The sequence below is a fragment of the Phoenix dactylifera genome, chromosome 11 (genome assembly GCF_051530095.1).
Source record: "Phoenix dactylifera cultivar Ajwa chromosome 11, Ajwa_hap1_PhDact_Kaust_v1.1, whole genome shotgun sequence".
Classification (NCBI taxonomy): domain Eukaryota; kingdom Viridiplantae; phylum Streptophyta; class Magnoliopsida; order Arecales; family Arecaceae; genus Phoenix; species Phoenix dactylifera.
The window spans coordinates 4,300,055-4,548,994 of record NC_143200.1 but is presented as its reverse complement, the minus strand read 5'-3'; the positions used below and the strand labels follow the sequence as shown (position 1 = coordinate 4,548,994).

Here is a 248,940-nt window from a genome sequence, read left to right as displayed (position 1 = left end):
TTGGTATTATTAATACTATTATTAATGGCAAAAATTTTTGTAAGAAAACTTTTGTACTTCATTATTGGATATATGTGTTAAATCTCATTACTTAATATGTAACAAATTTTTGGCTATTAATTTTTTTGTTTATTATAATTTATTATATTATTATATTATATTTTAAAAAGAACTAAAAAAAAGAAAAGAAATTATATCTCACAAATTGTGCAAGCCAGTATTCGTGATATCAATATTAATAATGTGAGTTTTTCTACATAAGTTTGACTTGTGCAAAGTTTGCAGTACACCATTAGATACTAGTATTAATAAAAAAAAAAAATTGCTCAGTCATTGTTAAAATTTATTGCTTAATGTATCATTGAAATTTAGCAATTGTAACATCTATTTATTATAATTTATTACATTACTATACTGTATTTCAAAGAAAACTGGAAAAGAAAAAGAAAAGAACAGTACCTTACAAGATCTAAGGTTTTGTTAAATTGATAGTAACTTTGCTACTGAAATATTTTAAAAAATAATTATGAGACTACAGGTACAAAAATATGATAAAATCTAATATCCACCATTTTATTTAAAAAGAGACATATTTTTTATAAATTTGATAATTAAATAATTTTTTATCTTGTGCAATATCACCTACCTCTATAATGTTAGCAGAAATTAATAAATTATTTGTTTAGGCAATTTCTTTTGCATATTCCAATAAGGTCATTTTCTTGTCTATGAGTTTTTAAATAAGTAATCATAAATTTATTTTTCTGTAAAATATTTTTTAAGGAACACATGGATAATTGTTTTTCCGTAAACTCATTTTCTAAAACAACTCTTTGTTATATCAGGTGGGCTCCAGCCTCCCAGTCCCATACACTCAGAAAACAATTTTTTTTAGAATTTTACAACTTTCCTGTTTTTATAGAATATGTTTTCTAAAATCTAAGAAGCAACCTACCAAATGTTTACATAAAATACATTTTGTGTTTAATATAAGCTCATTTTTAATAATATCTAACAACCAAACACTTAAAATATTTTTGATTAAGAATATAATATTGTAAAAGAATTGTCTTTATCTAAATTTTTTTTGGTCAAAAGTGGTTCAATTTGAAATTCACAAGAGCATTCATGCCTTTTCACTCAAATAGGGGCATATGCAATATACATTGATGTGCATTATGTTCTTTTGTTAATCATGACTACATGTTTAAAATAATTTCATAAAAAATAAAAAGGAATATATCTAAAAAAGGTTGACCATTTTCTCTTCTTAATTTCTTATAAACATGATTCTCTATCTATAATTGTTGCCTATCTTCTACGAAAATCTAGTTTTAGCAATGCAGATCAATCAAACCCATATTCCTTCTTCTTAACCTTTTTAACTTGTTGCCATACTTTTCCTAACAAATTTTTCTTCATATATTACTTTTTAACTTACTCTACTTCAAAATAGTTCATGACTTCATGTCTTTTTTCTATTATTTTTTGGAAGTCTTTTAATTAACCAACTTCTTCTGCTTCATAATAGAAGGAACTCTCACAAAGTTTGAAGCTTAAATAGATTTATATGCATTTTTTTTTAAAAAAAATGTAAAAGCAGAAATATTGGACCATTGGTTTTAAGGATACAAAGCTGTCCTAAATTTAGTTGTAAGTTAAAAAGGCTGTCACTTCCATAGATTTTTTTTCTCCTTTTGTCTGAAAAAAAGGACAGCCACACAGTTAGGGCACGTGGGGAAATATAAAAGAAGATATCGCCGGCTGGAGCGCCGTCGGCGTCCGATGAAGATAAGAACAGACGCTCAAACCTTTTAGCTTAACGTAATCCTCACATAAAAGACAAAATGTACGAGATGTTCACGTGTATTCCAGGGTCCAACTTCCGTCGGACTTGGGAGATTTTTCTCTCACACCTCAAAAGTATCCATCATTTTACGTGCAGCCAAGGCACCTTTCCAACTATTTTCAAAAACTCCACCGTCAACAGCTCTTCTAAATAAGACCTAATTCATCGGACAAGGTTGCATCTTTTTCGAAAAACAAGAATTCACCTTCCTTCACTTCAATCACGCTACAACAATCACTTTAACATCTGTGCAGCCGATGAAAAAGGATTTGGAGCGCTTTGAGAGCTGGACAGAATACGATCCAACGCTCGATGTCATCGAAAAAGATCAATCATTCGACACACCAACAGATCCAAATTGTCTCTTTCATGCAAAAACGTGATTCATCTTCTTTCACGATGTCAGCCATTAGACTGTAGGAGTTATCCTTTTCATGTGTGGGTGGTATTCCACATAATTGTTAATTGCTTTGGGCCATCTCTAGGTTCGAACATGAAGCACATGTAAGATTAAAATAGATCCAAGCTTGTAAATATAATATTCCTCCTTAAGCAATCATATCTTCTACTATAAACAAGTTTGGCTAATAAATTACTTATGTGCTATACCTTACTCTCATTTTATGGGAGGTTATTTATGTTCACAATTAATTTTTTTATGCACAGAAATATTTTCATTCGGTAATTGTTTTAAAAATTACAATAAAACATTAGAATAATTTAAATTATAATTATTTTTATGGACATAAATTCTATTATTCTCAATTTCCTTATTTTCAAACTAATTAAAGACAGCCTTATTATTTTACTAGACCAATGTGTGCAGTGCACATGATGCATGAGTTGTCATGACCCAGCCTAATTATTTATAAGGTGGTAAGCTGAACTAGGTAACTCTCCTAAATTTGCACCAATGGTTGGCATTGTGTTTCATTTGGCTGGTTTAATTGTCAATAGATCTCATTGTCGGCGATGTTGAACGGGAGCGATCGAAAGCATCACATAGTGCATGTTTGATCTTTCAAACTTGAGCAATGTTTGATGTCAAGAGTAGTTCAGATGTCTCATTTTAAAGGGCCACAGCTATGTCATTGTCCTCATCAAGTCTAGCATGCATGGGAGGTCACAGGGGTCATATTACTTGCATGAAGATAGTTGAGCAATTTCTATGGATTGGTACGTGTGAAATTAATGATTTTAATTGTTGATTGGGACATCAAGTTTTGTGAGCATTATTGCAACTACCACATGTAAGAAAAAAAATATTGTGAATCTTAAATTATATGAAGATATTAACATGCTTGTACATATACAACGTTGTGTTTGTCCCACAAATTGAAATGACAAAAAGAAAGACCATGGTTCTATAAGCTAGAGCAATGAGATATTTGATTAATTTCTGTATTAATGAGCTCAAATTAATAGTTAAGTGGCTTAAAGAAAATAGTTTTCTTCATGATGAATCTTGAAAAGTATGGGGCATCACAGATGGGGTTCGAACTTTGAATCCCATGCTCTCATCAGTAATGTTTAGTAATTGTGATTTTATGAATCTCATACAATTACATGGATAGCTACTACTATAAGATCTAAACTCTTGTAAATATAATGGTGTAATTTAATACATATGCACTTTTCATTGTTTTATTAATACTAATTTACGTAATCAAAAGTAATTTTATAAGATCCCATACCACTCCATTAAGAAGATTAGCCATTGAGATATTTTTCTTTCTTAGATAATTAACAAAAAATAAAAAAATATTAAGGAAGTAGTGGTCTATGAAATTTTGGGAAAGCATGAATCCTGCAAAAATTCTTAGCTCTCATGGTCAATGAGAAGAACAATGTTGTCTAGTGCATTAAAATGCCTTGAGTTTTATTGCATGGAATCAAGAAAGCACAAGATCATGAATGACATGTTCTATATCCGACATGTTATATATCTTGCATATATAACTTTCAAATAACAAGGCAGACGGCTTAATTCCAGTTTGTTGGAAATCCTTTCTGACTTACCATTAAACCGAAAACTTGGAAAAATTTCATGTTAACATCTAATGAACAATGTACTATAGAAATATGTTAAGATTTCTCAAGGGAAAACATATTATTAGTTCAGATGGAGTAGTAATTTTCTGAAAAGTGCATACCTGTGATGCAAAATGGTGGATTTTCATTTTCTCTTCTTCTAATTGTTATACATGAAGAATCCACTGATATACATATCACATGGAGAACATTATATATGGATTGCACATTTTCCATTGATAAGAGAAACATATAAGTAATCACTGAATTAATATTTTACAATAGTTGTATATATCCTAGAAATACTTATAAAATCTAATCTGAATGTAAATCTATGAAGTGAGATCTTTTATTGAGTGTCATTGATCTGAATGTTGATTGGAATTTGCTTTTGAGTCTATAATACTTGCTTGTTGAATTTTACTTAGTTTATTTTCTGAGAAAGGAGCATATTTTTGTTCTACCATATGTTATGCATGTTGTCCGGATTAGTGTCTAAGAATTTCTAGACAGAATTTTTTAGACATACATTCAGTCTAACAATGTTGCAATCTAGTTTTTGTTCTAGAATAAAATTTTGGACTGGTTGTGCATTCAGTTATACATCAATCTTTTTTTGGGTAAATTATTGGATAAACTTAAACCATTCTAGTGTAAATACATCTATGTGAATTAGAAAACAAAATAGTCAAAACTTAAATTAGAAGATCAGTTGTGGAATCCTATAATATAGTTTCGGTGTAGTTGGCCACATACACCACCATCCAATCAACTGCACTATTAGCTTTTCTATAGATATGTGAAGCTTCAAAAGAGAGCAATATACATATCATTCGTCAGCAATCTTGTAGAGGGAGATGAGATTTGGCTTCAACAGATGATGAATCTGAAAGCTATCTATAAATTGTTAAGAAGTATCCCTCTAAATAAATATATGAAGCCCTTAATATTTGTGTTGCATAAATTAGCCCCTCTTATGTAGCACACAATTTCGCTATCGGAATTATTGTACCAAAGATTTTGACTCCACCTGCAGCTAATAAAGCATCACTAAAACTCTTGATTACAATGCTTGTTCCACCAAAAGCACTGCTCTTTGTATACTACCATTAAAAATTAACCTTGAAAAAGTAGAGTGTGATGGCTCCCTAAAAAGATTAAAAATTAACCTTGCGGTAAATGGCAGCAAATTAGTCTATACATGCTGAAAACAAGGATTAAAAGTTTTTGAGTTGATTATTATATTTCTGTGATTCCTTAAAAGTTGCGAGGGGTTGGGTTTTATGAACTTGATTGAGGCACTGTTACTCAATGCCCCACGGCCCCCACCAACTGCCATGCAGGGCTGGCCTAACCCTTAGGCGACTGAGGTGGTCGCCTAGGGCCCCGGCCCAAAGAAGACCGACCATAGAGAAAGTCTCAAAGATAAAATAGAAAGAAAAAATGCCCATCTTAGTGAGTTCATCTTGGGCCGGCCCACTGCAAGAAGGTCCTCAAAGATAAAACAGAAAGAAAAAAAAAAGGCTCCTCTTAGCGAGTTCGCCTTAGGTCCCTGAATGCATTGGGCCGCCTCTGCTGCCATGAGTTGATCCAGAATTGCTTAAAACCTTCACAAACACACACACACACACACACACACACACACAAACCCATTGGCTTGCGCTAGCATGTACATTGTTTCTATCAATGGCTCGAGTCCTGTTGATGTTGGAAATCATGCATGAGGACTGCAGCTTCTTGGGATCTTTATATCCAACCAAAGGAACACTTAATTTCACTTGCAAGTTAATATACTGTATGCTAAAACTTGGTACTTTCAGCTTCAGGCTGTGAATTTATATTATACACCTAGAATTATTTTTGTGATGCCTTGTATGGGTTGTGCATGAGGGGAAGGATACCTGTTTGCCTACCCTACTTGACGTGTGCTTCATGATTTTTGAACAGATTGGAATGTTGATTATTAACATAACATAACTGCTGATGAAGCATATTACATCATGGAGGCTGTATTTTTGCTCCCTTGCCTATCCGACTAACAAATGAAGATTAAATTTTTATTTCTCGAGGGGACCATTTGGCTGTGACTGATTGACTACATCATGGAGGCAATAGTTGCAAGGACAGAAGGTTAGCAGATATTACTATGCTTTGGGTGGAGAGAAAAAGTCTTGCCAATAACAGTGGCGTTTTTGTTTTGATTGTAGGCTTTTCAAATAGTTGCTGTTGTATCTAAATTCTTATGGCATTGTAGCTATCTGGAAGTTATCTTCCAGCACTTCTCATCCGGACTCGAACCGAACTTGAATTTTTTGGATTAAATCTGGATTATACATGGACTCGAACTAGACCCGAATTTTTTTGATTGTGGCCTACCTTATTTTATCTCTAGCTTTCATCCCTTCAAGTATATATGTTCTTTGTTTAGATATGCAGCAAGATGAAAAAGCAAAGCAAGTTACATTTTGATTGGGAATACCTTGACCATCTTTGTACAGCAAATCAGGGCATTGATAGATATCTAAAATTCATCACTAGCCAAACTTGTTTCTAGCAAAACAAGGAGTCAACAATGAGCCATGTTAACTGAGAATAAATTTGTTACACTTTTTTGTGCCTAAAGTTGCATCAAGCTGTTCTGGTATGAAGTATAGCATTCAAAGATATTGAACCAATGCCAAAAGATTGGAGCCAGGCTCTGATCAAAATCTCCTAACATCACCTGCAACAACTTGCATGCAAATTAGTGGGGCAAGAAATGCGTGCAGCTTGGATGAGTATAACTGGACCAGAGAAAAGGATAAGGAAGAACTTATTTCTTGCAAGTATGCCATGAGAACAAACAGAGGAGACGAAGGATGGTGGAGAAATTATATTCTACACCATATGCACCACAAGGTAGTGCACCATACTAATCACAGCTGCTTATTTCTATGGACCCCATTCATCAAGCGCTCATCTCGGTGCATCGCCATAGAAATGAGTAGCTATGGTTGGCATAGTGCATGCTACGTGGTGCAGGTGGTGTAGGATATAATATCTCCTTATAGTCGGTCTAAGTGGCTGATTTTCGCTTGGGAAATTGTTTTCCTTGACTGCTCCTCACCCTTTCTTCTTCCAACTTGGCAGCTCAAGGTATTAAGATACATATAGTTTTATACTTGGAAAATGAAAGGTGAGACCTTTTTTAGCTTCGTTTGGTGTTATCCTTGTTCTTTTTTTTTGTGGACCACAATAGCCAAGCTGGTACCAAACTACTCTATATTTGAATGTTTATCTTTTCACCCTCAATGCTTATCTATGTTTGCTTGCTCAACTTATCAGACCATGACAACCTATCTAAGTTATACTATTTGTAAGCCAGAAGCCAAACAAAAACAGGCTAGTACACTTATCTTGCGATTAAATAAGAGAACTGATTTGACCTGAAAAGGAAGATGTCCAGGTTTCAGTATTAGAATATATCATAGTGCTAATATAATTTAGTATCTCAATTTTGATATTTGGTTGGTCTTTCAATCCAATTTAATTGAACTGAAAAGAGGCCGACTCCAATCTTAATCATGCATGATTGTTTTTTTTTCTATATTATCATTTTTCTAGTGGGGGGATATTTAATTGCTATATTAATTATTTTTTAATCAACTTGTATATGAAAAAGTACAAATGCATGTTTGAGAGAGAGAGAGATTTGTAAACGGATAATTTTTTTCTCCTGTGGTGCTCAAAGATAAGTATGTAGAGTTTATTAATTTCATATGATTTTCACAATGGCATTTGACTTCTTTCTTGGGAAGAGTTTCACATTGAAAAAAAATCAATAGCCATTCAAGTACAAAAGATGAACTTGCTCCTGTTAGTACAATATTTATAGGGTAATATATAATTGATTAGTTTGTCAGATTACATGGCTCTTTAATTCTTCACTCAATATGGTTTGATTACTGCTACAAAATTTACCACACGCATATCAACTTCCAATATCAACTTTCAACTTTCACTTCAAGTTATTATGTGATGAATTGAATCTATGTTCTCTCAATGTGATTTCATGGGAATATCTAAACAAATTAATGCTGCAGGAGATGTGAGGGCCATGAAATGCAGTGTAAACAAGGCATGGTTTGGAAGCATAGCCAAGCCTAGATGCAGCAAGGTAGCTGTGGTACCGCCATGCTGAGCTCTTCAAGTTCGAAGATCGAAATAATGGTTCTTTCTACTGTAGTTACAAATGTGACTATAACTTCCGTGAAGAGCCACTCACATTTCCATGAATTTTTATGGTCTCCTGCTATGAACTCTAGTTTGGCTTTAGCTTTCCCGAGGGGTCACGAGGAGAGTAGCCTCATCAAGGCTAAAAATCCTCGGGTGCGAACACTTGAAAGGGATTGGTAGGGCCATGAACAATTGTCTTCATGGTTGTCTTGGTAAGGAGTTGGTGCATGGAATGCATGCAGCTATAGATGATGAGACTAAATGGATAGAAACATTGCATCTACCTATTCAATGAAAGAGAGCTAGTAATATTTGTTTTTTGGGCATCCAATGTTAAAACTTTAATTGCAAATTCGAATCACACCGATGTGATCCCCTACCTGACCCACATTAGATCTAGCGCACGTTGGAAGTGTTGGCATGTGGTGGATCTAGTTGATTTGAATCTCAATTGTTCGAACCTCAAATCTCGAATTTCACATAGTAAAGATTAGTGCGATTCGGGATGGAGTATTATACCTAAGGAACAATTCGACAGCCATCAAAGTTGCAACATTATATAGCTATCAGTTAAAGTACCAAGATCTATGCGTATCCTAAATCCGATATGCGTGACATGTCTGTGTCATCTTAGGGTTGCAACCTTACCAACCTATCAAGTAAAAGTTCAGTCGGACATTGATCTCAGCCAACTCACCTGCAAAAATTTGCATTTTTTCTTTTCTTTGCTAGATATTGTCTTAAATTTTTGACTTGGTTGCCATAATAAAATTACTCAAACAGGGCTTGGTCTGGACCAAGGTCTGCAAAGCCTTGACAGGGCCTGAAACCAGCTTGTACTCAGTCCAAAACTAGACTACGCAATCTCAAAACTAGACCAAGATTGGGCTTTTCACTGGGCCAAGCACACTCAAGGTTGGGCTTGTGGGCCAGAGTTGAGCATTGTGGGCCTGGTTACTCTGGGCCGGCCCACAAGTCAATGGGCCATCGCATTGGATCTCCTGCGGATCTGATAAAATCTGTTTTATTAGGGTCGGGTCAGGTCGGGTCTGGTACCCGATAGGGTGGAGTAAATGGTCACCCCTAGTAATATGTATTGTGTCCCTATTTGCCTTAGGCAATGGAGGATGCACCAAAGACAAGGGTTATGATCAAGCTTTTCGGAACGTTTATGTTCTTGGTTCAAATAAGGCATCCAATAATATGTCCCAAACATTTTCAGGCCTAGAAACATGAGCTTGTTTCAGGCCAGAGCTTGAAATTTTTAGGCCCAAATCCTGATCAGGACCTGCCTGTGTGCATTTGCAACCCTGTAGTGGAACAACTAGAACATATCTGTTAAATATTTTGGCAAGAATACAATAAGAAAGAAATGATACAATAAATAAAAATAACTCCATAAGAATAAGAGGAAAAGGAACAGGGAGAAGATAACCCTATCAAGTATATCCGGCTACACCTTTAAAAATATCTTAAAACACCCCAATCTTCAAATAAATAAAATAATTTAGGGAAATATTAGAATCTTCCATGGCCACACGATATGTAGCTTTGTTAAATTGAATTGTTTCCAAATCATTACTTGCAAATCATATGACCAAGTAATTTATCAGCACGTAAGATTCTATCATGTGTTATATTCATATACATTTTAGTATCATGACAATTATTAGGAACTCAATCTACTCCAAAGTTTATTATTTTTATTTTTGAAATTAATTTTTGGGGTATCATCGTCAAATCCCACTGCTTCACTAGTGATGCCAAGAAGGCCCTCGTCGTCCTCAAGGAGATAGAGGAGAAAAAAAAATCAAGATCGCCATATTCACCTATACCACCCCTCTCAATTCTTTTATAAAGAGGATAGGCCCGAGGAGGCCGAGAGATTGTAGACAGAGATGGAGAAAAAGGGCTACAAGCTCGATTTGCTGTCTCATAATATCTGAGCGGTATACCGAGCCCTCTACTAGAAGCTACAAAGCATGCTTGATTTGACCAGAAAGATCGAGGCAGCAAGATTGAAACACAATGCTATTACTTACAATTTTAGGTGTTCGACGCCGAAGATCAGTATGGATCGTGGTTGGGGAGGAGTAGGGACTTAGGCCACTAAACAGTCTTAGGCCCATCCTAAAGCTTGAAGCCCAAGTAAGTACTAGGCCCAGTCCTAAAAAGTTGGCCCAAAGTCTAGGCTGGCCAAGCTCGAGCATAACTAATGTTAGTTATGTCTTAAGCTGAGCCTGATCTGAATCTGGCCCAGCCTGCCCATGGAATAGATCAACTACTGATATCTTAAACCTAATGTACTCTTATTCGAAGTAGGCACATACATAACTTTTTGACGCTCTTCCAAATAGTCTCATGACTTGGTCTTTAGTGACATGGTTGTTTTTTCAGAATATTGCATCATATTTATGATATCCCAAGAAATATTAGAGAGAAACATGGGCTAATTACTAAAGCCCTTAATTGTAAAAAGTGGCAAGGAGTGGTCTCAACAGGTGGAGCTCTCGCAATTCTCAGGAGGTTGAGGCATGTTACAAGAAGAATGTCCCCAAAACTAAAAAGGGTCTCATCCTCCAAATCATCAAGGTCTGGAAGGGGCACTATGGTACTGTTTCCTAGGTATTTCTCTCTCTTTCGGCAGATAAGTAGCTGCTTTTTTTTTAGCTCAGAAATTGTAAAGACTGGTTGCACTCTATTTCACCTAGAAAATTCATATTTTTTGGATCTAATGAAGGCAATGTTGTATAAACACGGATATAAGAATTGGACTCGGATGCAAACCCAAGTGTCCGACTTAGTAAAAGAAGGGAAAAAAAGGAGATATAGAGATATTAGGATAAAATATAATTTTAACTAAATTATGCATTTATATCTTCAAATATTGTTTGTTTCAAAATTAAAAGAAATTAATAAAAGGATATTGCTTATTAAGTTATCTCAACATGCATAATTCTCACGTAGACACCTCAACTGATTAAAGGACATAACAAAAATAATAGGTTTCATTTGTGAAAAAATATTTTGGAGAGTTCTCTGTGTAATAAAATATAAAATATATAAATAAATCTACCTCATTCTATTAGTTTAAGCTTTTAGGATAAGTGATGATTTCAATATGGTATCAGAGTAGAGGTTCTATCTCATTCTATCAACTTAAGCTTTTGGAACAATAGATGATTTGAACACTCCTGAACTCATGAAAGGGGACTGCTTAAAGTGCTTGATGATTTGTTACTTTTTGGTTGTTTTGGATGCATTCGCGAACGGAGGGACTGAGATCTTGGAAGCCATGGCTCCGCTGCCATCCTTTTTCATCACTGTAGCCCTTCACGCCATCCAAAGTTCCTGAAACCACCACTCCCAAAGCACTGTGATGTCTGGACTCCTATCGCTCACCGTTTGCCGAACTTCTGTAACCTACTGTCCTGACTATTTCAAAAGCCTGTCCAACCCACTGCTTGACAGAGAAGTGGGGATAACGCTGAGCACCTGAAACGAAGACCACCAAGTATGGCCGGAAAAGATGGAACAACGCACTTTCAACAACAGCATCCTATGCGGACGTTCTAAATCATGGCAAGTGCAAGCTTTCAGTCTCGGCAAATGCCGACCTAGGGAGTGGTCTTCATCCTTCTTCTACGTCCAGGTTTTCCAAATATGGCCATCATGCTCGATGCTTATAGAAACTGCATGGCCTGGTCAGTTTCCTTTTCCACGCCATCGCCTTTTAAACCAGGCTCATGCTTTCGATGTGGAGATATCAATCACCTTCGATCCCAGTGCCGAAATCCTATCAGGTCTTTTTGGTGTCTCTTCTTCTCAACGCACCTACCGAACACTAATGATCTCTTATCCAAGACAAAAAAGGTTGAGCCTCTGTTTTAACAACTGGCCATGCAGTCCTCTGAAACCAATGCTATCCCTCAGATCCCTGGCTGGTCTCCTACTGCCAAAGCTTTCCTGCCATTCATCAATGAGATGGCAGGTATCTTGGTGTACCTGGATCGTGCCACCAATGTTGAGTCCTTTTCGGGCGATTGATATGTTGCTACAACTTTGGCCCACAAGGTAAAGAAATACAGATCATGCAAGAAAATTTTTCATCGCATGCAGCATGCCTAGATAGTTAGTTATTCTCTTTCTTCTGACGATGCTTATAAGCATCTGTTGCTAGGTTTACTACTTCCGACATTGTTAAGCGTCGTAATATATTAACGCTATTAAGAAGCGTCGGCGCATTTTGGCATGGTGACTAAACTTATTTGTAGCGTCGGCAGATCACAGTCAGGAAAACCTCTTTTTCGTGTAGTGCACTGGTGCATCGATGGCAGAAGGCCATATCAGAGGTGATGTTTCTCCAGCATCGTGAACTACTGGGATCAATCCAAAGACACGAAGGTTCGAAGTTTATGTGACTATCCAAAACCTCCCTCTTCTTTGCTCAACTGTGGAGGCCGTTGCTGACTATCCAAAGACAAGTCGATCCAGCCTGAGATGCGAAGATCCATCAGGCTTTGTTAATCGTTGGATCTCATTCCAGAAGTGGTGCAAGTAATCGTTGGAGCTAACACTTACGCTGCTAACATCATTGTGAACTTTGTTTCTAAACAGGAGCCAAGGTTTGAAAACTCTTCCTCGAGGACGGGGACTGGGAATTTTGGAATGGTTTAATTAGCTGGCAGGTCCACACCAAATAGATCATGAAGACATCATTTGCAGAACAACTCCGATGAAAACTGTGTCTCCGACCATCGGATTTGGACATGGTATACGATCCTCCTATGGACGAGCCAACTTTTGGCTCGGACTACAGCCATGTCAAACCCAAACTCCTAGTTTTGGACCCATTTCATCTTTTTCAGCTTTTGAGATTGTTAGAATTATTGTAGGACTCTTGATTGTGCCAAACTTAGTCGGCCTTACCCATTTCATCTTCGCAACCCCACCCTAGAGCTTATACCGATCCATTGGGTCTTTTCCATAATTCTCTACTCACTTTTGCCTTTGGTGTCTGATTTTTGTGGAGATGATCCTGAATCCACACCCCAAAATGCTCCATCGAAACTTTTGGTTGCCTCCAGTACGGCTCGACCATCTGATTCCATCAAGAGAAGTGCTAGACTCGGATCAAAAAGAGCTATGCTTTTTAGGTCTCCTTGAAAGAGGAGATTGGCCCAGAAGACATCCTCTTTCTCAACACTTTGACCCTGAGTGCAGTGAAGAATCTAAGTAGCTAGAAAGTGTGGCATACTCATTCCAGGTGATGGAGAAAGCACGACCAAGAAACTTAAAAGCTTGGAGAACATTCGTTACCTTTTAGTCTACAGTAGCAGGCCCGTCCTTCTGTTCTTCTCAACGTTTAAAATCATGTCTATCTCAAGAACTTGCTCTGCATGGCAGTTTATTTTCACACTTTTGGTTCGCAGAGCCTGGGGTTTTGGTGGATTGAATTTAAATATCATGGTGCTTACTTCTCAAACTGCTGTTTCATTTTTTGGATCTTAGAATTGTCAATAGTTTTTTTGGAACATGAGGGGCGTAATTAGGTAGAGGTCAAAGAGACGTATTGTAAAAGACATCATCCTTTAGTCAAAATGCAGTATCGTGTGCATGCAGGAGACAAAGTTAAAGAAGCTTTGATGCATGGGAATACATTCAATCCATAAGATCCGCTGATGGAATCCTTGGCCGTTGGGACAACTCAAAAATCCATGGCAATATCTATCAGAAAGGAGTTTTCTATCATAGTACCACATTTTTTTTTTTTGTTAACTCTGCCAACCAAGTCTGCTAGCTCCTCCCAAATGTTTATGGCCCCACAGATCACTCTCTGTGATCAGCTTTTTTGGAGGAAGTCTCGTCGATCAAAAACCTATGGTCAGGACCTTGGATTATGGTAGGAGCGAGATATCAACCTTACCAGGTTCTTTACTAAAAGAAAAGGGTCATCAAGTAGTAATCACGCTTCACAGGGTTTCAACTGTTTTATCTACTCTATGGAATTCGTCGAAGCTTACCTCAGCCAGAGAAGACTTATCTGGTCTAATCATAGGGACACCCCACATTGGCAAAACTAGACTGTGTTGAGGAAATAAACTTAATTCAATGAATATCTTTTGGGAGGTTCATAAAAGTGTGAAGGGTCATCTTGAGAGTGGTAATTTATATATTTGAGTTTTCTATGTGCATTTACGTAGTTCATATATTTGGATTTTCTACGTGCATTTAAGTAGTTCATATATTTGGGTTTTCTACTTGCATTTAAGAATTTATATATTTGGGTTTATACATATACCTGGAAGTCCTATAAATACTATGTAAGTCTTATATATTTTTTTTAACAAAAGGCCAGCAAGAGCCAAAGTGAATAAAAAATTTAGAAGTATTTCGCCTCTTCATCCTTTTCTTTCTAGAGAAATATCTCTTCCTATATTCCAACAAACTAGTATCCGAGCTCCAGTTTCTTGACCTGGAGATGGCCAATTCTACTTTCCCATTTTAATTCCCTTGCCTTACAAAAGAGAATTATAAGAATTGGTGCACTCATATGAAAGCTTTGCTTAGATCTTAAGATGTGTGAGCGATTGTAAATAGAGGCTATGAGGAGCCTCATGAAGAAGCTACGATGAGTCCTGCAAAAAAGGAGGCTCTGCAGAAAATGCGGAGAAGGACCAACAAGCTCTCACTCTCATCCATCAATGTTTGGATGAAGCTATGTTCTAGAGAGTGACTAATGTGACCACCGCCAAGCAAGCATGGGAGATCTCACAAAACTCCTACCAAGGAGTTGATGAAGTGAAGAAATGCATGTTCAAATGCAACGAGGATATTTTGAAAGTATATGAATGCAAGAATTCGAATCCATTACCGATTTCTTTTCGAGAGTGTTGGCCATAGTGAATCAAATGAAGAGCTATGGAGAAAGATTAGATGATGTCCGAGTCATTGAGAAGATTCTTCGCACGTTGCATTCAAAGTTTGATTATATAATCGTTGTTATCCACAACCCCGTCATAGGCTAGAAATGTGAAACTACTAGTTGTCCCTTCACAGGCTGAAAATATGATGCTACTGGTTGCCTCATCACAGGCTGGAAATGTGATGCTACTAGTTGCCCTATCACATGCTAGAAATGTGATGCTATTGGTTGCCCCATTGCAGGTTAAAAATGTAATGCTATTGATTGCCTCGTCACAAGCTAAAAATGTGATACTATTGGTTGCCTCGTCACGGGCTAAAATGTAACCAAAATTTGGTCCAAAGTCAAAAAGATAATTGATCTGAATCAAGTTAAAAATAAATGGAATGAAAAATATAGAAAACACTAATAAAGATTTATGAGATATCGCATGATATATCACTATTGAGTGGCTGGATTTCTATTTATTTTTGATATAAATATTTATATTGATTATTCGAACATTATTGATAGTTGATTTGTAGTTTCATGATATGTGCAATGATTTCTTATAGTTTTCAAACTTATATTATTATTGTGTTGGTGTGGATGTATGAAGATTCTTATTAAGTTGAAAAACTCACAACTCCTTTCTCTTGTTCTTTTTTAGAGTTGCAGGTTGTATAGTACATGACTATGGTTAATATCACAGGTGGAGGAGATGATTAGATAGAGCATCACTAATATTGGTTGGATGATCAAATTTTGTAATTGGACCAACTTTGTTGTTTAGTATGAATTGAGATCATTATTGTTCAATAATATTGAGGATGTAATGTATTTTTAGGCCTTGCATTTTTTCTAGGACTCTGCCTTAAGAAATGTGTGGCCCATGCCTGGATTTGGATTTTGGGTTCGGAGAGTGACACCATCTGTTTGTTGCCGGTTCTTTCATAATTTGGACTCCATTTACAACGTTGTTCCTCCTTCGTCCGATTCCAAACACAGTTAGAGACCTGTGGAGCTCTTGGAGAAAACAAGGGCCAAGTAGAATTAAAGGAGCTCTTAAGACTATCTTGCGGGGACTATGTGCTGGGCCATTTGGAAGGAGCAGAATAAAAGAATGTTCCTATTTGAAGCATCTTCGCCAATGGCGATCATCCAACATGTAGTTTTCTATCTAAAAAGCTGGACGATATCTTTTTATTCTGGATAACACCACTAAGGAGTCAACGTTTTACTAAGGGCCCCTATTTTTTTGGTACATTGGCGCCTTACACGTCACGTACGTGAGTACAACCAACAAAGTCAGAAAAGAAAAGCTGGCGAAGAGAGTAAGGAGCCTCCGCTTGGTTCACCCGGAGAAACCGACCAGAATGATGGGCCACAAAGAAGGCCACCTAGTCAGCTGCACTATTCACCTCCCAAGAAATATGGGTGGCCTAGAAGGAGCCACATCCCTCTGTAAGCCTCCAGATATCATAGAGCAGATACTGCCCGTCCATCATAGTATGCCGACCTCAAATCCACTCGATTACCGTAGCCGAATTTCCTTCGAGGTGGATGTAGGCCGCACCCAGAGTATGCCTCATATAGAAGATGTCCTCCCATGTCATTGTCAGCTCAGCTCCAATGATAGAGGTGTCAAAAATCTGCCATCTATCGGCTGCCACAAGTCTGGAGTGGTAGTCTCTGATAACAAAGCCAATTCTCCCACTTTTTCTCCCTTGGCAATACTGCCATCAAAATTCACCTTCAAATAGCCAGGGGTTGGGAGCTCCTAGGAAGCAAATGCAAATCTGGTGGCTGAATTAGCTGAGTGGGAACCATCCTAAGGGAACAGGACGATGCAGTGTTGGTGACCTCGAACGCGTGAAGTAGTGCTTTATTCGCCACAATTCTCGGATGGACCCATCTGTCTTCGAAGATCCGAGTGTTCCTATCCAGCCACGTAGGATAGGTCAGGTAGGTACATCTGATCCGGAGCCCTTTACTGTTAAACTCGCTAGCAATGTACAAATGCTCGGAACCATTATTTTGTCTTTCTCTCCTCCAATTGTAGGTGGTTGGCACGTGCCAAGTCACTCTCCCACCCATTTTACCTCTCACTTCTTTCCTCTGCATGATTGGCAAACTTGATGAAACCTCATAATTATCTTTTGGCTCTGATTTCTTAGGCATACCAAGGCACACCACCTAATTCACCTTTTTCCGGTGATTTTCCAGGACTACTTTTGTACTTCTCCCTTTCATATCAATAAATTCTGGATGGTCACCTCCATTCTCTATAAAAAAAAATGATGATTGAATGATTCTAAACTGGCTTCTTTCTGCTGTGTGAACTGTTCTTCAATTTGAAGCTTGCCTGCACGATTTAAAGGAATAATCTTCCCATCCAAGGGTTCCTGTTCTTCCTCTCAATTAGGTTTCGAATCCCACTCTACAACAACTTTGCAGCCAACGTCTTGACTTCTGGCTTGATCTTTTGTACTATTTTCAATCTAATTAGATTCTAATTGTTGAACCTATAGCATAGTCTTGTACCTATAGCATATTGATGGAATTTGTTTCATTATGTCTTGCAAAATTACTTATATTATACTGATGGCACTGGTAAATACATTTCTATTTTGGATGAATCACTTGCTTCTACCTCTCTATGCTTGGAGAGAGGAGTTATCATCCAATATGTACGTTAGTAAAAGATGATGGCCTTTATAGAGGACCTTACATCCTTTAGGCTCCATGCATAGTTGGTCCAAAATTTTTCCTAGTTATTAGCTTGCAAACTTGGATGCTCTTCCATGGTCTAACTTTTTTTCAAATAAGCTGTCGAGTTTGGTCACGCATATTAGATAGCCAGGGACTCATCTCACTATCTATTTTAACCTTCTCATTTTTGTCATATCTAGCCCTTGCTGCATACTTCAAACCATCTCAAATTAATGTTTCACTTCATTTTCAGAAAATAAGTGTTGGAACTCCAGCCATGCATCTGAAACTTCAAGATATTATACTTGAGATACCGTAACCGATCACCCTTTTCTCAATGCATCTAAAAATCCTTTAAAGTGGCTTTGGATATTTCCTAATAAAAGAATTTTGGATAGTAGCAATTGGCCTACAAGTTTTTAGTCCATATATACTTTATGAAGGCCACAAACACATTGAAAGATATTGACTTGATGGGAATTACATGCACCTGGAAGGAAGGAAACATCAAGTCTTTGTTAAGAACCACCAAATCTCATCAAAGGTCTTCATGGTAGTACGTTTTTTTCTTCGAACAGCTCATTGGATTTTCTGGAGGTATAAATATCTTGAAATGCAGCTGCAATCAACCTTTCGTTTAACCCTAACTATGTTGCATTTTAGTTCGCAAGCAATCTCTCCTCCACAAAATGCTTCCTGTCCTTGCTTTTCTTTTTCCTCTCTCTCTCTCTCTCTCTCTCTCTCTCTCTCTCTCTCTCTCTCTCTCTCAACATATCATGATCAGTTAACTGTATCAAAAAAATTCTAGATGTTAACCCTCTTTCAAGATTGTTGATAGATGTTGGCTTTTCTTGATCTTTTTGTCATTGCTCAATTCGATTGAGAGCTTATGTGCTCAATCATGCAAGAGTTACCTTGTAACTTTTTTTTTTCTTCTTCATCTTATGTGGTCAATCATGCAAGAGTTATTTTGTGACCTCTCCTTTCTCCTTTTTTTCTAAAATTTTGCATGCTAACTCTCATGAATGGATGTACTTACTATATATCCGTTCTACCTAAAGATGCAAACTTTTTAAAGATTAAAAGAAAATTAAAGCTAAAAGGTTAAATATCAAGTATCCTTTCTTATGATACAACTAATTCTTGAACAATTATTTCAGAAAATAATAACATCGTGGTTAACCATTTGGTTATACGTAAGCATCTTGGTTTTATACTTTTCGGTTTTCAGCGTCTCAAGCTGCTACGAAGTGCCACGTGGATGCACCTAAACTCAGAGACCTTATCATAGGTGAATAATTACGACCTGTGACTTGGACATGACCTATCGGGGAAAAAAATAAAATAACAAGCTCAATCATTCATACATAGTAACAATAAAGTGGGTCCCACAGCTATTTACCAATAAAACTCCATTGATTGGATGGCTGGGCTTGGCCAAGCATGCCCGTCTCATCCAGGTAACATCTTGAGCTCGGTGGGGGCCGCGTTGACGAACGCAAGCAAGAGAACCCTTAGCCCTTCCCTTTGTCCTTTGCGCTGCCGTCCTAAACAAGTCACGCCATTCATTTATTTATTTATTTATTTATAATTAATAATCAATAAAAATAAAAATAAAACTTCAAACTATACCAGAACATACCACCAAAGGACGACATAAGATGCCACCCAATCAGCTACTTTATTTGTTTTTCAGAACACATAAGTAACTCAAGCATCCAGACAATTCCGCATATGACCATAGATATTGTATGGTAAGAAGTGTTCGCCACCAACCCTGATATGACTTTGGATCCAATGGCTAACAGCCGCTGAATCCCCTTCTAGCTAAATTTGATCGGTAACTAGAATAAAACGGGCATAAGAGATATCCCCTCAGGCTGCTTTCATCTCTACCTCAAGCACGGAAGTGTCATGAAGTCGACATCCTCTGCCGCAATCGAGTTGGAATCAGAACTTCTGATGACAAACCTGACCCCACCTCTTCTTCCATCTTTTAATATACTGCCATCGAAATCCACCTTGAGAAGACTTGGGAGTGAAGACTCTCAGGCAATTAATATTGCCTGAGGTGCCATTAGAGATGAATAGGAGCCTCAAATATCTCTCACAATCTTGGTTCCATCGACGTCCTTAGCGTGATCACGCTTTGCTGTATGGATGAGCGCCCTATCTACCACACACCTCAGGCTCTATCACCTGCCCTCAAAAACTCTGATGTTTATGCTTAACCAAACATGATAAGCAATATAAACACATCTAACACTAGTGGCCGAGCTTGAAAGTTTCTTCGCAGACTTCTTCAAGTAATCCAGAAAAGTCGCTGTGAGTTTGGAGAATGCAGAAAGCTGTAGGTGGGCCTGTCAGACGCCACACCAGGACAGCCCTTGGGCAACCAAAAAGAACGTGCTCCATTGATTTCTCGATCTTCGAGCAAGTCACGCCATCTTTAGAAAAAATGTTGATGCTCTCTCTCCCTCTCCAATAATGCCATGCATAGAACTGTTACGACCATGATACCAACAATGCTATTTAGTCAAAAGAATTTCACAAAAATATATTTTAATTTATTTATTATTATGTTATGATGGTTGCTATTAGCTGTTATAGTAAATTATCAAAACAAAGTAAGAGCATCATGATAATAAATATTTTTTATTAAGAATTATTGTTTTAGGAAAATAATAACGACATTTTTTAACAAACAAGGACACTATGAATTATATGGATATGACAATTATATTATAAGTACTGTAGCTATTACCATCTGCTCCAATAGTGGGTAATGCATATTATATCATAATGCAATATCTACTACAAGGAAAGGGAGTTTTAGCAATGGCTTCTATATCGGCAAAATAATGTCAATGTCTAAAAGAAGTTTGCATATATAACATAACAATAATTTTTTAAAAAAAATATTTATATGTATGATAGCAAGAAATGTGGCCTTTATGTTTTAATTTATAAAGGTATTTTTTGCCATGATAACTATTTCTTTTGTCAAACCATAAATATCCCTCCTAAACTTTTAGTGAGAGTGGTTATTCCACGATATTCCCATAGCACTGAAAAAGGCTGACTCCTATCAGGCCACGCACGTATATCGGAAGACAAACGGTACTACAAACTGGGTTGCTTCCTTCACGGCTCATCACTCGGAAGGCTTTTTTTGGCTAGACCATGGGGCTGTATTTATGCCTTTGCGCAGCATTTTGTTTTCTGATTTTGTTGGCTGTTTTCATACCCCTCAAGTGTGAGCCACCGATGTACCAAAAAAAAAAAAAGAGATTTTTTTTTTTGGTTACTATATCACCATAATTCTTTAACAGGAATTTATGACTTCTAGCAGTATTTTTTTTTTTTTACCACTAAAGTCTATATTATTATAGTGTTATCTATGTACAAATACAGATGTGGTTCTAAGAACTGTTAAAGTTTTACACCATTTACGGCAGTGCATGCATCAAAATAAGGAAGTTCTTTATTTGTTTTTTTTATGGTAGATTCATTATAAATTCCGAATGGATGGGGAGGGAGGGAAGAATGGAGGGATTTGGAGGGATTCCTACAAGGGGACAGAGGCAGGTTGCACAGTAGTAGTAGTAGTTACGGCTGCTTGTCTGCCAACATCAAGTGGTTTAATTGTTGGTCTTGGTCCATGGAATCTGGGAGAGAAAATACTTAAAAACAAATAAAGTAAGGAAATGAAGCTGATTCCTTTTGTCCAATTCCTTTGATCATTAGACTAATGTCTGCATACTGACAAAAGAAACTAATATATTGTGAGATGAATGAAGTCCATAGTTTAGGGTATAACTTAGAAATTGTTAAGTATGTACTAGCTCAAGGCTATGGTATAAAAAATGGCTTCTAAGTGATAGAATTTTGACATGGAGCTCATTTTCCTTTTTTGAATTAATTGGATATGTAGAAGCTAGAATTTTGTCATAATTCTGCATATAAATTAGAGTTGTAGGTATGAACTAAGTCTAAACTCAAGGCTATGATATAGAAAATGGCTTTAAGTGACAGAGAATTTTTTACTAGGAATTCATCTAGAACCTGGAACTATGTCATATAAAAACCAAAACTAATAAACTCTTAAAAGGAAAGTGAGTTAGATTACTCATGAATGTGACAATCTAAACCTTCCATGTTGACGTCGTGAAGGACGTCATCACTTCGAATAATTTCTAGGGCTCGTCATCACTTCGAATAATTTCTAGGGCTCCAATCAGATTGCATTGAAAAAGGTTGATGGAGCCTGTGTTAGGTATGTCTCAATTTACGTGCATGACATGTTCTTGGAAGTTGATGGGCTCTCTTAGGTGGGCCTCACTAACATAGGTCCTACTCTAGCCCATGGTTAAGCCAATCAAATAAACAAAAAGTTGAGAGGGGGTCAAAGTTGGTGGGCCTTCTTGACCCACCATTGATTTTACCCAAGGTAGTAGTAGTAGGGGCGGCTTCATGCCCCCTAGCATAGTGGTTGAATGCCTTTAACTTAAGGTAAGATGCCTCTGTTTTATAACACATAATTAAAGTCCATCAAACAACAAAGAAAAGCTCTCCCATACCTTTCTATCGTATTACTGTATTCTCCCTGCTCTTGTACTACTAGTTTGATGACTATAGATAGGGGAAAGAGATGGAGGGTGGTACCAATGTGCACAAATAGCCATTATAGATGGCATGCTGCAATTGAATCATTCCTAAAGGCTATTCATTTCAATAGTTCTGGATTAACCCATGTTTTGGATATTCTATTTGAAATTTTGAACTCATGGCACCCCATGACAGGTCTACCTTTCATTAATGGCAACCGGACACGTTCAGCATAGTTTGAGGAAAAGATGGGGGGGGGGGGGAGAGAGAGAGAGAGAGAGTTCAATTTGTTTGAGAATCAAATTAGGGAAAAACAGAGTTCAACATATTTAGGAGTTTTATAAAATAAATTGATTTGATTAGGGGGGGAGAGAGAGAGTCCTTGTGATAGTTAATGCAGGTGGGTAATTGGAGGATATGCTTGGTAAAGAAATTACGAATAGAATCAAGAGAAAATATTTCTGAATTCAAAAACTATGTATAGTATGAAATATTGTTTTCAATAATAATCTTCTGAATACCTATGAAAAAGCTGTGAATGGACGTAAATGGATAGACTGCATAAATGTAAGGCTTATTCTTCTTGGATAGCTAGGAGATATATGTGCTAAGACAAAGCTTATGCTTCAGTAGTGTGATGTGAGGCTTTTAAAAATTGCTACTAAATTATGTTTTATAAAATTTTAGTCTATGTGTTGATATATATATATATATATATATATTTGAGAGGTCTCCCTATTAATTTATCATTTTGGGCTGAAGTTCAACTATATGTGTTGATGCCTAGAAGTACCAAAGAGACTCATAATTCAACCTAACCATGGTGTACCATTAACATTTCCGACAAATTAATTCAATTGTTTGAAAGTCGCGTGTGCCGATTCACTTGGATGCACTGAACTACCACACTTAATGATCAATGTGACATCATTTATGCAATTGTGCATTATGAAAATGAATGTGTAATATGTTGTTTTGTTCATGTACTTACCATTAGAATATGGTATGGAATGGCCACACAACTTGAGTTACCGTATCTCAAGTAAGAAGCCTAATATGACTTGTTGCTGAGACTAACTATAAGGAATGTTGTTTTGCAAAGAAGACTAAATCATAATATCTCATGGATGGAGAGGCTAAACATTTCTTATTAATATAGTCTCCGATTCATGAGATGGGGGGACATAGAAATTACCTCAATTATATGGAGACATGTAGATTTCTAACTGATTTTTTATGTTTCTGTTATAGTTGTTAAGAAGCATGCAATGAACAACTCTTTTGGGTAGTGATTGAAAGTTCATTTTTGGTAAGGTTTTTTCTTTTCATTTTTTTTGGGGGCGCGGTGGAGGAAATAATATTACATAGGTTTTAAACGACCATTAAACTATGGCTTGAGTTCCTTATGACTTCCCATTGATTTTCATAATGTAACTTTTGGTTGTTTCCAATCATTTCCAAACAACTTTCTTCTTGGATTAACATACTTTTTGTTGTCTAGTTTATGGCACTTCAAACATTAGAAGCACCAAATTTAAATTTCGTGACATGCTTTTTTTTCACGCCTACTCCTCATGCACAAGTAACTTACTTCAGCATAGGAAACTATTGTGGTATTTTAGGTTACTTTTGGTTGCTGGGGAAGTAAGACAAGAAAATCTTTTCCAGAAATTGGAAGGAATTTCTTTTAAAAAATGAATAATTAAGAGCTATTAATTAGAAAAAGAAGGACATTTTTCCCCTCCAGCTCAGATATGATTAGGTAGAGAGAAAAAAAGGTAAGTTGTGAGTAAATTAAGACAATTTATTCACATCCTAACAAATTTTTTAACCAAAAAATAAAAAAATTTCCATTTTTCTTTTTTTCTCTTTATTTTATAAAATTTCATTTGCCTTTCTTTCTTTTTCTCAGCAACCAAGTAAATTATGATTTACTTGCAACCCTGGACATATCTATTAAGTGATTGCTTTATCACAATTTTTGATGCAAATGCTTAATTAACTCCTAGAGATGGCAAGGTGCTTTTATAGAGAAGAAAATATGAAAATATCTTGGGGTGGCCAATTAGTGCACATGAAAAGCACCTCATGCACATCTAAGAGTGGCTTGGTGAGTGGCTTGGTCATCACTTAATATTCAATCACCACCTATGTATCTCACCAATCCCTATGAGTCATACCGACTCATCAATCTCTCTGAGTCACAACAACCCCTAATGTCATGTAGCAGGAAACACTTTTTTGTACAAGAAATGGGCTTCATCTAGCATCATTCTTAAAGTGATATAAGAATGAGAAAAAAAAAATTCAAAGTGAACCCTTTTTTCCTTCTAAAATCTAGAGTTTAGCTTGTTAACATTGTGAATTAGAAGGGAAAAAAAAAAAGAAAGATCTAACCTAGTTATGTTCCATGGCTGTGCAAGAGTGTCATTCCAAAGATTTGAATCTCAGTTCAAATAGGGAGGAGATTTCTTGTACTTTGAATCGCATTTAACTAAATCTTTTTATTAATATATCCACTATCATAACATGAGTGCCTGGGTTGTATGGCTCTACCCCCAAGCGACTTCACTTTTTCAAATATTCTCGATCTATATATCCCTTCTCAAATGTAGCACCATCCCTTCTCAAATGTAGCACCATCATTCGCATAATGTGCCCAACAAACTCCATACCCTTTCCTTTTAGCTATATTATTCACTATGTGTCTCTTTCTTATTTGGAGTGCAACTCCATGGTAAGATAGACAACTTTACTGTGGACCCTAAAATGCTGCTGGAGATAAACCATATATAGTATGATCTTTAAATGGTGGCACTATGTTGCTTGGCACTCTAGAGAGTTTTTTTAGACTTGTGCTACTAAGATTTTTTCTCCCTTTTATCATTTTATTACTTCTGACTTAGTAGACTGTACTCATGTAAGAGCTATATGAATGCCGCTTTTACCAATAACAACAAAAAGAGAGAAAAAAAGAAGAGAGGTGGTACTTGGTCTCTCAAGCTTGGCTCCACTTTTATTTAAATTTGCGAATTGCACTTTGATACACATTGGTTTATCTCTTTTTTCTCTACTCCATGGACTCTAAAAGCTATCCCTACAGATCATGATCCCTTTGATTCTTTTGCATTTCAATTATGCTTTCTTCAACTTCAATCTGGAGAAAGCTCTCACATGTGTTATGCATGTCCCAGATATAATCATGTATAGACCAACCAATTTGTGTCTGGCCACAAGTAAAGTTAACTGAAACAAATTCTACTCTAAAGTTAGGGCATTTTATAACATGCTTCAAATCAACTAGTTATATAACCTTTATTTCTTTGACATAGTTGGAATTTTTTAATACATATTTTGGCTATGCAAGCAAGCCAACTTTTCCCATGAGATGTCCATCTCAACCAAGCAATGGAAGAGCCTTTCATTTAATTTCCAATAATATAATGAAAAAATAGACCAATCCTGAAAGTGAGGTCCAGTTAGGGTTTTCTAGAAGGCTTAGTTACCCACTTAATCATCACTCCTCAAAAAGAGCATTAAACAATTGAAAAGGGCCGGTCCTAGCTAGGCATCACTAAAACCTAAGCAATCTCAAGGGGAAATCCCTCAATTTGTCCCACCCCAAAGGCACAAACAAAGCCCTCCCATTGGAACCCTAGGAGGCTGACAAGGTGACCAAAGCCCAATAAAAGCAGAGGGTGATGAAACCATCCCTTCTGTCAAAGATAAGGTCCATCAGGTGAACAGTAGACTGATGGAAGGCAGATTAGTTGCATTTAATGCATCCCAGGTGGCGTCGTTACCGGAGTCAAACTTCTACTCCAATACGGTACTTCGTAGGCACCGGCAACTTTTACTTTTCAAAGCCTAATTCGTTCACCTCAGGTCAAAATAGGGATAGTCTCACCAGCATTAGGATTTGCCATGCACTCAACCGCATGCAGAGGTGGTGGATGCGCCATGAAAGTTACATTTTGGCCTCCAACAAAACCTCATTTCATGCCGATATCCTTTTTTCCCTATCAGAAAATACGCATATAGTAATAAAAAACTAGTGATAGACCGTTATTAGTCACTATTTATAATGAATTAGTGACAGATAGAAATTTAGTCACCGTGGTGTGAACTTACTGACAGACTGATCACAGAATACGCGGGTAGGATGGGCGCCAAAATATAGTGACCATCATAGTGACGGGGTAGCGATCACAAAACTGGTAACCGAAATTGCAACCAGACAGTGACAAATTCAGCTGTCACAAATATCGTAACTCAGGTGTATATAAATTTTTAAAAGATTATTTTTGGCAGCGACGGATTATTGACAGAAATTTCCGTCACCAAATTTAATTTTTAATTCCAAAAATATTTAAAATATTATTTTTGAGTAATTATAAATTAAAAAAAAGATAAAAAGAGAGAAATCCAAAATGAAACTAAGACACTGATCATTTGCTACATGTCTTCGGTATTCGCATTAGGGAAGCATGCTGTTACAAATGAACTAATGTATGTTAATATAGTTTTGAGTCGGTTTGATAGCAAGCTTATTTGAAGTTTGTTGTTCAACAGAATAGCTAAGCCCAGAAGTTAATTTTGATCTTGCTAGTGCACAAGCCAAGATCAAAAATAGTCAGCTAAGCCTGAAATTTGGCTCGTTATTGGGGCATATGAACCAATCTTGAATGATTTTAATGAAATTTGATTTGATACTGAGCACATTGCTTGTAAGACCCAGCTAGCTTGAAACCACTTACTCCTCCCATATCCAAGCTTTTTCGATGGCTTTTAAAGTTGTGAACATAAACAAAGAAAAAACAAACCTTGCACCAGGTATCCCTAGAAGTATTTGTTGCTGTTGACTTAGGTGCCGAGTTGGTGGTAGGCGTTGCAGTTTCCAGCTCATCTACCGTTCAGATCAAAAAGAGTCGGATGGGAAAGCTCACACTTCTGCAGTGATGCTCTCATAGAGTTGGAAGGCAAAGGAACAACTTTGGACGATGCTCCGACATTGGCTCCAACCCAAAATAGCAAAAATAAAAAAGTCCACTCATCAGAGCATATCTGATAGGGGACATTCCGATGGCTAAGTCAAATGCGACTTTCAAGAAACAGGAGGAAGACTGAGAAGAGCGAAGAGGCAGCATGAGAGAGTCGAAGGAGAACTTACCTGAAGGGCCCCTAAGAACGTAATATATATAGGTTAGGGCCAGAACCCATCTCCTAATAGTTAGAGGAGGATCGGCTGGTTGATAAGGCAACAACCTGGGTATCTTGTTCATAAATCTCTTCTAAGTTTCTTGGTAGTAGGGTTTGCTCGGGTGTTGCTTTTGTTAGGAAATAGCTAGTGACACAATCGAGTTGTTGCCAATAATGGAGAGAGTTTGAATGTAGAGGACCCTCCGTATGCCTTTTGGGTGGGCCACAGCAAGATTTGAATGGTCAATCCGACACTAGGTAACAAGTTTCCATTTGATCAATTTTTCTTGTCTTCATAGGTTGATTCTGAGGTTTATCACTTGTATTCTAGAAGCTGAGGTAACATATTCAACTCGGGCAAAGTAACTTTCCTCGAATGAAACTGATCAAACAAGACGAGTTGTGAAGTCAATCAGCCAGGGTTGTCTTGTCAATTCTAAAAGCATTCGGTAGAGTACATTTATGATGGTGTGGTGGCTCTTGCCTTTTCCAAAGTGGCATCATGAGTGGCAGAATTTTTGGAGCGATGATTGGATGTTGAAGACCTTGTTGACCAAGCACTGATAAGTAGCTTCGACATTTGTTAGTCTAAAAGATATGACCTTGGACCAGTATATCCCTTTGTTGGTGATGGAGGTTTTTCTCTTCATCTTTGGATATCTATATTTGATTGTAGCCCGAGAATGCACCCATAAAGCTCAGCATCTGGTACCCTGGCATCGCATCAACAAGCTGGTCGACTCTTGATAGTGAAAAGCTGTCCTTAGAACATGATTTGTTGAGGGTGGTGAAATCTATGCATGCATGCCACTTTTCATTGGTCTTCTTCATAAGGTCAATGTTTGCCAACCTATCAGGGTAAGAGACTTCTCGGATGAAGCTGACTGCCAGAAGCTTGTCTACCTCCTCATCAATGGCTCATTGTCTTTCAAGAGTGTAGCTTTTCTTCTTTTGTCAAACTATTTTGAATGTTGGGTCTATGCTCAACATGTGAACGATCACATGAAAACTTATACCAGACATATCAGAGGCTAAAGGCTAAGACATTGGCATTGGTTCGAAGGAAATCCATAAGTTGAGATTTAGTAGCTTCATTAGAGTTGGTCTCAATTGGAACTTTTTTGCTCGGATCAGCCTTGCTGAGATGAACTTGAAGGAGCTCCTCGGCTAGTTCCCCTTTCTTCTGCTTTTACTCATCTGGAGTATCGAAGCCTTCAATTTGGAGTGCTTTCATAGGCTTCTTTCCTCGGAGAGTTGCCATATAGCACTGACAAGCTAGTACCTAGTCGCCGTGGACTTCTCCTATGCCATGTTTGATTGGAAACCTCATGAGTAAGTGGTAGGTAGACACTACGACGTGAAGGACGTTCAAGTAAAATTGACCTAGGATGGCATTATACACAAAGAGAACCTTTATGACCAAAAAAATTGAGCATGACTGTTGCTTGCTTCGGAGCCCAAGTTAGATGTGATTGGAGGGAGATAACCCCTTCTATGGAGATGGGATCCCTTGGGAATCTAATTAGAGGAGAGTTTACTCTCTTTAATGTCAGTAGATAGATTCATCTTGCAAAAAACCTCATAAAATAATATATCTGCCGAGCTTCCATTATCCACTAAAATACATTTTTCATTATAATTAGCGATAGTTAAGAAAACTACAATGGCATCATCATGTGAAGTTTGTACATCCTCTATATCAGCATTCGAGAAGGGAATCACCTCATTTATCCTTTGTCTCTTCAGATCAAAGCTTCCTGCTTGGGCAAAGTGCATATATTTCTTCCGTGCAGATGGGCTCGTTCCACCTACTGCTGGTCCATTCAAGATGATGTCGATGATGATCGTAGTAGGCCGATTATTGATTTGCTGTTCAGGAACAAGCAGCTCCTACCTAGTGTTGCTCTGATCTTGCAGGTGGTTGATGAAGTGTCCAAGTTATCCTTACTAGATGAGGGCCTCAATCTAGTTCTTGAGCTATTAGCAATCTTCAGTATCATAATCGAAATCTCGGTAGAATTTGTAAAATTTATTGTTATCCTTATTGGTAGCTTCCTTCACCTTCTGCGACCATTTGACATAACCTTGGTTTTTAATCCCCATCAGGATTAGCATTCAAGGGATACTAAGTGGGGTGTACTTCTCGAACTATCAAGGTGGGCACCTCAGTCGACGAGAACCTTGATTACCCATTTTTTGCTTCTAACTGAGCTCTTTTTTTCCTCCTGAGCCTTCTTATTCTTCTTTTTTGTGGATTTGTTCCTATCCAATTCTCACTAAAGTATCATAGCTTCTTCTATATTTATATACTTTTTAGCTCAAGCGAGAAGCTCCGAATGGCTTCTTAGAAACTTTTTATCAAGGGACAAGAAGAACCAAGAGGTCTTCAGCTCGTGCTTCAATGCGGATACCATGACCGAATGATCCAAGTCGTGCACTTCTAAAGTCACCATGTTAAAGCGATTGATGTAGTTATGAAAGAACTCTCTATCCTGCAGCATGATGGTGAACAAGTAATCTGACCCCTTCTTCTACCGACGGCTGCTGATGAAATGCATCATCATTAATTGGCCGAACTGTTCAATAAGAATGAACTGACTTTGGTTGCAATGGGGTATACCACAATCGAGCTGCCTTCCAAATAGTAGCTGGAAAGGCTCAGCAAAGCATTGTATTGGTGGCTTCCTCAAGCATCATAAGGGCTCTAACACTTTTTTAGTGGCCCAAGGGATCAATAGTCCCATTATAGATCTCTAGTTGGGAAATCTTGAACCAAGGAGAATGAGGTTCCTCTATGATACTTGCTGAGAACGGAGAGGTTGGTTATGAAATCAACTTCATCCTCGAGCTGGGCATTGTAGCCTCTTAAGGCTTCGAGATTTCGATTCATCTCCTCGAACCTACGATTGAGGGCAACCTCATTTATGGAGAGCCTCTCCGAATGGTGATCAAATGAATAACTTAGCATCAATCCTTCTCGAGACTATGAACTCGGGGACCAACTCCACCTCCCTCACCCTATACTCCACGGGCGAGATTAGTGACTATGTTAGGCCCATCCTAGATTATGAGTACAAGAATGACGATTCGATTGCATCGGGTCCTCCTGACCTCCTGGAGCACAAGTCTGTTGCAGCAATTGTTGTGTTTGTGGTTGTTGCTATTGGTTGGTGGCTATCTTCTACAGCTTTTGGATGGCGGTAGTAAGCTTTGAACTTGCTGCATGAACAGATGGAACTGCTCGGTGGTGATCGGCAAGTTAGGTTATGGTTCCTGCTGAGGAGGAGTCTTTTGAGGGCTCTATAAAGAGCCATTAGACTCCATGGTCGCATCCTGTTAGGCAGCTACAGTTGCTACTAGAGTTCTTGATATCATGGCTATGTGTCATCCAGTTGATCCACCAGACTTCTAAAGATGGGATCATGACTCTTTCTCTAGTGTCAATCTATTGTCGCTGGAAATCTATCCGACCCAAGCACCAAGTTGGTGGTAATCATTAGAGTTTCCAGCTCGTTTGTCGTCTGAATTGGAGAGATTAGATGGGATTGCTGCACATCTCATGGCGATGCTCTAATGGCTTTGGGTAGCGCTCTAAAGTTGGCTCCAATCTAAAACATCAAAAATGAGGAGACCCATTCAAGTATGTTCGATGGAGGACCTTCCAATGCCTAAGTCTGATGCGACTTTGAGAAAACAGGAGGAAGCCTGAGAGGAGTGGAGAGACATCGCAAGAGAATCGAAGGAGAACTTACCTAGAGAGCCTCCGAGAACACAATATATAGGCGAGAGTTGAAACCTGTTGCCAAGTAGTTAGAGGGGGATATGCTAGTTGATAAGGCAACAAGCCATATATCTCGCCCGTAAATTTCTTTCGCATTTTTTTTTGGTTGTGGAATTTGCTCGAGTACCACGTTTGTTAGGAAACAACTAGCGATACAATCGAGTTGTTACTATCTATGATAAGAATTTGAGATGCAAAGGACTTTCTGTGCGCTCTTTAGGTGGGCCACATGACAAGCTTTGAACGGTCAACTCGTGGCTAGATGGTGAGCTTCTATTAGTTGGTTCGTCTTGTCAACATAGGTTGATTCCAAGGTGTATCGGTATTCAATACGAGTTTATGTAGAGTTCTTGGATAGCATCTCAACCTCTATTTAGATTCACTTACCCTTATCCCTTTCTATGTTTCTTCTATGGGTTAAGGTTAGAAACACCCTCTTGTAAATTACATCCGTTGAGAGCTGAAATCCTCAACTCCCTGCCACGTTGTCCAAAACAAAAGATTTATAAGGATGCAAGTTAAGTACATTACAAGATAATATTTTTTTTTTTGTATTCATTGTATCAAATAAATACATGGCTGACTTTAGAATTAATGATCTAAAATGGCCATTATGATATGAGCTTTCTAGCAGCCTTAGTAGCATTAACTTTTGACCTTGGAGTTTACAATTCAAAATGCAAAAATGATGATACAACAAAAGTTCTAAAGTGAATGAATAATCCCTACCTAGCATCATACAATTATAAATATGCTACAGTGTCAGCCGGCACATAAAGAAAAAAAAAAGAGAGAAAAATTATCAATTTTCACCCAGCATTTTAAAAAAGGGGGGATTAGCACCAAATTTCAGGTTAGCACCAAATATCATCCTTTATGGTCAATTTAGTTGGTGAGCTCCGAAAGGAAGGTAACCTTACCGGGGCCGGCGGTGCGCGCACCCGCCCACTTCCGTGTTTAGTCTGGTTTCAATTCCGCGAGTGTGGGACGGCATTGACGCCCTCCCACCCGACACGCACGAGAGAGCGGCCGATGTCCGACACGTGGCCACCGAAGCCGATAAATTGATCGGAGCCGTCCACGTGTCTCCTCTAACCATCTGGATCTGTCCACGTGGATCCGCGATCGCCATCGGCCCCGTCGCTGTCGGCTTTGGGAAGGTGGGTGGTGATGGGCTAATCATGACGGGGACCAGCTCAGCCTTGCAGCTGGCCTTGTCACTACATTGCCATCCTACCATCGGTTTATTTACTAAATTGCCATCCCATAAGGATTTCTCATCCTCATCCACATTGCCATGATGCCACTATTTTCCTTTTTATTTTTTTTTATTCCCCTTTTGAGAGAGAGAGAGAGAGCAATTGTTATGTTTGGTTACAGGAAAAATAATGATATAAAAAATTATAACCAGAAATTTTCTTTTTATTAATAATCGGACACATATAATATATATTTTGAAAAATAAAAAATTTTAAACTAAATTATATGTCTTTATATATAAAGAGAACTCTTGAAATTGGATAATAAAGCTAGACTTTATGGATGAAATTTTGAGATAATAATTATGAAGAAAAGCCTACAAACCCATGTCATTATAAGAGAGAGAAAGAAAGGGGAGCCCTATGATAACTCTATTTTTTCCCTTTTACTTTCTCCTATTGCTCTTGCCCCACCCCTACCCTACCAAGTATTTGTTTTTAATAAATATACATGCAGAGCATGTGTAGAATAGTAGCAAATTGTGAGTGGAATAATATGATTCCTCTTGTTTTTGCTTTGTAGCATTATCATCTTTATAAAACAATAATTAGAAACTAATTACTTCTTTTCCTTTTTTAAGGGCTAGGATTTTGAGTATTTTTTCTAAAAATAGTCAGATTTATTTAAATATGAGTTAGTTATGTATTGCAAGCGATATAGAAGGGTACTATTGAAAGAAAAAATGATAAACTAATAGAAATGCAATATACTTTTAAATAAAAAAATATTTTTATATTTAGTATAGATATTTGTTTAATTTTCTACTACCCAAATAGCTGGAAAATATGATCTAGAACTATTAGTTTTCTAGAGCTTTTGTGGTCACCAAATATACCCTAAGTTGAACCACTCCATGGGCATGTTTATTATTATGCTAAAAGATACTTTGATGACTTCTACAATATATAAAAATTGGAAAATTACTTTTAAGAGAAGCTAGAAAATCTATATTTAGCTTTTTCTCCTCTTTTTATAAAGCAAAAAATAATGCCAAACATGCCCTATATCTCATTTTGATATGGTGCCTAAATGAACGGCCCAACCATCATGTGATGCTCACCTACTTTTTTTATTCTATATTGCACCAATAATCTAGTTTTCGACTATGTATAGTATCACTTGCATTCTATTATCATTCATTGTCATCCCTTTTTTTTCATCTTTTTCCGTATTATCTTGTGAAAAGAAAGTTAATAGTGATGTTTTTGCCCATCTAGAGTGCCAATTATCTAAACTTGAAAAAGTATGGTAGGTTTAAGGCTGCTTGGTATTTTACTTTGTGAGTGTAGGTGAACTGTAGAACGGGACCAACCTAGTTTGGTAGTCCTTTTTAAATGAGTAGAGAAAAAGGTACGTAAATAGTTGATCTGTAGCTCTTTATTGTCTTTTTAACTAGTGTCTTGGTACGGTCATGCATTAGTTCCTCAACTCTTTGCATGAAGTCTCTTGTTTACTAAAGCATTTGTTTCTTCTTCAATATCGTATTTTTTATAGACCACGGAAGCGTATTGAAGTCATTTAATGGATAAAGATGGGTCCAAGTAAAAGGATTGTTTTTGATATAATGCTTTCAATAGGGGTACTTACCCTCCTCTTTATTTTTTTTATCCATTATTTTACTGTTTCAATTAATTCTAAAGCAATTTTTAGCTGTGTTGTTCTCAAATAGGGAAAAAAAATTGTCATTTACTTAGTCTTGCCTCTGATTGCTTTTACTTTTTTTTTATATATATATTTTATTTAGGAATAGTGAAAAGAACATTGCTGGCTCCTTTTTGCCTAACAAGTGGAAGACTTTGGTTGCTTCCCCATTCTCAAGTGTTTGAACTTGCACAATTATAATACTAAATGAGTCTCACTTTCTTTCTCCAAAAGAGAAAAACTAAAAAAAAATAATAAAAATACATGACAATAATAGTAAATTAAGAATTATTTGGTGTGAGGACCCGTCCAGCCTATAATCTATATGGACACGAATCTGTTGGGGTTAACCACGGGTCGATCATGGTGCTTGTGATTAGATTTATATGGATTTGAACTCTTAACTTGACGAGGACGTCAGAGCTTAAACGAAAAAAAATATGCGATGACCTATGCAAATGTGCGCACCGATCATTATTCTATGAAATGAACAAAAGATAACTAGCAAATAACAATGACAGACCCAGGTACAATACACAGAAATATACACAACATGATGGGATCATCGAGTTACAGAGTCACGTTGGAGGTTATGATGAACAATAGCAGAGGTTGACAGGAGGGCGAGGGCTTTTGATGACACAAATACCCACTAAGCCTATGGTCGTCATATACCCATGCCTTCGCCTTGGCAGCCTTTGCACGCAGATATCACGGATAGACTCAAGGAGAACCGGTTTCCCAAATCCATAGTTTAATTGTTAGGTTCCCACTTCTAATAAGATAATAATAGGGTCTTATATAGTGGATGAAGCATCTCCCACTTCTGATTCTTGTATTGTTTTCTAGCACGCATTCCACGTCATGTGAAATGTGGTATACTTGCAGGCTTGGATTAGACGAAGTTAAAGTATTGTTAAGGGAGGATAAAAGACTCCCACTTTCATTTGTCTCATTAATTGTTTTCAGAAGGCATTCTATATATACCATTTCAAAGTTTATAAGCATAAGACAATGAGTTTTCAATAATATAGTGGATGAATGAGTCTTCTATATGAACATTTTTCTCCGAGCTCGTTTCCCTGATGACAAATGATGGTTGACATCATGGAGGCAATTTAGAAAGGAGAGTGAAGAGGAAGAGGAAGAAACTAGTAAAATAGGCCGATCTCGACGTTTTTTAAAGCAATTGCCGACGAATAAGAAGTGAATTATAATGTGTTAGGTTAGTCATATTCCTTGAAGTTAGGTCCCAGGTTCTAGATGTCAAATTAAAAAAAAGGGATATGTTTGTGGAAGTTTAGAGGGAGATTTGGAATGACATATACAAAGAGTAAAGTGATGGCAAACTACTGCAATTGGATGGGAGGAAATGAAACGTAGCCCAAATGGCAATTGAAAGGATGGGGATTTTCAAGATAGGTTGAGTACTAGTTTAAACAAAAGAAGTAGTAACCACAAACACCTGCTTGCTTATCATATGAAGAAATTACTTCATTCCCAAGACCTTGATCTTGAAATGATACGATATGGCTTTTTGTCTGTTGCATAGATCACAGGCACTGAGTTTTACCAAATGAATATAGCAAGAATGAGGTTTTAATCATGCGTAGCAAAAGTAAGAAATAATGCTCAAATATAAATTAATATCTAGATTAAAAAAAAGTTACATATGCTTTTAAAACTAGATGAAAGGGGCAAGTAGATGCTCTTAATGATGATAGCTAAAAGATGCAAAGAATTAGCCCACCCTAGTAGGTTCAGGGTTTAAGATTGGAACCCAAGTTAGGTCCTGATCATTCCCCAGTAGACTTCCGTCGAAGTAAATTTTAATTTTGTGTACAGTATTTCTTGAGTTGTTCCTAAAATAATTGAAGTCTAACCTAACTTTCTAGTCAAAAACTACTACATGTCCGAATTCCTAACACAAACCAACTCAAATCAGGGTAGACCAGTATTTAGTCCTGCATGATGTGCATGCATTTACCATCTGAGATGAAGATAAACCTAAAATGATGGTAAGCAAGCGTTTATCAGATTCAATTCATTGTTTATCAGATTAAGTTACCTATTTACTAAAACAGTCAGGTTCATATCTAGATTTCTGATCTGTCTAATGATCATGTTAATTTAGATTGATAGATTTTTGAGCTATTTTATATCCGATCTTATTTATCTCTGATCTAATCCAATTCGATTGCCACCTCTAGTAATAGGATAGCTAATTCCTTGCATTTAATTTTTTTTTTTAAAAAAAATCAACAGCTGCCTTGGAAGGTAGGAGCTTTATGATGGCCCCGCACCTCATCACCTCATCATGGCTATCCAAATTCCAAAGAGCAGCTAAAACTACGCCAAGCTCAACGCCACAAGGTAGGTCCACGGAGCTCTCCAAAGGGGCCTCCTTTCACCCTCCACTCCCTCTCCCTCCCCCCTCTCTCTGTGCCCCTAACTCTTCTTACTCTTCCCATCAAATGCCTCATGTCCCTCTCTGAATCCCCACCTACCCTTTTGGCCAAACTCCGTCTCTTCACAACTGGAGGGCTACGTCGCACTGTCCCTGTGAACTGGAACAACCCATCCCCTGTTCCAGAGGGGAATAGAGAGCAATAAAAGGGCCATTTTGGTCCAGAAGGAAAGAGAAAAAAGAAAGCCTCCAGCCCCCACAAGAAGCAGGGCACTTGCGTACAGGGCTTGTCCACTCCTCTGATTGGGATGGGAACACAGAAAGGCAACTGAGCTGTGCTGAGTGGAGAAGTGTGGGATGCTTTTCTGGCCCTTTGTTTATTGTGGATTACTCTGTTTTAAGTCTGTTTTTATTTTTTTTATTCAATTCCTTAGGGGAGGATAGTGGCCTTGGCAATCAGACCCCTCTCCCCACCTTATTCCCCATCATTCTCTCTCAGGAATCTCCTTTCCCAGAGCCCATGAATCAGGGCTCCCTCCCACTCCCATCACCACCGCCATCCTCCCCATCATCCTCCCCCCTGCTTCTCCTGTTCCTAGTCAACCTTTGAAACTTACTAGTCTGGGCTTATCCCTTGTTTGATTCCAGGAGCTTTGGGTGCAGGAGCTGAGCTGTTTTCTGGCTGATTCCTTCATTTTCTGTGGTTAGATTTCCTGGTCTGTGCTTCAGGTCATTGTTCTACAGTTCAAAATTGGATCTTTCTGGGTTTTGATCCATCCCTTGCTGCATTCCTGTAGGTAGTGAGTGGGAGATGGGCTTTTGTTGCACTTTTCCTCCTAGTTTGTGGCTCAGGTCCTTGTTTCATGGCTCAAAATTGGATCTTGCTGGGGTTTCTGAGTGCTTTTTGTGATCTGGGGCTTGCTTAGGAAGCCGAGGATTGTGTGGAGTGAGGAGGAGATTTAGAGAAAAAATATCTCCTTTTTTTTTATGTCTTGGATTTCTTTCCTTTAGGTGCGTTTTATTTGGTTCCTGCCCCATCTGAGATTTGATGGTTAAAAGAAGCATTTTTAGGTGCTTTGTTTATGTGCCCTTGTGGCAACTAGGGATCTCTCCATTTTTTCTCTTTTAGCCTCGGATAGTATGTTATGGTTCTTGTATAAGCTAAATAAGGCTATTTGAAAAGGCTCAATAGGAAAAATTTTCCTTTTCCTTGCATTGAAGGCAACAGTACTTCCCACCTTTCTGTTTCTCCACACCCCAAGCCATAAAATAGCTTTTCCCTCTATTTTGATTCCCAGTATTAGATCAGATAAGTATTAGATGAGTCCTCTGCATGCATTTGGGCTTGGTTTTGGTGTTATGTTGGTGGCTATTCTCTGAGATCCCCATGACTTGGTTCATTTATGCTGATATAATGGAGCGGAAGGCTGGTTTCCTTGGTGATAAGAGCAAGCTCTGGTTGGGAGACAAATTCTCGCCGCGAGGCTGGAAGAGTCACCTTTATAACCACTATTTTGGGTCGAAGAAGGTCCGAGAAACATGGTGGAGGAAGCTTCTGATTTTGTGGGTGGTTAGTTGGTTCTTAGTGTCTCTGTGGATCTTCTGGTTGATGAACTCCCAGGCTGTCGAGAAGAGGAGGGAGATGCTTGCTAGCATGTGCGATGAGCGTGCTCGGATGCTTCAGGATCAGTTCAATGTGAGCATGAATCATCTTCAGGCGCTGGCAATCCTCGTATCGACCTTTCATCATTCCAAGGAGCCATCTGCCATTGATCAGGCACTATACTTCTTCTCAGCTTCTCTTCCTTTCAAATTATTATAGCTTACTGTTTGTTAATCTGTTGTTCGATTGAATTACTTAATGATTCACTAGATTTAATTACTTGGTTGGCTAATTTGATCTAATCTTTTAAAAAGAAGCGATAACGATGGCTGCTGAATTCTAACCCCTCGAAGCGATTAGTTTAGCGTTACTCTTTTGCTGACATTCTGAAAGTTGAGAATGCCTAACGAAATTCTCCGTATGCAGATGACTTTTGCAAGATATGCAGAAAGAACTGCTTTTGAGAGGCCGCTGACGAGCGGTGTGGCTTATGCTGTGAAGGTGCTGCATTCTGAAAGAGAAGAGTTTGAGAGGCAACAAGGATGGACTATCAAGAGAATGGACTCCACAGAGCAATCCCCAGCTCGTAACGATGACTCGTTCCCTGAGACCCAGGATATATCACCAGTGCAAGAAGAATATGCTCCTGTCATCTTTGCCCAAGATGCCTATAAGCATGTGATATCTGTGGATATGTTATCTGGAAAGGTAGAGACTGAGACTTCTATTTCCATATCCATCTTGTCTTGCATGAGCTCTCTTATTGGCTATAAAATTCTGGAGGAAAGTACCTTGATAGTGAAGTTAGGAAATTTGCTTATGCTCTATAAGAGACCCTTCATAAAACAGTATTCATATTCATAAAGGCTTTCTTTCTTTGATTTAGTTCCTTTTTTTTTTTTATCATGTGTATTGGCAAATAAGGAAGCACCTTCTTGAACTAACAAATAACTTGTTAGCTAATATGATCATCTTTTATCAGGCATAGCTAATAAGCATGCTAATAAGCACACTGAGCTCTTAGTTTTATTGTGAAATTAGGTTAATCTGATGAAAGCAAAGAAATGTTTGACTTCTAATCTATTGGGCCTTTTCGGGTGGTTACCCCATTCTTTGGTTCATGGAGTTGTAGCCAAAGGTCACTGATGTGTGTCAGTCATAATTCAACGGATGAATGGAATGCTTGATAGTCATTTATGTATGTTGATGGTTATATGTAATATTTTTCTGACCTTGTTTTCATTGGAATATGCTGTAAAACTTTGTTTCAAATAGATCAAATTATGTTACATATTGCTTTTTCTCACATCACTTTTGACTATCAACTTAAAATTATCTGTTCATATGCAGGAGGATCGTGAAAACGTTCTACGAGCTAGGGAATCTGGGAAGGGGGTCCTAACTGCGCCTTTTCAGCTGCTAAAATCAAAACGCCTTGGGGTTATTCTGACGTATGCAGTGTACAAAAGAGAAATTCCTTCAAATGCAACGCCTGCGGAATATATCGAAGCTGCCATAGGGTGAGTAACAAACATGTTATCCATTAAAAGTTTCTACTCAAGAACAATACATTCATCTATGCCATCGAAAGAAATATTTAGATTCTAATTCAATTTGGCTAAAGCAGGTACCTAGGAGGAATCTTTGATATTGAAGCGCTGGTACATAAATTACTCCACCAACTTGCTTGTAAGCAAACCATTATTGTCAATGTGTATGATACCACCAATCCTGATGAACCAATCAGAATGTATGGTCCAAACATGACCGGTAATGGTATTTACCATAACAGCACCCTTCACTTTGGTGATCCGTTAAGAAAGCATGAGATGCATTGCAGGTAATTGGCATGACTTTGTTTTATAGAATACTTCCTGAAAATAAGATACACATTTCCTTACAGCAACTAGAAATACTGCTGATACTCCTTCAAAACTTTGTTTTAGGTTTAAAAACAAGCCACCATTGCCATGGCTTGCCATAACAACATCAATCGGAGCTCTTGTGATTGCCTTACTAATTGGATATATTTTTCATGCTACTGTCAACCGCATTGCCAAAGTGGAAGATGATTACCGGGAGATGATGGAACTCAAAAAACGTGCAGAAGCAGCTGACGTTGCGAAATCTCAGGTAGGTTATGCCATGTTCTCCCTGGAGACTGCATATCTCTTTTGTTCCTTTCAGAGCATTGATCTTTGCTTGAAATAATTTTATTTTGCTTTGTGCTCCTAATACCGGTGGTTCCATTTCATGTCTCTGTAGTTCTTGGCAACTGTATCTCATGAAATCAGAACTCCGATGAATGGAGTTCTAGGTGAGGAATCAAAACATTTTTGTAGCCATGGTAATGTTAAGAGTACTTTAGCATGATGCATGTTGACAAAGTTTAACTTTTAGGGATGCTGCAAATGCTTATGGATACTGATCTGGATATCACACAACAAGATTATGTGAGAACAGCCCAAGAAAGTGGAAAAGCTCTCGTATCACTTATTAATGAGGTTCTGGATCAAGCAAAGATTGAATCCGGCAAGCTTGAGCTTGAGGCTGTCAGATTTGACTTGCGAGCAGTTCTGGATGATGTCTTGTCACTTTTCTATGGAAAGTCCCAGGAAAAAGGAATAGAGGTAACTGATAATTCTAAGTATTCTTTTATCCATATATTTCAATATTTCATCTCCTGATTCCATGCCACTGTTTTTGTGGGATCCCTGAGAAAAGTTGGCAGTTTATGTTTCTGATCAAGTTCCCGAAATTCTTGTCGGTGATTCTGGAAGAATACGGCAAATCATCACAAATCTCATGGGAAATTCCATAAAAGTAAGTAGTTACCTTTCTTTGTATGTGAAGAAGATTGATTCTTATAAAAATGAATAAGCGGTTGCACATTTTTCCCTCTTGCAGTTCACAGAGAAAGGGCATATTTATGTGACTGTTCATCTTGTCGAAGAGGTGATGAATTCATTGGAAGTGGAAACAGAAGCTCAGCCGGCAAATACCTTGAGTGGGTTTCCTGTAGCAGATAGAAGACGTAGCTGGGAGAGCTTTAAGATATTCAAGCAGGATTTGCCAATGACTGAGCTGTCTTTTGCGTCGACCTCTTCTGATCTTATTAACCTAATCATATCTGTTGAAGATACAGGGGTGGGAATCCCTCGAGAAGCCCAGTCTCGGGTGTTCACCCCTTTTATGCAGGTAGGTCCATCAATTTCACGCATTCATGGGGGCACTGGCATTGGACTTAGCATCAGTAAATGTTTGGTTAGTCTCATGAAGGGAGAGATTGGATTTGTGAGTGAACCTCAGATTGGTTCCACTTTCACCTTTACTGCTACCCTTACGAGAGCATGCAGCAATTCAAATGAGGACAAGTTGTCCGAGTTTCAAGGGATGACTGCATTAATGGTCGACCACAGACCGGCCCGTGCAAAGGTCGCGAGGTACCATCTCCGAAGGCTTGGTATTCATGCTGAACTAGCCAGTGATGTAAACCAAGTTCTCCCCAGAATGACTAATGGAACTTTGATGGTAAACATGGTTCTTGTTGACAAGGAAACATGGTTGCAGGATGCTAATCTCTGGCCTCTTTTTATTAGCAAATTAACGAAGGATGACCGGACAAATATTCCAAAACTTTTTCTATTAGCAAATCCTAGCAGTTCTCCCAAAAACAGTCCCACTAGCTCTGCAGAATATTTTTCAACTACGATCATGAAGCCACTCAGAGCAAGCATGTTACAAGTATCTCTGCACCGAGCTATGGGTGGTGGAGACAGGGACAATTGCCCAAATGGCGGACTTCCTCGATTGTCATTGCGCAATCTTCTTCATGGGAAGAATATTCTGGTTGTGGATGACAATATCGTGAATCTAAGAGTAGCTGCCGGTGCTTTGAAGAAGTATGGAGCTGATGTAACTTGTGCAGAGAGTGGGAAGAAGGCAATAACAATGCTCAAGCCACCACACAAATTTGATGCTTGTTTCATGGATATTCAGATGCCAGAAATGGATGGGTACATCTCATATACTTGCTTGGTCAGATATCTCTTTTTATCATTAGAATAGCAGTTTATGATAACTTCTACTGCAGTTATCATTTTTCTTGAATTTGAATTGGAGAATCATTTTATTGTTGCAGTTATCCTTTCATTGTCCTGAATTTTTTCTTCTAAATGGTTTTGTATTCTTGTTATACTGCTTTTCTTAAATTATTATTTAATTGTTTTCTAAACTCTGAAACTGCACTCTTAAATCCTCAGATTTGAAGCTACTAAAAGGATACGAGAGATGGAAAATGATATTAATGATCGGATAAAACATGGGGAAGTGCCACTAGAAACTTATGGCAATATCTTGCATTGGCGCACTCCCATATTGGCCATGACAGCAGATGTGATCCAGGCAACGCAGGAGGAGTGCCTAAGGTTCGGAATGGATGGCTATGTATCAAAGCCATTTGAAGGAGAACAGCTGTACAGAGAAGTAGCTCGCTTTTTCAAAACCACCATGAAAAAGACTCAATAGGGAGAACTAAAATATGTACAACAGCAGAGGACATTGGCCTGAAGGTTCATTAGTTGCAGCATGTGCATCTGATAAAACGGAGTTATTTTGAAGAGTAAGCACTTCAAATTTTATATGATTACTTCTATGATCAAATTGATTTTTATTTGTTCAAATGCTGTGATGTAGCTTCAGATAATATTAACCTATCTCATGGTTCTAGCACATTGCTGCATTCTGTTAACGTACAAAACTCACACATTCACATAGCAATACATACATTTGAACTTGAAATAATTATTGGAACTTCAAATGCTGTGACTTTTTGTATGTCAGATTATATATATCTGTATGTTCACCCATGAGCATGCTAATGTATGTTAAGTTGTGTATTTGTCCATGATAGCGTGTCCCACTGCATTGAAATAAGATGATCAGAGAGAAACCACTGCAAAATTTTCTAGCAAGAAATGTAAATTGGAAGTGTTAAAGTAACTCAGTGTACCAAATAACAAAATCATCACATTGGTATTATTAACAGCTAAAAGATAAAGAATTTAGAGATGGTAAGGTAAAAGGTTATGCAGAACATTAGGCAAATTTCTTCTTGTGTATGTCATGATCTAATCAAGCTAGGAAGCAATAATTTTGCTACCCTTTCCTCTAAGTACCTTCAGTTTGAAAATGCAACGCACTTCAACTCACCATTTTTCTAAGATCTTCATTAGGAAAAGGAAATAATTCCATGTCCATTTTTGGTTGCATGGTGCTTCATTAGTGGAAGAGGAAGAAGTATGAGATGAAGCTTTACTTGAATTCGTATAAGTTAACGTTCATTTGATCATTATGCTCTTTAATAAAAACCTTAATGGATAACTACTACTAACTTGCGAACTACTGAATTTAATTTCTGATGTCAACACTGATTAAAAAAAAATTTATAGCACACATAACTTGGTTTTATTTTTCCATTAATTCACTCTGAAGGCAGTACCTCTAGATATAGTGGCTATAACCTAAACTGGGAGCAACATTAGCGAGTCTATACTTTTCATCTACTGACAAAATAATGCAAATCTTTCTTTTACTCAAAAATGTAACCTAAAGTCTCAAATAGTTTTTCAACTAATACCTGAAAATATTTGGAGCAAACTCTATTGTCGAACCTAATATGCGCCTTAAGCAAACCTGTCGCCTTAAAACCTAAAAATTTTGGCCACTCCATGTTATGAAACATGGCATCTAGACTGCAGAACTACTAGGTTGAAATGAAGATGCTTTCTTGATTGCAACTTTAATTTGATCGTTCCAAATGCATTTGTAATGCTGTTGAAGCCCAATCATCTACTTAGCCTGAACCAGCAAATCTTTGTGTTTTTGATCAGATTGTGCACTCTTTGTGCTGCTGTTTTATGGGCTTATAGATTTAAAACGTTTTATGCTTCTGTCATGCATGTGTTAAAATTACCTCATTCAAAAAATTGAGTCATTTGCTGTTTCTGCTTGAGAGAAATATTCCAAATGTTTCATTTTTATTTTGACACCATTTGTGTAACTCTGTTTTTATATCCTTCTGCATTTGCCTACCAGAGATGAAATTTGGAGATGGAACAAGTATTTTGTGTTCCTCATCTCATTGAGAATATCCAACATATGGTACAATTTATGCACAAAGAGCTACATAATCACCAATGCAATTTGCAGTCTCAGCACTGTATAAAGGAGAAACACCTTGTACTTGTCCTTGATTGCGGCGCCAATATCCTCTATCCTGTAAAATAAAATGGATCTTGAAAAATTTCTTCGCCGTCCAGAAATATGGAGTGTACAGAGATGAGCAGTTGGTTCAGATTTTTGTTTATTTCTTGAGTATGTGATAATGCATGTATTCTTCAGTAAAGAAGAAATTCATAGATGTAAATTACAGTCAAATAAAGGTTGATGCATTAAGTGGCAAAATCAATCCTTTAGAGTCTTTTGATATATAAATGACTTTAGTCTTCTTGTCTCCAAATGAGTTGGTGTCTAAAGATTTGGCTTTTGTGATTTTATGATGGATGCCTCGTGTTAATAGTTTTTTAATTATTGTATCATATGGAAACCCTATCCGAAGATGCTGAGCCCAGACGTCTTTTTGATTCAAACAACACTAACTATGAGAACAATCATCTTCTATTGTAAAAATCCAAATGCAGGTTGCTGATGGATGATTAACTAAGAAAGCCGAGCTTGACCATTTGGTTGTTCATCGTTTTCTTTATTTTTCTAAGTGTTTGATAGCTTTGGACACTGTTTGATGGCCATAAACAACAAAGTTTGTTCCATATATTTAGGATGGTCAAAATCCATGCAAACTGTTATTGTTTACTCTTTGACCCCTTAATTTCAAGGTCTTCCCTCAGGTTAGTGTAAAGCATCTCAACTGCTTATTACACTGGAGTCCACATTAATTACCCTTCTTTGATCATGTTTCTTTCTAACCCTACTTCCACTTTTACCATTATGTCCATCTCTCCATCATCTCTGCTGTCACCATATTTCTCTTATGTTTATGTAATCTCCTTTTTGTAGCCAACACTTTAATTTTCAAAATCAAGCCAGCCCCTGGCTTTATAAATTGCTTTCTCTATGTTCAATGGCAGCATGTGCATCTCCACTGACACAGCCTTATCTCTCCATCTAGGTTTGTAATAAATCCACCGCAGCTAATGATACTTAGGTTACCTTTCCGGAAAATGTAGAAATCTAGTATAGCTAGAATATGAGGTCTGGGCTGTTCTTCTCTTTATCCTAATTACATTCTTAATGTTGTACTTCGATTTCATTTTCTTTTTTTATCTCTCTATCATGCACCGAGAGTATACACAATCCTAAGAAGCAAATACTATTGGATAAAGCAAACCAAAGTTAGGGGTAGCCACTCAGAAAAATAGCTATTTGATTAGAGTATATAGCAAACCTAAACCTCGTGACCCCCATAGGAGCAACCTAAGAAGATCCAATACCTACCATAATATTTCTAAAGATGAGGCATGAGTGGCCCGCTCAAGCTATGGGGGTCGAGCAACTTTTTGTGTTCAGATCCTCTATAATGTGCCTTTTATACCGTAGAGTGTTGTGCCGATCTGAATAGCCTGCACATCATCCATTTTGAAGATAAATGACTGCCGGCTATTACGAGAATCTGAGGAGCCATGTTCGGTGCTATATATGGCGCGCTTCAGATAAGTGGCAGATGTCCATCTATGAGAGAAATGATGCATTGATGTGATGGCTATTCAGGGCGGTACAATACTCTATAGTGCAAAAGATGCATATTGCAGAGGATCCTGGTTGCTAATTTTTTCCTAGAGGTTACCCTAATGATGTACATAGCAGATTTAAAAGGAACATGCTGAATAAAAAATCAGTACCTTTAAACACATAGAATCTTCATTCAAATGTTAAGACCCTTTATTCCAATCCTTAGCTGTTCACCATCCCCTAATTTGACGACATAAAAAGAGGAAAGGAAAAAGCGCTTCAGAAACATCACCAAGAATGAAAACCTAACACAAGTTGCTTGGCTGTTTGACAAGGATACAACCGGGTACCCAGAAGAGACAAGACAACCATTCATGCTTCAAAATTTTTAATAAAAGCATTTTTACTGTTTGCACGTTGAGATGAAAAAACCCCCCTTTCTCAGGCTATGTTAGGGTAAACCAAAAAGAAACAGGAGTTGTATTAATATGAGCTATCACCCCTCCACAAAAGAAGAGCAATTAAACTTCATTAAGATGCATCATGAAGAGAGATCTGCATGCCATTATGAATGCATCAGCTCCACCAGATGGGAGTCGCAGCTTGAGGTACATTAGGCTCCACCCCATCTAATTAGTGGGCCTTTACATCTTACAGCAGTTCAATCAAATAAAAAGTAACTCAAAACTATACAAAAAGCAGCAGATTTCCATGGTACGTACCAACATGCAGCAAAAGCAAATGGCAGGACTTGGGAGGGGATGGGATGCAGCCACCCATGTCCCCCATCATCTTTTACCATATCTTCTACGCTCGCAGAAGAGATGGTTTGGTGGCACTCCCGAGGCAGGCGACTTTGGGGCTTGCATCCCGGTCCTTCTCCTGCTGGGTGCGTTTCCTGCGGTAGCAGGCATTGGAGATGCCGACGCCCCTGCAGATGACACACCTGCCATGGAGAGAGCCATGGCTGCACTCATCACAGGCTCCCACAGGTGTGCGTAGGGATGGCGCATTTGTTATCACACTTACTCTCTCTCTCTCTCTTCTTCTTTCAACAGCTGTCCATCCTAGTTTAGTATAGGTACAACCAACATAATTAAGGGCAATAATCTGGCAAAACTGTGGAGGAGGGGTATCTTGGTCGGTCCAGAAAACCCCTCCGAAATATTGTGTTGCATAAGCGGCGATCCAATTGACAGCCCTGTTCGTCTTCCTATACACATGCATTGCTTAAAAGGCACTGCAGTTTCTTACCATCTGCGAGATATCACCGAGTAGAGGATTTCCATCCCTTCTCCACCCCTCCTTCCGTAACCAACCGATAACGCTTGCTCTTTTATAGGCGACTAATGGCGATTCCCTATTTCTTCAAGTTGCTCAAACTTGATTGGGATTTTGGTTTAACTATTATCGAGCTAGAATAATCCGAATAGTTTATCGAGTTGAGTTCGAATAGCAAAATATTTAGCTTGAAAGTTCGTGAGTCTAAGTCACTATATATATATAATATTTTTAAATATGATATTATGTTATATTTTGTTTTAACTATATTTTTTTTAATTATGACAAAGGCTGGAATTGGAGCTCAAACTCGAGCTCAAGTATGGCTTGATTGGTATTCGAGTCGAATCGAGTTGCTCTCGAGTAAGGCTTTTTTTTTTCTTTTCTCTAGTCGAGTGTAAGCTTGTATGTTAAAGCTCGATCTATCTTGAGTCAAGTTTCGAGCTAAGTTCAAACCTCTAGCTACTCGACTTGATATGGTTTGGAGTGCTTTGAGAATAGTGCAATAGTTGATCCAACGGTTGATTTGTGCAAATGAAGGTAAAGTAAAATGACTCCTTGCTATCTTCCTTTTTTTTCGTTCTTATGCATCAAATGTGCCTGATGGTGGTAAAGCCGTTGCTCGTGCAATGCACATGACCCATACAAACTAAGAGAGGAAAAAGAAGAAATCATACTCATGGTTGCCAGATAAAAATGCGAAACATTATAAAAAGTTTTTAAAAGGTGGGAATGCCAAGGGATTAATATAGACAAAAACTAAAGTGTATGTTAAGATATCGAGTATTAGTGATTAAGAGTATAATTAATTTGCACTATGCTAAAGAACTGCTTCCATAAAATTTTAAAAAAGATGACAGAAATTGTGCAAAAAATTAATACTGTTTACAAGAATTTTCAAAACATAAAAATATTTTCATTTATTCTTATATCACTAACTTATCACAAGCAAGTGCAGTGATGGTTTTAATATGACAAATAAAATAAATAAATATATATTTGAAATTAAATTTATATAATATTTTATTTTGAAATTTATTTTTTAGTTACAACAATCCAATAAGGTATTGAAAAATATCTTCCAAAAATGGTGGTGGGTATGAAAAATTCAAGAAAACTACTATGGTCCAAAATCTAATTTTCTCTATCTTTATATCCATCCTGCAACAAAAAATTATTGGGTGGATGAGGTTCATCATGAATTTAGGATGAATTCATCCTATAAAAGATGAAATTATTAGATAGATTTATTTCATTCTAAGTTCATAATAAATTTAGTCCATCTAATAATTTTTCGTTTATAATGCTTTAGGTACACTGTACCGCACATCCTCTTCTATACAAAATTGCATCAAATTTCTGATTATAACTACAGAAATTAAGGGGGAAAAGATCCGGACACCTCCCTGCCACCCGTCTCTTCTGATCCTTCTATATAAGGCAGGAGGGAACGCGAGAGAACCAGCAAAGCGAAGCGAACGATCGAGAGAGCGTCGCGGCGGCGGAGTAGAATAAGGGTTTCTGATCGCGGTCGTCGGTGGTAGGCGGCGGAGATGGATCCGGACGCAGTGGCGAAGGCGTTCGTTGAGCACTACTACCGGACGTTTGACTCGAACCGGGCAGGGTTGGCGAACCTCTACCAGGAGGGGTCGATGCTGACCTTCGAGGGGGCCAAGACCCAGGGCGCCCAGGCCATCGCCGCCAAGATCTCCTCCCTCCCCTTCCAGCAGTGCATCCACAACATATCCACCGTCGATTGCCAGCCCTCCGGCCCCGCCGGCGGCATGCTCGTCTTCGTCAGCGGCTCCCTCCAGCTCGCCGGCGAGCAGCACGCCCTCAAGTTCAGCCAGGTCTCCATCCTTTTTCTTTTTCCTCCCTTTCTCGCTTCGATCTGACGCTTGATCCATTTATTGATCTGGGCTTCCGTTTGGTTGATTCCTAGTACTTAATTTGCTCCGGCTTATAGATCTGAGTTTTCTTTCTTCTTCTTCTTCTTCTTCTTTTTGATTGCGATCTGTTTATTTATCTGTGGTGATGGTCTGATCCAGGCTTTTGCTAAGCTAAAGTTGGGATTTTGGTGACATATAGTGAACGTAACTGTCAATAGGAATGGTTGTTGACTTTTTGACCCTCGGTATCTTTGTTTCGGTGATCTATGGTGCTATGAATGTCATTTCTTTTGATTATTTGAGTATGGGTTTTTTTGATCTTTTTTTCTCTTGTTAACAAATATTAACATCTTACTGTGGGTTTTGTTTAGTTGAAAAATTGAGGCATGGTGAGTTCTGTCCAAGTGCCTGACACTGTCCAGATCCTTAGAACACTTTCTATAAGATGGCTATGTAGATCAGTATGGGCACTGATATTCTGACGCCAAGATTATGTGTTTATAAAGATGTGCTTGTATCGCTTGGATGTTGTTAAGCAATGCCAGTAAAGGATGGCACTACTAACAAAGTCCCGAACTATTGGTGTGAATGTTCATGGTCGTTGGAATTTGCCAAATAATACATGCAGCAATTACGTAATGAGGAAGTTACGCATAAAAAAATATCAGAGATACTACTAGAAAGTATAGTTTCAATATTTCCGATACGTAATCCTTTATATACATATTGAGGCAAACGGACACTACGGTGGAATTGACCTACTAATATGCCCAATGTTCCCCCTCCCAGAACAAAAGGATCAAAACCTTCTGCACCCCATGCTGGATTTACAAATTGTACGTTTCTAGTTAGATTGGATGAAACCAAGAAATAACCCCTTACTTGTGAAATTATTAGGAGATTTTATTAAGATCAAACAATTCTATCTTATTGAGTATGACTGTATGGATATGTGCATGCCAGAGTTAATGTATATCTTTTACAACCATGACAAGAACATCAGAGCATCTTGTGAAAGAAGGCTTATATAGTTACCAATGTGCCTATCACTGAGGTGGCTTTTAAGGTCGCAAGGTTTTGGATCAGGATACCTTGATGAGGCTGCATGTGTTTAGCTGCTTCCCCTTGAACATGTTTATTAACTTCGAAAACTGCTGTAAAGGTCAGCCAATTATATATACTGCTTACCCTTTAACAATAATTGTGCTGTCAATTTGATGTGTAAAATTCAACCCTTCTGCAAATTTGTTTTATAGCCCATGGATATTCTTTAGCTTGAGCATATACATATATATATATATATATATATATATATCATGGCTAGGTTTGTTTGTGCTATTACATGATCGATGTGTTTTTGATACGACAACATGAGTTTTCAAACTTCTACAAGATCCAATTATCTATTGGCTAGGTCCATTTTTTGTCATTTCCATTATTGCTGACCATCTTAGACTAAACATCAAGTGATTTGATTGGCTTAGATAGAGTTAAGTTAGCTTGTTTACTGCTCTACTGATAAGGCTTTTTGGTTTTAAGTATATTGTGTAGTGATCATGGTCGGTGGAACCATCTCAAACTGTCTAGTTCGGGGCGTCCTGAGTCGAAGTGGAGGCGGACCAGGACAGTTCCAGCAACGAAAACGAGACCAGCGACAGGGGGAGAGAAAGAGAAGAAAAAAGAGGAAGAGAGAGGGGGGAGGGAGGGAGAGGGAGAGGAAGGTGGAGGCCGGAGAGTCGTGGAAGAGGGGCTCTGCCTTCGGTCTTCAGTTTCGTTCGAAACAGAGGTCCGGAGGGGACCCCTTTTATTTTTGCGACTTTTAAGTGAAAGTCGGCAAAGCCATTGCCAACTTCACTTAACTTTTTACTTAAAGCCAAAATAAATACTAAGTTGGATACAATTTGATAGTTTGCTTTATTTGTTTTCACTGCAGATCTTGTCTTGAGAACATTGTGATGAACTTAGCTCTATGTTCCACCATTGGGCATCCATGTTCTAATGGTGCTGACAGATTCAAATATTTCACATGGACTGGTAGATCTTGGCCCCATGTAATCTAGATCATATTAGATATCTTGATACTGATTATTGGTTTAACCCTTGATCTTGTTATGAATCCTAGCCTTAGTTTAGGCTTATTTGGGCTCCTTTTATTGTCCATTTAGGTGTTAATTTACTTCCTTAAATTTCTGCATTTTAGATTTGAGTTCTATGATGTCATACATCACAACATTAATGCCATTTAATGTCCTTTAGAGTTTAGAATATAATATTTGCAGTCTTTGAGTTTATTCTGAATTTAACCCATAAGAAGGTATCCAATATGGCTGAAAGAGGTGGAAATCAGAAAAGGCCCAAGCACAACCATATGCACGGGGTGCCTGGCAATAGGCTGCGCAAAGTATGCTTAATGAGCATGTCTTAATGCTGGCGATCATCATTGAGCGGTTAAGTCTGTCCTTTAACACATTGGCCTTGGCATCATTAAGGAACACTTACGCCTAGGAACTGGGACCTTGTTGTGCTTGGAGAGGTTGCAGCTCCATATCAAATTATCTTACAGAAACTAGTGGCGTACAGGATGATGACCCACTGGTTTCAAGTTCCAACTTTACTGACGAGCTTGATGTATATGAAGAACAACCTAGGACGCTAGTTTCAAGTTCCACCTAGGACGCATCAACATGAGTCTCCACTGTGAGGGGTTTAACTCATAGAGTCTCACGTAGCCACTATACTGGAGCATCTCAAGTAGGTATTGATGATAGGTTACTCATGACACTATAGTGGTCTTCATATTATGGGATTTACATTGAGATTGATGACTTTAAGAGGTCATCTCAAAAAATGTGAGTTCCATTATTAATAAGATAGCATCAATCATTTATTTGAGTGAAAAAGCGTGAAGGAAAATGAGCAAAGTTTGTCAACACTTAAAATTGTAGCATTATTGTGGTGGAAAGAGCTTCGAACTAGCTGAGCTTGAAGAGGAAAGGAGACAATCTTCACCTGAGAAAAAATGAGTTATTAGTTACAAATATAGTACTTCAATATCTGACTACTCTCTCCGAATCTCTTGGGTGCTTGGATTTATGTAGGGCCACAAGTTAATCTTTAAGAATTTGACTTACGGGCTTCAAAAAGAATGCATGATTACATCTCCCTGTTCAGGATTACACATTCCTGTTCCATTTTCACTGCAAATGGTGTGCATCAGCAATCCCTAGAACTAAGAAGCTAGTCTAGTGAACATTTAGGATGGACACCAATAACAGATGCCTACAATTTGTATTGGACGAAGCCTAGTCCTGAGACAACTCAAGCTGCCAAACCCACCTACTGACTCCTGCAAACACAACTAGTAGACCCAGAGCAGGAGATGCATGGACTGTTGATCATCAAAATTAAGTGTAGTTGGTATAAATATCTATTCCAGGGGCTAACTGTTGACTAGATTCCAAAATTACTTTAATTAAGGTTTGTAAATATTAATGTTTGTATAATTAGTTTGGCTACTAATTGTGTTATGAGGGTTCACTTTTTTTCATGTTAACTATTATACTGGTGCTCAATTACTAAAGCTTGTAAAATATTATCCTAATAGTGACCAATGTTATTGTTTTCAGTTTTATATATTTCTTGAGGGGGATGTTGGTAGAAAGTCATCATGCCAAAACCAAATAGATGGGATGTGACCATTTGGTAAAAATGTGGTGATGGAGGTAGTGGGATATCTTGAGTTTAGCATATTTGCTTGAGATAGATATTTTCTACTCCTATATTGAACCATCCTATTGCCTGCCCGAAACTTCAACATTGGTTGCCCACTTCCCAGCTTATCAAAGTTGTAGGTATATCTCATGTCTTAAGAACTTCAAGAAGAAAATACAATGTCATGTTATGTGAGGACCCATGCAAGTGCATCTTTAACCTCACAGCAATTGTGTTAGGGAGATCTTGAATACTTATACAAGGCCAAGGAACCCAAATAACACCTTTATCTAGATCTTTTAGGTGAGATCTTGAGTTATTATAAATGGCATTAGAGCAGACCCAATCTATGGCTTGAGTGGATTAAGAAATATTGTAGCAGGGGCCCTTTGGGCTGGCCTCGAGCCAATTTTGGCATATGTGATTGGATTTAATTGGATTTCAACTTTTAGTCTAACAAGGATCCCAGGGTTCAAACGAGGGAAGTATGTAAGGACCTGTGCGAGCTTGTGTTTGGTCCTACATAATTTGTACGTTGGGGAGGTCTCACATACTTATGTAGGGCCAAGTAATCCAAATAGTACCACTCTCCAAAAATATGACCAAATTACCACTCTCCAAAATATATTTCTAAACGAAACATTATAAAAAGTAAATCACTGGACATCCTAAAGTAACTTCAAGTCTTTTAGCATTATCATCATAATCATCAGTTGATCTCTCATCACTTCCATCTCTACTAAATTTATAATCATCATTTTCTTTATCTATCTCCTCAGTGCCAGCCTCTTCTATTGGCCATCTATACAGGCTTTCTTGGACCAAAATGCCCCTCAAAGTAAAGTTAACAGAGCCTTCAAAGAATGGACATAAAAGGGATATAAAGGATAGTGTTGAAATTAGAGAGGCACCCTGAATGCTTCATGTTTTGTCAGTTTGGCCTAAGCACTTGCCTAGGCATCCTGTCACAAAACCCATTTTGCCCGGGGACCGTTGAGGCACTTGAATATTGCCTTGCCTTGCCCGCGCACCTAGGTGAGCACGCGTAGCACCTTCGACTATAATGGATAGTCATTCACATACTGATCTTGAGAAATAATATGCTTCAGCAATTATCAACACTAGCCATCAGTTTTTTCCTTTTATAAAATTTTGTCCATTAATTATTTTATTCCTCATGATTCCATTTTGATTTGTGGCAACAGGAGCATGTTTTGATACCCCATATTGGAAACTAGTTAAGGCAAGCACAAAATGAACCACCTGTTTCTTTTTATTTTTCCTTTTTTCCCTCTTTTTCTGCTTAAAACCCAGAATGAACCATGTAGGGTCTGTCTGATTGCAAGGAAATCTATGGAGAAGGAAAAGGAAAAATAATACATTTTCACAGAAAAGGAAAAGTTTTGAGAAACTTAGAAATATGCTTTTTCATATCTGTCAGTTTTCTGTTAGAACAAACAAATGGAAAACTAGATTCTCCAAACAAAATAAGTTTTTCTGGCAGTCTCCATTGCAGCCAAAGGGACCCAATCTTGAGTTCTGGGAAAATGATGCTAATGAAGATAAGATGACTGGTTGGTGCCACATCTGTTCACACTCTTATTAAAAAACAACATATTTGGTGATAGGGGCTTGAAAAAGAGTTGCTCATTCCTTCTTTAAATGAGTCCTTGAAGAGTCAAATGCTGATTTCATAGTATGTGTTTATGAAATTTGTGGGTTACCACATTGTTGGCCAATAGCAATTGGCTATTGTGATTTGGCCATGCAGATGCTTATGTTGTTTCTGTTTTTTTTTTTTTTTTTGATTGCTTATGATTTTTTTTCTTGTGTTGTTGATTGCTTCTTAAGAAATCGATGTATACTGTTGACTTCTGTCTGCATATCTGTTGTAGATGTTTCATTTGATGCCAACACCACAAGGAAGCTTCTACGTGTTGAATGACATCTTCCGATTGAACTATGCCTGACAATTCTTCCATACAGCTCGGAAGGTAGTTGTTGCAATACCAGAAAGGCTTTAATATCTATTCTGAGTTCGTGAGTTTCCTAGCAAAAGAAGGTTGTTCTTTTGTTTTATGGTTTGTTTTCCTTTATTTGAATGGATTGGCAACGAAGCATGTTGAACCAGTTTTAAGGCTTGCAGGATTTGAACCGATAATTTCTTATCACATATTGTTTGTTTGATTTTCACCTTAATTGAAGTGGTTGCATGCTGTTGCTTGCCATTTGGTTGCAACTAGAATGGCTTTGTTATGAATGAACAATCCAAATAATGGTATGCTCGGTCATAGCACAACTTTTTGGGTTATCTGAACTATATTCTTGGCCTCTGCATCCGCTTCGACTCACAATGCATAACGTTCTCTTCACATTGAGAATGTAATGTCTTGCTCTCATAGATGGTCTATAAATAGCTGCATCCATAGTTACCACATCTTTATGAACTTAGAACCTACCAATGTATATGATGACATCGGTTATCACTGTTATTGTTTCAGATCTTATGCAGTATTTTACTCGGTTGGAATTAGATGTTCACATTCTTGATTGGAAGGAGGTGCTGAAATGCCATTTGCCTGGCTTCTGCGGACTTACTATTTTCTGCTCCTTGTTCTAGTACTTAAACTAACTGCTTTCTCTTTTCCTCTGATATATAACCATCTGTATGCTCTGCAAATTTAGTGTCCAAAAGAAACACCAAGAAACTAAATTTAGAGCTTGTCTCTTCTCTTTACTATTTATGATTTCTCCACTATTGCAGAGAATTCATTTGATGAAATTTACAGAGATTGCAACTTAATCTTCAATCATGACTGTAGCAATCATAATTACAAATGAATACGATGACCTACCATATAAGTTACAAATCATTTGTGCCATAAGCTTTATAAAAAATGGACCAGCCTCATGAGGAAAGCTCGACTATCCTGATAAATAAAGCTTGTCGGCACTGCTAGTTTTGATTTTTGAATTCAAATTTCCAGCACTTTTGTGGGCATTTTTGTCCCCTTATGCCCTTGTTTTGTAGCCTACATTTTCTGAATGAATTTGGTGAAGCACGTCTCCCCGGTTTTCTCAAATGAAAAAAAGAAAAAAAAGAGGAATGGCAAATTCATATGATCCTTCAGTGGATAGGACCCTACTCAATCTATTTCTCTAACCATTTAACCAATTCAAACTCCACAAGTTACAGAACAAACTCACATTGTAGTCAGAGTTCAAAAGTCACATTCTACTTTCCACAAAGACAGAAAAGATAAAAAAGAAAAACCCACAACCTATTAAGAAGAAACTCTACAATGGAGCACCATTTTGTAATTCAGGCTCATATCAGGCTACACTGGATTACTTGTTTACATTAATTGGAGCACTAGAACTAAGAACAAAGGGTATACAGAAGTCTTCACTCTTGTGAGAAACAGTGTAATTGAGTAGCACTAATCATGGGATTGTGGTTCTAGCATTCATTGAGGCTCTCATATCTACTATCTCTGATTCATCTGCACCCGAGTATAAAGCTTCTCTGCTTGCTTGAAAGAATCTTGAGACAGCATTTTTCGCATATCCATCAGCTTTCTTAACAGTCATATTGCTTAAGCCGATTGAGTGACCATCACCACAGAGAACAGCAGCCAATTGGACTATCTCTCTCTGAAACTCTGATAGTGGTCTTTCTTCTTTTGCTCGAGTCGTCCTCAGAGGCGGCACATCTGGCAACACTACTGTAAAAGATATGCAACCAGGTTACTGAAAAATTCTACTACTAATATGAGCTGATCTTCCAATGCAATGAAAAGATTAGAAATTTCTCTTCATCTTCCTTTTCTACCATCTCAAAGGAAAAGACCGATGTCGCAATGCGAATATCCTATTTGTTTTTCACCTTGTCACTCTTAAAAGACTGCAAAATGTAAACCTCCAATATAAGCTTATTGTGATACAGGTTTGTTTTCTCTAGTTAAAAATGTTGAAGACCTTTGCAGGAACACCTTCTGTTGAACTTTTTCTTTGGATATATATGAACTGTTCTCTCTCTCCATTTCTGTCATAGAGATGTGCTTAGCAAGAAGTATGGATCAATGAAAACTTGCTCAGTTTCCTAATCAATTGAGAGAGTTAATATAATGAATACAATCCATTCGATGCGTAATGAAAGAAGGTAGATTCATAGATTAAAATTAACCTGAAAGGAAATTTATTTAATTGACAGATGGAAAATGGTGAGTGCCTACAGAGCTGTTGCTTATTATCCTGTCCTTGTTTTGATTATGAAAGGAGGCAGTTTAGATGGAGTAGATGAAAAGAAATAGAAATGTACAAACCAGGGCAGTCTGCTCTTGGCAAGGTTAGCTCACTGAGGATGCTCTCGAAGGTCCCAGCCCAAGCATCTCTGCGAGTCAAGAAATCCGAGGTGAGGTTGTACAATTTCTTTATGGTTGCAGGGATTGAAGAGTGCTCAAACTCTGAGTTTGGAGTTGGTCCATTTGGCCTGGTCACCACTGCAGAGATATCAAATCACTATGAGGTTCGGTACGTAGGAAAATCTCTGCCTTAGAAATAGCCGAACTGCATGAGATACTATTTTGGTTTAACTTCGTTATGCACACGCCAAATGGAGATGAAGCAACTACAGTCACAATTTCCATAAATCAAATGTTTCATTTTATTCGAGAAAAGTCATCTCTTTCTCAACAATGTCTTTATCATTTGATCTAGTAGCATCCCATTAGATAGTAATAGATTTGATAAATACTGATAACTCTCGGATATAGTATTAAAATGGAACCACGATGATTTAATCAAATAAAATCTCAAGCTAAACTCAAAAGTTCTCTGAGCAAGAACCGTTTGATGATCAGCTTGGGGCATATCTTGAACTTGGAAAAAAATAAAGCAAAAAAAAAAAAGGCCAAATGTTTGAGAAAAGCCAATACATTCTTTCTGAAAGACCAGAATTATATTGTAAATGATTATATATCAGTGCCTGCAAAAATGGCAGGCTTCAGAGAAGCAAGAAAAAGAAGCAATAGCAATAATTAATAACAAATTACATCACTAATAATAACTTGTGAGTATTTAGTAGATGACTCGTCTTACTGCTTGAACTATTCATAGCTAAGTGGAAAATTTATCAACAGATCTGCCAACATTGTGGCCGTATTTCTTCGAGTCAATAGCTGGAGAAATGCTGCATATATGCACCAGACTTCAGTTGTATATATGGGCTACTGAGTTACCATCTCTTATCACAAATAATCAATCAAAGCATGCGAAGAGATCTAGCAATATACATGTATATGATTGCAGGTTTACCTGTTCCTTTCTGGATCCATGGGGATACTGCGATCGTGGGAACTCGAACTCCTAGCCGATCAAAGCCAAAGCTGTAAGGTTCAGGCCCTACGATCCCATCAGGACTTGGAATACCAAGATTAGGAGTCGCAACATGGTCGTAGAATCCACCATGCTCATCATACGTGATGATCAGAAGGCTCTCATTCCACTGAGGACTAGCTCTTAGAGCCTCATACACATCCTTCACCAGCTTCTGCCCATTGGCAACATCATGCGAAGGATGGTCATCATTTGCAGGGCTGCGACCGAGATCGAAGTACCTCGGCTCGAGCACACTAAGTCTTGCCAGCCTCCCATCCCTCGCATGGTTCATGAAGGTCCCAAACTTATGGAATTTGGACGCATACTTCAGCTTCCTCAACCTCCTATAGAACAGTGTCGTCGGAGCACTCTCGAAGTAGATGTTGAAGTCCAAGCCATCGTCATGAAGAGAGTCGAAGATGGTCTTCTGCGGGTAACCTCGAAGTAGCTTCCACTTATCGTGTCTCGTCGCCCCGTGAGAGGTGGCGGAGTACAAGAAGAGCCTGTTAGGCTGCGTCGGCCCTGGAAGTGATGAGAACCATCGATCGAAGACTGCGAATTCTTGCACCAGGGAGGCGAAAACGGGCAAATTCTCAGGCTTGAAGCCTTTCATGACGGTGGTGGCCATGTCTTCGGAGATGGCTAGAGCTTGCTCTGCGAAGCCTGACATGGATGGGGTGGCACCAGAGCCGAAGACTTGTTTTTTGACGCCCTGGAATGAGTGGTCCGGATCGGGATCGACGTAGAGGGCATCGTCGGAAACACAAATGCTTGGTGAATTGGGGTCTTGGGTGGATCGATGGTTGCATTCGGTGCCTGTGAGGCCATCGAGGGACGAGTTGAAGGCCTTTTTCATCCATCCGAGCATGTGATCGAAGGACCGGTTCTCTAGCACAAGGACTACAATGGCTTGGATGGGTTGCTGAGCTGCTGCATGGGAGCAACGCAGAGGGTGGAAAAGGGAGAGGGTTAGAAGTAGCACGAAGGAGGGGAGGGGGGAAGAAGAGGGTCTAATTTTGGAGCTTGCCATTGTTTTGGTGATTGTCAGAGTACAGTGTGGGACTAACAAGCCCTTGAATTTATACTCATAAGGTGTACCATAGAGCAAGGTTCGCCTCTCAGATCCCCGATACAATTGTATTGTAGTATTGGTGCTATATAAAAATTATATATCGGTTTGATACCGGTACAGTATGATATCAACCTGCATGGCAAGCCATGCCATAGACTAACAAAAAGCTCATTTTTACTGGTCATTGTTGAGTGGTGTAGGATAGGAGAGGGATCAAAAATTAAAAAACCGATCAACATGCCCTTTTTCTTACGTGCGAGTCCACTGCATGTTAAATTTTTCAGAATCGAATCTGAGTGTATCTAAATAAGATATTTTTTATTTTGAGAAAAGAATATATTTGAGTTAAAATAATACTGCATTTATGGGCGTAGGATTAATGAATTCGAGACTAGAGGAGAAAGTAGAATGCATGTGGATGTGGAGATCTTCCTACCATGAAAACAAAGAAATGCTGGCCTGTTTTTTATTTCAGGCAATGCTTGGTTCCTATTAATTACTTCCTCAAATCAGATGGGGGATCTTTTTGTCTATGATATTTTCGATAAGCTAAGAATATTATTTAGGTTTTTCTTTTCTTTCCCTTCTTTTTGGAAAATAGGCATTTTAGTAACTTCCTACCATGAATAATATCCTTGTTCGCTTGGTATTGAAATGCTCGCATATTATCTGGTTCATGCTTTTAATAATTTCTAAGTTGATTTTTTTTTTGGAGAAAAGAATCCAACTCATTTTCTTTTGTTATAGAAAATTTTCGACTTATTTGGATATTAAATGCATGAACCATATTAAGCTGTTTGTGTACATTGAGTTTCAATATGTGACATCTTGGAGCATACATATTATAAGCCCAAAGCATGTTATTTTTGGTTAATGGTAAAACAAACTATGTCAGTGTGTTAATATGCATGCATGCAGACTTTTTTATTTTTTATAAAAAAAATGCATATTTTTGCATACATATATGCTCTCAAAATTATTTTGCTTTGACAATAATACCCCTTCTATTGGATTTTGGCTGATGGTTTTAATAAATGACTATTTTACGTAAAAGTAACTTTATTACCTCTTTGCATTAATACCATGAAAATCTTATGCGAAATTATAACCCTTTATAATACAAATTGAGTATTAATTTTTTTCAAGAACATTAATGCAAAAGAGTAATAGTGCCATTTTATAGTTAAAATGGTTATTTACTTATGCCATTAATAAAAAATCTAGCATAATAGGCATCAAACAGGATGATTTGATGGTATACATGTAAATAATGATTTTCGAAGAGAATTTTTTGTAAATCCTTTTCTAGAATCTATGAAGATAAATGAAACGCATTTTGCATGGAAGCTTTTCATTGGTTTCTTCCTAGCCCAATTTCACAAGAGGAAGGGATGGCTCCTCACTTCCCTCTTTTGACTAATTAGCAGGAGGCTAACTTTGAGGGTTCTCAAGGCTAAACAAACACACTAAACCTGGTTTTGGGACCACAACCTGGGCCCATCACGCAACAAGCATATCTAAGGATATCAAGTTCTTTAACCCATGGTTGGCCCAAGGAGTGCAGCAAAAGTAGGATAAGGAGTGCAATTGTTGGCCCACTGCACTCCTTATATCATTAGGATGTTAGCAAAAGGAAAGTATATCATTAGGATGCCCATGATCATTTGCAATGAAAGAGTGTGACATGCACACCTTTCAAGGAGGAAAATCACTTTAATATCACTATCATCCAAGCACAAAAGCAGCATTTAAAGATGTTAGACATCTTTTTACATAAGGCAAAAGCTTTACTTGCTTTATTAAATGAAAGCTTAAGCCATACTTATCTATCTTTTTTCCTAATAATTGTAAACAGTGTCCTTGATTGTTTACAGCTTGTTATTGGCAAGTGCTTTATTATTTCTACTATTTCTCTGAGAATTAAGGTAGGAGTGCCATCATATTGAGTCGTATTGGTGACCTAGTAGTCCTACATTTTTGCAGATTCACAGTTCTTTAGATTCAACAAATTTGCGGTTCTTGGTCCTAGTTTCCTAAATATTTGCAGTTCTTTTGCATGCAGTTGTATATTTCTAAATTTCGAAGAGTATGATGATTTTACTATTTATTTTAACACATTATTTGTGATGCTTATTCATTCTTTTAGATTTCCAAACTATTCTTGTAAGCATGACTTGTGGCCAGTGCTCACTGCCCTTCAAGTCTTCGGTAATGAAATTAAAGAAAGCAATAATATAAAGGTGCCTTGCACTTCTAGGGTTATCAATCTTTTCAAGGAGACATCTGTTAGTGTCGATGAATTATTACTACTAAAACGCTTTATTAAAAGCATTCCGTTGGAATAGTTTTTGAAGGTGATTGATACCAACCATCTTTTTTATAGTGCAGTGATGCCGATCTAGTTGCAAACCATATGCTCTGCTTGCTTTTTCCTCCTTTAGCTATAAATATTTTAGTAGTAACGGGCAGAGATTGCCATGTCAAGGTGCTTGATTTAAGATGCAATTACCTGTTGAGTTTTAATTCAACAGGTTTAGCATCCTATGTTGCACCAAGGTGATTGTGCTACATACTGGTGTCAAGCATGTATTTCATATGTATTATTTATTTATTTATTTATTTTTTTTGCTGAAAAAAAGGGGAAGAGGGGAGGAAGGGACAAGCCCACCCCCGCGTAGCATATGTATTTCATATGTATTCGAGAGGAAGAAGCATGTAAAGAATTATTATTTGTTCATTAAAAATTGTATTGCTGTGGGCTTGACTTCTTAGAGATCATTGCTTAGTTTATTTAAACCTTTTTCTTTTTCAGTAATTCATTAGAAAGTGAATACTTGGTTGATGTTTACTAAAGTACCATCTTAGGAGTGTCCATTTTGTGCACATCAAAAGTTCTCCTGCAATATGGTGTAAAGGGATTGGTGTCACTTGTGGGATTTGGTGCAACCCAGAAAGGTTATTAAATGTTTAATTGCCAAATCAGCATTAGTAGGATTGGAGAGTTTTTTGTGTACATGAAACAAGCAACACAAAGCATCTCTTTACTAAAACTAGTGTGGATTCCCAATGCATGTGAAAGGATATATATTTTTTTTTGTTGCAAAAATATTCGAGGGAGTAAGAAGGTTGTAATTTTCTTGTGGGAGATGAGATAAAATGGAAGTGGGTTGATCGCTCTTGGACTTCTTCTTGATTTTCTAATTTCAAGAAATAGATTTATTGTGACTAAATTGTTTGTTCCTTCTCCCTCCCTTAATTTTATCATGCTTCTGTTAGTGACATTATTATTTATGCTCTTTTGATTGGAAAACTCCAGCTACAAAGGTATGTGTTTCAAACATAATTTGTTTGCTTTGGACATTATTGTAGTAGAGATGAGAGTAAATTTATAAAAGAAAAGCAAGATATATGGCATTTGATATTATATATGGTAGGAACCAAACGGATGCTGAAGGTGCACAGATGAATAGAAGGATGATATCTAGATTTTCTTTTTGTTTGCTTAGATGTCCAAGTCCAACCTAATTATTTTTGTGATATCCCTAGTGCCATGGTTCTGGGCATTGGAGATACAATACTTTCTTTATGAATATAATGAAGAGAAATAGTTGTTTTTGTTACTCCAAGCTGTAAGTGATATCCAAACACAGACCCTGGAACTTTCTTTTTTGATACTGTTCACTCCCCCCAAAAAAAATCTCAAGTGCACATTTCAAGTACATCCATTTACTAGAAGAACACTTTTTTTGCCCCCTTTTTATTTTTCCCTATTTTTGCCAACATCTCCATCAATCCAAGCCTCTACTGAAAAATAAAAACAATAATATGCAGCAGATAAAAAGCTTGTGATCATGTATCATAATAAAACTTTCAATACGTTGCTTCCATTTTACGATCAACTAAGGGACCACATGCCAGAAATATACTGCAACCAAGCAATCACCAGTGCATGAAAACCATGCATTAGTAGCATAAGGCCACACTTGTGGCGAGGCTCATCAACAATGAGCAACACATATACAGGAAGCTACTGTTACACAATATCTACACAAATACCGGCAGCTACTGTTACAAACTATCTAACAGGCAAATGTCGCATTTCATGACAGACCAGCATTTACATTAGATATAAGAAACTAAACATTAATTTACACCAAACATATATAGGGCTTGTTGCACAACTTGATATATCTGTACAGGCAGCTGAATGCAACGAACCTAACTATCACTCTTTGAGTTCTGTGACAACCCAATGGTCGGTAGTTTGACTTGAGCTAATGTCTTCTCTTATGTAAACTGATACAGAAGTCATCGTTTTCTATTAACTCGCAATTTTCTGCGAATCTTGACATTGCTTTAGATGCTGCTCATCAGCCTGTAGATAGACCAGTATTAACAAACTCATAATGACTATTTAAAATCAAGTTCTTGTGGGGTTTGAGGGTTATTACTTCTAAAAGCTCATTAGTTCCACACAACCTGATCGAAATAGTCTTCAGTTTGTAGTGACTCGCAATCATCTGCGACTCTGGCTGTTGAGGTTTCTACTTTGCTCAACTCTGCCTGTGAAGAGGAAAAAGGAACTTATGATTAATTCTTAAATAATAAATTGTGGTCAAATCTAAATACTTTTCAGAATCATGCTCCTTTACTTTGTTTATTCACTGCTCATAAAAACTTTAATTTGAAAAGTTTTAGGATGAAATCTTTGTTTTCCTGTAAAGGGAAGGTTAACACGGGAGGAAGGAGAGACCATAAAATCTAAAACCAATACCACATTGACATTTTCCATTCCACGCTATAAGAAACTTTTAACTTTTCACAAGACATTCCAAAACTTCAAATTAAGCCTCAACTTGATTTACCAAAAGCCAGGTTACCAAACAGGCCCTAGGTCGTTTTGCAGGGGAAAAAGTGTTCCAACAATTATTGTTTTCATAGTTAAATGGTCAATCAACAATATTTTTTGAACACCAAATGTTAAGGCCCGGATATGTCAGGCTGTCGCTTGCAAAGTATATGGTTTTTTATTGACGTTACAAGTTGTTACCTTCGCTTTCCTGTATCTTTCAAGCATTCGACGGTATTGCTGCTGTGCTTCAGGGGAGTCCACCATTGATAGAACACTTGAGACAGCTTTGTCAAGAGCAGCATCCACTTTTTGCTTACGGAAGACGTTGAGTATGTCAGCTTCTTCCTCTTCATTGATTGATTCTGCTTCAGCCCGAAATCCTCGTAAGCCAACTCCTCTTCTATACCACCGCAATATTATCTTTTCTAGGATACTAACACTCAAAAGGAGCTTGTACTTCTTTCTTGCCTGATAAGCTCTTACATGAGCCTGTCAAAATATTCAAAAGAAAAGGTGAAAAAAATAAGAAGAAAGTGAAAAATACATATGTTGTTTATTCATTTGGAAAATAACTAACATCTACAAGAGAGTTAAAGGTTTGTCAGAATATGGTGCATCCTTCTATAAGTAAAAAATCCATGTCATCACGAAGTACATGAGTTCGATAATGTTTCAGGTCATGTCTGTAAATAATTGTCATACAACATTTTTACACTAAATATCAGGCTCTACAGCTGCTACACCTCATGGTAAACCTTGCTTCAAGCTCATATACTATTATCAGCTAATTGCATAGCTCTGATTTGAGTCTATTGTCCAACTATGAATGTTCAAGAGCAGTTCAAGTTAGTTTTCAGGAGAGCTGATAACTGAAAGGAAGTACGGCATTGCTCTACTAATATAGTTAGCAAAAATAACATTTGGAATTCCTGGTGGGATTTGCATGTATTTCTCAATGATCTAGCACTTGAGCCAATGGTAGTGTCTTACGGTGGTAGAAAAATCTTGGCATGTACCACTAGAGAATACTTTAATTTTATAGACTGACTATGTTATAATATCAATTAAATTTTCATGCAGATATGCATTGCATTAAGAAAATGATCATGGCAGTTCGGTTACCTGTATCCTTACAACATGTTTACGTAAGGTTAAAAATTCTTTTCGTCCCTTCCAACACCGATAGTTCTTTTGAATAGACAGAGCTGCTTTTTGAAACTTCAGATTACAAAGACCATGACAGGCCCGAGAAATTCCATGTATGTCTTCTGGAGAAAAACCATACTTGTCAGCAGCATTTTGATGTTTTTTCCTGAAAGAATAAGCACGGAAGGCAAATTGTATTCGTGCTGCAGCTTGAGCTGCGTTTCTGACAGCTGCCAAGGAATCTTTAAGTGAAAGCTGATCCTCCGTACCACCTTGTAAGTGGGCACTTCTCTGCGATATGGTCTCCACTCCTTCTGCCTCCACAGGACCAGACTCTTTGGAAATCTCACCTTTTCCCGTTACAAGAGAAAAAAGATGGTTGGTTAGTGCAGCTTCTGAAAGATACCCAGCAAGGCCTTTGTGGCCATTGGCAGCAGCAAGAGAAGCTGGTGTTTTGCCTGCTGGATCTTGTGAAGTGGGATCCGTCACAGCTCCAGCTGAAGCACCTGCAGCAAGAAGTGCAGCAACCATTTTCTCCCTGTGACAATCAATATTTCCAAGACTCATAAGCAAATTTTTTGCAGCACAGACAGAAAAATCAAATTCTACATCAATTTAATACTTCTGTTATAAGCCCATGGGCTCCACCATTGGATATAAAACTTTTATTATTCCACTAGGGATAATCTGTAACAGAATGTGAGCTTTATGAAATTTTAGTTACCTTCCAAAACATGCAGCCCAATGAAGTGCAGTCCATCCATTTGGATCACGGAAATTTATGCCAATGCCAGAATTAAGAACTGGACTTAAGGCCCAGTCATAACCCAAGCCAGAAATCATGTGTATAATGCATTGCTCTTGCTTGGACAACACACAAATTTGGTCTGCATTTCCCAAATGTTTAGACGATAGCCACTGCTGCAACTTATCCTTTAATAGTTCTTGCAAAATCCTATCCATTGTGTTTGCTGGAGTCTCCCTACCAGTTAGAAGAGATTCAACAATTTCCCCTAACCGATCTTCATTTATTTTCAATTTTCTGGAAGGATCAATATGTGGATCAACATCACCTTCTTGAAGAATAGATGCATTGTGATGCCCAGATAAAAGTATCTCTACAAATCTGACTATCAACAACAGTTCCTCGGTGCTCTTGATTGTTTCTGCTTGCTGTAAAGTGCTACTGAAACTCATGGTTTCAGGCTTTGAACGAAATTCAAATTCTCGTACATCACTGCAGGGTTCCCCATTGCCAGATGTAATGCACAATTTGACTTTTCCAGTATCATGCTTGGGAGTCAGGCAACGGAAGACACCTTCCTGAACAACTTCTACAGGAACTTCAGTGTCCCCAAATAATATGGCCCATGAGTGCCCTGAAGGATTGCAAAGAAAGTCTCCAACAATAACAACCTGTACTGTGCACTTCTGTGTTTAGTTTTAGGGCTGCCGGTTCTTCGTAGCATTAGATAGCGTTGCTAATAATGCAAAGGAAAATTAACAATATGGTTGTAAAGAAAGAAACAAGAATGTTCATGGTTCCTTACATTTAAAAATCATTACCATAACCATCAAGCTTTTTCCCAGCTATTTGTGTTAACTTTAAGAATTCCAAATCACCAAGCATTCCTATTTTTGGCAACCATTAATCTTATCTCAAGCTTTTCAACATGATTAAAGTGGCTGCTTGTACATATGTCACCAATATGTCTTCCCCTAAAAGATCAAAGTGAACCTCCTTATTGGAGCTCCTTGGATCTTCATTCCACATATACATCCTATTTCAGTTGACTCTCCATCACTTTGTCCTTAACTTCTCAACTCCTGTAACTCCTCTAAGCATTCCTTACCAAGGTCCGCCGTACCGGTACCGGTCGGCGTACCGGTGGCGGCCCGGACCGGTACGAAACCGGTCCCGTACCGGCCCGTACCGGTGGCGTACCAATCCGTACCGGTGACGTACCGGTCCGAACCGGTCCCGTACCGGTCCGAACTACCGGTACCGGATTTCACGCTGATCCGGTATCGGTCCCAGGCCGGACCAGTACGTACCGGCCGGTACGGACCAGTACGTACCGGCCGGTACGGACCGGTACGGCAGACCATGTTCCTTACTCTAATGCTCCTAATTTTACTACATAATCATCTCAACATTACCATTTCTGCTACATTCAACTTGTTTTTTGGGCCCTCTTTATTGCCTAACATTGTGAACCACAAGGTTCGCCATTTAGGTACTGGACCCCGTACCAGTGCCTTACTAGCACAGTATCCGTACGGTACAATACAGAATTTTTTTGGCATACCGAGTGTCAATACGCTATCCATACTGGTACTAGTACAAAACTAGTATGGTACGGTATGCCCCGTACCGCCCGATTCGGGCCGATACGACAAACCATGTTGAACCACACACAACACCTTTCATAAATATTTTCTTTAAATGATCCAAGTATATGCTAAGCACATGAGACCCTAGCAGTACCTCTCCACTCCACCCAACTCCATCCAATTGGCCCTAATTCTAAAGCTCGGTTTCAACTTTTTCTCCATTATTTTCCGTAGTAGATCTTAAATAACCAAATTTATCAATCTATGGTATCTCCAGTCCATCAACTTAGACCAAGGTCTTATCTTGATTTCCACTTTCACTAAATTGCATTTAATATACTCTAATTTTTTTGGTTGATATTTAAGCCCCAATCTTTTTAAGTCCTTCCATTAAGCCAATTCACTCATGCACTTTTCTCATTAATTAACACCATATCATCTGACAATAAAGCTATTATATTTTGTCCCTGATAAGAAAAAATAAATGTAGTAATGTCACAAAACTTTCCAACAAATTGTTGCTAATGACAAAGGCTAGAATGAGAAGGGTCTCCAAGTCAGATACTTCTAAATAACAAAAAACAATTGAAATTTGATGGAGATTTCTTAGATTTTCAGTTCATTCTGCATTAGTCACAAGTTTATTTTTGGGCTGTAATTCAAAATTCTGTATGTAGTTAGGCCTAAAGTAGGTAGCTTTGAACCTAATCAGCATCATATTATCTGTACTTTATTAGTTGTGGACCCCCTTAATAGCAATATTTTTGTTTTTGTTCCTAAGTTGGAGTCACTCTAAGCATGGTTCGCCATACCGGTGCATACCACCCATACAGCACGTATCTTACCATAACCGATACCAAATCGACACTTGGTACGGATGGCGTACTAAGTCTTGATATGCCAAACCAACCTCTGTACCAGATGTACTGACACTGTACCAGCATCTTAGCAGCATTGAGTTTGGCACAAATATGATGAACCTTGATCCTAAGGCTTTTAAGAAACAAAGAAAGGACACGATGCTTAGTGTTCATGATTATTCTCATACTTTCATTTCTTAGTTTCTTTTCTTTCTGCTTTTTCCTCAATCTTTAATTCAATATTGTCTCTTGAAAGGTCTTTAATAGAACTCTACAGATCTACAAGCTCATGGTAGATCCACCCAACAACATGGGTAAATGATAAATCTATTGCTGTTGTTTGAGAACAACAGTTATGACAAAGTATTAGAAAACCTATGAAATTAATCCAATGCACTGCCTAGTGTCCTCTCTTCGGTTACTATTTCCTTTCGAGACAATGTCTGATGAAACCTGATCTAGAAGAGATTTTGTTACAGCCATTTCCTTTTGCGTTTGTGTGACATGTGAGTTTGTTCCATGCCAGAGAAGATTGTGTCAAAAATCTATATCATTTATGATGCTCAACAAGGGTGTGAAGAGGATAAAGTGTTGATAACTTGATATGGTATGTTTTTACTCACTCTTTACAAAGGGAGTGTCCGAATGCTGCCATATAGAAGTAAGTATTAAAATTACTAAAACAAGGTTTATGCTTATTCCTGATGCTTGTACAAATGAACTAGATACATGTTAAATCCAAGAGAAGTTCCAATAAATTACATTTAAGTGTTTTGAATGTGAAATTATCTTCAATATCCACTAACATAAGGGTACCTCTAGGGTAAAAGGGAGCATACTACCTTTATTATGCCAGGTGGGACGATATTAAAGAAGGCTGAGAGCACAATAAACATGCGCAAATAAAGTAGCTTCAAGTTTGGGGAGGTTGGACATTGTTCTCCAGATTGTGTCTTCATGACCAAGAGAGAATCAGTAATAATTTGGACCATTATGCTGTTCTGGACGAGGGCAATGAATGATACATCACTCATATCCATGAGGTATAACTTAAAATTGTGTTGGATTAATCAAGGAAGAAGAAAATCACTTTACCCATCTATCTTCAAAAGAGGCAATTGAAGATGGATTTAATGTACAGTTGCCATTTTTTGGACAATCAATCAAAATACTACAAGGTATGATGATTAATTGTTCTAGAAGAAGTGAATATTTGAATCTGGCATTAGTAACAAACTGACAGCTATCCAAATTTGCTTAAGGATGTATGATGAGAGGCTCATCTTCTCCTAGAATGGAGCTAAAAAATATATAAGATTGAATCCAAACATTTTACCGTCAAAGTCAGGATCATGTAACACATCTGGTGTGCATTATCAAGTTGTAAGGTTCAAAAAAGTAAATAAAGATGCTGATGAAGTTGAAATTTGAGGGTGAGCTCACCTAGCGTAAAGAATCAATATAGTTTGACCTAACGATCGCTGAACCGGTACCGGTAGACGTACTGGTTGGCCACCGGACTAGTACCAAACCGGCCAAAAAGGTCACAACGCGTGCGCGGCGCGCAGCTGTGACATTAAATGGCACAGCGCGAACGGTGCGTTGTGGCAGATCGAACCAGACTCGGTGCTGGTTCGCACTGAGTCCTGGCCAAACCGGACGGAACCAGTCCAGTTCCATCTAGTTCGCTCTTGTAGAGGCTGGAACTGTTTTCTATGCTCAAACCGACCCGGTCAGAGACTGGACCGGTTCGGTATGGGCTGAACCGGCCGATGCGAGCCGGTTCAGCAATCCTTGGTTTGAGCCATCAAGAAAGATGAAGATTCAAGTCTTGTTCATGTTTTGTCAAAGCTTACATTATAATTAGCACATGCATAGAATCTGCATTGAAATTTTTGTAAATGTTTTGATACACAGTTTCAATCAAATTTCAGGTCTATGCATTTGACTTGCCCTTGTGGTGATTTCATTAAGCTTGAAGATCTAATCATCTGTCAAGCCCCAGCTGGACTAGCATCATTGGAAGGAAGGATGAAGGGTCGGGTTGCAGAGGCTCAGGGGGAATCTTTAGTAGTTTTTTGGAATCCTGTCTTGGTTATGAATATCAAAGACTTGTTATATTTGTAGATTGGATTGAGAAAATCCTGAAGGCGATAGATTATCTCTTAAGAGTGTTTAGGTGCCTTTAGACATGGCACTTACAAGAATCCAGATCTCGTAACCAGTGACCGAGAGTGACTATTTTTTATCATTCTCTAATTGATTTACAACTGGATAAGAGTTTCATTCCTTCTTCATATCTCCTCTTAGATCATGATGTTTTACATCATGTTGCATCATAATTATCTCTCTAGAAAATATGAGGATGTTTCCTTATAAAAAATTTTAGGTAGAAGTATACAGCTATTGATTAACTGAAGCTCTGATGAAAGAATTCAACAACATAACAGTTTGCTGGAGTTCTTACCACATTCTGATGTAGATTAGATTTGAGAATTCAAATTGAAAGGATAGGAACATAAATCTGAGACCAATGATGGTAAAGGGGTACGAAATGAGGGGTCTTGGTAATGGTTGAATAATCCAAAGTTAATGATATAAAGGAACTGAAAAGATAACTCACACAATGAGAAGAGGCAGCCTTGGTGGAACCGCCATCAGATGCATGTTGGACTTGTTCCCTAGGGTTTTGAACAAAACATCATCTTCATGCATGTAATCATCACCATGGAAGAAAAACTTAATTATTAACTATAGATGGAAGTGGCTATCACATGAGTTGTCCACTGGGTCCCTTGCAGTGCTAGAAATACAAAGCTTAATTATTAAATCACCTCCCATCTCCAAGAAGACATAATGGCTGACAAGAAAGGAGTGAACGCCTTTCATGACAAGGTAAATAAGGGATTATGCAAGAATAAAGAAAGAATGAAAGAACTTCACAAAATATGGGTCCCAAATTCCCAATGGAGTCCGTACATACTCCTAAAGTAAATCCCAGGGACCACAGGACTTTGTCATCAACCTTACAACTAAAACTAAAACCAAGACATGATAGTTGAGACAGGCATTCAAAACTGGCTCTAGAATAGCCCAAAAAAAATCAATGCAAAATTTAATTAAAATAAACCTAAAATGTGAAAAGTGACATTAGACTCATAGACTAAAACTGGAATTCCAAAGATAAACAAAGAAAAAAAGCTCTTGCAGTGTTTAATATTGCTTCAAGAACTCATCTTGAATTTAGGTCCTGTCTTCAAGATATAAAATTCCAGTACCTACAACATGATATCCTGCATTATGAACTATGTCAGAGTTTACTGGCACAATTCTGGCATACTTCTGCACCACCTGGGCCAGCTCATGCTGCTACATATCGGTTTATACTATTGCATGTTACTTCGACAAACATAATTCCATATGATATCTAACAGTAGAGGGATTTATCTGACTTTCCCTTTTTTAACTTGTGTTTGACCATTCCAAAAAGCATTAATTCTGCTCATGGTTTGAAGTTCTTGTCTATTGTGGTTTTCAACTTTTCAGTTTTTGCAGATCTAAAGGTTCAATCTACGAATTAGATGATAAAATGATAAAATTTGTTGATAAGGGCCATGTTGGAAGATACGTGATTGATTCAGATATATAGAAACTGATAAAAACAATTCCTTTCATGGGGAGCCAACCTCCGATGATCCTCTTCAAGCAGGATCAGTCCACCTAGTTCCCCAAAAGAAAACCCTTTGATCTGAAATTCACCATATAATTTAGTCATTCACATCAACATAAATAATTTACAGCAATAAATTCCCTTTAGCAACCATCCATACACAATAACACATCAGAAACAACTACCTTGCACCACTAATACAGATATTAATCCCTCAATTTTTGTTAAAAAAAAATTCATATCGACTAATGAATAAGCACATAACATTGGATATCTTGTACTTTTATTAATTGTAGATAGAACATACGAACATCTCTACATAAGAGAATAAACTTGGCCTTCATATTGACGTACACCAACTTATGTAGTTCATATCCCACATTCTTCACTCTCTTACATGTCCTCAATCTCTTTGTTTATGCACCATTACAAAATTCAACCATAAGTAATTTGGTTGATGTAGCAAGGACCACTAAATTCTTTGAGCAGAAAAACTAGGACCTTAATATTCCAAAACAAATTATTGCAATTTTCTAAGTCCCCAAGCTCTAAAAAAGTTTTTTCCACCTAGGCAAGCTGATAATCCCTAAAACCTTTCAGTAACTTCAACCTTCTGCAGCAGACCATATATTGAGTTATTGCCCAGCAATCACACCAATCCATTTGGAAGAAGGTCTGGAAATTTGTTTAATTTTGCAAATTAGCTACAGGGCAGTGGCTCCACCCTATCTCCACTAGGGAGGAGAATCTGGATGACACCTTTTTCTTCTTTTTTTTCTCTTTTGAGGTCCAAGATCCAACTAACTTTTTGTTACGATAATGAAAAGGGTGCATCATAGAGAGAGACCATGGTGGGATTAGGGCTCCCACCATTATTTGCAGAAAAAGAAAAAAAAAAACAAGTCTTCAGTAGCAAACCTTTCAATTGTCTGATAAACTTGTAGATCCTTAACTGTGGGTTATATTGTATTTGAGTTTTTTTTGCTTTCCTTCCTTCTTCTTTTTCTTTGTGCTTGTGTGTGGAAAGAGAGAGAAGAGGGGGGGGGGGGGGGGAAGGAGAGAGCAGAGAAGGGAAAATTGATGATACTGGAGAGTATGAAAAATTCTTGATTTCCTATTCTACGAAATATTATTTAATAACTTCTATCACTAAGGCATTTACATTGGCTCTTCTTTGTCGTTAATCCCTGGCTAGACTCACGGAGTAAATATCAATTTTTTTATGGTTCAACATTCTTTGGTATATTTTCTTCAACTTTCAATCACCTCAACATGATTGTCCAATCAAGATTGTCACGGAAAGTAAGTATGCGAGACCTTGCCCACATGAGCTTGAGTCCTTATATATATATATATTATTTTGAAGGGGAGAAAGCAATACTTTGCAACTAGGATGATCTAACCATTCTCTTATGAAAATGGTGATTCAACTTGTTGATGATCTCTTAACAATATGAAATTCATGGACCCACCATTGATAATCAAGTTAAGCTCCCTATTTCCACATCTAATTTGACTGTGCTAGAAGTGAGACATTTTGACATGTACAAGACCCCACCAAAAAGATTCTTCCTTCCATTCTTCTTCATTAAAGTTAGGTGGTCTCCCACCATGTGCTACTATCTAACGTGGAGAATCTTGAATGTAACTTTTCATTACATCTATATACATATAAAGCACTCTATGAAATACTTTAGAAAAATATCTATTATGTTTGCAGTAACTTTATCAAATCTAACACTCATGCCCTTGTGAAATTCTACATGTTTTTTCATCCTCAATTTTGTGTAATTTTACAAATTTTCTTGCATAAATGAATACTGAAATAGATCAACAAACATGTAGATAGAAAAGAATAGAGCATCAAAAAAATTCTATAGCTTTTTATTGGTTTACCTTTGCACTTTCAAAAGAAAATGCCCATTCTGGAGAGATTTCACATATGCTAAACCACGGTTTTTGTGCTAATGGCAAACCAGAATCTGTTGCAAGAGGAGTTTCAAGTTGACTCTGTTCCAACCATATCCCTGAGAAGGCAGAAGAAGAATATACAGTATTTTCAGCTAAGTGCACTGTCTCTAGCCCATGAATGTTATTATCTTTTCCAAGAGTCGGCAATCCAGAGTCAGCTCCAAGAGAATTTAGCTTAGACATAGAATTTAGCAGGCTATGAGACCATCCTGAACACTCTGCAGCCCAAGGTAAATGCATGCATCATTAATGCTACTAAACTATGAATAACTTTAAGGTAAATAACAATGGAAACTAATAAGGTGCTCAAAAAATTAGCTATATAATAGTCTGGAGTAGAAATTTATTGGTATTAGTAACTGGCATGGTTATCAAAGATGAATTAAGGGGCAATTAGCTAAAGGATCTTAAATTCTTAATTGTATCATGGCTTGCTTTGATAGCAGTGGCCTCTTCTAGGTCGTTTTTCTTATTAAGTTTACAGGAATAAGCAAAATATTGTTGTGTTTACTAAATTATGTGGTGATTTGAAGAAGATTATCTCTTGCTTGGATATGGAAAACTGAATTAGCAAAAAATCATGATCGCATAGTGAATTCATAATGAAAACAGATGAAAACTGTTCTCAATAAGTTATCTTAATCAGGTTTGTTAGGTATCAAAGATAGCCACTGGGCCAAACCTAATCAACCCAAACAATAGTCATTGACTTTGACCATAGTAATTACAATAAAAGAAGGAAGCATGACATACCTGGAGTTTTCAGGATCTGGAAGGTGCTAGAGTCATCTTGCAGTCCAGCCTCTTCAATATGACCATTTGTTTCATGTTTCAATTGATCAAATAGACTGTCAAGTGTTTCCTGTGAGAGGTCCCTTGTCTCATAGTTTAGCAGCCCTAAACATTCTGATTCCTCATTCTGATTGCAGTTAGGCTGCAATTTTTCCTTGGAATATATGTCACCACCACCACCACCATCATCATCATCCAAACTTAACTGCTCTTCAAGCTTTCTTAGTGATTGACTGACATCTGGCAGCAATGGCTGATTATAAGTTTCTGATCTATCCATTTTATCCAAGTGCGGCCTCTCAGTGTTTCCTGTAACAAACTCAGAACTAACTTCTTCCACTGATACTGGACTTCTAGAGTTTTGGCATCGTTCATTTAATTCATTAATTTGAGAAGGGAAGCCTTGTACTTGAGTATCAGTAACACTGTTGCTCTGATTGAAAGTTGGACAAGATTCAGTTGAGACGCTGAAATTTGGTTCAAGAACACATCTTCCCTGGATGGAACCAAGAAAAAGCGAAGCAAAACAATACACAATCAATACACATTCATATGTATCACTCATTAAAAATGAATGCACCACTTGCTTGACAACAGCAAGAAGAAAAGGACAAGCATATGAAGAGCAGAGAATGTAGTTAGTGTAGAATTGCATCTTACAGAGACGATGCCACTGTATCATGATATTACTTGACACTAAAGTTGAGATAGTGACAAGGTTTATTTTGTACTCGGAGGCAGCTCTGTCATTTACTAGCCAGCAAATATGTGACTAGTGTGTTCTTCCACTAGACTTTAGTCCACTGGTTCTCTATCCTTTTTATCTCACCACTTTCTGAGATATTATCATCCTTTCCCTTCCATTGCCATTACTACCTCTGATTTGTTCTAAGTTCCGTTACATCCTTGTTACGTCTTAAGGCCTAATTTTTTTTTTTAATTTATTTTTTTCATATCATAATTTTGTACTCTACATGATCATGTATCTGTTAGTTACCTATGCCTAAGAGAAGATTAGTTAATCATCAATGGTGTGTGTGACACACAGTTACCCAGGCGTATGTATATCATTTATCCTCAACTGAAAAAATAAAGATCAAGATAATGTTCTGTTTCCCAATGGCTGAGCCAGAATTTTGTTTGAGATGGGGCAGCAATTAAATCATCTTTGTTATACTAATGTTGGGTTTATTCTTTTTTATTTGTCCTGCCACAGTCTTTTCCATCCATTCTCCCACTTTTACTGTTTTAAATCAGAAACAGCTATTTGGATAATGGAAACAAGTGAGATGTTAACTCGTGAAATGTAATCTTTCTGTATTCACCTAGTGGGTCTGTTGCCTTTACTAAATAGAGAGATGATGTTCACTTAATCATAACCAATAATCTAGGCATGAGTATTGATTTAGAAGTTATTCTGCTATCCAGTTAAAATCAGTGAACCCATATCCCAATTTTAAGCCACCAAGCAACTCTAACTAAAGATACGGTCACCAAAAGGAACCCACAGTTTTAGGAGTGGTCTCCTATCAGAGTACCCATAATCCATCTAATCTAGTGACTGACCAAGAAATTTGGACACGAGGCGCCAAGATCCTGAACTCCAGCATAGCCTAGAAAATCCAAAACTCTCTCCCCTCCCTGGCTCTACCATTATTGCCTTTGCCTGCAAAAGGCACTGCCACTTTTGACATAAAGTGGTCTCCCCAAGAAAGGAGACTACCCTAACTCTTTTATTGTGGCCCTGAATCTTCAGTTGTCAATCAAGTTTTGTTGGTGAATCTTGAGCCATAGTGCAAACATTTGAGAAGCAGGCATTGCATATTGTGACTTTTCTCCATGTATTTTCCTACGACTCTACGACACCTACAGCTTCCAGTTTTCTGATAGTCAACAACTTTTTCAGATGAGATATCCTGAAGACTCGTATCTTCTTGACAATCTGTCCTTAATGCATTGAATAGACATGAATGGTTCGGACCTTGTAAGGAGAACCAAGATTTCTCTTCCACAAGATCAACATTTAATATCCCATCCTGCTTACCCCATTTAAAACAAAAATATACAGTAGCAATGTGCATTAAGGCAGAAGCCTTGTATAGATTTAATGGCTGATAGTTGATACTTCAAGGTCAGATTGATGCATTATTAAATCTTAACATAAATTCAAGCAATATATATTTAGTTAAAAATATTTAAAGAAATGTCATAAATTAGACCAGGCAAGTATGTGTATGTGCCTGTGAGATATATATTAAGTATGTGTGCATGCAGCGGCATACATGTATATATCCAAATGTATGAATAAATGTATGTGTGTGTGTAGTCAGCACGATTCTGAAAATATAGATGATAATTTGAAGATTATAAAGCATAAAGCAATTTCATTTCAGCATATAGATACAAAGGTGTGTAAACACTGTGCTGCAGGATACTTTTATGTGTCCAGTATAGAATATTTTTTCAGTTTTCTTGTTCATTGCTTTCCCCATAACTTTGGCTGGTCATGTTCAGCAGGAACCCTTAATGAATTCCTCATAGAATATAGTCTTTCCTTTCTCAAGATCTTCTCTTTTTTCTTTCAGCACTCGTTTCATCTTCTTCCACTTTTAGTGAAGATGATGGATTGAATGAATGAAGAGAAAACATATATATAGAATTTGCCCTTTGTTTTTGAAGGCGCGCCGCGGCGGGGGGGGGGGGGGGGGGGGGTGGTGGGCGTTGGAGAAGGGAAATCAGTAACAGACCTCTGTAACTTCTCTGTAATGGACAAAAACAATGTGCTCATGGGCTCTGCACAGAAGAAGAAAAGTGTACTTAGGCACACATAATTTACTGAAATACATAAAGATTGTAATACTAGGCATGTAATAGTGCTACTCATCACAATCTTCTAATGATATGAGTGTTCTATAAAAGAATTGACATATCCAGTATAAATTGTTACGATATTGGATTTGCATCAAGCTGGGCCCAGACCCAACTCAACCCAGTTGCATCCCTAATAGCACACATGCAAATGATTTCCTTATTTTCCTTTTTTGTTTGAGTGTTTATTTTGTTATCTGGGCAGTGTCCCTGATCTCAGATTTTTGGTTTTTAGACCATGCTCTTGAGGAGTCAAGTTTGAATCTTCGTGGCCTGCAAAGAGTATGGACTTATCTTTACCTCCATCTTGTAAAATGTTTTACTCCCTACTGATGAAACTGTAGGTGGTCTACTCCCACCTTTCATTGAAACAAAAGAAACAATGTATGTTGAAGTAAATCTTAACATATGCCCAAATTGGACAAGTATCCTTTCCTGGTTCCACATTGTGTGCATGTCTACCATCTAACAATTAATAAAGTCAAGCTAGTTGATAATATAACTTAGACTCTCCAATATGAAGGTGTAAATTTTTCATGAACTTCATGGGTAGGTCATCAAGATGAAGTTTCAAAACATCCAACAATTAATAAATAAAAAAGAAAAAAAGGCAATAATTCCACTAAGAAAATCGAGATAAGATATCCTCAGAAATGGAGAAGAAAAACTTATTTAATAAGTGGTATTGTTCTACAAGCTCATGTTCTAAGATAGTAATTTTTTTATTAGTCAAACAAACATAATAATAAAATAAAAAGGCAAGAAAAATTATATGATCAATAAGAAGCAAAATAGGATTAAAAGGCGTGACAATTCTTTAAAATTACTAGGAATATATAATCTTACGGGTCCAGCATCCAATAGACGCGCCTCTGAAAACATGGATTTTGCTCCCCACGAGCATAGTAACAAGCCAATACTTCAGTATTCCCAACCTAGCCATGTTAACTGAATGCTCAGAACATCATTTAAAAGAAAGGAATATCCAGTCCAGATGACCTCACAAGAAATACATAAACAATAGCAGTATAAACTGATTTCAGATAAGGTAACTAATTTTACTGATTGACTAAAATATGTGCATGTTGTACCAAGAATTCAATATTCATTGATATTTAGGAGGTGTAATACAGTCAAAGAATGGAGATATTAGCCACCTATTTGTCAATCACCGTCAAAAAGAGAAATTCTAAATCTCTATTAAATAATTGATAGTTAAAATAGAAAATAACATGTGTGACAGCTACAAATTGGCATACATATAGAGCTGTGACTCATTTCTTTCCAATAACTAGCTGGGTTCTTGAGTTATGGGGGCATAATACCAGTCATCAACTGTTATGTACGTAGAATAGTAAACCCCTATATCTGCTCAAGGTTTACCAGCACAAGTGACAGACTTGTATCAATATAGATCAATACAGGTGGATACAGTAGCAATACAGACCAGTAAAGCACATGGAACAGAAAGCAATACAAGGTGATACAGTTGGCAATGTCAAACCTTGGATGTAAGTTACCAGGGTTTGGTATCAGGGCAGAATATGTTGATAGGATTTTTGATGCCCAAGGCATCCCAAAATTGTGTGACCCCTAATCTAGCTGCTGAATACTGGCTTTCAAAATGAAAGTTTTCACAATTGTGGAAGTACATGTCAGCAATTACGAAAAATAGCTTAGACTCAGTACTTGCATTTTCATACTGTGCATCATTGTTTACTTATGTGGGAAGCATATGTAACACATTCCAAGCAAAAGTTACAAATTTCAGTTCACATTTATGTGCAGACCACAAAAACCATTCTGAAGGATCTTGGCTAGTTATACCATGAAATCAGCAGAATAAAATTGTCAGGGTTTTCTTCTCTCAAAAAAAAAAAATGTCAGGGTTTTCAAAAACCCTCTCTCTTGCTTGAGCAGAATATCAATTTTTCACTACTTCTCATCCTTTGATTTTTCAGGTGGCACCCTCGGAGCTCTTTAGGTTTTGTGCTAATTTCAAGAGCAAGTATGATCATCAAGGTCATAAGTTGAATCATTGACGTCATGCCAAGATGTTGCATTTTGTCAAGTTGGTCCTCAATAAGGACAATCAATTAAGCTGAACTGGTATCAAGAGGAGCTATATTAACAATGATCAGTGCGTACAGATACTGCATGTGGTGATTTATATAAGTCCCTGCCTTATAAGAAATAGCACTTCTTTGTATCATTTGACAGAAAACACAAGCAATACTTTACAACTGGAGAGAGAGAAACAAAAAAAAAGAACTTTTGCAAAATGTTGGGAAGAAAAGAGGGGAAAGGAAAGATAGCTTCATTCAGAAAGGCTGCCATTACAAGCATAAATATGTCAACTAACCAAACCTTAAGACGCTCATGTGATTCTGCAAGCGTCCTTCCATTGTTCTTTTTCCGCCACAAAAGTCCATCATTACGGAAATTGCGAAGTACCCTTCGATTGAAAAGGAACAAAGAACCACCTATTCAAAAGTCAGATATGACAAACATAAGCAGCAGAAGACTCAAATTGAACTCAATCAACAACAAAAAAAGTATCTAATATCCTAGAAGATCATGTCTATTACTAGGTGGCTCAACAGGAGGCTTATGAGTGAGTTGGAAACTTTCATGATTCTGTAAGATAAAAAGAACTTCTATAGGCTTCAACCAACGTGTATGAGCTTCTTTGCGGAGTTTATTTATATCAAAACCTGAAACGACACAAAACAAAAAATATACATCATTTCTGCTGCAGTTCAAATTAAGTTGAATTTACAGCAGACTTGTAGATTACATATCAAATATTGGAGTGCTCAGAACGGAGAAAAGGAGAAATGCGCTGGCTAAACTGCCACTATATGCTTCAACCACCATAACATATCTAAAACCCACTTGAATTGAATAAATAGATCTAAGAACAACCAAATAAAGCGCACCTTTCTGCATCACACTTAAGGATCTTATTCAACTAAATCTGAATTCGATTCCAAATTGCAGATTCTTTGAAATAAAAATCATGAAACAGGATTACTGGAACAATTGGCGCCACTTTTCTGGGCCAAAAAGAGACCAGAACTGACCTGAACTCAACAAGAAATCAAATCACATTCACAAACTCGTAACATGGAAGAAGCAAACCCAAGAAATCAACACTATGAGCTTGTAGGTCAGATACATACGTAGATGATTGACAATTTTAAGAATCGACACATTACACAGGCGAACCATATCATCGCTCCACAAATTATAAATTCACATCTTAACATGGAAAACATCTTCCCGAATCAGAAAGCAAACCCAACTATATATGTATCAAATTTTAGGCATTTACAGCAATGAAAGAGAGTACCTCGAGCTTCAATTTTATGAACACTTCCAAGTCCCCTAATAAATAACAAATATGCACAAGTTTTCATTTTAAGATAAATCGGCAAAGAAACGCGTTCATTAAGCATCAAGAAGACATGCAAACCTTTCCCAGATCACGAAAATGATCTCAAAAAATAATCAACAACAAAGTGCACTTTTCCGCAGCACACTTAACAGCTAGTTTAAACCGATTCTAAATTCGATTCCAAGTCAAGACTCTCCGAATACAGGAGCAGAACCATTTAATTCCACAAGAGAGAAAAAAAAAGACTACAGATTGGGGGTAAACAGGACCAAAATGGACACGGATTCAACACAAGAAATCGAGGTTTCTGAATTGAAAACGAAGCAAAACCTTCCACCTTGATTACCTGGCTGCATCGCGATCAGTCCACAGAAACAGCTCCGAAATCGAAGCGGCAGCTCGAGCTCGAATTGGCGGCACAGTATCAAATTGGAGCCCTAAAAGGTATCGAGAAGGGAAGGAACCAAGAAGTAGATGACAACCGACTGGGGACCCTGCTACGTGAGTCAAAACGAGCTGTTAGCGCTCGAGTTGCCGACACTGGAAGAAGCCTCGATGCGCGGCATGGTGGATTCGGCAAACGAAGGGAGGGGAAGAAGGCGCGGTAGACTCCGGGAACTGAAGAAACCGGAGAGCGGGAGAGAGAGAGAGAGAGAGGCGCAGGACCGCAGGAGGCCAAAGGGGGGACGGAAGTCGGTGACCGATAGACTGAAATTACCAAAATACCCTTCGGATATTGCGGCAGTCCCAAGTCCGCTAGTTTGATGAGTGCAACCCCAAAAAAAAAAAAAAAAAAAAAAAAAAAAAAAAAAAGAAAAAAAGAAGAAGACAAGGAAGCCGACTCAACCACGTTTGCCGCATGGATTCGGAAGACCTAGGAGTAAAAACATGGACCACCTCCTAATCCGAAACATAAAAATGATGATGAAAGATAGAGGATCTTTCAGGCCAAGCATGTATTTAGAGAACGCGGCCCACCACTTAGGGTACACCTTCTTATCAGAGAAGGAGGAGTTGCCACTGGCACTCTGTATGCTATTGTATTTTGATTTTAGGTATATTCGTACGCGTACGGTATAAAATATGTATTAAAGAAAAAGAAAAGAAAAGAAAAAGGAGAAGCAGCAGCTCGCTCAAGGGTAGAAAGCATCCCAGTGTTTTTTTTCTTATTTTCTATTTTTGACTCTTAAAAGGATTCCGAGGCGGTTGAAATAGCAACTGAAAGGCCCACATGCATGCATATCACATGTTCCGGACTTTGGAAAAATAGGCCTATGGGAGGATGCCTTTGTTATCAAGTATATGTTTTATATTGGAAAATCTCTAGCCCAAGATCCCTGCCTTGCCAGCTTTGGCATATGTGAAGGTGATTGACAACTGATATGAGTAATGGGATGATTAAAATTTTCAACAGAAAATTATATATTTGGTTCCACATCTCACTGCTTTCTTCCAAATGTGAGGCTAGCTTGATGTTGATGATAAAGCATAGGCAATAGCTCGAGTCAACAATTCAAGACAAAGCTGTCTACACCTTTCACCGGATTGAAAACCCTCAATATGGATGGTTTTCGGGGTCACTTTAGGCCCCTCAGGCCAAACCAATATCAATTTGGATATCGAATTGCATTTGCCAGAGGACCACTCCGCCACCATTGCCTTCTCCGCAAGAGATGCCATCAAAATCAACCTTTGTCAATGTCTAAAAGTACAAAAAACTCTCTCACCCGAGTAGCAAATACTGAAGATATACCTATTCCAGCATCTCCACACACCATTGCTTCCTTTTCATCGGCGGCCGGCCTAGCCCTAACTTTGTATTCCACCATCCTTCCTATGTAAGGGTCCCCGCATGCGGCTCACGCCATTCGAGGTGGCCCAGCCCAGCATTCATTCGCAATTCCAGTAGTAAAATTGAGACCGCTCGACCTCGGAAGCTAATTCGTGCTAAATTAATAGATCATCCATAGAAATATCCATTCCAAACAGCATTTTGTCCCCACAAGATTTTGCATATAGTATGGGGAGTCCCACTGCTTCAGCATTTGATTTTTATTCTTATGCAAGATTACTTAGGCACTGGTCTTGTTTTTGATTATATACAATTTAAACCAATTGATCCGATCAGAAAAAAAAAATTCATCAACCCGTTCAACTTGAATCTCTCAAAAAAAAAAAAAAAGATGAAAAAATTTTGATAATAGAGTTTACATCCTCTTTTCTTTCATTGATGATTCGTACATCACAAACCGAGACACATAATCCTTATTTATAATAATAGTGAGATCCTTTCTTGCACTATTTGGATTGGATTTTTCTTCGAATTCGAATAGAACTAGATTTTCAAAAATAAATATAACTATTAGAAATAATCATAAAAAATTTAAATTTTATAGAAAGTAGATCTCGACTTCTGCATCAACTTTGTCTGTCGCTCCACCTAATTCTTCATGGATTGAAAGATACTCTCGATCATAATATTTTTCAAAAATAAAACTTTTGGTTTTACCGATCTTTTTTTTTAGGTCCAAATGATGAAATTTCGGCCTATTTTAACTCCTTAGGTGGATGGCTCTTTTTTTTTGTGTGCGCTAAGGCGGGTGGATCATACATGATGAGTGCCAGGGATAACTTCCCACCACCAGCCCACAAGGCGCTACCAAAGTGACTGACTGTATAAGCAGCCACCCAATCCGCAGCCCCATTAGCTTTATAGAAAACATGCTCAGCCTGAAAGGCCTCGCCGTCCCTCACCATTGCCCAAATATCTCGGAGCAAAGGATGGACATAACCATTACACCTTGGGCCCCCCAGATCCAACTGATGACAGTGGCTAAGTCCCCCTCCAAGACGATGGATTTGGCCCGTAAAACCCACCGAGCGTGACGATGGCCTGCAGCTCGGCACTCAAAATCGATATGTCGAAGAGCTGACTGCCCCCTGTAGCCACGACCCTAGCAGACGGGTCCTGAATAACAAAATCCACATCGCCCCTCGTACCTCCATCCAAGATAGACTCGTCGAAGTTGACCTTGAGAAAACTAAGGGGTGGGGGATCCCAAGTAAAAATACCGTATGGGATGCTGCCAAAGCAGAATGAAAATTCCAGATGTCCCGAGCTATCAAGGTCCCTTCAACAGGTATGATAAGACTGAACTTCGCCACCTGCACACGGGCGCTCTCGACCACAAGTCTCGGCGACATACCATGTTTGCCAAATGTTCGAGCATTCCTAGCAAGCCAAATCTGGTAGGACGTGCAGGTCACTCGAGCCGCCTCCTGGCAAAGCAATGAGGACTCCGAGCATCGACACAAGGCCTGTAAGAACAGGTCCCTCCGGCCCCAGATCCCTACCAGTCGCCAAGTCGCTCTAGCCCATATGTACTGAAACAAGGCATGGCCCATCGTCTTGTCCACACCACAATCCCCACACACCGAGTAAATCTGCAATCCACGTCTACTCAGTACTGTTCGCGTCGGAAGACGGTCCTAAACCACCTTCCAGAGGAACAAAGCTACCCTCGGGTGGAGTTCCAAGCGCCAGATCTAGGTGCAGTCTGGCCCAGGCTTGTACTGCCGCCGAAGGATGTGGTAAAGATCGCTCATCCTAACATTGGACCTAGTAGAAGTGCTCCAAACCCGCACATCAGGGCCTGCACACCCTGGTAACGGGAGGGATCAGACCCTCTCGCCAGCTACCCCCCGAAAAGCTGATCGAGCTTAGTCTCGTCCCATGCAGCCCCCCCCCCCCCCCCCCCGGGACGAGAAGATCACATACATGCAGTCCCTTCGCAGCCTCGACACTAACTATAGTCAGCTAGTGCCGCAAGGGGAAGGCATCTACCCATGCGTCCTCAGCCACATCAATACTACGCCCATCACCTATCAGTCATCTAGTGTGTACCAGCGCGGTAGGCAGGTACCTCGCAATCTCTAGCCAAAAAAAGGAATATCTCCGCCCTCCTCGGGCCAGTGCCTCAGGGCCCACCCTCCCATAGCGGGCTGCTATGGTCCGGCTCCAGATCCCCTGCGGTTCTAGAAGGAACCGGACTACATGCTGGGCAATGAGCACCTTCTGTCTCTCAAGGAGAGAGAGAACCCCAAGACCACCCTCGCTGAATGGGAGGCAAATGCTCTCCCATGCCACCAAATGCACCCCCCGACACCTCCATACGAGCCCCATAAGAAGCCCCGAAATAGCCGTTTAATCTTCAGTAGCACTGTCCTTGGCACCACTATGTTTGCCATGAGATAGATGGGCATGGAGCCAAGTACAGATCTGATAAGCATTAATCTACCGATTATAGATAGAGACGCTACCCGCCATCCCTCCAATCTACTCTGGACCTGTTGCACCAGCCCGATGCACTCAGATACCCGCAGTCTTCTACCTGTGATCGATACACCCAAGTAGCTCTAGGTCCTGTCCTGCTCTGGCATCTCCAAAATCCTCTAGATCTTCCGTCGAACCCTAGGCGTCGTACTAGGGCTGAAGAAGATGGACTTCTGGGCATTCACTCTCTGCCCCTACGCAGTGCAGTAGTCGGCCAGCACACTCCTAGATGACGTAGATCTCGAAAAGTTACATAATTTAGAAAAAAGGTTATTTCAACCGAATAATGTATGACCAAGTTATGATTTCTCGGAGTTAAACTCATGACTTAGCTTTAGGCCTGAAAACGAGTCGGATTATATTCGGCTGTATCCGTTTTCGTATCTGATTTAGATCGAATTCGGATACTAATTTTTTGCTTCGATCGGATCCAAAAATGAATTTGGATAGTCAGTTCAAAAATCTCCTAGATACGGATACGAAGACGGATATACCTAATTTTTTTGGATTCAGATCTGGATCCGGATATCCATATAAAAAGAATAAGTGAAAAGAAGAAGTTTAAGTTAAATTAAATCAAGAAACCAATTAAGTGATTAACCAAACATAATTTAAAAGAAATCCAGATATCGAATGACTGTTACTTAAGACAGTAACTAGAATACGGAATATTCGATTCGAATAAAATATTTTGAATCACTCCGCACACCTGAAAAGCTCAAACCTCTTGTTTGTCTATTTCGTCCCTCTTTTCTGTTCATCGTCTTTAAGCAACTAGCATTTTAAAGGTCCTGACCGTTTTCTAGTTTCCATCCGGTGATTACAATCGGCGACATCCGTGAGATGCTTTGGAGGTACTATAGATTCCGTCTACTTCGGTAACGAGCAACCTTTAGTGGTATATCCTTTATAAAATTATAATTTTTTATTATTAATAAATACTTATTAAAATTATACATTTTTTTAATTAAATTTTTTTTATGATCATATCAACTCAAATCCTAGCTTTTGGGCTACAAGAGGAAAAAAGTCCCACGAAATTTAAATTGGGTGGAATTTGGTTAACGTAGATCCATATTTAAATGAACGGTCTAATTCACCAATTCTACAAAATTTTCACCTTAATTTTATAGAAATTACTGTGTAAATCCAATATACATATATATATATATATATATATATAATATATATATATATATATATACACACATATATATATATATACATATATATATATAACTTTACTTGAATTATTCCATAGCCTATCAAAATCTGCCATCTATCCAGATTGCATAAGTGTTGATCCATTGCCAACCAAGGACTCTTTGTCCTCATTGGCTCCTAGCCGTTTCCTTGTAAGAAGCCACCAAAGCTTTTGATAAAGCATGACAGCAGAGTGGTTTCGGTGGGACCCATTGGCTCTCCTCACTGTTCCTAAGATTCCCTTCCTCCCTTCCCCTCCTTTTTCCCCCACCCCGCACATTCTTCTCATCCCCCTCCTTTTCTCCTCCACTCCGTTCCTTAAACAAAGAGAGAAACAGAGGAATCGAGAGCAGAGAGAGAAACAGGGGAGGAGGCGTAGAAGAAGAACTAGAAGAAAAACTAGATGGCGGACTGGGGCCCAGTGTTCGTGGCGGTTGTCCTCTTCGTCCTCCTCTCGCCGGGCCTCATCTTCCAGATCCCCGGCAAGATCCGGGTGGTCGAATTCGGCAACCTCCAGACCAGCGGCGCCGCCATCTTGGTCCACTCCATCATCTACTTCGGTCTCATCGCCATCTTCGTCCTCGCCGTTGGCGTTCACATGTACGTTGGCTCTTAGGATATCAAATTCCTTTTGGAAAATGATCCCATTTTGGAAGTGAACTCCTATGGGGTTTCTTGGTTCAGTGCAAAGTTAGATCCTTTTTGTGTTTTTGATGGGGCTGATGGCCTCTGTTTCTATAAGCAAACAGTTATTGTTTGTAGAAATCTAGTTATAATGAGGTGCAATAATGGTGTATCATCATGATTTTTATATTGTTATATTCTGATCTCTATCTCCTCATATCCACCCAAAAAAAAAGGGGAAAAATCTCAATTTGGTAGTAACTTTGAATAGCTCTCTCAGTTCGCTGTAAAATTGATTCCTTTGAGTTCTTGATGACTTGTTTATATCAGTCAAATGGTAAGTTTCTATTTTGTTTGTAAATGTTCTTGGCTTTGAGACCATGGTATGATTTTTCTTGGATTATACGAAGCTCCATTAGAAAATTCATTGGAGTACTTGAATCATTCTCACTGTGGTCGGTATGACATGAACAGCAGTTCATCTCATTTGGGCAGGGATTCTTAAATAGGTTTCAGAATATATAGCGGTTGCAACAACTCAGGACCTCACCCAAAATGGCTAGCGGGAAGATATTATTTAGATTTCTTCATTCTGTATAAGTATCCAAGATTTACCCAACGAATAACCGATGTGGGACTAAACACAAGCCCACACGGGTCCTCACATACTCCTCCGTTCAAGCTCTGACATTCTTGTCAGGCTAAGGATTCAAATATATTCAAATCTAATCATAAACACCACGATCGGCCCATGATCAGCCCTAATGTATCCGTGCTGCAGTGTCTCCTAGTCCACATAGGTTATGGGCCGAATCCGTTCTGATACCATTTGTAATAATCTAGAACCTCATCCAAAAAGGCTAGCTGAAAGGTATTATTTGAGTTCCTTAATCCTGTATAAGTACCCAATATCTATCCAGCGAATAACCAATGTGGAACTAAACACACACTCGCATGGATCCTCACATACTCTCCCCATTCAAGCTCTAATATCTTCATCAAACTAAAGCTTTAAATCCATTCAAATCTAATCATAAACACTATGGTTGCCCCGTGATCAGCCCCAATGGATCTGTGCTGCAGTATCCCCTAGTCCACATAGGTTATGAATCGAGTCCGCTCTGATACCATTTATAATAACTCAGGACCTCATCCAAAATAGCTAGCCGGAAGGTATTATTTGAGTTCCTTAATCCTGTATAAGTACCTAAGATCTACCCAGCGAATAACCGGAGTGAGACTAAACACACGCCCGCATGGATCCTCACAGTGGCTATATCAGCTATAGTCATGAAATTATTATGAAAATTAAAAAGTTAGCTCTTTTTATAATTTTGAGGGGTTTAATGGCCTCTGTTTCAATAAATATACAGTGGCATTTGGTTAATATCTTGTTATTTACCATGACATCATGTCATTTTTGCTCGGTACTCGGTTGATCAAAATCAATTCCAACCCGTTTAACTTGTTTCGACTCATTATAGATAATATTAAATTATCTATTTAATAAAATGATCAATTTAGATTTGGATTTTTAATACATTTGATAGACAAATTAGATTTGGATTGACAAATTTTTGACCTATTGTATATCCAACTTAATCTATATATGGTCCAACCTGCCACCCCTAGTTTTCTTGATGTGGGGGACATTTTAAAATTTCTCCGACTTCAAATTTCTACATCAACAAGCAACGGTCATGGAAATTGAACTTGGGCCTCATTGCAGTTTTTTTTTTTTTGGGTACATCGGCGACTTACACACAACGGGTATGAGTGTAGCCCATAAAGTTAGAAAGAAGCAGAAAGTGCAAAGGAGACATGATAGAGTTTGTGTTATTTGATAAGTTCTTGCTTCAAGTATACTTGAATCCTGCTCGATCTTTAATGCAAAAATCCCATTTTGGTAATGATTTTTCCTATTATTTGAAATTTTGTCTGTGTTTGTTAGGTTAGAAACTTGCCTAATCTTTACTTCAAAAGTTTATGGTGTGTGTCTATTGTATAAGTTCATGCTACAATGTACAAGTGTTACAATTTATCTGAAATCTTTCTACACTCTAATGGCGTAGTAAGATTTTGTTTGAATTGCAAATCCGGATAAACAAGCCAGCAATCCTTGAATTGCTAACGATTCGCGCTTGAATCATGAACTCCGCTGCAGCTAGACATTAACATCAAAGCATTTTAAGTGTAAAGGCTCCAATTTTAAACTGATTAAATGAATTCAAAGCCATCGCATGCCAGTACTGCATTTTGCTACCCATTTCTACTTGGCTGCAACTCTTATTTAGTTTTGCGACTTCTTGTTAACCATGATAGAGCTTGTAGTTGATGTATTCTTGGTAATGATTCTAGCACAATATCATAAAGATAATTTATTCCATTGTTAAAAAGGCTTTGATTGTGGAGTACGATGGACTACTTAATTAAGCTCCTGCTCATCAGATTTCACTGTGCTGCCAAGTCAATTTAAAGTGGTTTATAGCTGAACTCCAACTACACTTGTTTTTTTTCCTTTTCCTTAAAGAAAAATAGCACCGATTTTCAAATTAGTATCAGATTGAACTAGCCCTTACATATGTACGACTATAGGATATTAGATCATAGGTCCTTTTGGGTTTACCCAAAAGCTGATTGCGGTAATTATGTCTGGATCTTTGTAATTGGATCTTTAGCCAGGTGAGAATACAAATATTTAAATGGGTTATGTGAGGACCCTTACAGTGATGTATTAAGTCCTACATTAGCCTTACCATGGAAAGATCTAAGGTAATTATGCAAGGCCTGATGTCAAATAATAGCTTCAAGTTCTTAGGTCATTACAATTTTAAAAGGATAAAAAAATGGTGTTTGTAGATATATTATTTTTTATAAGTTTAATAATGGTGTTTGTAGATATATATATCTTTATCAATTACTAAGGGAATTTCCCTTTCGCTTCCCGAAATTCCGTTTTGGACGAGGTCCCTGTTTGGGCTCTACTTAAATCAATGCAGATTAAGCTCTATCTGTGGGCTTAGTAGTCTCCTACTCATCATCAAGGCTCTTTTATCATACATGTACTCAATTATGAAACGTACTCCAAGTTGAGAAAGCTCTATAACAAGGTGGGTAGTCAAACTTAGGGGTTTGAGTAAACTTTTTTTTTCCCCTCCAAAAAATGGTGGGTATCCACCTCAGGATTCAGTAGATTTTAAGAACACTCATTAGCTTGAAAACAACTACAAATTGATATTGATGTTTGTAATGAAACTTTTATGACGACTTGACTTGTAGACAATGTTTCCTTATTATTTGTAGTTTAAAGCCTATGCAACTAAAGAGCAACTATCCAAAATTTCTTCACCTGAAAGCAATTTAGATGGCTTGGCATATATAAGATAATAACTTTCAACATAAATTATGTTCAGATCAAACATATAATCAAACTAAAGAGCCTAATGGAAATATAATCAAGAAATCTTTATAAATATAAACTCTGAACGATGCAGGATTTATTGTACATAAAATCATAAAAATTCCAGTTTGAAGAGTTGGACTGTAGAATTTTTTGCTATTACGCTAATTGAAAAGTTGGAAAGCTATACCTGCACATAGTCCCCGAGAATAAAGATGAGGATGATGGGGGCAGTCATTAGGGTTCAAACTTCAAACCACCTCTTTGAAATGGAAGGAGATGCTAACTGGTTGAGTTAGCTAGCTAACTTAACTAGAGCTTATGATCACAAGCTGCAGTTATTATTTATATACATCTTATATATATATCCAAATAGTGTCCAAATCCATTTTCTGTTGTACTTAATCTCGTACTAGTTATAATGGATGGCAAACGCACACCCCCATTAAAAACTTCAGATTGGAGTTTCAAACATGATTAAAGCCTAGATTTGATGCTAATGTGCCTTCTTCAACTTAGCTATTCACAATATATGTACTTTTAAAGAATTTAAAGAAGAATATTTCTTGCACAGAAGCTTCTTGATGGACAACCATAGCAAATGAGCGACCGCTATCATCCTGCTGTAACAGGCAGGATGATAAGGAGCTTGAGTTTGTTATTTTAAAGAGCTGTCTCCTGTTCTCTATAATTCATTATCCACCACATCCGGCTGCACCACTTCTCTATTGTTTCTGAGTTTGAATAAATTCTTTATCATAAGAAACCACAGTTGTCAATATTACTGCTTCAATTATTGTGTCAAGTCCCATTGCCCTGCCCTTTGGCTTGAACCATTCACACTGGCCACTAGCAGTGTTTTTAAGGTATTAAACAGACAAAATGTTGCTATCAAAAGAATCAGACACAAACAGTGAGAAATCTACTTTGATATACACATGGAAGCTTCGGTACCAGCATCAAGTCCCCTGGCCATAATTTCCCTTCCTTTTGACTTAAACCGAGATGCATGTCAGTGGCCAGTAGCAAAGGATGCGAGGTACGAGGTACTAACACATTTGGAAAAGAGAAATCTTTTGTATACACAATCAAAGAGCAAATCTTGATAGAGTGGACTATACTTCAGTGCAACTTGTCATGGTTCTTCTACAATCCCTGAAAATGCAAGTTGATCACTTTCACTATAGATTATCTTCAGCACTTGAGGTCACAAAGGATGAAAGCCCCACTGTCAATCGCAACATATTTAACTGCTCAGGTAAACATCTTTCTCTTCTTCAGAGTCTCCGACTTGCTTCCTATTAAGAGAACAGATTAAGAACTTTGATTGGTGCAACAAATAACACATTCTTAGTTCACCTATTCGTAATTCTAGCAAAATCCATATGTTAATACTATCAAAAATATCATAATAGATCATAGATAGTCACATGCCCCTGGAGAAAATCCAAATATTCATGTTCAGCATATTCCTTAGTAGCTTGCGGTCATTACATAAGAACTATCCTATAGATGCCGTATATAAGTCAGGAATCCAATAAGCAATCCAACAATTAAATGCATCAAAGATAGTCAATCCATCCAGATTAGGTTCCATCACAATTTTCAGAGCTTTTACAGGGGGAAGGTCAAAAGCTTATTTTTGCAGCAAATGTATGAGACGTACTGAACAACCCAACCTATACTCAGAAAAATATGCATGTGTTGGTAAAACCTGAAAACTAATCATTCCATTGATGCCTATGCTAGTTAGCGCCGTATTAGATGAATTTTTTTGGAAACTAGGATAACTTTTTTTTACAAGATTTTTGAGTTTTCACAATGTTTTGATATAATAAAATTTGAGGTCTTAATATTTGTGAAAACCTCAGCATTTGCAAATCGCTAATTCTGACCCAACCCCGAAAGCAAGATTCATTCTTCAGATTTGCCTTTTTATTGTTATGGAATTTGTATTTTTTTTATTGGACTTAAATAGGGGCAATTTCTTATTCAATGATATTCATGTAAATAAGGTCAGTTTTAGCAGTTTGTCCACTGAGTGAGTAGTCTGTTTGCTGAAGTTTTAGACCTAATCGGCTAATATAGCAATTGAACCACCCAACTAACATATGTAGCCAACACAGGGGACCAACCTACTCAGGTAAATAACTTGACCAAGTGAACTGCCTTACCATGTTTATGGATAGAGGCTAAGGGTAAGCCAGGGAGGGCAAGAAATCAAAGGTAGGTCTTATCGAGAGGGCAAAAGGGGAGCTTAGACAAAACCTTGTTCAGTTTCTTTTGCATTATATCTTAAGTACCTTTTTCCATGTCTATTAATGTTCATTTTTTCCTTTTTTTTTGAGTTTTGTAGTCAGTTTCAAGCTTATTTATTGTTTTGGAGTTCTAAACCACATGGTAATTCCTAAGTATAGGGATTTCTTTACAAGAATTTCTAGTACACCTACCCATTTCAAATCGTACTTGACCTTCCTAAACGACGTTGCGTCTAATCAAGAAGTGTAGAAATCTGCCCAAAAAAAAAGATTATTCTATTTGTTTTTTGTTTTGGTTCATTTTTCTTCTAAGGATTAGAAAGCTTGAACTGTAAAATTGGACACTACCATTATATTCAAGTAACTTTCCTCATCATAGCCTCCTCATGTTTTCATTATACGCGCCCATAGAATATCAGTTCTCCATCAATTTGTTCTAGATTATGTAACTATTCTTCACTAATATACTCATTTCTCACTTTTTTTCCCTGGTTTTCTGACATATCCATCACAATATCCTGATTAATGTAACAACTATTTTTTTTGGACTTTTTTTTATTTCACAACATTCTGAGGCATAAAATATTGCAGGTCTTATTGTTACCTTACAGAATTTTCCCTTGATGTCGCTCAGACATGCATCAGAAGCACCTCTCAACTTTAGCCATCCATCTCTAATACTAGCATGTCTTATGTCTATCTCTCACGAATATTAGAATGGAATTCATTTCATCAATTATTGGATTCGTTCGCTTTAATACAAAACTAAACCATTTTACATCATACCAATGGTTAAAATCCATAACTATAAAATAAAATAACTAACCTAGTTGGAGTCTATCTGTTAACCAATATGAACCAGGAAGAATAAGATGGTTGTTGTGGTAAAAATAAAACGATACAAAGAAGAGAAACCTAAGGATAAAAAGCAAGTATTAGAAGATATCAGAAACTAGATAATGTATGGAGAAAAGACCTTCATTAGTATGATTACTGAAGTGGTTTTGTTATCATAACTCACAAGGATAAATGCTAAAGTTGGATGCAAGTTAGAGGAAAAAACTACTTTTCTTTTATCTCAACATATATTTACATAGATCAACCCAATTTTATGTCATTTTTATACCTCGAAAGACAGCAGCAAACTACAACACTTAGATAATTTAGATAGTATAAAGGATATTTTGTTTTAGTCATTAAATTAAAATGCATATTTTCCAAAGCATATGCTAGTAATCACCCTTGACTAGTTAAGTGGAATAAATGGCTGCAAAACATCTAACTCAGTAACCCCTGAGCATTCAGGCACCACTTAGGTGGCCATTTTTGATAGAACTAGTTTGTGCGGACAACATTTTGAATACTATTTCACATGACAAAATACCAAAGATCATGCAGTGTGCACATTAAATAACAATTAACACAACTATTTAAATGACTTATGATTCTAAATTTATAAAGATTCATCAAAAGATATTTTTATTTCTTTAACGCATGTCTATGAATTGAAAATGGCAAAAGTAGTGAAGCCAGCCAGAAATCTTTTTTATAGACTCATCTATCTTCCCATGCCTGTATTTTCCAAATGTTAGCATGGTACCTATACCACCCCCACCCATGGCCAGCACAAAAACAAGACAGTATTCAAATGATTAGAGATATTTGCATTAACTTAATCTGTACTTGTATTACAACATACACAGAATTTAAAACTATGCAGTATACATGTTAAATAGTAATCAACATAGATATTTAAGATAATTGGCAAATATAGATTTATTTGATTAGTTGAACATATTTATTTCTAAACACATATCTATAAACTAGTATGAACAGTTAAAATTGGTCTGTTTAAAAAAGAAAAAAGATAAAGTAGTGTATTTTAGAATGACTAGTATATCTTGCTATGGTAGTACGCCAAGCATTGACATTGCATGGCACATCATGCACACAAAATCAGCCCCTAACCAGCAAGGGCAATATATGACATGCCTTCATTATTAGACCTTTTATATTATTTTAGACTCAAGTGATTTGTCAATGTGAAATCTTAAAACTTTTCTTTATGGTCAGTCACTAATATATGTTTTAGTTTATTTTGCAACTCTGAACATAGAAAAGGAACTGAAAATCCCTAAAATAAACAAGACCTATCTGGGCAAGAGTAAAATCTAGTATAACAAAAGCCACTAAGACCATCCTTATATAAAACTTGTATCATCCAATAATATGAATGGGAGGTGTTATCATATAAGAGCTGGAGATTTCTTATCACAAAAAGACTGGGGGGAACTTTGATAGGTATATGTTCATAAAAGAGCTAACTATCACATAAGATGACTAAATGAAAACCCTGTATGATAGATAGATGAGGAACAACTTTCACCAAACAATATATGCACTATTGAACTTTATTCATAAAATATGTTACACAGTTTTCACAGAAGGAATAAAACAACTTTCAATTGGTTGACATGAACAAACCTATCCCAGGGGAATTCAATACATCCACACCTCTAATACCTGTAATTGAACCATCCTGAAAGCAAAAAACCTTTTTATAACACATTTAAAGGTAGTCAACAAAAAATTAATTTATGAACGAGAATTTCAATATGTGGATTAATTAATGGATACAAATATCAATTAAGAATAAGAAATGTTACATCTACAATAAATCCAAGAACCTTTTACTATGTCACCAATCACTCAATATAAACAAGATTCTGACACAAACTTAAGGTGGCAATATTGGCACTCAATTGCCAGGTCAGCAAATCTGGGGAACGATTGTGAAGCTTATTGTGGTAAGCATCATTATCTCAACAAGCATAGACCATAAGAAAGAGTGGCTTTCATATTAATTCACTAACATAGTTATTTTGTACGAATATATTTCTTTAGTCATGATGACTGCTGACATAATAAGAATATTGAGATTTATACAGGTAAATGTTCAAAACACAAAACTCCGATTCCAAATTGAAAATATAAATTGGAAACATGTTGTGCTTTTGTCAGTTAATTGTCAAGACTGATGTACAGATTCCAAACAAATACGATGCAATCAAGATTCAATAGAAAGGATAAAGAAAATCTATAAAAAAAAGGATGCCATATTTTTTCCTCTTGTTTATCTGCCTTTTGTTTTTTGTATAAAAGAAAATATGCGTGATTTTCCTATTTATAGGCTTTCTTTCAATCAGAATAGGAGGATGGGAGAACCTAAATGAACCAACAGCCATCCCTTGACTTTTTTCACCAAATTTTCATTTTTGAATCTATTGTTTTGGTTTATAAAATTTCTAGGTCTTTTTGAATCCTATATTTTCATCTAGCATGAGATGTTTTCTAAATTATATTATGTTCTTTCTGAATTATAGCAACTTCAGCTCCACTACATATGCATTACAAGAGAGAATAAGAAGAATGTTGACGGGCTTGATGTAGAGTTAAAGAAATCACATGATAGAATACCAAAGAAAGATAATTTGGTGTGTAAAGGAAAACAAAGAATGATATACTGAAAAGTAAATTTGGCCATTAAGGACATGCATCAAAAAGCAGTATCCAAATTGTGAAACTACACCAGTGGTTGGCCCTCAGCAGACTAGTCAAAATGTATGTCATTTGAGGATGATACAATAGTAATAAGATTAGGGTTGAATGCAACAATAAAATTATGGAGAAAAACAGTGATATATACAGGTCAAGACTGGTTTTATTAGAGGGTAGTATATGGGTTTAAACGTACAGGCATATTAAAGCAGGGCAAGTGAAGTGCTCCATCACTATATGACTCCTATGGATAACAAATGTCGGGAAACAGGTGAAGTCCGAAGCATGTAAGTCATAAGATGAGGGTAAAGTGACTAAAGTCTAAGCATTTTACGTCATAAGATGAGTGTCTGATAGATTAGAAGTTTGAAGTGCACATGTGGTTAAGTAAATAAGGGAAGAACTGACTACAGGATATGAATCAAAAGAGGTAGACCAATAAAAAGCATCAGACAAAAGACATGTCCACCAATAGGAGAAGCCTTTTGGAAGGGGACTTGAATATGAATGCAAAGGTCAATAAAATGAGGAGTATGAGACCTTAAGAAACCTGGAAGAACATTGCGGAAAAGATATAAAATGCTGCATTGATCCAGGATGAACCCTCTATGGTAATGAATGATGATGATGGATCTAAAACCAATAAATAAGATTTGTGGATATGGTTGGAGGCTTGGAGCTGTGAAAATGACTTTTTACTACATATAGTTGATGCTTTCAAGTAATTTTTTCACTGGCACACATAATCAAGTCTGTGTGTTTAAATGCAAGGTTTGATGAAAATGACAGCACACAGCCATGCACATATATCAACATCAGTAAAATTGTCACAAACCACATCATAAACTATCTGTTGGCACCAGTTAGCCAGTGGAGGAACAATCAATCGACCTGCAAAAATTCCAACGAAGTTAAGCAAAAGAGGCTGGAGTTATTAGCAGAGACAGTCTGCAACTGATGACAATAAATAGCTATTATTTTAGTCAATAAAATATTCACCTGATCTAGATCTTTTTAGGTTAAGATATTCAGGTGAGGCCATAGATAATTTATGAGCCTTTCCCCGAGTATTTGGAGATTGATACACCTACAAAGTGCAAAAATAGTGTCTAAATACTGATATAGTAAAATAATCAAGTAAAAATTCAAGAAAATACATCAGAAACCTGTAATATAGACAATAAGAAACAGAATCCCAATAAGCATTAATTTCCAATATCCATATTAATTCCTAAAGCTTCTTATGCCTGTTTTCTAATGAATAATATGTAGTATAGACAGGGAAATGATCTTATTAGAGAAAGATGTTGCCAGTATAACAGCAGGATGGGCTAAAATTGGCAAGAAAGTGGACTTTAGATATCTCAAAATCCCTTCATATTTAAGTTGATACAATTTGATTTAAAACATAAGAAAAATGTTGTTCATTATAGCTACATCATTTCATGACAATTATGTCATTATGACAATAGCTACAGTAAAAATCCTAGAAATTGCAGCAGGTAACTATTTCGTTTAGAGAAGCTTGGGATCAGGTGGCTATGGCAAAATGTTGGTCCAAGTAGAAAGAAAAAAATAAAAGTCTCTGCGAAAGAAGTCATTGGCAATTATTGTGTTAAGATTGGCTCTAATCATTTTTAGGGATTGGAGGATGTTGTTTCTGAGAAGGGAATGCCTGGTTTTGGGAAAATTTGAGATACAATAGAGAACAAGGATTTTGGTATCGGAGGGTCAGGTCAGTACTACCAATCTGTCCCATTCCGATAGAAAACAGGCAGCCAAAATGGGTGTGGGACAGCAGTCCCTTCGTAAGGCTGGGGCATCCCTCCCATCCCGGTTGAAACCAATGGGACCGGCTAGCACCAAGGTCAGTTTGGCCAATACCAAGGCACTAATAAGGTCTCCTGGTTTTCAGAAAAAAGAGAAAGGGGCAGGGGTGACGCTCCTTTTTCTCATTCCTTTAATCATGGAGGTGTGTGTGCAGGCAAAAACTGAGAAGGAGAGGGGGAGAGAGAGAGAGAGAAAGATAGAAAGAGAGAGGAAGAGAGAGGAGAAAAGAGAGAGGCTTCTATTCGAGTTGGGAAATATATGTGCAACACAAGTGCAAGGCCAACAAGAACCCCTATACCACAAGTGCCAATACTAGTACCAGCACTATGCATCCCATTATTGACTCAAAGACCATGTTTAAAGAATTAAATATATCAATTCACTAAAACTTTATCTAAAATAAAAATTTAAACATAAAAGTATTGCATCTTAGTACGATACCTCAGTGCAAGGCCATCCCAAAAGTCGTGATAGTACCATCTTGATATTGTACAAAAAAAAAACTAGTGTAGGCACAGTACTGGTATTTTAAACGTTTGTACTTTGTAGAGATTGTTGAGTGTGTAATTTAGTTTTGTCTAACTTGGTGTTGAGGGGTCAGTTTGTAAACTGATCTTTATTGTGATGTTTTAAAAAGTTGGGAGGGGAGAGTTTCTCTCCCCCATTTCCTTCAAAAAAAAAAAAAATATCCAAGCAATGCCTTTTTATACCACTTAAATTTTATTTCACGAGGAAAATTCCAACCATGCTTGAACTTTATAGTCCATTAGGATGAGAAAATGCATAGAAAAGATGAACCCTAGCCATTCCAATAACATAAATAATGGACCAATTATCCCACTAAGGAAATTCATACACTTTGATCCTAATAATCCACACAACTCGATAACATGTATATGTTGAATTCATGAAATGGAAGAAAATATACATGATGTAGAAGTTACAATTAGGATGGCCCATAAATAATGTAAAAGGACCACTTTTTTAGCTAATGTCGTGATAGCATAATGATCATGGATCAATTTTTACCAAGTTCATTTTTTTTGTGCTGTTGTCATTGCGGACGGTGCAAATAAATCCTATAGACATAAAAGAAGACTCTACCATGTATCGGATCCCATTTGGCCTTTCACAATATTTTCAGAAACTGTAAAGATCATGTCATGTCTGAGATCATACACGTACAAGACAACCAAGGAAAAAGCTCCCAAGCTAAATGACAGTGCCAAACAACAACAGACATCCAGAAAAGGTCGATCCATGCAGCTATCATTCCATTTAATCCTTCCTAGAGTTGATATCGCTTTCACACTTTCCCCATTCTTTTACCACTTGCTGCAGTTGATCTTTGACCTTTCTTAATCCTTCAGCTTCATGTTGATTCTCCACCAAAATATTGTTGCATTCCTCTCAGCCCAAACATGCCAAGCAAGGGTTAAGATTGCACAACTACCAATCCCATATATGAACTTATCTCTATAAGATTGCTAAATGGATTCATCAAACCAAATATTAGTAATATGATGCCATAACCAATAGCTATAAGAGTAGGGGTGGCAAAATCTATTCACCAAGCCGCACAAACCCATGTAGATAAATGGGTTTTTGTACTGTTTCTTTAAAGTTGGGTCATTTCCAAGTCAGCCTGAAATCAACCCAACTATAAATGGGTGGGTTTGGGTTTAGTCCCCGGACTTGATGGGTCACTCAGGGATCCAAATGGGAGCAAACTGTCTCCCAAGCCCAACATAGATGATAGTTCTCTAATTTTTGTCATGTGGTTCGATTTACTAAATAAAGGGTTATATAAAGTGATGGACAGGGCAGGCTATGGGATTTTAGGATGTGGGGCTGCATTTTAGCAAGTTTCATCCTTAATTAGTTTACAACTGTCATATATCCTAAAATTTCAAGTTTATTATGATTATAATGATATATTTTAAGTTAAATTTTATTTTATTAGTTTGTGATCTTTGCACACCATGTTTTGCTTTATTGTTTGGTTATATGTAAGATTGATGAGTGAAAACTTAAATGGGCAAGCGGGAAAGGTATGGGTTTATGCAAAAATAAATGGGGTGGGCATGGGTTTACATTTTCCAATCCCATTATAAATGGGTCAGAGATAGGTCATGGGTTGAGATTTTTCTCTTTGACCCATCCCAACCATTGGCATTCCTAAACAGCTTCATACAACTCTCCATTGTTCTTGGTGAGGATGGTGGGAGCATCCAAATTTCATCTTTTAGGATTTAGAACCTTTAAAGCACCTGCTCTGATAGTACTTAAAACAATGTTTGCAATTCTAGCCAAAAAGCAGACCATAGCATAGTCCAAACATCACTACGTATATTTATCTTGATTAATCTGCAAAGATGATTCAGAAATCAGAAAATTTCCACGTACTGGACTCATTTTGTATTGCTTTAGCGATCCTTATATCTCCACGGAACTATTATTTTTTTGTCTACGACACCCATAAACTTACCTTTATTTCCCAGGATCCAGAAACAATACAGCATGAAGGTTTCATAAGCTTCCAAGAACCAGTTTAATTCCAAGATCTCCCTCTAGCTTTGAAGTAGAAATCTTTCCCCAGCCCAAAGGCAATAACCAACATAATCCCGGAAGCAATCTAAAGGAAGCTTAAGGTTTAGTACAGCAATCTTCTCCCAGGTTTAGTACAGCAATCTTCCCCCACCCATTGTCTACTTTGTGCATCATTTCATGGCTGGGTGAGATGTTCTCTTTAATTCTTCTTTCCTTCTTGAGTGCCTTGACATCAGTTTTTTTAAGTCAGAGAACACCCTCTGAAGTCTATTTGCAAGAAGTTGATAACAATTTTATAAACAACTTACATAGATATAGGTATTATATCAACATTTCCTCATTGAGAATCAGGACAATAAGGTATGTTTATTTGCTTCATGATTCTTTTGGATTCAAAGAAATTTCAAACCTCTTCTGGTAAAAAATCAACCTTGATAATAGATCAAGTAGCTTTTGTCCATGACCACATCTCCAATGTTTCCTCAGAGAAAGAGTGATCTATAGAGTGCTCTAGTGATCTCCAATTGTGTAGATTCTAAATTTAGAACATTCAGAAAGTGTAGTGGTACATCGAGCGGAATGGAGGAAAAGGATTCATAAAGCCGACCCCAACTAGTTGAGTCAAGTATTCTAAATTTATAAAATGCCATCATGTAATTTCAACTTACTGGATTTGGGCTTATTCCAAGCAAGTAGGACTGTAGCTAAGTTCTTGCTATATATATATGTTGTTACATACCTACAATTTTACCAATATTATTGCAGATCATTCTTTATATAAGTGTGTCAGAAAAAGTGTAAATAAGTATATCAGATATTTACAACATATAACACATCTTAATAACAAATGATAAGGCTGTCCAACAAGAATTCTTTGACACTATAGGATGTCTCTTAAGTTACAAGCTAAAGCAGATGCAACAGTGGAAAATGACAACATCTAAACAAGAAAATAGAGCTCGTGACTTCAAGTCTCTTAATAATTCATGAATGCAATAAATTGCTCATGACTATGAATGACATATTTATAAGAAACTCATGTATTAAATATTAATAAAGTTATCTTTTGTTGTAGGTGGTGGCAGTGTTACCATTATTTCTAGCGGTTAACCCCCCATGTTTGTTTCCATGTGCACTACTAAATATATTCACTCAGAATTCTGTTTTTAGCATTTTTTTTTTTCTAATAGTAAGCATCCTGCTATTTTTATAGATTTCATATCTCTATCCTTAGCCAGATAATTTTGAAATCCTGAAGTTCTGATTAGGGCCACAATAATTATTTGAACATGATACTATGCAAATCTCAAGCTGTCTCTCTCAAATTGGTTCAGTTTCAACAGTTACAGGTGAAACCCAATAGTGTCATTCTAAAATATTAGTGCCAAGACCAAACTACTGAAATAAAATCACCCAGTATTTGAATTCCTGCTTGAGATGTTTTTTTTCTAAATCATTTCATTTTGGATAAAACTGAACCAAACATATTTGATTTGCATCAAAGTTTGGCAAACTTCAAGTCTCAGGCCATCTGACAAATATTTATATTTAGAAAATCATACAAAATCTACTGATTAAGCAATAGTTTTAAAGTGTATGTCACAGAAAGAATTCACATCAAACTCAAATAGATACAAATTATATAGAGATCAAAATGAAGAATGATTACAGATGAAATTGGCCTCCAAGCTGTTCCCTTTCTGGTAGTATGCAATTTCTTCTCTCTGGAAGGTTGCTCCATTACTACAAATTCTTTTGCCTGTATACCATCAACATCCAATAGAAGATCTAAAAGTTCCATTTTGATCACTAGCTTCTGCATTACTCTGATTATTAAGATGCCAATGGTATTGTAATCATAATCAACAGAAACCAAAAAAGGGAAATAAAACTGTAGTGTACAATATAATATCATTAACTTACATCTTGATCATTTGGTATGCTCACAATATTTTCTCCAGTCATAGCCAATTTTGTATTATTGCTAGATTGCTTCTTCACTGAATAGTCTAAATGATTTGGAGTTTTAACAGCACACTTTAAAGACTCACTTTGGTTGTCACCATTCATGCCAATGCAGTCATGAGCGTGTCCACCATCTAGTCTATGCATTACACCAGTAGCAGCTGGAGTGGATACAATGCACGGCTGAAGCCCATGCTCTCGATCTTCAGTATCAAGTTTCATGGGTGATGACTCAAGAGAACCCTTTCCAACTTCAACTGTAGCCAGATCCAGAGCATGCTTGCATGTAGATGTGCGCATAGTATCATTAGGTGCATTTACAATGTCATGGTCCCTTGGAACAGAACGGACCCCATTTTTTTCAACCTCAAGGCTATGTCCAGCTATCAGGTTATCATTACCTTTTTTCTTTGATGGTTTCATCCTGGTATTTAATGTTTCAGCTTTGACCGTAATTGAACTTTCTAAAAGTCTCCCCTCAGATGAAGCAGAACTGTTTCTGCACCTATTACGTGTATGAAGAGCAAGTAAAGACACATCACCATGAACATTTTCTGTTGTTGAGAGTTCTTTGGTTGCACAAAAAGGAAATCTACCGGTTAACTTTTCTTCATCGATAGATCTTCGTGTTTCTGGAATGGAAAAGTGCAAACAAACTTCACTATTAATGCATTCAGCATATTTCCAATCTCCTTTCTGAAAGTTTTTCTTCTTTTGTCCTCCTCCTTTTACTACTTTAGTTAAATGTTCCTTTGTTGGCGACTCCTTCACTTTTGATGTTTTAGTGATTGTCATATCAAAAGCAGTGCCTATCTGGGATGTGGGATCCTTTACAGCAGGAAGCTTACAGCACTCAATTTTCTCTAAAATGCTATAACACATATCATCTATCTCATTTGATGAAGAATCTTTAGAAATTCCTGTAAAGTCAAAATTTGGTGCCTTCGAGTTCTTAAGGTCCCATGGTCTCCCTTCAACATGATGAGAATCTGCATCACCTTGAGATGCTGAAAGGATAGAAGGCACCATTTCTTCATTCTGTGATGAAATCTTGGATCTTGTTCCAACACCTTCCTCCCTTAATGAAACCTTCAGTGGTTCTGTGACATCAGAATCAAGAGAATTTTGTGAGCCCGCGTTCATTGTTACCTTCAATGAATTTGCAGTTTTTGGGTCACAATCCTTTTCCACCAGCAAGTCATCTGAAAAGCCTACATTTGGCATTCTTAAATTTTCAACGCAATGTTGTCTTCTTACTGCATCATCTCCGAGTTCCTCATCATGTCTAAGATCTGAAAGATTTGATTCTTTCAGCAGTGAATCTTCTAACAAGCATTTCATCCTCACACAGGATGAGTCTATTCTGCTCTCAGCATTTACCTTTCCTTCTATACAAGCTGGCACGTGATCAACATCGTCACAGTCCACTGGAACAGAACTCAGCATAGAATTATCCTTCTCCACTTCTTTAATGTTTGCCAACAGTGTTTCCATTTGCATGTCTGTCCCTGTCTCTGTCTCGCTGGTAGTTTCTGCCACTGGCTGGGTGGCAGTCTCTCGGTTCTCATGCATTAAGGAATAATGTGAGATATCATGATTGAGGTTAGAATTTTCTATTGGGACATCACCTGCATGTAATTCCTTAGCATAATACCCTTTTTCACCATGGCTAGTTGCATGTCCTTCAGCATCATGGTTAATGACAGTAGCAAATCCCTTACTATTTTCATGCTTTGAATCACTTTTATCTGTGTCACACTCACTATGGGTTTCCACAGGCAAAAGTGAAGGTTTTTGTGCTGTCGGATTCAATGAAGGATATCCAAAGAGCTTTTTCAGACTTTCAATTAAGTTTCTTGTCAGAGTACCACCAGAAGTGATCAGGATGTCACAAAGCCTGCCAAATGGAAACACATTTACACATACTGCAGATGTATGGCCTGCACCATCAGCTGAATCCTTGGACAGCCCACCAAAACCAGCAGAATTTGAAGAATTACTTGCAGAAATGGAACTTCTTCTGAAATACTTATCAGCATAGTAATCCCAATTATAGGGAAATCCAACCAGGAAACGATTGCAAACCTGCAAATGTGATAAGACAGAAAGATGTAAAATCATATAACAAGAGATAGTCAGCATTGAACATCCAACAGTTGCACATCTCAACATTCAACAAGAAGCAACAATCAGGAAAATATTTTAGTCATTTTAGCATAACCATTTCCTTGCTTTTATGTAAAATAGCTGTAGCTCATATAATTAACTTTGAGTTGCCATGCCCTTTTTACAATGATAAACTATCTGGCACCTGCAGTCAGGTAACGGATGAACAATTGTTTTCTAGTTCTTATTGACTAATATATCAAAATAAAAGGGGAGAAGAAAAGCCCCAAACCTCAGGAGGAAACCCATTATCATGTGTCCGTGCTTTATTTATCAAGCCCAGAATTATCACAGTGATCCCATCTGCAGTCTCAAGATTATAGGCATCATATCGTTTTAAAATAGGTGCAGAACTGAAGATTCTCATTGCTTGTTGCCTGTATTTGAGGGGAAAATAGTTGTTAACAACAATGATATAACACAATAATATAACTGAAAATACCAAGCATATAGCAATATTTGGAAGTTTTGATTTCCTGGTTCTGAATCATATTGACAGGGTTTATCTGCACTATCACATTTCCAGCCACCACAAAAACATCTGTACTGCCTGTCGTATGATATTTTCTAATAATAATTATAATAATTTTAAAAGGATAAAATTTTGTTCGGTAGTTACTTCTAATAGGAAGTCTTAATGATTATTATCTGATTTTTTTAAAATATTTTAAATTCTTATGTAGTTACTAGCCAGGAAACTTCTACAATGTTAAAAAAGAATATGAAGAGTTGCATCATTTCTAAAAAAGTACATATGCAATATTTGAATTCTTATAAATATATTGGAACATGAAAAATAGAGAACAACTTCCTTACTTCTTCCGATTTTGTATTCTGCAACTTTCTTTCTATTTTTTTTGTCTTTTCCAGGGTTCTTGATATAGAAAATTTCTAGAGTGCAGGGCCTGAATTTTTCTTAGGTATTGTATCCTAGGGTTAGTATTTCGAAGTTGCCATCTGCATCTATAGTGGGAAATAATTATCCCTAAGAAAGTTTCCTGGAAATGCCTTGCCTCACAAATTCTTTGCCTATATCTGAATTTCTGTCCATACAACAATAAGTTACGGATAGTTATCCTCTTTATCATGGAGTCTGCAATTCTCAAAGCTCAAATTCAGAATATGAAAAAACTTGAGACATTTAAGGTCTCAATTACAAATGCTAGAGCATCAAGGTTCTTTATCAACTTACATGCGAAGGTTGCCTATGTACTGAACACACCATATCCACAAAAGCAAGCGGCCGATGGAGGACTCACGGAATTTCAGAAGAAATGGCTGACAATGACTGCTTTTATCGCTTCATTATCCTCAAAACCATGACCACCTCTCTATTTAATGTGTTTGATACACAACAGCATTGGAACTGTAGAATGCTCTCCAACGAAGGTATGTCAAGAAGAGACTGGCAATAAATTTTTTCTTATTGACAAATATACTGACTTCAAAATAGAGGAATCTAAGCCTATCATTGATCAAGTCAATGAATTTAATGAGATTGCTGCTCAATGTGCTAATGCAGGTGAAAAAATTTCAGACATTTCAATTTCTACCATTATTGCTAAATTTCCCCCTTGGAAGGATTACCAAAAGATTTTAAAACATAAAGATAAGTCTTGAGTTTGGATCAACTGCTGCAATACATTCAAATTGAAAATGAGGCTAGAATTGGTGATGGACTTGATAATCAGAGTAAAGACAACATATTTCACAATGTTGAAGGACCGGCATATGACAACTTTAAGTCCATGAACAAGTTTCTAAAGAGAAAGAAAGTTTCTTGCAACAACATAAGAAAGAGAGAGAAAGTCCAAGAAAAATGGTAATAAAAAGAAAGGTCCTTGTTTTGTTTGTGGCAAAATGGGCAATTTGGCTAGAGTTTGCTGTCATCGCAAAGGACAGAAGAAGAATGAGGCTATTGCAATGGAGGATAGCAAGATTATTGCCATGATTACTGAAATTCTCATGGTCAACATGGGAGAAGACTGGTGGATTTATTCTGGAGTAACCTGCCATGTGAGTCCATACAAAAAACTATTTAAGACCTATGAAGCAATGAATGAAGAAAAACCTATATTCACAGGAAATTCCTCCACATGTGCGATCATAGGAAAAGGAACTATACAAATTCCACTTACTTCTGGAAAAGTTCTTATGCTCAGGGATGTCTATCATATTCCTGGTATTAGGAAGAGCCTTATTTCTATGAAATTTGATGATCATGGGTTTAAAGTTGTATATGATTCCCAAAAAGTGATTATCTCTGAAAAAGGATCCTTTGTTGGGAAAGGTATGCTAAAGATATTATGTATGTACTGAGTATTAATAAAGGTACTTCAATTTCTGCTTATATCGTTGATGATATGAATCATGTTTGGCCTTATAGATTAGGACATGTTGGTAATAATACTATGCATCATATGATATCAAAGGATGATGTTCCCAAATCAAGTTCTGTTTTAACTAAACACTCTTGCGAATGTTGTGCATGAGCAAAAAGAGTAAAAGCACCTTTTAAACCTATCACAAGAACTATTGCCCTTTTAGAACTTGTTCATACAGATTTATGTGATACTAAAAATCATTTGACTAGAGGTCATAAATGGTATTTTGGAACATACATTGGTGAAGTTTCAAAATATACCTACGTATATTTGTTAAAAACTAAAGATGAGACTTTTGAAAAATCTAAAGTTTTCAAATAAGTTATTGAAAATAGGACTTGCAAAAAAATTAAGAGATTAAGGTATGATAGAGGTGGTGAATACCATTCTATTAAATTGATATATTTTTGTGAACAACATAGCATTATTAGAGAAGTATCTTCATCAACTCTCCACCCCAAAATGGTGTAGCAAAAAGAAAAAATAGAGCCTCACTAGAGGTGCTTATTCATTCTAAACTACCCATGAGTTTTTTGGGTGCAGCTAAATATACCGCATGTTATATTTCAGATAGAATTTTTAGAAAAATGAAGACAAGACTCCTCAAGAATTTTAAATAATCGAAAACCAAAGATTGACTATTTTAAAGTTTGGGGCTGCATTGTATGTTTTAGACTCTATTCAAAAGAGACCAAAACTGGGTAGCAAAGCCATTAAATCCATATTTTTGGGTTATGTCATGCATAGCAAAGCTTGTTAGATTTCTTAATTTGCACACTAGTAGTGTGTTTGAATCTGTTCGTGCTATTTATTTCGAGCAACTGACAATTAAAGATGCTGATAAACTTGAGATGGAAAAAGACTTGTCAAAAGAATTAGAATTTAATTCAAAAATTATTTCCAAAAATTTCTAATTATATTGGACATTGACTCAAATAAGAAAGATTTACATGAAAATGAGAAAGAACTTGAGAGTTCAAGTGAAAAAAAATTTTAATGATAATGAAAAGAAACCTGAACCTTTTAAGATAAGAAGACTTGAACTAGAGTTAAGAAGGAGCAAAAGACAGAGAACTGAAAAAGATTTGGGACTAGATATATTCAGTTACTTAATAGAAAAGATTCCCAAAACTTTTGAAAAGGCTGTCTTTGCCCAATGCAAATCTTCGGAAGAAGGCTATGGAGGATGAGATCAAATGCATAAATGATAATAAAACATGGACTTTGACAGATCATCATCCTAATACAAAACCTATTAGCTAAAAATGGATATCAACGAAGAAGCTAAAACTTGATGGCAGCATTGACAGGTACAAAGCTAGGTTAGTTGTTAAAGGATATAGCTAAAAAGAAAATATTGATTATTTTGAAACTCTCTCTCCTGTTACTAAATTTACTTCCATTAGAACTATGTTTGTTGTTGCTTCTATATATAATCTTGTTATTCATCATATGGATGTCAAAACTACCTTTTCAAATGGTGATTTAGGTGAAGAGTTTTATATTTACCAACTTGAGGGTTATATAGTTAAAGGCCAAGAAGACAAAGTTTGCAGGTTGAACAAATCTTTGCATGGTCTTAAATAAGCCCCAGCCAATGGCATAAAAAGTTTAAAAATAAATAAATAAACAATTTGGTTTTAAGAGTAGTAAGGTTGAAAATTGAGTGTTTGTTAAATGCACTAATGATTATAAAGTTTTGATTACTTTTTATGTTGATAATCTGCTTATTTTTAGTTCCAATATGGAATGTGTTAGTGAAACAAAAAAAAAAAAAATACTCAAGCTTTTGATATTGAAGATTTATGACCCATGTATGTGACTTTAGTTGTTCAAGTTATTAAGAGGAATAAATTTATTTTGACACAAGCTCATTATATTGAGAAAATTCAATTATTTTCATTGTAAACCTAGCAAAACGCCCATATATCCACATTGTAAGCTTTTGCCTAAAATGTTGAACATGATCAAGAACAATATGCTAAGATTATTAGTAGTTTGATATACGCAATGAACTATACTAGACCTGATATTGCATGTGTTGTTGGCATATTAAGTAGATTTACTAGTAATTCTAGTCATGAGTATTGGAAAGAAATTAGTAGAGTTATGAGACATGTGGAGCATACTTTATGGTTTGCATTATAAATGTTCTACTCCCATCTTGCAAATATTATACTAATGTTAATTGGGCTTCCGAAAGAGTAACTTCTAGATCAAGTAGTGATTGAATATTTACTTTAGGTGGTGCTATCACCTAGTCTTCTAAGAAACAATCATGTATCATATTATCTACTATGGAATCTGAGTTTATTGTCATATCCCTTGCTAGTAAAAATATTTTATGAATTAGACATTTTATGAGATGCATACCTTTCATTATTGTAACTAGAGGACCTATAACTTTGTATTGTGATAATCAAGCTACAATTCACCACACTAAAAATAAGAGAATATTAAGTCATAGTAAGAGTATTGCTATGTGTTACAATCATATTAGAAGTGTTATAAAAAGGGTAAGATAATGCTTGAGTGCCTACCTACTGATTAAATGCAAGCAAACCCTCTTACAAAACCATTATCTAGTGAGAAGATCAGAAAAATCAAGGGAGGTATGGGACTATTACTGATTAAAGAGTTAAGTTTGAATTGAATCCTACTTCATCATGACAATGTCAATAAATAGTAAATACTGAAAATCATGTGTATGGGAGTTCAAAGGAAATTCAATAAAAAGATTATCCAAAAAATGACAATATTAAGTGCATTTCCAGTGCATTAAATTTTCTAAGAAATAGTGGGTGTAAAGTTTTGACTAGTGAAATAAGATCTATTCCTTCAAATGCTTATATCTGATTAATGCACTTTTTTCTAGAACAAGATAGGTTGGACATTGTCTTTAACATACCCATAGCTTTTAAATAGAGTGAACAAAGTGGTTGTGGATGTTCTTGATGATTCTGCCTTTGCAAGCAGGAAAGTGAGAGGAGTAGTCCACCTAAGGTTCAAAGCATAGTCCATCTAGTTCTTAATATTCTAAGATCAAGGTTTTGTCCTCCTAAATATTTAACCTCATAAATTTATATTCAATCTAAGGTTCGAAGCATAGTTCATCTTTGGACATTGTACTATTATTTGTTTCTAATAGTAACAGTAAAAGTTTTAAAAGGATAAACTTCATTAGATAGTTACTTTTAGTAGGAGGTCCTAACGATTATTGTCTAAAGATTTTTAAAATCTTTTAAATGCTTAGATAGTTACTAGCTGTTAGGAAAACTACCACATGTCAAAGAAAATGAAAAGTAACATCATTTCTGAAAAGATATGCATACTATGTTTGAACTCATATAAATCTATCAAAACTTGAAAAACCAAGAGAAACTTCCTTACTTCTTCTAACTTTCTATTTCTGCAACTTTCTTTGTACTTTTGTCTTTTCTGGGTACAGTTCTTGATATAGAAAAAATTCTGAAGTGCAGCCTGAATTTTTCTTGGTTAGGTATTGTATCCGAGGGTTAGTATTTCCAAATTATCATCTGCATTTATAGTAGAGAAGTAACTATTCTTAAGAAAATTTGCAGGAAATGCCTTGTCTAATAACTTCTTTGCCTACATTCTCAATTTCTATCCATACCACAGCCCTGTCACCACTTGTTTTAGTATCTCATAGCACACATGAGATCCTTCCTATCAACATCAGCAAGATGACAAAAATATCCTAAGAAACAAAATAATAATTAGGAAAAGAAATCCGTGTGTATCTGAGCAGCATCCAAGGGCTCTTTAATTTTTTCCTTTTAAAATTAGGAAACCTGAAGAGAGTATATCCTAGCTGATCCAACTAGTATCGGTGTCCGATATGTATCGGACATGGACAAGATGTGCAATTTGAAGTATTGTTTTTCTCTTCATAGGCTGCAATCTATAAACAAAAACTAGGTCTCAAATCTTTGTTAAGCTTCATGCTTTCTTGTATATATCTTGTCAGGCAAACACATCATAAAGCAGAAGCAAGTGGAGGAAACATAAAAATTCCCATAAAAATAATTTTGTCAAGAAGTTCCAAATTCTAATAAACCAAAAAACCCATCAGAATGATATAAAGGCAAGAATGATAGAAGAAACAACCACTAAGGAGACCACATAAAAGAAACTTAGAAGTGACTCGACCTGCTACGTTTCTCCTTTAACCATTCGTTTTTCCCAAAAAAAAAAAAAACTCATTACTCAAGTGTTACATTACAGCCGGATCCAAAAGAAACCCATCAGAATGATATAAAGGCAAGAATGACAGAAGAAACAACCACTAAGGAGACCACATAAAAGAAACTTAGAAGTGACTCGACCTGCTACGTTTCTCCTTTAACCATTCGTTTTTCCCAAAAAAAAAAAAAAAAAAAAAAAACTCATTACTCAAGTGTTACATTACAGCCGGATCCAAAGTATCCATCTTGAAATTAATCGCTTACCCGGTGGTAAACCCACTGACCGCCAACCTTTTCCCCTCCGCTCCTCCTTCCACTTTAACCAACCACCAATCGGACAACAAAACCTAGATTTTCGAACCAAAAATTCAGTTTTGATGATTTGGCTAACAAATGCATCAATCACGAAAGGAAAAAAAAAAAAAGAAGAAGTGGGTTGAACGCAAATCAGACCGAGTTCTTGTCCGAGGAGGAGAGGGCGGAGGGGCTGCGGGGAGTGGGTTTCGAACAGCCGGGGCCGGACGTGGTGGACGAAGACGACCTCGCCATAGGAGTACCCTCCGCCGCCACATCTTGGTTCCTTGGCGCGGTCCTCTCTTCGTCCTCCATCGAAGGAGAAGCGAAGCGAAGAGTGGGAGAGGGAGCGTTTCGATCTATGGCTTTGGGTGGAGGAGGAGGAGGAGCCGAGAGACGCCTTGCCCTTTTGGCGGGAACTCAACCCGAGGAGACGGAGAGCACAGGATCCAGTGCGGGTTGCGAGCACGGATCGGGAAGGCAATCCCACGCGAAGACGATAAGCAAGTTTGGATTTGATCAAAACCAACGTGCCCTTCAACCCAAATACAGCTTCACTAATAAATGAGCCGAGCTCGAGTTAGAGTTGACTCATCCATTTCAATTTAGCTTGAATTTTATTTTGTATAAATAGATTATAAACTAAAATTTTATATAGTTATGATATACTTTTAATAAATAAAAGACATGGACAATGTTATATCTTTGGAGATGGGACGGTATCTATGTCTCTCAATCCAAAAAAAATTAACGAAATGTCTCAATTAAAAATCAACAATGTTACTCATAATCAAAGATCGGATATTTTAGTTGTATTGTTTATCCCATATCCTAACTCACGATGGCATCTACGAGATACATGCACATTCAGCCATATGGTAAGGTTGGGTCATAACAATTATGATAGAACTTAGATAAGGTTGAAGCAGCAGACACTATTTAAAGGAGCCGACCGAGCCGGTTGGAAGGTACCTTAGCAAGAAGCACCATTGTATATGTTAGAGTAAAGAGGGACAGCGAAGGAGAAGCAAACTAGCTAATGCTAAAATTACAATTTGCCTGCTTATCCCGCTTTTTTCTTATACAAAGGGCTCGTTTGGTTCGTGGGAAGTATTTTCCCTCCTAGGAATATGATTCCTGGGAATCAGATTCCTAGGACGAGGATACCTAGTAAAGTACTTTTGGTATGTTTGGTTGACCATGGAAAAGTGACAAATTTCCAAAGTGCTTATGTTTGGTTGACCATCCACTTTCCTAGGAAAGTTATGTATAATTCCTATTATGCCCTTAATAAAAATTAGGTTTTTAATGCCTCTTTAATGCTAAAGGGTCTTTTTAAGAAAAAATAAAAAAGGAGTGATTCTCATCTCATGGAAAAGTAACTTTTCCATGTTTCTCATGGGAAAGACTTTCCCATGAAATGTGGAAATCATATTTCCATGGGAATACAACTTTTCATTTCTCTCATTTGAAAACTCCAACCAAACAAAAGGCATCTTATTACTTTCCCGTTGACCACACTTTCCTCCTCCTTTTCCTGCGAACCAAACGAGCCCAAAAGTTTTTCCCACTTCAAAATGGTCGATTACAGGGATTTGTATGAATATAATACAATCCTTCATATATTCTTTGCATAAATGCATTCTGATGACCAAAAGACGCAAATATTAAAAAAATATATGAATTCTAAGACATTAGCTTAGGTTTGTAATAAGTGCTTCTGCTGTCCCTTGTGAGAAGAGAGATCAAATTCTTGGAGGAAGGAATTCTGGAGTTTGCAAAAGGGAGTCATTTATAGTTACATCAAGGACAAATTGTGGATGCTAATTTCTAGAAATTACTAATAATTGCAAGAAACAAATTTTTGAAAAATGTAATTAAATAATAAGAGAAATTTGTAAGACGACTCCAAAATAGACATGTGAAGATACTGTCCTAGGAACAAATTTCACTCCATCATATAGGTATATGATGAGATTTGTCTCCAAAGACCGCTCGACTCAAATCCTTCTATCATGAGTATGATTGTGTGGAGGCTTGACCCAGTGGACTCCTTCAGCTGCCCAAAAAGAATAGCAGGAAAGACTTAAGGCTTAGGAAAATTGTATGGAAAATTAAAAGAAAGAAAGGCTAGTGAAGGCTCAACCTTAGAGTAGTAGCTAAGGCGTAACTTGTTTTAAGTTTTATTTTTTTGTATCTGACACAAAATATGGAGCATTCTTCTAAACTCGACCAAGGTAACCTTCGGAAAGATCCATAAAGACCTCAACGACTCTCTCAATAAAGACCTTAATGGCCTACTTGTGTCGGCGCCTTGTAAAGACTTGATAGTGCATATGTATAAGACATGCAGTATAAATGTCATGGTTCATGTCAAATTTGATTTTGAATTCAAACTTAAAATCAGCATTTTTGAAATTCATAATTCTTATGCTATGAATATGTAGTTAAATATGAATTAAAATTGGCTAGGACACGTGGCAAAACATGCCAGCTATGCACATGTATGCGTTGCATACGCAAATGCGACATCACATCCCACCATGCACATATGTGACCGAGCTGAGCGAGCGAGCATGAGTGATTACTAGGTCATCATCCTCGAAGCCAACTTGTCTTAGAATATCCAATGTGAAATTATTCAGAATAGGTTTTTAAAAAATTGAACCTTTCTTTAAAAAAAGGAAATAATTAAAGTTTCCTTTTAGTAATTTGAACATTTTCAAAAATGAAATCAAAATTTTCGACGCAAAGTTGGATATCGTAGGCTAGGGATCATGTCGCTTCAGCTTCTATCATGAGACAAGACCTAAGGAGGAAGAGCCCATCATATCTTAGTTTTTGAATATAAAAATGTTATGGCTTGTGTTAAAAAATTATCTTTACTGGATTTTGTGAGAGAGGCAGTTGAAGAATGCAAGATTTCAATGTGATTGAGTTTTGGAGAAAATTAGAGCTACAATGCGTTATCCGACCTCCTGCTCCTAACAAGAAGATCAAGACTATTGAGCTATTTTTGTAAAATAGTTAAAGAGTCCAGCAACGACTCATTCACTTTCTAAAACAACTTCATCTTATATCTCAACTTTTACTTTTACTTCTATTCACTTTTACCTTTTGTATTTTTATGTTTTTATTTTTTCTATTTTTTTTGCATGAATACCCTCCTAAATATCGAATTTTGTATGAATACCCTCTCAAAATTGATATTTGCATGTATACCCTCGTAAAACACTTGTTTTGCTATTTTACCTTTTTTTTATTCTTATTTTTGCATATATACCCATACCATCTAACACAGTTAAAAAATTAATGATTTCAAATTAAAATAACTTAAATACTCTTAATAGGTACATGTGCAATAATAAATACTTATAAATAGATCGTGATGGAAGACAAAAATGCAATTTCAAAATTTTATTTTATTTTTAATTCAAATAAATATGGTTTTTATTAACGGTGTTAGAAGAACCATTATATTAAGGGTATTTGTGCAAAAATAGTGATTTATGAGGATACAAAAATAAATATAAATTTTAAGAGCGTATTCATATAAATTTAAATTTTTAGAAAAATATTCATGCAATTTATTTATTTTTTTTTGTTAGTTATCTGAATGCAACCCCTGTAAATGAGGCAAATGCAAAAAAAAAAAAAAAAGTGCCAACAATACAATTGAAGAGAATTTATCCAACATATACTACGAGAAATGAAATCCAGAAAAGAAGGCTAGAGGATGGAACTTATAGCCGCTGAGGTGGTAGCCTAGTGGAAGCGTGGCCTTATTTCCAACCAAGTGGTTCCGAGTTCGAAATGCACGGACGTCGATTAAATTGTGGAGATCAGATGCTCCCTGCTCGGACACGGGATCTGGAAAGGCGTATCACTCTGCTAGTAGCCTCGGTGGTGCTAGGTGTGACGTACTCACATGTGGTATTCGTGTCGGAGCCTAGAGGGGTAACCGAGCTGGGCCCACGGGTGGGAAGGGTATAACTAAAACCGGCCGGGTGCCCAACACACAGTTATTTCACTCATAACGCCATAGAAGTATAGTAGACTGATGACACATGTCACAAGTCACTGCAAACGCCAAAAAAAGTTGGTCTTTTATTATTCGTTGCCATCGTCGTCCTCCTCTCTCTCTCTCTCTGTCTTCGGCTTGTCATTTCGTCGACCGCTGATCGATCGCTGCGTTATGGCGGACTGGGCGCCGGTGGTGGTAGGGGTGCTGCTGTTCTTGCTGCTGTCGCCGGGGCTGCTGCTGGAGATCCCCGGGAGCTACCGCGTCGTAGGATTCGGGAACATGCGGACCAACGGCAAGGCCATCGCCTTCCACACCCTCCTCTTCTTTGGTCTCTACACCCTCATCATCGTCGCCCTCCAACTCCACATCTACACCTCCTGATTCCTTATTACTACCTCTCACCTTTCCTTGTTCCCTTACTTGTCTTGCTTTGTTAAATATATGCGAATAAAAAAGAAAGAGCGAGTGGCTCTTCCTAAGGACTTGTAGGATCAGATGCTTTTTTTTTCCTTCTTTAAGGAGAAAAAAAAGAGAAAGTGGATGGTTTCTTGTCTATAAATTCTCTGTCTTGCTTATATGATTTCATGTCTTTTTTTTTCTTTTTTTCTTTTTGCCTTCCGCTTGAAACGGTTGCGGGATGTTCTTCAGTTCGAGTCGTGGAAGTCTCCAGGATCTATCTCCCTTCTTCGCCTATGTCGGAAGGGGAGTCCGTGGGTCGAATCTGGTTCCGTTGTTCCAGCGGAACATCGTATGCATGCTCTTGCTGTCTTGGCTTATGACCAAGGCGGTGGATCCGTAGGACCTGACACGTGACCAACGAGTGGAGGGTTTGCAGAGTTTTTTTTTTTTATCGAGCCTGTCGGCCGATAGACTTATTAGATACATTAGTGTAGTGCGCATGCCGCCCGAAATATCTAAAAGCATCATAGATCTGTTATTGTCCCAAACTTTTTCTAAAAAGCTGGCCACTGAGAGATGCTTCAGAAGCCACATTCGCTTATAAAATTAATCAAATAGATCACTCTACCATCATCCATAGAATTAAGAAAGAATTGAACAAGATTATGGCGACTATAAAAAAAAAAAATAGTTGCATTTCTTATATATATTAGGTATCTATAAATAAATAAATAAATATATTTATTAAAATCCATAAATATACATATAATGTAAAATAAAAGCTTTTTTTTTTGCAAAATTAGCAGTTAAATAACCCTTCAAACCGGTAAGAGAGTTAGTTAGCTCAGCCTTGGTTCCGAAATTGGACGAAAGCAAGGTTCAAGCTGGTGCAATCCAATGTCATCTCGAGTTGAGCCATCTTGAACGGAGACAAAATTCTTGACAATATTAAACAGAATTTGAATAATTCTCATTCTGATTTTTTTTTCTGAGTTAATTATGTTACAAAACACTCAATTAAAATTATCCAGCTTTTTGTATTTTCGGTTTATTCATATATTAATAATTTAAGAAATCGTTCTGGACTACATATTAATCGTTCATGATTTTTTTTTCTGATATTTATTTTTCCTACCTCATTGAAAGTTATTTTGTATAAATAGATTTACGAATTTTGAATATTAATATTTAATTTTTACATTTTTTTGAGATAATACAAAGGTGTTGGTAGTTTCCAACTGATTTATTAAGATAACAAACTTTAATAAGACAATTATTTCCAAATTTTTGTTCGATTTCTCATATTATTGTTTGCCTAAAGTTCAAAACCTTACTTCTAGTTGATTTACTGCGATTTTTTGATGCTGCAACCGAGTGCATTTTGCAGACATTCAATAACACAACAATATTAGATAATTATTAAAAGAGCTCACAATTAAAAGATGCAGCTTTTCATAAACTTGGAAGAGGGATATATATATATATTTTTTTGAAGTCCGGTCTCTAATCCTGTTTGAGATGATGTTGGCAACAAACAAGCTTGTGAATAATGTCAGACCAGTATGAACTTGTGAATGCAAATAAATACAGTGTAAAGTGGAAGCCTTTTAGTTAAAGCATCGATTGCTCCACATACCCTGAATTGAATACAAGCAAGAACAAAAGAATTCCGGACGAAGATGGCAGCCGATGAGACTCTTTATCCATCTTTCTATCAAGCAGCATGCACATGTATACCAACAGCAATGACCAGGATGGTTAGTAGACAAAAGAATAGAATACTATGAACCAGAATTGAGATCCCACTGGTGCCCATGTTCCCAAACTCCACCACCCTTGTCCTCGCCGGCAGCTGAAACAGGAGGCCTGGAGATAGGAGGATGAACAGGATCACTGCAACAATCACCGGACCCCAATCAGCAGACATCTCTCTCTCTCTCTCTCTCTCTCTCTCTCTCTCTCAATCTCAATCTGTTTCTTAATCTAAGCTTCAAGGGAGGAAGATTGGTTTTTCCCTTGGTGATTTGGGATATATAAGAGGCTGGAACAAAGGTTTGGAGAGGGAAGGAATGCCTGCAATGCTTGAGGGATAAGAAAGCCAAGGATTCAAAGTAGTAATGTGAGGGGTAGCTTTTGAGGTAATGGCATCACTTCCCTATCACACTTGGATGAGCTTTAAGGAATGGCTTGTAGCCCCGCGTGGGAGCAAGGAAGAGATAAAAGAAGGTCTAGATTCTCTTTTCCATGATCTTCTAAAGCACAGACACAGCTGGACCCATACATTCTTTACTCTCTCTCTCTCTCTTCCTCTCCCTGAGATTCGACTCGCACATTAAGCAACATCTATTGCCCCCTTTGAAGGGAGGAATCAACTTTTAAAATCGATACCGGTGTTGCGTTGAAGTCTGAAATCTAATCTATTATATATATCTAAAATAGAGGTTTGACTTGTGCAGAAATATTTCATTCCTTGTGTAGACACTGGTATTAATAATGCTGGTATTGCTATGCTCGTCATCATTAAAATACAGATAGTAATGAGGCACACATTAATATATCCAACCATTTGATTAATTTATAATAGAAATTTGGCTATTAAACCTTTCTATTTATTATGAATTATTATATTATCATATTGCATTTTTAAGAACAATTGAAAAAAGAGAAAGAAAATTGTATCTTGCGCATCATGCAAGACACAATATTAATGGTAGAGTTTTTTATTCGCCGTGTGAATGTTATGTTAATAACACCGATATTGATGATGGGATTTTTTGCTTGACTATTATTAAAGTTCATGACAATATAATTCAATTTATGCATAGTTCTCTATTCATTGATAGGAATTTCTACACCAAGGTTCAACTTGTATAAAATCCTCCATTTGGGTACTAATGACAAGAGTTTTTGCTCTATCATCATTAAAGTTCATTGCTCAATCTCCAAAAAAAAAAAAAAAAGGCTCTTAAAGCTTTCTATTTATTATTATAATTCGTTACATTGTTACAATAAGTTTCAACAATAGTTGGCAAAAGTAAAAAAATCATATCACATGCGTCACGCATAGTGGTATTTATGCTGTTAATATTAATAATAAAAGTTTTTACTCAATTATCCTTAAAGAGCATCGCTCAATGTGTAATAGAAATTTGTTATTGAAGCCTTCCATTGATTATAATTTATTATATTGCTATATTATATTTCAAGAATATTGTGAAAAAAGAAAGAATCCATACCGTGCAGGTTATGTGTTCGTTTCAATGATTTTTAAAGCCTGGTACAAAAATCTAAATGCAGCAACTCCTTGTACAGAGTCACAAAAGGATATCCAACAAGTTCTAATTTGTACCCTTGTGATCCGTCCATTCATGAAGGACCAAAATTTTAGATCATCTAGTAACGAGTCCTGCCTTCAAATTTAGCCCTCAGCAGAGATAATAATAGTTGTCTAACCATGCAGGTTTTGCAGTTTATCGTAATGATGTTCATACTGGTCATCTCCCTAATGAAAGTCAGTATTTTGAACTTCTGCAGGTCCTCAGAAGTTTATCTAAAAACTATTTTTTTGCCAATCCATCTTCTTTTATCAGGAGGATTATGGAAATTTCCTAAAGTTATCAATTATACACATTCTGATTATCATAGCAGATTATACAAGTCATGGATATTGTCCTGAATGTTCATCCATCTATATTAACCTCACCAGTCTTACCGGTACCGGACACTCGAATATTAGTTAATATTGTTTTCAAGTTTGGTATATAAGAGAATTTTTAACATGACTCATAAGAAAAAAAAAAGTACATAAGAATATTAAAAAGAATAGATCTTATAAATTCTTTATGTGCTAATCAACAGTCCATTGTAATAATCCGTAACTATTCCAGCAGTGGATATTGTATAGCCAGAGGAGCACTACTGAAAGCAAGCCGACAATTGAGTAATCAATCTTTAGTCCCATTATAAAAAGATGACCTTACATTAGTTAATCAATATAATTGTTCCAATCTTTTTTGTTGGGTTACTTTGACCAAATTTATCAAACAGACATTAGTATAGCTAGAATAAACAGAGAAAATGAAATTTTGACTCTTACACAGCCGCCCTCTATACATGGGCACAGAAGAAACTATTGGCTGGGCAATGCAGAAAAATGAGGGACCAGATTATCACAGGTAAACATCAGGATTTCTAAGATCCCTTTAAGCAAAATACATTGCAATCTACAAAGAAACTGTCGAACAGAAGATTTTTAGTTATTTAACACATATAAGGACCGATAACTTGTACAATGTGTAATTAAAATTAAAGAAAGTTGTAGACTTAGGGATGATATAAACCAGTATTAACCGAGATGGATCAAGTCATATACTGGCCTGCAAATAAGTCTTGATGTCATGGACGCCGTGGCAGACCTACTCTGCTATCGGTTGCAACTTCACATCTAAATAATTGGAAGTTTAGAAAAGAGTTGGCCTGCAAAAAATTATATATAACCAAGTAAGAAGAGTTTTCTGGTTGCAAGTCACTGAGTTAATTGCCAGAATCAAATGCCAACAGATCAAAAAAAGAAAAAAAACAGCTGCCCAGAATCACAATATTTACCAGAACACATGCAAAACATTCAATAAGACATGTAAGAATATATGAACAAAGACCGTGCTGTGCAACATGTGAACAGCCCATGGTGATCAACTAAAACAGTAATATCTCAGGCAATCCAATCATCCTCCTCACTTCCGCATTCTGACTACTTTAGTTCTCTCAAACTAAAGCACAATTAGTCACTACTCCAATATTCTTCAGTTACAATGAGATGAAATTGCAGCTATCCACTTGACCTCTTTGATCCTCCCAACATCCACAGCTGTTTGCCGAAGAGCGGTCCAACAAAAGATACCTGAGTCCAGATGGGCTGGACGTGGCTTCAATATCTGATGTTCCAGGAGAACCATCTAAAATACAATGAAATAAAATAGAACAAAAACTACTTTCATCAATTGGATCTGAACCATTCGTAGAACTATCATTGCTGTCATGTATGATCACAACCACCAAAATGATTGTGAAAACAGTGCACGCACAAGAACACAGCTGACAATCGAGGCCCTTTATCTCTTCTTTTTTTTTTCCAAAAAAGGAAACAACGTTAAGCAATTTTTTGGTAGAAATACCTTTAAGTCTTTAAATCAACATGTATTAACCTAAATTGGGCGAAGTCATACTAACATGTTATCACAGAAGTAGAAAAAGGAAGAAAAGTTTCCAAAGTCTCGTCAGTGTCAAACTCAAATGCTCTGATTCCTCTACTTGGAGCACAATCATCATTTCCTCAATAAGAACATCAAACTTACGCTCAAAATATGAGCCTAACTCCTATCTACCACGGAACTTACTAAAGACATGAAGTTTACCAAGCCATTAGTAACCTACCAACATTAATCTTCCTCCTACTGGATTATTGAAGTCCCCCATACACGATCAAATTAAGGGTCGTGCAAGAAATGCCAAGGAGTACATCAAGCATGTTCATAGCTACATACCAACAATTTAATCATCATTCATTATTACACATATGTAAACAATATCTGAGCTGATTGTTGTATTGAGTGTTGAGTTTTAGGAACAATTAATAATATTAATCTTGGATGTCCATTATGATAGGATAGCAGTGTCTCAAACCTTGGCGAAACGAGACAAGGACAACCTACTTAAATATTCAATGAATGAGGACAAGAAAGAAGTGGACTTGGCAGACATATCAGAACTGAACCAACCTCAGTTATTGAGAAACAATATTAGAAGCAACTATACAACTTTGAGAACATGTTTTGATGAACTGGAGATCCTCACACCCTTCAGGCACTATTAAGAAAAATTATCCATCTCCACTGTTTTCCACTAACAGAAAGCAATTCATGACATATGGAAAAGCACCACCATCGCACAGACAAGAGCTTTTCATATAATACCAACAAATCTATTACTACATTCATATATAAGCTGGGAAGCCTATCTAGCCCTCCCAATGAAGATCCATCAGACAGATTCATTAGACATAACAAACAAAAGAAACAACCATTCCAATTTCTAATAAATAGAAATACTACCAAGAAAACCTAGAAACACATTAACAAAAATCAGAACTATATCAAGATGTGGCTGTGTATATCTAAAATATTGAGACCCACCAAAAACAGAAAAGACAAGTTTTGTCCCCTCGAACAAGATATAATTCCCTAGAAATCTTCAAATAAAGATAAAATATTAATGAATTAGAGATAATCAGAAAGATTAAATGCTAATATATGTCACCATAAGATCAAGATTACCGATATCGACAAGCAATTAAAACATGTAAGATATCATTCACCGCGCAAAAAGCCCAAACTTTACCAAAATTAAAGAATAAAACAACGGATTCCATCGAAATCTCACCGGAGATGTCTTTGGGCGACGAAGCCGAGGGCGAAGGGGTAGCGGGGCAGAGGATCGCCCTCCCCAACCCCGATAGATTCGACACGATCCCGACAAGATAGAACACCATCACCAGCCCGATCACCCAGGGCATCAGAATGAACCCGATCACGAACGTCACCGACCCGCAGAGCATGAGCGCGAACGACACCCCGAGGAGGAGCGAGGCGAAGCCCGCCGGCGATACCGGCGGCCTCCTTGCCGCGCGGGACCTGGCCGTCGCCACGGAGAGCGGGGGCCGCGGGTACGGCGGTGCCTCCTCCGAGGAAGCGTCGGAGGAGGGGATGGCGAGGTGGGGAGAGCGGAGGATGGTGAGGAGGAGAGCGCAGAGCTCGTAGAAGAGCTTCGAGGTCTGCTCCTCGCCTCTCATCTTCGGAACCCTAATCCTAAGAGAGAAGAAAACCGGGAAGACGAAGCCGAGGAAGGGAGCGACAGGAGAGAGAAGAAAAACAGAGGGAATAGGGTCGTTGAATAGGGTCGTTTTAGGAATATTAATTGGATTGGACAAACGGGGATCTTGAATCCTTGATCGGATCGAGGGGAGGGGCGGATAGTCTCGGAATTCGCTTGCTCTTTTCTTCGCTTGCTACGGTTTCTAAGAGAGAGAGCTCCTGAGTTGGCGTTGCAAGGAGAGAGGAGGGGTAACGTAGAACCGTAGAAGCTATTTTTGGAATAAACAATGCACTTAAAAATTTGATATTTTAATCAGGAATTTATTATTTATACTCCTCATAGATTGCAACGAGCAAACAGGCTCATCTATCCACCATGGAACCATTGAGTGATTGACACGTGGTAGGATCAGGGGGCCTAGGATGGATATTATTACGTGGAATGCAACGATTAGAGTGAAAGTATGTGCGATGTTTTTATCTTACAGCAAGATATTATTTTTTTTTTTGCTAAAGCAAGTAATTCATACTATATATGTACGACGAGGCAGCTTCCCATCCCGAGCCCATAAGGTACTACTGGCATAGCTCTCCACATAAGCGGACACCTAATTTCTGTTAGCTTCTCTAAATACATGCTTAGTTTGGACAACTTTTTTATCTTTCATCATCATCCATGTTTCGAAGTAAGGAATGGTCGCAGTTGGCAGCCCTCGAATCTTCTGGATCCAACCGGTAACTGTAGCCAAGTCATTCTTTAGGATGATTAAATTAGCTTGAAGCACTCGCCACCTGTTTGTTTCCTATTAGATTTTTTTTTGAGAGAAGATAGGATTACGTAAGAGAAGATAGGATTACGTAAAACGGCCATGTTTTTTAAGCGACGAAAATGGAATAGATTATTAAATATTCCATGGCGCGCGAGATTATTAAAAATACCGTGGAAACGTGGCTGGCGTCATGTGAGAGGACGAAAGATTCCGTTACGGATGGAGAATTGGACCGGAGATTTGTCCGGTAGGAACCACTTTTTGACGAAAAGATTAACAAACGGCAAGGAAACTTATTTTTAGTATTATAATATTAGAAAATGATATTTTTTTATTTTTTATATTATCTCGACGACAGAAGTGATAGAGAAAAGGGTAAAAGGTTGAAGGGCTTGTCATGCGGTTGTTATGATGTTTTGGACCGGACTGGCTTTTGATTCACATCGAAATTGTTTTTTTTCTGGTTTGAATCAGTGGTATTTGTGTTTCTTAAATTTGTAATTTGTTTCTTTGATAGGACCAGCTTGTCTTGTTCCCTGTTGAAAGATTGCAGCAGAAGATCTTTTTCCTTGCAACATTTTTTTGGTTGGAATACAGGCTATTCCAATGGATAAGGTCTAATAAATTTTTGGTGGGAGATGTAATTGGAGTTGGAAATGCTGATAAGAGTATGGACAATGATTGTTGTGGCATGGCGATAGGGGTGGATGCAATGCCTTGTAAGAATAAGAAACATGTTTTAGTGTGCAAGGCTTCTCCTATCGTATGCGAATTAGATATATACATCCTTATCCAATATATAAAAAATTTCTACTTTGATATTTCAAATTTATAATATCGGGATCACTATGAAGTAATCTTAATATTGTGCCCCCTCTCCTGTAAGAATCATACTAGTCACATAATTCGTGCATGGATGATGTTGGTGATGCAATTCAGTAGATCTGTAAATGAAACAAGACTTGATAAATGAATTTTGAAGTGATATGGCTGAATGATTCCTAATCTAGTTTCCCTTTAATCCTATAAACTAGCCAAAAAACATAAGTGTAATTACACATGAGGATCAATATGAATAATTGTGATTTTATTGTGATTTTAGGACTATGGTTCTTTTATATATATGTATGTATGTATATATATCTGTCTGTCTGTATGTATATTGCATGATAAAGGCACTTTTTCTTTTGATTGTCATCATACTCTTTTTTTTCCTATTCTAAACGAAAAAGAATCCCAAAAAAAAAGTCAATCTAAGGTGATTTCATTTGCTAAAGATATACAACAACATCCTTAAAGAATAGGAGATACTTAAATAACTAATCAGACGAATATCTAGTTGAAGTTGTATAATAATTATAGCTTGATAAATGTAACAACCCATGATTTCATCCAAAAAGGTTAGCAAAAAAGTATTATTTAGATTTTTTAGTTCTATGCATAAGTATTCAAGATCTACCTATACGGATATCCTCACATACTCCTTCTATTTAAGCTCGAGCATCCATATCAAACTAAGGGTCCAAATCCATTTAACTCCAATCATAATTACCGTGGCTAGCGCGTAGTCAACCAAATAGATCCATACTACAGTCTCCCATATTTCACATAGGCTATGGGTTGGGTCCATTCTGATATGGGTTGGCTATGGATTGTTATCACAAAGCAAACACATTTCTCTGAGCTTTTGCTGGATTTTAGGTGGCTTTGTGCAGCCTTTATCCTGATTTTTTTTTCTCCTTTTCTGTTTCCATTACCACCAACTCAGTGCTGTTAAAGCCACCTACTTAGCATCATTTCTGGTCCTTAAACAAGCCACCTTCTTTCCAACTCAAACCACCAGTCCTCTCTCTCTCACTCTCTTCTGGGCCCAAGAGATTCTGAAGCAGAGCACAGCTGTGTGGAACTCCTGTCTTCTTCTTCTTCTTCTTCTGGCACAAGAACATATCTGAGATAGCTCCCATTCATTAAAGAAACCATCTTGGGTCTGCTTCTCTGGCTTTTTTGCTGCTATGCCTGTCCCGAGTTAAACCAAAAGCTTGAGAGCTCGGCGTTTGGGTTTCCTTCTCTTTGGGTTGGGTCGGGTCCTGGTTCAGTAAACCAAATCCAATCCAAAAAATGATTCGGATCCAATTTTAGAATCTGATTTGGACCCGCACACTACAAAATAATTGATATCTCCCGGCGCTATATTTCGTCTATACCGACGCTTTTAAGCGTCGGCGCAATTCTCACCCACGCTCCCCAAAGCGTGGCTCCGACGTCGGGCAGGTGGGCGTGGGTCCGGTTTTTGCCGACGCTAGGAGAAAGCGTCGGCAAAAACAGGACTTTTCCGACGCTAATGAAAGCGTCGCGAAAATACTCAACGCCGACGCTTATAAGCGCCGGCGTTAGCAACCTGTTTTTTAAAAAAAAATTAAAAAAGAAAGAGGGGAACCAGGGCATGGCGCTCGCCGGCCTGGAAGGAGAGCTGATGGAGGAGGAGGGGATCAAGAAGAAGAGCATGGGAAGAAGAACATACCCAGAGAACAGCAACCATGTCAGTAGAGCGTCTCCTCCTTCTCCAAATCCAGCAGCACATCCACGAAGTCCCCATCCTCATTCAGAACACCTCTGTCGATCCTCCTCCTCCTGTGCTCCTCTACGATCTTTCCCACAAACACATTAACTCTTTCAACCAATCCCCTGCACCTCTTTCTCACTCCTTGGAGATCCATCCACCCCAACAGAGGCAAGTGGTCGCTCCAGTTGAATACCCCAAGAAGCTCATACCCTTCTTTCACCAGTCCTTCCAATTCCAGCCCTTCCCCCTTCCCAAAATCGAATATTTTTCCGAAAACGCTCATCATAACGTTGTTTAAAGACCCGAAATGCAGCACCCGCTTCACCTCCACCACTCCATCGGTCCTCATCAGAGCCTTTATCTCCTCCACCATCTGCGCCCCGATCGCAAGCCGGTTTCCGCCGAAGGCGGCGACTCTCCTGGGGCTGAACAAATGGGTGGCGGAGATTCTCCTCAGATTCCTCCAGTACTCGCCGAAGGGCGCGAAGCCCATGGCGCGGTGGAAGAGGAGCTCGTAACACCCCACGCCAAAGAGTAGCAGAAAGAAGAACGGAGAAGCCCAAAGGTGCAGTAGATAAAGAAAAGGGGAGAACGGGTGGGGTCTCCGGTGTGGGATTAAAAGAAGAACGTCGGCGGATGGTGGCGTGGGCGGATGGAGCGGCAGAAAAAGGAGAGATCGGGGGAGCGGCTGGGTGAAGAAGGAGGGATCGGGGGAGTTGGGCCCCTTTTGGCCTCCGACGACGCTTTAAAGCGTCGTCGTCTCTAAGATCGGGACAGCGCCTGGCTGAAGGAGGGATCGGGGGATTGGGCCCCTTTTGGCCTCCGACGACGCTTTAAAGCGTCGTCGTATCTTTTGGCCTCCGACGACGCTTTAAAGCGTCGTCGTCTCTAAATTTCACCCGACACTATCAAAAAGCGTCGTCGAGTTTCGACCCCCGCTCGGAATTCGCCGACGCTTTTTGATAGCGTCGGCGGGGAAGAGTCGGCAAAACAATAATTTTTTGTAGTGGCAGGTCCTAAAATTTGGATCGAATGGGTCTACATGGGTCGGGCTGGGTTATGGGACGATCCGACCCATTTGCAGCCTTAAGTTCTACTAGCATTGCTTTTCAGGGTTACAAAAGTAAAGGATTGGACCTCTGACTTAAACTTCTATATGTGAGGGCTAGTTATGGGCATGTGGCGAATGGCTGGGAATTAGCGCACAAGCATGTTTGATTTCCAAAGGTGATACAGAAAATTGGAAGTAAAAAAATATCTTAACTTTTGCTATAGTACTTCTTAAATTCTGTACAACAATTTAATTAATTAATATACAAAATCTATAAGGTGGGATGATGCAAAAGTTGACCAATCAGGACAAGTATGTGGGCAAGTTTATACCAAAAATAAAGAGGATGCGGTCAAAAAAAAAAATAGAGGAATGCTTTATATTTGGTTGAAGTTTTCAAATGAGAGAGATAAAAAAGTTTCTTTTTCATAAAAATAAGATTTTTATATTTTATAAAAAAGAAAAATCTTATGGGTTTTGCCATATTTTCCCCATAGCAAGTCATCGACCATAGACTGCTTCTGAGAGATTGAACATATCCTGTTGGAGAAAAATGTTCGTGGCTAGTGCACCAGTGTTTATATCTCCAGGATGGAGAACTAGCTTATCTGTTGCTATATCCTTCGTTTTCCTCGGTTTCTTTGTAACTATTCTCTCTCCTTTTGCTTCGCCTGTTATGCACCCTTTCATTCTGTCTATTGGTTAAACCTATGTCCAGACCAGGCTCAGCATTTCTTTAACTTTTCTTCAAGGAAAATGATGCATCCTAAGAACCACAATTTCCAATCAATTTAAGTTTTCCACATACACCAAGAGAGCTTTGCTAGTCCCAATGGCAGAGAATTGAGAACAAGCCCCAGCCATTACAGGAAAACTGATCTTTTCTGACACTTTTTCTAACCTTTACCGACGCTTATAAACATCAGCTAAAGTCCCGGCAATGCAAATTAAAGCGTCGCAAAAGCGTCGGTGATACCGGAGTGGCAAAAGTTTTTGCCGATGCTACATGAAAGTGTCGGCAAAAATTGGGATTTGCCGATGCTTATAAAGCATTGAAAAATCTCTATTCATACAAAAAAAATACAGTCTATTCCGACGCTTATAAGCGTCTTTGTAAATAATTTTTTTTTAAAAAAAATATTTACAAATCTCTGGGGGCCCTGATCATTGCCGGCATCTTAGAAGAGGGAGGAGCTCCAGATCTTAGGAAAAATAAACGCACGCCAACCTAGCTTAAAAAATGAAGAAGAAGAGGGAAGAGGCAACATAGCCCTGATCATTGCTGGCATCTCAGAAGAGGGAAGAGCTCCAGATCTCAGAAAAAATAAACGCATGCCGACCTAGCTTAAAAAATGAAGAAGAAGAGGGAAGAGGCAACCTAGCCCTGATCATTGCCGGCATCTCAGAAGAGGGAGAGCTCCAGATCTCTCTTCCTGCTATCCACAGCCATCACTGCAAAAGAGAGAGAGAAAAAAATTCAATCAAAGTTTGTTCTCTGAAACTATATCATTTATCCTAAAAAAAAAGAAAGAACGAAGAATGGAAAGAGAAAAGAAGATGAAAAAGAAAAAGAAAAGAAAAGAAAAGAAGATAAATAACAAGGGGAAATCTAAAAACTCCTCCGGTCGATGGAGCTATCGTCGACGGCGAGGACGTGCAGCGCTCTCCGCCGGAGCTCATACACCCTCTATTCGTCGCCATCCACTATTCTCCTCCGTCACCATCCCCTCTCCGCCAAATCGAAACCCTAAAACGAAGTAGAAATATAAATAGAGGGAGGGGAGTGAGAGAGAGAGAGAGGAGGAGGAGAAAAGAAGAAAAGGACCGTTACTTTCCTTTGGGGTTGGAGCATCTCCTCCACTGATTTGAAGCTGGACCATGGCCATGGCTCTGGATCAGGGGTTAGATTTAAGGAGGGCGGCAGGCGGCGGGCGGCTGGAATGGTTAGGGATCGGGAGGGGTTTGTATATACGTGGAGAAGCGTCGTGGGACTCCGACGATGCTTTTAAGCATCATTTAATCCCCACCTCCCAGATCTAGCGTTGGGACCGCCGACGCTTCTTAAAAGCGTCGGCAAATTTTGGCGCTCGGCCAAAATTACTGACGCTTTTAGGAAGCGTCGGCGTATATGCGTTGGCGTTTCTCATTTTTCCTGTAGTGAGCAGACCTTGGAACTAATTAAGCCCTATGACTCCAAGGCTATAAATCTTCCTTAGCTTATATGCAACTCTAATCATTCTTAACCTCTGAAAATTATGGTCTGTTGGATTATATCTGTCACGCCCCTGGCCCGAGATCGCGAGCCGGGGGTCGCGCCAACCGCAGCACACCCGTAGGGAACTCTCCCTACGAGCATGCAAGGCATCTAAACCAAATATCTCAAATATATAACTAAAATAATTCAGCTGAAATAAATGCAATCTTATTCCATTGACTGACACAAATTATAAAGTTTCACAGTTCTCAATGCGCAGCGGAACAATAAAGATAGAACATTAATTTAAATAAAACTTAATCTAAGATAACTTGTGTCATAATTCTTATATTCGCTCTCCCATATTGTAAAACCCCGGAACGAGCTAATTCTTCGGATCTGTAAAAAAACAGTAAGAAATCGTATAATGAGCTAGACAACCCAGTAAGTAATAAACACCTTAACTAGTCAATTTATATAATAATATAAAATATAAATACAAATTACGATGAATCAACATAATAACATAATCAATTCCTTTTCAAGCACAAATTCATTGAAATCCGTATCTTTCAAATATCCACATACATAATCATAAATCTGATTCGAAACAAATCACATTCATCTCATCGGCCTTTAGCTACGACCACACTTATACCCTATGGCTAGGCCAGAAACAGAACCACACTTATACCCTGCGGAGTGGGCCAGAATACTGCACTTATACCCTGCGGAGTGGGCCAGAATACCACACTTATACCCTGTGGTGGGGCCAGAATTGCCAATGCATAACTCCCTATTGGCAGGGTCCAGAACATAGCCAGGCTGAGAGTTCTAAATCTGATGCACATCAAAATTCTTTTGTAACATAATAGATATATCATAATCCGATCTAAATATGTATATACGATGCAAGAACAGTAATATAACAATAGTCCGAAAAAATATTATTCCAATTCACATATCCATTTTTCATTCAAAGCATCATCTCGTAAAATTCATAAATCATTTATAAATTCATTAACAATTTACTCGATGCAAAAATAATATTATATAAATGAAGAGTCTAGAGAAGGCAGTTCATTACTTACTTTGAACGCGATTCACAGTAAATCTAATTAATCTCACAAATTTCTCGTAGAACCTAATATCCAAAAATCATTTTTTTTAAAATTCATCACAATATATATTTATAAAACTTAAATTTTAACATTCTTCCAGGGCCGACCCTGCAGAAGTGTCTAGCGCCCCGGGTTCGGGTTCGGGTTCGGTTTCGGGTTCATACCCGTAAACCACCCTCTCCCTTTATTTATTTATTTATTTTTTTTCTTTTCTTTTTCTGGCTTTTCTTTTCTTTTATTTTTCTTTTCTTTTCTTTTTCTTTTCTTTTCTTTCCTTCCCTTCCCTTTTCTTTTTCTTTTCTCCTTCTTCTTCCGAAGCTTCCTCTGACTTCTTTTCTTCCTTCTCCCCTTTCTTTCTTCTTTCTTTTTCTTTCTCCTCCTCTTCTCCCGACTTCTTCTCCTTCCCCCCCTTTCTCTCTTCTTCTTTCTTCTCCCACGAAGGGAGGTCGGCGAGCTCGGGAGACGTCCGCTGGCTCTCTCCTTCTTCCCACGGAGGAGGCATGCGGACGGGAGAAGAAGAAGAACCCGCGACGGTCGGCCTTCTCCTTCTTCCCTCTCTTCTTTCTTTCTTTCTTTCTTTCTTTCTTGTTTTCAATTGGTATATAAAGACATAAAGGGTAGAAACCCTTACCTCAGCCCCGGCGAAGATCCGGCGGCTCCTTTCCGGCGGCAACGGAGAAAGAGGAAGACCGGTGCCGTGGCTTCTCGGCTCTCTCTCTCCCTCTCTGTGTGTCTCTCTCTCTCTTGGGCAACACGAAGAAGAATCCCCCCCTTCTCCCTCTTCTCGGTGTGGCGGCTCTCCTCGGTGGCCTCAAGAAGGAGAGGAAGCCCTAAAAACAGGGCTTCCTTCTTCTTGGGGGAATTCCATCCCGTTGCCTCACGTGCGTTGCACGTGAGGCCAAGGTTTGGGACTGGGCCGGTCAAATGGACCGGGCCCAGTTCCAGGGTCTCACAATATCCTTGTCATATGTCCTAGGTAGCCATTTGATAGTAGGTTTTCTGTTTTGCTTTCTCATACTAACCTAAACCGCGGCTAATAGTTTAGCACAGTGAGCTTAAGCTGCCTAGTTGTTATTTACTAGTGGATGAATTGAAAACCATCATGGTCATGGTTAAGAGTTTGACAATTCCTTTCCTCTCCCTGCTCATCGACAAAACCCCATTTCCACTCTCTACTTAAAGAGAGAGCGACAGGGTAACCAAGCCTTCTTAGCAATGGCTCCGGAGATAACATTGGGCAACCAAGATCATGACTTCTTCCAGCATGGCTCTAACAATTAACCAAGTATGAATTATATATGCTACAATGTTCTATCAAGAAAAAACCAATCAAGTATAAATATATTTTCGAACAGGATTCATCGTATTATAAATTTGTATCATTAATGCATGAGAAGATATAGTATCGGTATCATAGTAAAAGATATTAAGTATGTAGGTCACATAGCCGGACTCCCTGTCAGATAGCCAAGTTCTAAATATTGAAACAAAAGTTGGTCTAAATCTCTAAACCCACAATATCACTAAGGAATATGCATGCAGATAACGCAAGAAAAAGTTCGTGTCCATTGAGTCAAAAGTTCTACTCAGTCGAAGATTTGGAAAGCAAAGTGGAGGTATTTTCAACAAAATAACTCCCCAACTTTTTCCCATGGAAAGCAATATCATGACCAATAAGAAACCAAAGAGGAAAAAAAAGGGGCCACGACCAATTGCTTGGAACTCCCATGAACTTGGCCCTCTCTCTCTCTAAGTTCTCTTACCATATGCATGGCCATGAGAGAGAAACTTGATCTTAATAGTACAAATTCTATACGATCAAGATGGTACAACAAAGTTGAAGGGCAACCTCATCCAGTCTTCCTCAAGAAAAAGAAGACAATCCAGTGGAAGTTGGGATTATTTTTGGAGTCATGACTTGATGCGAAGGGACGTCTCATGGATCTTTAAACAAGTGGCTCCTCTCTTTATTCTTGATAGGAGGACATTCATCTTATCTATTCTTTTCCGGCCCCCACTTACAAAGTACCAAAAGGTTTCACACAACAAATTAAGTTATTTAGATCATAAAAGCCGACTACGAGATGAAGGTAGACTGACTGCTCAAAGAAGAGATAAACATCTATCCGAATATATGAAGCCGTGGAAAGAATCCGTATAAATAGAATATTATCTGCAGTCAAGAACAAACCATGCACATAAATTCTCAAAGAACAAAAAAGATATGTTGCGCATTGAGATCATCTGTAGGGACCATGGTCTGTGAACAACTCTATAAATAGGGCTGTTATTGTATCGAGAACCACCAAAACATCAAGCCACATATGAAAAGAATGGAGGCAAATGGTAGGCGTAAAGGCTTCAAGGGGATGCTGATGATGTCCATGTACCAAGCACCAAAGCCCTCTACAGTCCAAGTAATTAGCAGCAAGGTAAAGCCCACTCCATCTTCTCGGAATGTCTCGTCTGGCTATGTAGGAGAGGATGAGTTCCGAAACCCTGCAGCCAAGCTGATGCCTTCCTCTGTGAAGAAGGAAGGAGGTGACTTCAGTGTTGGAGGGGCTATAGGCGGAAACTTTGTTAGTGAAGATAGCGTGGATGCGAGAGCTGCAGCTTATATCACCCGTGTTCGGAAGTGTTTCAAGCTCGAGTAGATGGACTGCGAGAAGAGGAACTATTAGTGGGTCTTAGTGCCACAAAGATGGCCATTTAGGGTTTATGTTGCTGTATTGTAGCTATCTTATGCTAATTTTATCTACGTATCAGTTAAGTAGGGTCAAACTATATGAGAGTTGGCATGCTTCCATTTTATAGTTGATCTTGTAGTTGCATGTTACGTTAATTATATTTATATACCAGTGAATTAAGTTCAAATTATAAAGCATAAAATTGGTTTCATTTTAGTTAGGCAAATTTTGCTTTATGGAACTAACAGAGTATAATTGTCATCATTCTGTGTCATGCTTGGATAGTCCATCTTACATAAATGGCGCCCTGTCTCTTCCGCCACCCGTCGGCACTCGGCACTCTTTTATTCTTAATTACCATGCGAACAATGAAATTAACCATTTTCCAAACCGAAGGACTCGAGGCTAAGGTACTGCAAAATCAGTGAAGAAAATTATCTATCATCTCTTCATATGTTATTAATCAAATCTATTAGATTTTTTTTCTTCTTATTATTAAAATTTATAATTTTATCAATGAATATAATGGAGGAATTGTCTATTAATCTTTGGCCACTTTGGTTAGTAGATTGCGATCTCATGACAAAGATTAGTCAAAGCATGCTTGTCCTTGAACTCTTTTTTTCTTCTTCTTCTTGTTTTTGGATAGAAAAGGGAGGCTACCCATGCCACCCAGAATTTATTGTTATAATTATATAAAAGAGAGAAGTACAACATAGGGAGTGCGCCTTAGTATGCCCAAGAAATTAGAACCAAAAGACGATGAGATCTCACCAAAGAGTTTGACAATGATGCAGAGGGAAGAAGTGAGAGGTAAAATAAGGAGGAGAATGACTTGGAATATGCCTGCAGCCACCTACAATTGGAGGAAAGAAAGATAAAAAGAACGAAAACAAAAAGACATGCAGCTTCTCAGATAGAAAACCACACGTTATACGATCACCATTGACGAAGATTCTTCCCCATAGGAACATTCTTTTATTCCGACCCCTCAAACCAGCCACTCGCGAACAACTTGTGCTCAGATAAACATTCTCCCATCTCAGCTCAAGCATGGCTCAAATCTCTTCAAGCTTGGCTTGGTTCCCCAAATGCATACACAAACATAACCAACAAACTCATAGGCTTATATATATTCAGCATGAAATTTAACCCACTTTGGTGATTGGACAAGAAAATCTACTCCAAAAGGCCAAGCAAAAAAATATATGATGTTGATGCAACACTACTAACTTCACTTTCAATATCAACTATATAAACCGCAAGCAGATATATTTCCAAGAAATAAAGACTATCATTTAGTTATCGAATCATCATCTATTATTTGAAAACAACCAATTCTTATGTAAGGATATGGATGCCCTGACGACATGGAGCAAATTCTAAGAAGGGATGTTCCGCAGAGTAATGCAGTGGATGATCGAATAATCCTGAGCATATGACTGCCCCTGCTTCTTAGTTGATGAGGTTTTGCAGACTACCCATGAAGCCATGTTTGAGCAAAGACTTCTTTGAGAAGAAGATTGGCAACTCTACTGAAATTCATGGAGATCAGGAATTCGGGTGACCCAGGATCGACCTACTTCCAATACAAAATCCAACACCAAAATGACTTGACATAATCCTAGCCAAAAGTCATTTCCTCAAGGCTTAGATCAATAAATTTGACTCATTTTTGGATAACTATAAATCTGACATATTTAAAATATGAGTCAGGTCTGAATAATATAGATGCAATCTAAACCCAAACCTGAAACTATTTTGCTGCCAGTAATTGTCTTTACCTAAAGGGAAAATGTAGATGTTTAATTTTATGCATAATGGGATGCTGAAATTGTGAGGGCACGGTTTATTGACCGGCCCGCACATAACTTGGGCCCAAGGTCTGCCGGACCGGTCCGTACCAGTACGGCCTGGAACCGGTACCGGATCAGCATGGAATCCGGTACCAGTAGCTTATCGTTGGAGAACCGGTACGGGACTAGACCGATCCGGTTCGGGCCGCCACTGGTACGCCAACCGGTACCAATACGATGGATCTTGCTTGGGCCTATGGGTTGGCCCGAAGTAGCCAGCCCAATCATGCACGTGCACCGCACGTGACGAATTGGGAGAGGAGGACTCCGGCCGAGAGTCTCCTTCCTCCCTGATTCCGATTGCGATCGTAATCGGAATAGTGGAGTTCCAAGCCAATCTGAACACCAAAAAACTCTCCCTTTGAGATCCATCAAAGAATATGGCTAGATTTCTCGCGATTTCAAGCTTCCTTCTCAAGATTCTTCCTCCAATTTCCGCTGAGAAAAGTCGCGGGAAAGCCTCACCGAACCTAAGTATGAGTTCTTCATCTCCTCCTCTTTCTTTCTTAGTGTTTTGGGCCTTCGTTCTCTTGGATTTGAGCTGGCAATCGCCGGAGCTTCATCCGAAATCGAGCATCCCTATTTCAGTCTTCTTCCACCATGATTAGCAACCGCCAGCTATCGGGTTTTGCCGGGGTTGCGGCCACCTGAGGCCACCATCGAGTAGGTAGCTAGGCCACCGCTGCTGCCACTTGTTACCAATGAGGGAGAAGAAAGAAGAGAGACGAAGAGAAAGATTCTTCCCACTTCTCTATTTTCTCTCTTTCTCACTCCTCTCTTTACTTTCTCTCTCTAGAAGATCTATGGAACCCAATATCGTGTCCTATCGACTTGATCTACAAATCTGAGTTGATCCCTGAAAAGAGGCTTTGGAACTGCCTTGGTGCCCGGGCTGCCTACTAGACCGATCAACCTGGCCCTATTGAATGCTCGTGAAACCTCCATAGATGAACCACGCTAATTGATCTTGGCCCTGATTGAATCCGATTCATTTAGTGAATCGTCTAGACCTAACTCATACAAAACACCGTACGCTCGATCAAGTCTTCTCAAATTATCTTACTAAAGTTATTAATTAAAAATTAATTTTAAGGTTAATATTTCAAATAGGTCTAGTGGAGTTTCCTAGCAAAGTTTAACAGTCTAAGACAAAAAAGGTAAAGAGGCCGTGCACTCCTTATTGTTTTTCAAATTATCATGTTTTTCCTCCATAAGATTTGCTTGTAGAAATATTATGTTTTTATTAAAATTATGGATAAGCATATATGCTATGAAAATCATGCTTTATTGTGAAAAATAATTTTATAAATATTTTAATGAAATAGTTGTTATAAAATATGAATCTATTCATGCCATTAGTATTTTTCATCTCTTCATGTGTATGTTTTAATACAAAAATATAAGTATTTTAACTTCGTGTTATTGTGGGTTGTACTCCTCGGTAACATGGCCATCTCATGCTTCGGATATGAGGCATGATAGATATTACCTTCTTTCCCACAATATATTAGAGATATAAAGCATCCCAATCTAAATGTTTCTCATATTTTATGCCTAGATAATTTTAGACCCTGTTCAACTTGAAAAATGCTTTAGTAATATTGGACAAGCATAAAGATATAAATTCTTTCAAGTAAAAACCACCATTTTCTCTCTTAGATTGCTACATGCCATCTTATTTGGTTGGCCCATCTAAGTTCTCTCATTCATTTCTAAAAGCACGGTGCATTTTTCGTTCCATTTCCCCTTACAAACCTGATCTAACTGAACTTAAAATGAAAGCTTAGACCTAACTGAAATATGGATCAGGTCTAAATTGTAAAAAAAGAAATCTAATTTCCCCTCATGCTCCTTTCCTCCCTATTTTAAATGGGCCCCATGGTTAGTTGGTGGTGTGGCAACCAGAAACTGCAAGTTTGTATGGCTTTTTTGATGCCTTGTTGTTGATGCTCCTTAGCATAAGGGTAAACTGGAAGTATTTGTTCATGTATTAATTCAACTTGAAGTAAAGGGACTAACTTCTGATCCACTTAGCTTTGGAGCAAACTACTCCACCCTATATGGAGGAATAAGGTACTTCGAGAAAAAGTACTTCTACTAACCTTTTACAATCTTTACTTTGTCTTTGGAATAATTTGGTTATTTTTCTAGCACTTGATGTGTTAAAGTGGAGTAAATGGGTTAAAGGGACCTTTATTCCATTTAAATCTTCTTTAATCCTGACCTAAATGCATAATACCTATTGGCTTCTCCGCTGTTTCTCAAAATATCGGATTAATTGGTTTTCACAATCTGTTTGGTTTCAAGTGATTGTCATTTTTATGTAATAGAAATTTCATATATTAATTAAAGAAAACAGAGTTACACAAATTGCTTGGGTTCGTGTTACAGATTTTGTTATCATTTTCTGCAGTTTGTGAGAACGTCTAATTTATTTGTCTAACTAGTTACTGCAATTGAGAGAGTATTGTCATACTCGTTTTGATCGCCTGCCGCTTGATGGCTAACTACCCTTAGCTTAGTTGGTTGGCGCCCCTCTCAACTTTGGAGAGCCGAAGAGATCTAGGGTTCAAATTTTGGTGGCCGTATTGCCACAATAGAAAGAAGGCCAACCATACTTATCTCAACTAGTTGGCATTCCTCTCCCCATCTAAGATGTCCAAAGCTCAGATTATGGTGGTGGCAACCTCATTGTATTTCTCAAAACTTTTTCATCAAACTTTCCAAAGTACATCAGTTTATAAATATCATTAAGACTCAAGCTCAAATCTAACCTAGACGTAGTCTAGTTTCAAACTCATAAACTTCTAGGTCAGGCATAAAGTCCAAACATAGACTCGTCAATAAAAAAAAAAAAATCATATTTGAGTTTGTGTTTAGTAAACTTATAACATAGCGCGTGCGTTGATTCATGTACACACCCTTCATATATCTTATAAAATATATTAATTATACTTCGATGCCATGTCCTTACTGAATTGTTTGAGTCGATTAAGACAATTAAACTTGTCAAATATTCATACTCGTTTAGGACTAGTTCTTGGATCTACACTCATACTAAATGATGATCTTATGTTCCTTTAATTAGCTGTGACATTAACGAAAATATCATTTTATTGAGAAACACCACTAATGTTATTTGTGTTGGAATTTTGTCGAATTATATCAAACAGAGGAGCTTCCCTTCAATCTTTCAAGAGGAAGAAATATCAGATGTTTTAATGCTATCAATCAACGAGTGTTGCTCGGCGTGTGTAATTCATGTCGTAGATATGGGCTCATCAGTCAATGAAGCAATTGGGAATATTGCAATGCTCGTAATTAATTCAAGAAGTATTTGATGAATGTTGAAGAGAAGAAACTGAGACAGAACACATGATACCCTTTATAAACTCCTTGTATACACTAGTTATGTAGCTTATGCACAAGCTGGGAGGGAAAGTGTTTCCTCATTTCTTTTCTTTTTCCTTTAGTCACCAGCTTTTATTAAAAACGAGTGTTTACAAGAGAATGCTATAGGGCAGAATGTACAAAAAAAAAAAAAAGTATGGGGAACAAAAAAAAAAAAGAAAAAAAAGGAGGAGGCATGTCGGATCTCATCTGGAAACAGTAGGATTCAAGCTTTTATAAGTAAGTCAACTTACTACAAAAAAAAAAAAAAAAGCCAATGTTGCAGTCCAACGAGCTACTCAACTTATTGTGCAATTTGAATTATAAACCTGCACTTACAACCTGAACGATATACGAACTCTACTTATAAAACTCCAAACAATCCCCACGAAAAGAGAGACGAGTAAACTTTTTTTGATGTAAATACAAAAATCTCTATTTATATATATATATATGTTTTGTTTTTTACTATTGAAAAATATTACTAAGTTTTTTGGGTGCAACGTGTATGCTCCATGCATTGTACAGTGTACATGTCGATTGGAAGTAGGGTTCGGCTAAAATTGGATATTCTAGCAATTAGCAATAAATTTTCAAGTCTCGATAATATCTAATAATTATTCAAAGATGTTTATATCAAATAAATTACATAATTTTCTTCATTCGATTAATCTTAAACATGTCAATTTGATCGTATTAATTGATATTATGGTAGAAAATTTAAAAGTTAATTTGCATTCTTTCCTTTTAATATACACAACAGCAAGGTTCGGGAGTAATATAAGGGCTCTTTCTAAAATCCTTATCGCTGTAGCTATTAAACAAAGAGGAATATTAAAAATGACCAATACTGAGATCTGTCCAGAGCTGGAAGAAGTGCACACAGCAATTTCTTTAGATTGGAGACTCAGGCTTACTTCATAGAAATTGAACAATAATATGTTGAAAGAAAAATTCCTCAGAGAATCACCAAGCAATTTTATCATGCACCACCAAATAAAACCCAAGATCTCACACCCTCAATCTCTAGATAACCCCTCCTAGAAATCTATGGCTACTTAAATGGCCTAGTATTAGATATCTATCAACTTGTCAACAGAGATGGAAAGTCTAATACAAATGACCTTGATATCCATATCGGAAATCATTTTGATCTAAAAGATTAAACCATCAATGATGTATACTAGTTCTTCTAATTTCGCAGGTTACATAGTTGATGTAGGACTAGAGCTCACAGATGGCCTTCATCTATCTCCATATGGCCAAAGTTCAACTTTGACAGAGATCAACAACAAGATTAAAATGGGGACATGCATATAGACTTGGTCTCTCGCATGAGGATCTTGGTCGATAAGACATATGATTACAGAAGTACTAGCATTGGTTAGTTGTTAGGAGTATGGTAGTAATTCTCAATCTAGATCATGAGTAATAAAATTGGTGGGGGGGGAGAAAAAAACACCTTTGACCATTGTAAGATCTAACAGTTTCAACAATCAAAGGAATGCAGAACTCAGTTAAGGGGTAACAGTATCTCTACTGCCAAGAAAAAGGGAGAGTTTGGGAGGTCCCATCTGAACCTTCTCCATCAACATGAAATATACCCTGGCAATGAAGCTTGGCATCATTAGCATCAGAAACCAAAACAGTACCCACATGCCCATCCTCCATTCCTGGACATGAGAACCCAGTTGGCGAAATACTGTTGGATGGCTGGGAGCGAGTACCCCGAGCAAGACCATCATACTGCAGACTTGAAACAAGAGGCTGACCCATGGGAATCCGATCAGCTGATGGCACAACTTGGCTTAGATTGATGCCCGAATTCTGTGTTGGAGATGACAGAAGAGAGAGAGCACAATCAGAGTCGAGGACTTGGGTTAAACTGTTGGAGAACATCATGCTGCTGCTGCTCTCAGATGGAGGAATGGTCTTAAGAAGTGGCTGGCACACCGAAGCTGTCTCGAGCATTGCTCTGCTGTCGAGGACTGTCTCACCATCCTGCAAGAAAGGGAACCGCCTTCTTTCTTTGTTGTAGCTGTAGGAGGAACCAGAGAAATGGTGTTGCCTGTTGATGAGATGCAGAGGGCGGTGTGGATAAAGGGTACTCTCCTCAGTTTTGATAATCCCCGTCCAGTTGGGCTCTGGTGTAACAGTTGGAAAGATATGAGGATACGAGAATCTGGCGCCTGTAGACAGGAAGATTTTATAAGAAAACAATAAATTTATCAGAGAATATGCATTTAATAGCTTTAGAGTCAAATTAGATGCCTATGATGCAGGAAAATATTAATAAAGAAAGATATATAGAAGAGCCAACAAGCATTAAACTTGTAATATAATTTATATACTGCATATAGCTGAGAAAACAGCAAGGATGAGGAAGAAAGAAATATTGAAAAATATTGCCAATGTCTTCTTTATATCTATCTAGCTATGTATGGCGTTCAGTATCTTTAGAATCAGGATTCAGGAATTTGGAAAACACATTCGATGCCAGTGCCAATGGAATTTGGTGGTGGCGGTGGCGGTGGCGGTGGCCTTGGTGTTAAGGGGGTTGGTAGCTATGCAAACAAGAATAAGAATACAAGGGTCTTGGAAGCTGAATTTTTTAAGGGATGATATTTTTGAAAATATCATTTTTCCAAAACAACAGAACATAGGTTTAGACATGACTTAGGCCAGTGGCGCTGCTTTTCTGTTCACAGAAACAGGAAAGTAGAAAGGAAAACACAAAGGGTCCTTAATATATTAAATAATTTGCTCATATTTCATGAATAAGATTTAAAATAAATGGTAAAATTCATAATTTACTGAAAACTAGGCGATTTAATTATTGAGGAAGAAATTAGAGAAAATCATCCTGCAACATATTGGTAGATATGAAGCATTCAGTTAGATGATTTATTCTGGTTTCTAGTCGGGTGTGATCAAGCATGTTATCTTAGTCTCTGATGCCCAACTTCAATGCTTCATTTCATTACAGAATGCTGTGGCCATAAGCCAATGGGATAATTTAAGTGCCTTGTAATTAATTGCAGAATCACAAAGGTGTAAAATTTAAAAACCTTGGTGATTTGTGAACAAGCTGCCAGAATTTGCAGGATCTGGCTTAGGTTTCCTTCGACGTCTATTGTGCCCATCAAGACGTTTTCTACAGCTTCGTTTTACCTCATCAAATTCCACCAGTAAATGAAACCTGTGGGAAGAATAAGATTACAAGATAAAGATAAAGATACTTTTAATGAAGAAAAGGGATGAGAATAATACACCAGCTATAATGCAAAAAGAGTGTTCAAGTGCGAGAAGGTCCTGTAGAACAAAATCAGCCAAATTTGTGGAAGTAAAAAAGAAGAACGACAACACTAATACTGCTTCCACATATTCCAGGTTCCTTTCCCAGCTACTAATGGTAAGGACAGTAAACATAGAGTAAGGAGCACAAATAAAAAGGTTTTGTGCAAGCATGAGTGCCAATTTAACTCAAAGATAAAGTTCAGCGAGCAAGCATGGTATTTTCATGTTGCAAGTAAGGGTAGCCAAACATTGAGAAGAATCTAAATCAGAATACTTGGGTGCTAATTAAGAATAGAAAGAACTAAACAAACCGGTTTAGCAGACTGATCGTATTGAACAATAATGAGACAGAGATCTCAACCACATGTAGGAAGGACAACAAAACATTCATTTTTCATGGCAGTTTTGTTTGTCACTCTTTTATCATGTTAAACCTGCAGTCCAGCAAGGCTATTTGCGGTTGCTAATGCACTTAAAGGGAAAATGGTCCAGTTATTGATAACTGGACAAACCACAATTTTCAGTGGAAAGATGTACACCTGAGTCATTATACTACATATTTGGGAAATTTAAGATTCAAGACAAGATGAAGGGAGGTAAGAATGCCAACACAAGCATCTTGTCTAGGGAAAAGAGTGGCTTAAAAGACTTGTACAGTATTGAAAGGAAACAACAGAAAGAATTACGGACTTTAATGAGCACCAATCAATATAGCAACATGCATCTGCCATTTCTTCTGACCAGAAATCAGTTTGAAAACACACATACAACATAATGCATACATTTACATAAACACAGGAGGGAGAGAGGGAGAGAGAGAGAGAGAGAGAGAGAGAGAGAGAGAGAGAGGAATGGAGGGTGGGAGGGAGAATTTCGAACACTTGATAGAAAGTTTGAGCATTTTTGTGCATGGTGAGGCAACATGGTAAGATGACAAGACTCTGTAAGCTAATATCCCCCGGCTGCATTTAGGCTGTATTTGGATTAGGCATAAAGTAGGCATAAGGCTTTTTCTCTGTAAGCTAATATCCCCCGGCTGCATTTAGGCTGTATTTGGATTAGGCATAAAGTAGGCACTACCAAACAGGATTTTGGAAAGGAGGCATAAACAGAGAAATAGGAATGCCGGTCAAACTTGCTTATGACATGCATAACTAAGAGAGTTTTCATAAGCAATTCCTTGGCATGAACATGCTTTTTCTGCCTACTTTTTAGTTTACAGAGTACAGACAAAAAGTTATCATTCAAAAGCAGTTCCAAAAAGTTGCCTTTTGTTATTCACAAGTGAGAAGCCAAACAAAAATTGATACAACTATTGCCATAGGCATAACTTTTACTTCCCAATTTTCTTATTCTTGAACCATGCAGCCTCAAAGCAGGAAACTAGGGAAAATGCATCGTTCAACCCCAATTGTCTTCTGATAAACAAAACTAATTTGAGTCCTTGGAGTCGATTTGAATTGCAACTCCACATTGCTTCCTCACAAATGATACATAGATAAAGACAATCTTTGCATAGATATTTCAGTGAATATGACAATAACCGATGAAAAATAACTTGCATACACACACACAAAGATACATTCATATTTATACACACACACACACACACACACACACACACACACACATATATATATATATATATATAATCATTATCTTATTTATATATATGAGCTTGAATGAATTCCCTGCAGTTAACACTACAATTAGTACCAGCAGGAAAGCAGGGATAAGATGGAAAGAAGGAAAGAAGTTTTCACATGTATGGAAACTTGGACACCTGGACATCTTATGACACTCCTTGATCCTTGAATCAACAAAGCATAATCATCACTACTACATATCAACATTTGGCATTTATTCCTAGAAGTTCTCGAATCTAACTTAATATTTAGCAAAAAATCGAACAATTCTGTTACGTAAAGAGCATTGGTCCAACAAATAATTCATTACATAAAAAAATCTGTACATATTTACAGACACATCCATGTAACATGGACGTCTCCCTGTCTCCACTTTGAAGGTTTCATGTCTAACTCTTTTGGGCACTTGGATACCTGACACCCATCCCACATGTTCATGTACAGTTAAGTCACAAGCATGGGGGAGAATCAAGGTGTTTCAATGAAAGTTATTACGGTTTGGGAAAAGTAGGTTTGCAATCGAGCTCAAAGAGTACAAAACAGGATGCATGCAACACCAAATGCACCACAGTAAAATGCATTTGGTGATGAAGACAACCTACGAATCACTGGTGAACTTGGGGCAACTTTGGAGAAGGAAGCCTCAAGCAGTCTAGATTGTAGGGTAAAATACAATTATAGGTTGGGGAAAAGGATAGCAGCAATAGAAATTTTATGGCGATGTTTACTAATGGTAAAGAAGGCCGGCTCATGATGTCAATAGCCGCAAAGCAAGGCGACAAGCAATGCACAGAGCAGCAGGGTGAAGTTACATACAAAAAAACATCATAATTCTTCAAGAGGAAATATGAAAGGATGACTGGTCGCTGATAGAGGCTACAATATAAAATTGGTGTACAAGTCTTATTACCAGTATCATAGATCACTGAACCAAGTCTGAGACAATCACAGTGCAAGAAAGCAATGCATGTGAAGCAAAAGTAGTTGGTCTAGACTCTAGAGTCTAGACATTGTATGATTTAAAGCAAGAGAGATAGAAGTTGGCAGTGAAAGAGTCCAATGTTTTAAAGACTATTAATAGTTAATAATAGCAATGCTAGAGCTTATAAAGCCTATTAAAGCCACCAAATATAACAATCATAGGAAAGCAAGCTACTACAGGAACAAAATGTGAGATGTGAAAGAAAAAGGAGAAAGATTTAGCAAAGAAGCCAGCTGAAAGACAATCCAGTGATGCAGCATTACAGAGCAATCTCGGACAAAGAATGTGGAACGGTTCGAGGAGATAACTGGCCTCCTTGTACAAGCTCACAATGCAATAGGACAGCTTGAATGAACTGTGAAGCAAAATTAAGCAACTACACACTAATGGAAAAAAAATTGTGTGCAGAATGTATCAAGATGCAATATAAAGATAAAGAGATGAATAAGTGTGCGAAACCAAGAAGCCAAAGAATAACGGTAACTCAAATTAGGTTCTAATGGCAAAAGATATAGAGAGCAAGAGGAAAATGGTGAGCCTAAATAACAGTAAAAAAAATGAATAAACACAATACCGATGCATAAATTGAACTTGTAAGAGGACAAAAAATGCCACCACAAGTGTATCACATACAAAATACAAAGTCATTGGATCAAATTAGCCTAGACAAAGAAATCAGTAAAGACCTTGAGAAGAGCCAAGTATTAGTTCTGGCACTGAACAATCCAAAAAGAAGGAAACGAGATCACAAAAATTTAAAATTAGTTCTGGCATGCCAAATTATCAACATGGTTCTTCAAGATGAGGATGAGCTAAAAAAAAGGAGCAGAACCAATGACGATCTGGTTTAAGAGGATCACGGGCCACAAAGGGCCAAAGATGGCTCCTAGAAGACTGGGAACAATTGAGAAATTATTGGTAAATCAAAAATTGGGTGCAAAAGGTGTGAAAGACCAAACAACAATTTTAGCTATGAATTAAAGCTTAAATGCTTAAACTAAATTGAACGAGACCAAAAAGGGAATGATCAGCAAGTTTGGCAATGCTTGAATCAGAAATTGGTTATGAAAAGATAGGAGGAGGATCTGGACAAAACTGAAACATAACAATATTAATTCCAGCGGAGGTATGGTGACAGAAGATGGGCAGAATATGTTTTTAAGCACTATTTACATGCTAGATCAGATAAAATCCAATTTTAGAGAGGTTGCTTCATTCATCAAAAGCTAAATACAAAATGTCCTCAAGATGATGGCATGTTGCTAGTTTCCAAAAATGCTCTAATAGCAAGGTCCACTGGAAGAACATGTGCAAAAAGTGAAGCACAATTAATAATTCATCTCCAAATTAGAGATCCCCAAGAAATAGGCAGCTTTTGCACACAAGGCCTGAAATGTCCCATTATTATGAGAACTCAGGCAAAAGTTTCAAAATGAATGAAAATCTTAAAAATGAAATAAGCTAAAATAAATATAGCTAAAAAGAAGTCGACTATACTAGGATGCCCCACAGTGGGGTGCACATTCTTGACCTGTGCACAAACACTCAATTGTGCAACCCTTATGCAAGATTATACATATGTATGTACAACCCCTAAGCCAGAAACCAGTGGAAGGTCTATATGAAGCAAATATTTCTCATAAAGACATCAAATTATTATGAAAAACATTCTTAGTTCTCAGTAAGAATTTCTACATGATTGATGGATATGCTCATCACAGAAAAGTATATAAATCATTCAGAAATTTCTTTGCTGAAGTCTACCACAATCAGTGAGCAATTTAAAGAGACTAAGAGCTTACCAGTCTATTCTATTCTTTGAATAACCCCACTTAGTTCACTAACAACACGGAGCATAGATGGGATGGAGAGGAATTCGGAGTAAGAAGATTTTCTAGAGAAAATATACCTGCTCAATCTATCATTTGCTTTCAGACACAAAAGGAGGCAAATGGAAGCAGTATTTACCAGCAGTTATAGTAGTCAATTGCATCTCCAGAGTTCTAAAAGGATGTCAGACAATAAGGATCACAAGAATTTAATGTGCCCTAACAAGAATTGGAAGATAGCAGACTCTGTAGGTGAAGGGAAAGGAAAAATAAGCCAGGAGAAGGCTCATGAAAAGATTAGAGAATGAACAGAAAACCAGACAATAAAAATAGAATTGCTCATTCTAAGAATAAGATAATATTCATGCTAAAGGGGAAAGAAAAAAGTTTAACGCCTTTTGTGAATCAGAAAATGCCGAAATTTTAGCCTTCCAAGGGAGTAAATGAAATGGGCAATAGCCAAAAAAAGGTGACAGAAGAAAGATTTCGCACATATTTCCGTCAAGTAAAGAGCAAGATCTAGATTTGCAGGAGTAAATGAGTGGAAAGAAATAAAAGGAAAAGACAGAGAAGGCAGAAGCAAAGAAAAGGACTGTCTTATATTAGAGGCTTTTGACCCAAAGAGAAACCGCTTATCGAAGAATTTTTTGAACATAATATATGTAAAGTCCATGAAAAATATGATAGAACAAAATAAATTATGTCATTCAATGGCAAGGTTTAAGAAACAAGTCAGGCCACAAGTCCAACCGGATAAGGTATTAAACATATGGATACAACAAAATGACAAAACAAAATAAGAGAAACTTGAAGATCAATTAGAGAGACAATAATGTAATGTGGTGGGTTGATTTGTCTCTTAAAAAAGACTTGATGGAAAAGGTTATGTAAAATACTAGGTTCAAGTTTGGATAAACTTGGCCTGGATGGCTACTATTTCACCTTTTAGAACACATCTCAGAAGAATCAACTAAGTGTCTTAAGTTCAGTACTAATTGAATCATCAAAGGGTGGCCCCAGTTTTATACAAAAAAGAGCCCCAAAAAATTAAAATCAAATACAAACACAAGTATATAAAATTGCTAAATTGCATGAAATGGTTAAATTAAGTGCAAGGGAAAATAAATCTGAAAGTCCAACAAAATTTGCAACATTAAAAAAAAAAAAAAATCACATCCAAACCTTCTTCAGATCAGCACCGCTGGCTGCAACTGAGATTTCTGACACAATCATTTCAAAACATAACTGTTGAAACTAAATAGGATCAACTTTCTTGGTAGTTCCAGACAAAAGTAATGAAAGAATTACAGTCAAGAACATAAATATAATTATTTTAAAGAATAAAAATTTAAATTATGAAAAATAGATAGCAATCAAAATAAAATTAAATAAATGCATAACGATTTATCTTGCATGGTTTCAAAACACAAACCACCGATAATATCAGTGGCATGGCTTTGATGTCAAACAGTCAGATCATTAGTTACAACCATACATAACATCCAAAATCTTCTATCAATAGATATTTGGAGAAATTAACCATAACACAAACAATTCCAAATATAGCAATGCCTGCTTGTACAACATGAAACAATCAGCACTAAGTAAGCGAGAACCATTGTGCAACTACAAAATTAACAAGATTTACCGTTCTCTCCCATGAAAGCCTGTTACATTACCTGCTGCACTGCTGGCAGAAACGCTGTTCTTGCCCACCTACCATCACTACTGGGGTCTTGGAGTGGACCTCACAGACCTTATGGCGCCGGTGATACTCTCTACACTTGCTCAGGTCTGCTTTGCAACCATCAACCGAGCATGCGGCATTCTGGCTGCCATTGCTCGGTGCTCGAGGCCTCTTCGATGGACCGGAGGAGGAGACCACCATCTTCGACACCCTGGGCTGGTCTTTCCACTTATCGGACGATCCGAAATCCCCCAAGCCCCCAAGCTTCAAATCAATGGAGCAATCCAGCCCACTGGCCTGCCATCTAGGGTCGCTGCTAGACCCCACCGCTGATCCAATGCTGGGCTCGGTGCCACGCTCCAATTCTGCCAGATCCCAAGGAGGCATCTTCAAATCCCACTCCATGAAAGCACCTCTCCTATTCTCCTTCTGCTCTGTTATGCTCTCTCTCTGTTCCTCTCTTCCTTTTTGCTTTCTTTTACTATGCGTCCTTCTACTCTGTTGTTTTCCTTCCTCTCCTGTCACCCTCTTCTCTCGCCCACTCACACCTCTCTCTATCAATCCCACTATCACCAGTCCATCACACACAACAACCACCACTAAACCTCCCCCTCCAGAAATTCCAACGAGGACTCAACAAAAAAGGAAAACCAACACCAATACAGCAAACTTGAGCCAAGAAACAATGGCAAGCAAAGCTAAAGAAAAGGACTCATAAACAAAGGCAAAAGGTCCAGAATCCAGTTCAAAATCCAGCGGAAAGAGACAGAAGAATGGAACGATTCAAGAACCAAGATAGGAGCAACAAACCTAACTGCCAATATCAAGAAATCTCATCTTGAAAAGCCTCACACACGGCCTAAAATTACAAGCAAGGAATCAAAAAGCAGGCATGGACCAACAAGATCACATCACAAAAAAAAAAAAAAAATCTCATCTTGACAATGATAATCCTCCTCAAATAGTCCCGTATTACAGAAACCTCAGAAGATCCTCCAAGAAAAACCAAAAAAAAAAAAAAATCAAATCAAATCAAAAGTGGAGAGAGAACTGGAGATGAAGGAAAGGGCAAAAGCAGCAAGCAAAAAGACGAGGAACTGAAAACTACCCAGCACTTACAGGCAACTGCAGGAGGACCAACAGAAGGCTGATTTGGTTAGGAGCTTTCCAACCATTCAATTCCTGACAGGGATTCCACGGCGAACAGTAAATGAGAAGGGATATATGGCGGTGGCGTAGGTTGATGATTCTCACTACCCTGCCTTCCTTATCAATACCTCTTCATTTGGATTCGGTCACTGGTATGGAGATACTTGTGCAGCAATTATTGGAAAGAGTCGCAGTCAAGCTCGATATTATTATGGCTATTAAGAGAGAGAGAAGAGGAGGAAGGAGAGGAGGGGTGGGTGGGGGCTAACGAGCCAAGAAGCAGCAAATCCTTTGAGTGGCATATGGGTTTTGCTTTTAGGGCTTACCATGGCCTTTTGTTTATTAAAAAAATAGTGTGTGTGTGTGTGTGAGAGAGAGAGAGAGAGGAAATTGGAGAGCCAGGGTGTGGTTGCTTTCAACCTTTCAAGGGTGAGAAAAGTACAAAATGGAGAGGGAAGGTAAGGTGAAGGGGGGTAGAAGGGTTAAGCAATCAAAAGTTTATGCTTCATGATTCCTGACATGCTTTCCTTCCCCTCCTTTTCCATGGTGTTTTTTTTTTTTTTTTTGGGGTCCAGTAATCGATTTCACGTTTCAGTAGGGCTGGCAATCGGATTAAAAAAATTCGCCGATTTATTGAACAAGTGAGCATGTGAAACTTGAACCTGTGACATTTAATGAATATATTACTTGACTCGGCCTGCTTAACCTATTTAATAAACTGATTAATTTATTAATCTATTTAATCTGCTAATTTGTATAATTTTTGAAATTTATTAACCTGTTTAGTAAGTACCTAATTATTAAACGGATTAAATATGTTAAACGAGTCAGTGAAACCTCAACCCAATCTGATTATTAAATAGTTTAAATAACTTGATCTGTTTACGATCTGAATCTATTTAGCCTAAATTCAAATCTGTTTATTGCAGATCGAACATAAATTAGATTGACCGATCATGTCATATTTTACTAGCTCCTATTTCCAGCTCGGGATACGTTGAACTTCTTTCCATACTCATTGCCTCTCCTTCCTAATTTTCATATAAGTTTTGACCAGCAGGCGATGCTACGGTTAATTTCAATGCCTAGTGTGTGAGGACTCAAGATTCCAAGGTCCAATTCCAACAACTATTGGAAGAGTTTAGGTGCAACCACCAAGCAGTGCGCCTACTAAACCTATCTCTCCATCACTTTCCTCAAGTAGGCATGTGCCTCGTGGAACAAGGGTATTTGCCCATTCCCAACACACAAACCTGCCCTCAAAAAAAAAAAAAAAAAAAAAAAAAAACAAAGAAAGAAAGAGCGAATCTATGGGAAAGATCAGGGAAGAAGATTCCATGCATACTTTTTTTTTATGGTTTTGGGAAAATATAATTTCCAGAACCTTCTAGAATCTGAATGTAGGTCATACAAAATGGGACTAAATTTGTGGATGCGATATAAAGATCCAATAGTGGACTGGCTCACTGGTGGTGTCCATGGCAAAGCACTTGTAGGTTTACGGCTTTGAAGGGACAAGTCAGGCTACTTCTATGTCCGAGCTTCTTGGGCACTTGACTTCTTCCAGGGGCCACGAAGGTTGGCCGAAAAGCAAAACCCAAACTACAAGATTAAAGAAATGTTTTAAATTGCTTAGATTTTTTCCTTGTTAAGTGAGGAAAGGTTCTAACTCGTCCTTTACACCCATCCCATCATTGGTTGGTTCGGAGTCTAGGTCTCTAGAAAGATGGATTGAGAATGGTAGCCACGGAATAAGGATATGGGTAAAAGGAACCAAGGACGATAGCTTTAGAAATTAATTCTTCATCTCTAGAACTAAAAATTGGTGCTAAATTGCTTAGAATGTGATTGCATGACACAACATTTGGCCGCCCTGGAGTCTAAAGCACACTTGGTCAAAAGATGGATGGTACTATATTCAAGCAGCTTGTCCCTTTTATTCCTCTTTAAACCAATCATTAGGGTTCGGACTGTATCTTTCGCCTAATGATTAATCTTTTTTCGCGATGTCAGTTATTGGATCGTTATCTTGCTAGATTTGAAAACACTCTAACCAGCTAAGGCGCGATATAATCTTTGATGTCATAAAAGGAGGTGAATCATTTTTCCGGATGGAAGGTACAATCCAAACCCAAGGGCTCATCTTAATAAACATTTTTGAGATTTTGCTTTCTAGGTGATATTCTTGAATTACTAAATAAGTAGGCATTGGATAATTTATGAGAGCCTATTAGGTTGGTGATGTGGTCAGAAAGCATGAGCGGCATAATATAATATAATTTTATAACAAAACTCGGTTTGTCGTTCCACTCTCTCTCTTCTCTATAGTCGTAAAGCCTCACATCTTTTTCAACAAGAGAGCTTATAGGTCAATGAACTATATTTATGTAACGCATCATTACATACACATGCAGCTAAAGAGGCCAACACTCGAAGAGAGTAAGGATAGAATGGACTCAGTTATTTTGGAATAAGAAATCGGATGGACGGTGTGACTAAGGAAAGTGGAAGCAGGGCAATTTCTATGCTTATAAGGCTACTTTAGCTGACTTGGGATCCTTCATTGACTTATTTTGCTCTATAAAGAGTTGCAAGCCATCATCATATCATCTCATCACTGAGATGATGGTTGTCAAACACCCACTGATCCCTATCGCAATGCACCATATTTGGTATAAAAGTAAAAATCACTAAGATAAATTGGTGGAGAGGGCAAAAGTAACAAAGAAAGTAGGTCCAAACAAAAGAGGCAAGATATTAGGATTTTTCTTTGAATAAAAGAGAAGGAAGTATGTGATTGAGATTGGCTAGATCAAAATAAGCCAAGATAGAGCAGCCTAGAGCTTCTCTCAGCTCATCTGCAACCTACCTATATTTTCTCATGAAGATATTTTATTTTCTCACCCCTCTCTCTCTCTCTCTCTCTCTCTCTCTCTCCCTAAAAAAAAAAAAAAAATAGAGAAAGAAAAGTCCAAAACAACTGCCCAAGATCACAATTCATAATTCATGAGAACTTCAAAGAAAAATCCAAAACCCAAGTCCCCTCTTTATCCTCTCCCTCTCCCCTGAAGCAGCAAGAGTCTTCAGTGTACTTGGCAATTATACTTAATTTGTTTCTGAGCACGAGTGGGACTTTCTTCCATATTCTATCAGGCAATAAGATAGACATATGACTCTATAATGACACATGCAAGACAACTCACTTCAGACTTCTTGGCATTGGCCTGAAACGAAGAGAAGAAAAAAAAAAAACTATAGATAAATAAAGCTTGGAGCATCTTTGAGTTGAGTGCAATTAATCCCTAAACCCTATGTGGCTGGACCACCGACAGGGTTAGCTGAACTCAGTACTGATAGCCTACTACCCAAGGACCACAGACAAATAAACCGCATACATCCCACACTTAATTGGGAGCACCTAACTCCTATCAAATTCCCATAGTGTGGTCCAATCCTCAACATGCAGTCCATAGATTCAATCAGTAGATAGCAAGATCCAATCACTAACTAAATCCTCTATTTGTTGGGATTAGATAGGACCATTAGCACTAATATATTAGATTGGAAGGTACCAAAGGTGTTTTGCAAGATTTTGATAGTACTTGTTTTTATCATTCGATACGTTTCGAAGCGTACTTATAATGCTAGCATCAAAACAAGAAATTGTTGTAGTATCCCAAGCTCAATATTTTAAACATAGGAATGGAAAGTTATTCCAATGTTCTAAAGGCATTTCTTGGATCTTTAGATGTATTTGTTTGTGTTGTTTTAATCATTATACATGGCTTAGATGTATTTATTTAATTATCTCCCGAGTACACAATTCTAAACGATGACGACAACAAAAGTATTAAGACATGAAGTTGTGTGGTCTCCTTTGGTTAGTTTAAGTATACCATGGGAATTATTTAGGACCACCAATATCACCCATACATGGCAAGATGCCAAATGCACCTTGAAACTTACCTACTAATGTCGTTGGCTCTTGACTCCAACTATTCAATCAACTTGGGGGCCATAGGAGTTTCTCCTCTTCTTTTTGTTCAAGGGCAGTTACTGGTTTCCAAGCTTTTGGCTCAGCTGGACACATTACTAAAGCAAACATCTGCCTAATTCCTAATCCTTGTATTTTCATGATTAATTGAAGACTGTTGTGAAAGATTATTACCTTGCAAGGAAACAAATCCATGAATGGAGAAGGAAAAAGAAGAAGAAAAGAAAACAAATCCATTAATTGCTTCATGATCATGGTTTCAATCTTCATTTTTTAGAGAAAAAGATAGGCTAAACTCATGATTATTAGATTAAGATCATGATATGACAGGGTACAAGATTGCGATGTAAATTATTTTGGAGTTTTTTTGGGGGGCCCTTTTCTAGCCTATAGGAAAGCTAGTATTGCTCCTAAATCATGCTCTAGTTTGGACCATGCTACATAGCATTCGAGCTATCATGTTCATAATTTGTTAGTGATGAAGCCATCCACATGCCAAGAAACTTGTTACAACTTTGAGTAGAAAGACTCGCATGGTTATATACCTTGCCTGAAGTTTCTTATTTAGAGCCTACTTGAAAATTCTCTTATACGGTTAACTTTCTTCAAGAATTCACTTAGTTACAAATTCTTTTAATTTGATCAATGTTTCCTTGTTACTTATATGAGATAATTAACAAGGGAAATTGTATCTAAAATAATTTCAAATTAGGCGATCATCGCTCTTTCCTTTGCTCTTCATCGTTAGGCTAGCTGCCCGATAAACATCAGTTGAACCTTTTCTGAGTCTAAATGTTATGTAGATTATTTATCTCCCCTCAGGAATCCCTCCAATAAATGCTAAGATAATCATCAATATACTGATAACAATACAGCACAACTACAATTCTTCTTGTAATTGGGAAAAAAAAAGAGAAATGCTACTTTGGCACTATGGAAAAGAAAAAAAAAAGGATGCCATAGCCAAATAAAACCCAGTTGTTTCTCAAACAAGACCATCCTGTACTCATAGAAGCTGAAATAATCATGTGTTATCTTTCTTAAAACTCAACAGCAACCAAACAACATCTTCAAGGAGGAAACTTTTTGTTTCTTAATAATAACATATCCAACATTGTAGCAGAAATGGGCAATATTGCTTCGCAAATTAAATATCATATATTCAAAGGCTGAACTCATTGTACAGAACAATCAGCAGCTCCCACACATAAATCTAAATGCCTCATAAATTGGAAATATATGACAAGTTTGTTCTACATATCTCCGCAACCAGTATCATTAGCCTATTTTGCTAATTAAATATGTCCTTACTCAACACATATATGTAGTTCATAGAACAATTCCCTTACACTACTCTCATCTCTCAATCATTTCTAGGCACTTAATCCACTGATAAAGATAACTTCCCCACATTATGTGGCAAATCATCTGAATCAATCTTAGTTGGTCCATGCTTGTCACTTCCATAGACAGAGGCCAATGTTCTTGTGAGAATAAGCAAGCAGCCCATGCTTAGATACATAAAAGAATCAATAACTTGAATCCTATGTATATAGATTATCCTTAATTTTACTGAAATCTTCTGCATCAATGCCACCAAGTAAAGAATTTTCCCTGGGAAACCTTCACGCATGCTTCTCACATGCCTTGATGATCTGAGATAGCAGTTACTCGGGGCTCCATCCCGGGCCATGAGGTTGCTCTTGGTCCAAGAAGTCCATGCCCGGGACAATCATTATAAATGAAACATCTAGGCAACAGCATCATTCCCCTCATTGCCATTTGTATGGCAGGACATGGCAGTCGGTTAATCTGGTCAGAACTTGGTATCTTGCCACCAGCGCAGAAGTGGCCCCTTTGCAGATGGTGTCATCGACAAATCATCGAACACTTTCGATGCAATGGAGGGCAGTGAGGTCACCATGGGATAGGAGCGGCCTTGTGCATCATGAGAGGAAGAAAATTCCGTATGGGATCTCTCGCAAGCCGCCGTTCTCTTGTTGGAATCCGGCGGATGCTCGTGCTCTGGGAAACCAAAGCACATGTACCATAATTCCAATTGCAAATATTACGGTCGGCCTATGATCAATTTAAATGAGCCCATGCTAATTTGGAAAACCAAAGCATGGGCACCGTAATTCCAATTACAAACATTACGATCAGCCCATACTCAGTTTAAATGAACCCATGCTGCAGTGTTTCCTAATCTTTATGGACCACAAGTCGAACCTACTCTAATACAATTTGATAACAACTTATATCGGAAGATATTTTATAAATCTTTTGGTCCCATATAAATATTTAGATCTATCTATTGGGGGGGGGTAAATATGAAAAATGAACATAGTAGTGGTAAAGAAAAATGAACATAGTTTTCTTCCGATAGAAGATAGATTTAAAATTAAAAGCAAACATTGGCACTAATAAAATCATAAATTTGACTAGTGCAAATAATGGTAACCCATCTCTCTCTTTTTTGGTTGATTTATAATACAGAATGTACAAACATTTTCTTTATATTATTTTGACTATTTAAGCCAAATTATTTGTCTTATCGTAAATCATGAATGGAGATATCAATGGGGCAGATTTGGTATGATTAGGAAAAAAATTGAAACCAAAATTCACTACCGTCCTCCAAATTTGAAACTGAAACCAGGTTTTGAAATAACAAATGATAGTCACCATCGAAAAAACTACAAAATCAATGTCGAAACCGAAAAAATAAAAACTGTTAAATTTTTTATTTAATTTAAATTTTTCATATATAAATAACTAAATTAAAGATATCATCCATAATTTTATAATATAATTTATACCAATTCATCAAATAAATATATTTAAAAATAACAATACAACCATTCTCATGAAGCTAGTAATTTGGATTTATACTAAATATAATGGATGTTATGGATATTATAAAATGGGTATGTTCCATTTTGGGGTAGGTTTCGAGTTCGGTGTCAGATGTGGTTTCAGGGTGGGAAATAAACAAAATGGTAACCATAATCAAAATCAAATAATTATTAATATTAACAAATTCGGTTTCGAGTTCAGTGTCAGAATTGGTTTCAGATTTAGTTAACATTTTTTAGATAAGATTCAAAGTTATGATAAATGGTATTAGAATGAGCCCAACTCATGATCCATATAAACTAGAGGACACTGTAATACGAGTTCATTTGAATTGACCATATAGATTGATTGCGGTACTTGTGATTGGATTTAAATAAATTTAGATCATGAAAAATATAAATGGGGGGTGTACTAGAGCACTCGTGCGAGTATGTGTTTAATTCTATATTAGATAGATACTGAATAAATTTTAGATATTTATATAAAATTAAAAAACTCAAATAATATTTTTTTGCTATTTTGGATAAAAATTTTAGTCTGTGATATAGGAGGTGGCAGGGAAGTCTCTCTCAATCCCTTGAGGGGAGCATTCGAAATGCTGGAATATCTTGCACTTGGTTTGAGAAGTCCACTCAAAGATTTTTAAATGCTATTGATTTGTTCTGACATTCTCCAAATACATTTCAGTGGAGAGTGACAGGAAACTAATCTCTTGCCAAATATAAAATATTAGCGAATGGAAGACACTAATCTTCCGTGTCATGAGAACCGGGATTCGAGAAGGACAAGCAAATGCCTTGAAGAAAGATAATGGAGCCATGAAAACGCTAGCAGTGGGGTCTTTGGGGCTTTTGGTCACACGACGCTGGATTCCGATACTTTAAAATGAATCTCTATTAGGAATGAGTGGACAACCCAATATCATCTATGATGCATGATTTGCAAAATATTGTATAGCGTTTGATGATTGTCGTTAAAAATATAAAAAAATATAAAATATATAAATAAATTTATTTCATTCTATTAGCTTAAGCTTTTCGGACAAGTGATGATTTCAACATACTATCAGAGTAGAGGTCCTGAATTTGAACCTTGTCTCCACATTTTTTAATCTCATAATTAAAAAAATTCACATGTTGGGCTCACCAATTAAAGAAAAGTTCGGCCCATATGTAAGGAGGAGTATAAGAAAATATAAAATATATAAATAAATCTATTTCATCCTATTAGCTTAAGCTTTTCGAACAAGTAGTGATTTCAACAAGAAAATGGACGATTATCAATAGCAATGTGTCATGTAGGGCACATAGGACGATCTTATTTGATAGCTGTCCATTATAGTTAGCATTTCCATGCTTGGAACACACCAAACTCATCCAAATGACATGACTTCAGCTAAAGTTAGTTCCTGACAGGTGAATTCTAGTAATTTTTTATATGAAATTATTAATCAACTTCAAATTTGTCTAAAATAAATAAATTTGGATTTTTTTTTGAATAATTAGACTGATCTAAAATTGGTTGAGACCAACTCAACTGTACTTGCATCATGCTTGGGTTTAGCCCTTCGATCTAATAGGTCATCATGGGTTGATGCTGAAGAAATTCTTAAAATCTATTTCCAAACTTTTAACTAGTGACAATTATGTAGCTGGAGGAAAATAATATAATTAATGGTTAAGAGATAAAGAAAATCAATAAAATATAATGAAGAAAAAGGAGGAAGGAATAATATTTTAGGAACGATTTTTTCTTTCTCAATATTAATTACTCATCTTCCTTTTGCCATTCATTAGGATGCCTCATTTGATTGTATTCAATTTTACTTACTAAAATCTACAAATAAAATGTAAAGCACAAATTAGATTCATATGCCATGTACGAGTCCACATAAAATACATGAGTTAGATATAAACTTATTCCTTTTTTCTCAATTTTAAGGGACTAAGTATAGGTTTAGAATTTTTTGAACCAACCAAATCTAACCAAACCCTTTGCCAACCCTAGTTTCTTCCCCAAACTATTAGCCACCCATTGCCATAGATCCCATTTAAAGTATATATTAACTACTATTTTTCTGTGAGAGTAGGTCCTCTTGTATCTATTAAGTTTGTAAGAATCATACACAATCTCATCCATTATAGTATACATGATCTTAAATATTATACTGCTACAAATTCTATATACGATTTTGGAATCTGATTGTCATATTCAAATTTAGCACATATACTAAATTATAAAATTTTACTATTGTATTATATTATATATGATTCCTAGTATCTTTACCACAATCATAGAGTTTTGTTGGTATATTCTATTATATCCAGTCTCCAAAGTCAAAGGAGCTCAACTTGCATATAAAGCGCACCAATACCATGAACATAACAAGCAATTCAAATATCATTTCCAATACACATTTTCCAGTGTCATTTTGCCAAAAGCATATTTTACCAGCAAATATATTTTAATAACAAAAAAAACTTCAATTTTGGGAGGCCAAAGGGAACAAGACAGCTTGTAGGATAGATCGAGTTCAGATTGAATATCTATCCTCTTCAAAAGCCAACTAAATTGACCCATTTTTCTAGTTGAAGCCCAGCAATAATCAATTGTTCTTTAGTTATGTGCTCATACGTGCGTTAGAGGGAGGGAGAGTTCTGTAAAAGAAGTGAAATGCCACAAGGTGGTAGCTCAGTAAAACTGGACCTTACTTCCAACTAAGTAGTTTCGAGTTCGAAACGCACGGACGTCAATTAAATTATGGAGGCCGGATGCTTCCTGCTCGAACACGTAGTTTGGGAGGCTTATTGGTCCACTGATAGTCTTGGTGGTGCTAGGTGTGACGTACTCATATGGAGGGTAATCATGCCAGAGCCCAGAGGGATAACGAGCCGGGCCCATGGGTGAAGAGAGTATGAGTAAAACCGGCAGGCATGCCCAACACACGGTCATTTATGCCCATATCGAACATTTTTCTGGCGGGGTGGGGTCCAGTGAAGGCTGCTACGTGGGGGTAGGCTTGTCCCTTCCTCCTCCTTTTCCTTTTTTCCAAAGCAAAAAAAAAAAAAAAAAAAAAAAAAGGTGAAATGGAGCACCTCACCATTATCCTCTCGTACTCACGAGAAAGATGGGGGACGGTGGCAGCCCCTGAGTCATAATTCCAATTCACAACCCCACGCTGCCTCGCTCCTTTGCAGAGAAAGTGAAGGTGCATCCGAGGAAGATTTTTTTGCTTTATACCTAAAAGTAAGATCTCAGAGCTCTTTTTTGGGTGGCTTTTCTCTCCCTTCTTATAAAAATATAAATAAAATCCTATAGTTTTATGGATGGCCAAAAGCCAAATCTTTATGGGCATGAGGTGATGGGCAAAGGAATTGCCGGTTCTTAGTTGAAAAGCAAACGAGGGAAAGATGAAAAAGAAAGCACAGTGACAGCCCACTCTAGTGCTCTATCCAATCTTTGTTGATTGAAAGTACCCAATGATGGCATATAAGAATCAGTCCTCCAAAAAGACTATCAATGCAAGGATACACAGGCTGCGCATGAGTCACCAGAACAAGGAGAGGGGCACCAACAAGTGCTCAACTTGAAAAGACTTTGGTTATGCAATCTAGATGTAGCTAGAACAGACCCATTTACTATTGGAAGAACTATATATTTATGTCTTGCACCTCAACTCTACTTTTCTGAACCATCTTAGTTGAGGTTTAGTTTAACCTTTTCTTCTTTATTGGACTTGAAATGGATAGTAAAGACTGACTCAGCTCAAAAAAGTGTGATCTAGGCTTGAGATTCACATTCAATTCATGGGTGTGAGGACACGGCATATGTTTAGTTCCACATCGGCTATATACTTGATTGATACCACAGAATTCCAATAATACTTCTGGCTAGTATTTTTTTTATATGAGATTTTAGTTGTGACAAATAGTATTAGAGCAGATCTGATTCATAGCTTATATAGACTAGGAGACACTACAGCACGAGCTTATTTTGGTTGTCTATGAGCTGATTGTGATATCTATGATTGGACTTGTGGTACTTATGAAAATTTTCACTTAAGAGAGAAGAATGACAACAATTGGGCTACTTTCCCAATGGCTTCCGAATCCACTTATTATTCTTGGGAAAGAAAAGGGGAAAAGAAAAAATTGCACCAGGAACATAAGCATGATGCATTCACATTTGGACTATAAGTCATAAAGTTGCAACCCATCTAAATGTTTCTCAAGGGCTACGAGACATCATGAGTGAGTTGACCTGAAGCTCTGACGAAAAAAAAACTTGCAACCCATCTAATAAAATTGGTGGCTAATCACTGGATCTTAAAACTCAAGTTAATAGAAAATGGGTCAATAATATATGCTATATGCTATGGTTGATGTACCTTCTAATGTGCAGCTTAAACTCTACTTGTGAAGAGATAAATGACTCAAAACATGGGATGAGTCAATATGACAACTGGATTTATCATCTCATAAATAATATAGATTTTGCATAAAAAATCACTTAATTTTGATTCTTTTTTCAAAAGTAGGTTTCTGGGGCCTGATGATTTTGTTCTTTAAACTAAGTACAAGAGTAGATGGTAGTTGAAACATATGTTCATTGAGTATTGAAAATATATGTATCAAACACCTAATAAATGTATAACAGATGTCCAATAAATGTGTATCACACAATCATTCTTAAATCTAGGGGCAAAACCATCTAGAGAAGTAATCATTTTGCCCAAAATAAAAAAAAAGAATCTCGCAAAAGCAATAATTAAGCAGATTTTATTTGTAAATTCACTTATATAATTAATTTGTAGGGGATTTGAAGTCATGATCCCCAATAAACTTGATTTTGGTACCATACAAAACTAGCTCCTGCTAAGCTAACAGAAAATAAATCAGTAAGATATATCAAACTTAACAATTATATGATCGAAGAAAACCATCAAGATTGAAGTGCGTTGCATTTGATGAAGGATTGTAAAATTCAACAAGTATTTCTTATTGTTCATCAACTGGTGAAAACTATAGAGGTTTATCTAGTAGATCTCTATATATAATGGGAGAGAGAGCAAGTTTGAATTCATCCAAACCAAAAACACCTTAAAAAATGCTAGTTTTTTTTTTTTCATTTTCTTATGCATTAAGTGCTTATAAATATGTTTTTATTGGTTTATGTATCGTTCGGGGGAGGCGTGGGGTGGTGGATGTGAACATATTTGCCATAAAATCTAAAGTTTTAGGCATTGATTGAACATCTTTCCATAATATAGGCTCCACTTAAGACTCCACAAATAAGCCACAAATTGGTAATCATTGACATACTTGTATTTATCATTGCCAGATATACTCTAGAGAGGGACACCTTCAATAAAATATACTACATTATATTGAAGGACCAAAAACACCTAGATTGCAGAAACATAACCGAGATGCCCTATCCGAAAGATCTAACAAGAGGTCAGCAGATACATTATATGTGAGAAGCAACATGAATGGTTATCTTCAAATAAAATTGTTCTTATTTATATAATTAGATAATTTTATATTTAATTTCAAGAGGTGCACTTCTTTGGTTTTTTTTCCTAGGAGCAAAATCGAATCTTAAGCAGTGAATAATAGAGTATGGCTTGTTGGAATCTTAAGAACGACACTCTAGAGTTTAGATGTAATATTAGAACAGTCAATTTGGTTAGGAACGGGAGAGCAAACATGACATCAAGAAAAGCAATAAGCAATAGGATCTTTTTTTTTTTTTGTGTCCAATGGAAAGTGAGATCCTTCCATTCTGAAACAAATTATTTAACCACATAGATTGGATTGGCTGGAACCAATTATTGACTTCGGATTTGAGGGGACTCACTGTTCCAAGTCCGGGAAACGTGCCAAGTGTTTACGTTGGGGCGAGGTAACCCCCATAACTTTTCAGTCACTTCGATGTGATCTTTTTTCTTTTGTTTCAAGCTCGCACGTCTATGACGTTGCCCATTTGATTAGACTAAATCGCTTAAAAATGAATGATAGAAAATTTAATAATTTAAAGCAGCTTTTAATGATTACTTAGAAAACTACGCGTAGATGGCCGCATATGAACGCATGCAAAGTGCACGGCTCTCTTTTTCCTGACAAGCATGCACTTAAAAGCCCACACACGTCACCAAGGCAATCATTTTTCTTTTTTTTTCTTTTTTTTTTTTTGTTTCGAGGGCTGAAGAATATAGTTTTCCTTCTCCCTACTTGACCTACTTGTAAAGCTAATTTGTTTGTTTTTGTTTTATTTTTCCTTAAACACATTGTTTGATATTCTCAAGAGAGTTAGGCATCTAGTCACCATCCAAGAGTGTTTAGAATGAAAAAATTTGAGTTCAAAAAGAAATATTTGAAGGCATGCATGACGAGGCCCAGAATAATGCGATGCAGATGGATGGGATCGTGGCGATAGTATAAGCGAAGACAAAATGAAGTGCATCATCCATTATAATGCAAATTGGTGATGGTAGTGCTGTAATGCTAATCTAAAATGCAAGTTGTAGTGACAAGTCATGCACAATCTCAAAAGTATTCAAGCAAATGCTGGATGAATGAACACCATTAAAATTTCTTCCACAAAAGTTTTGCTTGAAAAAAAGAAAAGAAAAAGTAGATGTTAGCTTCAATATTCATGTAGTCTCTAATCAATTAGGAAGAATTATTTTTTATAATGATGAATTATACATCAAACTAACTTTTCGACTAATTCAGCACCATACAAGTAGAATTTTCCAACAACAAATAAATCTGTAGACACTATAAGAAAATCAGATGCTTTTTAGTGTACATACCAATGCTTATTCGCATACGTCAAAAATCAAACTACCGACGCTTTTGAAAGTCTCACTACTGACCGACCCTTATTAGCATTGCTGATCAATGACGCTACAATAAAACAGATGCCGCAATCAAACACATACATATCTACACTAAATACATAAACAATAACAATTCTATAATAACACATATTGCAAGCAAACAGATTATTCAAAATATTCATATTATCAAATATGATTATATTTACATTATCGATTTACATTTACAATATATTTTTAAAAAATATAAAAAATATTATCAGTTTATTTTTAATTTTTTTGTAGTGAGTTTTATGACACCAACTACCAAAACATCCATCATGCGGCATAGTAATCTCTCAATCATGGAAGAATGAAGGCCATGTCCATCTTTAGAGGAGCCCCCACCTTTCATTGCAATCAACCATAGCAACAAAGTTAGGTGGTGGTCCGGTGAGCCCGGGGACCCAAACAAATAAATGAGACAAGGCTTTGTCATGCGCCGAAGTCCCCCACTGTGAAGGGCTGCCACGTCCACGACAAGGACACCAAGCCGAAAGCACAATTGTTACAAACGACAGGTGGAGGCCTCTCACGAACGAGACATGTGGGGTCCATGGTTCATAAGTTCTCAATAATGGGATCCGAAAGTCAAACTAAATGGAATGAGAGAGAGATCCCAACCTACAAGTTGTAGAATAGATAATTAGCAACTTTAATTTTTAGCATATCCTAATACTCATACTAAATGCGATTAATACTTAATAGGCAGGATAATATGATGTGAAAGCATATGATAAGTTAAAGTTGCTCTTTATTCAAGTTGCACATATTTATATATAAATTAATAATACAGCTGGTTAGATTGCATCTTCTATGGTCAATAATATCAGATCTACATTATAAAATTTTTCGATAAATATTTTATTTTTTTATTTTTATAGGCGTAAATCATGTACACGAATATTTGTAGAACGTTATTCCTATTCATAATTAATTAAATATTAACATGGTCTGTTTTTATAGATAGTGTATAAGTGGGGCTCTTCTTTGTTCTAAACCATTAAAATACAGTTTGGGGACTTATAGAGGTAAATTATGGAAACAAATTAAAACGAATGAAGATTTATCGTATTTTGTCCAAGGCTTTAATTTAGATGTGGCTGCAACTTTGTTCAGCTAATTAATCCTAAAGCAAAGTAGGCTATTAATTTTTGGATTAGAAAAGTTAGCTATGTTTCTAGAGATACAGCTAAAGTTTTGGATATTCTTTTGGGCATTCATTTTGTAAAGCTCGCATCATGGTTTGATTGTTCTTGGATCAAAACTAAGTTCGTGTTTTTAATATGGCATCAAAATGGAGTTTGAGTCTAGTTAGGAAAAAGAATATTTAGTGAGAAGGGCTGATTCGCCTCACATAGGTTTTCCTGCTTCCGAGTCTGGTTAGCCTCTTTGTCATGATTCCATATAACGGGCCTCACCCGATGTTCGGCCCATGTTCCTAGATCCATGATCAATGTTGGCCCTCTCACATTGGATCTACCCTATGGATGATTGTGATATATATTCCTTCTGAATTGTCACAAATTTTATTTTCTGATGCCTGCAGATGTATTTACTCTAGATTGGTTTAATAAATTTAGTTTGCACAAAAAAAAGGAATCGACCTGTGTAAATTTGTGAGAGAGAAGGCCCATATGGCTACCGACAATCTCAATGCTTCTCTCTTGTGAGAAAATTTGGCATTGAGGACAAAAGCTATTCCAATGGTGAATAATTTCAAAAAATAAATGAAAAATAAAAATAAATAAATAAATAAAAATTGTAGGTGAAGCGATGAGGTGAAAAATGGAATAGAATTAGGTAGATTCCACGATATATAATATTCACTTCCGTGTTGTATTACCCTCTAAAAGATATTTTTCATACCTATCAATGTCTCGACTCTGGAACCCCATTGGTGGTGCTTGTTTTGGTAGCCCTAAAATTGGAGAGCTAATTGATAGCATGATTGGTTTTGCGGTAAATATAAGAGAATCAAAATGCTCATATTTCTTGCGTAGCAATCTATATATCCAAAAACGAAGATGCTAAGCAATGCTTTATCCAACTTATTTATACGGAGGAATTGCACTCCGATATGGGTACATTTGAAATTAAATACTTGTCGACAATCTTATAACAAATGATAGGAATCTACAACTTAGAAACAATATTTAAAATAATAGTAGTTACAATTTTATAACGGTTGTTATAACAGTTTCAGGTCCTCTCCATTACATTATATAAATAACAATGGAGAAAAGATAACAAACATTATAAAATAATATTTAGTATTATAACGGTCTGTTATAATATAAATATTCATTATTTTTATTTTATATTGTTTTTTCTAAGTAAAATTCTATTTTCTTTCAAATTTCAATTTTTTTGCAACAATTTTTTCTTTAAAAGAGGTTATACAGCCTTTTGAAAAAAAAACATTTTAACAAGTGAACTGGAGAAATAACACTACTATTTTCCCAATGTAGCCCTTGCTCAAAATTATAATGCCATTTAGCATCTATTGTTTTAATACTGAATATTGAAATAGTATGTCTCAAGCCAAAAAAAAAGGCATTATAAATGTTATAAAGGTAAACAGTAGTTTCAATGGTCCTTTATCATGGTATAACATCATTATTGAAACCATGGTTGCAAATCAACTATTCCTTGAACAAGTAGTTTGTCTACCCTCCTAAACCTTCATCATTGGCTGCTAGCCATAATTTGAGTTGAATTTGAATTCTCCATCAACAGAAGAGATGGAGCAAAGTAGAGAGAGCGGAGCTGAGAAACGCAGAATGGTTGGGGAAGCTTTAGAGGTTGGACTTGATGGCAATGAAAGTAGAGAGGATGAAATGGAAGCTCATTCTCGGAGGATTTCCTCTCTCTCACTCACTCACTCACTCTCTCTAACTCAAACATGCAAACAGAAGGAACAAAGATCTGGTTCTATCCCTTCTCAAATAGATGGTCACATTTCAAATGTACAACAATAAAGATAATAAAAAGATTATCATAGCAATTCTACTGAAAATAAAAGTTCAGCTTGGTTTCAGGATATCCGGGGGCAAGAATGTTGGTCGACTAAAGAGTTACATATGCTATGTATTAATTGAAGATAGGTGCCATTTAAGTAAGTTGGGTGGTGCTAATACAAGCTTTCAAGCGATATAGCACAAATAGAAAGCAAAGTAATCAAATAATTGAACTAGAAGCTAAAAAGAAAAATATAGAATTAGACTAGAAGATAAAGGTAGCTCGAAAGGAATTAAAAGCTCACGAAGATAACTAGTAGCTATACCTTACTGTCAAAGTTTTCTAGTCGATGCTTGTAATCTACCAATGATCTTGAAGAAAATTGTAATTTGTTTAGACTCCACTAACTCATCACCATCAAATTTTCACGGAATCCACTTGGGTTAGCTCTAGAATCCACCAAAGCACAAGAAGAATCCTCCATACAAAAGATAGAGATAGCAAGTGCAATCAAAAGAATATATTTTTATCTATTGAGATTTGAATACATAGAGAGGGCATTTATAGTTTTTATGGTTCCCTTTTTTAGGTAAAATAAGGAGGCTCAACGCATCCAGTAAAAAAATCATTAACTTCTATTATGAGCACCCAAGCATAGGGTTTGTTATTTTAATAAGACTTGTAACTAGCCTCAAAATTAGACTAGGACTCGAAGTATATCAAAAATATTAAAACTTTTAGAACTAATCTTGCACCTTAAGGATGTTTCCGGATACAAAAACTCCTATGATAATTATTACACCTTATATTGAACTAATTATAGTCTAATTGCTGCTACACAAGCTCGTAGCTTAACATGATTGAAATCTTTCTAAAACTAAGGTTTTTACTATCAAAAAATGATCTAAAGATAAGGATAGTACCATCGCTTTACATACTGACTGACCCTTACTATTGGCTCACAGGTTTGAATTAAATTGGCATTATTGCAATACAAAAACTAATCTAATGATAATTGTTCCGCCTTATATTGAACTAATTATAGTATAATTACCACTAGACAACGTCGTAATACAACATGATTGAAATATTTCTAAAACCAAGTTTTTAATTACTATCAAAAAATGATCTAAAGATAAGGGTATTACCATCGCTTTACATATTGACTGACCCTTATTATTGGCTCACAAGCTTGAATTAAATTGGCATTACTGCAATATTTTGACCATTATAACTTTCTCATCTAATCTCTATTTGAGGTGATTCAAACTACATTTAAAAATTAATTTGATACTAATGTAATGGAATAGCTTGAGATTCAAATTCCATCTTTGCTGATTGTGATAGTCATCTTTTGGATTGATATACACTAGACTATTCCTAACACAACATGACCTTTATTGACTTACTTTTACAAAATTAATTGAACCCATTTAACACTTGTTATCAAGTGTCATCACATATCCTCCCTTCATTTGGTTTTAAGATGGTCTAGAAGCTGTTTGGGAGTCTTGTGATGGTGATAGGTGCAGATCTGGCCTGCATCACAATACCTAGGAATCGGTAGGGCATACTTAATAAGTTCTTATGCTTTTTAGGAGTATGCAAGTTAAGCCACATCTTGTAATACATGTAGTTTGATTGAATTACAAAGTATTATGTACTGTCTAATGAAATTTTTGGGTGACTAGTTGATGCCTTGTAACAAAGTGTTTGTATTTCTGACAAATAAAATATAATTATATGACTACAATCAACATGGATTAGGTCCTTGAAAATCTTGGGATAACAATCATTCCAAAGAGCAAAGTGATGGATCATGGCATACTTAGAGAGCTAATAAGCCACAGAGTTTGAGGAGGAAGCATACAAATCTGGCATGAGCAAAGGAGGGAGATGGATGGCAAATCAGTAGTAGTGAGGTCAGAGGGGATGAGTGGAGCCATGCATCAATACAAAAAGAGGTGAATATCTTTTGGGCACAATCTATAACACCTATGGAGGAGGGTAAGACTAGCAAGAAAAAGTCGGAGAGAAACTTGTAATCCCAATCCAACAATGAAGAGAGGCAGATGAAGTTACATTGGATGAATGATGCAATAGCAATGAGGTGGGGAGTAAAAACAAAGGATGTCGTATGACGGCGAAGGCTATAGAGATGGTCATAACAAATATATATATACAACTATAATACAACATAACATTATAATTTTGATATGTTAATGTAGTATAACATTATTTTAATAATGCGATAGTAATAATTATTTTTGTGATTATTATCAACATCAATTGATTATTAGAATAAAATACATTACTAGTATAATGTATAGTTTTATATTTTAGATTATATGTTTTTATATTATTGGTTAGAATTGATGTTGTAATAACACATTAATAATATATTATATTATATAGTATATTATTATACTTTGATATGGTAATATGTACTAAAATATATAATGATATTATAGTATATGAAATTACTAAAATGTGTAATATTATTATAGAATAATATATAATATTATAATTTCACATTAATTATCATATCATAGATATTGCTATATATAATATAATATAACAATACAATAATAATGCACTCTTAATTACTCTAACTATTACCATAATAATGATTCTTACATTATATATTAATAAATTTTACAATATAATAGCATATAGTATATGGAATATTAATATGTAATATATAATATTAAAGAAATTAAGATCAATAGTTAGCTATCTAGTGGTCAAATATAATGAAAAACAAACAATCCATTGCTTTCATGGAGCAGCTTATCAAATCATTTGCAACATTATATAATGAAACAACTTCAAATATATGTGCATTTATTAATTACAAACAACCAGCCAAAAATACAAATGTAACATTTCGACTTGTCATTAGTCATGTTACAAGTGAGTGAAATCGCAAGCAATCAAACAAACGCTAAATTGGATCGGAAAAAACTAAGTTAAGTCATATCATCAAATATATATTGACCCATTTTAGACCTAGTTAGTAGTGGCAGAGACAAGAGGAGAATACAATTGCCGACTCCACATGCTCAATGATGCATCCTTTGCATCATATAGAGTAGTGCATGCAAAAAAAAACAAACAGAACTTTGCCCAATGAAAAAAAATGTCATCTATATTTCTTTGAATTGCCAGGCTAAAAAGTTACCCTGCATGATGGAAAGCCATAAGCCTCTCAACTCCACAGGCATCTCACCTCCATCATAATATCCACATTTATCTAAAATCCTCATTGCTATCAATTGGAATTTAAAAGAAGAGGAGGAAGGGGAACAAGAAGAGAAGAGGAAGAAATCTGTCGGAGGAAAGAGTAAAAAAAAAAGAAGAATAACAGTTTTTCCCTTAACACTCCTTATAATTGTTCGTATTCTCAAAATTTTATTGTTATAATTTGCTATTTGTGCTTTTTGGTGTATATTGTCATATGCCAAATGATCCAAAGACGACATGCTTAATTTTAACAAAGGGCATGATTGAATGAACATGTATAAATCTTTTTAATAGCTAGGCATGATAGACAATATTATCCGTAATTATAAATACCAAAAAGTATGCATTTGTTATATGCATATAAGATTAGACTTTATGTCTTATTGTCAATTAATATAGTCTATGATTTCACTTTCTAAGTGTTTGTTTCAATTAAGTTGTTATTTCATCTAAATTTTTAAATATTCTCTTTAAAAAGATTGCATCTTACATAATCCAAGTTCAAAGGAAAAAAAACATGTTCAAAGAAGCACTTACCAATAACAACGCTAATTTCGCAACCCCTCGGGCTAATTCTCATGGCTCCTTCACTTTTACTTAATACAAAGGTGGAATTAGATACTTGATTGAGTAGGAAAAAAATTGATCAAGGTCTAATCCCTTTTTAAACGAATCAACTTTCAAGTCCAAATTTCAATCAAATCAGAGCTTACTCGGTCGGGATTGGGTTGGATCATGGGTCGATCGAACATAATTACAGCACCAACAAAAGTTAAATCTTGGATTATAAAACAGAGGTCTTAGGGGAGTATGCGACAACGGCAGATCTAGCTCCAATGCACCCACACTTCCCTCACTTCGTTTATTAGTTCTCTTAGCTCCCCCAATTTCGGTTATTTATGTTGCGGTCCCCCCATTGACTACAGCGTAATGAAAAGTCCCTCTTAACCGAAGGATATATTTCTCATCTATAGAATATTTTATTTGTAACTTGCGGTCCTACGTAGGGGTGGCAAAATATGATCCAACCCGCCAATTCGACCCGTGTTCGACCCGCCATAAACAGATTTGGGTTTGGCCTAAACAGATTCGGGTCGTAAACATGTCGATCCGTTTAACCTGTTTATTAATTGGGTCGGATACGGGTTTTAGATGTCTGACCCGTTTAACCCGTTTAACTGTTGGCAGGTTAAACAGGTCTAAACAGGTTAAACGGGTTAAACAGGTTAAACGGTCTAAACAGGTTAAACGGGTCTAAACAGGTCGGATTGGGCAGGTTAAACAGGTTGGGTTGGGCAGGTTAAACAGGTCCAAACAGGTTAAACGGGTCAGGTTGGGCAAACAGGTTAAACAGGTCGGGTCGGATTGGGTAAACAGGTTACCTGTTTATTAAACAGGTTAAACGGGTCGGGTCGGGTTACCTGTTTAATAAACAGGTCAGGTTCAGGTTGTAATTTCTGACCTGTTTAATAAACAGGTCAGGTTCAGGTTTATGATTTTCTGACCCGACCTGTATGTGACCTGACCCGTTTATGATCCGACCCGATCCGATTGCCACCCCTAGTCCTACGACCGTATCTTTAAAGTGAAAATGCCAAGAATACCCCCATCGAGCACCTCATCCAGGCGATTTTTTTTTTCTATCGAGCGTCCCATCAAAGTAATTCATTTTTTTTCACTCAGTGCAGAAAAGCCAAACAAAAAAAATTATTTGGTACTTGGTGGTAGACAATTCCAAAGAATCATCATGCGGCGTTCAGGTTTTTTCTTATCTCTTGGAAACCCCACCCCATGGCCACTTTAAGGTGAATTTCGACGGAAGCTTGCCCTCTGGGGACGGAAGTGTGGGAGTGGCATTTGTGATCAAAGACCACTGCTCCAGGTTGCTTGCTATGGGGGGATGTCATTCCTTCGAGGATTCAGTGTTTGGGATGGAGCTCGGGGCTGCATGGGAGGGGCTTTTATATGCGAGATATGTACTTGATGCCGGCTGTATCATATTGGAAGGAGACTCAGTCGTGTTGATTGAGTACTTACGGGAGGAGGGGCAGGGGGAGGTTGAGCACCCGGTCCTAGGAGACATATGATGTATGTTGCGGGAGTGCCGTGTTGCCCAGGTCAGGCACGTCTTTCGGAAGGCGAACCAAACTGCGAATTAGGTCACCTCATTTGTTGCTCATCATTCTAGAGATTTTCTATAGATCCAGCAGTCCTCTGTTCCTTCTAGTTTATATAGTCTTATTAATAGTGATGCAGCTGGCTATGCTCATGCGAGAGCAGTGTGAGCAGCCGATGTACCAAAAAAAAAAAAGAATCATCATGTGCATCATAGTTGATTCTTTTAGATGATTGTGTAGCAAGCTCCATCAAGGGAGCAGAAAATAGGAGTAGAACTAAAAGGATGCATCAAATGTTGATAAAAAGTAATACATGGATCCAGAAGATTCATTTTTTTCTCGTCAAGCATCCCATCCAAGTAATTCATATTTTTTACTCAATGCAGAAAAACGAAAAAAAAAGTTACTTGGTGCTTGATGGTAGACAATTCCACAGAATCACCGTGTGCATCATGGTTGATTTCTTTAAATGACTCTGCAGCAAACTCCATCAAGAGAGCAAAACTAAGAGGACACATCAAATATTGATAAAAAGTAAAACATGGAATAGCAAAGTTAGCAGGTATATATTGAACCCTGTTTTTCTTTTTAAAAGGTACACATACATGATCCTAGCCTAGCCATGCTTGCTACAAACAATGAGCCAAAGAGCTTACTAAACACTAATTGAAATTAAAGATTATAAATGTAATTGCAAATACTTAATTGCACTTTATTTGCATAAATACCTCACTCTCCATGACATAAATTACTCATGCCCAACTCGATGAAATTGTAACAAGATTAAGCAAAGCAAACTTCACAAATCAAAAAAAATTCCATTCAAAATATTGTCTTTATCTATCTACAAGATAAGAACATTATTTGTCTTTATCTGTCAATTACCCCACCCTACATAAAAGAAATAAGCTTATTCTTTCCTATTTTTAGATGGTGATGATATTAACTGGCTTAGTTGTAGCTCTTTCCTCATGATACTTTATCAGAGATATTAACAATCTGATCCCTCCCCTTGGGCATCACACTTCATCACATTCTTTACCATCATGATGCATGCGCACACTCAATATTGCACAGTACAAACTTAAGATAATGTTTATGTACTCACCTAATATAGAATAGTATACACTTATAATAGTATGGTACATACTTAATATAGAAGGGTAGAAACTTAATATACCAAAGTATATACTTAATATTACACAGTACACAGTTAACATAGCACGACATACAATTAATATACAATTGTACATAGTTAATACAGTTAAAATCTCAACGATACTCCTATATATATCAATTCCCGTCCTTAATTCAAAATCATTATTAGGGGCCATCGGTTCCCGTCCTCCGCCACTGCGGTGCAATCCCACTCCACTAAATCACCCACTCGACTCCCAACCTCTATCATCCCTCTCCCGCCTCCCTCCATCCTCTCCTTCACAGACATGGCCATGCACCAACCTCTCCAAGGTCCACGTACCAATCCCATGCCATGATCAAGATCAGCCTCATCCATTCTTGGGCTGCCGCCACTCGGCCACTGGTATCATAGTAAACAATTAATATCCTCTAGTACACAGTTACTAGATAGGTGTGCACACTTAATATACCATAGTATAGTTAATATAACATAGTACATAGTTAATATCCTCCGATACATAGTTACTAGATGCGTGTGCACACTTAATCTACCACAGTACATAGTTAATATAACATAGTACTTAGTTAATATCCTTTGTATACAGTTATTAGATACATATACACACTTAATGTACCATATTACATAGTTAATATACCACAGTACAGATATTAAATATATATAGTATGTAGTTAATATACTAGTACACATTTAATATAGCGCAGTACGCACTTATACGCTACTATAGTATGCAGCTAGTTGGTATATGTACACAATTAATATACCATAGTACATAATTAACATACCCCAATATATATTTAATATACCATGGTTCATACTTAATATACCATAGTACACAATTAATATATGTTTTGGCCATAGAGGAAGAACCATCGCTAAAGATATACACCGTCAAGTATAACAAAATACAATACACATTGCCCGTTCTAGAATGGCTAAATTCTGTGTGAGAAGCCTATTCTTGATATCGATAACAATGGTGTCCCCCTGCCCGATGATGACCATGGGGCTAGGCGTTCTTCCATTGATGGTGATTGCCAGCTTCTAAAAGCAACCAGGGGACTTTAAAATCATGCTATACCTCCTATTTTTTATAGGGGGTATTGGCTTGAACAGAGCCAAAGGTGGTAAAGATGATGAAGAGAAACAGGTGCTGCAGAGTAGCTACTAACACAACACATCTGGACGACACCTCCATCTCAGGCCAAAAAAAAGATTTCCCTCCGGCTCCAGAGCATCGATCAAAGGGGTTTTAAAACTATGTCGTAATCTGAAAATGGGCTTGGCTTTTATAATTAGATTGGATATGGAGGGTATTTTCGTCGTCCTGGGATCCTGAGTTAAAAATATAAATTTATGTGGACCGGATGTTATAAAACAGGTACGGGGGCGTTAAACATTATGTCACGGTCGAAGGATGGACCCGCTGTTAATTTCCTCCATTTTTTCCCCTGTTCATCTAACCTGATCCCAACCTCAACATCCATGGCCGAGAACCCAAGAAGGAGCAGCAGCGACTCCTCCTCCTCCTCCTCCTCGGAGTTCGAGTTCTGGATGGTTGGCAAAGAGCCGTCCATCCCCCAGCCTCGCCTTCTCACCGCCGACGAACTCTTCGTCGACGGCGTCCTCCTCCCTCTCCACCTCCTCTCTTTCTCCCACCCCAACCCCAACTCCACCACCCAACTCCCATCCGAACCCGAGCCCCAGACATCACCACCTCCCCCAGACTCCTCTACTTCCACCTCCTCCTCCAAGAGATGGAAAGATATCTTGAAGGCGGAGGAGAGAAAGTTGGCGGAGAGGATGAGGAATAAGGGGAGAAGAGACAGTAGTGCCGGTAACGCCGCGGAACTCAACATCAACATCTGGCCCTTCTCGAGGAGCCGCTCCGCCGGGAACGCCGGCAATGGCACCGGGAACAGGATCAAGGTTATGGGGGCCCGGCGCAAGGCCTGTAGCGCGCCTTGCTCCCGGAGCAACTCCCATGGAGAGTCCTCGAAGCCGGCTGCCACCGCCACGGCCGCCAACACCACCACCCCGTCCTCCTCCTCGAGGGGGAGGTGGCCTCCCAACCCGGGCCGGGTCCGATTCAATGGTGGCATCCAGCTTGGCGGGACCAGCCCGATCTGGCAGCTTAGGAGGAACTGCAGGCCCCCGGAACCGGAGAAGAAGACCCACGGAAGCGATGGCGGCGATGCGAAGAAAGGAGGTGGTGGTGGTGGAGTTAGAATGCTGAGTTTTAACATGAACACATGCATCAGGGATCGGAATCAGGTGATCAGTTGCAGTGGGGAGGGTAAGGATGGGGTGGACGCCGGCGACCGGAGCGCTCGAAGCGTTCGCGTTGGAAGCCATGCTGGTCTGTTTAAGCTTAGCGCCATTTTCTCCAAGAAGGTGCTTTGATGTAAATATAATTGTATATTATGGCTGGATCTTGTAAAGTCTTATGCCCTTTGTATCTGATGTCTGTCTCTGAAATTCATCTTCTATCTTTGATTCAAGTAGTTTGAATTTAGAACCATCCTTACAAGTATTTGAGCGTTCATGGAAGCAATTCTTGAACGAATGCTATGAAATACTGGCCATGGTCATGATTCATGGATTCATAGGGTAATTGATGGCGAGATATATATATATATATTTTTTTGTAACGGTGTTGGGAGGAAAATAACACAATAAGCAGGAAAAAAAAAAGAAAAAGAATAAAAAAATATAATATTTACATAATTCATGAGCAAAGACGGCATAAAAATTTTATCTTAGAAAACTGGAGATTACAAATGGCAAAGTTTTCTTTCAAATTCTAGCTCCCGGTACATCCGATGTTTAGAATACATAATTACTTTCATCTTTTAAAGTTACAAAAAATATATATAATAAAGTAAGTTAATTTGTACAATAATAAAGTAAGCCAATTCGGACTAACTTTGTTTTTGCCTGCTGCGCTGCACCTGCTTCAGAAAAAAAAGATTTTTTTTTTTGCGCTTATTTAGAACTTATAAACTCAAGACATATTCAACAGAAATGAATCATATATATATATATATATATATATATATATATATATATATATATATATATATATATATATATATATATATATATATATATATAATGAGCTTAGCCAGAATCTGGATGAGGGTGTGATTCCAATCTATATCACTGATATCCAGTGGCCATTTTACCAACTCAGCCAATCAGCACCCTTAGACAGCCTCTACATGCATCACGCCAAGTACGAAATATTTAAATAAAGTAATTATATGTTAATTCTGTCTGGTTCATTGACTCTTCTAGTCAGTAAGTACTAATAACACATCATTAAGAGATTATAAAATTAGGACTTTTCAATGGCCCTTAAAGTTGGCAAACAACAGTAAAAAAAAACAAAAAAGGTTCTTTTCATTGATGGATCGTCCCATTCGTTGCCCCACCGGTTCGAAGCCTATCGCCAATCTGTTGCGCGTAGAGTACAAAAGCGACCGTTGTCGAAGATGAGCTCGTAAGCATAGTTTAACATTTAAAAACTTTTGAAAGACACTGTTAGAGCGAAAAAATGTCTGCATCCCAATTAAAGATATTGCCCGCTTTCGAGGAGCACGCATGTGCTTAATACTATACACGATTCATACACGACAATTTTTTCCTCATGGCTTTGTCCTTCTTAAAAGGGCCCTCTGGAAGGAAAGAGGGTGGCCTCTTCTTATAAGGCACAATCCTTTTCGCTATTCTTTCGATATGGGACTAAAGTTCCGAATCCTCCATCTGTCCCCCAACACTATCCCTCCAACGGGAAGGATTTATGCGGGGAAGTTTCGGTAGGTCCCTTCCTCTAACGCCACCTGTTAGAGCAGAAAAGTGACTGCGTCCCGACCATATGTATTTTCCGCTTTAGGGGAGCACGCACGTGCTTAACACTATGCGCGGTTCGTACACAACAACTTTCTCCTCACGACTTTGTCCTTCTTAAAAGGGCCCTCTCCAAGGAAAGGAGATGGCCCCTCCTTATAAGGCATAATCCTTTCCGCTACTCTTTCGATATGGGACTAAAGTTTCGGATCCTCCATCCACCCTCCAACACTACCCCCCAATAGGAAGGATTTGTGTAGAAAAGTTTCGGCAGGGCCCTTCCTTTAGCGCCATATGTTAGAGCAGAAAAGTATCTGCGTTCCGACCAGAGGTATTGTCCGCTTTGTAAGAGCACGCATGTGCTTAACACTGTGCGCGGTTCGTCCACAACAATTTCCTCTTCACGGCTTTGTCCTTCTTAAAAGGGCTCTCTGAAAGAAAAGGAGGTGCCCCTCCTTATAAGACACAATCCTTTCCGCTACTCTTTAGATGTGAGACTGAAGTCTCGGATCCCATCCACCCCCAAAAGATACTATAGTTTTGGATTCCTGCATGAAAGTATTCTTATTTGCTTGAGGTTTGTTGTCAGAATTGCCTTTGGGATAAAGTAAATCTTTTAAGACTGTTTGGTTTGGGCGGAAAAAAAAAATACTGAGATCTTTTTTTTAAAAGCTGATGCACGAATATATTATGCTTGAAAAATAATTTTTATATATTTAGTTATTCAAAAAAAATATCATATTTCATAGTGTTTTATATTTGGCTCAGCATCTACTTTATTGAGAAAGTATTGTATAAAAATACCTATTATATCTTTAATAAAAAAATATTTTACCTCATTCTTTCAAAAATTTAAAGATACTTAAAAAAATTTTAATTTTTAGCTAGTGGAAATTGGATTTTTGCATGTCCCACATAATTTTTTTCATAAAATGTAAAAATCTTATGTGAAAATGTTACTTTTCTATTTTTTTTCTTGAAAATTCCAATCAAGCATAAAATATTTTTTTTATTTTTTTGCTGACCACACTTTTTCTCCTTCTTATCTGGAAAACAAGTCCTTAGTAGTTTATATTATATATAAAAATTGAGATTAGTTGTATCAGCTCTTCCAACTCCACTTTCTCTCACTTGAATTTCATCATAGTTCAAAATAGAACTCTCTACTAGAAAATTTTATCCGGTAAGGAATATTTTAAATCACAAATCTAAAACCTATTTTTTTCATGAGAAGATAGTGTTATTCACTAAATCAGCCCACAGAATAATAAATACAACACAATGATGTAAATAGGCATTCAAGTTAGAGCATTGTGATTATACCGATATTTTCTAAAATGCTAATTCCACATATCTTTTTAGTGGTCATTGCTTGGTCCAATAGTAAGCAAATGCAATGGTGTAGGTTCGAAATTGTAACTATTATTGGTTCGTCTCTCTCAGGATCTCGGATTTTCAGTGGATAATATCTATTTTTTTTAAGAAAATCTATCATTTAAAAAAAAATCTTTTTGTTGAAAAAAGATGAAATAAATGTGTTGAGTAATATCTACTCCTCCTTGGGTTTCAAATCCAACCTATGAAAGTGATCTGTCTCAACTTTTCACAAATTCAACCTTACATGAAAACTTTGAATCATTTTGGCATCTCCCAATTCAAGGACAGAGCATTAAGTTACAAGCTAGTGTCTCATCAATGCTACTTATTAACTTTTGCTTCTTTTGGAGGTGGTTAAGATATTAATTATATGTGGATCCTTGCCATTACATTTTTGGTTCCACATCAGTTATACATTTCACACATCTCGAATGCTTATACAGGACGAACCAAAAGATCCAAATAATATCTTCCAACCAGATTCTTTTAAAGTAAAGTCATAAATTGTGACAAAATTATATCAGAACGGTCTATATGGGCTAAAAAATACTACAACACAGATTTATAAAGCCAGACATTAGATTTAAATAGATCTAGACTATTAGTCTGACAATGATGCTAGGATTTAAACGAGAGAAGCATGTAAGGATCCGTGCAGACGTATTGATATATTTTAAGTGTTTACACAAAGTTCAAAAAAAATAATCTAAATAATATTTTTTAGACTGGCTTTTTAAGAGCAAGGTCATTACTTTGAGATAGATGCGAGTGATTTTATTTATCCACATATATAGCTTGCATGTATTTGGGGGAATAGCAGATGCGTGCATGGGGGAATAGCGACAAGAGACCGTACTTAGGCCCGACATTGCCTCCACGTGCTCACCGATCTAACCGTCCGATCAACAGCGCCACCTCATAGACTGCCCTTCCTTGGACGTTATGTGGGAACAAATGTCCTTGATCTGACAGCGATCCATGTCCTAGAGTCACAGGTTTGCTGTTCTCTCCTCAACAGCAAGCATCCAGACCACGTAATCATAGCCGTCGATCAACCGAGGACTATCTTTGGGTGCAATGCTGCGGAACAGGAAACCTCTCGAGTTTTGCAATGTTGGTAGATTTCAGAGTTTTACAAGGAACGTCCACTTCAGAACTACCATGGAGTGATACTTTTCAGATGCTGAATTGTGATTGGAAGGAAGATTTACATGGTGATGAGGGGTTTTATTTCGTAAAATTTTTGATGTTTTGTTGTTGGAAGGTAATGCTATGGAGCTCTCATCATCTCTTACCATACGTCATTATGGGATTGATGTCTCTAGTAGGATTACATAGAGATTAAATGACTATTAGATTACTAAATCTGTATTTGTGGATCCGATGTTCTTGGATACATAATGGGTTCTAGAAGTATCTTCAATGTTGAAGTAGGGACTCAAGTTTATATGCACATATATATACCTACAACGGATGATTCCTATATTTTTAGTATGAATACATTAAAAAAAAGTAAAAAAAAAGCAAGTCTCAGAGTGCTCTCAGCAACTCTTTCTCCCCAACTCATGCATAGAGCCCCCAGAGTGATCGGCCACAAACGAGACCATCCAATCCATGGCCCCGTTACTCTCTCTATAAACATGCTTGGGCTGGAAAGCCACATCGCCACTAACTATGACCCGATTGTCTCGGAGCAAGGAATTACACTCACCCATGCCGCCGATGCTCCTTGGATCCAACCGATCATCGTAGCTGAATCACTTAGTTTAAATATATACTTCAAAAATTATTTTTGTTTATACTATAATTTGGAAAGAAAGAATTGAAATGGGAAATGGATTAGGATATAATTTTGACTTTCTAGTTCTAACTATTAGTAAAAAAAACATTTTACAGAAAAATCCACTTTATTTTTATTTTTACAAATATAAAAGACATTTTTCCATAATTAGTTATCTGTAAACTATATTGGACAATTTTATATCCTTGCCATTAATAACTGCATATTCTTAGTGACTAGTAGAGCGCAAAATCAACCATTGCGTGTGTGTGTGTGTATTTGCATAAAAATATAAAGATAAAAAAAAAAACCAAAAACCAAAAACAAAAAACAAAACAGTGCTGCCAAGCTGGCCTTGGGCCGGCCCAGGCACAATGCAAGAGCCCAAATCCAATTCCTTTTTTTAATGGCCGAGTTGGTGAACAAATAATGCACCCAATTAACACTTCTCCAAATCAATAGTTGAGATCTAAAATCCATAACTTGTTGGAATCTGACTATTTAGCTAATCATATCCCTCAAAGATTATGAGGGATTGAACATAATACTGCAATGGAAAAAACAGTCGTGTGTGAGTAGTTTCATCACAAATGCATGAATTTTATTGTCTAGTTGGAGTGCATCTTCAAATGGAAAAAAAAAGAGAGGAAGCAATTAATTGTCACTAGGCCAAATATTAATTTAAGTATGTATTATATACAAACTGAATAAATTCTAGTCTTAATGTTATTTCCATATCAGGGAATGAATGCCAACATAATGATAGTTGATCTTGTAACTGCTTGGAATATTATGGTTAATATATTGGGTCTATTTCCACCAGAAAATCCTAGTTTTGGTGGAAGCTGAGTGTAAATCGTCTCCCATTACAATATTGGATCTAATTATTGAAGGAAAAGTCTACTTACAATGCATCCATGCGTTAAAATATTTACAGAAGAAGAAAAAAATAAGAGAAAAAGAGAGAGAGAAAACTAATTTTATTTCTCTATTCCATCATATTCGGTACATCTCAAGATTATATATACTCGTATACACACTCCACACAAGAAAAATAATATAGGCTGATATAAGATCATGCTAATAAAGAAAAATAATACTCACTGATATAAGTTGTTATGTGGTCCCTAAAATCACTCTAACAAGATTATGCTAACAAAGAAAAATAATATCCTGCTAATCAAGAAAAATAATATGGACTGATACAGATTGTTATGTAATCCCTAAAAATATGCTAACACCATGGATATCTGAAATAATGACACCCAATAACTTTCCACATAGGGTCTTGTTGAGAAAATGTGCCTCGAAACTCGAAACGACCGCAAATTGAATTCGGCTCAAGTTTGCTTGAAAAATTCTGTGCCAACTGAATGGAGTCGACCCCTAGCATCTAGGAGTCGACTCATGTGAAGCTTGAGTCGACCCCAGGGATGAGAGGGTCGACTCGCATCTGCCACAGTGAAGAAACAGAGAGCAGTTTTTTGGGTTGCCTGTAGGAGTCGACTCCAGCCCTGCAGGAGTCGACTCCAGCTCAGAAAGACAGAGCGTGCCAGTTTCGGTGCTGATACTTGGAGTCGACCCGAGGATGTCCGAGTCGACTCGAACTTATTAGGAGTCGACCCCTGAAAGTGAAGAGTCGACTCCTGATCACGGGATTGATTGAAACGATGGCAAGATGGGTTTTTTGACTTAGGGTTTTTCGTAGGGAAGTTTCCTTATGTGTTGAAAACCTATAAATAGGGTTTTTTGGTGAACCCTAGGTATGATGAGAGCGGCTGTAGTGAGTTTCTTTTGGAGTCCTATCTCTCTTGTAAGCCCTAGGTGTGCAATCTCCAACAGGAAGAGAGATCATTGTAACCCTTGCTGAATATATTGAATCTGTGCGTGTGGCCTCCGTGGACGTAACCCGTATTGGGGTGAACTACGTAAAATTGTTGTCTTTGTGATTGTTTGATTTTATTCTCTACTTCTTCTTCTTCTCGATTCGTCTTTCCGCAGTTTGGATCCAGGAAAGGGAATAGTACGATCTAAGGGTGAGTGCTTTCAAGCTTCCCAACAACTGGTATCAGAGCAACGTTCCCTGTGTTCCAATGGCTGACGAAGGAAGATTGAGGATAGAGAAATTCAACGGACAGAACTTTGGTGTGTGGAAGATGCAGATGGAAGATTACTTGCTCTCAAAGGATCTGGATCTACCACTGGGCGGAGAAGAAGCGAAGCCGACAGACATGCCGTCGGAGAAGTGGGAGCGTCTTGATAAGAAGGCGCTCGCCGCTATCCGTTTGTCCTTGGCATCGGAGATCCTCGCCAATATATCCAAAGTAAAGACTGCAAAAGATTTGATGGACACACTGGCTTCCATGTATGATGAGCCAACAGGAGCGAACAAGGTATTCCTGATTCGACGATTATTCACTTTGAAGATGAGAGACAGTGGGAGTGTTCATTCACATTTGAGTGAATTCAATACTCTATGTGCCCAATTGGAATCTGTGAAGATCACGTTCAATGATGAGGTGAAGGCGTGGGCTCTTCTAGGTCAGATGCCTGAAAGTTGGGAAGGCTTTATCACGGCTGTTAGTAATTCTTCGGAAAAGACTACAGCGAGGTTTGATGAAGTGGTAGCTCTTATTCTGAGTGAAGAGGCTCGAAGAAAAACCCTGGATCCATCAGCAAGTTCATCTGGGAACGCGCTGGCCTTTGAAGAACGTGGAAGGACTTCAAAGAAGGGAGACAGAAATAGGGGTGGACGATCCAAGTCTAGAAACAAGTCTAGACCTCTTGGAAAGTGCTGGAATTGTGGGCAGAAGGGTCACTTGAGAAAAGACTGCAAAGTGTCGAAGAACAATGGTGGTTCTGACACTAAAGCAAGTGCTAATTTAGCCGAAACTGCAAGTGAAGATGATGCCCTGATACTTTCCTGTGATATTCATCCGGAGTCGTGGATAGTCGACTCAGGTGCCTCGTTCCATGCTACTGGGAACAAGGCAATTATCTCAAACTATGTTGCAGGTGATCATGGCAAGGTGTATCTTGGTGATGGAAATAGTTGCAACATCGTAGGAAAGGGAGATGCTCAGATAAAGACATCAAGTGGGATGACTTTAACTCTGAAAGATGTGCGACATGTACCCAAACTGGCTCGAAATCTGATTTCGGTAAGTCAGTTGTCGGATTTGGGGTTTGTGACCACCTTCAATGATGATGCTTGGAAGATCACTAAGGGAGCCTTGGTGATTGCTCGAGGTGTAAGGTCAGGAACTCTATACATGACAGCTGATACTGATTCCACCGTCAGTGCTGCAAATCCGACTGTTGATGCAAGGACATGGCACATGAGACTCGGCCACATGAGTCAGAAAGGGATGAAGGTGATGATGTCCAAAAGAAAATTGGGAGACCTGAAATCTGTGGATTTGGAATTCTGTGAAGATTGTGTACTGTCAAAACAGAAGAAGGTCAGTTTTTCAAAAGGAGGTAGTACCAAGAAAAATTCTAAGTTGGAACTCGTACATACTGACGTATGGGGACCAACTCAAGTGGCTTCTCATGGAGGAGCAAGGTACTATGTCACGTTCATCGACGACGCTACCCGAAAGCTATGGGTCTACTTCTTGAAGCACAAATCCGATGTATTTGAGAAGTTCAAGAGGTGGAAGGCTTTAGTGGAGAATGAGACAGGTCAGAGATTGAAGTGTCTCAAGTCTGACAATGGGGGCGAATACTGCAGTGATGAGTTTGAGGCTTATTGTGCCTCAGCTGGAATTCGAAGACTAAAGACGGTTCCAGGAACGCCACAGCAAAATGGTGTTGCAGAACGCATGAACCGCACCATCAATGAGCGGGCACGATGCATGAGGCTTCATGCAGGGTTGCCGAAGATTTTTTGGGCAGAAGCGGTCAGTACAGCAGTGTATCTGATCAACAGAGGGCCTTCAGTTGCATTGGAGCTTGGACTGCCGGAGGAAGCATGGACTGGGAAAGAGGTGAAACTATCTCACTTGCGTACTTTTGGTTGCATCTCTTACGTGCTCGATACTGCAGACAATCGAACCAAGCTGGATGCAAAGTCAAAGAAGTGCACATTCATTGGGTACGGTGGTGATGATTTTGGATACCGACTCTGGGATGCGACAGATCGGAAAGTCATCAGGAGCAGAAATGTTGTATTCAATGAAGAGGTTCTGTACAAGGACCTGCAGCAACAGACGAGCCAAGGCGTCAAAGCTGTAAAATCGGAATATGCAGAGCTGGATGATGAAACAATGTCTCGAGACGATGAAGAAGTTGCTGAGCCAGTGGGAGAAGCACAGCAAGAAGAAGAACCTCCAGCTGATATCCCGATTGCTTTACGCAAGTGTAAAAGAAATAGAATAACTCCGTCTAGGTATGCTGACTCCCTACAATACCTGTTGCTTACAGATGGTGGTGAGCCAGAAAGCTACAAGGAGGCTTTGCAGGTTGAAGCCAGTGACAAGTGGAAGCTTGCCATGGATGATGAAATGGATTCCCTATCATCCAACAGGACGTGGGACTTGGTTCCACTTCCGAAGGGGAAGAGAGCTTTGCACAACAAGTGGGTATACAGACTAAAGCTTGAACCAGATGGTTCTGAGAGGTTCAAAGCGAGACTTGTTGTCAAAGGTTTTCAGCAGAAGGAGGGCATTGATTTTGACGAGATCTTTTCTCCAGTTGTGAAGATGTCTACTATCCGGATGGTGTTGAGTATAGTGGCAGCCAAAGACTTACATCTTGAGCAGCTTGACATCAAGACTGCATTTTTACATGGTGACCTTGAAGAGGAAATCTACATGAAGCAGCCAGAAGGATATGTAGTGAAGAGGAAGAAAGATTGGGTGTGCCGACTTCAGAAAAGTCTGTACGGGTTGAAACAAGCACCTCATCAGTGGTACTTAAAGTTTGATCAGTTTATGCTGAAGAATAAGTTTCAGAGGTGTAATGGTGATCATTGCTGCTACTTTAAGGGATTGAAAAGCTCATATATCATTCTACTTCTGTATGTAGATGATATGTTGGTGGCAAGTGCCAACATGGGAGAGATTGTGAAACTGAAGAAACAATTATCCCAGGAGTTTTCAATGAAGGACTTGGGTGAAGCCAAGAAAGTCCTTGGGATGCGTATCAGCAGGGACAGGAAGCTTAAAACGTTGAAGTTGTCTCAAGCAGAGTACATTGATAAGGTGCTGAAGCGGTTCAATATGGACGGAGCTAAAGCTGTGAGTACTCCGCTGGGCGCACACTTCAAGTTATCTAAGCAGGAGTGTCCGACTACGCAGGATGATCGAGATGAGATGAAGTATGTACCCTACTCATCAGCGGTCGGAAGCCTTATGTATGCCATGGTTTGCACGAGACCGGATATTGCCCATGCAGTGGGAGTGGTGAGCAGATACATGAGCGATCCAGGCCAGGAGCATTGGAGAGCTGTGAAGTGGATATTGCGGTATCTGAAAGGAACCAGAGACTTAGGACTATGCTATGGTGGTCCTGATGTTTGCCTACATGGTTTCGTGGATTCTGACATGGCTGGAGACATTGATGGCAGAAAGAGTACTACTGGGTATGTGTTCACGCTGGGAAGTGCTGCAGTTTCATGGGTTTCGAAACTGCAGAAGATTGTAGCATTATCTACGACCGAGGCCGAATACGTTGCTCTTACTGAAGCGAGCAAGGAGATGGTTTGGTTACAAGGTTTGATGAAAGAGCTTGGCATGGAGCAAGGCGATGCAAAGTTGTATAGTGACAGCCAGAGTGCTATACATTTGGCAAAGAATGCTGCTTTTCACTCAAGGACCAAACACATTGATATCAGATATCACTTTATTCGGTCACTCCTCGAAGAAGATCTTTTCCGGCTAGAGAAGATACATACAATGGACAACCCAGCAGATATGTTGACAAAGGTGGTTACTCTTGAGAAGTTGCACATATGTGCATCTTCGGTTGGTCTTCACAGCTAGAAGTGAAGACAGAGGTTCACACACATAGAGGATGATTTGGAGATCATGTTGCTGATGGGGTTACGGTTATTTCAGGCTTGTTTCTCGGCAAGTGGGAGATTGTTGAGAAAATGTGCCTCGAAACTCGAAACGACCGCAAATTGAATTCGGCTCAAGTTTGCTTGAAAAATTCTGTGCCAACTGAATGGAGTCGACCCCTAGCATCTAGGAGTCGACTCATGTGAAGCTTGAGTCGACCCCAGGGATGAGAGGGTCGACTCGCATCTGCCACAGTGAAGAAACAGAGAGCAGTTTTTTGGGTTGCCTGCAGGAGTCGACTCCAGCCCTGCAGGAGTCGACTCCAGCTCAGGAAGACAGAGCGTGCCAGTTTCGGTGCTGATACTTGGAGTCGACCCGAGGATGTCCGAGTCGACTCGAACTTATCAGGAGTCGACCCCTGAAAGTGAAGAGTCGACTCCTGATCACGGGATTGATTGAAACGATGGCAAGATGGGTTTTTTGACTTAGGGTTTTTCGTAGGGAAGTTTCCTTATGTGTTGAAAACCTATAAATAGGGTTTTTTGGTGAACCCTAGGTATGATGAGAGCGGCTGTAGTGAGTTTCTTTTGGAGTCCTATCTCTCTTGTAAGCCCTAGGTGTGCAATCTCCAACAGGAAGAGAGATCATTGTAACCCTTGCTGAATATATTGAATCTGTGCGTGTGGCCTCCGTGGACGTAACCCGTATTAGGGTGAACCATGTAAAATTGTTGTCTTTGTGATTGTTTGATTTTATTCTCTACTTCTTCTTCTTCTCGATTCGTCTTTCCACAGTTTGGATCCAGGAAAGGGAATAGTACGATCTAAGGGTGAGTGCTTTCAAGCTTCCCAACAGGTCTCTCTTTAACAAGGAAATAATTTCCATGGGAGTGACATTTAAACCATTTGCAAGGGTGCAACAACCGAGTAGGCGACTTTAGAGCTTTATGTTGCTTCTTTGAAACACAGTTGGTTAGTTCAAAGCCATGGACAATGCCTAGGTGGCAGCATTCATTCACCTTTGTTCATGGCTACATGCCTTCACATTAAAAGATATAAAACAAAAAAAATTCTGCACACATTAGATCCTCTAATCTTCTATATTTGCAGATTGATTCATCCTGTTTATATTTGTATATATATATTAATCCTTGCAATCTGCATCGTTGTGCATATAAGTTCTTCTACTTGTAAGTCTTAATCTATCCGTGCATGGTTAAAGGTTACTACGTACAGTTGGGGAAAAAAAAAACTAAAAAGCCCTTGAAGTAGGTTGAAGTAAAGAGAGATTGGGAACTCCATATAGACTACTACAGTTCTAGATGTGGTTTTCACAACACCGGCAAGCTCGTAATCTCTAGGTCTAAGGATCGAAGATTGGTTCTTGACAAGGAGGGTGGTGAGATCAAACATGCTTTGAAGCTGAACTCATAAACAAGCTGTAGTGCTTAAACATTTTACATTTATAAAAATGAATGGAATCAAAGCTTGGCTTAACTACTCGTTCAAAGTAAACTCAAATATATCACAAACGAACCAAGCTTGCAATTATATTATCAAACTCAATTTAAGCTATTTGTTAAGTTGAGCATGAACAACGGCTCATATGCATCTAGCAGGTCCACCAAAATTAGAGCAGTCTATCTAAAGGACCCGGATTGGGAGTCTAAAGGATGGTAGTATCATCAAAAGGTGAAGTTGTAATTCTACAATAAGTTCTAGAACGGCCTATCGTCATGTTTACCATTTCAGAAACACAATACATTCTTCTTCTTCTTCTTCTTTTGATAGAAAGGATATATTATATAGTTCTAGTATGAGTACATTCAAAAAAAAAATCAGAAAATAGAAGATGATATAAGTGAGAAGGAGAAGTCACATAGCTATATAACGTAGAGAATGCCACCGGATTGTTGCGCAATATAAGAGGCGATCTAATCAGCTGGCCTATTTGCCATTCGATATATATAAATAATTTAGAAAGCACTGTAGTCCCTCGTCAACCTGTTGATATCCTGCAGCAGCGTACGCTATGTTCCATAGCTAGCAGAAAATGAGATAACAGGTCAGCAAAAGAAGCCGTTCAAGAAACTCCTCTCTAACTTTCTCGGAGCTGCCAACTGCGTCAGGACTTCGTAAGTCTTTGGCTCATTATTAAGAGAATTTTGCAGCCATTCGAAAAAGCAATGGTTTTTGTGAGCACTTGGTCAATTATTCAGATCAAAGCCATGAGACCAACCTATACAACTAAGCCATGAGACCAATTCAGCTTCTTGCCTGGTGCTAAATAACCAAATATCGGTCACCACAGACATCTGCATCTATTCATATTACGAATGAAACCTCATGGTTGGCAGATAAGACCACTAAATCATACATCTTCTCTTTCTTTTGTCTCCCTGGAAGACAGGGAGGATCACCTCATTTTTGCCTTAGAAGAATTGCAACCAGAAAGAATCAGCAGGGACAAAACTAGCTAGTGTGCTTAGCTGATGATTCCCCTGTATATATCATCAATCTTCTGGCTGATTCCCTTTTTCTATGCTTGTGGCTTGCTTTAATTGAAGGCTTGGATGGAAACTGCCATGGTATAGAAATATCAAACAGGAGATGGTGGGTCGTCTCTGCAGTTCATGAGTCCATATTTCGTACTCCCTTCAAAGTTATGGAGGTCAGCAAATCGGCTGGGTTTGTCAATGCCTTGTGCTGCTTGTTTACTTCTGCAATATTTATTGTTTAACTCAGCAAAAATTTAAAAAAAAAGGAAATGCGGGCTCTGTGCAGCTTATAAATTTCTGATATTGTGGCATAGGTGGGAGAAAAAAAAAACAAATGAGCAAAGACGTATCAAAGATATTGTCTTAAAAACAATGTTTCCTCACTAAGATCGTAATCCAAAATTTGCAGGCTGCTATTTGGAAAATCTGCTTTTAGGATACAATGCCCGATTCTAATCGCCTTCCTCTAAGTCTGCGTTCTCAAAGAAAGATAAGCTAATTTGAACCTTATGATAGTCAAAAAAAGAAAAGAAAAAAAAAATATAGTGGAACAAGAAAGAAAAGATACTGTTAATTTTTCTTATTTTACCAGATTTATATAACAACTCAAGAGACATCGTCCTTCGTGATGACACGTCTTTTTGGTGGAGAGTGTCGACTTAGACAAATCAAAATTCTTTAAAGATTGTTGAGCATGGAAGTGCATCATATATGACCCTTTTCATGCACGTCAGGCTCTGGCTCTAGTCTCCTCGCTACAATAAAATATAATTTTAACAAATAAAAATTATCATTAGAAATTTCGGTAATGAGATTTTGATCATCAAGATCATTATGTATGTCCATCCCTAGAATTTGCGTGATGATAAAATAAATACTGTCACTAAAATCTAAAGGTTTTCTTGATGACATTAAACGTGTCACAAAAAAATCTTATTTGCGAGCAAATGTGCTATTATAGAAAATAGGATTTTTTATATGGATACCGTTCTAAATATCAGATTTTACATGAATATCCTAACAAAATTGATATTTGTATGTATACCCTCGTAAAACTCTGTTATTGTACAAATGCCCGTAATATAACGGTTGTTCTAACGGTGTTAAGAAAATTTATATTTATATTAATTAAAAATAAAATAAAATTTTAAAATTTTGCTGTTGTCTCTATCTTCTTTTTCCGCTATCAGAATCGCTATTTATTTGCATGTCTACCCATTAAGAATATTTTAGCCATTTTAATTTGAAACAGTTAATTTTTTAGCGTCGTTAGATAGCATAGGTACATATGCAAAAACAAAAATTAAAAAAAAAGTTATATATGCAAATATCAATTTTAAAAGAATATTCATGCAAAATTCAATATTTAGAAGGACATTCATGCAAGCTAGTAAATATTATCATAATTTCAGTCCGGTAGACTCAATCTGAGTTTGATGTGGCCCAGCCGGGACGGCCGGTTTTTTTGTGACCCGGACCAGTCCACGGCAAAATAAACCTCGACAATTAAATGCTTTCAACCATCTCTACGTCCGTCTCCATAGAAACTGAAACCCTTCTAGAAGCCACGTGGAGTAGATTCAACATTCGCATTGGATGTCAGCGTAACTTTTCATGCACGTAAAGTCACAAGCTCTTGTCTCCTAGAGTAATTATAGGGAGAATGGCCATGGAACATATATAGGTTTGTACGTCTGTAATGAGCCCGGGAAGTCTCAAGTTGGGGAGGTTTTCTCATAATAAAAAGATGGTTTCATGGGTACTTTGACCAAAAAAGAATTGGACCACACACATGGTGATAGCTTGCTCTTAGTGTTAATAGAACTAGTCAGATGGGTGCTGGTCGTTCGGTGGGCCTTTTGCTATAAAGACAATGTTAGAGTGGGCATTGACATATTAGGCTTCATGCTGGCAAAATTGGTTGGTAATTAGCAACTATTCTTAATGGTGTAGTTGGTTTTGTTATTCGTGGTCCGAGTACAGCCTTATTGGCAGTCGGATCTTGTCATCTCTACGATCTCATGGTTCTGTCGGTAGAGTTGAGAGAAGCATGGGAAGATTGAGTATTTGTTATCGCAGTCCTCAAAGCACCCATTGTTGTGTTAGAGGGGGATTCTAAAACTGTGATTAATTGGATATTCAGCTTGATTTATATGGGTGATGCCCCTCTTCCCATGGTGGACCAAGAGCGATGATTTTTACATTGGAATCATTCGAGGCAATTCACGTATATAGAAGGCAATAGTGCAGCAGATTGGATTGCTTCACATAGGGCACCTCATTTGGAATCAGTGTTTTAGAGATCTGGTACATTGGTGCCTGCTCAACCAGCTTCATAATATGCTATTTTTGGATAGAATATTTAGTTGGGCCATGAATAGGCCAACAAAAGAGATGAGTTAGGTTTGGTAGAGAAGCAATATCATACCATCTTCATCCATTATGAGAATGAATTCAAATTTCATTTATATATATAGATGCTCGTGCCCTCTTGCATCGAGAATAAAAGCATTCAAAAAATTTAGAATTGGATCGATCATTCGTACAAAAAAATGTTAACAAAAAAGAACATCGTGAACGTGTAAAACCCTCGATTTAAAGTTCCTTCAAAAAATATAAGTAGTGTTGATATATATAAGAAAAAAGGTTAAGGTTGCGGCAGTATACCCGTCATTTTGGGCTCCAAAAGGTATTGCAGTACGTTAGCTGGTAATCATATATCTATATAATTCCAAGAAAAAAGTTGCGAGCATAGGAATGAGACATGCATTGCCATTAATTATAATGTCATTTGGCTTCCATTTGGATCAGTAACAACTATGTTTCAACTATGTTTTGTAGGCCATGATAGATGCCAGCAAGCTAACGGTCATATAACTATACCTGCAATCTCTTGTAGTGTAGCATATAAGCAAAACATGCATGATATACATATTAGAGAGAGGTTCGGCCTCCTTAATTATTTCAATTTTTGATTTATGTCAATCTTGGTAACTCCGATACTAGAACTCAACATGCATGATATACATGTTGGAGAGAGGTTCGGTCTCCTTATATTTTTACCATGTATTATCAATATACATCTAACATTTCTCTTATTTGTCTGTAGCTAATACTCTTTCTTGGTATATATGGGGTCCTAGTTACATACCCCAACCATAAGGGGAGGGGAAAAAAGCAAAAGGAAAGAAGAAAATGAAGTGGAGGGTGGCTAAAAAAAAGCCCTTTGCTATTGCAATAATAGAGCTTTACCGACTAAAATAGAAGAATATAAACAGTCAATCAATTATCAATTTGCTCTTTTTTTTAACTAACAATATCTATTTATTTTTAAGCAAATTACATGCATCTTTTTCTCTTCAATCTTTTTTTTTTGGTAACCCCCTTCATTCATTCAAATACAACCAGAAGTCGACGTTATACGTTGACTCAAACTAATGAAATGCGTGAAGCAACATCCCCCTTTTCCCCCATTCCAAGGAGTTATCCCTCTTCCCAAAAATCAAGTAGCACCCATAAATCCATTAACTAATCCATTCAATTGCCATTAATGAACCTGAGAGAATAATGAATGAAGGGGCAAGGAAGAAGGAATCACCACCCTCGTGTGTCTATCCAAATTACTGTTTTACCATCGTGGCTTGATAAAATGACCAAAACACCCTCCATGCATTAAATTTATCTCGTGATATCTCGATCACAGCCACACAATTGTGCAAATCAACTTTATTCCTACTCCGCGGTTCATCTGATGCCTCCTCCCCGTTTCTATTTCTTCTCCATCCTCCTTTTCAGACTTATTTTGCACTCTTGATTTATTTTTACTGCTGTAATTTTAGTTTCCTTGGACGAAATCAATATTCTGATATTCTTTGAAGATTTGAGGGCTAATTTCGCCATTGTGATGCTTCGGAAACGGTGAGAAGAACTTTCGGCGGCTGATATATCGAGGAAGGAATGAGAGCGGAAAAGCACGGGGATCGCAGCGCCAACGTGATTCGAGCCGGCTAGAGTACGGACTCGCCTTTCGTCCACCCGCCGGCCCGAGCCGGTCCCCTACATCGCCGGGCAGCCAAAGGCGTTGACGCTTGGTCAGGAAAGGGAGAGCTGCCTTTGGCACTCCGTGAGATATTGTATTTTGATTTTATTGGGTGTATTCATACACGGTCTGTATGAAGCACCCGTTTCAAAAAAAAAAAAAAAAAAAGACGTTGACGCCCGCCTTCTCTCTCCACATACATATTCGTAGAGAAAGAAAATAGCTTTTTAGTAGAAATAAAATTTTTATATTTTATAAAAAAATTATAATTTTTTTAAAAAAATATTTTTAAATGAATAAAATGAAATAAATTTTTTTTATTAAGAGCATACTAAATTTTACTATTCAAAATTTGACAATAGTAGATTATGATAAACTTTGTATAAACAAAATTGGTCCAATCACATGTCTATTTCAATTTTCAAATACTAGTTTTATGATTTACATTTATATTAATGTGTAACAGAATGGCCTCTTCTAAACAATCATGTTCATGACCCTTACAACATTGAAAAAAGAAAGAGAAAAAAAAAAATTTATAATCTGGAACTTGAAAATCTTTCTTTTTAAAAGGCTTTTTCTTTTTTTTTCCGAGAGAGAGAGATTCAGGAAGGAATGAGGAAAGATTTGAAATGAGGCTGGCTCATTAATCGAGATTTAAAAGATGGCGGCATACTTATTGCACCTGGCACTAAGAACTCGAGCTCCATCTGGTGGACCCTGCAGGGACTCGGGCGTGATGTCGTTGTGATCACTACCCTACACGTGCCACCTTGCAATCCGTGCACCCATTCGCACGCTTGGGCATCACTCGAACGCCCGTCGTGCACGCTCCAAAGGAAATTAAGCAGTCTCCACGTACTCGTGCTGGGTCGTATTATTCTTGCGTCGAGCGCAAGCCTCCCTCGGCTGGATCCCATGCATGCACGTGAGCGCCCCGGGGGGACCTCCCCGTTCTCGTCATCCGACGGCCGAGATCGTCCGGCTGGCTAGAGTGAGGTTGACCGACCCGGGTACCACGTGTTGCTGTTCCAGTGGTTGCCTTAGCTGGTGGGAGTGTTCCTCTTGTCCTGAATTGCCACGTGGAATCGAGGAATCATTATACCACTGGTTGTTAGTGATGGTAGCGGTGGCAGGGGGTGTCTTGCCTCAAACAGGAGACAGCAACCTTGTAAAGTATGATGTAGGAATTGATGGAACCACCCAATAACCAGCTAATTTGAAAATAAAATTATTCATTATTTCATGAAAAATAAAAAAATAACAAATAAAAAAAATTAGAGAATGGAGGGATATGGCTGATATTTGGCCAGTTAAATTTCATAACTTTGCGTTAACCATTATTTACCCAGCAACCAAACACCGCCAAGATATGTTCTCATCTGTTTGCAGCCCTAATTGTATCGTATCTGCACTCCATATAGATTTTTTTTGAAGCTCTATGAATTGCATCGCATTTTACATTCTTAATAAAATATTTTCATGAGGTTCTCTCTTAGAATGGCTTATCATACTATTGTCGATGACTTTAGGAAATCTAATCCTAACATATTGATGAAGCATCTAAATGTAACTAAAGTAGACCCTACAACTGTAGGGAAGTTAACATGAAACTAACAGTTCCAATAAGATAGGATTAGATCGGAAAAGTGTTCACTAGTATGCTATCAAACATTGGAAAGTAAAGGACTATATGAAAAAAGCCCTAGTTCTGACCCAAAAGGAGCACTCATAAAATTTAAAAATATTGCAAAGGTGAGTAATGGGATTAGGAGGACGAGGTGTATGGGGCTGGAAGTGCTACAAGTGGGATGAGGTTTTGGCGTATAGCTTTGGAAGATTAGATGACAAGAGATGGGTGTAGTTATTGTTTTGTAAATGCACCAAAGCCATCCTATCATCTTGAGAAGAAGAGGGAAGCAAAATCAGAACGAGATCCTTGACAAATAAACAAATAGAATATTGAGAAAAGGCTTATTTCCGGCTTGTCCTTTGTCCATTATGATATAGCTACATAACTTATCTACAAGGTGAAGTGGGGAGCTAGCACGCTTCCCATCCTCCAAGAGAAGGCTCCAATGGCCTCATTTTCTTTTATATGAGAGACTTTGTCAATCAAGTTAGGTAGGCTAACTTCAACTTTAACCTTGATATGGCACTTAACAAAAAGGTAACCGTTAGTGGCACCATTAATTTCTTCCAGTTATTTGATTTCTTCGAGGGGTTCTTCCATGTATACTTACCGTTGCTCATGAAAATTTGCTTGAATTTGCTCTCTAATGTCATCCCTTTGACAATGGCATACTGTTTTTTTTTTTTGTGAAAAAGAGCATTTTAAGACTAAGGCTACAGCAAAAGCTCCATGAACAGATTTTGCCCACTATTTTAACATCATTCAACACCTATGAAGATAAAAAATAATAAGAGGTTATTCTGAAAAATATTAATATATTACCTTGGTTTGGAAGCTAACATAATTTTTAAAATAATGCATCACAACATTACATGATAACATACTAAATATTTTGGATTTTAATATTGTACTACAGATAGGTTTATATGTGACATGCAAACTTATTATATGATTTTGGCATGATCATAATTATATTCATGATGATGCGTATAACATCCATTACCTACGTGACATCACATAAGTTGAAAAAGGTAATACAGATGGCCTAATGTTGTTTTGGTATCATTGTTTGAAGTTGTGATTAAGATAATTAAGAAGACTTGACATGACTTAAGAAACAATCCTTTTTTTTGCTCCATACTTTGGAAAGCAAATTAAACGCTGAGCTATGAAAAGCTATCAAACATTAAAGCAAGCCAAAAGTAAATAAACCCTATATAACACTATTTTTTTGACATGTAAATTACTGCCACTGGCTAGGGAGAGTGAAAGTCTCTACCAGCTCAAATGCCATGTTAATGTAGACACTGGCTTATCAAACGTGCATCTCAATGCAAAACGCCACAACATCTGTTTTTACAAAAGCTTGTCCATTTTTATTTCACTATTGGCCAATTACATCGAAAATTTATAAAGGCTCATCCATTTTTATTTCACTAGCTAGACAATGAGCTACCCTAGTATTGTTGAATAAAGTCATAGCTTGTTATATATAGCATCCGAGTACATCCTTTAAGACTGACCATAGTGTTTATAATTGGATTTGATTATATTTCGATCTTCAACTTGTTGATGCGAGAATTTAAATGAGAAAAAAATCCATGCTAATATGTGTTTGATTTTAGATTGATTAAGTGCTGAAGAAATATTGAGTATTTATATGAAACTACAAAATCTAAATAGAATTTTTCAGTGCCTTTTTCTTAATGAAATTCTGGATTGTTAAAACACATATACTTTCCTACCCCACTAATCGATAACATCGAGTTTGGCAGCTGCAAATGTTTTTTTTATATGTTATTTAGTCTAAAGAAAATTTTTGAAATCTAAATATTGGGTTCTATTCTCATCATGGACGTCATGTCTCTAACACAGCCTTTTGGTTTATTTTACAACATGACACCATGCCGGCGCCTCCCATCCGCGCTCTCCATGACGCCTCCTCACAAGTTTTTTATTCTTGCCACACCCAAACATCTTATTAATATTGTAATCAATCCTAAGCCACAAGTTAAAGAAAAAAAAAAAAAACCTATCTATTGATGCACCCCCCCACAATTAGGAGTAGGTCTTGTGGATCAAGTCTGATCTAAAATAATTTATCTTTTTTCAAGGTCTATCCTCACTTCTAATGACCTTCGACCAAAGATTACGATGCTTTGAAGTTCTTATATACATGATTGATGGCATCTAAAATCTTTCTTTTACAGAACCTCATTCACGCTACTTTGGAGGCCTGCAACATAGCATTAGAGAATCAAAATTCACAATGCTTTTCTTGATTTGATTGATAAATAACTCATTTGCTTCATTTCGTAGACTTGATCTTAAAGAGGCAGCAAATCATGTTCATATAAAAACTCAATTTGTACTAGACAAGGATTATCAACACCACTTAATTTAGGGTTATTCTGATTATTATAGGGTAGGAAACATTAGGTCACGTTGATGAGAACAAATGAACTCAAATTTGGATTAACAAATTTTGGTCGTTCATTACTTATAAAGCTTATTAAGTAGATTATTCTTGTAGTATGATTATAAGCAAAAGATGCTTAGTTAGATGATGATCATGCATGGAGCAATTCTCAAATAAACCATCAAGATCGGCAAAATAAATTAGAAAACATTGGTTGGTTCTCAAAAGAAATACACCAACTCTGAGGTGCGTCGATCAATGTGCATCCAATACTAAAATGAAATAAACTGGCATAATTGTTTAAAAATACACTGTCAATATTGTATAACTGCCAAAACTCAGCCTCTAGCCATACACACTGTGCAAAACAGAGAAGAAAATGAAACAGTTCTCTCTAGTGTTATGAAAGTATACTCTAGTATACCATTTATAAATGAAGGCACTGAAAATATTGAAGTGTCCAAGTCTCAAAAAAGGATTGTGAGATAGGTGATCCCCGAGTTACAGTTTCTGACAAAAGCATGAGCAGGATTTTCCTTTTCCTTTCTGAAACATTGGTTAGAGAAGATCTAATTAACCACATCTTATTATGTGCTTTGGATGTCCCCAATGCATGGACTAGTCTGTGAACCCTAAGAAATCTAGTAACATTGTGAACATCATAACCAACATTATCTACATATAAGGTATGATGCAACAAAAGGTTTAGAGCTAACTGGCTTTTAAAAACAAGTTGTTGTCGACACATTCAAATCACATATCCATTCCACTGGACAGCAAAAAATACCTCTACTAAAGTAAATTTCTAGATAGGATTAGGATAATGTGGATGATAAGGGGAAAAAACTGATGAGCACTGATGCACGCAAATGTGGAGGATGCTATTAACTTCAAGAAAAAGATTTTAAGATAACATCTTTTTTCTTATTATTATGATTTTGAGAACAACAATTTACGGCTACAGTTCGATAGCATAATAACCAATTACCTTCGTATCTACATTATATGGGGGAAAAAAAAGTAAAGCTGGTATTATAAAGCTCACGACATCATTCAATAAAGACAATAAGTTAACAAAATACACCAATTTGTGAAATTTAGTAGAATGCAAAATATTGCATGAATTATGTTTTACAAATTATTTTATTGATTATAATATGTGATATCACATTTCTGTATAAATGTACACATTGCATGTACTTCTATTGCTTCCCCTCTCTTAATTGTTTCAATTTTCAATGAGCATTACCTAGAATCTAACTTATGAAAGCCGCCCTATGGCACTTTTAACATTTCCTTAAACTTACATATACATGAGTTAGACTGAGATGCTTAAGAGAGTATTTGGCTCCAAATGTTTCTAAATCAAAAGCAATGAAGAACTTGTTAAAATAAGAATCAGCATTATTGATATGATGCATGACATTCAAATTTATTAGAAATTAAAAATCATGCAATATTTTCAGATTTTTGTATCCCTATATTAAATGAAAACAAAATTGACTAGTTCGATAATATGATATCCATTTCAATTTGATTAATAGTTTAGAAGCATCTAAAAAATACCCTACATTTGATCTATATATTTTCAAAAACTTAGATCAAGATCGACAGTTTAGAATTGCAAATTATATAGTTTATACTAATTTATTTCTCACTAGAAATATTGTTAGCCGTTGCTTTTTATTGGTTTAATACATAAGCAAGAGACGTCCAAAATAAAAAAAAAATACTTCTGAAATATTTTATATACAATAGATCATGCTAATTTTGAAATATTATATAGTGCTGAATCTTTCTTAGACTTGTGATTCACTTGAAGGACATATTCTTGAAAAAATTGAAGACATTATGAATAATAAATAGGAAAAGGAAAAAAAAATCCTCCTCTTCAATCAGTATAGCTTAGATCACTTTATTAAGATTCTAGAATGAATTATTCAATGTAGAGTCCTTTGATTTCTCAACACAAAATTCCGGTGGGAAACTGAACCAAGCATTTGAATAAGGGGAGCATGAAAACAAACGGCTGCCACCGGCGACAATTTCTAGATGGTTGTTGTGTGGACGGCATTCTTTTTATCACCTGAGATGGTCATTTTCTTTCAGCATTCAAAGCTGACTTGCACCTTTTTGTCATTCTCTGAAGATTATTAAAGTTTAAATGTATAAAAAAACTTACCTTAACTTGCATAATCACTGCAAAATCCAAACTTTTATGATGTGATGTCTACTAATTGTATATTATAATCCTGGTGGCCAAAAATGAGCTGTGTCATGCTCATAAAAGAAAACTCATCTTAAATAAAAAATCTTATCTCTCTATAACCCTAATCCTTCTCATTTAGTCTTTAGGGAAAGTTAAAAACAAGGGGAATGCATCTCCAAAATATGGATCATAATTGTCACTTTCCTGATATTAATTATTGCTCCGAACCAATCAATTAGGTTTGTTAGGAACAAAACATAGGGCGATCAAGCTGGAAAATGAGCTTGTAAGTGAAAATAATGCAATATAAACCTAAACTAAGCATGGGTGTGCTTGTCAATATACTATGAACTACAATGTATTTGTAACCTAAGCAATATGGCTATATAGCTTTAGATTTTGCATCGCTAGAGTAAATGGGTTAACAAGTTAAGAGAGGAAATACTATTTTTGTTCTATTGTTGTGAAGAATCTCAATATCTAGTAAATAGAAAGTAAATATTATATATGTCCTCGTAGACGTAAATTATCCCATTGATCACTTCTAAAATAAAAAAAAGTATAACTCTTATATATTAGATTATGAACCTTGTCTCAAAAAGAAAAAAAAAAAGGATTATGAGCCTAAAGAAACAAGTTAGTGCTTTTCTGTTCAATTTTTTCATGATAAGCCTATAATTTGAAATTTCAGGTATCTAACCTATTTTCCTAAGCTTTTTTTGCGAGGTTTATTTATCCGGTTAACATTTTTTATCACTTTTGGCATATAACACTATACTACTGCATATTTTGTTCATTGAAAATTTACAAAAAAAAAAAGAGAGGTATTGTATCCATTCTTCCAAAGATAATTCCCAAGCTTAATCTGAATCCCAGCTTTCTTTATAGAATTTATGAAGTATCTATCTTCTTGCCGCCTCGCACTTATAGTCTATTATGGAGAGAAACTAGTTGTTTGTAGCTAGATATAAACATCTATACAAGCTCATATTTTCAACTTTTATAAAAGGTATTATCAGACTCCCAAATGCATTTTGAGTCCACATATCTTTATATTACATTCTATTATACGGTTCTCATTTCCATTACAGAAGACTGATTGCATCAGTTCACCGATGGCATAATGAGGCTTTAGAGTAGGATACAACATGATCTTATAAGTATACATCTTACCCTGGCGAAAAATGCAACACTTACACTTCCCAACTGCAAAAGCTATTAGAAAAGAAAAAAAAAATCATGACAGAATGCAGAAACTTGATGCAAATTTTTCTGGAGGTAAAAAAAGAAGGACCATATTTGACAATACTAGAATGTATCTCACGTAGGTTAACGTATCTTTAAAAAAAAAATGCTCATCCTATATTGCAAGCCTTTCAATATAAGCCTTAGATTCGATCCCAGCCATCGAATCCATATCTGAGCCGATGTATCGACGAGCCCCTGGTTTAAAAAACTTTTGACCGTTGGCATTGGGTTGCACCGAGACCGCATGTCCCCAGCCTGAGTTCGTTAGGGCAGCTTCTTCGCCCCTCTGACCCTAACTGCCGTCTAAAATAACGGAATCCCGTCCCTCAAATTGCCTTGAGATAACGTCCGTTACGTGCTACACCACTCAACGGTCGCTCTGATCCCGTCAAGGGAAACGATACCCTCACGGCGGAGACGGGAACTAGTTCGTTAATGCACCGTTTCATCGGAAGTTGAAAAGGGGAAACGGGAACATGCAGATTTTAGGCGGGAAACCATTTCATCGTGGGGAAAGGGAGCAAGTTCGGTCAACGGGATCCGACCGGGGGTGAGATCGTAAATTCGAGCAGTAGCACGGGGTAAAATGGCAAAATGGGCAGCGAAGTCTCCCTGTGTGTCTCCCTATAAATGGCGTTCGGCTGCCTCTTATCGTCTCTTGGCCCCTTGAGCTCTCTCCCCTCTTCTTCTTCTTCTTCTGCGCCAACGGCGGGCGGGTGAGAGAGAGAGAGAGATAGAGAGGGAGAGGGGGGAAGAGAGCGATGGAAACGAGGAGCGGCTCGCGATACCCGAAGCTCCAATCGGAGGTTAATGGAGGGGAGGGGGATAGGAAGCGGCGGAGAGGCCAAGTCAAGGAATATTTATCCGGGAAGCGGCGGCGAGAAGCGTCGCCGGCGGAGGAGGGAAGTGGTGATGAAGAGCCCAACTTTTTAAATCAATTGCCGGACGATATTGTCGTCTGTATCCTCTGCAAGCTCAGCTCCTCCGCCGCTTGTCCTTCTGACCTAATCAACGTTCTCTTAATGTAATATTCCTTCTTTTGGTCATCTTTTTGCTGTGTATTTTGATGTAATCGGTTCGGTTTCGTGGTTTTTGCTTCGCATTTGGGGTAAAAATCTGATCTTTTTGTGGTTTTCTGGGTGATAGCTGCAAGAGATTGAACGGATTAGGTTTGCATCCCCTGGTTCTCTCGAGGGCGGCGGCGAAATCACTCGCTGTCCGGGCGAAAAACTGGTCAGAATCCGCTCACCGGTTCTTAAAACAGTGCGCCGATGCCGGAAATCTTGAAGCTTGCTTTATTCTCGGCATGGTAGGTTGAGGTTCCCCTGCGCATCTCTCAACCTCTTAATCTCGGGTGCTTTTTTTCTGGGAATCGAGGGGACTCGAGGTTTGATTTTGTTTTTGGTTTGGAAATGGGGCAGATCCGATTCTACTGCCTCCAGAACAGGGGGAGCGGGGCGGCGCTGATGGCGCGGGCGGCGATGGGGTCGCACGCGGCGGCGCTCTACTCGCTGGCGGTGATCCAGTTCAACGGCAGCGGGGGTTCAAAGAACGGCAGAGACCTCCGGGCCGGCGTCGCGCTCTGCGCCCGTGCGGCCTTCCTCGGTCACGTCGACGCCCTTCGCGAGCTCGGCCACTGCCTCCAGGACGGCTACGGCGTCCGCCGTAACGTCGCCGAGGGCCGCCGCTTCCTGGTCCAGGCCAACGCCCGCGAGCTCGCCGCCGTCCTCTCCTCCTCATCCTGGCCACCGGCGGCGGTGCCGACAGGGTGCTGCCCCCTTCTGAGCGACTTCGGGTGGAGCGTGCCGGCGACGGAGCCGCACCCGGCGAACCGGTTCCTGGTGGAGTGGTTCGGGGCTCGGGGCGGCGTGGCGGGGGACGAGCTGAGGCTGTGTTCGCACGGGGGGTGTGGGCGTCCGGAGACGCGGCGGCACGAGTTCCGGCGGTGCTCGGTGTGCGGGACGGTGAACTACTGCTCCCGTGCGTGCCAAGCTCTGGACTGGAAGCTCGCCCACAAGGTCGACTGCGCCCCCATGGAACAATGGCTCCTCGACGGCGCCGCCGCTCCGGCGGCGGCGGTGGGTGGTGGTGACGCTGCGATGGAGTGAGGGAGGAAAGGTTTCGTGAGGTCGGAATCAGAGTCGTCAATATTCCCCCTTTTTCGCTGTACAGCAGGGAAAATTAGGAGTAGGTCTCCTCTATATTTATTTATTTAGATTCCCATTTTAGGTGGAGACATGGTGCCTCTTTTGAGGTAAAAGCTTTTCGGCTCTTCCTAGTTCTAATTTAATTTATGGAAAAATTGAATCTGTTTTGGTCACCGGTGGATTTAGTGTGGATGGTTCTGAAGGCATCTTATGAAGTTCCTTCCATTTTCTTGAAAAAAATTTAAATTTCACTTGAGATATTGGATGAAGCTACAGGTGCAAATTTCCTACTTGGAGCAATTTTTAGTATGCAGATTAAACCCAAAATTTTGGTCAGATGGTGCTCGCAAGAATGCTTTTCCTATCTCCTTTAACTCTCGGTCATTTTTATTTTGTGCCTCTCAAGTTAAAATATTTTAATTTAATCTCTGAAGTTAGTTAAGTGGCTCAATATAATTTTACTATTCATTCTGAGTCTCTAGAATTGGAGACGAATAGGTGTGGGAGCAAGGGCTTGTATGATGCTCGAGACTATTTTAGATGGAAAGGAGGGATGAAAATAGTGATAGTTTAGAGAAGAAGAGGTGTTGGAAAAGGATGAGGTAGGAGAGATAGACCTCGAGCATGGCTTGGGAACATATTAGATAGAAAAGAGGAATGAGGATAACGATGGGGATTAGAAAGGACAAAAAGGATGCATTGGAAGAAGAGCAGGTAGTGGAGTGGATGGGGCTTGGATGACATTTAGTTAGATATTAAGGAGGAATGGAAAGAAGTGATGAGGATGATGATGGAGTTTAGAGAGGTTCAATAATAAATTTTTTATTGCACATTAATCAATTAATTTTAATGATGGCCAAACAAAAATTCCTATTATTAGTATTGATGCCATTAATATCCGTATCTACTTAGTGAATGTAGAACTAAACCTTCGCAGAAAAATTCTCATAAGTAATATCAATATTAGTAATACCGGCACCATGCAATGTGCAAGATGATTTTTTTCTCCTTTTTTTTTCTATTCTCGAAATGCTATATAACAAGTTATAATAAATAGAATGCTTCAATTGCTAAATTTTTGTTGCATATTAACTAATTAACTTTAATGATAGCCGAGCAAAAACTTTCATCAAATATCTAAAGTGATATAATAATATCAGTTTAGATAAGAATGACCCTTATATGTTTTAGCGAGATAACATTCTCAAGGATAAATTATACTTATATCAATTATACAAGTATCAACGATACTTAGTATTGATAATAGCAAGATCTCCATTGTAAATTGCTTATAATCACTTATCATTAAAGGAATGGACAATATAATACTTACTTATAATAGATATCTATTAATCAGTGATTTAAGGGCCTAACTTACTCTTGTATCAGTTGTAAGAGCCCTACTTATTATCAAAATAAAGAGCTATGAAAGGATATTATTTATTCTATCATCCACAAGAAAAGTGGAGAGCTCGGCTCAGTAATTTTTTATTTTACGTTACTAAATATATTTAGTAAATCCCATTCATATTTTTTTCTTTCATAGAATGTTTCTTTCATATACATATGACTATGACAATTTATAAATCTCTAAATCCATAGAATATTTTCAATAGATCACTAAAAAGTTGTTGATCTTCATATGGATATGGATTATTTTGATTCAAGTGCTCTTTTCTGAGTGGAGTGTATGCCTTAAAAATTGGTTGTAAGCTAACTTGTGTACAATATCAAAAAACATATAAATCAAAAAACATAACACAATACGGAAGTCTATTCAATTCACATACTCAAAAATTATTAGAATACCAACCCTGCGGAGTATGGCTTTTTTTTAACTATTTTTGAAATATAATATAATAATATAGCAAATTATAATAAATAGAAAGCTTCAATAGTTTAATTTATGTTGCATAATAAGCAAACTATACAATTTCTTTTAGAAAAAATTGTACATTGAAAAAATATTTAATTTAAAAATGATGCAAATCAAAATAATGGTTGTTATAGACATCAAAACTAGCTATTATAAAACTAAATAATATGTTATAAGAGATCCATTTATCAAAAATAAGAAATTATCAAGAGAGAAGGAATTAAGATTTATAAATTTATTAAAATAAAAAAATAATGATTGTGAATAGTTTGTATCAAGAGTAACGAGTTTGATGAACGACTATTATTATTTTAGATATATTTATAATAGACTATCCAAAATAAGAACTGTATTAATGACATTATTAATATAGTCCAAAATAAAGAATTGCATTAAATAAAGACTTTGCTTATTATTCAAAATAAATAAATATATATATATATATATATATATTAATAATATTATTAATATGGGTGTGCATATGAATTGAATAGAGAGCTCAACTTATATATAATAGATTACGTAGGTACCGATTCAACCTTTTATCAATTTTAAATATGCTATTTACTTTGGTTTGGAAATCTTTATTGCAATAAACTTGATGTATTAAAGCCCGTCACCTAAACAGCGTTTTCCTCTCACATATATTTTGATTCATGGGGAACATCCTGGACCATCTTAAAAGGTGATGCTACTCTCTTGCTTTAAGCTCATAGTATTTAACAATTTTTCCGACACTTACAGAGGGGCATATCAAGCTCATTCATTATACTTTAATTCTATTTAGACTTACTCCCCTTGTAGAAAACCCATCTTTACAAGAGAAACCCTTTGGTCATGCAACTTGGAAGAAATATACCTAATAAAAACCAAGTAACAAAGTCCATATAAAAAAAGTTTGCAACTTTTCCTCTTTTTATTTTCATGCAACTTTCCTCAAAGGAAGTGGACTCCCCTAAATTACTTTGGGGTTAAGTTGATGGCTGGAGAGCAGGCAGACTACTCAGTAAACAAAGTCATATGATAATGCTTATGTGTAGCAAACACTTCCATAGCTCTCAAGTCATATAATAATACTTCTCAGTAGTAATACTTCCATGATTCGATAACAAAAAGGATAGGAGACAGTAGGTAGTGGGGAGAGTATCTAAGGCTCCAATGGAACAAAATCTATTATATCCACAATCTACCCATCTTTTTTTTTTTTTTTTGTAGTAGGTGGTAAAAAATAAGAACACAAATTTTTTAAAAAAGTGAAAAGATGGGATTTGGTTTCCAGCTATCAAAAGCTAACCCACCTTCCTTCTCTCTTCCTCTCCTCCTTGTCTTCTTGAGCTGTTCTCCACCCAGCAAGTGGAGGTGTGATGCTTTTAAGCAGTGGACGCAGAGACTAACGGTGAACTCACCGTTCGGTGACGGGATGTGCGGTTGAAAGATGGCGTCCCCAAGATTCGATCCCACCCACTTCCAACGGACCGTCCTTAGTCTCTAACCAGCCTCTTAATTTGTTGATTTTTTTGGATGGTCGGTGACATGACTCCACATGTGTCATGGAAATTCAAATTCATTGGCATGGTCTGAACTAGTGTGGTTAAAGGTCCAAGTAGGGTAGCTAGACCTAAATGTAAACTGATATTTGGCTTGATTTGGACTTTGGATCGACGGCGACACGGCTAAACTCGAACTGTTGGGTTACTTGGATGTAGATCTTCAACAAGTTATTGTCGTTTAGATATGTAGGTCAGGCATGGATTCTGAATTGAGATGCAAACCCTAACTAGCTTGACTAATTTAGTGTGCATCTTATAGAATTTGATTCGGGGCGTCCAAAAATCAAGCGCACGGTTGTTTTTAATTTGACTTTTGGATTTGAAGTAAGTTTAGGTTGAATATGAGTTTGCGTGTAATTGTCCCTAGCAGCCTTGTATCCGATCGACACACAAAAGTTCACCTAAGAAGTTAAGATCCAATTTTATGAGATCTATTTCCGCACAAATAGAGCATAACTAAGGTACGTCAATGTAACTCCTTTAAGATTAAAACATTAAAATACTACTTAACAAAACAACGAGATCCTAACCCTATTTGCTGTGGCAGGAAATGGGATTAATAAACCCTTGTTGTTCTGCCTAGTAACATTTCAATATTTTAATCTTAAGGTAATGGAGAAATAAATTTCCGCCGCATTAGGGGACCTAATTAAGCAGCAACCAACCAAATAAAGCTGATTTGACTCGTAAAAATTAGTTCAAAAATCTGGCCTCGGCTTGAAAAACCTACACCTGAAGCTGTTGTGTCCCAACTCCAGCCTTCCACGAGTCAAAAAACTGGACCTCAAATGAGGAAGCCACATGAATTATCTTAGGAAGCAACTTCTTGTGTTGATAATTCGATAATGACAACTCCTATCAGGGCATAGCTTTCCATATTGCTTTTGTGAGACAAAGGGCATGGATGCAGGGCATAACCGTGCCCTAGTGACGTCAAAGCATCTCTCCAAAGAGAGATCAGAAATATTAAGCCATAGGATCTGTTGGTAAAAGAATTCGAATTATAACAATTCAGGCTTCATCCAAAAAAAAAAACTAGTCGAAGATATTATTTAAATTTTTTGGCCCTGTATAAGTATCCAGAGAGCAGAAATATTAAGCCATAGCATCTACTGGTAAAAGAATTCGAATTATAATAATTCAGGGTCTCATTTAAAAAAATTAGCCGGAAGATATTATTTAAGTTTTTTAGCCCTGTATAAGTATCCAGGATCTACCTATTACATGACCGATGTGAGATTAAATACACGCCCGCACAGTTCTTTACATACTCCCCCAATTGAAGCTCCAGTATCATCGTCGAGCTAAGGATCAAAATCTATTCAAATCCAATTACAGATACCATAATCAGCTCATAACAGTTCCAATGGATCCATGTTGCAGCGTCCCTTAGTCCTCATAGGCTATATACCAGGTCTGCTCTGATAGTATTTATAACAACTCAAGATCTTATCCAAAAAGACTAATCAGAATGTATTATTTGAGTTTTTTTGTCCTATATAAGCATCCAAAATCCATTTAGTATATAACCAGATCTGACCTGTGACGACACTGGTCCTTACATAAGTACTCTCTATAGTTTCTAGGTCGTATAAAAATTCACCATTCCAGTGAGGAAGACTATCCCATGACACGAACAACATATAATTCAACTAAACTAGCAAGAACGATGCCACATAACCTACATCCAAACCTTCATTTCTCCATCCAACATCATCTATACACAACCAAACCCAACATGTAGAATCTATTCTGTTACTAACCCGAAACTCCAAAGTGCGACTTCATCAACGCATCATGGAGTCCATTTCCAATTGCACTTCGCATGCTTTCCCCCTGTTTTCTTTTTCTCCATTAAAATGCAAAACCTCTGTCTCTCTTGAAACCATAGTCATGACTCCTGGTCATTCAATATAATCTTTAGTTTCAAGCACATTAAGTAAAGCAATCTACGCATTCTCGCAACCTTTCAATCTAGTTATGTTATCATGAAATAAGCTTCCTTTTTATCCCCTTTTCTTTCTGGATATGGTGCTTTATATAGAGATACACAAGTAAACATCCTAATTATAGATTTATGTTCATCAAATTTATACATGAACAAAATGGTTTGATTGAAAAGAAAATTTTAATCTCAAATGTATATTAGATAGCCACCATCTTTGGCCATTAGCCAGCTTCTTCCTGCTGAGCGAGCCACATGCGACCATGGTAAATTTGTCAAAATTTGGAAAAGAATTCATATAACCCAGAATTAGAAAGAAAAGTAAATGTGAGAAAATATAGGTTTTCTATAATATTTGTAAATTTATTCAATTAAAAAAAGAGTATTGGAAGGGCAAGAATAACAAATGATAGTAAAAATATTAGCACTAACAACAACACATCGTATCATTAATTTATGATGTTTTTTTTTTTTTAAATTCGCCATAGCTTCTAAATGGATCATAAAATTCCTATACAAGTAGGGATTAAGTAATTTTGATTGATTCATTTTGGAGAATAATTTGGCCAAGAATAAAAATAAAAATAATTCAAGAATTTTCGATAATTCATTTTGTGTTAACATCTTAATTAATTTTTCATCTTTATTTAAAAAAATTATTTAAATGATTTATTACATGTAATATCCAGAAAAGGTTAGCTACCATTCTATAAAGAACAGGTGTCTATACTTTCACCCCAGCTTAACACATTAGGATTATCAAATGATGTGTTACTCAATCATAATACTATGTTAATGATGAAGAAAGATATGAGCATGCCCCAAAAAAAGCCTAGGAATATGTCAGAAGATTCTCCAAAAGCCAAAGACTGTTAGTGTTTTCCATAAGAATAAGAATGGGAACAGGTGAGTGTTGGATTAAAACTTGAAAAGTGACCAAAATACACAATAAAGGGGTCAAGAACTTGGGTACTACCAACTGTGAGACTTTAATAACCAAGTCATGTGACCTCAACCATTAGAATCCAGGCCCTGTCCCACAACATAACAACCATCCCAGTGGTCAAGTGCCTGTAAGTAGGTGAGTCCAAAGAAACTGCCACCCCTAACCCAAAGGGCAAGTAAAGCTTCAGGCCACCATCCTCTGGGTACCCCCATAACCATGGGCCACCATAGCCTCTGGCCATCTATTCTAAGGGAAATGGTGGTTGAACTTTGGGATGCCAAGTACTGTCCCTTCTTGGCAATCCATGTGAAACAAATATCTCAGGTACAGAAGAGGTTGATTTGGTCTCCATAACCCAACTTTTAGCTTCTGAGGGACCAGCTTAAGAGCTTCTGATGCCCAATGAGGACACCTTCCTTCCCATCTCAGCTTTGGAATATAAAGAACCAAGTCAGGGAGCTGGGAACAAACAGCCCATGTTGCCCACCTACAGGCCTTGATTGACATCTGAACTCCTTTTTATGATGATGACCACATGGTTTTAACACCATCATTAGCCCTTCTTTTGACAGACCATGGTGCTCTCAGTGGGCCAGATCAATGCTGCTATCACAAGGAGAACTAGTATGATTAGTTTTGAGGGTTAAGATGGGGTGTGGGACCATTGTAATCCTCATCTTGGTTCCAAAGCATACACATGGATCTATGTAGGGACACCGTCCCACTGTGTATCGCCGCAAATTGGATTGCTGGATTGTGATCTAAGAGTGGATATTGATCTCAGGCACATGATGATAAACACTTGGAGAGATAGAAAGGCTAAATGAACCTTTGTAGTCCGAAGACGCCACACACCGGGAAACTGGAATAATTTGAAAACATTTTGAGAGATGACAAGGAGAAACAACCACTTATCATTTATTCTTCCAAGTTTCCCTTCGGGATGGAGCAAACATCAAATCAGTGGAAACAAAGAACTCAACGACAGTGGTGCAGAGTGCAGACACTACAAGAAAAACCTTATGTTTTTCAATGAAATATACAAAAATATGCTGAAGAAAAATGATAGAACATTTAATGTCCATATATCAATTATTCAAAATGTTCTTTTTTTAAGGGAAAATTTATTCAATTATTCAAAATGTACAGGAAACGATAATGTTGCACAAAATTAACATTCCAACGTCACAGAGAACTTTATAAATCAGATTCGCTTTTCCTCTAAATTTTTAAAAAAAAATCATGCTAGCCAACTTTCTCTACACCAACTGAGACGGCGAGCCATGATCGGAATTGGGCAGATTGTGAGACCGACTTGAGCGATGCATAAAATGCAGGGCTGACATTACAGAAATTCAAAATGTAGGAGGATAATTGCAAATTCAAGAAAAATGCAGGAGAGGAGAGGAAAGAGTATTCTTTTTAGCCTAGAATTTTTAATAAGAGACTCCACATTTTCCTGCTTCCAAATACTTCGAGCAATCTCATCCTCCATTAGTGCAGCCAAATCTAATACTGGATAACAAATCTTGACATTTTGAACTTTGAAGTTGACTTAATGATTACAAAGCTGTTTTTAGGTTGGCTTGTGTCCTCTCTCAGGGTAAATTTTTTCACGTCCTTGCCAACCATCTCGTTCCAGCATTTTCAACACAGATCTAAACCCCTCCTTTTATTGGCCCTTTTTTGTTGCACATGATACTGCTATCTTAATTACCTCCCCCATCAGTTTATACTGTGTTGATGCCAACTCCACTGCTTTTTCTAATGTTATCATTTCAGACATTTGCTCCTCTAGCAATTCTACACATCCAACTCCATGCATGTTGTCCTTCAACACTATGATGGTTTATCAAAACTAACCTAATCTATCAGAAACAGTGACAACTACTTCTGCTAATAGATTTCTTCTGACAATATTTATAACTAATATGCAACATGGCTGCATTTTCAAAAATGCGTGACAAGTTATATTCTCAAAATATGTGTGACATGTTTCTAATTCCTAACCTACATGACAGCCTTCCCAAGTCCTTTGATAAACCATCTTTCTTTGCAGCACCTGAATCTTCTCACGATTAAAAAAGCTACAAACACTAGTAAACATACTGGTCCCCAAGCATCTTAGTTTTTGAGGCATGCCAATGTAAGGCACAAATGGGTTTATGTAACTTAACATAGAGTTGATGTAAATCTGATGAACACAAACTCATCGTACTACTAGAATCCATGCATGTATTAACCTCATAAAAAATCAATGAATCTAAACCATAAAATAAAACCAAAATAAGCAAGGAAAAGCAAAGCAATGAATACTAGGATGCCACAACGTATCTGTTCATTCAAATTAGCAATATGTCGTATCATGAATATAACATAGGTTAGAACAACATGTGGAAACTCATAACTATCATGCGCTTTCGTTTCAAATCAGAGACTATACAGTCAACTCCAAGAGCAAAGATTGGTTGTTGTATTTGGTTAGTTGGAGATATTCTCAAGCTGCTTGAAGAAAAGGCAACTCCTCTTGTGCAGCAGAGTCTTCACCTTCCACCACCATCCAGTCTAGCCTTGGTCCCTGAACAGTAAATTCAAATTCAAAAAATCTGCACTTGCAGGAGGACATGAGGTATAACTTCCACCGGACCAGTTGTGGCATTCGAAACATGGTTGGAGAAAATAGTTGTTGATTTAATGGAAAAATAACAAGTAACCGACATTATAGAAAAGTATTGAAATGAGAAAATAATGGAGTTTGTCGACCACAGCAACCTGAATCACCTGAACTCAATCAAAACATCCTTCATGAATAATAAATATATATCCCTCCATCTGATCGTCACCTAAGCTAGTAACGAGCACCCTGCCCTACTCTAAGCCATTCTTTTCAAGAAAAGGCAGGACTTTCCAGTGGCAGTCACTAGGATACAAAATATCCAGCTGCCACGTTAATAAATATCACTCATGGTTAAAAGAAGAGAATTTATAATCTCATACCCTTCTCCAAGTCACTGAACTATAAACCAGCATTAATGCAGTTTATATCAGTAAATGCTTTCTTTAATCTTCAGCTCGGACATTTGTGTCACCTACAGAAACTGTCCATTTATTGGTAAAACCAAGATCAGAATTTGTTTCATATCCCAGACACTATTTAAATGCTTGATATCAGCCCCCCCATTCCCTGAGAGAGTGTTATTCATGATGCTCTCTACGTTCTTATTGAGGTATTCCATTTAAATGCACCAAATTTGGTAGCTAACACCACAGTAAGAGAATAATTAAACAAGCTTTTTCAGGTAAGTTCCATCTATCAAACAAACTATCTTGCGTTCCATATGTCCCTTTATGAAAGCAAGAATGTAAAAAGAAAAAGGGGAAAAAACCCAAGAAACAAGCACCTAAGGAAGTTAGTGGACAATTTACAGACAACACAAAGTAGAAGAGATGGACTGCATTAACAACATCCACAAGTCAAAGGTTCAAAATAGGTGATAAATGGCAAGAATGGAAACGGTACCTGATGTTGGAGCAAAAGCAATACCTACATAAGCACAAATGGTTAAGAGAGAATATATGCATGCCATTTGATGGCTTTGGATCAGAGAAATATGAATGTCCTTTGATGGCTTTTAGATCAGAAATGCCCACCTCAGGTTCTTCACAGTCTCATCAAGTACTTCCTAGACTGCATAAATGATGCTAAAATGAAACTCCACAGACACATGCATGCATGCACATGCACGTGCATGCACACACAAGCACATACACATGCATGCACCCACAAATCACACACCCACCCCACACAAAGACACGCACAAGCACATGCACACACAAACCAATGCGCCAAATGCATACTAATGCACCACAAACATGCATAAACCCATGCATGCATGCATGCACATGCTGATGCACACATGCACCCATGCATTGCATACATGCACAAGTGCGTGCAGAGGCAGACACAGAGACATGCTGCCGGAAGAGGCAATTCAAGATTAACAGATTCTGCCTTGTTGAACAGGGGACCCGAACAACAGGGGTTGTTCAGACTGGATCAGCTACAGAGGCCACTCTGAACCTTGGAATTTAACAGGAGAACATTAAGCTTGCTCAAGCAAGATCAGAGTGTAAGTTGAGAATCATATTGATTGAATGTAACTGGCAAGCATATTGATCAAATGTAACTGGCAACAACGGGCTGAATGAAACCTGGCATGTCTCCACACAATGCTCCTAATCATGTGGCAGTGTGAAGCATGACAAACACGAGATCAATAGTCTAATGACTTACAATAATGTGCATATACCAGAACATGAGGGAAAAAGAAACCAAATGTTGGTCCAAGAAAGCAATTCATGATATCACCTTTCGTCAGAGAATTTTCTTCCTTATAGTTATGATTCAAGACTATCATATTTTATTTTAAATGATGGCAGAAATATTAGTCCAAAATCAACCAGTGAAACCTTTGTCCCATCAAAAGCAGGTTAGTTATGAAGAAAAACTTGAGTGGAGAGAAGCCACTAATGTATTGCTTAGATCTCCAATCAAGTGTAACCTAAAGTTAACAATTGCTTAATTAGTATTCACATATTTGGGTAAGGAGATTTAGGAAGAAGATTGTAATGAATGCATCTACTCCTGCCAAATAATGATTTTTTTTGGTATTAGTTTTATCCTAATATAATGAAACTATATTATTGGATGGAAAATATTGCTCTAGATTGGGTATTTCATGGACAACTATTGTCATTTTGAGTCCACGATTATTGAAATCAAAAATCATAGTTATAGTTGATTTGGATCAAATTGATCGATAATTTTTAGATTGGAATTACTAGATCATCAATTTTTTATTTTTTAAATCTGAGTCTCTTTTATTTACATAAAAGACTCCACATGTCAGCTAGTTGGCACCTTCAATTTATTATAGTTATAGAACTGTTTGACATTCATATAAGTCAAGGTTTACTGTAGCAATCATTATAAAGGTTTTGTGGGCCTCCCTTAGGTACACATATCAATATTGAAAATTTAAATAACAGTTGTTGTGTGACCATTATCTTATTGCAAGAACCATTATATAAAAAGAATAATAATTAGTATTATTCAATATTTTTATGATTCAACTAAACATAATAATAATGATTCAAGCAAATAACACCATTTTTTTCGCTATTGACTATTATTTCCCATTATAATGATGTAACTATAAAACTTGATGATTTCCAAATACTGTTATTCCATGCTGGTATGTGTCCACAGTTTTAAATTATCAAATTTTTCTTTTTCTTTTTCTTTTTGAATATCTGATGTTCTTTTGTTGAGATGTATATTATGCAGACATTTATATATATTGACTACTTGACAAAGGTATGAAACAAATATCTTTTTATTCTTCTTATTCTTTTTTTGATAGCTTGAAGATAGCCATAAGCAATGGAACCATATCATGGTTATTTATACAATGAATATAACAAAGTTATATTATAAGTTATTATAATTAGTATAAAATTCATAAAGATTTTATATCAATATCAAATTGATTGGAATAATTTTTTTACCATACTTCCTACAGTGTGCACATGCAATGCAAGTGCCTAAAAAGCTAGTATATATTAAAAGACACCACATAGAAGATAAGATGAGAGCATAGATTAAAGAGAGAGGAACAATGAATAAACTACAAAGAAAATGCAAGAATAATAGTTTATAGATGATATCAAAATAAACCCATGGCATCCATAGACAGTGAATGTGTGTATGCTTTACGTTTATCGAATGCTAATTGGCAAGCTACTGGCTTTTGAATATGTTGCAGTATCCATGTTTTGGCAAAAAAAAGTTTAACAAACACTGAACAAAAAGATGCTAAGAGAGTAAGGGCTCTATTGAAAGTTCAAAGTATATAACACAAATTGCTGGATAGTGCATTATCTGTCCGATCAGAGAAAGCATATATCTTGTTTAGAAAAGAAAAGGGTAATCAACCACAAGCTAGAATGCAGGCCAAAAAAAGGAGTGATAGATGCACTGTAGATGTACATAATACCTTTCCTTGCCGAATGACTTTTGGACAAGCTCCAGTCATATCAACTACCGTCGATGGATCAGCCACTCTCACACCACCATCAACAACAAAATCAAGACCCTATAACAAATCAAATGAAGTTAAATATATATAGACTCCAAAGTCAGTTGCTAATAAGGAATAAGTAATTAATTAAAACTTGGAAATGCATACATAATCCAGGTGGGCTTTCATATGAATCTTATAGAATATGAGAATGTAATATTCAAATGCCTTAATGTGTCTGAAAGTTGGAAACCCAATATTTATCATCTCTCAAAAGCTTGGCATGATTAGCACTTAAGTTTCAATGTTATAGGCTTAATAGCACAGAGGTGCAGGCAATAATTGATTTAAATAAAGAAAAAAAAATTGCAGCAAAAGATTTCACATTATAACTTTGGCGGATATATTGAATCTGCTTTAGTTTGGAACAGCCACCTAATCAGTCAGTCACCAATAAATTAATTTCAAGCCTAAATCATCTGATTAAGCTCTGGTTATTCACAATCAATTCAAGCTTGATCAAGTCTAAAATCAAGCTAAACACACATCATCTGCGAGCAGAACCTTTCAATTGTGGATTATATTTTTTCTATGAAGCTTCTGCACTTATAGAGTATGAGTAATCTAAAATAGTATTTATATCCCCCTTCTGTCTAACTGTAACATTCTAGGTAGCACAGACCAGTTCCTTTCGATCCAAAATGAAAAATGTTATTGTTATCAATATCTAGGTCAATCATTTTTAGAACTTCAAATTAGTTAATAATGCAGACACCTATCCAAAATAATAGCTTTAGCCCGTCAACCAAGCCATGTATGAATAAAATTTTCAGAACACTATTTTAGACTTCTCATTCAAAGGAAAGGAGCCATTTAAAAAACTGGATGGTGCAAAATGGCAACCATTGGAAAATGTTTTACAGCAACCAGCATATAAACCATTGTATTTTGCTAACATCCTGACAGCTATTTGGTAATTCAGGTTCAAGAACTGGAAATCCTTCTCCATAACATCTTACTATATTTATCCTTTAAGTTAGCTTGCTCATCAACCATCTCCAACAAGGATTAAATCCTCCACTGAGCTGTTTCCTACTAGAACTTTGATCCAGATATTTACAGAAAAGCAACTCTCTCTCTCTATATATATATAAACGAAACACAGAACAAGTGACAAGAAAAAACCTAAAACACACTATTCATGTAACTATAACATCACTTATAGGAAAGTGATAGCTCATACCTCTGGCTCATAGGTATCTGCAATGATAACGGGATCCACCATCCACTGATCTTTTTCAGGCCACTTTACACTTAAGAATGAAATGCACATTATCAGTATGCAAGTAGCAGGGACACTAGATACACAAACTAGACAAATTCAGCATTAATTTTGTAAGCAAAAACATCTTGAAGGATTTAGAATATATTCTGGCTATTTTAATAGTTTCAACTAACCTTGTAGAAACCAAAGGTGCATCCAAGTTTTGCAATATGGTTTGACAGATAGAATCATCTGGAATACGAACACCAACATGCCTCCTTGATGCATATTTAGCTGCCATCCCAGGCTTTATGCATTGTTTTGGCAGCTGCTTGCTTGCAGGTAGAATAAAGGTATACTGTTTAAGTAAAAAAGTTCTCATCAATGTCCATGCTGTGTATTTGGAAATTGGAAGGTCCATAGTTATGTTCACCAAATAAAAACAATCCATCCTTACTGGTCCAGGCAAACAATGCTTTACAGCTCGAAAGATATTTGGTTGACCGTGAGCATTACCCCGTGGGAAACCCATCGTGTAAGTATCTATATCTTGAAATGAGCGGCATAAAATACTGAGGGGCTGCATAAAAATGTCTTAATCAATCAGTAAGTGTAACAAAATAGATAAATCGTACCACCTTATAATAGTCCTTATCATCAACATAAAGACAAAAATTATATATTAATATCCTGTTTGTGACGAGTTTACTCTCATAATACTCTCCTATGTGCTAAAGCCTAAAATACTAAAGCTACAGCAGTAATTTCTCTTGCCTTTGAGTCCTCTTCTTTAATTCTGCAGATAGAAAACCATAAAAGATTTGTTAACGAAACTTGCTTAACATATTAGTAGAAGAGTCACCAAGAACAAATACACAACAGTGAACATACCGAAAGATAAAGGTTCAAATAGTCAATGTAAGAAAAGAAAGCTGATACCTGCGAAGGCGTTCAATGGAGGAATGACTTTTCAGATCACAAACCACAGCATACCTACAGTCAAAACATACATCTGGTTAATATTCAAGGCTTTGATATGATAATTGGCTGCATCAACATACGGCGGGTGTGAACTGCTGTTGTACCAAAAAAAAAAAAGAGGCTTTGATATGATTTTGTTAAGTCAAGTGGAAATCCAGTCCCAGCCAAGCATGGTGTAAGTAAATGACAAGAAAAACATAAGTATGAGAAGCTTCAGGACATCGAGAAAATTTGCTCATCTATATCAGTAACCAGTATTTTATGAATTCGTTTGAATGCTTTCTTAGAAGTCAATTTGAGTTTTCATGGATCATGACTAGTAAAAATATCATGGTACTTCCTTTCCATGAACTAATTTGTGCCATAGATTCCTGCAAGGATATGGAGTTTTACATTCCCTTGGGGCGTATGATTGTTTCGGTTTAAAAGCATTGCACAATCCTCTTATGAAAAACATGGTCATATAATGAAACTGTGGTTCTACACCCTTGCACCACTACTTGAATTTTAGAACATGACGCTAATTTGATAGCCTCTGTATAGACAAGAGAGCAAACATAGAGCAGGAATCTAACAAAAGTATCATATCCACACCTCCAAGTAAAGTTCTTCCTTCAGTCCATGCACTCATTTCTTAATACCACAAATATTTGTCTCCACTGATGCTTCATATATTTTCTTTTATAAAAAGAAAATCTAAGAATTATGAATCAATACTCAGTCCAAACTGGTAAAAATAATAGAAGAAAGATGAGGAGCGTTTGGAGTGAGAGCATACACGGTATCGGTGGGGATCACACCGACGCCTCCTTCTTTGATGAGCTTGATAATGGGTTCCAGCTTCCAACCATCGGATCCCGAAGGGTCCATCTCCACGTATACCATCCTCTCCCCATCCTTTTGAATTTGTTTATTTATCACCCAAAAAAGATAGAAACCGTAAGGAAGTCCATAAAATTAAAAGGATTAAAACCACTAAACTGGAACTAAAATTCAGAGAGAGAAAGCGAGAGAGTGTGTGTATGTGTGACCTTGAAGAAGCGCGGAGCGGAGTATTTCAAGCGTTTGGGGTTTCGCTTCAAAGCGAGAGCGCGGACGGGGAGGTGCTGCCGGAGCGGAGGCGGCGAGGGCAGCGGCGTAGGGAGGCGGAGGCTCGAGACGGAGCGGCGGAAGGAGAGGGATGGGGCGCCGGCGGCGGTGGGCGCCGCCGAGGTGGCGCAACCGCCTGCGATCGCGTCGGACAACATAAAAATAAACTCCAGAGCCAGCTGGATAACAAAGCGCGGGTGTCGCTTCGGGATGTTGAGTCTGCTCCCGATTCGCGAACCACCTCGACTCAACTCGAATATATTTTAAAATTATATATATATATATATATATATATAATGAATTATTGAAATTGTATTTTATTAATATACTTTTATTTTTTGATTAACCAAATATTAATTTAGACTTGACTTAAGACTTGAAATTAACAATTGAATTTGCTTAAGCTTGAACTCAATTCGATTTAATCTCGAGTTGATTTCAGCTTGACGTAGGGTTTATCGAGCTAATTAAGTAGATTTGTGTCCAACTCAATTTGAAATTAAGCTTAAAATAATACTAAACAAATTAAACATGATTTGGGAATTAAAATTTGAAATTAATTTCGAACCAAGTTTGACTATGTCTAAGTTAGTCCATCCCATAAAAATTGCAGACTAAATCAATCATTCCATGAGGAGATGTCTTGATTAAGGCTAAATGGACACTCCAATTGGTGATACCTGTCAAGTTTCCAAAGAATATTTATTTGATAACCTAAGCAATATTTTCAAAGATTTATGGGGAAAAAACTATTAAGCACCCTTTATGTTTTCAAGAAAGAATCATTTGCCCTATTTTGTTTGCTTGGCTACTTCATATTTAACTATCCCTAGTAACACACTAATACCTACTCAGAATGTACACCAATCTCTTGTACGACGTGGCAAGAAAAAAACCTTGATGTCAAAACAAGATCCTTCTAACATTACTCCTCTAAAAAAATAACTATTCCTTGAGAAACCAATCCTCTTTGCACATAAATTACCATTCCATTTAAGTGGCCACGTTTCTTGCTCTCTTTTTTTTTTTTTAATTATTCTATCCTTTATATCATTAGAAAAAGAATCGGGGTTTCCATCTCCAAGTTAAAACTCCAAATTCGTGTTCTTAAAAGAGTCCCTCAAGATAAATCACCCACTACCAGCCACCACTAATCAATGCTTGGTGGGAATATTAGATTCATCCCATGTTTGTACAGTGTTCAATCACTTGTAATGTAAAGCTCACCTAATGAAGGCAAATTCAAGCCTTAGTCTCTAATATAAGTAGAAGTTACCAACAAGGTAACCCAGCATTTTCATATTTATATCACATTAAAAAGAGTGAATTGAGATGGTAGGTCTTCCAAACTTTTCACCAAAATTACCATCAATTTTAATAGTATATATAGAAATTCATATCACTCTGATCCTTATCTTTCATTGATCTTCTCCTTCTCACTCTATCCCATTAAACCGTTTTAAATTACACATACACAAGGAAACACAGTTGCTCAGGATGATGAAATTGCGCCATGTTTGTACTGGTGCTCTTATGAAGCGGAAACTGTCATTAAATCTGTTAGCTTGCAATTCTGTGATCAAAGGGTTTTTGTATCCTTGTTTGTATTTTGTTCCTTGTTATGTTAGACCTGTGCTGATATCATTAGTCATATAATCCAGCACAAGGAACCTGCATGCAGTATTTTAAATTCCATCTTGTAATACCATGAAAGTAGTGAGGTTCACATCAGTGTATCCCATCTTGTAATACTATGAAGAAGTCTCAAATCTAGAATCTCTCTAGTTAATACATCAGATGTATGCCTCTTAAAAGGTGCAGCTTCAATTCTAATTCATGCTGATAGTTCTCAATACCTGGACTCATGATCTAGCTCGATATTTATATGCTCAGTAAGCAAATATTTTTCGCAGCACAGTTTAATCTATTGCAGGTTTAGATCCATCACATAATATTTCTGGCTGCCTAAGTGTGTTCTTTTCTCTTCTTTTCCTTTTCTCTTTTGATGGTTGTATCATTTAAATATGCCAACCTGATGTGGGACTTTGTCGAGGCTGCCTCTTCCACTGGAGATAGTTCTTGCATAAATATTCTGCTGACCTTGTTGTTCAAAATGGGTCCTGCTATGAAGAGAGAAGCCCGGTAAGAACATAAGAAGAAAGGAAAGAAGAGAAAAGGGCAGCTCGCAAGACAAAGATCCCCAAGGCTGAGAAGAAGAGGAAGAAATTGGCCAAAGCTTCGTAGGCAGTAGTTTTCTCTTTCATATATCCAAGCATGCACATGATTTTTGTTCCATGCAATGAATTGTAGTATGTTGAGGTTTCTCTCTGTCCCCCGAAAATTATGTCCCCTTGAAGAGGGAACAAAACTTGTTTGTCAAAGATAACGCATGGTTTTGGTCATGTTTACTTGATGAGTGGAATATGCAGAACCAATCATAACAAAAAATTGTCACCATGATACCACTTATTTACCACATCTCAACCTTGGCAGCTTGTAAATGCATTATTCCAGCACCTTTTTGAAGTGATTTTAAATGGTGTCTCCCTGGCATTTCAATTTTTCATATCCTGTCCTTCAGTTTGCGAACCCAATTGCTCAGCAGTTAATGGTTGCAAAAACAACAATATCTGTGGCTGCATTGAAAAATAAAGGGCAAAGCTTCTACAAGAATAAAAATGGCTTACATGAGCGGTGGCAAGGCAGATATTCCAAAGCCTAGTTACTCTTAGTGACAATTGCATTATTTATGGTGCATAATCTACTTTCACATGGAACTATTAAGCAAGCATGAAAGAATGAGAAGGGAAGAGTGGGTGATAAGCAGCCAAACACAGCCCATACTCCATGCAGTTGAGTTTACCACTTCATCTTGCCGGATCGTGTAGCCAAGTTTAAAGCTCCAGCCAATAGCAATGCTACCTCTTGGATGCGCATGGTAGTTTGCCTTCAAACATCTCTGAAGCTACCTGTTCTTCTCACCCGGCATGATGCCATAAATCCGGCGACATAAATTAGCATGCGGTTCCTAAAACAAGCATAGAACTATGGACTCCAGAGTGACAATGGAAATTGGACAGGGAATAGAAAAAATCCAGCAACATCTATTAGCATTTCAACAATTGAACACGATAACAGAAAAGGTGACCCCCAAAAAAATTGCATGACCTGACAGCAGCAGCAGGTCTTTGGGCACAATTATAAACCCTTCAAAGCAAAAGACGAACATTCACCTGACTTGCATCATCCAAAAACTTAAAAGCTTCTAATTTCCATTATAACCATAACATTTTGCAATTCTAAATTCTAAATACATGATTAGACTTGCAATGACCAGATGTCTACCATAACTTCCAAGCGACCCATACACTGCGGTCCTGTACAAAGTCTTAGTTGTGAAAGAGCAGAATTACACCCCAGTGAGAAGCAACGGTGATCCATAAACAGAGACAGCCCAAAGTAAAATGAAAGACATTAAAACAACTTTCTCGGAGAGAAGTTATCAGAGTTTATTAATCACCAATTGCAAAATCTGGTAGCATTTTCCAATTGGATAAATATAGTTTAATGTTTACAAAGCATTCTCCCTTCCCACACGACCAATTACAACAAAACAAATGGTGCAAGAAGAGGTAAAATGAGAGGCTGAAGGAAAGCAGACAAATATCGAGAGGTATCGGAAGGCTTTAGCCACCTACATACTTCTTTTGGATGAACTCAATCCCCGCATACTTCTGAGGAACTCAATCCCTACAAACTTTTTCAAGAATATGATTCCTCACCTTCTGAAGTCAAGAGAAAGGCAAGCTGCAGAAGCTATCTTCTCACGAAGATTGAACTTTTTGGCTATCAGTGGACGGACATCCTCAACCCCAACCAAACTCTCCAAGAAGGGTAGTAGTGAAAGCAGTTCCCGATCATTACAGTCATCAAACCAGCTTTCAATAGGAATACCATTGTCAATTTGAAATCCAAATGCCTGAGAAAATAAAAAGGATGATATCAGAAAATCCCTGTTACATGCTTGTCATCCCACAACAAGGTGCATTACTACGTTGTATTGCAGAGCATTGACAGACAAATAATCGCATTGGCCTTCTTATCTGGTCACTCTTTGGTCTCAATGACCACAACGAGGTATATGGCTTAACTTGGCTTTCCTAAAGAGTGGTGAATATTCCTAGCAAAAGAATTAACTATGAAAATTTGTCCTTACTGCAGTAAGTAGGGCCATTTGCTTAAAGAATGTCATGAATCAAGTCAGCAGTAGAGAAAACTGTTGAGTTATATACATGAAGTAGAAAGATGAACCATGAAGTGCTATGGGGAAACAAACAGCATATAGAATTCTTACATACAGATATTAGAGATATAAATGATTGACAAGTTTTCTACTCTTTTTACAAGTTAACTTCAATCAATTCAAAAGTTCTCAATGATTTTAAAGTTGGAGCAACTGTTAGTCAAGAGCCTTCATCAATTGTTTCTAAGCCATAAACTTTGCCCTGTGATTACCCACAACAGCGAAAGATAAAAACTACCTGAGGTGAGTTATCAATGATAAGGACATGTGCCAAATCACGACCAAGAACCGACAGATCCTTTAGATAATTACCCTCCACAAAAACGCAAGACTCACGATAAACACGGTGGCGAAATAATTTCCTTTTTGGATCAAGTACATTGAGGAGCTGTTCAGCGTATATACTTTGACTGGCAGTGAATATAATTGTCTCAAATAGGCTGGCAACCCTCTCCAAGAAGTCCTTAAGATAAGGACGACAGCGTACATATATTGTGTGCTCTTTAAGATTGAAATTAACTGGAAATGTAAAATCTGCATCTTCACATGGTTCAAGGCTGGAATGAACTAAAGTCTCTGCGAAGTAAACATGTTAGAATAATAAGCATTTAGAAGATGGGAAATCAAACAGCAAAAGAAAAACATCTTACACATGATGAAAACAAGCAAATAAAACTAGACCACAAAATATTAAAAGACAAATGTCCAACTATGAGATATGGAGTTTAGCTCCACCAGTACTCAGATCAAAGAGCAGACATTCCCAAATTCTGCTTACAACTCGAGTATAGATCTGAACACACTACAATGATTTGCACGCTACAACAGGTCAAGTGTTGAAGACCACATAGAAAATTGCATGAACATTGATTACCATGAGGTGATGCTATGAAGTTGATGCTTATGAAAAGTTGGCATGGTACCATGTTTGGTAGAGAAATTGTCTCATCTTTCTCTTGATCAAACATGACTTGCATTGACAATTCGAACAAATATATTTACTCATGCACCAAGGTCTAGTTGATTAAATGGAACTTACCAAGTTATATCAAGATATACTGCAAAGAATACCATTCAGTTATTACCTGGACAATTCATGGTAATACGCCGATGATAATTAAGAACTAATTACAATGGGGATGTCAAGATGGATGTGTGGGAAAAGTAGGAAAGACCGAGAAATGGGAACATTATAAAAAAAAATGTAGGAATTGGAACAAGTACAACCAGTGATGGAGAACCTGGTTATGATATGGTAATATAAATGGACATAAGAGAGAGCTATGGTAAGGAGAGGTACTCAAAATTTTGCCAAAAGATGTAGAAGAGGGGAAGATCTAACGTTATATGCATTAAACTCATGAGAAAGGATTCGGTAAGGCCTGCAGTAAAATTAGTGGTAGCCCTCTCAAGGCATGAGTGGCGAATGAGGATTGCCAATTCCAAATAGATGAGACTAATGTTTAGATACCTGGTCGACCCGAGTTAACTCATCACCTGCTTGGCACTGTGGGTCAGGTCAAGTTTAAACCCGAATGGCTAAAACTCACTTGAAGCAGAAGCTCAGAGAAGTTCAACTGTTCAAATAGCAGGTCAAAGACCCGCAGGCCAGCCAGTGAGAAATAAAAAGAAAAAAAAAAGATGTTAGATCTTTCAACCCTTAGTCTGCTGACCCTTAAAAAATTCTTCTCTCTTGATTCCTTGGTTGTTGCCATCATTGTGGATGATGCAGGGAGGAACCAGGGGCCTGGCATGGCCTTTGGTAGAGGTGAGGTACAGTATAGGGTTCTCTATGGTGAGAGCACTCAATATAGGAGAAGAGGGCAGCCTGTAGGGTATCTTGATGGCATTGGTGATTCGATGTGGGAGAGATAGAGCTGTGGGAGGGGCTTGACGGTGACAGCAAGTTGATGTCAAAGGAGATGTCAAGCTTTGCGGGTTTCATCAGTGACATCAGAGGAGGTCAGGCTATGGAGGCTCGATGATAATGGTGAGAGGAGGTTGGGCTGTAGGGGGGCTTGACAATGATTGCAAGAGGGCAGGATGGGATTTCAGTTGAAGAGAGCTAGAGACATAAGAAAGATTTATGAAATAGATACAAGGGGCTGAGATATCTATGGCCCCAGCCAACTCGCACTCAACCCATGGTCGAACCATGGACCCATGACTCAAACCAATTCGGTTTGATCCAGTCTGCAGGTTCAAAACACTGGAAGGGACAAGGCTTGATTATTATGGTTATGACATATGAAAAGATCCTTATTTTTTATTAAAAAAACCAAGATTCTACACACGAAAGTTAGATAGCATGACTTTTTCTGATTTATTTCAAAAAATTTAAACATAAAAAAAATGCAATGTTGAAAAATACAGTCAATCATAAAGTATATCAATAAAGAAGAAAAAACCATATAATTAAGAAGTCTAAGTACCACCAATATAAGCCATCAATATTATATTTGATGCAACAAATGTGAAAGAACACATGCAGTTATTCGAGATAATTAAAAACTACTCAATTCAACTATATTTTCCGGCATAATTCTTTTTAAAAATCATTTTTTAAGAAATGTTATAAACAGACAAAAATATGCCTCTCGATTCTGATTATGTGAAGTTGCATTTATTTCCTTTACTTCTATTAAAAGATAAAAAGCCAAAAAGTTTGTTAATTCTACCCATATAAGGAAAACAAATTAGAGAAAATTGACTTCCACATGATCGAATACATAGATAACACGATCAAGTTGGTTCTCATGATCCATGATCCATGATATGGATCCACGCAAGGATGGCATCTAGAATGTTTAGGATCACTTTGACTCAGAGCATAAGATATTAACAATGAATAAAATCATAATTATCGTAACCAGTCTGGAAACTATTCCTCAATATTTGAACACTGTGATGATTGCTGAGTAAAATAATTGTTAAATTTTGTACAACCATCAGCTTGACTGTACATACATACAAGTAACCCTTCAATGAACAAAGTAGTCAAGATTACATAAAGCCAACTGTTAAAAAATAAATAAATAATAACTCTGATTTCTAGTGATAACTAGGATGCCTACTCCCACCCAGCATCTTTTTCTTGTTTAACAGAAAAGTTAGGGTGCACTATTGGAGTCTCCACAGAAATATCATAAACAGCAGACATAAATACAAACATATGGATGTACATGCATGTTGTCTGTGTATGCATGTATGTATATATGTATGTATGAATGTATGTATGCATGTACTTATGTATGTATGTACTTATGTATGTATGAATTTATGTATATATGTATGTTTGAATATAGAAGTTGCTCTCGAGAGGATAGCTGAGATGGCCTTCTTACCTTCAAAATCAATAATAGGCCATTCAAATTGAAGATCCAAGCCACTGAACATGATCTACACTACAAAAATGCATAGAAACAAAATCTATATATTTTATCGATCTCTAAACTATGCATCAAGTTGGTACAAAACTGAGCGCATCAATTGCACTAGTATAGTAAAATAGGGCACATAAATTGAAAATCCACTTTATGAATCATGATCTGCATATCTTCAAACATTGGTAGATTTGAATTCACTTGGTTTTGATAATTAGGACATAGTAACATATAGTATCATACTTTTAAAACTATCCATTTTGACACCTATTTGATGATTAGATTAGACTTTAGAGAGTACCAAAACACATCAATTTTGGTCTCCATACATCTTTTCGTAAGGTAGACCATGCCAACCATTTGAGTCTTAAATTTGGATAGTCTATCATTGATTTTGAAGGTGAGAGGACCATATGAGCAATCATCTCGGGAGGACATATATAGACATATTATACATATATACAGACATACATACATAAATACATACATACAACATATACATACATACACACATATGTATATCTACACAGATATACGCATATACATACATATATATATATATATATATATATATATAGGCGAGCTGATAGACAGCTATCATCTCAAGAGGACATATGCAATACATACATACAGACTCATTCTACATATATAAATATACACACATATACATAAATATATACATAAATATATACATATATATATATATACATATATATATATATGTGTGTGTGTGTGTGTGTGTGATAATAGCAGGATAGCAAGATCGTAGTGTTCAAATAAGTTAACATTAAGCCAAGAAACATACATTTGAGAATGTCTTAGAAAAGGTAGAAACTTATAAAGCACCTTAACAATCAGAGATGATTCTGAAATCAATATTACACCTAAAAAGGTCGATGCTTATCGATTAATAATCAAAGAAAGTTAATATGCAATACCATCCAAATCAAGAACAAGGGTAATTGAAGGGCAACTCCGTGTCTGCTTTGGCAAAAGCATGGGCCGAAATCTTGGAACTACAGCCGATAAATCAGGCAGATCCTTGATAAATAAGTATGGATCAAAATCATCAAATTCATCACCTTCATCAAGCTCCACACAACCTTCGGCTGACATTGAATTATGATTTTGTTCTTCAATACACTCCAACTTAGAATTCTGCATTGCAAGATATATGGCTGAAACTTCAGAAGAGAGGTTCCCCAGAGCACTATATTCATCACCACATGATGAGTTTGCATGATTTGATTCCATATGAAGAGTATGAAAATGATTTGTCAAATCAACTTTATCATCATATGCACATGCTGACACGACTTCTGTTCTCTTCTCAACATGTTTCTGCTGATTTTCTAATGTACCAGGACCACAATAGGCATCGACCTCCTTTGATTCTTCAACCTCAACATCATGATGATTTGCTTGGTCTTTGCTCTTGAACAAGTCCATAGCGCCAGCTGAAAAAGGAAAACAAATTTATTACAAAACCTAACATTGAGTTCACCAGTAGTATCCCCAGCCAATATCTAGCAGAAGGCAAAAGACAGGCTTGGGGTTGAAGGAAAAATTAGCCAGCAGTTGAAGAACACAGCTTGGAAATAGCCCAAGATTACTTTCTAACAAGAAATATACAGAAAGGAAAGAAAAGACCTGAATGTAAACGCACAATCATACCAAAAAACACATAAAATGCCTTCGTAAACGCAGGTATCTACATAATAAAGTTTCAATCTTTGCTACTGACCAACTTCCCTTCTCATTTCAACATCTTGATGATTCAAAATACCAAAGCTTGAAGTTTTGGATGAAATGGGCCGATTTTGGCCTGGAATGAACCAAACTGACCGAAATTTTCAGTTTCGGTCCGTTTTGGCCAATTTTGGCAAAAACTGACCAAATTTGCAGAAACCACCCCAAAATGGGCTTCTATTGCTATTTGGAGGGTGATAGAGAGGACAAGAGGGACAGTTAATGTCACCTCAATGATCCAACTTGTTTCCTTTTGAATGTTCGCTTCTGGGAGACAGGATGGATCCAGGCACTGTTCATTCCTCTCCTACTGCAAGAGCAAGTTAATCAACACTCTTCTCTTGCAACTCTTCTCCCAATGATTCCAATTTGTTTCTTTTTGAATGTTCACTGCTGGGAAACAAGATCGATCCAGGCACTGTTCATTCCTATCCTACTGCAAGAGCAAGTTAATCAACAATCCTCTCTTGCAACTCTTCTCCCTATCAGCAATCGAAAGGAGGAATTGGCCAAAATCCCACCAGATAGACATGAATAAATACAGGAAAAAGTAAAGACTTCAAGAGGTAGCCAAATTTACAGTTGACTATATTTTTTACGAAATAAATAAACAAAAGAAAGAAAAATCTATTAAATTACAAGACAGATCTTTCTTGCTTTGATTTAGGTTACATGATCATCAATAGATTAATAAAATCCTGTGAAGACGGTTTAGTTTCAGCACAAAACTACCAAAACAACACAAACTATAACCTAGATAACTCATAAAACAATTAAATGATTTTAACATAACTTGCCTTGATTTTTTCCCCCACAATTTTTCTTCTTTTTTTTATTTTCTTCTGAATTTTTTGACTGAAACTCCAAAACTTAGAGCAAAGCCACCAAAATCAATACTCCAACCAGGAGGGTTGAAACTTGAAACCAAAACTGAACCTAGAAAAATGCTATGCTGTTCCAACAACTGCTACTTGCTCTTGTTACTTCACCACAGAAAAAAAATAATAAGTAACCAGAAATGACTGGTCTTCTTTTACTTTTCCTTTTAATGTCTACCACTTAAAAAGAGGTAAAATGAATATTTTTCAAGGCTCCATTGACCAATTGAAATAAACATATAAAATGAAAATCTTGAATGCCTCCATCAAAAAAGTGTAACAGCAACCAAATGAAGAAGGCACGTCTATAATCTCAATTACTACTATGTCATGAAACTAAGCTGACTGGCAACACTAATGTTGAAAAAATTTTAAAAATATATATACTAGTATATCTATGCAGCACAATTATTAAGGCTTAAACATGTAGTGAACAAAGATGAAAATTCTTCAAGATATTGAGATATTACAGAAAGAAACAAGATTTCCAACACAAAGGAAGATAATGCTAGGAGAAGCAAAGTGTATTGCTAAGAAATTGAAACTTGCACAGGTGAATGTAGAGAGCATGAAGGGGAAACAAATTCAAAGAGGAACTTGTGCGAATATTGAGAAGATAGTAAGATAATTCTGTGAGAATATATAGGAGCTTGTACAAACTATTAGCACTATGCATATAATCTTGAAATGCTGTTATTTGTATGAACAATTGAAAAGATATCATAAGGACTATGCTGTATTTAATATTACTATATCTATGCAGCACAATTATTATCAGATACATGACTTAGGTGTAGTGAATGAAGATGGAACATCTTCAAAATATTTAAGATATTACAGAAAGAAAAAAGATTTCCAACAAATGGGAATTAATCTGGGAAAAGCAACATGTTGTAGAGAAATGGAAACTTGCACGAGTGAAAGTGTAGAGAGTGAAGGGGAAACAAAACTAAAGAGGAACTTGTGTGAATATCGAAAAGATAGTAATATAATGCTATCCAAGAGGGTATTTGAGGAGCATGTACAAACTATTACCGTGCATATAATCATGAAATGCTGTGATTTGTATGAAAATCGAAAAGACACCATAATGACTATGCTATATTTAATATATTGCTTAAATCATCACTAATACCAATCTCAATATTTAGAGTCATAAGGTTTTATCATCTAATATCTATAAGATGAATCTACTATCTAAAATCTCTTGCAAGTAATAATTTTCTGGTCAACATGATTATTATTCATTATAACCTACCTTAGACAATAACTTTAAGCAATTTTACAGTGTATAGAACTGAATGGCAAAGCACTCATAATGCCATGGTTAGCTCAATAGACAGACAAATATACATCTCGTTAGTTAGTTAAAGTCGAGGTTCTAAAAGCCAATGCCAAACTGTTCTAGTTACCATTGGTACATACAAGGTTCGTCATCTCGATACCAGACCTCGTACCGATGCCACACTAGCACAGTATTGGTATGGTACGGAGTTTTTTTTGTGTACCGAGTGTCCGTACACCACTCGTACCGGATACTGGTACCAAATCGGTATGATATGGTACATCCTGTATCGCCTGATTCAGGTTGGCACGGCATACCATGAGCACATCATGTGCTGTATGCCATTCCCTACCAAAGCAAAATAAAATAAATAAACAAAACAGTAAGACAAAAAAAACAACAAAAAAGAACTTTTTTAAATAAGTATCAAAAAAGTTGATATAATAGGGATCTTGCAGGTTTGTGCTGAGTGGCAGTATTGAGTTAGGACAGAAGGCACTTGAAATCTTGGACAAATAAAAGATTTAAATTAGATATCAAAAAAAAAAGCATCATCATCTCAGATTTCAGACCTCTCAATGAGTAAAATGGACAATATGGTTTTAAAGAGTCAAAAATTTCAACGCAACATTTCACATAATATACTCCTTCAAGGAATACAAAACTGGAGAGGAAAAAAGGACACTCAATTTATTGTATTACTTAATATTAGCAAATCCTGTTTAGTCCATCTCATCCAAGCAACCGATCGGCTAATACACATTAGGTCGTTTTGTAATTTTTTAGTCAATTCAGGTTTGAACCTTTCTTATGTAAACCTGATCAGGAATTGGTCTACATAAATGGCAATATGCTACAAAATAGTGCATGGTCTGGCTTATGTTATGGATTGAAGTATCATGACCACCACAAAGGTGGCACTCACAACAGTTACAAAGTCTATTGATATCACAACTACCAACAGCCAACTTTATTATTGGAATGGATCTAAATATATCCATATTTCAAAGTATAATATGGTAAATGAAGGGACACAGAACAGGTATTTTACTGAATTACTAGTACAAATTGGAATGGATCCCCTCCCCCCCTCGCCCCGGGAAAAAAGGGCAAGAAAAGAAGGGAAGAAAAGAAAGAACTTCAATAAGTTAATCTATGTGAAATTAAAAACTAGATACCTTTATCAGGAATGCCACCACAGATGTCCTTATGATGATGAAAGGCAGGGGAAAACATGGTATCCACCACATAATCTGCAACTTTATCTTCAGATTGCTGCTATAGCATTAAAGTCAATGGCGAAAATTAAAGTTAGAGGATTTGATTGTTAGACTGAACTACTAAAGCAAATATTGAGTAACATGTTGTTTGAACATAAAAATTACTTAGAATGAAATGGACATCAAGGTTATCCAGATAAACAAATCCATTAATCTGCAGCTATAAACCAAATAAAATAATAATAGAAAGTTACCAAGATAAATGAATTCACAAACCTACAAACATAAACAAATGAAACTATTGCAAGGAGGGCACTTGTACAGTATCATCTTTCTTTCATTTTACATATCTCCAATAGTTCTTTCCTATTTAATCATATAAGCAAAACCTCAGAAATTACAACTATGACAAAAAAATGAAAAACTAAAAGCAAATAACACTAGGACAACCATGAAAATGATTTATACTGGACTAAAATTACGTTAGCAAAACACAAAAAAAATATATGGATATAAGTCAAAACAATCCTTCACAGCAGAATGGTCTGCTGAATCGGCTCGGCACGTACCATATCAGTACCGGCACCAACCGGTATGGTTCGGCGATGGAAAACGGTTCTGGCCCCATAGAGGCTGAAACCGACCAATTTTCGGTACCGGTGCAAACTGGACCGGTTCGCACCGGCCTGCGCACGGGGACCGTGCCCGTGCTGTTCTTCGTGCTGGAAACCGCACCCGTGCACGGTTCCCCGCGCCTGCGCAGGCCAGCTAACGTGGGGCGCACGCGGAAAAGGCACTGATTGGGTACCAGTTTAAACCGGTACGAACCGAAACCGTACCGGTACACCTACTGGTACCGGTACGGCGTACCTTGCTGCAGATGCAATAATTAAATTGCACATATGACATCATTTACTACCATAGTTTAGATGGGCAAATGTAATGTGCATTCCAAACATGCAATACAAAGGTAGACATAAACTCCATACAGTGTTGACACAAGGCAATAGCAAATTATGAGTAACCAGGTGGTGGAGGAAAAAAGAGAGCAAAAGATTTTGATCCACTAGCATGATATCATACATCTCTATTGTGGTTGATGGCTTCTTGCAAATACCCAGGAAGTCCACTATGTCATCAGATGCAGAATATCCATAACATAGATAAACATCAATCCATTAAATGGCTTGAACTGCATTGGAGAGTAAAGGGGTGAAGATAGGAAGAACCATCTAGAAAAATATCATATTTCTTGACTACTTTTTTTAAAAAAAAAAAGTTTTGGAGTTTTGCATTTAATACAAAAATATTTAATCAATAAGTACAAAGAAACCAGTATTACAAACTATAACACCTATTAAAAGAGGCTTCTCAAATGAGAAACAAACAATCTCGTCTTCATTAAAGCTAATTAATATAATAATAATGCAAAAAATTGAAGCAAAGAGATTTGGAATACAAATATAATGATTTGTGTATATGCCAAGAGTACAGGGTGGAAAACATCAAAACAAAAATGAGACCACTACCTTATGGCAAAGGAAAGTCCCATCTGTAGCAGAGATGTCCTGATTCTTATCTTGCACCACATCACAGCCAGAGCGCAAACGCCTTTCTACTTGTGCATATCTATTTTTCCTTGATAGAATTCCAGCTAAGAAAAAAAGTCACTATTATGAACAAAAAATTGCAATTAAACTACAATTACAGTTTTAAGTAAACACAGACAAACAGTTATTTATAGATGTCATATTTGGCAAACTTATTTAGAAGAAACCAAATTTGCAGGGCCGCAGCTCATACTAAAATACATTTAACCTTCCAAGCAAAAAGGGCATACTCTAATAAACTAAACTATGAGTACTAAGGTAAACATGAATCTTGAAATAACAGGAAAAAAAAGAGTACTAAAATTATCTCTTCTTGCAGTTTGTGTATGACTATTTTGCAGCTTACCCAGAAAGAACTTAGAGGCAAACAAGTTTTGAAGATATAATTTTACCATAGATTTATTACACCGGGTTTTATTCATAATTTTTAACAGCATCATACCAAAAAGTGTAAGGGAGACTGATGGGAAAAATTACCAGATTTCTGTTTTCTAGCAGACGATGTGATAAGCTCTGTAACTTTCTTTTCACCAAATGCAATCACCTTTTTTGTTTGTCTACAAGTTCTAGAGTTAGCATGATCTCTAGAAGCATTTCTTGCAAGAACCTTTTTTCTTGTTTGCATTGTTGAAGCAACAAAAATAACTCAAGAGTCTACGAACTTAAAATTTTCCCTGCCTCAGCAGATGGACGATGATGGTGAAAGATGGCACATGTTGCCACAAAAATCTTCACTTGCAAAATGTACAAAATGCCTCTCCTGAAGCTGATACTCCATCTGAGGGCAAAAAGAGATTGTTCTCTGGCTGGTGAGAAAAATGTAGACAATCAATTAAAGTTCAGATTTGTTGAATTCCTACATCAAATGCAAATGAGTTCATTGCAGCCTTCATGTTACATACCTAACTCCAACATTTCTCAAAGAATAAAGATTATGTGCAGCAAACAACACAAGCAAGCATTTGAAAGCTAGCATTCCTGAGCTAGCCATATAGATATACATTGACAGAATATGAAGCCCGTTATTAACAGAAATAATAATCTATTACAGACTGAAATTTTCTTTTATGTGAGAAAGAAGAGTATATTAGATGCCTATCGTACTACAACCAAACTTCCAAAGCAACAGAGATACATTCTTGAAAACCCAAAACTTAAAAACAGCTCATCAAGTAGCATGTAACAGGACCCAAAAAGATTAGGCAAGTCTGGATCCACTAGGTTTAAGTCTAGATCTGATGCCTTGACATGATAAAGGCACCAGGATGTGAAAAAACTAGCCACCAAGTATAACTATTTGGAACAAGTTACAGATGCATTTGTGCTTTCCACTTATGTGCATCAGTATGCTATATAGTAACTCATGCAATGAGTATGGGCATCATTATTGGCTGGTTTATGACACCAACAAATTATAGTTTCCACTATGTTTCAGGACATTAAACTTTTATAATGAGAAACTACATGAGCAAAATATTATTTTTGGGGAATTAAACAAAATTAAATTCCAAGATCTTGCAAGATCCCTCTAAACCATGATCTTGAATCCACATTCTCCTTTATCTTGTTCCCACAAAATATATATGCTTGTTCCCATGCCACCCAATTTTCAAGGCCTAATAGCATATTAAAAAGGATGCCAACACTTGAAGAGAGGTACTAGAAACCATGCTTGGTGGAACCATCTCGAACCGCCCGATTTGGAGCATACCAAGCCATACCAGCGGTGGACTGGAACGGTTCCGGCAACCAAAACAAGAAATTGGCGATGGAGGGAGAGAAAAAGAAGGAAAGAGAGGAAAAGAGAGAGAGAGCAGGAGAGGGAGGGACAGGGAGAGGAAGGAAGAGAGAGGGACGTGGAGACCGGCCAGCAAAGGGCCGGAGAGCCGTGTGAAGGAGGCGGAGGACCCTCCGCCAGCCTCTATCAGCCTCCGCCACCCTCCTTCTCTTTGCTTCCCTCTCCCCCCACCCCCCTCTCTCTTTTCCTCTCTCCCATTCTCCCTCTCGCCCACCCCCTCTACTATGTTGGTACGGGCCCGACACGGAATAGCACAGAGTCGTACTGACCCATGCCGCCTGTCAACTGGTCTGGGCTCCAAGTCCAGCACAACAAACCATGTTAGAAACAAATCATTATAATTCATTTGACTATATAATTAGGAATACTACTCTAAAATTATTGTAAGAGGATGCCAAAATAATTCGATCTCTCAAGCAAAGTATTGTGTAAAAAATACATACACAAGCCTTACTACACCTATATCACATATTTCTTTGAGTTCTATGCCAACTGCCAATAGCAATACCACAACCAAAAAAAGCTTCTAATATCCTTCTTTGTAACTTCCCCTCAAGTAGTCTCAAGTTTTTTCCCTCATCAGTTCCTAGCCATGCAAAAAATTAGCATCTCTCTTTAGATTTTCTTGCGGTCTTCATGGCACATGACCAATGATCCCCACTTGACTTGCAACCAATATATTTCCAACCACTGCAACATTTTAACTTCCTTGACGGTGTACTCACAATACAAGTTTACATTCTACCAACCTACATACTTCTTATCTCATCATGGATCTTGGATATGATTTTATTAAGCGATAAACAGAAACATGGTCATCCTTCATGCTGTTTCATAAAACATTACGATATTAGCAACCTTTTTGTGGTCACAAGATAAGCTGTGGAAAACGGTATTCCATTGACATGGTTTATTTGCGGTCCCGAGTTACAAGTAGAAATGCCAGTGTGGAGACTCAACTTTTTGTTGTTGTTGCCCTTGTCTTCACTAAATTTGGTAGTGAACTTGCTATTAGGATCATAACACAACTAAGCTCGTCGAGACATAAGGTATGCTTCAGCAATTCCCAATCTCAAACTTTAAATTTCCTCCCACTTTGTCAAAAACTTAACCAAGCATCATGAATGTAAAAGCAACTTGCCCTACAAGAATGAACACGAACTACATAAACCAAACAAAATTGCTCTACCTACCTTCTCTTCAGCACAAGTTCTTGAGACCTGACATACAGATAATAGATGGTTATAAACTGTTCTCAAACTTTGGTAGGATACACCATGGTCCACAAAAGCAAGACAATTTAAATGAGATGAGGCTTGTTAGTAAGGCTGAGTTTCAGACAAACATTCTAAGTATATCCTAGAAACCAAGGAAATACAACAACAAAAGTTACTATGTCATGAAGCTTCTCCAATCACATTGATATGTCAAAAATGATGAACCGTAGCAGTAGGGTACAAAGAGTGATGGCCAAAGTGATGGTAACGCTTAATTTAATAACAATGCAAGTAAAATTGATATAATTAGGAAAAGAAAATGCCACAAAAAACACTTTATCATTAAAATATAAATCATATAACCACCAGCAATCTAAAATTTGATTAAAAAATTTGAAATGGGTGGTATCAAAACTCATATGATCATATTAAAGTCAAAGTATGAGCTATTCTTCAATTGTTTAATTCATCTGAAGCAATCAAGACAAAAGTGTAAACAAGTGAGAAACTTGTATTAGGATTCACCAAGCCTAAACCTTTCAAGGGTTCATAAAACCAGTGCCATGCAACAAATCAGTCATGACAAATAACAAACAACATAAGGACTAGCACATTGTAAAAAGAGGAATAAACACATACATGTATATTATTAGGCAATACAATGATATGACTTAACAAAGCTCATGAATGTTCTCTGACCTAGTGACAACCTATAAAAACTGCAAAGTGATCCCATATCAATTGAAAATTCAAAACACTGTCCGTCATGCCCAATGTACGTAGAAAGCAATCTCTCCCCCTCCTCTCTTCTCTCCCCTCTTCCCTCCATCCCTTTCTCTCTCCCCCTTCCTCTCCCTCCCTCTCTCTCTCTCTCTCCCCCTCTCCTTCTCCTTCTCCGCCTCCCTCTCCATGTTTCAGTATACCCCAGCATGGTATAATATGGATCTGTATCATACTGAACCAGTTGCCGGCTAGTACAAATCCCAATACCAATCTAGCAAACCTTGGTTTAGGAGTTTCAGAGAGATAAAGGGAGAAGGTGAGGGCAAGTGGTGGAAAATAAAATTGAGGACTTATTTATTTGATGGTGGTAAATTATTGTATCCCCATAATATTATTTGGTCTTAACATCTCCAATAGTAGATAATGAACTATTTACTTTACGACTAATGCCTAAAGCTGATTCACAGTTTGGGTTGAAAGCAGGTCGGATTGTATCTGACCATATCCGATTCGAGTCTGATTCGGATACTATTTTTTCGGTCCAATCAGATCCAGATACAAATCCGAATAATCAATTCAAAAATCGTCTAGATACGGATGCGGATACACCTAATTTTTTTGGATTCAAATCCGGATCCGAATATCCGTATAACAAGGATAAGTGAAGAGAAGTTTAAGTTAAATCAGAGAACCAATTAAGTGATTAACCAAACCTAAACTAAAAAGAACCCAGATATTAGCTGACCATCATTTAGGACAATAATCCGAATATGGAATACCCGATTTGAATAAAATTCTTCGAATCACCCCACACACCTGAAAGACGCAAACTCTTGTTCGTTTGTTTCGTCCCTCTTTCCTCTTCATCGTCTTCAAGCAGCTAGAATTTCAAAAATCTATCCACTTTCTAATGTCCATCCGGTGATTGCAACTGGCGACAGCCATGAGATGCCTTAGAGGCACCATAAATCTCATTTACTTCGGCAACGAGCAACTTTGAGTGATATATCCTTTATGAAATTGTTAGTTTTATTATTGATAAATGCTTGTTAAAATTATATTTTTTTAATGATTATGTTTTTATTGCTAGTTTTCATCATTGAAGTTTGCTCGAATTTGATTAATATCCAAAAAAAAGTATCTGATTTATATCTGTATTCGGATAAGAGAATATGAATATATTTAATATCCGATTCATATTCGTAACCGTTTACAACAAATAACGATATGCTTAATATCCGATTTGTATCCATATTTGTTTAGAACAAATATGGATATTAATTTTGATATCCGTTTAATATAAACAAATATGGATATTAATTTTGATATCCGTTTAATATCTTTATCTGTATTCATTAAAAAATATGGATACAAATATGGATATATCAATATCTGATCCGTATCTGGTCCGCTTTCAGCCTATTCACAGTGGAACTTGTTCAAGAAACTTCAACTAGCCTTCAGCTTGCACAAATTAAGTCAACTTGTCATGTCTTGGCACCTCATAGGATACACTAGTAATAACAAGATGTTGGACCATTTTGCATCTCCACCCAAGTATTTCAAAGTCCTTCAAGGACATCAACATAAACAAAACTCCTCCGTAGCACACAACTAGACTTACCATTACCATACTATTAACCAATCTACTCTTAAACATCATATAAGGTATGCTCTGACATATATATCAATGCATGCATGTCAGCTGTTCAACCTTTCCTTCATTGACCTCATACATCTCGTTATCTTCTAACATACTAACTTGCTCTGACAGCTATTCAACCTTACCACAGTCCTTAAAAGTGCATTACCACTTCACTTGCTTCGAACTCTTCTGTCCATCCCATCTAAAACCCTTGAATCAGTGAATCCAGGGACAGACACCTAGCCGCTGCTTTATTTAAACAGCTAAGATAAGGTCTAAGACCTACCTAACCACAACTCCAAAGGCAACCCTCGGTAAACAAGAGCCTACAGAGCAGTTCCAATGCTACGCCTTAAACCACTCGGCCATCACTGATGCTTCAACTCGCTCATGATTTACAAGAATCAACACCTTTGACCGACAAATCTTACATAAATTTCTGTTTGAACTTTATATCACGATTGTGTTTCAGTCTTGCTGTGTCCTATGATCTGGAGTCTTTTAAAGTCTCAATCTCCTCAACTTCTACTTTACGGGCCCAGGGGTGTTGGAATAGAAGATAAGATCAGTATTCACAATCAATCCCTTGATTTCAAGCCCTGCCCCATCTTGCTGTGCCTATTCTCCAATTTCGTGGATTATGGACTTGATCCATGCATCCACCCTCAAGCAGATGGCACAGGGCTTGTTGATTAACAATAATATTTTTCAATGAACTTTGTATAGAATTCCTCTAAGGGGGAGGGAACAATGAAAAAAACATGAATATAGAACAATTTACCCTTCCTTAATCACATCAATATCTCAAAAATTGCAAGTAAAACCGTAAAACTTTACAGATTTGAATCACAATTGGAAATCATTCCAAAATACTGTTTGGCAAACAAAGCAGTGGAAACCCCAGCATCAGAAAACACAATCATAACCATAACTTATTAAATCGTCCGCAAAATGCAAGCAGAAATCATACCAGAAAAACCACCCAAGTGCCCAAATCAGACACTTCGGAAATTAAAAGCACCAGCACCACCCCGCTGTTCCGATCCGTTGAGAGAATTGAAAAGAAGTGCGGAAGAAATGAAAAAGGAAACCAAACCCTGGAAACAGGGGTCGGTTTTTCTACTCCCGTGAGGAGAGCTTTGGCGTGAAAGGAGAGAGACGATAAGCTGCGACGGTATTGGGCAAAGCTCTTGTAAGAGACGCAGAGAGAGTAAAAAATAAATAAAAAAAATCAACGGAAAGATTTTTTTCCGTTTGTAGGTTTAAAACGGTCCGCTCTTCCACTAATTTGTACCGCGTCACACTAGGATGCTGCCGCGTAGGCCTCTTGAATCGTGTGGAGGTGATCTACGGCGGATTCTGTTCGGACCCGAGAGAGAAGCCTGATGGCACGAATTTTGTTTGCCAGGTGCGATGCATCAACGCCGTTGGCACTTAACGGGGGAAGCTAACGGTGGCCCGGTCGAAGAAATGGGGACGGATTCACGTTTGGAAAAAAATTTGAAATCGAGGGGATAAAGTTGGCAAAAAAAAATATATATATAAATTGAATTTGAATTTGGGGATTCGCGTACGGGCGGCCGACGCCACTGACGAATGAACAAGGAGTATGGCGGCAGTTCGATTTTCCGTGCGGCGGGACCCAAAAATTGGACCATACACGGGTGACCATCTGACTTGGCGCTTCAGCAGAAAGAGTGGCTCAAAACCACATACCAATGCCACCTTCCACCTTATACTAAAAAATTTAGCAGGAGCCTTTTTATACACCACCTTCCACCTTGTACCCATTTCATTTTTACAAAAAGATTATTCTAAGCCCATGCAAATGGCAAGTGATGATTCCATCCCGGCAAGTACTCAATGACAGCATTTGGCAGATGCTACTACTTTATAAAATTCGAAACCATTTTTTTTCCTTGTATTAGATAGTTCTGAAATTGTATTTTGTGTCAAGGTAACTTCTTATGGACTCAATTGATTAACAAATTTAAATTTGATATAAATGGTATCAAGTTATTGATGGATTTACATGAATTAATTTATTTATAAAATAGGTTGGATTTAGACTTGGAGATCTTGCATGTCTAAAAGTTTCAATTCGTTTAATAATTGGATTAGGTTGACGCAATTATAATCCGATTCATTAAAGGCATATTTAATCTATTTGGAAGTTATTTTAACCTAGCATCATAGATCTGACTTAATCTTAACCTAGTTATTTTAACCTAGCATCATAGACTTGTTATTTATTCTCGTTCTTAACCTCGGTATGGTTGCTTTATTTAAATTTATAAAAGTATACCATTATAGCTTGAAGCATCCCATCAATTATCAGCAAACATGTGTCCTCCACTACATTGATTCTCGAGATTTTCATCTTATGCCAAGATCTTCATTTGTCTTGCAATGGCCACCTCCCAATTTCGTATACATATGTATAAAATCTAGACCAATATAAACTAATAAAATTTAAAATATTGAGCAAAATGATATATTCATATTTTTCAATCATCTTTTTGTTTTCTTAAATAATTTTTGACCATCAAATATTAAAATTAAAATAAGTAAATGTAGTCCATAATTATGGATTTACTATTATAATTTGATGTTACAATGTCATTAGAGATCTCAAAAAATCTCAATTTTCTCAAAATTTCCTCACTTACCATATCAGCTGAGATATCAGGTTTAGTAACTCAACAAGATAGTTATCTTAGGATTTAAAAACTTGGTGATTTCCAATTTTGCTACGCCATTGTTCGAAGGTGTGTTCTTCGCTCACCACAGCCCCCTCATCCACTCTCATCAACTACCAACCAAGCAAGAATTTCGATCCTCCCTTACTTTTCATGTCAAAGAAAGCCGGCTCTCCAATCACAGCCATCCATAACTCGCATGATGGTTGCGGTTGAACGGATTCACTTATGGCTATCCATTGCTATCATGACGTCCATAATTAGATGGGCTCTTTGGTGATTTCCATTTTGCTATGCTATTGTTTGTAGATGTAGTCTTCACCCCCTACACCCCCCTGATGGGTGTGGTTGAAGGGATCCACTTACGACCATCCATTACTGGCACAATGTTCATAATTAGATGGGCTTCACAATAGACAAAAATCATATAAGACAAGCGCTATAGAACATCTGATTCATGAATCACTGTGGCTAGATGTGTATAAGATAAATTTGTAGTATATATCAAAAAGTCGACAAGTATGCATCACCAACATATAGTATATACTGGTGAATATGATATTCTGAAACTATATATTAATTTGTTTTGAAGGATGTATTGAGTTTCTAGATGTCTAATTTACTAAATGTGTATCATCTGACCATATGCTATATACTAGCAAACATTATATTTCAGAAATTGTATAGCAATTTACTCAGACGTGTATAACTAATTTGCTTAGTATGTGTTACTCTACTGTATGGTATGTATTGCAATTTCTTTTCTTAAAACATAGCAAAATATAAAGTCCGACCCATATTTTTTTTCCTCAGGTGCCCATTCCATATGATTTTTGTTTATTGACGAGCCACCTAATCTGCAACCCAGCTGCAGGGGCCTCCCAGCAGCAGATGATGGGGCCTTTTACATAGTATCTGTACCATTTCCTGAAGTACGTAAATCACGGCAGACGCAGAATTCCAAACAAAACAATCTGCAAGCCAACAAAGTAGCAGCAAATGAAGAACATTCATCACTTGACGCATCAAATGGGAAAACCAAACCAAACAACTTCTCCCGGAATCATTAACATCACTATCATCAGAAAAGAATTTGCTGATTGATGATAAAAATAACTGCAACAATAAAAGACGCCCCATTTTGATGTAAAAATCAAGATTCCGATAATTCAGGATCTGCTACAACTCTACAGCCTCTCGTACAAGACTACTTAAATTAAGGTAAATAGAAAAGGAAAGAGATCATTATTGCAAATAAAACAGCCCTGTTAAACTTGCTAAGGTGACAAAAGGCTTCTTTGCATCAAAACAAAATTAAAGGATATAAGGAATTTTAAAACATGCGCAAGTTAACAAGGAATATGATGACTGGCTCAAGAAAGAATAGAACTGTCACAAAGTGATTTAAGCAAGCTATAGGTGTAGACTATTTTCTCCACCTCAGCCTTGACAACCTGTCATTTACTTGGACATAGGAACCTCAAAATCCAAGTACTAAAAAGCTGCAAGCTTCCGTTGGAGGAGTGAACTATAAAGAGCGGGCCTTTCACCTAGGAGGAAGGGGGCGGAACATGAGATTTGGCCATCCCTACCCAGGCCACAATGCCAACTGCCAGGATAACCCATCCAAGGATGTCATACTTGAGGTCGCTGCTTTTCTTTTTCTTGGACATCTGAAATACAAAATTAAGACAATTGAAGACATAGCGTGCAGAGAACTACAGACCAGAAATAGACTAGGACAAGAAGGCATAATTAAAGAACTACGACGCTTTAGAATACCAACATGATCAGTAGCCATCACATAACTTAAACAATTTTTAAGTGATAAGCACTGTTAACATAAAGATGCCAATTCAAAAAATGACTCATCTTTAACAATTACAAGAGGATAAATTACAAATATTATATATTCAAATAAAAAGCCAACTGTTCTTTTCTTTTTCCTTGAACAGGTTCATTAGAGCAATATCAGCTAAATGCTAAAGGTCCATCGCAATGAGAGCCTGGGCGAGGCCATGTGGTAATTAGAGCCTATTAAAATGTGGCAAGAACAAACAACATGGAGGACCATAAAACATACAAAAGAGGGGGGGAAAGAAGGATGTAAACAAGAAGCAAAATTAGACAAACGTGCAGCTTACGACAATCCGAATGTATGAGTTGAAAATAAACAATGAGTTAAGAATTAGTGTAAATGCAGAACTCGTAACTTAACCTTTATACTGAAGTACTTCAACTAATACCAACCTGTCTGGGCTGCACAGGTCTAGATGAGCCACTAAGGTACCCATTGGGCAATAAATCAGCATATGATGGCAAGGTTGTTGAACCTAAGCACAGGTGGTTCAGCAGATAGCTCATGTTGCCATCTTTTACCAATAGCATGATTATGCAAAAGGCACCATAATTATCTCTTCAGATCTATATATGGAGAATATATGTATTGTGTTACCTATGATGCCAAGCAACATGGAATAATAGAAAAATAACCTTTTGGAAGCTAAAAGTTGAACCAAGCATGAGATCATGAATTTACATGATCTAAACCAAGATTTTAAATACCGTGGGATGGAACTGTCCCAAGTTTAATGGGGAAAGGAATGCCCCACATCCGGACTTCCTGTCCTATCCTAATCCATTTACCGACTCATCCCATCTCAACACTTGGAATGGTGTTCTATTGCGACACTTGGGATGATGGGATGCCCCGCTGTTCCACTAGTATTTAAAACCTTGATCCGACTAAATATTACAACAAATATGGCTGATTTTGAATTTCCTCACAGAAAATTCACTGTCAACCAATATCCAAGTAAAAAATTAAAAGGAGCTGCTTTCAGTTCATATTAAACAAAGACAATATATTGCATTGGTTTTACTCATTTGAATCAAAGATCAGCTCTGGTTCAAAAGAAATAACTTGCAATTCAATATACATGACTTATTCATATTTGTTCCAGCCAACAATATAATACTTCAACATATGCTGAAGCAAGCATTCTAAAATTTAGTTTAACCAACTTAAAATACAGAAATTAAAACTTTTAAACAAATTTCACACCATAAAGTGTAAGCCAGTCCAGCTGACATGCAGCAACTTAACCTAGCCTCTTGATCGAATGCTTGTTGGCCTCCACCTCACCTTCTCCAGGCCATGACACTATAAGCCTAACAATTACCATGCTGAAAATACATCTAGATCATTTCAACACCTTAATCCTGATATATTTCCGTCAAAACAACACATTACTGGAAGAACCTTAATTGCAAGCCAGCCTCTTCAACTACATCCTACCTTCCCCATCCTAACGTTCCATGGCCTACAGGCCCTTAGGTTCTGACAATCTTTTACAGAGCAATTGTCACCCTCTCCATTAAGAAAGGTATTCTCACAGAATTTGCATCCCTTTACTTTTTAAAGTTTTCCATCAATCCCTCTACAGAATGTACATATATTACATATATAAGCAAGCCCTAAGTATGTTACACATGCACGTGCATGTGTTTCTCAGCAGAACCCTATGAGAACCATTGATAACTATTAAGTTTGGGATTTTCCTATAGACACAGAAGGATCCAAATATATTGTCTAGCTGAAAACATGCTTATGATTCGACTATTTTACTTTTAACTACTAACTTTTGTCCATGAGTTGCTTCTAGCAAAAAAATGTCACCTATTACCATGCAAACTCCTGCGGCCTTGGTGAGGGACTATGAATGCCTCCACTCTGCATGTCTAATAATAACCATATTTAATTAATACCCCCTTTTAGTTGGTTTCTTAAGGTAGCAAAGCAAGAGAAATGACCAGCCAAAAGCAGAAGTGTATTCATCAAGTTATGTAAACAATAAAGGGGATCACAGCATCCATCTTCCGGTCACAAGCATCTCAAGTTCCAAGCACTGGTTTAGGCTAACCGGGCTACCAATCTAGACATAAAATGTAGCAAAACCAGAATACAAAATTCAGTTCCAGCGTGTGCCATTGTATATTTTTTTTTTCTTTACTGGGACTACAGCATTGCACATTGTAGTCTTGAAATTTTACTAAGTAATTATCGCTGATGAAAAGAAATAAAAGAAAATTAATACAAATAACATACTAAGATCCAGCATGTATTGATAGATGGTTACTCTAAATTTACAGTAAACAGAGATTTGGGTAGTCAATAATTTTGAAAACAAGGGGACTAAAGCTCACAGACAATTTATCATAGAAAAACATATTCCACTAGGACTTGGCAAAGAAATTCCATAAACTGTGAATTAAGGTTAAAAAACACAGTTAGGAAGTAATGGGTGATTATTAATCAATCTACCATGGGAAACAGTATGGTAATCAATGAGCACAAGATAAAAGGTATACTCTCGCATGTTTAATTAAGGCCCAAAGGAATATTAAACCTTATATATTGCAAGTTATACTAACTACCTTTGACAATGAGAGTGCAAAAACATTACCTTCACATTTGAAGTAGAGGAGGTTCCTGCAGACGACACTCCTGCTGAAGTCTGTTGACCAGCCAACTGCCTTTGAATCTCTAAATGCAGCTCAGGTGCCTGAGGAAAATATGTACATTATACATTTGAAATTACATTGACACAGGACAGTTGCAGAAATAAGGCATGTCATCAATAAATGCTTAAAACTCCCCAATTTTAGAGATGCTTTGTAAGCAAGACGATTGCCAAAAAAAGGGGATTGTTACTTAAATTGCAGTATATGTAATGCAACAAGTCGGAAACTATCAGAAAACCATACAGATATAGATTGACACATACAAAATCAAGAGAAAACATCAAGTACTGCATTGCAGTCAGAGATCTAGAATGAAAAAAATGCAAACAATCAAAAACACTCACATATAAAATACATGACATTGCAGAGTATAACCTTGGCATTTGTCATGCTGGGCCAGATCCGTGCCAGGTCACAACCCAGGGTGTGGCCAGAGCCTGGCCCACTTAACTTCAGTCCCAAAATCTGAAACCCAAGAGCAAGCCATAGGCCCTGGACCTGAACCGACAAACCCTGCCACAAGCCCATGCACGTCACTTCCATCCCCTGTTCCTTTCATCTCGCCCTCTTCTACTTCCATTTGTCCAAGCCCATCAATCCCATGCCAAATATGATTCCAGATTCCTCATCTTTTTGGTAACATTCCCCAGTATGAAGAATAGCATGCTCGACACTCCTCAACCTAACCCTAGCTCCATCTTGAACCATACAGAATTAGAAGAATAAAGAAGTAAGAGAGACGGTTAAGGAAGTGTAGAAGTAGAGAAAGGCGGAGGAGGGTTGAAGCATCCGTGAACAGCAATCAGAGGGTCAGAGACTTGGCAGGTCAGTGCTTGTTGATGCCGGATAGAACGAAGGAGGTGGAGAAAGGGAAAAGAAAGTGAACATAGAGGGTTTCAGCTAAGCTTGGAGTGGGAGTGGAATAGAAATCAGGGATTAGAACCATAATTACAAAAAAAAATGACTTAGAATATATTACATAATAAAATTGTGGGCCCTCTTGCTCTGATCAAATCCGAGCCCTGCTTGAATCCCAGTCAGACTTAAAAGATTACTGCACCCAATGCATAGCCTCATGTAACCGCATAGAAGTCACAACCAAAGTGACTAATCAATAAAGTTCGTCAAGAAGAAAGAGAAGGCCTCCCAGTGTCCCAAGCAAATATTCAACAAACTCAAATAAAGAAGAGCTGGACACAGATTTGGCAAAAAGAAGAAATTGTCTGTAGTGAGTGTATTCGCTATCAAAACCAATAGCTGAGACATCAAAATCTAGGCAGGAACAGCAAGAGAACAAAGGAGGGTTCTCCTCAAGAATTTCTTTGCCAAATTTGCTATTACTATCGTGATTTGGTTGCATCATTAGTGGATGCATTGATTTTTTTATTATTTTCCATTTTTATAAAATTATTGGCATAAAATCTGATTTAAGTGTATCTCTTTATTGCAATGCTTGGTTGACCTTTCAAATGATCAACGATTACATCCCATCTTCCTGCATAAACTGATAAAAGTTATCTAAGCCTGAATATCTAACAAATGCATTTAAAACTATTACTTGCGCTAATGCATAGGAATAAATGTCCATGCTATTACCGACAATTAACAAACATAAAGACATATTTCAAGCTCCAGTAACCAGGCTACAAAACATATAAATCAACTAAGATAACAACCAGACAGCACCTCAAACAAATTACTAAGATCATTGTCATTTTCTTGGCAAAAATTACATGCCAAAACAAGTCAGCTAAAACTATTGCAAACAAAGAATCCAGACATTCCAGCCTCATTGATATATGATTCTAATTACTTAAACCATTTGAGAATACATACTACTGTAAAAGAAGACCCCCAATGCCCCAATATCCTCGAGATGATTTAAGAATCATGGAAAGACAAAATAAACAATCTTTCAATAATAGCAAAACTTCTGATGGTAATGTCTTAAACATGGCCAACAAAAAAGAAACAGCAACTAGCAGGCAAAAAAAGATCCTCCAAAACCAATTGGCATGTGCATAATAAAATGAAGTTGGCTATCCATAAATAATTGCAGCATACCTTTGCTGATAAATCCAATGACTTGCGATATAGCTCATTTCCGGGATCCTACAAGAAACCCAAACATCAAATCCTCCAAATAACAGATAACAATTAGAAAGCTTTTATAATTATCAATTCAACTCAAATACCTCCTCCGCTGCCTGCTGGAAACATTGCTCCGCCTTTTCAAAACAAAGCTTTGCTTGCTCGTGATCAGGAGTGTAGAATGCATGAGAAGTGTGGGCATTTCCTAAGCACCAGAGTGTGTCGTGCTTTCTCGGATTCACCTCCAAGGCTTCCTCCAGTCTCGATACAGCATCTATGAGATTTACAAAAAAAGAAACATTTCAAATGAAAACTGTTATGGGGGAACTAAGCCGCCATGCTCCACGTGACCGGCACGCGCGCCCATGAAGACTACAGCTGTCCTTTGATCCAGCAATCCGACCCCGAGTCGGACATCTTCGGCTCCACAGCCCGACCTCGAGTCGGCTGCCCTTCGATCCAGCAGTCCGGCCACGAGTCGGACATCTTCGGCTTCGCGGCCCGACCCCGAGTCGGCTGCCCCTTAATCTAGCAATCCGACCCCAAGTCGGATATCCTCAGCACCGCAGCCCGACCCCGGGTCGGCTGCCCCCTGATCCAGCACTCCGACCCCGAGTCGGAGATCTCTTGATAACGACAGGCTGCTTCCCAGAGGCACGCCGAGGCCTCCTGCTCCACTACTCCCTGCAACGGCTGTATCCGATGCTGTTCCACGATCTCCTGTATCAGCCGTACAAAGCGGAACTCCACTACGCCCTGTCATGGCCGTACCCAGCGCTGCTCCACGACGCCCTGTAACGGCCATGTCAGTGGCCACTCCGCCGCGCCCACGATGACAAACCCCCCTCAGAGACTCCCCAGCCAGGTATATATGCGGCTGGGGGGAGAAGGGGGGGTAAGCAATATCTTCCAGAGCACTCTCTTGCTTGCTATTATCATTTCTCCTCCTCCTCCAATCTCCTCTGACTTGATCGTCGGAGGGCCCCCACTACCCCAGTGGTGGTGCGAGGCTTGCTTGCAGGTTTCCCGGTGGAAGGTGGAGCGTAACCAACACCAACCAAGACAACTCAGACGGAACCCCGTTCACACCGCTGTGTCAATCGTTCTCGGTTTGGACCACCAGCAACAGTTGGCGCTAGAGGAAGGGACCTGATCTCAGAGCGATCGTAATGGCACGGCGAGGTGGTCGTGGAGCTTCCAATGCCTCCGGTCGCGGGGCCTCTCGCGCCTCCGGCCGGGAGGCCGCTGCGTCTCCAACACATTCTCAGCAACACTCAACCGTTCCACCCCCGATTCAGATGGTCGAAGCCGCTCAGTTCGACCAGTTAGCCCAGCAGGTCCGCACCCTCGCGGAGGCAGTGCAGAACCTGCAGGGTGTGATGTCTCGGGCGCCGCAGCGGGCCCAGGAGCCGCTGCTCCCTGAGCGCTCACCTGTCCCCCTTAACCCGCGCTCCTTCCTCTCCCATGGGGAGGAGCGCCGGCGCGAGGAAGATTCTCGAGCACGGTCCATTCTGCCGGGACCGTCCCATCGAAGCTGCGCGGGGTACAAGAGGCGGGCCCGGGCGCGTTCCCAGACCCCCCAGTCCTCAAGGAACCCGCGCTCCAGTCGGTCCCCCTCTCGGTGCTCCTTGTCTCCCACCCACCGGTCGCGCTCCCTGGACCGGCGGGTGGACGATCTCCACCGACAACTCCAGGTCCTGAAGGGCCACTCTAAAGATCCCTTCGCCGACTTGGAGATCTCCTCCCAACCGGCGCTTGCCTCGAGGATCCTGCGGACCCCAAATCCGCCGGGATTCAAAATGCCGGCGATCGAGCCCTATGACGGGGCGGCGGACCCGCGGGATCACGTGGAGAGTTTCAGGACTCTTATGCTCCTCCATGGAGCATCAGATCCCCTCCTCTGCAAGGCCTTCCCGGCGACCCTCCGTGGCCCAGCCAGGGCGTGGTTCGCCGGCCTGGAGGCTGACTCTATCCAGTCCTTTGACCAGTTCACTCGCCTCTTCATCAGCCATTTCGCCGTCAGTAGCCGGCGGCGATTGGTTTCCGACTCCCTCTTTGATGTCCGGCAAAACGAGGGAGAAAGCCTGCGGGATTACCTTACCCGCTTCAACAAGGCTACATTGGAGGTCCGGAACCTGAGCCAGGAGGTGGCTCTCTCAGCCCTGAAGCGTGGCTTCCGGAAGGGCAGACTCACCTTCTCCCTGGACAA

The 248,940-nt window shown here is 37.5% G+C and overlaps 15 protein-coding genes, 2 long non-coding RNA genes and 1 pseudogene across 55 annotated transcripts in view; 7 read left to right on the top strand and 11 right to left on the bottom strand.

Moving 5' to 3' along the window:
- Positions 1 to 36,517: 36,517 nt before the first annotated feature.
- On the top strand, positions 36,518 to 44,730 carry LOC103707851 (putative histidine kinase 3). The gene is made up of 11 exons (XM_088706546.2): positions 36,518 to 38,384; positions 38,637 to 38,918; positions 39,561 to 39,730; positions 39,838 to 40,050; positions 40,157 to 40,343; positions 40,476 to 40,527; positions 40,611 to 40,840; positions 40,935 to 41,033; positions 41,118 to 42,226; positions 42,473 to 42,831; positions 44,307 to 44,730. Exons 1-10 carry the CDS (start codon positions 37,941 to 37,943, stop codon positions 42,735 to 42,737), a joined length of 3,051 nt encoding a protein of 1,016 aa, XP_088562672.2. The 5' UTR covers positions 36,518 to 37,940; the 3' UTR covers positions 42,738 to 42,831; positions 44,307 to 44,730.
- Positions 44,731 to 48,654: 3,924 nt separating this feature from the next.
- On the top strand, positions 48,655 to 57,169 carry LOC103707852 (nuclear transport factor 2B). Of its 3 annotated transcripts, none has more exons than XM_088706545.2 (3): positions 48,655 to 49,090; positions 54,736 to 54,834; positions 57,054 to 57,169. In XM_088706545.2, the coding sequence occupies exons 1-2, from the start codon at positions 48,794 to 48,796 to the stop codon at positions 54,808 to 54,810; spliced, it is 372 nt and encodes a 123-aa protein (XP_088562671.1). In that variant the 5' UTR covers positions 48,655 to 48,793; the 3' UTR covers positions 54,811 to 54,834; positions 57,054 to 57,169. The 3 variants fall into 3 exon arrangements, with proteins under 3 accessions (XP_088562671.1, XP_026660727.1, XP_008790757.1); XM_026804926.4 differs by lacking the exon at positions 57,054 to 57,169 and adding an exon at positions 55,342 to 55,643 and having other exon boundaries at positions 48,656 to 49,090; XM_008792535.6 differs by lacking the exon at positions 57,054 to 57,169 and having other exon boundaries at positions 48,657 to 49,090; positions 54,736 to 55,033.
- On the bottom strand, positions 55,959 to 59,314 carry LOC103707853 (non-specific phospholipase C6-like). Its single transcript, XM_039128413.3, has 3 exons — positions 58,157 to 59,314; positions 57,166 to 57,342; positions 55,959 to 56,565 (listed from the first exon to the last, which is right to left on the bottom strand). Exons 1-3 carry the CDS (start codon positions 59,247 to 59,249, stop codon positions 56,285 to 56,287), a joined length of 1,551 nt encoding a protein of 516 aa, XP_038984341.3. The 5' UTR covers positions 59,250 to 59,314; the 3' UTR covers positions 55,959 to 56,284.
- Positions 59,315 to 63,150: 3,836 nt separating this feature from the next.
- On the bottom strand, positions 63,151 to 81,930 carry LOC103707854 (calmodulin-binding transcription activator 4-like). Of its 18 annotated transcripts, none has more exons than XM_088706539.2 (13): positions 81,528 to 81,916; positions 80,373 to 80,498; positions 80,152 to 80,267; positions 78,631 to 78,719; positions 77,664 to 77,709; positions 74,878 to 75,412; positions 74,050 to 74,342; positions 66,014 to 66,705; positions 65,559 to 65,827; positions 65,266 to 65,411; positions 64,342 to 64,632; positions 63,743 to 63,854; positions 63,151 to 63,666 (listed from the first exon to the last, which is right to left on the bottom strand). In XM_088706539.2, exons 1-12 carry the CDS (start codon positions 81,535 to 81,537, stop codon positions 63,756 to 63,758), a joined length of 2,712 nt encoding a protein of 903 aa, XP_088562665.2. In that variant the 5' UTR covers positions 81,538 to 81,916; the 3' UTR covers positions 63,151 to 63,666; positions 63,743 to 63,755. The 18 variants fall into 18 exon arrangements, with proteins under 18 accessions (XP_088562665.2, XP_088562661.2, XP_088562666.2 ...); XM_088706535.2 differs by having other exon boundaries at positions 63,771 to 63,854; XM_088706540.2 differs by having other exon boundaries at positions 65,562 to 65,827.
- A 5,054-nt stretch (positions 81,931 to 86,984) lies between these two features.
- On the top strand, positions 86,985 to 87,536 carry LOC103707855 (uncharacterized). The gene has a single exon (XM_008792538.5). The coding sequence runs from the start codon at positions 87,121 to 87,123 to the stop codon at positions 87,331 to 87,333; it is 213 nt and encodes a 70-aa protein (XP_008790760.2). The 5' UTR covers positions 86,985 to 87,120; the 3' UTR covers positions 87,334 to 87,536.
- A 3,936-nt stretch (positions 87,537 to 91,472) lies between these two features.
- On the bottom strand, positions 91,473 to 112,495 carry LOC103707856 (uncharacterized). 11 transcript variants are annotated; one of them, XR_015971039.2, is made up of 9 exons: positions 112,111 to 112,495; positions 111,922 to 112,004; positions 105,301 to 105,445; positions 102,861 to 104,987; positions 102,607 to 102,763; positions 97,557 to 97,644; positions 97,393 to 97,448; positions 95,484 to 95,538; positions 91,473 to 92,039 (listed from the first exon to the last, which is right to left on the bottom strand). XR_015971039.2 is itself a non-coding variant. In XM_088706523.2 (9 exons), exons 1-9 carry the CDS (start codon positions 112,264 to 112,266, stop codon positions 91,996 to 91,998), a joined length of 2,844 nt encoding a protein of 947 aa, XP_088562649.2. In that variant the 5' UTR covers positions 112,267 to 112,495; the 3' UTR covers positions 91,473 to 91,995. The 11 variants fall into 11 exon arrangements, 4 of the variants coding, with proteins under 4 accessions (XP_088562649.2, XP_088562650.2, XP_038984345.3 ...); XR_015971041.2 differs by having other exon boundaries at positions 102,607 to 102,696; positions 102,989 to 104,987; XM_088706523.2 differs by having other exon boundaries at positions 102,607 to 102,696.
- On the top strand, positions 106,323 to 107,418 carry LOC120111383 (uncharacterized). Its single transcript, XR_005512608.2, has 2 exons — positions 106,323 to 106,457; positions 106,591 to 107,418. It is a non-coding gene; the product is annotated as an uncharacterized LOC120111383 (long non-coding RNA).
- A 3,542-nt stretch (positions 112,496 to 116,037) lies between the features above and the next one.
- LOC148700574 (uncharacterized) lies at positions 116,038 to 116,534 on the top strand. The gene has a single exon (XM_088706528.2). The coding sequence runs from the start codon at positions 116,147 to 116,149 to the stop codon at positions 116,354 to 116,356; it is 210 nt and encodes a 69-aa protein (XP_088562654.1). The 5' UTR covers positions 116,038 to 116,146; the 3' UTR covers positions 116,357 to 116,534.
- Positions 116,535 to 117,898: 1,364 nt separating this feature from the next.
- LOC148700573 (uncharacterized) lies at positions 117,899 to 118,453 on the bottom strand. The gene has a single exon (XM_088706529.2). The coding sequence runs from the start codon at positions 118,299 to 118,301 to the stop codon at positions 118,089 to 118,091; it is 213 nt and encodes a 70-aa protein (XP_088562655.1). The 5' UTR covers positions 118,302 to 118,453; the 3' UTR covers positions 117,899 to 118,088.
- A 2,160-nt stretch (positions 118,454 to 120,613) lies between these two features.
- Positions 120,614 to 123,354, bottom strand: LOC103707859 (uncharacterized). 2 transcript variants are annotated; one of them, XM_008792543.5, is made up of 2 exons: positions 122,813 to 123,354; positions 120,614 to 120,850 (listed from the first exon to the last, which is right to left on the bottom strand). In XM_008792543.5, exons 1-2 carry the CDS (start codon positions 123,219 to 123,221, stop codon positions 120,819 to 120,821), a joined length of 441 nt encoding a protein of 146 aa, XP_008790765.3. In that variant the 5' UTR covers positions 123,222 to 123,354; the 3' UTR covers positions 120,614 to 120,818. The 2 variants fall into 2 exon arrangements, with proteins under 2 accessions (XP_008790765.3, XP_088562653.1); XM_088706527.2 differs by lacking the exon at positions 120,614 to 120,850 and adding an exon at positions 121,068 to 121,329.
- A 3,199-nt stretch (positions 123,355 to 126,553) lies between these two features.
- On the bottom strand, positions 126,554 to 127,069 carry LOC149751595 (cytochrome P450 78A5 pseudogene; annotated as a pseudogene).
- A 2,964-nt stretch (positions 127,070 to 130,033) lies between these two features.
- On the bottom strand, positions 130,034 to 131,758 carry LOC149751594 (uncharacterized). Its single transcript, XR_016397895.1, has 2 exons — positions 131,574 to 131,758; positions 130,034 to 130,220 (listed from the first exon to the last, which is right to left on the bottom strand). It is a non-coding gene; the product is annotated as an uncharacterized LOC149751594 (long non-coding RNA).
- An 8,568-nt stretch (positions 131,759 to 140,326) lies between these two features.
- LOC103707860 (squamosa promoter-binding-like protein 16) lies at positions 140,327 to 149,823 on the bottom strand. Its single transcript, XM_008792544.6, has 3 exons — positions 148,309 to 149,823; positions 141,944 to 142,074; positions 140,327 to 141,064 (listed from the first exon to the last, which is right to left on the bottom strand). Exons 1-3 carry the CDS (start codon positions 148,719 to 148,721, stop codon positions 140,412 to 140,414), a joined length of 1,197 nt encoding a protein of 398 aa, XP_008790766.3. The 5' UTR covers positions 148,722 to 149,823; the 3' UTR covers positions 140,327 to 140,411.
- Positions 149,824 to 173,927: 24,104 nt separating this feature from the next.
- LOC103707877 (uncharacterized) lies at positions 173,928 to 175,162 on the top strand. Its single transcript, XM_008792569.3, has one exon. It carries the CDS (start codon positions 174,032 to 174,034, stop codon positions 175,076 to 175,078), a length of 1,047 nt encoding a protein of 348 aa, XP_008790791.3. The 5' UTR covers positions 173,928 to 174,031; the 3' UTR covers positions 175,079 to 175,162.
- A 25,211-nt stretch (positions 175,163 to 200,373) lies between these two features.
- LOC103707861 (F-box protein At1g67340) lies at positions 200,374 to 202,048 on the top strand. The gene is made up of 3 exons (XM_008792545.5): positions 200,374 to 200,752; positions 200,875 to 201,037; positions 201,150 to 202,048. The coding sequence occupies exons 1-3, from the start codon at positions 200,490 to 200,492 to the stop codon at positions 201,834 to 201,836; spliced, it is 1,113 nt and encodes a 370-aa protein (XP_008790767.4). The 5' UTR covers positions 200,374 to 200,489; the 3' UTR covers positions 201,837 to 202,048.
- An 8,465-nt stretch (positions 202,049 to 210,513) lies between these two features.
- LOC103707862 (DHBP synthase RibB-like alpha/beta domain-containing protein) lies at positions 210,514 to 217,839 on the bottom strand. Its single transcript, XM_008792546.6, has 9 exons — positions 217,549 to 217,839; positions 217,296 to 217,414; positions 216,476 to 216,529; positions 216,311 to 216,332; positions 215,994 to 216,116; positions 215,731 to 215,894; positions 215,516 to 215,585; positions 214,249 to 214,347; positions 210,514 to 210,770 (listed from the first exon to the last, which is right to left on the bottom strand). Exons 1-9 carry the CDS (start codon positions 217,762 to 217,764, stop codon positions 210,690 to 210,692), a joined length of 948 nt encoding a protein of 315 aa, XP_008790768.3. The 5' UTR covers positions 217,765 to 217,839; the 3' UTR covers positions 210,514 to 210,689.
- A 3,251-nt stretch (positions 217,840 to 221,090) lies between these two features.
- Positions 221,091 to 238,676, bottom strand: LOC103707863 (uncharacterized). 9 transcript variants are annotated; one of them, XM_088706520.2, is made up of 7 exons: positions 238,388 to 238,676; positions 232,512 to 232,812; positions 231,954 to 232,078; positions 230,383 to 230,479; positions 226,375 to 226,749; positions 222,148 to 222,485; positions 221,091 to 221,585 (listed from the first exon to the last, which is right to left on the bottom strand). In XM_088706520.2, exons 2-7 carry the CDS (start codon positions 232,657 to 232,659, stop codon positions 221,385 to 221,387), a joined length of 1,284 nt encoding a protein of 427 aa, XP_088562646.1. In that variant the 5' UTR covers positions 232,660 to 232,812; positions 238,388 to 238,676; the 3' UTR covers positions 221,091 to 221,384. The 9 variants fall into 9 exon arrangements, with proteins under 9 accessions (XP_088562646.1, XP_026660731.2, XP_008790772.2 ...); XM_026804930.4 differs by having other exon boundaries at positions 226,231 to 226,749; positions 230,383 to 230,482; positions 232,512 to 232,840; positions 238,388 to 238,653; XM_008792550.6 differs by having other exon boundaries at positions 226,231 to 226,749; positions 232,512 to 232,840; positions 238,388 to 238,653.
- Positions 238,677 to 241,241: 2,565 nt separating this feature from the next.
- LOC103707864 (mitochondrial import receptor subunit TOM20-like) overlaps positions 241,242 to 248,940 on the bottom strand; it is a 19,664-nt gene continuing 11,965 nt past the window's right edge. The window contains exons 3-6 of the mRNA XM_088706521.2: positions 246,836 to 247,005; positions 246,705 to 246,752; positions 244,583 to 244,681; positions 241,242 to 241,789 (exon numbers count right to left, since the gene is read on the bottom strand). Coding sequence (XP_088562647.1) covers positions 241,667 to 241,789; positions 244,583 to 244,681; positions 246,705 to 246,752; positions 246,836 to 247,005 — 440 coding nt within the window. The 3' untranslated portion in view covers positions 241,242 to 241,666. The remainder of the gene's footprint in view (positions 241,790 to 244,582; positions 244,682 to 246,704; positions 246,753 to 246,835; positions 247,006 to 248,940) is intronic.

Coding starts and splice junctions, on each gene's coding strand:
- LOC103707851 (XM_088706546.2), top strand. CDS start 37,941: ATGCATTTGGGCTTGGTTTTGGTGTTATGTTGGTGGCTATTCTCTGAG. Junction 40,344..40,475: donor CTGACGTTGCGAAATCTCAG/GTAGGTTATGCC, acceptor ATGTCTCTGTAG/TTCTTGGCAACTGTATCTCA. Junction 42,227..42,472: donor CAGATGCCAGAAATGGATGG/GTACATCTCATA, acceptor TTAAATCCTCAG/ATTTGAAGCTACTAAAAGGA.
- LOC103707852 (XM_088706545.2), top strand. CDS start 48,794: ATGGATCCGGACGCAGTGGCGAAGGCGTTCGTTGAGCACTACTACCGG. Junction 49,091..54,735: donor ACGCCCTCAAGTTCAGCCAG/GTCTCCATCCTT, acceptor TATCTGTTGTAG/ATGTTTCATTTGATGCCAAC.
- LOC103707853 (XM_039128413.3), bottom strand. CDS start 59,249: ATGGCAAGCTCCAAAATTAGACCCTCTTCTTCCCCCCTCCCCTCCTTC. Junction 57,343..58,156: donor ATGGATCCAGAAAGGAACAG/GTAAACCTGCAA, acceptor ATATCTCTGCAG/TGGTGACCAGGCCAAATGGA. Junction 56,566..57,165: donor GCCAAGAGCAGACTGCCCTG/GTTTGTACATTT, acceptor TATCTTTTACAG/TAGTGTTGCCAGATGTGCCG.
- LOC103707854 (XM_017842999.5), bottom strand. Junction 78,720..80,151: donor AATCACATGAGCGTCTTAAG/GTTTGGTTAGTT, acceptor TAACATGGCTAG/GTTGGGAATACTGAAGTATT. Junction 75,413..77,663: donor ATTACAGAGAAGTTACAGAG/GTCTGTTACTGA, acceptor GGTTCCATCCAG/GGAAGATGTGTTCTTGAACC.
- LOC103707855 (XM_008792538.5), top strand. CDS start 87,121: ATGGCGGACTGGGGCCCAGTGTTCGTGGCGGTTGTCCTCTTCGTCCTC.
- LOC103707856 (XM_088706523.2), bottom strand. CDS start 112,266: ATGGAGGACGAAGAGAGGACCGCGCCAAGGAACCAAGATGTGGCGGCG. Junction 102,697..102,860: donor GCATACCAAATGATCAAGAT/GTAAGTTAATGA, acceptor GATGGTATACAG/GCAAAAGAATTTGTAGTAAT. Junction 97,449..97,556: donor CCTAAAAAGATCTAGATCAG/GTGAATATTTTA, acceptor GAATTTTTGCAG/GTCGATTGATTGTTCCTCCA.
- LOC148700574 (XM_088706528.2), top strand. CDS start 116,147: ATGGCGGACTGGGCGCCGGTGGTGGTAGGGGTGCTGCTGTTCTTGCTG.
- LOC148700573 (XM_088706529.2), bottom strand. CDS start 118,301: ATGTCTGCTGATTGGGGTCCGGTGATTGTTGCAGTGATCCTGTTCATC.
- LOC103707859 (XM_088706527.2), bottom strand. CDS start 123,221: ATGAGAGGCGAGGAGCAGACCTCGAAGCTCTTCTACGAGCTCTGCGCT. Junction 121,330..122,812: donor GTCGCCCAAAGACATCTCCG/GTGAGATTTCGA, acceptor ATTGTATTTTAG/ATGGTTCTCCTGGAACATCA.
- LOC103707860 (XM_008792544.6), bottom strand. CDS start 148,721: ATGGAGTGGGATTTGAAGATGCCTCCTTGGGATCTGGCAGAATTGGAG. Junction 142,075..148,308: donor TTCTGCCAGCAGTGCAGCAG/GTAATGTAACAG, acceptor TTCTTCCCACAG/GTTTCATTTACTGGTGGAAT. Junction 141,065..141,943: donor CTTGTTCACAAATCACCAAG/GTTTTTAAATTT, acceptor TCCTGTCTACAG/GCGCCAGATTCTCGTATCCT.
- LOC103707877 (XM_008792569.3), top strand. CDS start 174,032: ATGTGGACCGGATGTTATAAAACAGGTACGGGGGCGTTAAACATTATG.
- LOC103707861 (XM_008792545.5), top strand. CDS start 200,490: ATGGAAACGAGGAGCGGCTCGCGATACCCGAAGCTCCAATCGGAGGTT. Junction 200,753..200,874: donor CTAATCAACGTTCTCTTAAT/GTAATATTCCTT, acceptor TCTGGGTGATAG/CTGCAAGAGATTGAACGGAT. Junction 201,038..201,149: donor CTTGCTTTATTCTCGGCATG/GTAGGTTGAGGT, acceptor GAAATGGGGCAG/ATCCGATTCTACTGCCTCCA.
- LOC103707862 (XM_008792546.6), bottom strand. CDS start 217,764: ATGTTGTCCGACGCGATCGCAGGCGGTTGCGCCACCTCGGCGGCGCCC. Junction 215,586..215,730: donor GCACCTTTGGTTTCTACAAG/GTTAGTTGAAAC, acceptor TTCATTCTTAAG/TGTAAAGTGGCCTGAAAAAG. Junction 210,771..214,248: donor AAGTCATTCGGCAAGGAAAG/GTATTATGTACA, acceptor TTTACTGTTCAG/GGACCAAGGCTAGACTGGAT.
- LOC103707863 (XM_026804930.4), bottom strand. CDS start 232,659: ATGCAAACAAGAAAAAAGGTTCTTGCAAGAAATGCTTCTAGAGATCAT. Junction 222,486..226,230: donor CCTTGTTCTTGATTTGGATG/GTATTGCATATT, acceptor TTTACTTCGCAG/AGACTTTAGTTCATTCCAGC. Junction 221,586..222,147: donor TCATTGATAACTCACCTCAG/GTAGTTTTTATC, acceptor TTATTTTCTCAG/GCATTTGGATTTCAAATTGA.